This window comes from Macrotis lagotis, chromosome 3, assembly GCF_037893015.1.
Source record: "Macrotis lagotis isolate mMagLag1 chromosome 3, bilby.v1.9.chrom.fasta, whole genome shotgun sequence".
NCBI classification, from domain to species: Eukaryota; Metazoa; Chordata; class Mammalia; order Peramelemorphia; family Peramelidae; genus Macrotis; species Macrotis lagotis.
This window is the reverse complement of record NC_133660.1, coordinates 21334494-21603306: the sequence shown is the minus strand read 5'-3', so window position 1 is coordinate 21603306 and position 268813 is coordinate 21334494. Positions and strand designations below refer to the sequence as shown.

General features: G+C 40.4%; 6 protein-coding genes, 1 non-coding gene and 2 pseudogenes across 9 annotated transcripts; 2 read left to right on the top strand and 7 right to left on the bottom strand.

Moving 5' to 3' along the window:
- Positions 1–35083: 35083 nt before the first annotated feature.
- On the bottom strand, positions 35084–36014 carry LOC141516003 (poly(A) polymerase alpha pseudogene; annotated as a pseudogene).
- A 1789-nt stretch (positions 36015–37803) lies between these two features.
- Positions 37804–132067, top strand: PRSS12 (serine protease 12). The gene is given in 14 exon segments (XM_074228308.1): positions 37804–37910; positions 37912–38054; positions 64119–64257; positions 70579–70760; positions 75201–75351; positions 78892–79070; positions 86974–87115; positions 91040–91236; positions 96801–96942; positions 99319–99524; positions 108225–108303; positions 109562–109684; positions 125108–125388; positions 128167–132067. Coding segments are annotated over 14 exon segments (2379 nt in total). The 3' UTR covers positions 128475–132067.
- Positions 92049–92630, bottom strand: LOC141516002 (protein cornichon homolog 4-like). The gene is made up of 2 exons (XM_074227361.1): positions 92354–92630; positions 92049–92321 (listed from the first exon to the last, which is right to left on the bottom strand). The coding sequence occupies exons 1-2, from the start codon at positions 92619–92621 to the stop codon at positions 92230–92232; spliced, it is 360 nt and encodes a 119-aa protein (XP_074083462.1). The 5' UTR covers positions 92622–92630; the 3' UTR covers positions 92049–92229.
- On the bottom strand, positions 121221–140793 carry LOC141517361 (endogenous retroviral envelope protein HEMO-like). Of its 3 annotated transcripts, none has more exons than XM_074228309.1 (3): positions 140694–140789; positions 140134–140172; positions 121221–132534 (listed from the first exon to the last, which is right to left on the bottom strand). In XM_074228309.1, exon 3 carries the CDS (start codon positions 132157–132159, stop codon positions 130669–130671), a length of 1491 nt encoding a protein of 496 aa, XP_074084410.1. In that variant the 5' UTR covers positions 132160–132534; positions 140134–140172; positions 140694–140789; the 3' UTR covers positions 121221–130668. The 3 variants fall into 3 exon arrangements, 2 of the variants coding, with proteins under 2 accessions (XP_074084410.1, XP_074084411.1); XR_012476832.1 differs by lacking the exon at positions 121221–132534 and adding an exon at positions 132542–139906 and having other exon boundaries at positions 140694–140793; XM_074228310.1 differs by lacking the exon at positions 140134–140172 and having other exon boundaries at positions 140694–140775.
- On the bottom strand, positions 140250–140380 carry LOC141519774 (small nucleolar RNA SNORA24). Its single transcript, XR_012477416.1, has one exon. It is a non-coding gene; the product is annotated as a small nucleolar RNA SNORA24 (small nucleolar RNA).
- Positions 140794–141188: 395 nt separating the features above from the next.
- On the top strand, positions 141189–176988 carry LOC141517359 (GDP-fucose protein O-fucosyltransferase 3-like). The gene is made up of 5 exons (XM_074228307.1): positions 141189–141321; positions 150125–150432; positions 159313–159604; positions 162047–162882; positions 174426–176988. Exons 2-5 carry the CDS (start codon positions 150352–150354, stop codon positions 174648–174650), a joined length of 1434 nt encoding a protein of 477 aa, XP_074084408.1. The 5' UTR covers positions 141189–141321; positions 150125–150351; the 3' UTR covers positions 174651–176988.
- On the bottom strand, positions 171435–174394 carry LOC141517117 (mitogen-activated protein kinase 6 pseudogene; annotated as a pseudogene).
- Positions 176989–225270: 48282 nt separating the features above from the next.
- LOC141516001 (claudin-23-like) lies at positions 225271–229368 on the bottom strand. Its single transcript, XM_074227360.1, has one exon. The coding sequence runs from the start codon at positions 228878–228880 to the stop codon at positions 228050–228052; it is 831 nt and encodes a 276-aa protein (XP_074083461.1). The 5' UTR covers positions 228881–229368; the 3' UTR covers positions 225271–228049.
- Positions 229369–251018: 21650 nt separating this feature from the next.
- On the bottom strand, positions 251019–255672 carry LOC141517358 (claudin-23-like). Its single transcript, XM_074228306.1, has one exon. It carries the CDS (start codon positions 255124–255126, stop codon positions 254296–254298), a length of 831 nt encoding a protein of 276 aa, XP_074084407.1. The 5' UTR covers positions 255127–255672; the 3' UTR covers positions 251019–254295.
- Positions 255673–268813: the final 13141 nt, after the last annotated feature.

Below are 268813 nucleotides of genomic sequence, written 5' to 3'. Positions count from 1 at the left end.
ACATTAAAACTAGATAAGACACTAGAGTTGGATTGTATGGACCTCAAAAAAGGAGAGGCCCTAGAAGAATGAATTGGTCCACAAGTGGTGATGGGGAGTGATGAGTTTGCCCCCACTACTTCCTAACTTTTGTAAGTTAAATAAGACTGCCCAGGAGGAATGTTGCCTACAGGGAGGAAGGTTGTAAAGGACATGGTATCTTCAGGACTCAAGAGACTCTCACAATATCCCAGAGGACTCTGGGACTGAAGGAAGATTTGACTAGCCTTGTCTGGAGGGAACAGCTAGAATTTATATTATCTCATTATTTTTTAAACAGCCTTGAGAAGTTGATGTTGCTCAGTCCTTTCAGTCATGCCTAACATCCCAAATGGATTTTCTTGGCAAAGATTCTGAAGTGCTGTGTCTTCTCCAGCTCATCTTCCAGATGAGGAAACAGGGTGAAGTGACTTGCCCAAGGTCACAAAGGTAGTAAGTGGATGAAACCAGATTTGATGAGTCTTCCTGACTCTAAGTGTTGAATCACTGAACTGCCTCAATAAAGGTCTAAGCAGGATGCAGAAAGGATGCCATGGGAATGGCAGCAGATCACCTCAGTTATATATCATTCTCTTTCACCACCTTCTTGTTTTTTGTAATGTAGAGTGTTGGGGTTAAAAGAAAACTATAAAAGAAAATGATGGAGGGAGATTATATAAGTAACAGTCATAAGAGTGAATGTGAATGGGATAAACTCTTGTGTAAAATAGAGGAGAATGGCTAAATGACTTAGAAAATAATCCAGCAACATGTTTTTATTGGAATTAAAGATTCAGAAAGAGTGAAATAAGTGGTTGGACCAGAATTCATTATGCTTAAGACAAATTTAAAAAACAAAATTAATTAAAATTAATTTTAAATTTAAAAACAAAAAAACAAAAATTAATGATCATGATCTTTTATAGGACAACAGTAAAAATAACATGATTAAAGGAGAGAGGCAGCAATATTATATTATGGTTAAAAGTACCACAGATAATGAAATAAAATTACATTTAAAATGCATACAGCAAATAACAGAGAATTGAAGTATTTAAAGGATAAGCTAATTTAATTACATGGAGTGTTAAGGAAAACTGTAATAATGGGAGGTCTCATTCATTCCTTTCAGACTGAGGCCAATGTAATAAGAAAGAAATTGAGAATATGAATAGAAGTTTTAGAAAGTTAGCTATAATAGGTCACCAGAGATTAATGAAGAGGAATGGAAAATAATATATATGTTTTTCAGACAGTCACAGCACTTATATAAAACTGAACATCTGCAAGGACATGAAGCAAAAATAGTAAAGCTAAAGGATTAAAGACATTCTTTGTGACTAAAGTAGGAAAATTATAATCATTAAATGACCTTTTGAAGGAAGGATTCAAATAGAGACTAAATAATTAAATCCTAAAAAGGAGTTTGATATCAAAAAAATAAATCATAGAAACAATAGTTATAGTTTAGGAAATGACAAAAATGAGACAACATACCAAAACTCTTGGGACACATCCAAAACAGACCTTAGGGTAGAATTTATATGTCAAAATATTTTCATCAGCAGAAAGCAGAAATGTCAATTGAGCATACAATCAAGTAATTTAAAAATCAGTAATGAATATAAAACTCCTAAACATAAAAATTAAGCCTGAAAATCAAAGAAGAGATAAGCAAAATTGAAATTAAAGAACAATAGTAACATTAAATTGATAAATTAAACTAAGATCTGGTTTTTAAACCCTGGTTTTATCTAATAAAAAATCTGGTTTATCTAATAGATAAAAATAGATAAGTCAACCTCAGAAAAGAGGGAGGAAAATCAAATTGCCAATATCAAAAATGAAAGTGGAGAATTAGCAACAAATGAGGAATGAATTTAAAAATTAATAGAAATTTTGTCCACTTATATTCCAACAAATTGATAACTAAATGAATGAGTGCATATTTACAAAAATACAACTTAACCAGTTTAACAGAAAAAGAAATAGCTAATTTTAAGTAGCTCTATTTAAAAGAAAAAGTCCCAAGGAAAAACTGTAAGACCAGATAGATTTATAAATAAATTCTATCAAATATTCAGATAATCACATTTTTTGCAAAAATAATAGGAAATTTCTTATGAAATAGATATTGTTTTGATATCTAAACCAGGGAGACATAAGGTAAGGAAAGAAAATATGCCTCTTAAAAACTGACCCAAAAATATTGAATAAAATAGCAGCAGGAAAGATGTAGCAATATATTGAGGTACTTTTTATTTGTTTCAAAATACTTTTAATTCATGTCTCTCCCAAAAGCAAAGTATCAGAAAATTATGTAATAATAATAATAATAATTATTATTATTATTACTATTATTTTATTTCAGTCATGATCAACTCTTTGTTACCCCATGGACCATAGACTCTGACATTGGGGCTTTCTTTGCAAAGACACTGGAGTGGCTTGCCATTTCCTTCTCCAATGGATTAAGGCAAAGGTTAAATGATTTGCCCAGGGTAATATATCTAGTAAATATCTGGATTTGAACTCAGAATCTTATGCTCCATTCCCTGGGTCACCTGACTGCCTCACTACAAGGATAACATTCTGTAATAATTAGTATCCCTTCCTTCCCATCTAGTAGGTATGCTTTCATCTTATGAATATTTATGGTCAGATTTCCATGTCCAGCTAGTGTTGTTTGGCTTTCATTTTCAAAATCAAAAAATGGCATCATGGGGATCACCCTGTGAACTGAATTTAAATGAGAGTTGCTTTCAGTGGTCTGTTTCACTCTCTTTTTGAGAGTCAGCAAAAATCAGTGGCAAGGTAATTGGAGATGCAGTAGATGATCTTGGCTGCTTCAACCTGCTTCAGCCACCTCCATGGGTGATGGAACAAATTGTTCTCATCTGTCCATTCCACTCAGGAAAGTCTTCACATGCTTCCAGTAGATATCTCCCTTACTCACCATTGAGTTGGAAGTCTTTCAGTTACTCTCAACCTGATTTAAATCTTAACCCTTATGCCATGATTATTTTTTTTGTTTGTTTTTGCAAGGCAATGGGGTTAAGTGACTTGCCCAAGGTCACACAGCTAGGTAATTATTGAGTGCCTGAGGCTGGAGAGGAAACCGCATACACACTCAATATGGTATAGACATGTAGAAGAAAAAGGAGAGAAGGGGGATGGGGGAGGGTGATGCAGGTGATAGAGGAGAGGGTAGATCCTAGGAGAGAATACTCAGATATAACACATTTCATTTTTTTTACTTTTTGTAAGGTGCTAGGATTGGGTAGCCTATCTGGGACCACGGGGTTGGGTGGTTGCTGGGTCTCTGGGGTGATGTGTGGGCTTGGGGCTCTTGACCCCAGGGCCGGTGCTCTGTTGCCTGTGCCACTTGGCTGCCCCATAGCACATTTTTGAAGAGGGACAGAGTGAAAGGAGAGAGAAAATATAATATATGGTAGTGGGGAAGAATGGATGGAGGGAAGTACAATCAGCAACAGCAACTGTAGAAAAATATGGAAGTAACTTCTCTGATGGACTTATCATAAAGAATGTGATCCACCTGCTTTATTTCTCATGAGGTTTTATATTTTTATGGTGGAGGGGGTATTATATTTACTCCTAAGCAAGAATATTTTAGTAATGTGCAAATAAATTAAAGAAAAATTTTTTAAAAGTGTCTAAGACCAGTTTTGACCTCAGGTCCTCCTGACTCCAGGGCCAGTGTACTATCCACTTCACCACCTAGCTGCCCTGTGTCATGATGATTTACTGGGATATGACTACTGCACATACTACAGCTTTTTGGTGTCACAGGTGAGTGTAGGGTGGTAGATGGGCATCAAAGGGCTCAGCAAGCCCTCACACTGGAGGTGCTAGTCCTCTCTGAACATCCCATGTACCCCTATGTACAGATAAATGACATGTTTAAAGAAACATCCATAATTATTTCTCTCTACCATTCTATTTTTCCTGGGCAGTCCCTACAGAACTTACCCTGCATTCTCAGCTATGTACTATAACAATTTGCAAGACACTGAATGATTTGTATACCTTTTTAGTGGCTACTTAGATTCTTTTGTGGAGATGATTTAGAAAATTAATGTGACTTGTAATTGCAAAAAATTAAATTATAAAAACTCAGGCATTAGTAACTACTATTTGCTTGTAGATGTCACAGATTTTCACCTATTTTTGCAAAGTTCACTGTTGAACAGCTTAAAAATCTGGGTTCATATCTCTGTCTGCCACTTACTGTTTGTGTGACTTTGGGTAAGTCATTTAACTTTTTTATGGTTCTGTTTCTTCCTCTGTAAAATAATGAGATTGGAATGAAGTACTGGTCAACTCTGAACCCATGATCCTAGAATATGATGCTTCTTTGAACACTTGACCCATTAACTGCTAATCTTAGCTCCCTCTATATACGTAGCCTAGAAGTAGACAAAGTATAGCCTTGTTGTGGGCTAGCTCTATAGGGCAAAGTCACTTAGCCTCCTGCCCCCTCCTCTCTTAGGCATGTCTTTGCTGGAGACTCTCAGGCAGGAGTTTTCAGGGAGTTCTTGGGCCTGAAGGCCCTGTTAGCACTGGCTCAGTGAGACAGAAGAGAATCTTTGTAACTTCCCAAGACACTGGTCTCCTAAGTGAATCATTCACATCCCTGCAGATTTTGGAGTAAAATGAAAGGAAACAATTGGAAGTGTTTATGTCCGATGTCAGGGACAGCTTTTCCTTTCACATTGTTTTTGATATAAGTTAAAGTAATCATAGCCGAAGAAATAGGGATGTCCCATGGAGGAGGACGGTCCTCCTTTTCTTGTATGATTTCTGCATTTAGAACAAAACATCTTATTGAGTCACTGAAATTTCTTAGAAAACCACCCACGTTGTTAAAAAAATGCCTTGCTATCCATAAAGTTCATTATATAGAGACACAAAAAATACAGTTGTGTTGAAGAATGAGTGCTGAGCGGCATCAAAAGACCTTGAGAAATCAATCAGTCAACTAGTATTTACTAAGCTCCTGCCATATATCAAGTGTTGGATAGTAGACAGAAAAATAAGACCGTCTCTGCTCTTGGGGAGCTTTTTGTGGTTTATCTTTTGTTCTGTAAGTGGACTGAGGACATCAGAAGGGTGATGTCATGACATGCAAGTGAATTGGATCTAAGCGAGGCAGGGTAGTACAGAGTCATTAGCCTCACTTTCTCCTCCAGTCATTACAGTCCAGTGACAAGACATAGATCAAGATGATTGGAGATGATCCTGATACTATAGGAGACCTTGGCCCTTTTATCCTAAAGTGGTGAATTCAGTTTATCTGAGGCAACACCCATTCATAGTTAAAGTTTAGGTAAGAATTGAGACAAAATTTGCCTAGTTTGACCCCAAAAGAGTCCATCTGGGAAGATACAGAAGTGACTTGCCATTTACTTCATGTTCCGTCCACTGTGCCATCTAAGTGCCTGAGAGAAGAGGGGCTTTGCTTCAATGCTCTCCATTTCCTGGTTAAAGTATGAAGCAAGGTTATCAAGAAATATGGGGTGGAAGGGGCAGCTAGGTGGTGCCGTGGATAGAGCACCAGCCCTGGAGTCAAATCCGGCCTCAAACACTTAATAATCACCTAGCTGTGTGGCCTTGGGCAAGCCACTTAACCCCATTTGCCTTGCAAAAAAAAAAAGAAAGAAAGATGGGGTGGAAATATGGACTTTCTATAAGTTTTTTAAAATTCCTTTTGCTTTTATATTACAATCATTTCCAGATAAACACTGTGATTTCTATGAAGTGTTGTTCCTTGTAACAACAACAACAAAAAGCAAAAGTAACTGACAACATCAGAACTTGTGTATGTAATATTCACCCATCGTCTTCCACCTCTTCAAGGAAAAGAAGGAGGTGCATTTTCTCATCTCTTCTCTGGGAATAAATAGACTTGTGCCTCTCAGTACATTTCCATTTATGTGTGTTTGTTTGTTTTTTTAGTTTTTGCAAGGCAACAGGGTTAAATGACTTGCCCTAAATCACACAGCCAGGTCTGAGGTCAGATTTGAACTCAGGTTCTCCTGATGCTCCAGGGCCAGTACTCTATCCACTACACCACCTAGCTACCCCCTCAGTACATTTCTTAAAGAGTTTTGAACAATTTAAAAACAGAGATGTTACAGGCTATTACCTATGTTCATAAAAGAATAAAAAGAAGCCGAATAAGCACTAAAGTAGATGGATTTATTTACATAGCAACATTCGGTGTTTTCATGATCAAGGTAATTTTTTTGTTGAGTGCAGGGACTATTTAGTGGGCAGCATGCAAGAAATATTAATTCATTTGCTAAGGGAATATCTATCAGTTTTCTACCAGAATGTCTGAAGGTTTACACAGGAAATATTAGAAGTGCCTAAGAAATATTGTCACTGATAGATTGTAAGTGATTAGACTTCCAAAGGGAGGTAGGGTGGGACAAAGCTGTTCCTCCTCTGCCTATGGGCTAAGTTTTCTACTGTGTAACCATTGTATCATTAGATTGTCTTCATATTCAACATAATGAAAGATGATAATGTGGAACTGACATACACAATAGAAAATTATGTCAAAATTTACAAAATATTTTCCCTTAGAATGTCATTAAATATGTATTTAGGGAAAAATTGAAATGCCTTCAACAATTTCATGCAAATAGTCAATAAACACCTGCCAGGTAGCCAGGGTATAAGAAAAAATCAAGACAACCCTCATCCTCAAGGAGCTGGTATTCTAATGTAGGGAGGGTGCAAATATTTATTTAGAGAGGAACTCACTAGTCACAAGGTGACTTCATGGAAGAAGGGGTCTCTAAAAAGAGCTTTGACTTAAGGTTTCCAATAAGCAGAAATGAGGGGATTGCATCCAAGGAGAAGACAACATCTGGACTGCATCTTCTACTCTGCCTGATTTCAACTCCACAGAACAAGATACGCCAGCCCAAGTACTCTCTGATAGTACCCCCCTTTTGTGTGTTGGTCTCCCCCTTTAGAATGCAAACTCCTTGATGGTAAGGGTTGTCTTTCTTTTCATTAATTGTATCCTCCTAGCATTTTGTAGGCACTTAGATGTTTATTGGATAGGAATTAGGTGCATTATCACTGACATTTTATAAATGAAGAAACTGAGGCAGAGAGAAGTTGTCATTTGACCAAAATCACACAGATGGCAAGAATCTGAATTCAGTTTGTTTGTTTTTAAGTCCACTTCTAGAACTCTATCTTGCACCATCAAGTTGCTTCATCCTTTAAGATAAAGAGTCCTCTTATTGGCTACATAGCCAGAAGACCAGGTATAATAACCAAAAAACTTCTTAAGAGAGAGTCAGGAGAAGAGACAGCTTGCCCTATCACCCATCCCACCTCCATAGGAATGTGATCACATGACACATAGACCACATATCAGCATACCCCTGACCCGGAGCCCACCATTCCACTTCAGGGCTATCTCCAAGTCATGCCACAGTATACCACTCTTCCTATCCCCTCTCCACAAGGTTACCTCCTTCCCATAATAAGCATTGTATTCCCATTTAGAGTGTAAACTTCTTGAGAGCAGGCTATATCATTTATTTGGTTTGCTGTTGCCAGAAACTAGCATAGTGCTCAGCATATATTAAGGCCTTCATACTCATTCTTTCATCCATCTATCCATCCATCTATCTATCCTCTCATTCCTCCATCTCTTTATCCCCCCCTGTCCCTTTTTCCATCCATCCATCCTTCCATCCCTCCATCCATCCATCCATCCCAAGCCTGTTTCCATAACCATAAACTATAATTCTGGGACTTCAGACACCCTGGTTGTAATCTGGCAGCTTTCCCAAGGACATCTGCCAGGGGACAACTGAACTGGTGACAGAAACAAATGTGACTCACTATTTCTGTGCTGATTGAAGAATTTGCCATTTTAAATGGACTCCATGATGTATTTTGAAAAGAATGTGTATATCATGGTTAATGTCAGACCTCCCACTCCTGGGAGAGACAGACTATATTTTGTAAGGATTTTTTTTATCCAATGAACTCAGTTGTTCTCTATTCCTCACCCTTAATCTCCACCCTCACATTGTTCTCTTTTTTTTGGTTTACAAGTTTAATTCTATTTTATCAATAAGGAAGGCAACCAGACAGAACTAAAGAGACAAAAATCTTGTCTTTACACTCTGAAAGACTAACAGATATTTCTTGGCTTGTCTTGGTGCTGTAGAAGCCAAATCAAAAGAATAGGATTGATGCCCCACTTTTTGGTTTGGAATTTGGCTTCACTGTCCTTTTTCAATAACAATAATATTATTGATTATAATAAAATCCATAGCTAGTATTTTACCTAGTATTTTAACTTCTACACAGCACTTTACGAACATCTCATTTGATCCTCCCACTAATTATGGGAGATAGGTAGTATTATTATTATTACTATTTTACAAAGGAGGAAATTGAGGCCAACAACAATTAAATGACTTGTCCAAGCCCACATATCTGAGAAATGCCTGAGGCTAGAGTTAAAATCAGGTCTTCTTGACTCCAGGCCCTTTGCTCTATCAGCTGTGGGGTCACCTCTCTCCTCTTTCTCAGAGCTGCCTATCCCTACCATTTCCCCTTACTCCCAAACCAGGATGGAGAATGGGTGAGCCCAAACTCATTGGTGTATTTAAATTCCTGGACATACTTTCCCTGGTGCCTCCACTCTTCACCCCTGCCTGGGGGTTCAGTCCAATATATCAGATCACTCACTGGCTTGGAGAGAAGGGAGGGAAGGGAGGGAGGGAGAAAAAGGTGGAACTTAAAAGCTTGTAAAAGAAAGAATGTTGAAAACTATCTTTGCATGTAATTGGAAAAAATAAAAGAAATTGCATTCAAAATTAATGCAATACAATACAGAAACATTCATTTAGCACTAGAAGCCAGATACCATTCTAGGCATTGGGAACAGAAAGACATGCACCCATACTCAAGGTACTCCCAATCTATTCAATTTGAATGACATATACACAGATAAGAACCTGGGATCTAAAGTCAGAAGACCCAGATTTGAATCCTAAATCCACCACTTGCTATCTGTGTGATACAAGTGAATTACTTACCCTCTATTGATCTCAATTTCCTCAACCATAAAAGAAGAAACCTGGACTAGAAGACCTCTGAGGTCCCTTCTAGCTCAAGAACTATGATCCCAAGATCAATTCTCTGGTCCTGAATAAAGACAAAATACACGCAAAGTTATTGATGGGGAGGGGTAGTGTTTTTCCTTGTCCCAAAGGGTCCAAATTAGTTCAGGATCCCAGTATAGGGTGGAGATGAGCCTGAACTCTCAGAGACTCAGGACCACAAGCACATTCTAAACTCTGGCAGCTTTCCTCAGACTAGAAAGGCTTCAAGTAGAGGTCTGGAGATGATCAGACCATCATCTGAGGGCCAAGGACCACTCAAGCTCATAGTGGATGACTGATTAGATTCATTACCAGATTGAATTCAGACTGATGAATGGGTGGGCCCCAGCAACTCTCAAAGACCATTTGTTATGTGTTAGAGGCTTGATGTGGGAATATAGGCACAATGATGAAATTCCCAACCCTTCCCTGGAAGGGTGAAGAAGACTAGATTAATAGATATCTTTTAAATATAGCACATTTTGTATACATGATGTAGATATATATCATATGTGTGATATATGATCTATAATGATGTCTATATGTGTGTGTGCATGCTGTTATAAAGAAAGAGGCAGAGAGAGACAGAGACACAGAGACAAGGAAAGACAAAGAGAAAGAGAAATAGAGAAAAAAAAGAGACAGAAAGAGAAAGAGAGCTCTTTGAGGACAGGGACCACTTGGTTTGTATTTCTATTCTCAGAGCTCAGCCCAGCTCCTGTGCCAAGGAGGCAGTTAATATTTGACTATTAAATATGTTTAATAAATGTATAAGTAAAATAATATGTAACTACAATAAAAATATATTTGTATTACATAAACATGCTATATAAATAGTCTTATTTTTTATAAATCACTTTATCTCATTTGAAGTTCACAATAATCCAACAGAACAGGTGCTGCTTATTATTCTACAAAGGAGGAAGCTGAATCTGAGATAGCTTGTCTGAATGACTTGTGACCCTGGGTCACATTGCCAGCATTTGAAATGGAATTCAAACTCAGATCTTCCTGACTGATACATCTCCTAATTACCTACAGTGAGTTCCTCCTCTGTTTGCTTGCATCACTCTCTAGCAAAGGAGTCTTATCCCACTGAGGCAGCATTGTAAGGCCAGAGGATGAGTGATTGGTCCAAGTTCAAACAGGTGATCAGTACCAGAGTAGGATTTTGGGGCCTAATGCCAAAGCCGGCATTCTTCCTAATCTACCAAGATGTCTTCATCATCCCTACCAAATGTCCAATGTCTATTAAAAACTTTATTTTTATTTCCTTTGTGTCTTCATTTTCACCCTCAGCAGACTCAGGGATCCTCTGAATTCTATTACCTAGCCTATGTCTTTGATACTGATGCTGATAATGAAGGCAGTAATGACCACTTCATTCTGCTAGGAGATCTCCCAGGCCACTTCCAATGCACTACCCATGCTCTGAAGTGGGCTGCAGGCTACTTAACCATGCTCTTCCTTTCAGAAACAAAGGTAGCCTTCTTTTCCATTGTCACAGCCCACACCAAGAGTGGGAAAATCCAAGCTGTCCAGGCTTGTTTTTTAGAGAAGATGCCAGGATCAAATGATATTATTGCTAACCCATAGGTTTCTAGCCTCAAGATCTTGTAGACTGAATTATTGCATTGAGAAGACAGGAAATCCTGCTGACATTTCACTTGTATTTAATGTTAAATTGCAAATAAAATGTTTCTTAGACATACTAGTCACAACCTGATTCATATGCTTGAGGCAAATGATGTAGTCACTGGATTCCTAGTTTTAAAAAAATCATGTTCTACTATTTCTAGTTTTGTTCTCCAGATTGTTTTGCTTTAATGGAAACATTCTTTCCCTGACTCTACTCTATTTTCCCACAAATCCTGAGAGTTCCCCTCCTAGGCTACCTTGCATTTACTCTGTGTGAATCTTAAATAAACTGATATAGCAAGATCAGGGCTGTGTGATTATATGTCTGCATATAAGTATGTATGCATGTGTTTATATGTATGTATGTATATTTACATATAGAGCATGTGTGTTCATAAATGTTCAAAGAGGGGAAATTATATAGAGTATATATAATATATATATAGTATGTGTTATGTATTATAGATATAGATTTTCCCTATTTGATTATATGTGAATACATGAAATTATAATATATGAAATCTATCATGTCATATGTAGAGTTCATCTAAATATACAGTTTATTCCCCTATTTGAAATCTGAAAAATATGTATTTATATGTAAAATTATACAGTATATGTATTATCCACTCTATTTGAATATATATGAACATATGAAGAATGCCTCCTACTCTATGTAGAACAGAGAACATATAAGTTATTCCCTTATTCAGATATATATGAACCCACTTACAAATATATAAGATACTGTGTATATGACTATACTGGGTATGGACTCTGATAATATACTATGTCTATACATAAGTTACTTTTTGCTACCTGAATATCTCTGAACAAATGAAACTACATGTATATCATATATTATATATAATATATTTTTATAAAAATATGTTGCATTTATTTTACATCAGCTTCTAAATTATTTTTCCTAGTCCAATTTATATGTATGAATATAGAAAACATGTCCATATGCACTATATATTATATATAGCCTCATATTCTGAATGCACATGTCATTTTTGCCCATTTGAATATATGTGCAAATGGGTAACAATACATTGCACTGCATACAAGTCATTTGTCAATATTTGAATTTGAGATTTTGAAAGCATGGTTTTTTCACTTTTTTCTCATATTCCTAGCCCTCTGAGAGGCAGTATGGCACTGTGGAGAGAGAGCTGCCCTCCAAGCCAGCATAGCCCTGGGCTCAGGGCCTGTCTCCAACCCACGCTCACTGATTGTCAGGCCCTGGACAAGCCCCTACAACTCTCCATGTTCCAGGCAGTTCTCTAGGATGATAAATTGCAGAGGTGATGTCAACCTGCTTTAGAGGAGGGAGTTCCTTCTCCTGGGAGTTCTCCAGAACAATGAAATTACAGCCCCAGCCCCATCCTACTTAGTACTTAACACAGCTTCTGGCACATAATATATCTTAATAAATGTGATCGATTGATGATAAAATATGCTTGGAACCTTCTAGATCTTTAGTTAGACCTTGTTCTTTATACATGACTGTTCCCTTTTCTTTTTCTAATCACACATTTCCAGCTTGATGCCATTATATCCTATCTTTTGCAAAACCTCATTGATAGAATTAAATGACCCCAGGTTTTTGTCTGCTGACCTTTAGCTCACAGGAAACTTTCTCTCTTCTCAGATTGTGGACTTGTATAGTTTCCCACCATTCAGATTAAGGTTAATTCCTTGTTTTTTTCTCGTTATTTATTTTTTATTTGCATATAACTAAAATATTCTTGTTACACAAGTTAACATAATCCCCCCTCCCCCACAAAATTATAAAACTTTATAAGAAATAAAGTGAAAGAAAGAGAAAAAAATGTGCTTCAGTACGTGTTCCAATGCCATCAACTCTATCTCTGGGGTGGATCGCATTCTTTATCATAAGTCCATCAGAGAAGTTATTTCCATATTTTTCCACAGTTACTGTTGCTGATTGTAATTTCCTCCATCCATTCCTCTCCACTACCCTTTATTATATTTTCTCTCTCCTTTCACTCTGTCCCTCCTCAAAAATGTGCTGTGTGGCAGCCAAGTGGCTCAGTGGAGAGAGCACTGCCCTGGGGCCAAGAGGCTCCAAATCTATATCCCATTCCAGAGACACACAGCAACCATCCGGTCCCATGGTCCCATGGTCCCAGACATGCTACCCAATCCCACCACTTTCAAAAAGTAAAAAAAAAAATGTGTTATATCTGACTATCCTCTCCCATGATCTACCCTCTCCTCTATCACCTACATTCCCCCTCCCCTCCCTCTGTCCCCTCTCTCCTTTTTCTTCTAGAGTTCTATACCCTATTAAGTTTGTAGGTTGTTTCCTTTCTGAGCCATTTTCAATGAGAATGAAGGCTCCTTCATCCCCCCTCACCTTCCCCGATTCCATACCATTGCAAAAGCTATTTCTTGATTCCTTTACATGAAATACCTTGGTCTATTATAACTCTCCTTTCTCTTACTCCCAGTACATTCCCCTTTCACCTATTGACTCCATTTATATAACATATTATACCTTCATATTCAGCTCCCTCCCTTGCCTTGTCTACATATGCTCCTTCTAACTGCTCTGATAAATGAGAAGGTTCATATGAGTATTATCAGTATCTTCTTGCCATGTAGTTCATCATCATTAAATCCCTCCTAATTTACCCTTCTCATCCACCCTCTCTATGTTTCACCTGAGTTCTGTACTTGAAGATCAAACTTTCTGATCAGCTCTGGCCATTTCAACAGGAACATTTAAAAGTCCCCTGTTTCATTGAATGTTCATCTTTTCCCCTGGAAGAGGATGTTCAGTTTTGCTGGATAGTTGATTCTCAGGTGCATTCCAAGCTCTTTTGCTTTCCGGATTATTCCATGACCTACAAGCCTTTAATGTGGATGCTGCTAAGTCCTGTGTGATACTAACTGTAATTCCACAATATCTGAATTGTTTCCTTTTAGCTCCTTGTAATATTTTCTCTTTGACTTGGGAATTCTGGAACTTGGTTATAATATTCCTGGGGGTTATTTTTTTGGATCTCTTTCAGGAGGAGATTGGTGGATTCTCTCAATTTCTATTTTTGCCTTCTGCTTCTAGGTTATCAGGGCAACTTTCCTGTAGAAATTCTTTAAAAATGAAGTCATGGCTCTTATCCTGGTCATGAGTTTCAGGCAGTCCAATAATTTTTTAAATTGTCTCTTTTGGATCTGTTTTCCAGATCAGTTGTTTTTTCAAAGATATTTCACATTTTCTTCTACTTTTTCATTCCTTTGGTGTTGAATTATTGTGTGTTGATTCCTCACAAAGTCATCAGCTTCCTTTTAGTTTTATTCTACTTTTGAAGGATTCATTTTCCTCAGAGAGCTTTTTTATCTCCTTTTCCAGCTGGCCAATTCTGTGTTTTAAGACATTCTTCTCCTCATTAACTTTTTTGGATTGTTTTATCCATTTGACCTAAACTGGTTTTTAACCTGTCATTTTCCTCAGAATTTTTTTGGATTTCTTTGACTATGCTGCTGACTTCGCTTTCAGGTTTTTCCTGAATCTCTCTCATTTCTCTTCCCAATTTTTCCTCTACCCTCTTTACTTGATTTTCAAAATATTTTTTGAGTTCTGTCATAACATGAGCCCAACTTCTATATTTCTTGGAATCTTTAGATGAAGAGGCTTGGACTTTTTCCATCTTCTGAGTTTGTATTTTGATTCTCCATGGGACCAAAGTAATTGTCTATGATCAGGTTCTTTTTTTCTGTTTTCTCATTTTCCCAGTCTATGCCCTGGTTTTAGGGTACTTTCTGAGCTTTTGAGTATTATTGGGACACTCCTGCAAGGACCTCAGTTCCTTTAAGGTCTTATGGGAGGCTCTGACTGCTCTCCTGCCCTGGAGCTGTGAGGAGGGTCCCTCCTCTATGACAATATAGGGACCCAGACTGTGACCAGGGTCTGAATATGGACAAAGCCTCAGAGTCCTGTCCCAGGGACAGAGAAGAGACCTTGACAATTTCCCCCCACTCCCTTACCTTCTGTGGGATGAGCATTCTGGCAACAGCTGCCAGGAGGCTCCCTGCTGGGTGTCTCCAGTTCATTCCTTGTTAAGGCTGATTCCCAGGTAACAAGGTAAACATTGTTGAAATAAAAATGAACAGATCTAAAATTGCTCCCAATGGATGGGGGTAAGAGCCAATGAGTAATTGATGGATGTATGGATAAGAGATATCCATCAAGGCTGAACCCAGATTGCATAAACTTGGAGCTATGATCATGGGCCATAGGCTATATCAAGGTGTAAAGGGGCTTTTTTGTTTCATTAAGATGTACGAGAAAAAAACATTCCCCAATTGACAAATGGTAAAAGGATATGCAAAGGCAATTTACAGATGAGGAAAGCAAAGCAATCCATAGTCATATGAAAAATTGCTCTAAATCATTACTTATTAGAGAAATGCAAATTAAAGCATCTCTGAGCACCTTACACCTCTCAGACTGACCAATATGACCAGAAAGTATAATAATCAATGTTGGAAGGGATGTGGGAAATCTGGGCCCCTAATACATTGTTGGTGGAGCTGTGAACTCATCCATCCTTTCTGGAGAGCAGTTTGGAATTGCGTCCAAAGGGCAACAAAAATGTGCATATCCTTTGAGCCAGCAATATCATTGCTGGGTCTATACCCTGAACAGATTATGAAAAAGGGTAAAAACATCAATTGTACAAAAATATTCATAGCTCCCTTGTTTGTGGTGGCAAAGAATTGGAAATTAAGAAAATGTCCTTCAGTTGGGGAATGGCTTAACAAACTGTGGTATATGTATGTCATGAAACACTATTGTTCTATTAGAAACCAGGAGGGATTGGAATTCAGAGAAGCCTTGAAGGATTTGCATGAACTGATGCTGAGCGAGATGAGAAGAACCAGAGAAACATTTCACACCATACAGCAACATGGGGGGTCATAATCCACCTTGATGAACTTGCTCATTCCATCAGTGCAACAATCAGGGACAATTTTGTGCTCTTTGTGATTGAGAATACCATCTGTATCCAGAGAAAGAATTATGGAGTATAAACAAAAACAAAAGACTATTACCTTTAAGTTAGGAAAAAACTGTTTTCTTTTTTATGTAATTTTGCTATCTCTTATACTTTATTTTTCTTCCTCAAGGATATGATTTCTTTCTCATCACATTCAACTTAGATCAATTTTTACCATGAAAATAATGTAAAGACTGGCAAATTGCCTTCTGTTGGGGGAGGGAAGGAAGATTGGGGAAAAACTGTAAAACTTAAAATAAATAAAATCTTTCTTGAATGAAAAAAAGATGTACTAAGAATGGTATTACACAACTCTTAAACGTGTACTCTGTTCCCCTGCAGGACATCCCTCCAGTTTCAACAAGTTGAGTTGGATAGCAAAGTTGTGTTAATGTTATTATAACCAATAACAATTAACCAATCCACAAGCATTTATTAAAAACTTACTTTATTCTAGGGATAATGTGCTAAGTGCTAAGGAAACATATTGAAAAAAATTAGCAAAATACATTTCCTGCCATCATGGAGTTTATGTTTGAAAGGGAAGGATATGGGGTTGGAGACATCACATGTAAGTCACACCATTCAAGATCTATGGAGGAGATGCAAGGTAACCTCAGAGGAGATGGTACTAATAGCTGGGGGATCAGGAAAGGCCTCTTGGAGGGTGAGGCAGAATCTTAAAGGAAGATAAAATTCAAGGAATTAGAGGTTGGGAGGGAGAGGCTAATGGGCATAGGGAAGAGCTGATACAAAAGCAAAGAGATGAGAGATCTTGTATGAAAGAACCTCCACCCTTTACCAAGATAAGATCCAAATGGTTACAGGACACAGACATAAAAAACAATACTATAAGCAAATTAGAAGATCAAGGACTAGTCTACCTGTCAGATCTATGGAAAGGGGAACAGTTTGTGACTAAGGAAGAGTTGGAGAACATCACCAAAAACCAATTAGATGATTTCCATTACATTAAATTAAAAAGCTTTTGCATAGATAAAACCAATGTAACCAAGATCAAAAGAAATGCAATAAATTGGGAAACAATCTTTACAACTAATGATTCTGACAAAGGACTCATTTCTAAAATATACAGAGAACTGAGTCATATTTTTAAAACAAAAAGCCATTCCCCAATTGACAAATGGTGCAAGGATATGCAAAGGTAATTTACAGATGAGGAGATCAAAGTAATCCATAGCCATATGAAAAAATGCTCTAATCATTAATTATTAGAGAAATGCAAATTAAAGCTTCTCTGAGGTACCACCTCACACCTCTCAGATTGGCCAGTATGACCAGGAAGAATAATGATCATTGTTGGAAGGGATGTGGGAAATCTGGGACACTATTACACTGTTGGTGGAGCTGTGAACTCATCCAACCCTTCTGGAGAGCTATTTGGAACTATGCCCAAAGGGCAACAAAAATGTGCATACCCTTTGACCCAGCAATACCACTACTGGGCCTATACCCTGAAGAGATGAGGGAAAAGTGTAAAAACATTACTTGTACAAAAATATTTATAGCAGCCCTGTTTGTGGTGGCAAAGAATTGGAAATACAGTAAATGTCCTTCAATTGGGGAATGGCTAACAAACTGTGGTATATGTATGTCATGGAACACTATTGTTCTATTAGAAACCAGGGGGGATGGGATTTCAGGGAAACCTGGAGGGATTTGCATGAACTGATGCTGAGTGAGATGAGCAGAACCAGAAAAACACTGTACACCCTAACAGCAACATGGGAATGATGTTCAACCTTGAAAGACTTGTTCATTCCATCAGTGCAACAATCAGGAACAATTTTAAGCTGTCTGCAAAGGAGAGTGCCATCTGTTTGAACAAAGTGCAAGGACTATTCCCCTTAATTTAGGGGAAAAAAAACAGATATCTTATTGTCTGATCTTGTTATCTCTTAGATTTCTCTTTAAGGATATGATTTCTCTCTCATCACACCCAATTTGGATCAAAGTACAACATGGAAACAAAGTAAAGACTGACAGAGTGCTTTCCGTGGGGGGGGGGAAAGCAAGATTGGGGGAAAATTGTAAAACTCAAATAATATCTTTAATAAAAATAAATTAAGAAAAAAGAAAGAACCTCCAAAAAGACCTGTATGACTAAATCTCAAAATGGAAATAGGGGAGTAGAATGAAAGAAGATTGAAAGGTAGGAAGGGACAAATCATAAGAGGGCTAAATGTTCTTCCCCCATACACACACACACACACACACACACAAAGGACTTGATATTTGATTTTGGAGGTAATAGGGAGCCACTGTAATTTATTAAATAGGAGGGTGATATAGTTAGAGCTACACTTTATGAAAATACTTTGGTAGAGGATAGATTACAATGGAGAGAGACTTGAGGCAGAGAATTCAATGAGTAGACAATTATAATAGTCCAGGAGAGGTGATGCAAGCCTGATCTGGTATGATTATATGAGAAGGAAGAAAGAATCAGGTGGGAGAGGTGGTGTCAAGAAAGAAATGACAAGATATGATTGGATATGTGGGGTGTACGAAAGAAAGGAGTTAGAAATGACATTTGGTTTGGAACCTGGATAACTGGAAGCATGGCAATGAACTCAACAATAATCTGGGAAGTTGAGAGGAGGGGAGAAATCTATTTAGGGCATGTTGAGTTTAAGGTACCTCAGGGACATTCACTTTGAAATTTCCAAAAGATATTTGGAGATTTATGTCTGGAGCTCTGTAGAGAGATATCAGTTAGACGAACAGATTTGAAAATCATTAGTATAGAGATGATTCCAAGGAAACTGATGAGATCAAAAATTATCCTTCCATTTTGAACAAGATCACATCAACCAAATTAATGGTTGACATGATTTGCATATTACATTTATTATAGTGAGGGTCATTTTGGTTTTTTGTTTGTTTTGTTTTTCATTTTTTGTTTAGTTTTTTAAATATTTTATTTTTCCAAATACATGTAATCAAATACAGTGTGACTGCCTTGAGTCTTCTTGCTGCAACTGTGTCAAACAGCTTAGAGACCCTGGGTCCCTGTTCGGGTGCCAGTCTGCAGGGGTCCAGCCTTTGCGGGGATCTTGGAACCTGACAGGAGGGATAGAGTCAGCGAAATGAGTTGAATCAACAAGTGGGTATAGGCAGGAGCAGGTTGACTGACTGTCAGCTGCTTGGATTTATTTTTATAGTTTCAGAATCATGTATGTTTCAAGCAAGCAAGTAAGCAAGCTGAGATCATTTCCTTGGTTACAAGAGTGTACAATTTTCATCATCAATCATATAGTTCATATGGTTACAAGTTTTTATCATGTGATTACAAGTTTAAATAATAATCATATAGTTAATTGATTTCTTATCCCTACTCAGACCATGATGATCTTAACCTGTCTGTTACCATATTTATTACTACATTGTATAATTGTTAATTCATTTAAAGTTATTAATTAAGCAATTCTTTTAATGGAAAGTTTTTTATATTTTTTGTGTAGGTAATGTTTTTCGATACAATTCCTTAACAGTCTGTAGTGAGGGTCTTTATGCTTGTCAACCCATCTGTTAACTCTTACAATAACCAATTTTTCTTTCTGGCCTTGTTGGTAGAAACCACAGTTTCTGTGACTTTTTTATTCTTTCCCATGAAACTAAGGCTGCTGGAGTTCACATACTGGTCACCTGTACTATTTTCTCACCATCTTTTTCATATATTCCTGTATATGGTAAGGGGGGGCAAAACTATTAATTTCCCTGGAATTCTATCTGACCCATCTTGTATCTGTTTTCCCTGTAATATATTCTGACATCTCCTTGGAATTCCCAGTGTTGGGTTTTCCAGAGATTTCATAATGTTGAAGCCTTTTGTATGCCTCAGGGAGAGACAGTCCTGTTAAATTTGGAGAGAGTTTACAATCTGTTTTATTCAAGGAATTTTTCTGAAATCCTTCCTTTATAGTCATTCCAGTATTAGGGTGAGTAAATATTGTAATCAATAATAAACCTATAAATATTGGTATGCATGAAATCCCTATATATATTGAAGAAGGAAATGTTGTTCCATCAGGAAGTGTGACTGCCTTGAGTCTTCTTGCTGTGACTGTGTCAAACAGCTTAGAGACCCTGGCTCCCAACAAAGTACATGTTATGAAAGTTTTTCAACATTCTTTCTAATGCAAATGTACATTTTTAAGTTACAAAATTTTCTTCTACCCTCCCTTCCCACCCCTCTCCCCTCAGCAGCAAACAATCAGGTGAATATTGTCCATACACATTTGTGTTAAACATGTTTACAGATTAGTCATTTTTGGTATGAGGAATTAGAATTTTTTTAGGTTTATTTTTTGTAAGGCAAATGGGGTTAAGTGTCTTGCCCAAGGCCACACAGCTAGGTAATTATTAAGTGTCTAAAGGCCAGATTTGAACTCAGGTACTCCTGACTCCAGGGCTGGTGCTCTATCCACTGCGCCACCTAGCTGTCCCAGGAATTAGAATTAAGGGAAAGAAATACATAAGAGATATTTTTTAAAGGTGAATGTAGTGTTCATTCAGATTCTGTAGGATTCTTTTTTTTTTTTTTTGTTTGGTTTGATTTTTCTTCCTCTGGATGGGGATAGCATTGTCCATAGCAGGTCTTCTAAGGTTATCCTAGCTCTCTGAACTGCAGAGAAGAGCTGCCTCCATCAAGACTGAGCAACTCACAATGTTGTTAATGTGTAGAATGTTCTCTTGGTTCTGCTCCCTTAGCTCAGCATCAGATCCCGTAAGTCATTGCATGCTTCTCTAGAGTCTGACCATTGATGGTTTCTTATAGAAAAATAGTATTCCATAATATTCACATACCATAACTTGTTCAACCATTCCCCATTAATGGGCATTCTGTGAGGGTCATGTTGTGCAGATGACATACTTATCCCTTGCCTTTATCAAAACCATTTAACTCTAGGACCTGATTTGATAAGAAACAGAGAACAGAGAAAAAGCCACAAGAAAGAGTCTTTGGGGACACCTTCAGTTACAGATAACTCAGTAAAAAGAGACTGGGGAGTCAAGAGAAGAACTAAGAGGAAGCATAGTCAGGAAAACCCAGAGAGAAAGTGATCAATGGTGTCCAATGCTTCAGAGAAATCAAGAGGGTTAAGGATTGAGATGAGGCCATTAGAGTAGACAATTAATAAGCCATTGATAACTTTGGAGAGGGGAGGAGCTTCACTTAAATAAGTTTAGAAGCCTGATTGAAGAGAATTTTTAAAAGTTCTAGAGGAGAGGAAAAAAGTGAGGAGCAAAAGAAGACAATAGCTGTTGGCATGTTAGGATCTAGTAAAGTGGATTAGGGAAAACATCTTTACATCAGATTTCTTAGAAGTTTCATATGTAAGATTTTTAGAAACTTATAAATATGCACACTAGATATGTTTGTATGCAACTATATGCATACTGTGTATATGTGTGCATGTGAAACTAAGTTATTTCCCAGGAGATCAAAGATCAAAGATTATGAACAAATATCTCACTAAAGAAGACTTGTAAAAGTGTTAGAAATTCTATGAAAGAATGCTCCAAATCAATAACAATAAGAGAAATATAAGTGAAAATAACCCTGAAGTTTCTCTTCAAAGTCATCAAGCTGATGATAATAAAAGATAGGAATGGTCAATATTGGAGGGCTTGGGGAAGATAGGTGCATTGCTTTATCAAAACCATTTAACTCTGGGACCTGATTTGATAGGAAAAAGAGAACAGAGAAAAGGCCACAGGAGAGAGTCTTTAGGGACACCTTCAGTTACAGATAATGCAGTAAAAAGAGTGAAAACTGTGAATCAAGGCAAACATTTTGGAAAGTAATTTAAAATTATACAAATGAAGTCATTAAATATTCATACCCTTCAACCCAAGAAAGAGATATCATTACCTGAGGTGACTGATAGGAAGAAAGTGCCTGGGAGCAGATAGGTGATGCAGTGGTTAGAGCACTACCCTGAAGTCAAATCTGGCCTGACATTTAATAATTACCTAGCTATGTGACCTTGGGCAAGTCACTGAACCCTGTTGCCTTGTTAAAAAAACAAACAGTGAATGACTTAGCTAGTCTTCACAATACACTGATCCATGATGAAAATGCTATCTACCTCCTAAGAAAGAACTGTAGATCAAAGCATACTATTTTGGTGTGTGTGTAGGGGGAGATGTTTGATCTGCCCTTTTGTTTTTAAGTTTTTGCAAGGCAATGGCGTAAAGTGGCTTGCCCAAGGCCACACAGCTAGGTAATTATTAAGTGCCTGAGGTCACATTTGAACTCAGGTCCTCCTGACTCCAGGGCTGCTGGTGCTCTATCCACTGTGTCACCTAGTCACCCCTGATCTGTGCTTTCTTTTACAATATGACTAATGTGGAAATATGTTTTGCATGAGTACACATATATGATCCATATCAATCTGCTTGTCTCAGTGAGGGGGAGGAGAAGAGGAAGGGGGGAGAATTTGGAACTCTAAATGTTAAAAAATAAATGCTAAAATACTTTAAACTAGGATAAAATAAAATATAAGAAAAGAAAGTGCCCATATTCACCAAAATATTTCAAATAGCATTTAATAATAGTAAAGAACTGGAAGCAAGGTAGCTACCTATTGATTAGAGAGTGGTTAAACAGGGATCCATGAATAGAATGGAATAATACTGTGCTGACAGATATGATGAATATGGAGAAACATAGAAAGACTGATGTGTACTAATGCAGAATGCTGAAGAGTCAAGGAAACAATATACACAATGATTGCAACAATTGACATTGAAAGAACAATCACCACTAGACAATCAAAACTGAATATGGCAAAATTGCAAAGAACAAGCTCAGCCCCAAGCTGCCCCTCCTCCCTTGCCCCTTATTCCTTTGTAGAAGTGAGAAGTCCACAGATGTAGTATGTTGTATATATCTTTTGATTCATTGATTAGTTTTGCTAATTTTTTCTCTTTCTTTTTCTTTCTTTTTTCTCTTAAACATAATATTTATTATATAGGATAGCTCAGGGCTGGGGTAAGATTGGAAAGTATTGGGGAAATGTTTGGTAATGTAACAGCAAATGCATCAATACAAATTTATTTTTTAAAAGAATGGAGGCGACATGGGCAGGTTTATAGGCAAGAGAGAAGGAAGAGAGTGTAGTTTTATGGTGAGGGGCAATCTGCAGAAGACAGGAAGGGATGAGATAATCTACTGGAATAGAAGGGAAGGAATGAGATCAAGGGGGTTGGCCTTGGCAAGGAAAAGGACTACCTCATCATCAAAGACTAGAATGAAGGAGATGGGAGGGGGGAGGATGATGTCAGAGGGATGTGAAGAGGGATGGATAAAGAGGGAGCTCTTGGCAAATGGCTTCACTATGTCTCATGAAATACGAGGTAAAGTCTTTAGCAGGGAAGGTGGAGCTAAGGTGTAATGGGGAGGTTTGGACAGAGAAGACTTTGGAAACAACTGCTGTGGTGAATGAATGGGTTATGGAATCAAATGGGGGTAAGAGAGTATAAGGAGGGCATAATGGAGGTAAGCTTCAATAAATTTGTAGTAGACACAGCATGGTTTCAGCACTTCTTTTCAGTTCCAGTGTTATATGAATAGGAATAAAGGAGGTGGATGGTGGGAGTAATCTAATGTTGGGTTTTAACAAAATGGAACTGGTCATAGGACAAAGGATCAAAGAATTCAGGAGTGGGGGACAATGTAGAGTTGAACTGGTTCACCAAGAAGTAAAAATGGAAAAGGGAGAAAATTATAGTCAGAGCAGGGGGAATGACCTGGGATAGCACTAAGAGCAGAGGGAATGATGAGGACAAAAGATAGGTTTTAGAGTAGTAAGGTATGGGGGAGAGAGAAAGGTGAAAGATTATAATGAGATAAAGATAGCCCAAGTTCCTGAACATGGAAGTTGAATCCTTGTGGGTAATGGTAAGATCAGGTTTGGATGATTCCTAGGTGTAGGTGGAAGTTGTTGAAAACATTAAGAAAACATAAACTTATAATATTTGAGGGAACACTATATGCATGCTGAAGTAGTCTAAAATGGGGGAAGGGGTTGGGGTATAGTGAAAGATTGCCAGCAGGGCACTGAACTTATTGAGAAAGGAATGAGAATTGCCTGGACAGATAACAGCTACAACAATCTAAATTGAATGATAAATGTGGATTGAGTGAACTTCAAAGCAGAGAGAGAGAGAGAGAGAGAGAGAGTGAGACAGAGAGAGAGAGAGAGAGAGAGAGAGAGAGAGAGAGAGAGACAGACAGACAGACAGAGAGAGACAGACAGAGACAGAGACAGAGACACAGAGAGAAAGAGAGAAAGAGAGACCAAGAGCCTGGAGGAATGAAGATTCCTCCCCAAACATGACCATGGTTATTCCAGTCACTGTACTAAGCCCTGGGATACAATCACAATAAAACAATTCTGTCATTCCTTTGTACTCTCAAAGATTTTACATTCAAACAGGGATAGTCAAACAGAAAGGGGAGATGGAAAGGCATCTTTTGGAGGCAGTCATATAGTATGCTAGAGGGGTGCTGGGAAAGAAAAATAAGCATCGTGGCTGGACTTTCTCATGATATGGTGGTTCTAGAAAGAGATTCACTAAACTGAATTGGCCTCAGGGTGGCCAAACAGAATACATTTCTGCTGTATGCATGTAATAATTAAAGAATCACAGAGGGGCAGCTAGGTGGTGTGGTGGATAAAGCACCAACCCTGGAGTCAGGAGTACCTGGGTTCAAATCCAGTTTCAGACACTTAATAATTACCTAGCTGTGTAGCCTTGGGCAAGCCACTTAACCCTGTTTGCCTTGAAAAAAAAACTAATTAGAAAAAAGAATCACAAAAAACCTGATTTTATCCTCCATGGAATGTTTCCAGGAAGACATGAAGAAGGATCACACAGGATGAGAAGGTCCAGAGGGATCATAATCTGTGCTGGTGGAGAGGGCATACACACAAACACACTGAAGAATTCACCATTCCATAAAAGTTTTATTAGAGTATAAAAAGTTTTTGTGTTGCAAATATGAACAATTCAGTGGTACAGTAGACCAGATACAAGACAGAAAGGTCTTTCCTTTTCAGCTTAATTTAGACATACAATTAAGGAATAAAACCACCAGTGGAGATAAGCAAACATCAGAGGTTCAGACTTTCTTCTTACAGAGTCTGGTTTTTGTCTCACCATACCCAGAAGCAAAAGATGAGAAACAGTTACTGTGCCGCTTTCATCTTTTCTTTCCTTCCCTCTCTCCCTACGTTGCCTCGTGAAAGCAGACTCTTTAGAAATATAATATACTCTTTATACAAGTCTTAGACTTTAAAAGAATCTTTTTATTTTTAATGATAGGGTATTAATATAGAGAATAAAAATTCAAAATAAAGAACTTTAGACCATTAGCATTTCAAGGGAAATTAGGAATAATTTGTTGATGCCATGGATAGAGTACTGGATTTGGGATCAGACGACCTAGATTGGAATTCTGACTTCATTACTTACTTAAGTGACTATTGAGATTTTGGCAAATCTCTTCCTCTGTCCTGGTCCCAAGTTTGACCAGATGGAACACATTCACCTCTGTTAGCAAAGGAGAGTGGGCCAATTCAGTGTGGTTTGATCTAACCAACAAAGCACCCAAGCAGATAGTTTTCTAAAAGTATTTGCCTTTCTTTCTTATGTGAATATCTCATTTATTAGAGCCTTACAGTTCAACAATATATGTGCATATGGTCTCCAAAAGGCCACTGTTAGAGAATATTATAGCTTAATAAAAGTTTCTTGGTTGAATGAATGAACAGTGAGAAAAAATGGAAAGTTTTCTAGAAAAAAAGGAGTTGTAGCAAAACCTATTCTCCTAAAATGACTTTGGTCTGGGAAGGGTAGAAAGGAGGAAGAAAAGCAAGAAGAGGGAGAAGAAAAGGAAGAAGAAGAAGAAGAAGAAGAAGAAGAAGAAGAAGAAGAAGAAGAAGAAGAGGAGGAGGAGGAGGAGAAGGAGGAAAGGAAGGGAGGGAGGGAGAGAGACAGAGAGAGAGACAGAGAGAGAGAGAGACAGAGAGAGAGAGAAAATTCTCTTACTACTCACCTCGAAGAACATGCAAGAAAACCAAATCAGGATCCAATTTGAGTCTGCATTTGTATTTGTCTCAATCTGAATAAAATTACAAATGGTTCCTTGTACTGTTTGGTCACAGATAGTCTGAATTCTAAGTGCACTTGCAAATTAGGAAGCCCTTTATTAAAGTCAGAAAATGCTCAGGATTTAGAAACAATGAAACCCAGGTTCAAATTCCATCACCAACACTTATTAGCACTGTTACCATTGGCATGTCCCTTAGCTCATCTAAGTTTTAGCTTGGTCAGTTGTAAAATGATATAATAATACCCCCATATGCTGACCTCACCTTGTGGTTACAAGGTTCAAATAGATTAAAACATTTTTAAATTTTTTTTTTAATTTTTAAAAAATTTTTGTTTATTTAAGGCAATGGGGTGAAGTGACTTGCCCAAGGTCACATGCTAGGCAATTATTAAATGTCTGGGGTCATATTTGAACACAAGTCCTCCTGACTCCAGGGTCAGTGCTCTATCCACTCTTCCCCCTAGCTGCCCCTCTTGTAAAAACAGTTTTAAAATCTAAAAGCAGTATGTAGACATCAGCTATTATGGAGATGATGGGGAAACTTGGTTATGATGCTGTTGCTGGTGATAATGCTGGTGGTAATAGTGGTGATATTGGTAGTGTTGATGATCATAACAGGTTGATCATGATGATGAAAATGACAGTGACGGAGAAGGGAATAGGGATAATGACCATGGCATTAATGTTGATGATGGAAGTAATGATGAATGATGCAGATGGTGCTTAAAGTTACTGCTGAAATTCTCATAAAAAATAGAGCATTATTTGCATGAATGGATAAAACTTATTTACTTGGAATTCTCTTTTGAATTTTTCATTAAAATAAATTAAAAGAAACCACAACAATGGAGCATAGGTTGGTCCTTAAACTGTACCCTAAGTTTACTATATGAGTTTTGTGACTCGAAGTCTGGGATGGGGAAGCATTTTTCTGCCAAGGGCCATTTGGATATTTATAACATCATTCACTGGTTATATCTGGTAAAACATTTAATAATTCACCTTAAAAATTTCCTAGATTTATTGAATTTCTGTGTCCTACCTGCAGTTGCCATGGTAATACCAGACCAACTGACCCATGGGCTGGACATTCCCTGCTGCTTCTCTAAGTCATCTCAATATTTTAAAAAAATTCCCTTGTCCACTTAAAAGACAAATTAAGTGGACTTCTTTGCAAAAAGACCTAACTTTAATAGGTTCTCATTATTTTCTGGCTTTCTGCCTCTATATAAATACTGAATGAGCTTTCTAAAAGCTCAGTTCTACATCAGTATTTTTAAAGTGCCTACTATAGACCAAATATTGTACTAAGAGTACAAAGACAAAATGAAATAATCTCTGCTCTTGTGGGAGCAATATCTTAGCACTCTTCACCTATCCAAGTAAGGCTAATTTTTCCTTGAAAAATTTTGAAAAGTTCCTCCAGATTTAATTAGCTCAGGTCACTAAATGCTCTGACTGTTGACATAATTTCCTGGTTAGCCGAGTATAAAACAGCTGTTAGGAGCTTCAAGAACTGTCCTTGATGGCTGGCTGCTGGACCACCATGCTCCATTCAGAGACAGAGGAGCTTGGCTAAGCTGAATCAACTTACCCTTTTGAATATAGTTTTCTGACTATGACTGTCTTATCCAGTATAAACTATCAAGGAAGTGGCCTGGTTAGACTTGGCTTAGAACACCTGCTCTCAAGGAACTTAAAAAAGATTAAGACCCAAATGTACCAAACAGCATAGTATCCAAATTCTTGAAGGAAAACTTAAATGAGTTACAGAAATAAATAGTAAAACTATACTTGTGGTAGAACTTAATTTACTCCTCTCATACTTAGACAAATCTAAACATAAAATCATCAAGAAAGAACTTAAGGAGATGAATAGAATTTTAGAAAAGTTAGCTAAGGGCATTGACTGGGAATAGAAAAGTATATAACTATTGTCAGTTATGTATGGCACATTCACAAAATTTGACCTTATATTAGAGCACAAAGAAATCTCACAAACATAGAAAAGCAAAAATATTAATATAAGATTCACAATGTAGATGAGTAACAATGGATGCAAGCTCTGTGGAGGAATCAGGGAGTTGCTAAGCTGGGTTACCCAGTCAGGACTAGATAAGACTGAAACTAGTGGCTGCTGTTGATGAGGTCAAGTGGATTCTAAATCCACTTCCACAGACCACTCTGATGAAGAAGCTCTTGCTATTTAAAAACAAAACGAAATAAAATGTTCAATCTCCATTCTCTTCAGAGGGAGAAGGGAGACAGTGGAGTAAAAAAGAGAAAGAAGGCAAAATCAACCCATACTGCAATGGTGATGCACCCATTGTTTGAAATGCTTGTTTGAATTGTCGATGCTGTTTGAGTTGTTGGCAAAAATGACAAAAGATGGAAATATTGATTGTTGGAGGGGGTGTGGAAATAAAAGCACAATAATACACTATTGTTGAACTATGAATTGATCCAACTATTCTGGAGCACAAATGAAAAATATATTAAAAAATGAAAATGACTGAAAAAATTATAATCTTTGAACCAGAATTATCATTTCTAGGTATACATCTCAAGGAGGTCAAACATTGAAAATAGGAACCATCTATAGCAGAATATTTATAGCAACACATTTTGGAGTAGTAAAGAACTGAAAACAAAGTGGATGCCTCTCAAATGGAGTATAGTTAAATAAATGAGAGTATAAGAATTTAGTACAGAGTGAAGAATACATAGAAGCATGGACAGACTTTTATGAAAGGATGCCTTGTTGCTGATCTTTTTTCAGCTCCTTGTGAACTCATTTGGTATTTTCTTGGCAAAGATATTGGAGTGGTTTGTCATTTCCTTCTCAGTTCATTTTACTGATGAGGAAACTGAGGCAGAGTGATTTGACTCACCCAGCTGGTGAGTCTCTGAGCCTGGATTTGAACTCAGGAAGAGGAGTCTTCTTGATGCCAAACCTAGTGTGCTATCTCCTTTGCCACTTTAACTGCCATATGAAAGGATGCTAAATAGAGTAAAAAAAAATCAAAATCCAATCCAATCCAATCAGAGAAATAATGTTCACAAGACAATATAAATGGAAAGAAAAAAGTAAAAAGGGAGCACTTTACAATTATAATGATTAATCTTGATTCTGAATAAGATTTTAAAAAGGCATTTCTCTTTGTAGTGCTGAGGACTATGGGACATTGTATATTCTATTTGACTGATTGATGTATTGGCTGGTTTTGAAGATCTGATTTTCCTTTTTATTCTGTTCTATAAGAGATGAATCTAAGAGTAGAGAAAGAATATATCAAGAGATGAAGATAATGTAAAAGCAAAATATATGAATAAATTAAAATAATTAAATTTGGAGGAGAGGATTAACTGTGAAGTGAATTTTTAATAAAAGAATGTGATCCTAAAAGGAAACAATCTGTCTGGGTTACCTGAAGCACAAAAGTTGGAAAGATTGTTTAGGAAAGCAAGCTAAATTTGATTTGAGTTTGTATCATGACCTGACCTCTTCCCTCTGTGAGTTGTTCAACAAAACTTGAATAAAACTATATCAAATGTTCGCCATCAAAAATAAATATATCATAATGTCATTAAAGGTGAATTATTGAATTCTATAGGTATGGAGGCTCAGGGTTCAGAAGACTGAGATCAATTCGAGAAAATTTTGAGAAAAACTGGGACATTAGACAAAGGATAGTCAAAATGGTCACTAAATACATGTTTCAGAATTGTGGTTATCATCATACCCCCAACCACAGAATAATTTAGACAGGGCCACTTTCTGATTTGGGGTAGGAGGAGAATTTTTCCTTGTATTAGTTTATTTTCTTTTAAACAGGTCTGTGTCAGTAGCATAGAAATAATAACTGAGGATATCCACCTTGTAAAAATATTTGCCTTGATGATTTTGAATTTTAAGAAGAATTCTAGGGGCAGCTAGGTGGCACAGTGGCTAGAGTACCGGCCCTGGAGTCCGGAGTACTTGAGTTCAAACTCAGCTTCAGACACTTAATAATTACCTAGCTGTGTGGCCTTGGGCAAGCCACTTGACCCCATTTGCCTTGTAAAAATCCTTTAAAAAAAAAGAGAATTCTAGTTCTGTTCCTCTCTATTTTTCCTGGAATTTTTCTTCTCTTTTTCTTTCTATCAGATGTTCATTTTAGAAATTTCATTTAGAAAATGAAATTATCTTTCAGGTCTTATTTTTCAATTTTATTTTATCTAGATTTCTTAGTTTGTTATGTTGTCCCATGTATATTCCATAAATCCTAATCAACTCACTACACTTCATAGAATTACAAATGCAGACTAGTTGTTGGAATGATTAATTCAGTAAACTATACATTTGATAGGCTGCTGCTCGAGGCAAGCTAATCTGAGATGAAGGTCTATTCATATGCTAATTTTCTTTGTGTTTATGCAGTGATGTCATTTACATTTGCATGATTCTGTGCAAGTCCCTTTAGAGTATTACTAATTTGCATATTTTTCTTATATTTGCTACATCTTTATCATAAACCAACACAGCTTCATTCTTTCCTTACACATTTATCGTGTGGTTCGGAATTATTTGCTTTCCAAATGACATTTTTATGACTACTTGAGCAAAAGTGGGACTTGATATTTGAAAACTATTGTCATGTGTGATAGGACAACTATCTATCTGAATCCTCCCCAGCTCTGATAGGTCAAGCTGGTTTTTCCCAGATGTGACTGACCCTGAGGTTAAGGCACAGGTGATTTTTGTCCTTCATTTTCAAAGAAGACTATGACATCGGGGAGATGAAGCCATGACAAACCCATGAATTGGATTGAGTGAGGGGGTGTTCTGCTAAGTCACCAGAGTCATCTGGGTCCAGTGGCCAGATATGAATCAGGATGACTGGAGATGATTCTGGTTGGGAGGCAATTATTGTTAAGTGACTTGCCTAAGGTCACACAGCTAGTGAGTGGCAAGTGTCTGAGGCTGGATTTGAACTCCTGTCCTCTTGACTCCAAGACCGGTGCACCACCTGGGTTCAGAGAATGCCTCCCTTTACAAAAGATTTCTGATAGCTGCATTGATGCGACTTCCCAGTCAACTAGGGACACCTGTAATTAGCACCTCTAAGATTCAGGGATATCCCAAGGTCTCCAAGCCCTGAACTGTTGACCAAACACCCAAACTAGGTACAGTTTCTTTGTTGAATATCTTTTCAATGTTATGGCTAAGTAAATCTATTGACTATTGACAATCAGTTGACTATTGACTAGTGAATGACCCCAAAGTATCTCATTTCATTCTAACACTGGACCCAAATAAACAGGGGATCCACCTACAAAATCATACAAGGGGTCTACATGATTTAGGTTTTAACTTTTAGGAGAAGGTTCTGAGTGTGAAAACGACCTTCCTCCACCCCAGTCCTGTTCTTCATAGGTTTCTTCTAATTTTGAATCTTAAGATTCTATTTTCCTTTCTTTCAGTTTTAAGACTTTACTTATAATACACGGAAGGGCAGATCCTGAGCAAGAGGTTCAAGCTGAGGCAAGAGGGGAAGGACCTCAATAAGCAAACAAATGATGGCAGAAAGCAGGAGGGAGGGAGAGTCAAAGAGAAGACTTTTTAATTTCATTTACATTTTTTTGATTTTCTGAACTAGATAAACCATCAAACATTAATATTTCCACATTTCAGGAAATGGGAATCTTACATTAAATTGATTCTCCACTACATACATTTTTTTAAAAAAGCAAACAATAAATTTAGCACATTGCTTCCAAAGTTTTCTTTCTTACTCTAACATTTTCCTTTGATTCTCACATTGCTTAGCACAAGTGCCTGCCACATATAGTAGATGATTTTTGAATGCTGATAGACTGACTCAGTCTTCTTTCTGTGTATTTTTTAATGTCCCATTGACCCACAATGTGCCTTGCTCTTTTTCATATCACTTTCACTTGTCCCTCTTCTAATTCTACCTTCCCTTAAAAACCCTTCCTTATAAACAAGCAAAATAAATTCTTAAAATACTTATTTTCAAATACTTTAAAATACACTTGTTTCATTCTACAATTCTATTTTCTATACTGTCTTTTTTTTTTTTAGTACGTGTGTTCAACCCTTCCTTGTTTCAGATGAGCTTGTATTGGTCTGATCAGCCACAGTTGGATACACTGTCATTTGTCTCAAACATAGTAATGTCATTTTGGTCTTCTTCAGTAACAAAGGACAAGAATCAACCAAGCAATTTCAGATGAGAGTGAAATTCATTTGATGGCCATACCCATTTCATGTTCTTCCATGTTTCTATTTTCTTCTTTCCATGTATCCCACTTCTGGCCACTAGATCCAGTTGGCTCTGGAGGAGAAAGTGAGGCTGATGACTTAGCACAGCACCTACTCACTCAAATCCAATTCACATGCTTGTCATGACATCACCTACCTGATGTCATGGTCTTCCAGAATGAAGGGGAAACATCATCATCACACATATGAGAAATAACAAGTTCCCAACTCCTTTTTCCTTGTTAAATACACTCAAATACTCTTATTCAGTGTTCTGCTGGTAAATATATAACAAGGGTCTCTGCAGAAAAAAAATATACAAGAAACATTTTTAAGTTTGATGTGCATTATTAACACACATTCTTAAGTCTAGACAAGCAATGAAATCCTGATTAGTAATGTTGTAATTTTTGAGATGTAGATATTCACACTCCTTCCACGCCTCATAAGATAAGCCTTCCCAGCCTCATAATATTAATCTTCCCAGTCCTGGGAAGTGGGTCAAGGAGAAGGGGGGAAACTACAGTTAGGGGTCTCCATAAACCATATAAATACTTTCTGAAAATTTTTTGGGGTGACTTCTCCCCATACATAGCCAATAGTGGGGAACAAGTTTGCCTCTCAGAGAGTGGATCCAGAGTATAACTGCATCTCTACTTCTCCAGACTTGTATGTTGGTATTTCAAAATTCTTACTTAACTCTGATCTTTTCATTTGAAAAGCTGGAAAGTCTTCTAGTCCATTAAAGATCCATTCCTCTAATGGATTATTCTCAATCTTGTATCCTTGATTGTAAACTTTTATCTTTTATCTTTGGGAATACCTCATTCCAAGATTTTCTTAAAAGAGTAGCAGTCAGGTTGTTTGTCATTCTGACTCTTGTTCTGTTACACTTGAACTCTTTTGACCTCTTGTAATCTTTTTTTTCTTTGACTTAGAAGATGCATATTTTAGTAAGATGTTTCTGACAGTTTTCAGAATTCTGTTTTTACTTTGTCCTATGAGTCCAAAAACCTTATGATATTCTTTAGTTTTCACCTCAAAGATATGGCAAGAACAAAAGCATGATCATTTCTTCTCAATATCCCAAGGACCCATCTCCCTTACATCATGCCAATTTCTGTGGAGAACAGGCTTGGACTTTGGTTTCACAAAGTCCAAATGCATCGCTGCCATGGATAAGTACCCAGCCCCATTATTGCAACTCTGGTCCTTGAGGCTTCCTTAAGGTCCCTCTGTGCAACTTTGATCCTGGGCCTATGATAAAACCCAACTTTGCTACACAATATAGCAAGTCCTCCTGGACTTGCTAGCTTGCCAGGCCCTTAGATGTGTAGATGGAGGGCTCTCCATACCTTTTGGAACTCATAAAATAATCTCCTAAAAAAAACAAAACCTTTTCTTCCAGTTGGGTCTGAAACCCTTGCATCCTAGCCATTGTTTTTTTATTTGTTTGTTTTTGCAAGGCAATGGGGCTAAGTGACTTGCCCAAGGTCCACACAGCTAGGTAATTATTAAGTGTCTGAGGTGGGATTTGAACTCAGGTCCTCCTGACTCCAGGGCTGCTGGTGCTCTACTGTGTCACCTAGCTGCCCCCTAAGCCATTTTTTTTAAATGAATAAAGAAAAATGTGCTTATTAGAATGTTCACTATGTGTGAACTGTGCTAAGTTCTGTTGATACAAATAGAAAACAAGCCAGCTTTTGATCTCCAGAAATTCACTTTCCAAAGGAGAGAGACAACACATAGGCAAAGGGCAAGTCAAGTCCCATGGTGCTTAGGATCCAGCAACAAAACATGATACTCTTCTTTAAGGTCATTTTCTTTATAAAATCACAACAATTTCTGAGGTAGAATTTTTTTTTCTTTCTCTGAGATTCTGCTTGTAGTTGTTGTGGACATTGTCTTTTATCTTTCTGAGCATCTTTGGATACAAAATGCTTCTTAAAGACTATTTGGTGCCTTCATTCCTGTACTCACATCTCCAACCTCATTACCTGATATTGGTCTCTCTCCCTCTGGAATCCTTTGGTCCTGATCACCCTTTCCTAATTTTTTCAAAAAGATTTTATTTATTTTGAATTTAACAATTTCCCCCCAATCTCACTTCCCTACCCCCCCAGAAAGCAGTCTGTCAGTCTTTGCATTGTTTTCATGGTATACATTGATCTAAGTTGAATGTGATGAGAGAGAAATCATATCCTTAAGGAAGAAACATAAAGTATAAGAGATAGCAAGATCAGACAATAAGATAGCAATTTTTTTTTCTAAATTGAAGGTAATTGGTCCTTTGTCTTTGTTCAAACTCCACAATTCTTTCTCTCAATACAGATGGTATTCTCCATCGCAGATACCCATTGTGCCTGATTGTTTCCCTGTTGGTATCAGCAAGTCCATTAAGGTTGATCATCGCCCCCATGTTGCTGTTCACCCTTTCCTAATTTCCTGGAAGCTGTTTGACTTCCCCTTCCCTTGGTATGCCTGTATCCAGAATCTGGAAGATTATGACTCCTTAGGGAAAACAACGGAGCTGGTGGTCTCTTTTGGATGTTGTGGTATTCTGGCTTGCTAGGGTTTCTCTGGTTGGGGCAGTGCCAAAGCCTGCCCATGTCAGTTGCTGTCCTGTGCTGATGTTGGCTACACTGGCAGAAGTCCATTCAGCATTAGGAGCATTTCTATCCAGATGGACTGGATCCAGAAGTTTCCTGATGATTCTTTTTTGACTTTTTTGGATTACTTTTACTGACACCTCTGAGAGGAAAACTGGGAGAGTGGGACTCCCTGGTACCTTTCCCATCAGCATCTTTTTTTTTCAGTGTCTACAATCAATTTAATTTTAATATAATCTAAACACATACCATTTAGAAAATACCAAGAAAATTTTATGTACAAGAGTTGATGCTATTGCATTTGGATAAAGCTGGCAAGTTCTTGCTACTAGCATAGCCCAGGAAACACCACCAAGGAAACCTAATATATTGGAATAGATGTTGTGGCGTTTGGCCCAAAGTTTGATAGCTCTCAGAGTTAACCTGAAGTTGTCAATGTTTGGTACTAGATGTAAAATTTCGTCGGTTACCCTGCAACCATTAAGACTTCTTATGCATCTAATATCTAATTTTTTTAGTAGACTGTCATCACGTAGGTCCAAATCTTCAGGAATAGTCTGCAGTGCTAATCTTGCAAACAAAATATCAATCTCTATACCATCAAAACATAACTTGATAACTGGTACAAACGCCTCTTCAACAGCCCTTAAATCTTTTACTTCTTCTTGTAGCTTCAATTTTTCATAGAATGAGGTGAAAAAAGTCACTTCGGTCAACATGTCTTGGTGCAACACCCAATGCATCAATATCAGCATCTTTTGTATGAACTCCTAATCTGTAGGATCCAAATGTAAAAATTTTTCCTCCAACGTTTTCAGTTACAGACTGTGGAAGATTCTTGCTTTCACTGATTTCCCGTATCCATTCTTTTACCAGGTTATTTAATTTTCCCCAAATTAAAATCCTGTTCTGCAGTTCCTCTTCCTCTTCAAAAACCCCAAAGGGCTTTAGGGTTTTAATTAGTTTCTGTGTGAGTATGCAGTCTGTCTTTTTGGGGGCTGCTAAACTGATAGGAGAGTTAATGCCATAATGCTTCTGTGGCAGTTGTGTTTGTTGTGATCCCTGGGTTGTAACTGGAAACGGCATCGTCCCTCGCGCCGGCACCACCCAGTCACTTCCCCCCAGCAGCCGTTGCCACAGGCACCCTGGGCATGATCTGCTGAGGGGGGTCGCCTCAGCCCTGGCCCCAACCCCACTCCCGCGCCCGCCGCTTTAAGCGATTCACCTTCTTCCCCTTCGTCCTAACATCCAATCAGCATCTTAATGAGAAGATCTAGGAGTGTAATTTTTTTTGAAAGGCAATAGGGTTAAGTGACTTGCCCAAGGTCACACAGCTCTGCAATTATTAAGTGTTTGAGGCTGCATTTGAACTCAGTTCCTCCTGACCCCAGGGCTGGTGATCTGTCCATTACTCCACCTAATGGTCCCCTAATGAGAAGATCTAGGAAGAGACTTCGTGAAGAACAGTTTCTTGGGGATGGAGAAAAGACCACAATCTCTACTGAGGACAGAGAGGAAACTTGGAACTCATTGAATCCCTCCAATAACCAAACAGTTGTTGTTTACCTAGCACAGTGGGTGGAGAGTGGGAGGCCAGGAAGGAAGCAGCAGACTCTTCAACAGCTGCTCCTTCTCCAGGGGTGCCCATCCCCCAGGGCTAATTTGGGAGTGCCTTCAACCTCCCCCTTGCATGTGAGAACTGGGAGTCCTGGGCTTGGACTGGAGATGTTCTCCCCTCTGGCCCCACTCCATTTCTAGACTGCCACAAGGCAAGAAAGAAAAGGGAGCAACAGGGAACTCCTGTCCCCCTCAACCTTGGGATTCAAGGGAAGAAGTCCAATCTTAGGGACGTGGAAAAGGGACAAAGGTGATGGTGGGGGTTGAGCTGACTGGAGGAACCTGAAAAAGCATTCCTAAGAGACCCCAATACTGTGGGCTCCATTAGAAAAGCAAGGGGAGCCACCCCAGAGAAGAGAATGAGAGGTGGCCACAGAAGATGGAGAGGACTGGACAGTTTAGGGTTGGTCAGCGGGGCCATGTCTGTATGGAGGGTGAGGTTGCGGAGAGCCTGGGACAAATCCTTGGCAGAGTCCATTGTGCAGTTGACTCAATTATTCTAATTTTCCAATTCTTAGAGAGATCAATAGAGAGAGGCTGGGGCTCCTAAATCTGGAGGGATTTCCTCCCCTTCCTCCGCCTCCCATAGAAAGAAGGGTCAGTTATTCCTTTGCTATTTGCTCTTTAAGCCTCTGGACACAAACTTTTATTTTTTATTTTTTCCAACTCCATATATTTGCAACAATTATTATTATTATAACTTTGCGTTTTTCTCTCCCCCTTCTCGCCCCCCCCCCCCCCGAAAGCGAAGTATCTAGACTCTATCACTGACTACACTAACCACAGATCCAGCTCCATCCTGTTGTGGACATTCCTCACCGCAGAAAGCTCGTTAAACAGAAACAGCCCACTGAGGCACCGCCCCTGTCTGGGGGGTAGCCATCCCCTTCCCCCGGTAACCCCCATCTCTGGTCTCTGGGAGCAGTGAAAAGAGCATGCTTCGTTCATCCGGCTTCTGGGGACTCTATCCAATTTCCTTTCAGAGGGTTGTGATTGGCACTCTGCGCCCCCCATTTTACACAGGAGGAAACTGAGGCCCAGAGTGGTAAAGGTGATTGTAAAAAAAGGGGGCCCCAGGTCCTGTCTTCCCCTCCCCCGGGCTCTTAGCTCTACCCCCCACTCCCCGGCTGGCTCCCCACCAGGTGGCAGCCCCTCCCCGTACCTGGCGGGCCGCTCCCGGGGCGCCGGCCCCTCCCTCGCAGCTCCCCAAAGTCTCCGCCCCGGCCCGGGGGAGGCCCCGCCCCCCCAGGATCTCTGTTTCCGAGCGCCGGAGAATGGCCCAGAGGCCGAGGCTGCGGCGGGCCGGCCGGGCACCATGAGCGGCGGCCCCTGGTTGGCGGCCCTGCTGCTGGCCACGCTCCTCGGCGCCCCCGGGAGCCCCAAGCCCCCCGGCGCCCGCCGGCCGCCCGGCCCGCTGCTCCCCCCGCCGCCATTCCCCTGCCTCCGCGCCCCTGCCGCTGCTCGCCGCCCCCGAGCCCAGCCCGGGCCGGAGCCGCCACCTGGGGGCCGAGGGGGCATCCTGCTGCCCCCCCGGAGCCCCTGGGGTCCGCTGTCTCTGCACACACGGTGAGTGGCGGGACCGCGTCGCCGGGCTCTGGGGGTGTGGGGTGTGGGGGGTGTGTGGACCGACAGGTGAGCGCGGGGGGGGGGGCACAGGTGAGTGCGAACAGCCGGGGAGAGGGGAAAGGACTCCCCCAAGATCACCCAGCTGCCACCCAGCCGCGCCGCCAAGACAAGCCGGGCTGGCCAGCGAGCCGTGCCGCCGTTCCCCACCCCGGGACTCGGGGGCATCCCCGAAGGCAGCCCCCTACCTCAGGGATCCTGGGGGGCGTCCAGGGGGCAGCTGTCCCCACTGGCTCCAGCCTCGCTGCTTTGTGTCCCTGAGCCGGCGAGGGCGCGCTGTCAGCCTGCCTGCCTGGGAGGGACTGGAGCCGGCCCGGGGGACGGGAGGGCTCTCCGGGCTCCGGGACTCTGGGGTTGCCCCCCAAGATCCCCAAAGATCCCCCAAGCCCCCGGCCCTGAGCTGCCCCCGAGCTGCTTGGCCATTCATCTGACCCCAGTGATTGGTCCCAGTTGGGTCCCAGTTGGGTTCAAGAGGGGACCAGGAGCAATTCCCCCCTTCCTTGGGAGATCCTCGAAAGTCTCTTGTCTGAGCCAGCGTGGGATGGCCGAGCCAGCATCTGGTTCCTGCCCAGAATGCCAGAGGCAAGCCACCTACTCCTTAACTGGAACAAGAACAAGGGGAGCCCCAAGAAAATCCGGGACCAGCCTAAAAGGTGCCCCCAGGAATGGGAGAACCTAGTTGTACAGACACCTCCTATTCAGGGTTCACCCATCACTGGGCTACATTGATGGGAAGATCCGAGGAGGGTTCAAGAAAAGTAGTTTCCAGTTACTTTTCCTGGTTAAACAATCACAACAACAAAAGCTGACCCCGCTCCCCACCCCACCCCACTCCATCCCCTTGGTGTCTTAGATTGGGAATTTCATGGCAAATTCTTTTTTTCACCCCAGGATTCTCTCTTCATGATTTTAGTTTTTAGATTACTAACTTCGGGACCTTGCCCAGGTCATTTTATCTCTCTCCTCCCATGAGTTTCCTTTAAAATGGCTCAAACGGTCTCTTGGAGCCTTTGGAAGCTAATGGTCTCTTCGGAGGTAGAGATGATTGGATTGCAAGGGTAGACCTGGAGCCAAGAGGACCCAGAAACCTTGCCCCAGAAGCTCGGTAGCTGTGGGACCTAGGGCAAGTCATTTGACTTCTCTCATCGTTAGAATCTGGGAGACGTGGGCTCAAATCGGACCTCTGAGACTTATTAACCGTGCCCTCCGCCGGCTCCTCACTTAATTACCCTTGCGGTAGAAATGGAGACCTCAGTTTCTTTATTTCGGTTTGAATTTCAGTAGGGTGATGCCTGTGGCTATGATGTCAACCAGAAGGCTGACTGAACAAAGAAGCTTGTTAAGTGTGCGCTGATACCTGTAGTAAAACCAAAATAACATATGTGGAACATTCTTTCCAAATGTCTAAGAGCTGTGTAAATGGTCCTTGTTCCTGTGTTAAAGTGCTGTTACCGAGAGAAAGGACCCACTTCCCTCTTTGGGTTCTTTACTTTCCCTTTGTTACATCCCTTTGCCTACCCCAGGGGCAAGGCATGGGATGGTTTTTCATTTCCTTTCTTTTGGGACTGAGGCATCCCTCCTTGTGTCTTCCTGGGAGGCTAGCCAGTTGCATAGGTAATTAGCCCAAGTCTCTCTCAGCTCTCTGCCTTGGGTTTCTAGAGCCCCTTGGACTGTAAGAAAATCAGAGTAATTTTTTCTGTTAAGGAATGAAGTCATCCCTAACTACATCCGTATTCCATGGCAAGAATGTTGATAGGCTTGTAATGACCAGGAGCTGGCCCCAGCTGAGAGCTCTAGAATTTTCTTGCTGTTTACTATAAGGCATATCTAGGACTTCAGTATTGAAATTCCCACATAGAGTAGCACCAGGCACAGCAGCTGAATACCACCACCACCACCACCACCACCTCTATTACTACTACTACCCCCTTCAAAAACCATTCTCTATACTGCAAGAATGAGAGAAGGCAGTCCTATTCACTCTGTCTGACCAAGCTGGGTCTCTTGCCAAGCTTTTAAAAATCTCCTCTCCTCTCCTCTCCTCCCCTCCCCTCCCCTCCCCTCCCCTCCCCTCCCCTCCCCTCCCCTCCCCTCTCCTCCCCTCCCCTCCCCTCCCCTCCCCTCCCCTCCCCTCCCCTCCTCGCCTCACCTCCCCTCCTCTCCCCTCAACATATTTTGATAACTTAGGTACATTTTAGGCTGTTTTGCCCTTCTTTTACTTGGCAATTGACATGTATCATTTAAATTTCTCTAGATTATGTGTTGCTTCATTGTCTCTGATCTCTTTATATGTGAATAATTATTTCTTCTAAATTTCAGCTTTAATAAGTCAGGGATCTGAGTACACACAAACAACTGGTCCAAGAAACAGGATACAATGATGCCCTGAGAAACCTGGGAAGACCAGGGAATGCTTGCAGAGTGAAGTAAGCTGAATCAGAAGAACAATTTATACACTAGCAAGGAACTCTGACCAAAATCATGACCATTCATGATTCCAGAGGCTCATGATGAAACAGGTTACCCACCTCGAAATTAGATAGACTCAGAGTGCCAATTGAGACATATTTTTGGACGTGGCCAAGTGGGTAATGTTTTGTTTGGTTATATGTGTTTTGTCACAAGGGATTATGGTTTTCTTGTTCTCTCAGTTTGTTGGAGGGGGAGGTGGTAAGGGAAGAAAGTTGATCTTTATTTGAAAATAATCTATTCTACTGGTGGTGAGGAAAGACTACAACACATATACAGATAGGAAAACAGAAGGCAATTGGAGGCTGGAGAGACCACTAACCTAGAGGAGGATCATGAAAGACCTTAGGTAGGAGCTGGTATCTAAACTGAGCCTGGAAGGAAGCCAGATATGAAGAAGTCAAGGTGAGAAGAGAACATATTTCAAGCCTGGGGAACAATTTTTACAAAACCTCAGATGTGGGAAATAGGATTCCAAGGTCAACTAGTTTTAATGGAATGTAGAGACTTTGAAGGAGATTAATATTAAGTCAGAAAAAGTAGGTCAGAGCTCAAGTGTGACTGCCAAGCTGAGAAGTTTGATTTTTATCCTAGAGACAATAGGAAGCCCCTGAAGATTTGGGGGTTAGGGATGAATATGGGCTTTAGAGAGATTATTTGGTCTTTGAGGAGAATGGAGTGGAAAGGGAAGAACCTGGAGGCAGAGAAGTCAATAGTCTACTATTAACAGGGCAGATACCAAGTGATGGAGATCTTGACAAGAATGGAAGCCTCTGAGCAAAGAGAGAGAAATGGAGATGGTGTCAAATGAACAAAACTTGGGAACTCAATGGATACAGAGGGTGAAGGAAATAAAGATTCAAGGAAGGCTTCTAAGGTTTTGAATCTGAGTGACTCTTAGGATGGTGGTGCCATTCACAGAAAGAGGCTTATTTGGAGGAGTGATGGCTTTTGCAAGAATCAGGTCCTGACCTTTCTTGTATGTACTGAATTTGAAATGAGTTGCCCAGGAGGCTGTTGGTTATAATATATTATAGCTCATTGGAGGGAAAGAGGAGGAGGAAGAAGAGGAGGAGGAGGAGCAGGGGAAGGAGAGAGAGACAGAGAAACAAGCTGAGAAAAAGATAGAGAGACAGGGACAAAAAGAGAGAAAGAGAAGCAGAGATAGAGACAGACATATATACACACACACGGGGGGGGGGGGGGGGAGAGAGAGAGAGAGAGAGAGAGAGAGAAATGTTGGAGTCAGAAGATAATAGCTATGCATACTGCTGGAAGGAATCTCCGATCAGCCCAGGGAGTTTAAATAAACTCCCCAAGGTCACCCAGCTAGTACATGTCAGATGCAGGATATGAATAAAAGTTTTCCTGATTCCAAATTCACTGCTCTTTTTTTTTCCATTTCACCAGAAAGTTGACAGTGAAAGAAAGTTCTATGTTCTTAGTTGTGACAGGATTAATGCTATGTAACATTGAAGATTTTCCCCAAAAGAATCCTCCATATTTTTGACTTCCTGTGCTAATCTATGCTGAGCATAGTTTATTGAATGGAAGACTTAGGAACATATTGGACTTTGTGTTTGGAGACCCAGATTTAAATTATAGTGTGGCATTTATTCATCCATTTGAGCCTCAGTTTACTCATCTGTAAACTGGAATAATGATGTTGGAACTGCCAGTTGAGTCTCTGTGGAGATACTGCTTTGTTAGCCATATGGTGTTACTTAAAAAAGAAGCTTGCTGTGGAAGTAAACAGCACTTGCAGGAACTGTAAACATTTGTATTTTGATATAAAAAGACATCTGAAACAGGCCACCCTCGATAAGCTGTACTCTTGGAAGACCAACTCTTGTCTGAAAGGGAGTTTAATGACTCAGTTGACCTAGAAGATTGACTGGCCCTCTTCTATCTCTCTTTCTTTCTGTTCCATCTTGTTTCTGTAGTGTAGATGCTCATGAGATCACATAGATTTAAACTAGAAGGGCCTTTACAGTTCATGAGTCCAAACAGCTCATTTTTCAGGATGGGAAAACTGAGGTTAAAAACAGAGATCGGGGTGGCTAGGTGGCGTAGTGGATAAAGCACTGGCCTTGGAGTCAGGAGTACCTGGATTCAAATCCGGTCTCAGACACTTAATAATTACCTAGCGTGTGGCCTTGGGCAAGCCACTTAACCCCATTTGCCTTACAAAAACCTCAAAAAAAAACAACCACATAGATCCAAAGAAGTAAAATGCCCTGCCTAAGGTATCACACATATTGTGTTTAATGGGATTTGAACTGAAGGTCAAACCCATGGCTCTAGCTTCTATATCCCACTGCCTCTCAAATTAAGAACCGAACTTTCTGTTCCTTCTTGCCTGATTTGCCAAACTCTTAATTCTTGCCTACTGTTAAGGCCATTGGCAGATTAAAAAAAAAAAAAAAAAAAAAACAAACCCAAACCAAACAATTTGGATTTGGGGCATTGAACAACTGGAAGCAGAGGAAGCTTCCCTCAGCACTGTTGACTTGAGGAAGGTAAAAGTTGTTTAGTTATGTGATCTTGAATAAACTAGAGCCTATGGGATCATTGACTCATAGCACTGGGGCAGTTTTAGCTGTGCTACTCACCCTCTGTTCCTTCTGTTTCACTGGGTTCTAGGTGCCATCTTCTAGGTAATTTCACATTGCTTGAGTTCCAGTCCAGGGCTTCATTGATTCATGTTGCTCTTTGGATGTGATCAGCCTACTTCCTCTTTCAAACTCCCTTGCTCTTGTCAGTTTTATTCCTTTTAAAATATTTTTTAAATTATGAATTTAAAAAACCAACAAATATGAACAATATACAAAAAGATATTCATATATGAAACTGCAAACTTGTTTTATATACTTTGGCTTTTAAAGTGTGTATTGTTTAATTGTAGTAGTTATAAAAATTATCTTGAGTATAGCTTCTTACTACTTTCTTTCCTTCTATGTATTTGCTTTTGCTATTGTTCAGTCATTTATGTTGTTTCCAACTCTTCATGATTTCATTTGGGGTTTTCCTGGCAAAGATATTGAATTGGTTTTTCATTTCCTTCTCTAGTTAATTTTACAGATGAGAAAACTGAGATAAACAGGGTATAGTGACTTATCTGGAGTCACATCGTTAGTAAGTATCTGAGGCTGGATTTGAATTTAGAAAGATGAGTCTTCTTGACTTCAGGTCTGGTTTCTAGCCACTATGCCATCTAGCTGCCCCTTTATATGTTTTATTGATGCTTCTTTCTTTTTATTGTTGTCTCTATCACTACCCATTCAATATTACAACTAAGGGGAATATGATGCACCCTTCTTACCTTTACAAATTTGTTAAATACCTACATCGTGCCATGAATTTAGGGTGGGGTGTTTTGAGCCAGTATCAAAACTTATGTCTTTAGTATAGGTAGGCTGGTACAGTGGAAAAAGTCCTGAATTTGTAATCACAGGATCTTGGTGAGCACATGCCTGTGATAAATTCTAGTTACTGAGGATGAGACTGATATATTTCTTGAGCTCAGAAGTCCTGAGCTTCAGTGGCCTAAACCACTCAGTATCCATATTAAGTCTGGCACCAATATGGTGGGGGAGTAGGGGGAGGGACACCAAGATGCTTAAGAAGAAACAAATTGAAACAGGGGACTTTCAAACTTTCCTAACCAGGCTACCAGAGCTGAACAGAAAGTTTGATCTCCAAGTACAGGACTCTGGTGAACCATAGAGGGGGTGGAAGAAAGGGACTATGAGGAACTTGATGATGTTGAACTGTTTGTATTCCTGCTTAGGAAGAAGATATTGATAACTCATATGAACTTTCTCATTTATAAGAGCTATTAGAAGGAGCATATATGGCCAGGACATAGGAAGGAGTGGAATATAATGTTATGATGTGGTAAAGGGATGGAGGCAATGGGCAATGGGGGAAAGTACTGGAAGGAAGGAAAAGAAGATGAAGAAGAAGCTGAGAGATTTCACATAAGAGTAAAAAAAAAGCTTTTTCAATGTAGGGGAGGAGGGAAGGCAAGGGGGAATGAGCGAGCCTTCATTCTCATCAGAAATGGCTCAGGGAGGAAATGGCATACACATTTAATAGGGTGAGGAAATCTGTCTTGCCCTGGAGAAGGATGGGAGGAAAGGGATGGGATGAGGGGAAATGGGGGAGGGGAGGGAAGGGGGTAATAGGTGTCAGAAGAGAGGAAAGATCAAGGGAGAGGGCACTCAGATGCAACAGGATTTTGGACAGGGCCAGGATGAAAGGAGAGAAAGAATAGAATAAATGAGAGTGGGGAGGAATAGAGTGGAGGGACAGCTAGTAATAGCAACTGAGGGGGAAATATTGAAGCAACTTCTCTGGTGGACTTATGATAAAGACAGCAACTCAACCCAGAGACAGAGCCATTGGAATCTGAACACAGACTGAAGCAAGTTTTTTTTCTCTCTATTCTTGAGGTTTCCCATCTTTTTGGGGTGGGGAGGGGGTTTATGTTTATTCTTATGTTTACACTTATAACATTCAATTTACATCAATGTATGGCATGGAAACAATGTAGAAACTATCAGACAGCCTTGTGAGGGGAGGGAAGGGAGGAGGGGGGAAATTGTAGAATTCAGAGCCTTGAAAAAAATGATGGGTACAATCATTGTATATAATTGGAAAACAAATAAAATGTTTAAAAAATTAAAAACAAAAAAAGAAGAAACAAATTGGCCTAGGATGGAAACAGAGCAAGTCATAGTTTCCATGGTCTTGATTTTACCTAGACCTACATTGAGGAAATTTGAATCTCTGTCACTGAATTTTTTTTTCTGAAATATATAATGATGACACTGAATGTTGTTCTCATCCTGCCCTTTTTTTTGGGGGGGGGGTGATTCATTTCCTTTAAGTAGAATATAAATGAATGGAAAAGGTGGAGACTACATGGTATTACTTGGACCTCTTGCCTGGTAGGTACTCTCTGTTTATGGGTCATGGACACTTAACAAATGATCCTGGGAATCTGAATTTAGCTGCACCATCAGTCTCAGTATAGCTGAAATCCTTCAGCCTTTCAGGTTTCCCTTCCCAAATGGGTTGTTTTTTACAATAGGGAAGAAGAGACTAGAATGAGTTTAAGAATTGCTCTCTTTGGGGTGAGACAGCTTCTGAGTAGGTGTTTCCATCTGATCTGTGAAGAAGGGAGATAAGCAACATTGACTTCACTCTTGGCAATTGGGTTAGCTCTGCCACTGTTCTTTTTTCCCCTGTCATGAACTTGACAAATATCAACAAACATGACATTTTCTATATAGAAAGAAGACCAGAAAAAGATGATTGCAAATAAAACTGTGAATCTCAATTACATAGAGTTTATTTTTTTCAAAATATATCTTCCCGTGCTAATTATTACATTTTCACATATGCATATGTGTGTATTAAATTGACTATTATCGCCAATTTGTCTGTATCTCACTCTGTACTCTGCTGTCTTCTGTGTGTTTTTAAAATGTTTTATTGATATTACTTTATTTTCTCCCCTTTTTTTTACAGCACTATCACTTGCCCTCAGCTCTACCCCATGGCTCTTCTCTTGACCATGCCCAAAAATGTATGTCCCATATTGTATCTTTAGTCTATTTCCTCTCTGCTATGATACAGGGGAGCACGCTTCATGATCAAGTCTTTTGGAGTTATTTGAGTCACCATATTCATCAAAACTCTAAAGTCTTTTAAAATTCTTTTTCTTTGAAATCTTTTTGTCATTGCAGAAATATTTCTCCTGTTTTTTGCTTGCTTCACTTTGCATCTGTTCATAGAAGCCTTCACAGGTTTCCCTGTATCCATCCCTTACATCATTTCTTATGGAGCCACAATATTCCATTACATTCATTTTCCCTAAACTGTTTAGCCATTCCACAGTTGATGGACATCTACAAAAACCTGTTGTAAATATGTTTTACATATGAGTCACTTCCTTTTTCTTTGATTTCTTTGGAGTATAAATCCAGTAATGGTTTTAGTGGACCAGAGAGACACAGTGACTTTTGGGCTATAATTCCAAACTGCTTTTAAGACATTTCTACCAACAGTAAATCAGTTCTACTCTAACATAGGTTTTAAAAACAAGGTCATGTCAATGTGACTGATGTATTATGGAATATTTTGAATATAATGGGAATTTTCAATTTGCTTCAACATAGTTTCTTCTTTGAAAAACATCAAGAATACAGCAAACTATTCTACTTCACAATCACTGCTAAGCTGTAATCTTTCAAATGCCTACTTCCACTAGCAAATTTGATATCTTTTTCAAAGCAAATTGTCATATCTATTATATATCTTCTGGGACAGGAAGAGCTGTGAGAGGAGGAAGGCTGGTCTGGAACAACCTCATTTCCATTTCTACTCCTTCTGTCATGGTCTCTGGGGGTAGCAACCTGACCAATTTGCTCCTGCATTGGGGAGCAGGCTATTTGTAGTACTGTTTCTCTATTTCTTATCATTTAAGATGCATAACATTGTGCTACCATGTTTTTTGAGTTCCTATCTTTTTTTATTTAATATTTCACTGATGAAATTTCTGACCTCATTTTTTCACTGTGCAATTTTGCATTGCTTGGTCTGTTTGGGGAATGCATAATCAATCAATCAGTGAACATTAAGTATCTCTATACAAAAAGAGGCAACAGTTTCTGCCCTTGGGGAGCTTATAATGGAATGCGGGAGACAACAGACAAACAAATATATACAAAGTAAGTTGTATACAGACAGAGGGAAGACTTTAGAATTAAGAGAAGTTAGACAAGTCTTTCTTTAGTGGGTGGAATTTTAGTGGGAACTTAAAGCCAGAAGTAGTTGGAGCAGAGCAAGGAGAACCTGTCAGGATTGGGAGACAGCCAGGGAGAATGTCTGGAGCTGAGAGCACAGAGTGTCTTGTTTGTGAAATAGTTGAAAGGTAGTGTCTCTGTATCTGAGATATACATCAGGGGTTAAGGTATAAGAAGACTGGAAGAGGAGGAAGGGAGTTATAAAGGACTTTGAATGCCAAACAAGGCATTTTGCATTTCCTTCTGGAGGGAATAGGGAGCCACTGAAATTTATTACGTAGGTGAGAGGAGAGTGGTGATGATATTGGACCTGTATTTGAGGAAAATCATTTTATTGACTTAATGGAGGAAGGGAGTAGGAAGAGACTTGTGGCAGAGAGATTATTAAGGTAATCAAGGAGTGGTGATGAGGATCTACACCAGTGTGTACATCTCTCCTCCTATCAGAGGAGAGAAGGAGGCATATTTGAAAGGTGTTGCAAAGGTGAAATCCACCAGGCTTTGCAACTATTTAGATATGGGGATGAGAGATAGTGAGGGGTCCAAGATGACTCCTAGGTTGCAAGTCTAGTGGGGAAGGATGGTATTACCCTGTTTAGTAATAGGAAAGGTAAGAGGTGGGAAAGATGTAAGAGGAAAGATAATACGTTCTGTTTTGGATATGTTGAGATAAGCTACAGGACTTCCATTTTGAGATGTCTGAAAGGCAGTTGGAAATTAGAGATTGGAGATCAACAGAAATTGGAACAGGAAGGGCAGTTTTAAGAATTATCAGCATAATCTCTTATACTCTATTTTTCTTCCTTAAGGATGATTTCTCTTTCATCACATTCAATTTAGATCAATGTAAACCCTGGGAACAATGTAAAGACTAACAGACTGCCTTCTGTGGGGGGTGGGGGGAGGGAAGCAAGATTAGGGGAAAAATTCAAAATAAATCAAATCTGTCTTTTATAAAAAAGAAAGAATTATCAGCATAGAGATGGGACAAATGTTGAATGATAGCAGAACTGACTGTACATTAGTATACCTGTTCTCTCACAACTCCTCCGGTCTCTGTCATTTCTATTTTTTGCTATCCTTTCCAGTCTGTTAACTGTGGGGTAGAAAGAATCTTGGATTGATTTTCATTGGCATTTCTTTTATTATTGGTGATTTGAAGCATTTAAAAATATGATTGTTGTAGCTTACATTTCTTCTTTTAAGAATTGCCTACTCATATACTTTAACTTTATATACATATATATATATATATATATATATATATATATGTATGTATTGGAGAATGCTACTTATTCTAATATATTTGCATCAATTTGTATTAATTCCTCATGAAAAGCTAGGTGAAATAGTAAATAGAGCATTGGTCTTGGAGTCAGAAGAATGGGAGTTCCAATTTGGCCTCAGACACTTGACACTTACTAGCTGTGTGACCTTGGGCAAGTCTCTTAACCCTGATTACTTCACATTCAGGGTCATCTCCAGTCATCCTGATTTATATCTTGCTACTGGACCCAAATGACTCTGGAGGAGAAAATGAGGCTGGTGACTTAGCACAGCCCCCCTCACTCAAATTCTAACTCATGTGCTTGTCATGGCATCACCTGACGGATATCATGGTCTTCTTTGAGAATGAAGGACAATCATCATTAATTTCTTACATATCTTGGGTACAGAGCTTTAGCAGAAAAATATTTTGTGAAGTCCTAATCCCTTCTTTACATTTTTAACAAAAATATGCTGTAATTCTCTGCTAATTCTAATTACCTTAACTTTATTTATGCAGAAACTTTTCAATTTTATATGATCAAAATTATCCATTTTACCTACTGTGACCTTCTCAGTCCCTTGCTTGATTAGTAACTCTTTCCTTATCAAAAGTTGTGGATGGTATCTTTTTCTTTTATCTTCCAATTTGTTGCTGATATGGCTTTTTATATCTAGGTCATGTGTTCAATTGGAGATTACTGTATTATATGACATGGAGCATTGATCTAAACCTATTTCCTGTCAGACTATTTTCTATTTCACCTAGCAGTTTTTGTGCAACAGCGAGTCCTTAATCTAGTAGCTGGAATCCTTGAACAATGTGCTACCATGTATGATAGCTTCTTTTGTTTCTACTCAGTTCTAGTGATCTACTTTCCTAGTTTTTTAGCTGTATTGTCTTGTCCAAAAATCCCCCCACCCACAATAGGATAGTCAAAGGTCTGGGCCAATTCTAAAGAAAGAGACTGGGGAGATCCAGATTGATTATACAAGTAGTTTAATAATCGAAGGGGATCCTCACATGGGGGGAGTCTAGGGCAGCAGCTATACAACATATTGGAATCCCCACAAAGACAGCCCCCCCCACCTAAACCCTTATGGTAATTATAGAAATTAGACAAAGGGGAGGGGGGGGTTATAGAGTATATAGTACAGATTGACTGACATTTTAGGGTTTACTCTGTTCATCACTGGACTTGGGTCCCAGACACCTGGGTGCCATATCAGTTCTGTTTGTCTAGAGTCCTAGCATGCAAGCCCTTGTAATGGTCACTGTTGTAATGCCCCAGTCAGTATGTTTTCTGTTGACTTGCATTAATCTTCATTTACATTATACACAGTTTCCACTGATAGAGAGCCACATTTAATATTATTATTATTATTATTATTATTATTATTGTTTTGGCTTTCATTGATAGAAGCTTTTGTTAGGAAACCCATATTATTCATGACCTTTACTGCTAGAGACTTTTGCTAGGAAACCCACATCATGATTTTTCATTCTTTAAGGAGTCCAGGGGCAGCTAGGTTGCACAGTGGATAGAGCACTGGCCCTGGAGTCAGGAGTACCTGAGTTCAAATCTGGCCTCAGACACTTAATAACTACCTAGCTGTGTGACCTTGGGCAAGGCACTTAACCCCATTGCCTTGCAAAAGCTTAAAAAAAAAACCTTAAAAAAAGGAGTCTGCATTATTATGCTATTCACCTATAGTACTAAATATTTTTGATGATTTCTACTTTATGGTCTGGTTTGAGATTTGTACCACTTGGTCTTGTCACTTTGTTTTTGTTTTTTCCCTTTTTTCTTTAGATTTTTGATAATTTGTTATTATTTTGGTTATTATTTTTATAATTTTATAATGTAAACTTTGGTAATTTTACCAAATTTATAAATTAATCTAAATACTGTCATTTTTTATTATATTGCCAAAGCCCAATCCTGAGTTATTAATATCTTCCAAATTATTGAAACCTTTCTACTTTACATCATTTGATTATAAGGTTTTTTAAGATTTGGAATATATTCATATTTTTTGCAAAGGTGCCATAAAGAGTTGAGAAATATACATATATATGTACACACACACACACACATATATATATAATATATATATATATATAACTTTCTATTTATATTTAGTGATCACCAGAGATCTATTATATGTATTTTTTTTTAAATTACATTCTGGTTTTCCACTTCTTTCTTGTTTACCTTTTTTGTTGGATTTATCCAGGTCTGAAGTAGGCACATTCCAAATTATTATGATTTTGTTCTCTATTTCTCCCTGCAAATCAATCAATTTTTTCCTTTACATAGTTACTGTTCTTTAGTGACAATGGATAGACAGACAGATTGACAAAACAGACAATTCTTCTGTTCTGTTACTCCAGACCCCTAATTGTTGACTCTTATACCTCCTCTCCCTCCCCCCTTTAGCCTATCAGTTATGATCCACAGCTGATAATGGAATTTGTTTTGCTTATGGCTGTTTCCTCCCTTTTGACATTCACCACCAAACTGTTTGTGTGTATTCAACCTGCCTTTGCCTAGTTTAGATAAGGGAGATTAATGAGATGCTTGTTCTCCTCACTCATTCTTTCATGTTTGTGTGCTTTTCTTTTCATATTCCTCAATTACACCAAATGACAATTCCCTCCCTTCTTCCTCATTTCTTTCTCAATATATTACTTTCACTCCCTTTTCATTCCTCTTTAAAAGCAACAAAAAACAAAAACATCTTTTGATGCTTTGGTTTTCTTTCTTAGCTCAGTAGGATTCTAGAGGGATACTTGTTTCTTCTCTACCTCCCTTCAAAATATAAGAATTTCATAGTCATTTAAATCTGTCTAATTCCTCAAATCTGTTTACCTTTCTAGGTTTTTCTTGTTTCATGTATTTTAATTTCAAAACTCAACCTAGCTCTAATCTTTTCTTTGGGACTATTTGGAGGTCCTCTCTTTTATTGTAGGTCCATTTCCCTCTGTAGTATTATGCTGAAAGGGAAAGTGATTCTTAATATGAAGTCTTTCTCATTTGTCTTTCAGAACATCATTACATAAATGGTTTCTCCTTTCAGTTAGTCCTGGTTTTGCCTTTTGTAGCTCTTTAGTGCTTACACATTCTTCCTGGCTGCTCATACAACTTTTTCTCTGACCTGGAAGCTCTGGATTTTAGATGTGATGTTTCAAGATATAAAGGGATTCCCTTCAGGAGCTGACCAGTGGATTCATTTTCACTTTGTCTTCTAGTTCTAATAAATCTTTATTGTTGATTTCTTGAAGGATGGTGTTTCAGTTTGGCTATAGTTTTCCAATAGTTGAATAGTTCTTAAATGTCTCTCCTTGACCTCTTTCCCAGGTCACTTGTTTTTGATAGTAGATGTCTTAAATGAACGTTTCTTTTATCAGTGTTTTGACTGTTCTGGGGATCAGGAAAGGCGTCACCTTAGATCTTTCTTTGGGGTGAGGTAGTTATGTGGGAAAGCTGGGCTTTTTTGCATCTTCTCATATTCAGTCCAAACTTAAGTTGAAATGTTGGTTTACTTTTTTTCCTGGCAATTCATGAATTAATTCAACTAGTGTTTGGTACAGTATCAGATTCATTTGGGGCTTCCAAAGACCTCTGTTCCATATATACGTGTGTGACCTTAGACAAGTCACTTCCCCTATGATGATTTTTAGTTTTTTTTCTGTGTGTTAAATAAGGGAATTGAATGAAATAATCTCTAAGGTCCCTTCTAGATTGAAATCATATGTATAATAAGATGATATTGCATATAATTACAACAGGGTCATCCCAGTCTTCTCTCTCTCTCTCTCTCTCTCTCTCTCTCTCTCTCTCTCTCACTCTCTCTGCAATGGGGTTAAGTGACTTGCCCAAGATCAAACAACTAGGTAATTATTAAGTGTCTGAGGTCAGATTTGAACTCAGGTCCTCCTGACTCCAGGACCAGTGCTCTATCCACTGTGCCACCTAGCTGTTGGACTTTGGACAAGTTACTTACCCCTGATTGCCTTGCATCCAGGGTCATCTCCAGTTGTCCTGATTTATATCTGGCCACTGGACCCAGATGACTCTGGAGGAAGAAGTGAGGCTGGTAGCTTCCTGGCATCACCTCCCTGATGTCATGGTCTTCCTTGAGAATGAAGGATTAAAAAAAAGTATAATATGACAAAAGCATAGACCCTGAATACCTACTTTGTGTGACTTTGATTTAGCAAGAATTCATTCAGCAGCCCCTATGTGGATGAGTTCTGGGTTATATCTATTGAGTTTGAGATTTCTGTAGGACATGTAGTTTAAAATATTCAATGGACAATTTGGCAATATGGGATTGGAGTTCATGAGAGAATATTGAATATCTAGATTTGGGAATCACCTGAAAAAAAGATTATAATTGTAGCAGCTGATAAGATCACTGAGTGAGGGTGTGCAAAGTGAGAGAGAGAGAGAGACAGACAGAGAGACAGACAGAGGGACCCAAAGACACAGAGACAGAGAGACAGACAGGCAGAGAGAGACAGAGAAAGAGATAGAGAAAAAGACAGAGACACAGAGAAGAGAGGGAATGAAGGAAGAGAGAGAGAAGGGGGGAGAAAATGAGAGAAGAGGGGAGAGAGAGAGAGAGAGAGAGAGAGAGAGAGAGAGAGAGAGAGAGAGAGACTGAAACAGACAGACAGACAGAGAAGGGAGGGAGACAGAGAGGGAAGGGAGGGAGAGGGGGGACGAGAGAGTAAGAGACAGAGAACAAGGAAGAGAGGTCTTGAACAGAGCCTTTGGAAATCTTAAACCATTTTTTTCTTCTTTTTTTTTCTAAAGGAGCTGAAAAAGAAAGGTGGGGTTTTGTATTCATTTTTTCTATGTTTAGCCATTTCAATAAATATTGGGTCCAATTCACAAACATCCTAAATCGAACTTAAATGTCTAAGCTGACTCATGTGAGAGAGCCTTTACTAAGGGGAGGCAGCTACCAGTCCATTTTATCCTCTGAAGAAAAGACATTTCATGAATAATCAATGGTCAATTCACTATGAATTGAAGAGAGGACACGGGGCCTCTTCAGTGAAATGCTTATGAAATAGTGTGACCATCATCATGTATGATTAAATGAGAATTGGCTTTCATTTTTTACTTTATCTGAGTTGAATAAAAAGTCATTTTATGATAGCAAAATGGGAATACTTTACCTATTAAATATAGTTTGAAGTGACACACTCCATCATAGAAATTCTTTCTTCTCACTATTAGCATTAGCACAAACTGAGCATTTGCCCTCTCACATAGTGTTTGAATAAATTTCAGCATTAAAGTTCCAAAATGAAATTATTTTTAGATTCTTTCAATATGTGGCTTTGGAAATTTCATAATTCAGACAGAAATATAGCTTCCCATCCTTTGCAGCTGGTGTTGGGTATGACGGACTGTAGTTATTGCTTAACAGATGTGTGGCAACAGGAACTTTTCTATTTCTCTTTTAGAAATTTTATTTGACCAGCTACTGGACATCTCTCAAAACTTTCAGAAGTCTCTGTTTTCCTCAGAATCAGAACAATAAGATAATCTCTTGCATATGGCGCTCCCCCATGGCTCTAGACAAGACAAATGACTAGGCTGCATACATAGTATAACACACAATGGAATGGAAGAGATTGTGTATGGCTCCTTCAGCCTGACTTGCGAAGGTCACATGGGAAGCATGGAACAGAATAAAGATTTGAACAAGGTTCTTTGTAAGCCCCAGCTGAACTAGATGCTTTACAAATGCTGGTTGAATTAGTGAATGGATATGTTGGTGGAAAAAATAAAGAGACATTTCGACTTAAGATTAGATAACATAAGAGGCTGTGAATGCTTTCCTGCATAGCCCCTCCCCCCACTAACCAAGATCTACACTTTGGTCCCCTATCCTTCTTTTTTGCTTCTCAGACTACACATTGGAAAGGTATTTTTAAGATTGAAGAATAAGTGGGCAATGGCAGCCTGATGCCATGGAATAAGGAAACATGGGGAAAAAGACCAATTTCCCAAGCACCCAGATGAGAATTTATACCAGGTCGTAGGTTTAGGTGATCCCTGATTCCAGGTCATGAGTGACTTGAAAAGATGAAACCCTGAAGGGATTTAAGGGATCTTTTTGGAAACTGAGATAAAACATGATTTAGAAGGAAGAGCAGTTAATGGCCTAGAAATAAGGGGATTGTTCCCTCACTATATGACCACGTGCATATCACGTCTCTCCTTTATGCCTTAGATATTGCCATGGTTATAAAATGATAGGGTTGAGCTACATAATTCCCTTTTTGTTGCTGTTTTTAAATAAATTTCTTTTTTCCATCTAAAAAAAGAGAGAGACAAAGTGTGGTTGTGGAAAAGGATACCAAAACAGGAATTAAAAAAAAAAAGACCTGGTTCTGATTACCAAATATTTTGCAGACAAATTGTGTGACAATGGGCAAGCCTTCTCCAGGTCACAAAGTTCATAGAATCATAGATTTTAAAGTTGGAAGGAGTCTTAAAAGGTCAGTAAATCCAATCTCTTCACTTTAGGTGAGGAAATTAAGTTTCCAGATGCTTAAGTGACCGAGGTCAAATAACTACTAATTACCCACGATAAGATTTAAACCTATTGTTCCGATTCCAGGTCCATTCTTTAATCACTATATGATGCTTTTTTCCATGAGATTTTCCAAATTGAAAAATATCATATAAATGTAAGGTGGAAATTATTCAGTCTAGCAAGAGAGATAATCAAGCACTCCCAGTGCATGTTTAATAAATTCTTGTTAGTGAACAAGATGAAAAGTAAATATTGAAGCATAGCTTAAGATCTAGCACATAGTAGGCAATTAACAGATGTTTCTTGCAGGATTTCTTTCCAGAGAATGTTATGTACCTTCAGCATACTCTATTTGTTGTATATACCATTTCAGCATGACTATCAGGTTTTATTTCTATGATTAAATTATCCATTGCCTAAAAGAAGAGCCATGCAATACAATCCAGTCCACTTTATTTCACTAGAATTATTCTTATTGATATCTGCATCAGGGGAGGTATTTCCATACCAAGACTTCTTCATACTGTTGAAATCTCAGGTCTATATGTGCCATGCCAAGTTCTATCACTATCTTGGTGTGAGTGGGACATACATATAAGTAACCCAGTCAACACAAGGGAGACTGCTACTTGGTCTCACCCTAGGACCTGTGGATTTGTTTTCTCTTTTTTTTTCTCAGTCCAAACTCTGGTTGTAGTTCTGCAGCATCCTCTGGGTGCCAGGTACTGCTCCTACCACCTTCTGGGGATCTCTCAGGGCAGCCCTTCATTCTTGCTGCTTCTAGGTGTGAATCCTTCTAGATCCTCCTGTTCTATCTCTGACCAGACTCACTTGGCTAGCAGGTCTCCCATTTCTATTGCCAATTGGTTTCTGGCTGACTTGCACAGTTCTGGGAAGGAAAAAGTCACCTCCTATGTCTTCCTACTAGATTTTTAAAAATCAATATTCAGTCTTATGTGAACTTTAAGGTTTTGTCAGAGTAGGAATGTGGAAACTGGGCAAGCTGCCTCCCATTGAGGCATTCAGATTGGCAGGAAAGCCAGCTTTTTTAAAAAGCATATTTTGTTGGTTCTTTAGCAGTTTCTGCTATTGTTGTTATCCAAAAGAACATTTTCTCAGTGAATCATTGTTATGAAAAAATATTTTCCACAGATATTTCCAGGTTGTTGAGATCAGTCTTTAGTTTGTCTTTTTCTACTTAACTAATTTCATTTCTCCCTTCATTTCCTTCAGTGTATTTACTCCTTTTATTGGCATGTCTTCCATTAGAGTTTTGTTTCTGGGACCATCACTGGTGTTAATTTACTGTATTTCCTCATACATCCTATTGACTTATTTTGTTGGTGTTTTTGTTTTGTCTGCTCATTTTTTTTGTCCCTTTTCTTCTTAGAATTTTCATTTGAGGTTTGTTTTTTTTTTTTTTTTGGTCAAAGAAACCATTGCTTCCTTTAGTTGACCTTTCTGTTGGTGTTCTTGCTGGGATAAGAAGCTGAGCTGCTCTATGTCCTCTTCCTCTGTCCTTATACTTCATACTAAGAATCCTGGGGCCATGTTTTAGGATCAAGATGAATGTGTTCTTTCCAGTCATTTGAACCATAGTGAATTACTTAACTTTATTTAGAATGAATGAGTGCATAATCTTTGAGCCTACGTTGTCCTCAGAATCATCTGGCAATTCTATGAATATTTACCATGAAGAGCAGTCATGGTATGGTGACTAGATGGCCTATACCTGAACCAGAAAGACTTGGGTTCTAGTTCTTCCTGTTACACCTGCACACCATGGGCAAGTTACTTTACCTTAGTGCTCTTGGGATAATCTCAAAGATTAAAAGTTGCAGAGAAATGGTGATCTGCATTGATGGAAGGTTACCTTGGGGTGGCTAATTGGCGCAGTGGATAAAGCACTGATCCTGGAGTCAGGAGTACCTGGGTTCAAATCCGGTCTCAGACACTTAATAATTACCTAGCTATGTGGCCTTGGGCAAGCCACTTAACCCTATTTGCCTTGCCAAAATCTAAAAAGAAAAAGTTACCTCATTTGTGAATTCCCTGCATCACTGAAATGACAGATCCAGTTCCTATCCCTTTTGACTGTAGAAAACCAAATAAAAACTTGAAATTATTATTTCATTTCTTTAATTTAGATATTTTGTAGGAAAAAATCTTCTATGATTCCCCTTGGTCTTCTCTCCTTCCTTCCTTTACCTTGTATTATATTTAATTGGGTATGTATTTTATCTCTCCCCAGTAGATTATAAATTCCATGAGAAACTTTGTTGTTTTTTCCTGCCTTTGTTTATTCAGTATCTGGAGGATGCATTTATACCTAAAGATTCCTTTTTTTTTCCATTTTGTCCAGACCTTTGATTTCATTTAGGATTTTTCTGGTCTGCAAATTCTCCTAATCCATGCAAGTCTGGCTGGGTCCTGAGAGGTTTAAAGTAGTAGCCTAGGGTTTTAGACACTGAGATCTTCTCTCAAGCTGAACTTCCAAGCATTCCAAGTGCAGCTTCAATGGACTGGGCACATTGTTCTAATGCAAACTCTGTGTTTGCCTAAGAGATTATTTTATGGAGAACTCACCCAGGACAAGAATTCAGGTGGAGGGCAAAGAAGTGTTATTATGTTATGACACTTTCAAATTCTCTCTGAAGACTCTTGGAATTGACTGTACAGCATGGGAGACACTGGCACAGAACCACCCAGCATGGTGTGCACTCATCAGAGAGGGTGCTGAGTCCCAAGAGCAAGCCAGAATTGCAGTAGTTCCAAAGAAACATGAGATGCACAAATTTAGAGCCATTTCCTTTCCAAATGTTCAAATGGACTATTTGTACCTGACTGGTGGTAGAGCCTTCTGAGCTCTCATTGGTCTAATCAACCACACTCGGACACACTGAACTTGGACCCTACCATGGTGATGTCATTTTGGTTCTCTTTGAGCACCAACCACCAACTCTTTGTTTCAAAAGAGGGTTTCATCCTCCTTACACGAAGATCAGAGACTTAGCTTCTCTGTAATAATCCACTACATTATCCAGAGAAGCTAAGTCTCTAAAGTATTTTACAAACTTTAAAGAATTATAAAAATGTTGATGATGGTGATGCCTTGACTGTTCTTTCTTCCCTAGTTTCATGCATTGATACAGATAATCAAAGGATACTTGATACATATACTCAAAGGATCACTGGATAAAGTTATCTGCCTTGTTGTAGGTCTCATAGGATCCTCCATGATATTAACATGTGAGAAGACAATAAATGGGGAAGTATTCCAGTGCTCTTTATTTTTATTTTGATGACTGAGATCTAGAGTAGAGAGTCCTTTTGAGGTTCATGACCATTCAAAAGAGCTCAGCCTAATAATTCACTTAGAGGTGCGGCTAGGTGGCACAGTGGCTAAAGCATCGGCCCTGGAGTCAGGAGTACCTGGGTTCAAATCCGGTCTCAGACACTTAATAATTACATAGTTGTGTGGCCTTGGGCAAGCCACTTAACCCCATTTGCCTTGCAAAAACCTAAAAAAAAAATAATTCACTTAGAAATACTTAATGAATGAAGAGGACTCTTGCTCAGGTCATGTAGTTGATGGAAAGCCAATCAAGCTACTTCATCCATGGCATGGCTAGGAGCTGCAGATGACCAGTGAACTGGGGCCAGGATTGAGCAGAAGGATGAAGATGGGTTGAATTATTTTGGGTCAATGGGCTCTGACACCAAACCATCATTTTTCTGGGGATGTTCTGTGACCACAAGTCAGAAAACAGAACCATAGCAAGTCTTACAGTTGCAAGTGACCCAAAGGAGAAATGTGCCACAGTATCTTAACAATGTTGACTTGAAATTGAGATGTAGTCGAAAAGACAAGACTGGGGATAGGGAACACTGGGAAAGGAGGAAGGGATGCTGGACAGCTCTGCTGCATAGAATTTGGACATACATAAATGCTAGTAAAAAGACTAGAGAAAGGGCTTTAGGGAGGGAATTGGATTTTGGCTTTTTCACCACTTCTTGGGGACAAAACTTTGTCACTGTAATTTTACAACTTTCCATTTTGATTGTTATTACTGCTGCTGATCTTCCCATTGAGTGTAGAGAATTATAGGGGCAGCTAGGTGGCCTAGTGGATAGAGCACCAAGACTGTAGTCAGGAAAACCTGAGTTCAAATCCAACCATAAACATAAGCTCTGTGACTGTGGGAAAGGCCTATGAAGGTTTTATAAAAAGTCTATATAAAGTTGACAAAAGGGGGAAAGACATAATTGACACAAGTGGATGGGATGTGCCCAGAGGTGAGATCACAAGTCCAGCCAGTTGAAGTCAGGATCTGGGTTCTAGATCTGCCCCTGCAACTTGCTATTTTTTTGAACTTAGGAAAGTTAATTCACTTCCCTATATCTCAGTTTCCTCATCCATTAAATGAGGAGATTGACCTAGATGATCTTCATCATCTGGAGAAAGAAATGGCAAACCACCCCAGTGTCTTTGCCAAGAAAACCTCAAATAGGGTCACAAAAAGTCAGACATGAATGAAAATGCCTGAACAACATGAAAAATTTCAATATTGTTGTCAGAGAATAGAGAGGCCCAAGGGTGGGGGGGACAGCTGGTCCTTGGAGCAGTCAGAACACACATAACATTTATCAGTTATATATATAGATGAAGTATGATTACAATAATAGCATAAAAGATCACTGATCACAGATCACCATAACAGACAGAATCATAGTGAAAAGTGTGAACTATTGCTAGATACCAAAATGTGAAACAGAGATTTACTATGTGCACATGCTCTTGAAAAATGGCTCTGATACTCATGCAAGATTGTCACAAACTTTGAATTGGTAAAAAAGTGTAAAATCTGCAAAGCCCAATAAAGCAAAGTGCAACAAAATGAGGTGTGCCTGAATTTTTATTTAGTTTGTTGTATATTTTTCCATTACATTTTAACCTGGTTGTGGCACTCAGAGGGTGGCTGCCTGGCCTTTGATTCCTTGTAGGGCTCAGGCCTTAGAGTCAGGGAGGTATGGGTGACATTGGATAAGTCATTTTTCCTCTTTCTGTCACAGATTCTTTATCCTCAGGCTTGGGGAGGGGTAGGATTTGTTAACCTCCTCTAGATCTAAATCTATGATCCTGTGATATAATACTTGTCCTCAGAGATGTAACATTCCACCATTCACAGGGCTTTCCTTGAGGTTACCAGTCAACATGGGCATTCTTTTTTTTTTTTAAGAAAGATTTTATTTATTTTGAGTTTTACATTTTTTCCACCATTCTTGCTTCATTCTCCCCACCCCCCACCCCACAAAAGGCATTCTGTTAGTGTTTACATTGTTTCTATGTTATATACAATTGATCTCAGTTGAATGTGATGACAGAGAAATCATATCCATAAGGAAGAAAAATAAGGTATGAGATAGTAAAATTACATAATAATATAACACCTTTTTTTTCTAATTTGATGGTAATAGTCTTTGATCTTTGTTCAAAAACATGGACATTCTTTACTGAAAACAAAGTCAATGTCCATTGATTGGGAAGTAGCTAAACAAATTGGGGTATATGAATAGAATAGAAATAGAATAAGAAATAATTAGCAGGTTGGATCCAGTGAAGTAGGAGAAGTTTAATGAATAAGACTTTAGGTTTGGAGCCAGGAAGAACTGCATTCACATCTTACCTAATACATTTTCTGGTTGTGTCATCCTGGGCAAATCAGGTTATTTAAACCTCTCAGACCCAATTCATCAATAAATCCATAATCTAATGAGTCTGAGACCGGAGACAGAGTAAAATAAGCAGAATGAGAAAATAAAAATTGTTCTTGTTGGTTAGCCTTTTTTTTTGCAGGAAATGATATCTTATGATTTATTTTTCCAACTACATGCAACAGTAGTTTTCAACAGTCATCTTTTGCTGGGTTTTGAATTGTGCATTTTCTCCCTCCCTTCCCTCTGATAAAATGCAGTCTCTAATATAGGCTATACATGTATAACCATATGTTTAGTCATTTTTAAGTTGTGTCTGACTGTATTCTCATTTGGGGTTTTCTTAGCAAAAATACTGCCATTTCCTTCTCATTTTACAGATGAGGAAACTGAATCAAATAGGATCAAATGACTTGCCTGTGGTCACATAGTTAATGTTTAAGGCTGGAGTTGAACTCATGTCTTCCTGACTGCAGGTCTGGTGCCCCTATAATTCTCTACACTCAGTGGGAAGATTAGCAGCAGTAAAAACAATCAAAATGGAACACTGTAAAATTAGAAGTTTTGTCCCCAAGAAGAGGTGGAAGAGAGAAGCCTCAACTCCCTCCCTGGAGCACTTCTGCATTCTTCATGGATGTGGAACCCTTTATATGATGTTAGACTTTGGGATGTGTTGGTTAGTTTTACTGACCTCTTCTTTTTTCTCTTTATTATAATATGTAAGTCAAGAGAAAGTAGTGAACTACAGATGGAAAGGGAAACTATGTAAGAACAGAAGATGTCAACAAAATTTTATTTGAAAACCATTTTTTGACTTGATGCAAAAGTTCTGGCATCTGACATGCATTAGAATCTTTATTTCACTGAAGAAGTTAGCTGGAGGGAAGTTGCAAAATCCCTTTCAAATACTACTGTTGTTTATACTAAATCTCCAATTTTTAACCAATTTAGTTCAAAGTGTAGTGGCCTCTCTGGATTCCTAGACAAGGTTCTAGGGGTACCCTTGAGGACCTGGTTTCTTAATAATGTCACCCACAAGTCCTCATTCTGTCTGCTCTGTTTTCAGTCAAGGAATCATGGCTAATCTTAAAAAAGAAAAGTATTGAGAACAAGAGTTACCATAGCCAGCCTTCCCCCCTTCTGAGGCAGACTTTCCCCTTGTCCCCACAAGGTCCCTGGGAAGAAGGGGTCCAAAGCAGTTAGGCACAGGTCTGGGGAACATGCATGGCCAAGAGGAAACTCCATAGACTCCAAAGGTCTTTTCTCTCTTCATGGAGTCCCTATGAATGTTCCCATCCATCCTCCCACTTTGCTGGGCTCTAACCTAGTCAAAAAATGATTGTTGAAAACTACTGTTGCATGTAGTTGGAAAAATAAATCAGTAAAATCATATTTCCTGCAAAATAAATGGTCCAGTGTCTTTCTGTGGTCCATGGACAGTAGCACCTCGCCCCAGCATGAAGGATCCAGTTCCTGAAGCTGTTGCTGCCTCTTTCTATACTTTGCTACTGACTCTGGGAACTTTGCCACTGAGATCTTTGATGGATCTGTTGGTCACCTGAGCATTTCTCTCTCACATCCCCATCCATCTAAAATTGCGAAAGAACGATGTAAAAGAAACAGAGGCAACATGTGTTTACTGACACATGGTGACCAGTTGAGAGCCATGGTAGCTCAGAAATGGTGCCATCTGGAAGCAGGCCTCCCCTCTGTTAGCAGCTCCCTGAATCTGGTCTCATTCTTCACTAAGGACAAAGGGAAAAACATTTCCTCTAACACTTAACCTTTGTCCCCAGGGACAATGGTTGACTCAAATTTAAGTCAGTTCCTACATTACACTACAGAACACCCCACCAAGTTCATCTGTAGAAGGGGTATGACTGCTGGGAGAATCGTTTCATTGGGCTTCAAAAGTCACTCCTAGGGGTGACTAGGTGGTGCAGTGGATAGAACAGCGGCCCTGGAGTCAGGAATACCTGAGTTCAAATCCTGCCTCAGACACTTAATAATTATCTAGCTGTGTGGCCTTGGGCAAGCCACTTAACCCTATTGCCTTGCAAAAAAAAAAACAACCTAAAAAAAGTCATTCCTAAAAATTGCTTCTTGCTCCTTGCTCCTTGGGACTGATGCTTCCTTGGCTGTAAAACCTAACCTGGAACTTCCCGAGGTCAAGGTACCCTGAGGTCTCCATTAACTCTTAAGGTTGTAGAGATGCCTTTCCATCTATCAGGAATAGACAGAATATAAGGTCAAGGATTGAGGATTCCCCATTTCTAGGGGAACGGAACCATGGCATCAGATGGGAAGAAGGCATGAATGCCATCACCTTTGACTGCTGGCCATTCCCTGAATGCCATAAGCAAGAGTCACTGTGCTCCCCAGATATGAATAAACCAAAGATTAAGAAGATGGAGCTAACTGGCCTTTTGAAGGTGTCAACAGTTCTTTCTACAGAGACAGTTTACAAAGGTCCTTCCCAATTAGCCAACTAACTGGAGACCATTAGAGAAGACCCACTCCTGCTATATTTTCCTTGTACATCATCATGATTCTATTAAAAGAATGCTCCCTAGTGCCTTTCCTGGATAGAGATGGCATCAGATCAGTCAGGCAAGCAAATGGGATCTTGAGTGTACTAGATTCCCATCAGACTCCCATTAAATTAAAGAAAAATGCATACCCCTCACTTCTGATGAGAGAAAACTGAGGGCCAAGGGGTGGACAGCGGCCAACTTCAAAGTCCCACAACTAGTTAACTCCCTAGAAGATGAGCCCTGATTTCCCCCTCCAGACCACCATCCACCTCACCTGATGATGGCCAATGTCCCTTCTAGGATTGACTGTTCATAGGAATCTTTCCCCTCTCACCCCCCCCCCATTTGAATTCAACTATTTGCTTGTCTAAATTTGCTGGCAATGTCATGAGCTCCACCATCCGCATACTAAGTAGCAGCTGCTTTTTAAATTCATATTTAGTCATTGCCTCATGTTGTGAAGGATGGGGAGGACTGGGGATGTCTCGGAATCTGTGAGAGATGGAGCTGCCACAATCACTAGAAATCACGAGACTGCAGGCAATCAGATAGTCCAACCAGCATTTATTAAATGCCTCCCAGCGCCTGGCTCAGTCTGTTCAAATGGCTTCTTGTCTTAAGGAATGTGGGCCTTTTTCCCCCTTCTTTAGGGTCAGTGCGTCTCCGAGGTGGGAAAACTGGATTGGAAGGGACTGTGGAAGTCTATTCCAGAGGAGTCTGGGGAACAATCTGTAGCAGTGACTGGGATGATGGGGCCGCGGCTGTCATCTGTCGCCAGCTGCAGCTCGGGTGAGTTTCCAGGTCAATTGAATTCAACAAACATTTGATGCCTCCTTTTTGCTAGGCATCCGGGAAGGCAAAGGTAGGAATGAAAGAGATCTGGCCCACAAAGGGTTAACATTTGATTGGGGGGGGGGGGGGAGACAGAGACAGAGACAAAGACAGAGACAGAGACAGATTGGGTTCCAATTGAGCTTCAGACTCTCCCCTGTCTGATCATCTCTGAACAGAGACCCTCTCCTTCCAACCACCTTGTATGGAACTGCTTAGTATCTGTCTACATTCATCTTCTTTGGGATCTGTTTATCATTACATGCATCTGAGTTATGTCCTTGTGAGGAGGGATTTATAATGTTGTCATCCCCAGTGTCAAATACAGTGCCTTCTGCTTGATAAATGTTTGAGGACTGATGAATTGAACTGATAAATATAAAATATATATTAAGTAAATACAAAGTCATTGGAGGTCTTTAGCAACTTTGAGGAAGGAAGGAAAGATTAGAATAGACCTTTTATAGGAGGTGACCATGGAGCTGAGCCTTGAGGAACTAGGGAGTCTTGGAGGTGGAGCTGAGATACAGGGGACAGTTTGTGCAAAAGCTCAGAGGTGGTAGATGGGCTCTCCTGTATGGGGAGTGTTCCCATTTGACAGGAATGCAAGATACAAGAAGAATATCATGAAACAAGTCTGAAAAGGCAGGCGGGAATCAGATCATGATGGACATTTAATGACAAAATCAAGGAGTTTGCATTTTATCATAGAGGCAATAGGGAACCATTGATGTTTCTTGAGCAAATCTGTCCTTTAGTAATATTGCTTGGGGGGCTGAAGGGAGAATGGATTATATTGGAGAGTGACTACAGGCAGGAAGGACAATTATTAGACCATGGAAATAGACCCATCCAGCAAGAGGTGATGAGGACCTTCACATGTAGAATGGATGTGACCCCATTTTGCTCTAGAGTGGGGAGGTTCTCATCTCCTTTCCAAGATAGATATGGACTTGAGCAAATGATTTCAAAGGAAGAGTGTGTAATGGGGCAGAAACCTTGGTTTTACTGGAGGTGAGTAGGTCTAGACACCATTTTTTTAAGATTAATTTCTAGATGATGAATGTAAACAAATACCAAGCAGTTCCATACAAGGTAGTTAGAGGGAGAGGGTCTCTGTTCAGGGATGGATCAGACAGGGAAGAGACTGAAGCCCAATCGGAAGCCAGTGGTGGTTGTTCCAGAGAAGGGCCGAGGGTCTGACTGGAGTCCATCAATGCTGACCAAATTCAGCTAAAATAATTAAGACTTAAGTTTTAAGAGCAATTGTTTTGGATTCCCACCTACTTGGGTAACCTTGGACAACTTACATAAAGGAACCTCATATTACTCATCTGAAAAATGTGATGGGGGGAGTTGGAACAGATCTGAGCTCACTTCAGTTTTAGAGCTATAACTCATGTTAAAATTGCCAGGACTTAGATGGAAAGTGGTCTGGAGTCAGAAGAGCAGGTTCAAATCCCACTTGTGCCACTTACTACTTGTGCGAACATGGACAAAACCCTTAAATTCCTTGCTTTTCATTGTTCTCAACTATAAACTAAGAAGGCTTCACTAAATGATTTCTGAGGTCCTTTCCTCTCCTTGGGCCTCAGTTTCTTCATCTGTACAATAAGGTGAATGGGACAATATGGTGCCCCCACCTGTTAATGCCTTGTCTTCTCAGATTATTTTTCATGGATTCTATATATAGTTAAAATATACCTAGTTATCAACATGTTGTTTCCCCTATTGGAGGTATGTTCCTTAAGGGCACAGGCTATTTTGCATTTTTTTATCTATAAGTTCATAATAAATGACTTGACCTGACTAGACCTGAGATCCTTTGCATCTCTAGAAGTAAAATCCAATAAAATGTTCTGATTTCTGTTGATAGCTACATTAAAACCTGAACATATGAGAAAATGATATCTTTTTAGTGACATTTCCCTCCGGATGATTAACCTTTGACTTCAAGAATAGATTTCTAATTATACTTTGTGACCAATGGACTCATGGGGAAACTGGGACAGGGTTAATTGATTACATGCCAAATTAGCATAGACTTTTCTCCTTAGAATGACTTGCCCAGGAAAGAGGAGGCAGTGAGGGCAGATCCTTTTAGTCAGTCATGACTGAGATACTTCCCACATGCTTCTTGCCAATGACCAGTTGTGTGTGGACAAGGGACAATTGATGCCAACCTAGGAAAGCAGACTTATTGCTTTACTTCCTGAGAACAGAGCAGGGAGAGATTTACAAAATTCCCCTGGCCATAAACACAAAAAGAACTCTGGATCTGGAGAATGGCAGCGGGCCGGTTCCTATCCTGAATTTACTGAACCAATTACACATCTTCCAGATATTTGGCATCCACTCTCACAACCACAGAATTTGAAAGTTAGAAGGGACCTAAGGAGCTTTTTTTGTCAACTCATGTACTATAACGTACCCAGTGAATAGTCACCCAGCCTCGGTTTAAAGACCTACATGGAGGAGGCCACATCTCCACTCTCTAGTGACTATTGGAGCTTGTTCATGCCTGAAAATTGGTGCAGTTCTAGTTTATAAATAATGGCCCATACCCCTCATTCCTGGAATCTTTGCTTCTCAGAATCCTGATCTTCCTTCAAGGCTCAGGTCCTGCTGCCTCTTGCAAAGTGTTTGCTGATTCACCAGTTGCAGGAATTCTCAATTTAACTTATAATCAAAAGAAAAGAATGCCTGGTCACATGGCAAAAGGGAGTGATGATTGGTGGACTGCCCATGTACTCCAAACATGGATGGCACCAGAAAGTGAGGAAGGCCTCTACACACTGGGTCATTTTATTCCAGCTGCCTCTCCAAACCAACAAATGAATATACTATAGGGATATGTGGGCAGGCTTGGATAGATTGCAGTCATAGGCTTCCATGAGCATAGATCTAGATCTACAAATAACTAGCTGGCCAAACTTTCTCATTTTACAGATAGACAAACTGAGGTCCTAGAAGGTTTGTCATATCAATGAGACCACAGTGCTTAACCGTGTGCCTTTGTATTCCCCAGGGAGCAGGATGGCAGAGATTGTTGCATTACTCTATTAGGCCTTGGTGTTTACTATTTATTCACTGTATGACTGTGGATCAGTCTCTGGACTTTTCTGAACTCCAATTTCCTTAAATGTAAAATAAGGGGATTGAACTAAATGACCTCTGAAGTCCCTTCAAACTATGAACCTATGCATAAATGTGATAATATATAAATTATTTCTGATTAAGAATCATCTTATGAATTGAGACATGAAGGAAAGAAGAGAAGAATCCTGAGATTGAATTGGAGAGTTTAAGAGAATAGAGGAAGCATGGCATACTGGATAGGGCACAGTCTTTGGGATCAAAGAAGTCCAGGTTCAAATCCTGCCTCAAATACATAGTAGTTGTGTGACTGAGGGCAAGTCACTAAACCTAGGTAATGACTGGGGATGGTTGGAAAAATGGTTGGGAAAAGCCATGAAGTTCCCAGAAGTCAGTCTGATTGCTCCAGTCAATCCCTCAGCATGCCACCCCTTTCCTCGCTTTACCACCTTGGGCTAGCCCACCTTCTTTGCTGCCATATTGGATAGTCACAGGATTTTCTGTCACAGGATCTTAAATATGTCACTAGAATTGCTGCCAGGATCCAGAGTGGCATCATTCTGGGTGCATTTCTAGAGACACCATGCCTGTTAGAAGAAGTATTTACAATGTTTAATATCATTCTGAATCTATGCAAAGTTACTTCTCACATCTGTGGATTAGATGAGATGAGTTGGGATCCATCTGTACCTGATTCTTGGGTAATTGGCTTCACATTCTTCCTGACCAAAACCCATTATTTTTATCAGGAACTGATCATCTCTCAGATCATTTATTTAACTTTTAGCTTTGATAGTAACTAAATACAAATTCTCTCAAAAATGTAGCCTTGAAAAGGACTTTGGAAATGTGGAGTTCCAATGCCCTATATTCATAGTCAAAGAGTGTTGGAGGATGCAAGAGTGGAAAGGGGGAGATTCAGGAAATCTATGTTCAAATTCACACTTAAGACCAGGTGTGTGTCCATGGGAGACTGATTAATAGGCTTGAGCCTCAGTTTCCTCATCTGTTCATTGGAGGTGCTAATACAGAGTTGATAGGAAAGCTCTTTCAGTTCTAGCTCAATGTGAGGAATTAGTAGAGCTTTTTCACAACCCTGTAATGGCCAAGGAACATAGGATTATAAATTTAGAGAAGGGGGGGCCCTCAGTTTCTAGAGGTGAAAAACTGAAGACTGAAGGAATTGTCATTTATCCAATGTCACACATCTGGAAAAGAATTTAGAGATTACCTGATATAAGCCCACTTATTTTACTGATGAGGAATTTGAGGGTAAAATAGATTTATTGTCCTTTGTCAAGGTTAACTTAGAGCTAGTTAGTGACAGAACTGAAAATGGAGGTCTCAATGAGCGGTAATGTGGAATAAAGGTCGCTGGTTGTGGAGTTAAGAAAATCTCAATACAAATCTTCCCTCAAACATTTGTCAGCTGTGTGACCCTGGGCAAGTCAGCTCATGCTCAGAGCTTCTGCTGCTCAGCTATAAAATTAGGTCCTTGGACCAGATGCTCTCTAGTGTCCCTTCTGCATGATCATTTTTGCCACGCCCATCTGTATTTGAGCTTCTTCTCTCATCCCAATCATTTTGGGATGCTCTTGATGAGAAGCAGTTGGCACAGTGTGTGAGACCACTCATTTCTATCATCTCCTTCTGAGGCTCTGTCAGTGCTTCTTACCATGCTAGTGCTTCTTCCCAATCCCACCATTTCTTTTGTTAGGTCAAAGATACTCATGTTTGGTGGGAGAGCCATGTGAAACCAATGCCCTACAGTCTATAGATATAGGAGAAGGCTGTTGGGAACCAACTGGAAACCTCCTATGTGAGAAGTCATTTAGTCAATACACACTTATGACATGCCTACTATAAGCCAGGCACTGTACTGGGGATACCAAGAAAGACCAAAGATGGTCCTTGCCTTCAGGTAGCTCAACCCTGACCCAGAATGGGGCTTGAGCAAGGAGTGACATAGGGGAGGTGGAGGCACCATGGTGTCATAGCAGGAGGGCCAGCTGGAAGTCAGAAGGACCAGGGCTAAGCTGACCTCTGCTGAATGGTAGTCTGGGGACCCCTGGTCTTCAGTGTCCTTGACTGCTCAGGGAGCCTTCCATAAAGCAGCTAGTGGTCCACATGGCTAGAAGAATTTCCCTTTGCCAGGGAAATCACAGAAGAATGAGACTTGTTGATAAACCAAGCACTAAAACACCTTCTATGTGCCAGACTCTTGGGAAATAAAGACAAAAGTGAAGCAATTCCTACCCTCAGGGAGCTTATATTCCAATAGAGGAAACCTGAGAATGTGTGTGTGTGTGTGTGTGTGTGTGTGTGTGTACCAAACACACACAAAGCAGAGAACTGGTAATGGTGGGGAGGGGTCTGGGGCAAGGACAATGGCCATCTGCTGGAAGTTGGTGCCAAAGCTGAATTGCAAAAGAAGCCACCTAAAAAAACAAACAAAAAAAAATAGGGTGGCTAGGTGGCGTAGTGGATAAAGCACCGGCCCTGGAGTCAGGAGTACCTGGGTTCAAATCCGGTCTCAGACACTTAATAATTACCTAGCTGTGTGGCCTTGGGCAAGCCACTTAACCCTGTTTGCCTTGCAAAAACCTAAAAAAACAAACCAACAAAAAAGAAGCCTGTGACTTCAAGCCACGGATGCAAGGAAGGAAGGCATTCCAGGCCTAGGGGTCCGTCCATGGGAAGGCATGGAGATAGAAGATGGCATGTTGTGTGGCACGATCACCAAGAAGGTCAGTTTGACTGGATCATGGAAGGGAAGAGTGGGCAGAACTTTCTCTACCAGATAGAACGGTGTCTATTGGACTGCAGTGGTCATCAATAGGGAGCCTTTGGGTTTAAGAATTGGAGGGTGATTGTTGTCAGAATTGTGCTTTGAGAACCATGGATGATTTCTCTCCTTTAATTAGGGGTTGTTGGCAAGGGTCTCTTTCTGCCCCCAAATTAAAGAGCTAGTGTTATTTTAAAAGGTCTGTAAAAATTAAAAGTCTTGCAGAACTAGTGAAAAGAATGAAGTTATTGTGGCTGATTTGCCTAAGCTTTGATCTGACATCCTAATTTCCTTGAAAGCCCTTTCCCCTTTCCTTCTCCTCCCATCCTTCTCATGTTCCCAAACCCACATGCTCAGAGGCTTATTTCATAACTTAACTGTGGTTTCCTCCCTCCCAGGGGCAAAGGGACAGCTAAGCAGACCCCCATGTCTGATCTGGGCCTCATCCCCATTCATTGGAGCAATATCCACTGCCGAGGGGATGAAGACAACATCCTGCTTTGTGAACGGGACACTGCCTGGCCCCGGGGGACATGTCCACAGAAGATGGCAGCTGCCGTCTCCTGCAGTTTCTACCAGGGTACCATGATAATAACCAAGGACTTTCTTCTTTCAATTTCAGTGTGTTTTCGATACAGAAAAGCAACCAGGTTTGGCAAAAAGAGCAGGTGATATGAATTCAGGTGGGATTCAGTTTCTAATCCTGCCCCTGAGGCTTCCTAGCAATAATATCACCTCTCTGAGATTCAGTTTGCTCAGTGTGAAATAGGGATGAGGATTCCTTTAGTCAGCATCTCTATTAGTTGTGAAGCTCATGAGGTAATGTGTGGAGATGGCTTCACGAATCTTAAGGTGAGGTGTGTATATAGGATATAATATTTTAAACATTGTATATTCCTTGTATATAATTGCTAATATAATATAATGAGTATATAATTGATAATAATAGATGTAATTATATAGAAATATTTACATTTATAACAACTGCTGAAATTATATTTTATGGATATATAAACATATAACAATCCTTGAAATGTATGTTATAGGATCATATGGACATGTGATAATAGCTTGAAAGGAATGTATGCATGTAGACATTGCTAACCATAGCTGACATGTATAGCCCACATGCACAGATGCATACTACATAACATGCATTTCAACTCTAGTTATAATTACAAATGACTTAATTTGCCTTGGTTCGTTTCTTAGAAGAGTTACTTCAAATGTAGTATAATTTTGAAATGTCAAAAAGGAGTATGATCCTTTCAGTCTTCTGAAATCTTCCCCAAAATGAGTGTAGCTAAGAGATGAATCACAATTTCCTTGGTTTTTAATAAACTTATTTTTAGATTATTTCATTTTCAACAGATTCAAAAAATTAAGGATAGTCTTTCCTTTGACAGCCTGATGCCATGGGAAAGGTATTAGATTTGGAAACCCAAGGCCTTGATTTAAATCTTAACTCTGTCCCTGATTTCCTGTGGGACTTTAGGCAGATCACTTTTCCTCCTCTCATCTTTAATTTCCCCTAGTATAAAATGAGGGGGTTGGACTCACTGGTCTCCAAGATGCCTACCAGTTCTAAATCCTATAAACCTTGACCCTTCATCCCCCATATCCCATCAGCTGCATTACCAATCTGTATTTAGAGTATCTCTGACAATAATTTCCTTCCCTCCCTTCTTCTATGACTAGAATTTGAGTCCTCATCTCTTCCTGCCAAGTCAACAGAACATTCCTAATTGGTCTTCTTGCCTCTATTCTCTTTGTTCTCCAAACCACCTTCACATAGCTGCCAAAATGTTCTTGTTAAAGCATAGTTTGAATAAGTTTACTCTGCCAAACTATACTCTTTTAAGTAGGATTGGTTAAAAAGAAAATGCAGACTCTACATCGAGCCCATCTACATCAAGACTGAGACCAAAATTTTCATATTTATTTCACAATATTCCAATTCACATGCTCTCTATTCCAGACAAAAACTATAAGTAACCAGTCCCAATTTAGCTTCTGTTGATTCTTTGAGATTATACAGGCTGTCCCTTCTACCTGGATCATACTCCTTCCCGTTTCACCTTGCTGAACTTTTTCTCTCCCTTCAAAACCCAGGCCAAGTCCCACCTTTCCATGCAGCAGTTCCTGTTCCATAACCATACCCCAGAATACTCATCAATTCCTCATGCCTTAGCATGTCTTCGGCCCCACATTCCACTTCTGCAATAATAACTAATATTTATATGGCAGGTTAAGAATTACTGAACCACGTAATCTCATTTGATGCCTACAACCCTTTGTTGTAGATACTGGAGGTGTTGTTCCCATTTTAAGATGAAGAGCCTGAGACTCAGAGAGGCAAAATGGGCAGGCAGAGGATGGGCAGACAGCCCCTCACTGAGCCTGGACTTGATGCCCTTTCAGCAATCAGTATCACTTGTCAGACCTAAATTGGTCAAGGAATAAATAGCCTTTTAGAGCTCAACATCATCTCCATCCTGGGATGAGGCACTGGAAGAAAATCTTATTTTGTTGTTTGTTTATTTTTTTTTAAGGCAATGGGGTTAAATGACTTGCCTAAAATCACAGCACTAGGTAAGTATTATGTGTCTGAGGTCACATTTGAACTCAGATCCTCCAAACTCTAGGGTCAGTGCTCTATCTACTGCACCATTTAGCTGTCCCTTTGGAAGAGAATCTTAGGGGAGGAAAGCAAATATAGTCCAGGAGTTCAAGACTTTAATTATTATTATTATTTTTTTTTAGGTTTTTGAAAGGCAATGGGATCAAGTGGCTTGCCCAAGGCCATACAACTAGGTAATGATTAAGTGTCTGAGGCCAGATTTGAACTCAGGTACTCCTGACTCCAGGGCTGGTGCTCTATCCGCTGTGCCGCCTAGCCACCCCAAGACTTTAATTATTAAAATAATTGGTAGGAAGACCCACTTGTGATTTCAATTGACTTGGATTTGGGAAACCCAGATGACAATCCAAAAATCTTAATGCAATTTAACCTATTACGCACAGTATTGAAACCTTGGGGACATACTGTATTTCTAAACTTTTTCATTGTCTTTTAAAATAATTACATTTTTAATAAAAATTTTCTAATATTGCTTCAGGCAATAAATAAAACACTATCAGCATTGAAGTCTAAACTACATTTAATTATTGTTAGATTTATTATTCTCTTCTGTGCTTTTTTAAAAAAAAGTACATGATTTCTACCACTGTTACAATTTATTGGAATAACTAATTATATTATTACTGGCAATGTAGCCAGGCTATCAAAATCATCAACCAACAAAAATTTATTACTTGTCTCTTAAGTGTGAGGCACTGGATGAGGTGTCAGGGATCCAAGGACAAAGAATTAATCATCCCTGCTCTCAAGGAACAGTATTGCCTAGACAGCAAGGACATTTATAACTACAAACAGAATAAATGTGAAGAGAATAGATATTCATGAATATAGGGTAGTGGGGGCACTGGCTTTGGGTGAATGAGGGAGGGCCTCATATCAGAGGTCAGAGTTGAATTACATAGAAGAGAAAGAGGGGCTTTGTGGCAGAGGCAAAGGAGTGGGATCCCTTGTCTGGGGCACAGCTTATGAGCAGACATAAGAATGAAAGACAGAGGGGCAGCTAGGTGGTACAGTGAATCGAGCACCAGCCCTGAAGTCAGGAGGATGTAAGTTCAAATGTGGCCTCAGATACTTAATAATTACCTAGCTGTGTGACCTTGGACAAGTCACTTAACCCCGTTGCCTTGAAAAAAAAAATAAAAAAACAAAACAAAAAAAAGAATGAAGGGTAGAATGTGGTGGGAACACCAAGAACTCTAGGGGGCAATTGCAATTGGCGGTCCAGGAAAGGTAGATTTGGGAGTCATCTACATAAAGATAATGATTAAATCTCTCGAACTTGTTAAGGCTACCAATCAATCAATCAATAACCATTTCTAAAGTATCTAGGAGGTGAGAGTGGGAAATAAGGTCAAGGGGTTTTGAACAAAGAGAAGTAGGAAAGAGGGAGCTTATGGGAAGTGGCTTCGATTTTCTCAGTAAAATTACAAGGTATGAGAGACTTGAAGCAGAAAGAAAACGTTTAGACTAATTTTTGTGGGAACTGAGATGGAGACTTAATTAGGGAGCTAGAAAATAATTGCAATGCTGAAGGGAAGGTGGAATTAAAGATGAGTATCATGAGTTATAATGGACTTCCTTAACACTCTTCAGTGATTTCTTCCAACTTCATTCATCTGCCCTTGAGGAGGCAGAGAAGAGACTAGGGTGGGAGTAAATCGCGGGCCAAAATTTGGCAAAGGATGAGGGTAGTAGGACAAAAGATTGAGTCAATCCTGGGTTCAGGTTTCGCTGGCATCTGAAGAAGGCATTTTCTCCTTTGAGATTTCTCTTTATCAATGAAATCATGGGTCCAATCCTTCTCCTTTGATGCTGAGCTCCGACTGGCTTCATTAATAAAAACCCTCTCTGGAAACATGGCTGTTTTGAGAGCATCATGGCTAATAAAACAAATGGTATAATTAATGATAGTCTATTGGGAAATGGATTCTTGTGGAGAGAAATCTTCTCACCACCATAATAACAGTGGAGTTGGAAAGGTCTAAGAATCTGGTTTCTCTTGTTCAATTAAAGAAAAGAGAGTTTGGCTAATAGTGAAAGAGCACTGGATTTGGAATTAAAAGAGAGGCTCCAATCTGACTTTGCCCCTTACTACCTTACTCACCTCCCTGGGCCTGAGCCATCTTTAAAAGGAGGGACTGGCCTAAAATAAGCCAACCCCTCTGATTATGGGTCCCCTTACTGCACCCATGTTTGCAACAAGGACCTGAGACTTATCTGTGCCTCAACATGCCAGAAATGAGGTGTGTTTTCCTTACACGTCTAGCCTCTACTCATGCCTGGTGCGTGTTACTGTCCCTCTGTGAGAGCGATGCTCCAGCTCACTGAGGTCTGGCATTCAGTGACACAGCCTTCCTTTCTCTGTCTTTGGACCTACAGCTCCTGCCTGGGCACCGGTGCGGCTTGTTGGTGGGCGCAGCGTCCACGAGGGCCGAGTGGAACTCTACCATGCAGGGCAATGGGGCACGGTATGTGATGACCAGTGGGATGATGCGGATGCCGAAGTGGTCTGCCGCCAACTTGGCCTGAGGTTTGACTCGTTGCTTTCCTTCTTTGTTTGTTTGCTTGTGGTATTGGGGATCCAGCTCCAAGGGTTGTCTTTCTTCAATCATGCTGATGAAAGACTGGACAGACTCAAAGATCTGTGAAATCATCTGGTCTAGGCTAATTTTACAGAGAAGGAAATTGAGGCCAGGGGAAAGATAATGATTTGCCCAAGGTCACACAATGAGCACATGAGAGACCTAAACCTTCTGACTCCATTGCCCCTTTATTCCTTGTCTGTTATCACAGACCCTTGGATGGCACAAAGGATACTTTTACGTGTCCGTGTCTCTTCTGAAACCCAACCCATTAGGATTTCTCTGGACCCTGACCTATGTCATCCGCCTTCCCATCGGGGCTTTGCCCTTGTTTGTCCCTGGTGTTTGCCCTTCGTTTATCTCCATCTCATGTAGAGTCCCTCTCTTCCTTCACACTTCAACCTAAGCTCTGTTCTCCATTCTGGAAACCTTTCCTGGTGCCCCATGGCTAGTGCTTCCCCTGCTAACAAGTTGATGTTGAAATCATTTACATGTCTTTGTATTTTTTTCTCTTTAAATATATTATGTATATACTCTAAACTCATTGACTACACTGTTAGAATGTTGACTTTTTTTTTGGTCGGGAATCCTTGATACTTTGGACTTGGAGGCCCCAGGTCCGAGAGTCATAGTAATGAATGCTAGATCGGCTGTTCCCAGCAGCTCACCTTCATCCCGCATTCCTTGTCACCACTCACCCAGCTGCCTCTTCAGCGTTCTGCTTTCTCAGGTCCTTTGACTGCCTTGTTTCTCTAAACTGGCTTCCATAATTCTTTTTCTTCATTTCACTACTCTGTGAAGCATGAACAGATTTAACATACAATGCCTTTTGATGATTCCCAACTCTCAACTGATAGAATGATTCTGAAATAACAGGTGACTTGGGGGCATAGGGGAATGCTTATTTATCTCTTCTCCCAGTCATTGAAACATCCATCTTTACCTTTTTATCTGAAATGTTATTTGAAAATCTTGTCTCCAGGATGCCTCTTGTCCATAGGAAGGAAGCAGTGGGAAAAAACTTTAAAACATTCAGTCATCTTAACAGTCCAATGATTGCCTAGAAGAGCAAATAGCAAGAATCTTTTTGGGTGTGAAAATATTTGTCAAAGGAATGAGACTGACGTGACCAATGGGGGAGGGATTCCCTCTCTCCCAATTCAGGGTAGCGTCTACGCTGCAGCTGGCAAACTTCAAGAGCTCCCTAGACCACTGAGGGGGTTGGGGACTTGCCCAAGATCTCAGCATAAGGGTGCCAGAGGTAGGGCTGGTGAGGCTAACTCCAGACTCTCTCTCCCTCTATTTGCTAAGGAGTTGATTGTTTTCTCATCAATCAATCATTCCCCAGCATTTATTAATATCTTAGGGACACCTAGACTGTGCTAGGGTAAACAGAGACAAAAGTCAAATAGTCCTTGTCCTCTATGACCCACCAGTCTAAATAGTAAATGTGTGTGTATGAGCCTACAAAGGGATACCAGGTCATCTGGGAGGAGGAGGGGAGGCATGGGCAATTGGGGGGATGAAGGAGGAATAGCCTCTTAGAGAAGGGTGGGTTGGAGGTATCCCCAAAAGAAAAGTCTTCACAAAACATCTTGAGTGATTTCAAGCTGAATCCTTCTCTTTTTTTTGCAAACCAATGAGGTTAAGTGACTTACCCAAGGTCACACAGCTCAGTAATTATTCTCTGAGGTCAGGTCCTCCAGACTCCAGGACTGGTGCTCTATCCACTGTACCATCCTAGCTGCCCCCAAGTTGAATCTTTCTGCACATGGACACTAGTTTCTTAGTGTAACATGAGGCAAGACTGGAGACCAGAATGCAGGCTGTAATCTGGTGCTTTTGGGTACCTTTGCTTGCAGTTTTTTGTCATCATCCTATATCGGCCATATTAACTCCAATCATTCTTTGGGAACTGTGAATGAGACTTCTCCTCAGATGGAGGACTCTCTTTGGTTCTTAGGGAATGAGAAGATTCTTGAGGAACTGTTTTATTGTCCTGCCAAAGCATGGTTGCTCTGATAATGGAGAGGAGAACATTTGGGATTTTTTAAAAAATGCTAAAAATAAATCATAATTTGAAAAAATATACCATAAAAAACACCAATATTCTCATTTAAAAAGCAGTGTCAGTTTTCCTTCCTCCAAGGACTCAGATTGGTCCCTGGCCATAATTCCCTTCCCTTCTGGGTCTGCATCTGCTATCTGAACTTCAAAATTCTGCCTCTGCCACTGTCTCATCCTGGAACTTCCCTCAGTTTCCTCCTAGGACTCTATGACCTGGAGTATCCTTGTATTAGGCCTGCCCCCTTTTCTCCTGGTGATATCCTCCTGGGTTCTCTTTTGTGTGGAGGGGCTCAAGATGGTCCTCTTTCACATCCTGTCCCTGCTCTGGGCTTTCAGATTTTAAACCCCACCTTCACCCTACCTTCTGCCTCCTCCCTCAGTTTTCAACTCCTCTTTGTGTGTTGTTTTTCTCATCCATAAAATGGAAGAATTTGACTTTATTTCTTGACTAACATCCCTGCCATCCCTAATCTCTGGACCATTGATGCTCTGATCTCCTCATCCCTCCTAATTCTACACTTTTTTTGCTCTTTAGATAACTGTAGGACAAATAGAAGCTTAGCATGCACCATTTCCTCAGAGCGTACTGCTAAGATTACAGTATCAGCATTTATCCCTGGGAAATCAGCAAAGGCTAGAAATCAGGTCTTGATTTCTTCTTTTTGTTGTCTGTCTAAACGTAATAAAGTAATGGACAATATGTAAATAATACAGGTTAAACTAAATATATGTCATGTATCCATATTTTGGGGACAAGCCAGTTGTTAAACATTTATCATCACACCCTGAATATAATGAAGAATTACTGACTATGAGACAGCTAGGTGGTGCAATGGATAGAGCACCAGCCCTGGAGTCAGGAGTACCTGAGTTCAAATCCGGTCTCAGACACTTAATAATTACCTAGCCGTGTGGCCTTGGGCAAGCCACTTAACCCCACTTGCTTTGAAAAAACCTAAAAAAAAATGACTGACTATTATGAAGATGGAATATCTCAAGAAATGGTCTTATCTTAGACTATAAATATCACTGCTAATGTTCATGTAGCACATTAAAGTTTACAGAGCACTTTCCCTGTGTTATCTATCTCATTTAATTCACACAAGCTCCTTATAAACAAGGTGTTCTTTTTGGCTCCATATTATGGGGACATCACACCTGAGGAAGGTAAAATGATTTTCCAGGTGACTCCAAGGTTTTTCTTCTACCCATAGTACCAACTCCTTGCCTAATAGATAACTACGATGGAATGTCATCCTGTTAGAATAAAGCTATGTGTGAACAAACACCATAGACCTTTACAAAGAAAAGCCATGGCCCTTCCTTTGCATGACCATCGACATATCTGTCTAAAACACTTGCCTGTTCAGGCACCTGGTCACTCTTGTAATCCTTGATTGTTTGTGTGTTTGTTGGTTTAGTGGGGTTGCCAAAGCATGGTCCCGGGCCTACTTTGGGCAAGGAACTGGCTCTGTCATATTGGACGAAGTGCAGTGTACTGGAAACGAACTTTCCCTTGAGCAGTGTCCCAAGAGCTCCTGGCGAGAACACAACTGTGACCATCGGGAGGATGCTGGGGTCTCGTGCACCCCTCTTACAGGTATGCAGGCCCACAATGGCAAGCCATGCTGTACTCTTCCCACCTCTCTCATCAGCCCTTCACCACATGGCCCTTCCTCCCTTTCCAGTCTTCTCGCACCCTTCTCCCCCACCCCATACTCTCCATGGCTCAGCCAGACATCATGACTTCCTTGGGTTCCTCACATATAACATTTCATGCATTGCCTCCATACTTTTGCACTGATTCTTGCCAAGCCTGGAACACATTTCTTCTTTTATCTTGATCTTGAACCTCTGATTTCCTTCAATTTGTTGCTCAAAAGCCATCTTCTGCAAGGGGGCTTCTCTGATCCCCTACATCCTCCCAGCTTTTAGTGCCTCCCCCCACCCCAAGGTAACATGTGTTATGTTTGCATAGCCCTGTGTCCCTCATGCCACCCTGAAGAACAGGGATGGGTTTGCTTTTATCTTTTAATTGTCCATTTCTGATGCTGTTTGCCACCTAGTATATTTTTAATAATTCTGGTTGTTGAAAGCTTATTTTTGACTTAGGATCACAGAACCTAGAGCATGAAGGAACCTCAGAGTCTAAAACCCCCACTTAAAAATGAGAACACAGAGGACTGGGCAGATACTCAGCTTGGAAGGTATCAAACGACTGGAACAAACTAGAGGACAATAATAGAGACTGCCCTCTATTAGACAGTAGCCTGCCTTCAGGAGACTTGAACCAAGGAGAAAGAGGGAGAAAAGCACACACTTATTAAGTGATTTACAATTATTATCTCACTTGATCCTCATAACCCTGGGAGGGAGAGGCTATTATTATTTCCATTTTACAGATGAGGAAACCAAGGCAGATGGAAATCAAATGACTTGCTCTAGGTCTGAGGTTACTTTGAACTCAGGTCTTCCTGCCTCTAGGCCCAGACTCTATTCATTGGCCTATCTAGTTGCCTGTTTGAAGTCTGACTCTGACCCTTATCAGCTGTGGAAGCCCAGGGTTGTCAGCTCAGTTCTGTGCCTCTTGCCTTCCCCTTGTAAAACAGAGATAATAATCCCTGCCCTCCCCATCTCACAATCTTCAGGTGTAAGTCCTATATAAGCCTCAGAGATGAGGACAAGTGGGAACTCTCATTATTCCCAGGAGCCAGAGTCTGAGAAGTGTGCCCTCATAAGGGAATGAGGAAGTGGCTAGACTGAAGGGCAGACAGAGATTGGACCAAATCATCAGTGTTGCAAAGACTGATGAATATATAGGTTAAAACATTGGATGTTCTTAAAATTTACTGACTTTTAGGTCCTGAAGGAGACAGATTCTGATTTGCTTTGAAACAGTCTAATGGTGTCTGTTGCTTTAATGAGTTGAAGATGTATCCATTTCCTAACCTTCATTTAATATTAAGAATTCTTTATTGCCATCCTAGAAAAAGAATCTTTCATACTATTTCTTCCTTTATTCCTGTCTCTAAAGAAAAGATGGCCCATCTCCTTGACAACCCTTCTACTTGAGTCTTTGATCCCACTTCTTCCCTTCTCCTCTATGAACTTCCTTCAGGGCATTTCCCTTGCTGTCTTTCATCTTCAGTCACTTTCTATCATCTGTACTAACTCCCTTTCTACAAGCATATTTATGTCTTCCTCATCCCTAAAAAACAAAAAATCTTAATTTGACTCAGCTACTCCCTCATTCTATTTCTTTCCTTTGTATTATCAGATTCTTGGAAAGAACAGTATACACTTGCCGTCCCTCCTCCAAGACCCAATCCATCTTAGTTCTCTGACATCTAGCTTTCAAACACTTGACTAAAACCATGTTCTACAAAGTGATCATTGATCCCTAAATCAAAATTTCAAAGTTGGAGTGGATCTCAGTGACTAGCTAGATCAGAGACATCAAACAGATGGCCAAGAACACTTCCAAGTTTGTCCAGAAGGAGGCTAAAATGTAATTAGGGTAGGGCAGCTAGGTGGCACAGTGGATAGAGCACTGACCCTGGAATCAGAAGTACCTGAGTTCAAATCCAGCCTCAGTTGTATGACCTTGGGCAAGTCAACACCACTGCCTTAAAAAAATAAAAAAAATTTAAAAAATATATAATTAGGAAACAAAATAAAATGCTGTAGAACATAGATAATATTAACATGTGATTTTCTAACTCAATATGTGACCTACAAGGTGGGTCCTATTTTTATTTGAGTTTGATACAACTTGTCTAATCTAATTCATGTCCTCCAAAGAATCCTCAAAGCAGACCCAACAAATGGTTTTCAATCTGTCTATGGAAAATGCTGTTTCCAAGGTTGCCTACAATCTCTTAATTGCTCTTGATCCTCATCCTCCTTGATCTCTTCTCTTCACCTTTTGGTTCTATCAACCATCTTTCTCCTCTGTTGGCTTCTGTAAATTGTTCATACTTGGTTATCTTCCTACTTGTCTAACCATTCCTCCTTTATTGAATCATCCCAAGATCCTGGCTCTTTAGCATGAATTCTTCTGGGCATTCTTCTGGGCTCTCCTATCTTTTCTTTAGAAATTCTATCTTTTGGAAATCTCCTGACTCTCAGGGGCTCAATCTCTGCAGATGACTCCAAAACCCTATAGCCATCCCTATTTTCTTCCCAGAAGTCAGTCATACACTATCAAGCTCTTGGAAATTTGCTTCCTTGATCTCCCTCCCAGGATGTCCCATAAATATTGTTAATTTAATATGGCTCAGGTGGAATTATTTTCCCCCTCAATGTGCCCCCCCTCCAAACTTCCCTATTTCTACCATGGGAATCATTATCCTTCCAGAATCCAGATTCATAACTTTATAATATTTGGGGCAGTTAGGTGGCTCAGTGGATAGAGCACTGGCCCTGGAGTCAGGAGTACTGAGTTCAAATGTGGCCTCAGACACTTAATAATTACCTAGCTGTGTGGTCTTGGGCAAGCCACTTAACCCCATTTGCCTTGCAAAATCCTAAAAAAATATAACTTTATAATATTCTTTGGGTCTTACCCCTTTTTCAAGTTTTTGTTGCTATTACTCTCCCAGCCATCTCTGACCTCCATTTCTTGCTCTTTATCCTCACAGTCCCTATCCTAGTTCAGTTTCCTAACTGACCTCTCTAGGTAGCTCAGTGGATAAATTTTGGACCTGGAATCAGAAAATCTTAAATTCAGCCTCAGACACCAGCTGTGTGACTCTGTTTACTGGCTGTTTAACCCTATTTGCTTTAATTTCCTTATCTGTAAAATATGCTGGAGAAGGAAATGGCAAACTACTCCAATATCTCTGCCAAGAAAACTCCAATGGGGTCACAAAGAGTTGAACATGATAGAAAAACAATTGAATAACAACAAATTGATCTCCCTGCTTCTAAACTGACTTTTCTCTCAAATATTCTCCCTAAACACAACTACCAAAATAATCTTTCTAAGGTTTGATTCTTTAAAATGCTCCTTTCTCTCTGAAGTCTTAAGTGGCTCTCTTTTTTTCCTATGATAAACTATAAGTATCCAAGCCATAATCTATTTCAAAACTAACTTTCCAGCCTTATTTCCCCTTCATTCAACCTATATTTCAGCCAAACTACACTGTTCCCCAACAGTCTATTTCTAGGTTCTTGGAATGCACTCTTTCCTCACGTTTGCTTCTCAGAACATGAGCCTAGGCCCATGTGTATAGGTCCGGTTTAGGGAGAATAATAGAATTCTTTCCGCCAAATCCTCAAGGAAGAGATAACACATCAACTCTAGACCATAGAAGACTCTGTATGGCCCTTGGATTGAACTTAGATATGGGGTTCAGGCATGGACAGTTGTTTCCATTCTACCATCAGAGGGTCTCAAAGCACTGAGGACATTTTGGATATAGAGAAGGGATAATCCAGAGATTTCTTGTACCAGTCAGGCAAGAAACAACGAGTGTCTCTTGGTGAGACCAGGACAGGGTGGTGCCTCCTTCTGACTTGAACACTTTTATTAATAGAAAAGGGCAGAAGATGAACCATTGGAAACAGATAAAAGAAAATGACTCAGAGTAAAGATGGCCAAAGTATACAGTTTCCCAGAATTTAATTTACATACAAACGAGAAGAAAACTATAAAGATGGTAGATGGTTAATCTGATACCTAGAACCGTTTGGGAACTATTGGGAAATATATGGCCTTAGCTGTTTGTGGACTGACAGAAAGGTGGATGTTGGTTTCTCATCATGAGATTGAAGTGGGTCCTTTCACACAAGAAACTTTGCTTTAGAGTAGTAGACATGATGGAGGCAAGTCCTTTGAGGGTCAAAAATGTATATAATGGAATGTATATAAGCAGAGTCCTCAGCACTGGGCCACAGACCTAAGATCTTACCACTACTTGGAAAACCTGATTGGAGAAGAATCTTGGCTTTTCCCTACAACCCTGAGAAGAGAAAACCCTTCAGAATCTAACCAAGGGAGCTAACTGGAAGAGTGTTAGAGTCTTCTGCCTGGGAGTTTTGTTTTACTGGCTCAGCAGGGCCAAAAGGATGGCCAACAGAGCAGGATAGAGAAGTTCAACAAAGAAATGACCCTGCCCATCTGTATCCCTGCTCCTGAGGGGACTAGCACCCCACCAGGCTCAAGCAGTCCCATGTTGTCTTTCCAGGAACATCTGGTCCTTACTCATGCCCCTTCGTGTTGTGGTTTTCCAAGTTTGTATGTCCTTTTCACCATGGATACCATGTACCTTGGTGGAATGGGATACTTTGATTATTCTTGTTTTGTAAATTTAGTTTAATAAATATTTGGGATAAATGTTGGCATCTTGGATGATTTGCTAAATGGAAAGCATTCTGGTGGGGACTCAAAAGCTACAATTCATAGTAAAAAAAATGTAAAGTTTTTCAACACTAGAGTTTCTTCCTAAAGTCCCAAAGTGAGTTATAGCTGTGTGACCAACACCACCCCCCAGTCCCATGCAACCCCCCAAGTTATTAGTATGAATGCAAGATAGGTGAGCAAACCAATCTAGAGAGGAGTAATGGGATGGGGATGTCAGGTCTAGGTCTCACACCCATGCCATGCTCTTATAACACCAGCTTGGATCCCCCTTACACTTTTCTACAAAGAGATTCACTCTTCTTATCTTCCTTTATCTATTTCCTATTTTCCCATATCCCAAAAGAAGAAGGGGTAGAGAGAGGGAAGAAAAAGTCTAAAAGCCACTAAGCAATACATAATTTCCCCTTAGTCCCCAAACAGCTTCTGGGTATTAGAATTATCCAGCTAGCATCTCTAAAATTCTCATATCCCTTGTTTCTCATTCTAGCTATAGATTGAACAAGTTTTCATTTCTTTTAGTGGTATTTTAGGATTCTTCTTATGCATTTGAAATTGAATGAAAAACAGTCTACCACTCATGGAGATAGATGGGAGGTATAGGTTTCCTAGTGCATATTTTGGACTTTTTCAAAGTATTGATAAGATGTTTTGAGTTTTCCCCTCTTTTTAAAAATACTATATATTAAATGGAACGGTTCTGGGAGGTTGAGAGAATAATACTGGGAAATATTATGATGATGTTAAAAACCTCCACAAAAGACATCAATAAAAACCATTTCCCCCCCTAAGGAAATAGCAAGTTTGGGCTTGGGGGAGATCAAACCTGGAAGAGAAGGAAAGCTAAATTATTGGGATTTTGGAAAACAGATTTGGATTTTGCCAATGAAAACTAATTGCAGGTTTGGAACTATAGTTTTAATTAATTAGAAATGAGAACTGATTAGTTAGTTTTTAATGATTGTTGAGAAAGAGAAGACAATACCACTGAACTGGTACAGGCATGGGGATGGGAGAGTGAGCTGACCCAGGTAGCCTTTTTTCTTTTTTCCTTTGAAAAAGGTCATGTGTTTAAATAAAAGAGTTTAAATAAAAGCCACACACCAGGGACAAGATGAGTCCCTCGGCCTTTAGACCTAAGTCCAGACTTGGATTATTTGACAGCCTGGCCTTGCTTGCTTGCCAGTGCCACCTAATGGTTATCTTTGTATCATATTTATGCACATACCTGTTGTTTCCCACCAGAAGTACCCACCCCTTGAAGGCCCAAAATGTTCTCATCATGTCTTCATATATCCAGTGAATACAAGTTGTAGAATACCAATGGCCTAAAGATTTAAAACTCAGGCTTACCCAAAGGATGATAGGTAAACACATGGTGGGCTTGGGCAAGCAATGATACATTGCCAGCCAAGAATTGATCTGGACAAGAGATTTAAAGGACATCTTCAGAGAGATGTAAGATTGGAAGAAGAAATGGGTTTAAGATGTCGAGAAATCCAAGAATACCCATTGGACTGTCAGTAGGTTCAACTATTATCCATACCATAGTAGGAGAACTGGAGAACTAGAGGAAGGACATCATCATTAGCAAAATACACACACACACACACACACACACACACACACACACACAAACACATAGTCCAAACCATCCCCCCCACACACACACCATGACATGGAAAGGCCCAGGATGAGAAAGCATAGATCTGCTACAATCTGCATCCCTGCCAAGATTACAAGCACTGATGAAATCATAGATAGACCAAAGTTGGTGAAGCAGCCCAAGTCACTTATGTACACTTAATTAATATTTGTTGAATTGAATGAAGTTTAGAAAGTTGCTAGAGTTTTAGTTATTCCACACAAAGTGTTTTTTCTGCCAAAGATAATTTCAAATTTCACTGAGGGTTCTTTCTGTTTGCAATATTTGTGCAGCATGCTCTTCTGTAAGATTATAGACATCTTCGTTTTTGTCCTTGTATCGCCAGTGCCTGGCTTGTAGCTTGTTCATTTAGATCAGGAGTAGGGAACCTTTTTTTTTTCTGCCAAGGGTCATTTGGATATTTATAAGACCACTCTTGTCCAAACAAAATTATCAACTTAAAAATTAGCCTGCCATACTCAAACGTTTAATTAATTCACCCCTAAAAAAAACTTCTAGATTTATTGAATTTTGAGCAGCACCAGATCAAATGGTTTTGCAGGCCTTATATGGTCTGTGGATCAGACATTCTGCCCCTAATTTAAATTGTCAGGCTCATTAGGTTTATTCTTGTGCTCTGCTCAGATCATATGGATTTTCCCATATTTTTCTGACTTGCTCATTGATCATTTTTGCTGCACAATTAAATCCAATTACATTCATAAATTACTGTCCATAGCCATTTCCCAGCTGATGAACAGGAACAAGTTTTTTTTTTCAGTTCTCTGCCACTACAGACTGTTGCTAGGAATATTTAGTTTTATATTGGAGTTCATTTTATCTCTGACCAATGAGATTACGGAATCAAAGAGGATGGACAACTTAGTGTGGTTACTCTTGGATCAGGATTTATTTACTGAAGACCAAAGACACTTCACTTGTACTTGGTACAAACATACACCTGAGACTCCTGAGGAATTTATTGTGACTGCTCTGAAATCCTACAACTTTGCTGTGTCCGCCCTACTCCTTAGAATAACTATTTTCTTATCTTTTCTTTTTAGAAATTTTGAGTTGTTACTAAGGTCCTCTAGTTTTCTTCTTTGGAGTAGAAATAGCCCATGTCTATGAGCTGGATGGATGAGGTCAGAACAAAGAAGGTACCTTAGAGTCATCTGTAATCTTGGAGATTCAGAAGAAGATAAATAAATTAGAAAGAATGTTTTATCTGTTAAAATGGTATAAACAGGAAAGTTGGGCCAGTCTTCAGAGGGAACAAAAAACAAGACAAAAGCCTTCCTCCCTTCCTAATATAGAATGGATGGGAACAGGCCACTGAGACAGGTCTGTACTTCCATTTGTGAGTGAGAGGATAAAGCAATCTGTTATCCAGGCTAGGGTAGCATGAGACTAAGTAAAGTTCCTTCAAACCCTTTTGGTGAAATAGAAAGGCTTTGGTTTCTCTGGACGAGGACTGATTCTTATTTCTTTTCACAGATGGAGCCCTGAGACTAGCAGGCGGGAAGGGCAGTCATGAGGGACGGTTGGAAGTGCATTACCGTGGTCAGTGGGGTACCATCTGTGATGATGGGTGGACAGAGAGGAACACCCAGGTGGCTTGTCGGCAGCTGGGATTTAAGTAAGAGTCCTTCTTACTGAACAGTGAAACCCCTGATGATTCTCAGGTCCTACCCACTGAAAGGCACTACCCTTCAATATGTGATAGCCACTCTGGGTCATGTCTGGGGTGGTAACAAAACATGTGTTCCCCCAACCAGAGCATTGTATTGAAATCCTGAGTCCCCCTGCTCCTTCCTACCTGAATAATCCTGGGCAAGTCTCTTCTGTCCCCAGGCCTCAATTTCCTCCTCTATATAAATAAGGCTGTTAGACCAAATGATCTGTTATGAGGGGTCTCCTTTCTCCAGATCCCAGGATCCTAGTAAAAAATGTAAAGTCCGAAAGGACATTTTTCTCCTTTCTATTGTCCTCTCTTTCCCCCATTGATCATAAGAAGATGACTTATGTAACCCCTGGGATCTGTGAGTCACACGTGGGCCTTTTCTTGCTTTTTAAGTAACTTTGGGAGTTGTTGATGTGACTGTCTGAGTTTATTCTTAATTAAAGATTTTATTTATTTTGAGTTTTACAATTTTTCCTCCAATTTTACTTCCCTCCCCCCCCACAGAAAGCAATTTGTCAATCTCTGTGCTGTACATTGATCCAAACTGAGTATGATAGAGAAATCATATCCTTAAGTAAGACACATAAAGTATAAGAGACAGCAAGATCAGACAATAAGATACCAGTTCTTTTTTTTTTTTTTTCCTAATGGCTAAGTTTATTCTAAGAGAACATCTCCTTTGTTGGGTCCTTGGCTGCATGGACCAGTCCTGACATCACATGGCTGGAGCTAGAGAAGAGGGCAGAGTTCACCATTGGCTATTATGTTATCCTTGGTGTTAGAATTGGATGATGTTGATCACTTGTAGTTCAGGAAAACAGTACCCCTTGTCATGGATGTGACCTTCAGAATTCCTCCTTAGCTTCCCAGTCTGGATGTCTGAAAGCCAACAGTCATGCTTCCATGAGAAATACTTCATGGCTCCCACATACTAAATTCCTGAATGGTGGCTGTGGGTTAAGAGTTGAATGTAAAATCTTGAATGGTTTTTGTCTGTTGCTTTTCTATATCTCCCTGCCTTGTGCTTGAAAGATAAGATCAAGATAATATTTTTTCCAAAGATGATCATTTAAAATATTACTTCAATAATTTAAATTCAGTCATTTAAAGCAGTAGTTTGTTGAGTTGTTTTTCAGTCAATTCTTCATGAAACCTTTTGGGGCTTTCTTGGCATTTGCCATTTCCTTTTCCAACTCATTTTACAGTTAAGGAAACTAAGGCAAATAGGAGAAAGTGATTTGCCCAGGGTCAAAAATACTAATAAGTGTCTGGGGCCAGGTTTGAACTCATGAAGATGAGTCTTTCTGGTTCTTTTAAAATAAAAGAATGAAAATTCACACAAACACACACTGTCTTTCTGGCAAAGAATAAACATCATCACTACATAGTATTTCAGTTTTTGAAAGCATCCTTCTAGGTAACCTCTGAGGAAAGAACAGGTTCCCTGAACTTAGACAGCAGATCCATGATGATCAGACCCACATCTGAATTACCTTCTCCACAAAATCTTTCCCGAGAGGGGGTGGCTAGGTGGTGCAGTAAATAGAGCACCGACCTTGGAGTCAGCGGTACCTGGGTTCAAATCCGACCTCAGACACTTGATAATTACCTAGCTGTGTGGCCTTGGGCAAGCCACTTAACCCCATTGCCTTGAAAAATCTAAAAAAAAAATCTTTCCTGAGTCCCCAACTGCTAGTCCTCTCCCCTCCAATGACTTGTCATCACCAGCTATCTTGACTCTTTTCCTGACACTGGGCTCTGATAACTTGGGAGGAGAAATTGAGGCTGATGACTGCCTCATTTAAATCCAATTAACTCACAAGTTGGCATCACCTTTATAATGTCATTGGTCCTCTTTGAGAATGTATTTAAGGGGTGGCTAGGTGGTGTAGTGGATGGAGCACTGGGCTTGGAGTCAGCAGTGCCTGGGTTCAAATCTGGTCTCAGACACTTAATGATTGCCTAGCTGTGTGGCCTTGGGCAAGCCACTTAACCCCATTTGCCTTGCAAAAAACCTAAAAAAGAAAAAAAGAAAAGAGAATATATTTAAATACTTTGAATTTTTGTTTCATTTATTCTCCTTATATTTCATATTTATTTACTTGTAGGCTGTGGTCTCCCCCCTTTAAAATGTAAGCTAGCCAGAGAAGGAATTGTTTCATCCTTTATAGCTGTATCTCCAGTTGCTAGAGCAGTGTCTGGAATATTAACAAATAGTTCTTGTGGCAAGTCCTATTTGCCTTATCTCTTAGTGGAAAAATAAAGGGAGTTTTTTTAAAACCACTGTGGCTCCTTACAAACCTGATCCTCTTAGAGAAACAGTAGGATACAAGAATTAAGTGTCTTGAGAATCAAGAAGGTTGAGATTTGAATCCCATCTCAAACACTTCCTAGTTGTGTGACCATAGTAAAGTCATTTAACTCTCATATTCTGTTTCCGAGTTTATATAATGGGGATAATAATGCCTTTGGCAATCATTTCACGTGATCATTGTGGGAATTAGATAAAATAATATCTGTAAGTGCCTTGAAAACCATAAAGCACTATGGGAACGGCACTAGTTATTTACTTGATTAAAAATGTCAGAAAAGGAGTGGCTAGGTGGTACAGTGGATAGAGCACTGGCCCTGGAGTCAGGAGTACCTGAGTTCAAATGTGACCTCAGACACTTAATAATGACCTAGCTGTGTGGTCTTGGGCAAGCCACTTAACCCCATTTGCCTTGCAAAAAAAAAAAACCTAAAAGAAAAAAAATGTCAGAGAATAATAAATAGGATTTCTTCACTTCCTATTTATCCCACTGTCTGAAATGGGATCATTTTGGAAGGCAAGTCAGCAACAGCTGTGCTTACTCCTTTGAGCCACATACATTTTTCCTTATCTGAGCTTTCATGAGAGGCAGATGACTCTCTCTAGTTCAAACCAAGAGGCCCAATCTTTGATTTTTCTTTTTAGTATTGAGGGAAAAAGTATGGACAGATGAAGATCAACATCATGTATTGTATGGGGGGGATGGTACATGGTGTGATCATGAAGAGGCAGAGAGGTCAATCATCTCCAGTTGGAATTATCTAGCTTACTTCTGATAACTCAAAGACCAGAGGGAAGTGTGGGATTACTCCAAAACATCAATTTCTCCCATTAGAAGATGGAGAACAATGTTTAGCCTTGATTGAAATGCCTGCTTGTTATTCCCATGAGAAATGATAATTGTCTTAATATAAGATTATTCACTTTTCAGCCACAGTGATCATCTGAGATGTGTGTGGGGGAAATGGTAGCTCTGGATCATATGGAACAGTTCAAACACATATGCAGAATTATCTAAACAATGCAATTATAATGATTTAATAGCATGATGATGTTTATCCTCCATTCTCTAAGAAGACCATGACACCAACAACTCCAAAAGATTTGCAATGCACTTTGCAGGTTCTCTTATTTATTATTTATCTAGTTTCATAATTCTAATGGAAACATCTCTTTTGATAACTATAATTGCTGCAGGGGAGAAATCTGCCAGCATGATGAATTAATATTTACAAATTCATTTGAGATTTATCTCTCATTCCTTTGTGTTTCTCTGGCAGATAAAGCAACTAAGGAAGCAGATTGGAATCTAGACATTGCCCAAACTGAGAAAGGAAAAAGGGAATTGTGTATAATGCACAAAGTATGTTATTGATCCCCCTACACATATTAGACTGGATGATACTCTGGGGAGTTCTTCCTCTTAGGTTTCTATTTCCTGATTGGAAGAGGAAGAGGATGAATATTTAATCCATCGGAATAACATGAAATTTAATTAATACTTATTAATGTTTGGGACTCACAAGAGACAACAGTTATAAAAAAACAGTCTTCTGTCTTCATTCCAGGTATGGCAAACAGGCTTCTAGTCGCCATTTTGAAAAAAGTCTGGGGCCTATCTGGTTGGATGAAGTCAGCTGTTCAGGAAAGGAGACAGCTTTCCTTCAGTGTTCCAGAGCAAAGTGGGGAGAGCATGACTGCAGTCACCAAGAGGACATTCACATCACTTGCCACCCAGACAATGATGTGCACAGATTCTCTACCGGTATGTTAGCTCTCTTGCCCATTGACTACCAGTCTTCCCTTTGTGGTAGACCTCAATGAGTTCCTTACTTTCGGTATCATCTCATTTCTAACTACCGGGACTCATTTTAAGAATTAAATAATTGTGTTTGTCTAGCAGAGTAGGGATTGTAAGTCCTGCTACCAGGACTAAGCACCACTAAAGAGAATCATGGCAATACATTTATTTAAAACTTAATTTTATTATTTGCTAAATAATGAGCATGTATTTTCCCCTCCCCCAACTAAGCAAAAAAAAAAGAACAAAAGCCATTTTAAAAAATTTTTGCAAGGCAAGGATTAAGTGACTTGCCCAATGTCACATAGCTAAGTAAGTATTAAAGGTCTGAGGTCATATTTGAACTCAGGTCCTGACTCCAGAACACTTAGCTGTGCAAGAAAAAACCCTTGTGACAAGTGTCCGAAGTCAATCAAAATATAATTCTATACTATTCATATCCAAGAATGTGTCTCATCTTGCATAGTAATTCATTCACTTCTGTTAGGTGACGGGTAACATTATGGAATCACAGAAGATCTTTGCATTGGCCAGAGTCCTTAACTTTTTTCAAAACTACTCATTTTTGGTGTATTCTCCTGGTTCTGTCGACTTCCCTCTGAATTATTTCATACAAGTTTTCCCTAAAACTGTCCCTTTCATCTCTTCTTATAGCACAATCATGTTTTATCACATTCATATATCTTAATTTGCCCAGTCAACAACTCATTTTTTATTTTTATTTTATTTTTTTTCATGTTTTTTAAATACTTTATGTGGTAAAAATACAGCAAAAATAGTTTTTTTGGGTTTGTTTGTTTTTTTGTCCAAAGAGTAAAAAAAATATACTGCTTAATGGACACAGTTATAGGTATGGACTAAACTCATTTCTGGCTCCTCAACTGTTCACTGTAGTGTAGGACTCCCAACTTCAGCATCTCCTTCCAGGTTCAGTCATTTATCAAAGCCAGAATCATACTATAAAGGTACATGAAGAAACAAAGCAAATGAAAACCAAGCTTGATCATGGCTTCCTTCATGTGTGTCTTCAACTGCCCTCAGTTGTGTATCTCAGTAGGATCAAACGCTCCTATGTTCCCACTTGGCACCATAATAAATTGATATGCATTCCAGGTAGCAACAGGCAAGTTGAGGAGAAAGATGAACCAGTACAATGAAATAAGCATTAATACGGTAACAATAGTGTGGCCAATCAATTCTGGGACCACCCACTTGTTTAATTTTGAGCAACAAGACCTAGCATTGATGTAGTTACATTCTAAATCAGATAATGTAATTATAAAATAGACGGAAAGGAAGATGAGGGTGCAGCAATCGATGAGCGAGAAGACGAACACCACTGCCTCCATCCTTGGGCGCCTTCCACAGCTGCCAGTTCTGCCAAACCGGCTCAACTACTCATTTTTAAAATTTTTATTTTTATTTTTTTATTTTTGCAAGGCAGTGGGATTAAGTGGCTTGCCCAAGGCCACGCAGTTAGGTCATTGTTAAGTGTCTGAGCTGGATTTGAACTCAGGTCCTCATGACTCCGGGGCTGGTGCTCTATCCACTGCGCCCCCTAGCTGCCCCAACAACTCATTTTTTAAAGACATATTCTGCTGCAGCAAGATGGAGTTCTTGGACATCAGGCTAGAAGGTACCACAGGAGCCAAGGCATAGCCCTAAGATAAAACTCTCAATCCATCACTTAATCGATAGCATTTAATAAGGCCTAGATATAAGGGGTCAGGCTAAGAGTTGAGGGTACAAAGACAAAAGGGAGATGGTCCCCGAACTCAAAGGAGTTATTAAAGGAGAAAACAAGTACATTTACCAAGTACTGACAACATTCTCACAAAATAAATAATCATTTTAGGGGAAAGGGAAAGTATGGCATTTTGATAAAATCTAGAAATTGATTTTTTCCTCTAGAAATAAGGAAGTTTTAAAGCTATTCGAAATGCTTTGGAGATAGAAATAGCAAGACCTGGCAACTATATCCTACCAATATGGAGTGAAGAGTTGAGATTGGCCTTGCCCTTGTGATTCTGATACTGTGAACCTGAGTGACTGGAAGTATGATCAAACACTTAAAAAAATAGGGAAATTTGGAATAGAAGTGGGTTGGATGTCAGGGTCTCTTTGGGGCATGTGGTATCTCAAAATACTATGCAACATCCAATTTTCATAATGTATGATTTAGAACATTCAGGCAGTTGGTGCTGCTATATTGTGGCTCAGCAGTAACTGGAGATGGATATTGAGATCTGTGAGTCATCTGCATCGAGACAATAATCAATCCCATGGAAGTCAAGGGGGTGTCCCTGAGAGAGAGAAGATGTAGAAAAGAAGAAAAGAAGACCTGGTACTCCAAACTGTCATGCTCCTCAAGGATTTGCCTAGATCCCTAAGGGGAGAAGCAGGCAGTCTACCTTGTAGAGGACCCAAACTGGTCATATGTGGCAGGCTTGACAAGCAGTCCATGAAAAATGGTGCTACACAGTATCTTGAGGAATAGTAGGTTTCACTGATTTTTTTTTTTAAGATGTTTGTAGGCAGCAGGGAAGGATGCATAGATAAGGAGAGATTGGAGAGAAATATAGATTATGGGGGATGGGGAAATTGGAGAAACAAAAACTAAAGAGAAATAGATATTAGAGAAAAATAAAGAAATTAGAGAGAAAGATTAGAGAGACACAGAGAAAGATAAAGAGAGATGGAGACAGAAAGACTTCTTTTGAAGTCCAGAGTAAGCTGTTCTTCAACAGTCAGCTTCTTTGATATGGCTTTGGTGCAGCAGTCTTTGTCAACACCACGTGTTATCTGTCATTTTCTGGGGTGAAAGAAACCAAGGGACCCTCCAGAGTTTATTATGTCGTCCCAAAGCATTAACCCTTAAATGTTGAACCATATATCTCCCCAGCAGCGGCAAAGGAGAGCTCAATGCTCCATGGGATGTTTTCTAATCTATCTCCAAACAAAATTGATAGATTGATAGAAAAGTATATTGGAATCAGATTATGGAGAAGCCCAAAGATCACAAAGAGGAGCTTCTATTTTGTTCTAACAGTAAAGTTTTTGAGTAAGAGAGTGGCATGGTGACAGTTGTGTGGAAGATGGAGCTGAGGGAAGGGACAAAGTAGAGACTCATGGGAAAATGGCATTTAAAAATAGAACAGGTGAGAAGCAAGGAGGTCCTGAGATTTAGATGTACCAGATTTTCAAATAATGAAACCCAAAATGTCTTTACTTTGGCTTCCAAAAAACATAAGATCCTGATATATTAAAGCTAAAAAGGTATGAAAACATCCTAAGACATACAGTTTAGCCTTTCAGATTTACCAGAATTTAGTTTTTTTTTTAATTTAGAAGGCAGTTAAATGTCACAGTGGATAGAACACTGGCCTTGGAGTCAGAAAGACTTGAATTCAAATCCAGTCTCAGATACTTACTAGCTGGGTGACCCTGGGTGAATCATTTAATCCTGTTGGCTTCCATTTCCTCATCTGAACTGAATTGGGAGGCTCTAGGTGGCACAGTAGATAGAGCACTAGCCCTGGAGTCAGGAGGACCTGAGTTCAAATCCAGCCTCAGACACTAATTATTTAGCTGTGTGACCTTGGGCAAGTCACCTTTGCCAAAAAAACCCAAAAAAGATTTTTAAAAAAATGAACTGGAGAAGGAAATGACAAACCATTCCAGTTTCTCTGCCCCCCCCAAAACACCAAGGGATTCCAAAGAATTATCATGACTTTAGAAAAAAATGACTAAACAGTTTTTCCTACTCTAAGCTATGAAGCTCTAATCAGTCAAAGAATGTGGGAGTAGGAAGGAATCTCAGTTGGCACAATTTGAATGGAAATCCCCTTTTACAACTGCCTGGATAAACGACCATATAGACTTTGCTTATCGATGTTCAAACCTACTGCTTTAGAGGTGGATCATTCTGCTTTTGTTGACCTCCAATTCTGAAGCATTTTCCTTTCATCACATTCAAATATACCTCTTTATCAACATTTCTGTAGTTTCTATTTCTTAACTCTTGGACCAAGAAAAACAAGATGAATTCTTTTTCCACATGGTAGTCCTTCACTTCCTTGAACACAGCTCTCATGTCCTTCCATCCTGCCCCATATCCCACGTCCTCTCCTCCAGGCTCAAAATCCCCAGTTGCTTCAAATAATTCTCTGAGGAAATATGTTCACCTACCAGACATCCTTCCACATATGCTCTTCATCTTGTTTTTGTTCTGCCCCAAATGTGACCCCCAGAACAGAAGGTCATCCTGACCAAGGTAGAATAATTAAATTCTTACTTTCCTCATCCCATAGAACTTCCTAACTTTTTTTGTATCATGAATCCCTTTGGCCTTTCAGTGATGTCTATGGACCTCCTCTCAGAATGATATTTTTTAATGCATAAAATAAAACACATAGGATTACAAAGGAAACCAATTACACTGAAACATAGTTCCCAGATATTAAAAAAAACCCACCAAGATTCTGGACTGAGCACTCCATGTTAAGGATTCCAGTTTCTGTGATACTTATTACTCAAATTAGCTTCTTCAATTAGGATGCATCAGAGTGTAAGGCTCCTAAGTGGATGCTTGTTCAGCTTTAGAATGGACTGGTCGCCACTGGAGTCTGGGCATTCTCACATTAGTCGAGGGTAGGTTGGAGTCAGATTATAGATGTTTGTCAAAAAGCAATGCCAAATGAATAAAAAAACTGGCATTCAACTTACATTGGATTATATCACAAAAATGTTTTAGCATTTCTTGTGCATAGGTTTTTCTAATTAAAGAGGGATCAGTAATAGATTAAAAACTCTAAGCTGCAAAATATGATGATCTAATAATGAATTTCATCTGTAAATGTTTTGTCTCTGAGGATGAATTTCTCATCTCACTCCTGCAGATAGGAAATTACAGGAAGTGTTTGTTTGAAATATTTATTTTCCCGATACATTTGTGACAGTGCTCATGCATAGGCGGAAACAATCAAAAAGATTAGCTAAATTTCCCAGGAGGGCATGAAAATGGAAATAATAATTATAATCCCTAATTAAATGCTATTCAGCAAGCATTTACCAATCACCTCCTTTGTACAAGGCCTGGTACAAGATGCCAGGGATATGGAGACAAAAGTGGAATTGTCTCTGTATACAAGGAACTTGCCATTCCACTGTGGGAGACTCCATACACACACATAGATTAGAGAACACAAGGACATTTGAAGAGAGGAGTAAATGGCAGTGAAAGAGGTTTGGGGGTTGCTTCAGGGAGGAACTGAGCCTTGGAGAAAGGGAAGGACTCTGAGCTGGGAGGTTGATGAGGAATGGCACGTCACCCTTGAGAAATTCAAAGAGGGGCGAGGATATTTCAGATTTGGGGAATTGCTAATATACAGTCTCATACATACAATGCTCTGCATCCTGTAGGGGCTTAATAGACATTTCTTGACTTGAATGTGTAGAATGATGATAAAAAAAATGATGCCTAGTATTTTGACTTCAGTTTTAGTCCTCATACTTTGGACTTATTTCAGGTCTACCTATCAGGCTGATGGATGGAGAGAACAAGAAGGAAGGACGAGTGGAGATCTTTGTAAATGGACAATGGGGAACAATTTGTGATGATGGATGGACTGATAAAGATGCGACTGTGGTGTGTCGGCAGCTGGGCTACAAGTAAGGATCCTCTGGTTAACATTTAGATGTCCTCGTTTTTCTGTCTATAATCAAGGTCCATTTTCTCACTTAAAATTCTGTTGCCCCAGGGAGGGGGGACTCTGCCCATAGTGCTGAAAGCATGTCAGGATTCTAGAATCAGAGGCTGAAGCTTTCCAACTCTGAATAAGAAGGAAACTCAGTGTCCATCCGGTTAGAGCCATTCCTGACCAACACCCCTCAAATGATTTCTCTGATAAGTGGTCCTCCTATCTTTGCTCAGTGGTCTCTTGGGATGGGAAGCTTACTACTTCCCCAGGGAAGCTCATTACACTCACAGGCAGTTCTATCAAGCTGAAATCAGCCTCATTCTAGCCTCTAAAGCCAAGCAAAATAGACTAATCTCTTTTCCCCATAGCTGACATGTCCAGTCTAAAGCTCCCTGGTTATTTCAAATGAGCCTCATTTGGCATGGTCTCCACCATTCTCCCCATCCTGGTCATCCTCCTCTAGACATGTTTTTAGCTTCTTTCTATGCTTCCTACAATACAGCACCCTTCTTCATGATCTGTCTTGTTTAAGCAAAACCAAGCAGATTTATAATCAACCATTCAATGAAGGATTAATTTCTTTTTTTTTTTTTTAGGATTTTGCCAGGCAAATGGGGTTAAGTGGCTTGCCCAAGGCCACACAGCTAGGTAATTAGTAAGTGTCTGAGACCGGATTTGAACCCAGGTACTCCTGACTCCAGGGCTGGTGCTTTATCCACTGCGCCACCTAGCCACCCCAATTAATTTCAATAGGACATAAATTGTTTGCAAAAAAACAGAAAAAGTTGAGATCCCACCAAATTCCTTCTATTAAACAAATATTGTCTTGATACCTAAATCAGGAAGGGTCAAAACAGAGAGAAAAAAATATATAGCCCAATCTCCCTAATGATCATCAATATAAACATTTTAAATTAAATGAAGACAGAAGACAAAGAGAAAACAGGCACTTATAGAACCCTTCTGACAGTTACACTAACATATTTGCTCAACCCAGGAAAAAGGCATCATCAAAACATAGCACATGAGAATTTCATATCTGATCTCAAAACCTGATGGGAGATAAACTTTTGCCTTGCTGATAGGTGAAGTGGGGATTTAGGTTTTCGTGTTATATGAACGTTGGATTATTTTCTCCAAATCAAGGGTCTTCTATCTGTAGCTTTACCATCTGATTTCTTCTTCCAGATGTTTTACTTGGAATCTTCTGTGTTTTATGATCTGATCTGCCTAATGATCAGAAGCCAAATTGTACATCATAAAAAAGATATTTTCTTAGACTCATTAACTGAAAAATGTTGGATAGATCAGCAAGGAAAAAAAAATGGGTCAGTGGGGAGTGAGAGGGGATCTGAAGAGGTTTATTTTGGACATATATTTCATGAATGTTTATCAACTAAAATTTTATTTCTAAATGTCTCAGCTTCAGGGAAGGGAGTTTTTCAGATTTATATTAATTTTTGAATAGTTATAATGAATACTTCAGTTTTTAAGGATTTGTGCTTTCATTGTGTGGGTACTGCCACCATGTCTCAGAGTATAGTCCTTTCCTTTTCTGCCTTTATAGATAATGTTTAAGAGCTGAAGTGTCCCAAAAAAACTGGAACTCTCTGTTTATTCCCTCTTCAGGGAATTCCCTCCATCTTGTCATCTTGCCTGCAGGGAAGCCCAGGTGAGCCCTGGCAGGTTAGCAAGAACTGCCAGAGTTTTGGCTCTACTACCATTGGCTTTGAGAACCTAGGACTACCTCCACCTGTTGATGCAGTATTGGAGGAGAGGGTTAGGGTTAAACTAATTGAAAAATAAGCTTCTTTCATCATATTAAGGAAAAGAAGCATTGTAGTGAATGTTCCATTATATATTAAGGGAACAAGGGAAAGGTCCTTGGAATTGAAGTCAGAGACTTGTTTTTAAATCATTTCACCTCTTTTCATAGCTTCCTTCTGTAAAATGTGATGATTGGCTGAGATGACCCAAATGTACTTTTTTAATTCTAAATCTATGGTGGTATAAACAGTTAGATGTGCCTGGACTGGAGTCAGGAGGAGGAGTCTTCCTGAATACAAATATGACCATAGCCACTTATTAGCTCTATGATCTAGGACAAGTCATTTAATCCTATCTGCCTCAGTTTTTTTGTTGTAAAAATGAGTTGGAGAAAGAAATGGCATATCACTCCAGTATTTTTCCCAAGAAAAGCCCAAATGGGATCAGAGAGTCAGACAGAAATGACTCAACAACAGTGATGCTGTGAAAGCTTAGTTTTACATTATGATGGTGATATAGAGCTCTCCCCATATATAAATGGGGCAGTAGGATCACTGTAGTAATGCTGTTGTGTTTCCAGGGGTCCTGCCAGAGCAAGAACCATGGCTTATTTTGGGGAAGGAAAAGGGCCTATTCACGCAGACAATGTGAAGTGTACCGGGAAAGAGCGAAACCTGGCTGACTGCATCAAACAGGACATTGGGCAACACAACTGTCGTCACAGCGAGGATGCTGGCGTGATCTGTGACTATTTTGGCAAAAAAGCATCAGGAAACAGTAATAAAGGTAAGTGTCCTTCCTGAAATCATGTGAGAAGTCTAGGGGCTGGACTGGTGATTTTATGGCTACAGAGACCTTCTGAGTGAGGAGTCCCCTCTACTAAGGCAGGGCAGCTCCGACCACTTCTAGGCTTCTTGAGTGGCACTAAGACAGCCCATATGTGTTAGGACAAATTCTTGAGTAAAGAGCAGCAAAAAAGAGAAATGGTGGCCATTTGAGGCAAAATGTCAATCGCCTCAGTAGGGTAAGGCAGAAGCAAGTGGAGCCAAATCAGATTTAAATGTCATTAGGAAAGGTTTGGCAAAAATAAATTAAAATGTAATACAACATAAATAATGCCAGTTTGTGGTTTTCTAAGTCAAATGGGTGACTTACAGGAATCTATTTAAGTTTGACATCACTGTTATGAAGGACAACCTAAATGAAATTTATAATTGGTGTTCTCTCTATTTATAATAGAGAAAATGATGGGTCTGGAGTCAGGAAGACTTGAGTTCAGATCTTGATGTATGGCCCTGGAAAAGTCATTTAACTGCTCACTGCCTCAGTTTCTTCATCTGTAAAAAAAAAGAGGATAAAAATAGCACCCCCTTCCCAAATGTGTTGTGACAATGAAATTAAATAATTTATCTTTAAAGTGATAATGGAAAAAAGAATTCAGCTGGTCATGTAGGTTTGATTTTTCTCATTATTGTTGCTCTTCTTGTTTTTATTGATGCAGGCACTATACATATTGTCTTTCTGATTCTGTTTTTGTTGTTCAGTTGTTTCATTCTTGTCCCGCTCTTTTGACCCCATTTAGGCTTTTCTTGGCAGAGATATTGGAGCAGTTTAACATTTCCTTCTCAATTTCATGTTTCAGATGAGGAAACTGAGGCAACCAATGTCAAGTGACTTGCCCAGGGTCACAGATAATAAGTGTCTGAGGTCAGATTTGAACTCAGGTCTTCCTAATTCCAGGCCCAGCACTCTACCCTCTCTGCCATCTAGCTACCCTTTGCATCAGTTCATATGAATCTTTTCTTGTTCCTTTATCTTCATCTTCATCTTCATCATTTCTTGGAGCACAATAACAATCCATTATATAGTTGGCCACATTTTGATTTGCCATTTCCCAACAAGTGGGCGTTTACTTTGTTTCTAGTTCTATGTGGTCACAAAAGGTGCCCCTCCCATATTTGGGTGCATTTAGGACCTTCTTTTATCATTGGTTCCATAAGCCTAGCAACAAGATCTCTGGGTCAAAGGCCATGGACATTTTGGTCCCTCTCTTAGTATCTGGTTCTGTTCATCTGCAGGCTAATCTTGTTCTGCTGACCTCATTTTGCATTACCTCATGCAAGTCTTTTTACATTTCTTGCCATCCTTCATATTTGTCATTTTGATGGCACAAATTCTAACAGAGTGAAGAATAACTTCATCTAAGAATGAATTATTTTTGACTTGACTCTTAGTATCTCCTTTCCTGACTCCCCTTTATCCCTGAGATAAATTTCTCAGCCCGATGATGTTAGATTCCTCCAAAGATTCCTCCAGCCCACCATTTCCTGCCTTATTTCACATGCCTTTGTTTCATGGTCTCTCTCTCTCTATCAACTAAACTGCACTGTTAACTATTCTGAGACCTTGATATATCATCTGTCAACTCTGGGGGTTCACACAGGGTACACCCCATGCCTGGCATGCTTCCCCTTCTCATTTCCACCTCCCAGAAGTCTTTCCTTCCTTTAGAGCCAAGATCAGGTCCTCTTTCCTTTCTGAGAATGTCTTGTGTTAACTCACCTGTAGCCATGACATCCTGCAGGCTTGTTCTGATACTGTCCTAGGTGTCTCTGTAGGGGCAGGGGGCTGATGAGGTAGAGAGAAGAATGTGTCCTAAAGATCTCCTATGAACTCTGCTCCTTCATTGCCCTTGGAGAGATAAGATAAATTTAATCTGATTTGGCTCCACTTGCTTCTGCCTTACCCCACTGAGGCAATTGACATTTTGCCTCAACTAGCCACCATTTCTCTTTTTGCTGCTCTTTACTCAAGAATTTGTCCTAACACATATGGGCTGCCTTATCTACCAGGGACCTTTTTTATATTTAGATTTAGCCTGTTCTGCATAAATTTCATTATATGGAAAAATAGATTGCATTTTGAAGAAATATAAAAAATTTGAAAGACATAGTTTCTGGGTAATTAGTGATTTTATTAATTATTCTAGTATATAATTAATAAAAGGGTAACTGATACTCTCAATGCCAATGACCCTCATGGAGCCCATTTAATGGTTATATGCCTGTGGAAGACAGTTCCTAAGGATGGTAATTCACCTAGATTGGTTAATAAGTAATGAAAGAATGAATATTACAATGAGGGGGGAACCCATTCTAAGGGAGGAGGGATGTGACTTGATCTGACCATTTACTTCCAAATCATCCTCCAGCCTTGGGCAATCTAGATTAAGGAGCTACCTCCCTTGTCCAAACCTTTCTGAGTGGGATACATTGGGCCAAAATTCACCTTAGAATACATTCTTTATAAGATTTTCTAGTTAGGTGAGACAACTCCACCTAGATAAGATAGGCTAGGTGGGGTGAATATTTGAAAAAAGTCAAGGATCTCCCCAATAATTTTTTATTTAATTATCATTTTTTTCAGAAGGATACCAACATTGTCATCATTAATAGCTAAAAATATCATTAGCATTTCCTTTTTCTATTTTGCACTCAGAATTAAAAAGTTTGAAGCTATTTTTAAATTTATTTTATTTACTTATTTTTCCACCTATACTCAAAGATAGTTTTCAACAGGAAGTTTTTGCTTGCATTTGAGTTTCACATTCCCCCCCCCACTGGCAGAAAGCAATCTAATCTAGGTTATACATGTATAACTATGTTAAACATATTTCCATATTAATCATGTTATCAAAGAAGAATCAAAATGAAATGAGGAAAACAACATTAGAGAGAAAACCATAATACAAAAGACAACTTTTAGTCAGCTTTGGTCTGCTTTTAAGCTCCACAGTTCCTTCTCTGGGTGTGGATGGTATTTTCCATCACAAGGCTTTTAGAATTGTCTCAGATTATCATACTGCTGAAATGAGCAAGTCCATCATAACTGATCATCTGCCAATGTGGCTGCTAGTGAGTACAATGTTCTTCAGGTTCTCTGCTCACTCCTCACTAGCACTTCATGCATGTCTTTCAGACTATTCTGAAATCTTGTCCTTCATGATTTCTTTTAGAACAATAATATTTCATTAGAAGCATATACCATGACTTATTCAGCCATCCCCCACTTGATGGGCATCCCCTCGATTTCCAATTCTTTGCCACTACAAGAAAGGTTTACTATGAATACTTTTGTACATGTGAGTTTTTTTTTAAGATTTTTGCAAGGCAAATGGGATTAAGTGACTTGCCCAAGACCACACAGCTAGGTAATTTTTGTTTTTTTTAGTTTTTGCAAGGCAATAGGGTTAAGTGGCTTGCCCAAGGCCACACGGCTAGGTAATTATTAAGGTCTGAGGCTGGATTTGAACTCAGGTACTCCTGACTCCAAGGCCAGTGCTCTATCCACTTGCTGCCACTACATGTGAGTTTTTATCCTTTTTTATTGATCTCTTCGGGATACAGACCTAGTAGTAGTATTGTTGGATCAAAGGGTATGCACAGTGTTATTGCCCTTTGGGCATAGTTCCAAATTGTTCTTCAGAAAGGTTGAATCAGTTCACAACTCCACTGATAATGCATTATTATCCCTGTTTTCCCACATCCCCCCAACATTGATCACCTTTCTTTTTAGTCATATTGATTGATCTGATCGGTATGAGGTGTTACCTCAGAGTTAAAACTTGGAGGTTATACCACGAAAATTTCTCTTCTATTTCCATTGCTCTGGATTCAAAGACCTGGGTTCAAGTCCCTCTTCTGATGCTTACTGCCTATGTGAACAAGTGACTTAGTCCTCTTTGGCCTAAGCTATGGCCAGCTCTAGGTCTGGGGTCCCACGATTTGAGTGCTCCCTCTACTGGTAAAAGATCACCTTTTGTCCCTTTGAACTTTCTCATCCTGTGTGATACTTGTCCTTTTCTTCCTTCCAGTCTCTGTTTCACCTTTCCATCTTTCTTTTTCAGCAATAATCTTATATCTTATTTGACTGAAAAATCCGAGGTCCTCCAAGGGCTTCCATTATGTGTGTGGGGGGGAGTCAGGCTGACCACCTTTTATTTCTTTTCTATTTCTGCTTCTGACTCTCCAGACGTTGGTGGCCATTCCTCCCTATCCTCTACTTTTCAGCTCCATTTTCTGTGTGGTGTCCCTGTTTGTAATGCAAGCTCCTTGAGAGTAGGAATATTTTCTTTCTTCCCTCCCTTTTCTTCCTTGCTTTCCTTCCTTTCTTCCTTCTTGTTTTAGGAAAAATTTGTATGGTTCATTTTCCCCAATTACATATAAGAATAAATTTTATTTATTTGTTTATTTAAGGCAATGGGATTAAGTGACTTGCCTAAGGTCATACAGCTAGGTAATTATTAAGTGTCTGAGGCCAAATTTGAATTTAGGTCTTCCTGACTCCAGGACTGGTGCTCTAATCCACTGTGGCACCTAGCTGCCCAAGAATAATTTTTCACATTTCACTTTTATTTTTTAAAATTTCAAGTTCTAAATTCTCTCTTTCCCTCTAACCCCCTCATCCTTTCTTGAGAAGGTAAGCAATTTGATATAGGTAATACATATGTAGTCATACAAACCATATTTCCATATTAGCCATATTGTGAAAGAAAGCACAGACCAAAAAAAAAAAAGAAAGAAGACTAAAGAGGTTTTGTAAAGTATGCTTCAATCTGCCTTCAAACTCCATCAGTTTTTTCTCTAGAAGTAGACAGCATTTTCATAATATGTATTTCAGAATTACCTGGGATCATTGTATTCCTAATAACAACTAAGTCATTCAAAGGAGTTGGTCATATAATATTGTTACTGTGTACAATTTTCTCCTGGTGATGCTCACTTCACCTTGTTTCTCAATAAAACTATCTTAGTAGATGGTCTAAACCAGATTGAGGATAACCAACAGATTTCAAGTCCATCAGTGAGGGTAGAAGATATCTACCCTAAGTATGTGAAAACTTCCTCTGGTGAAGTAGATGAGAACAATTTATTCCAGTGGACATGAAGGCATCTGAAGCAGGCATTGTAGAGTGCTTCAAACTTGATCTGACATTAAAACCACCTTGGTCATCCACTGCATTTTGGGCCATTGCCAGTTGTCTTGAGTAACACTGGACTTTGATGACTCTGGAAGCGAAAATGAGGCTGAGGACATTGGTCAACTTTGCCTCATTTAAATCTAATTCACTCTCAAGTCAAGACATCACTTTGTAATGGCATGGTCCTCTTTGAAATGGATGAATAAAAACAATTTCACTTTACATCAGTTCAGATAAGTCTTCCCAGGTTTTTCTGAAGTCATTGCTAACAGTGCACTAGTACTCTGTTACAATCATGTAACAACTTGTTTAATCATTCCCCAGTTGATGGGTTTCCCCTCAATTTCCAATTCTTTTCCACCACAAAAAGAACTGCTATAAATATTGTACATTCAGGTCCTTTTCCCTTTTTTTAACCCCTTGTGATATAATCTCTTTTGTTTGCATTTGTAGCCACCACCCTTCTTTCCCTATCTGCCCCACCCCTCACTCTGAACCTAGAAATGCTTTTTTTCCCCCCTTGCCATCATATTGGGCTCCTCAGCTCCCTGTTTTACCTCATCTAGAGAAGAGGTGGAGATCCTTGTCAAGTTTAAGCCTCTATTTGTACTCAGGATCTCAGCTACACCTGGTTCTTCCAAGGGCCAGACCCAAAGATCATTCTTGCCTCTTATCTTCTGAATCTCTGTGTCTCCTGAATCTTTTCCTGCTCAGATATCTCTATTCTTAAAAAACTTTACTCAACTCTCTTTCCTCAATTTATGCTCCCATCTTCCTTTCCTTTTACTGCTAAACTATTAGAAAATAGTCTATAAGTCTCACCCCTTGCTCATCTCTCCCCTACTTGAGATTTAGCTTTGGACAGCATGTTTTGGTTGAAGCTGCTGTCTCTGAGGTTGCCAACAATTCTTTTACTCATCTTCATCCTTCTCAACCTCTGTAGCTTTGGAGCCTCTCTGCCATCCCCACCCCCCATTCCTAGACATTTTCCCTTGACTTTTGCAACACAGTTCTTTCTTATTTCTTCTCCATCCAGTCATCTTTCATTGCCTTTGCTAGAAATTCCTTCCCCTAAGCGTGGCTTTGCCCCAAGATTCTGGCCATGCATCATAGGATCACAGATGGAGAGTGGGAAAGCATCTCCAAGGCTGATCATCCTACTCTTGAGGTTTATAGGCTGTATTCCCTCTTTCTTTGTTTTGTTTCCTTGGAGATTTTATCTTTCCCTGAAGTTGATAGTAATCAACACTTATTAGGTATTTTCTATCTTCTGGGCTCCTTTGTTAAATGCTGGCTAGGCAGAAATAGAAGGATAACAACAACAACCACAAACAATAGTATCTACTATATTCCAGGTCCTGTTTTGAATACCAATACTACAGAGTTAGCAAAATCACAATTGCTAATCTTCCAGGATTCCCTTTCCAACTAGAAAGCTAGCTTGCAAACAACCTTATACATATAAGCTCTACAGTCACAGCACACTGGAGGTAATCTCTAAAGGAAGGGGAGCCTGGGAAAAACACTTACAAAAAAAGGCAGGATTTGTGTGGAATCATAAAGTTCTATCATAGATTTAGAGCCGGATGGAACTTTGGAGGTCACATAATCTTTTCATTTTGAAGTTTGAGGAAACAGAGGCTTAGCGAGGTCATACAGGTAGGAAGGAGCAGAGCCAAAATGTAAAGTCCAAATCTGAGATCACAGAATTATAGATTCAGGGTCATAAAAATCCTTGGATGTCATGTCCCCTACCTCTTTCACTTTACAAATGGGGAAACTGAGGCCCAGTGAGACAAAGAGACCTGCCCAACATTGCCTGGGTAATAACTATCATTTATATGTCCATGTTACCCATTGGATAACAAGTTAGGAAATGACAGAGTCAGGTCTCAAACCTGACTTCCCTGACTTCCAATTCAGGGCTCTTTTTTTCCCAAACTGTGACCTCCCTCCTAGGTAGAAAGCTGCCAGATTTATCTCTCTGTCTAGTCCTAGTTTCTCTCTTCCCACATCCCCTCTGCTTGTTGGAGGTTTGCAGCTGGCCTTGGAACCCATCATGTCCAGAACTGAACTCATCATCTGGCCTAACTTAAAACTGCCCTTCTCCCAAACCTCTCTCCTCATGAGGGCCTCCCAGTCCTCCTTGCCATCAAGTGACTCCCACCTGTCCCTTCCTCCCCCAGCCATCTTGTTGCCAAATTTAGTTGATGCTTTCTGAAGTAGTTGTTGATTCTTTTCTTGAATTCTTGTAATTAGTACATTTCAGGCCCTAATCCTCCCTCCCTAAATTGTTTTTCCTGCCTTCATTATCTCTCCTTTCATCCTTCCAGCTGCTGCCAGATCATTCCCATAAGGCCTAGGCCTGACCTTGCCAATCCCCTGCTTTCAAATCTTCAGTAGTCCCCGCTCTTGCCTGAAGTATAAAATACAAACTTCTCACCTGATATTTAAGGCCTACTCCAGTGTGACTCTTAACTTATCTTTCTAGACTTAGTCCAAGTTATTTCCCTTTGCAAATTCTATATGTCAATCAAATTGGACAACTTAACTTCTTCCCAAATCCATCATTTCATCTACCTCAAGGATCTGAGAGATAGGCAAGTGCCCAAGGTGTAGAAGCCTAAGAATCCATCTTCAGTACTTACTCCCTGTGTGACCTTGGGCAGCTCACTTAACCTCCAATGGGCTTCTTCTTCTTCTTCCTCCTCAGTAGACTGAGAAGATTAGCTTCAATGATCTTTAAAGACCCTTCCAGTTCAAGAGTGCTAATGTTGCAACACAAGTGAAAGTCCTCCTTCCCCTCTGCTTAGACTCTCAGAATCCTGAAGAAGGCTCAGGTTGAAGGTGAATCTCTGGAAGCTTTTTCTGGTCCTCCCCACTCTTGGAGCTCCTTTTCTCCCTCCTCAAATGACCTTGTGCTCTTTATATCATTTCCATCCTCTTCTTCCTCCCTACCACCTGTAGGTCTACCATGAGACCTTATACATAGTTGGTGCATAATAACAGATTGAAATTGAATTGAATGATCACTTACTCATTTCCACTGAATCACTAATAAAACTTCTCTCCTGGCTTCTCCAACTTCAGGCTGTACCCACTTCAATCAGTCCATGTTCTGATACTCCCCAATAAAAGCCTTTCTTTGCTCAGGATCTCTGACCTCAAAGTCAGTATTTTTTCTCTTGAAAGAACCCAAGAAGGGGAAGGTATTACTAAAAGGAACACATTGGGCAGAGCAGGTGTTTTACTTAGTCTCCCCAGGGTTGGGCAAGACATGAAAAAGAGGAGAGGAGGAGAAAGCAGAGTAGGAGGCTAGGAGACACAAAAAGCACCTTGACTGATTTAGAAAAATGAACTTTAGATAAGTGGTGGAATTATTTTTTTTCAAGGAAAGACACACTCCAATTTGTAGTTTTAAATGAGTGGGAGCATGCATGTCCCTAGCTTTTGGGACTTCTGAGTAGTAATATGAGAGTTTAATGAATGGCTTACTTCTACTCTAGATTCCCTTTCATCTGTTTGTGGTCTGAGGTTACTCCACCGAAGGCAGAAGAGGATCATTGGTGGGAAAAACTCTTTACGGTAAAATGATACTCAACAGAGGAATTGTCCCTAGGTGCCAATTTAAAAAAAATACTCTCCTAGGTTTTCACATAGCCATCATCTCTACACTTAGAGTCTATTCTACATTAGCCATTGATGATTAATAAACTATGTGATTCTTGGCTTCCTCCATCAGAAAGTGCTGGGACCTTGGGCTCACTGGGGTTCACCCTTGTCAGTGCTGGTTTCTTTTCCTCTTGGAAAGTTGACATGGCTAGACAATATATTTTATCTGACATCCCAGAATCAAGTCCACTAAGTTTGACAAAACCAGTATTTATATTGATCTCAGGGCAATACTGTGTTTAACCAAAGTATTCTTGACAACAGTTTGTGAAGTCATATTTTGTCAGATCAAGGATTGGAAGGGACTTCAAAGACTGTCTTGGTCCATTCCTCATTTTACAGATTTGAAAACTGAGACCTAGGGAGGTGAATGACTTGCTTGAAGTTACACAGGGAGCAAGCATCAGAGGTAAACCCCTGATCCTTTGGCTCTAGAGTCAATGTTCTTTTTCCTTAACTATGCTCTCTGCCTAGGATAGAAAGAGGGATTGTGATCTGAATCAGTGAAGGGACTATTCACCCCATTGGGTGGACTTCATATTTAGGTGTGGTATGTGCTTCAATAATGAATAATGCAAAGGTATCCTGGCCCTATGATCATGGACTAGCTCCTTCCTTTCTGGAATCCTCAGTCCACTCTCTGTGATATGAGGATGACAATCTTTTCCTCCAGACCTCATGGGGCTGCTCTGAGGAAAAGACTTGGTAAAGAGGAATGTTCACAGAAATAGATGCCCTTTGAATAAGAAATGTGAGTAGTTCATTTTCCTTGCAATGAGAGAGCCCTGTCTTCTATCGGATTGCTTATTCAGGTTTAGGCAAGGGGTACAAAGTAGAGAAAGATCAACTTTGTAAAATATGATGAAACTTGAGAGAGGATTAAATGTGTTTTCAAGTCGGCTCGAGGAAGCTGAGAGTTCAGGAGACTGTAAACAGATCTCGGGGGTTGCTAATGGGTGGCATTCTCAGGTTGGCAATGACGAGGGGATTAAGTAATGTTCCAACCTCCATGCTCCAACCACAGGGCCAGACACCTCCAAAACATTCCAGTCACTTGACTCTTGGACTTGGTCCTGAGAGAACTCGTCCCTCCACTCCAGCCCCTTTTCCCCTTCTGTATGATTTGGTAAATGACAGAGATACAGCAATGTGTGGCATCTCTGCTCCTCAGGGGCGGCTGGCCCTGGCAGGTGGCCCTGCGGCTGAAGCTATCTCATGGGGACCGCAGACTTCTTTGTGGGGCCACGCTCATTAGCAGCTGCTGGGTGCTTACTGCAGCCCATTGCTTCAAGAGGTAAGTGTCCCATGATATAACTAACAAAACAACAACAATACTAACAATAGAGTAGAATGAGCAGAGGACCATGGACAATGACTTCAAAAGTAGAAGTGGATATAATACCCCAAAGAAACAAAACTTTGATTAATTATAATAATTTTGGAGGCCTTCCTCCTCTTGGCTTCGTGATGGAGGCTAATAGTCCAAAGTTGTCACACAATTAGTTGTTTTTGCTTATTTTGTTTTCTAGGAAATGAGTATATAAGGTTATTAACAAAAGCTTCAATAAACATTTAACATAGAAATGATGAGTAGTAATGAATATCATCTTACTGTTTACAAGGCACCTTTCAAACATCTTACTTGAGCTACAAGTAAGCTACAACTTGAGTTGCAAGTTCAACAGGCATTAAATCTCCGTTCTACAGAAAAGGAAGCTGAAGCACTCAGAGGATCAGTGACCTACCCATGGAGTTCTGGAGGCAAAGTCTGAACCTCCAGATACCCCTTGGCCATGCTGCCTCCAGTGATTTACCACTCTCCAGGGTATGAGAAAGTGAGGTGGTATCTAGTTAGAGGCCCCTGGATCCATGGTCATGGTGCTGTGGTGAGAGGGAGAGTTCAGCCTCAGGAAGAGGCAAGAAGAGGGAAGAGGAGGCTGCTAAGGATACACCTGGCCAGGACTGGGGTCTGTTGGGAAATAAAAATGAACAGGAATGGGTGACTTATTGGTTGCGTAGGCAACGAGCAAGAGGGAACATTCAGAGATACCTTCTCTTCAAAAAGGGATGGAAGGTGGGCAGCTAGGTGGCTCAGTGGATACAGCACCTGCCCTGGAGTCAGGAGGACCTGAGTTCAAATCCAGTCTCAGACATTTAATAATTGCCTAGCTGGGTGACCTTGGGCAAGTCACTTAACCCCATTGCCCTGCAAAAAACAACAAAAACAAAAGGGATGGAAGGCACCATGATAACCATAGAGAGAAGTAGGTATTTTAACAGAGAAGCAAAAATTCAGAAGACAAGATCTAAGAAGAGATCCCACAGGATAGGTCACTTTAGAAATCTGTATGAAAATAAACCAACTCTGGGTCACAGAGTTCATGAGAGATCCAAATGCAAAAACATCTCCATGTCAAGTCCCCACTCCCTATTCAGTAAACTCTAGAGGCTCCCTATCACTTCCAGGGTCCCATATAAAATTCTCTGACTAGTTATTAAATCCCTTCCCAATTTTTTGGCCTTCCCTCCCTCCCTCCCTCTGCAGTCTTCTTACACCTTACTCTTCTTGCTCTCATTCATCTCTTGACTCCATAGGTGTCTTCCAGATCTCCTCATGCTTGCCCCCAGCTTCCTTGTCTTCCTTCCAGTCTTTTGCTTTTCCCAGTCCCCCTCCATTCTAGTGCATTCCCTTTGAAATGACTTCCAGTTGATCTTCTCCATTTCAGTGTGGTACATGACTGTTTGCATGTTGTCTCCCCCATTAGACTGTGAGCTCAGAGAGATCATGGAGCTTTTGACTTTCTTATATCCACAGATATAAGATATATATCTACATTTATATAGATATATAGTTTATATCCCTGCAGAGTCATACAGAAGATATTTAATGTGCTTATTTATTTGACTTGAAGAGGTAAATTAAAATTTATAGTTCTCTCATTGAGACTTGATTTGAGTCTCAAGACTAGAATTTCTAGAGAATGAATATTATATTTAAAAAGGAACAGGGTTGATTTATAAAAGAGTAGGTGGAAAGAGAGTCAAAAGACTATGAGGAATTTCAGGAATCTAGGAGAGAAACATGATGGAATACATTTGGGGGAGGATCAGTGGAGGGAGACAAAAATGAGTTTGCTCTGGGAGATTGCACTAAACTACTTGGAAAGGATGAGCAAATAAACAAGAGATTCTGGAGACAGATCATAAACCTGACATAGAGGGATGATATGTGGCTCATGGAAGCCTTGGTTTTTTCAACAGCTGTGAGAGCTCTCTTTGCCCAAAGTTCAATAGCAAATCAACTTTTAATTTTCCTTAATAATAGAATTCTTCAAAAGATGGAGAAGGGAACAAAGGGAACTTCTTGTTTGAACCTGATGATACAAAATGACCCAGTGACTGAAGCAGAAAAAATGGGCATTTCCCCTATAGAGAAATGATGCCCAAGCCCCATCACCATTCCTTTGAGATACAGAAGGCGGGGAAAACCAATTAAGAGTGTGAGCTATACCTGAGGACTATGGAGAGCATATTTTTAAGGACTCAAGGGAAGAAGAGAGGATCCAATGGCTGAAAAGTTGACAGGAGAATTCAGTTTGGGAGGGATAGGTAACTCAAGAACAAAATGAGACATTTACAGACAATGAAACCAAAGGCATGAAATTGAGAATGAATATATAATTCTTGAGAGAATAGTATCAGAGATGATGAAACTCAGGAAAGCTAGGTACAACAAAATTTTTTAATAAAAGCTATGCTGGGGGGCAGATAAGTGGCTCAGTGGATAGAGCACTGGCCTGGAGTCAGGAGGACCTGAGTTCAAATCCAGCCTCAGACACTTATTAATTGCTTAGTTGTGTAACCCTGGGCAAGTCACTTAACTCCATTACCTTAAATTTAAAAAAAGATTTTAAAAAGTAAGATAAAAGCTATGCTGGAGAAAGATCTGAGATACTGGGTCAACAGCTTGGGGTGTATAACATAATAATAGATGAACAAGAGTATGCAAAATCAATTCAATTTTGCAAGAGTTCCTTCAGTTTCCTCTGCCAAAGAAAAAGACTTTTAGATTGGGAAAAATCAAAGATAATGTGTTTAATAAGGAATTGAAACCTAGCTACCTATGGTGAGTTTGTTTCAAAGACCAGACCAACTATATCCAGGGTTACTGAAGGAATTGATGGAAGGGATATCTGAGCAATCACAATCAAGGATCTTGAGATTCTATAGAATGAGAGAGGTGTAATGGGACTTAGGAAGGAGAAATTTTCCAATGTCTAAAAAAGGGAAGAATCTATAAACCAGAGAACAGTAAACTTTACTTTTATTTCCAGCAAAATGTTAGATTATTAAATTATTAATAACCTATTTAAAAGAGTTAATTATAGATTATTAATTTAATGTCAAATTAATATAGGGGATAATTGATGTACATTTAGAAAAGGAAACAGCAGCAATAGCATTATAACTTTATTCAAAGTAATTTCACTTTAATTTTTTGTCAGAGTTGTTAGACTAGTAAGTTCTGGAGAATTTTGTGAATTGAGTCTCCCTAGATTTCAACAAAGCATCTGAACAAATTTCTGTTATGTTTGTTGGAGACGAGGGCAAGATGACAATAGAGTTAAATGGATTTGGAAACAGCTGAATGACCAGACTCAGAGAGCAGTGGGGTTGATGTTATCTTGGAAGTAAGGCTCTAATGCTTCAAGGATCTTTCTTTGATGTTGTGTTATTTAAGATTTTTATTGGATGAAGATATATAGGAAGTATTTGTGAAATCTACAGGTGAATAAGCCTGGGGAGAGATTAATATAATGCATGAGAGAACCAAGATACAAATGATCTGGCTGGGTCAGAATAATAAGTCAATTTTAAAATTAGAAGTTTAATCACTGATTCATATTTGCTCATTGCTATTACACTCCTAATACACCAATAGAGCATTTGCCATTTCACTGAGATGGGTAATTTCTCCACAAAAGCACATCATTGAGTTCAGAATTGGAATGGACTTCCAGCCTGCTCATTCTACAAAATGAGGAAAAAATGAGGCCCAGAAAGGGGATGTGGCTCCAAGCCTAGCTCTCTTGGCCCTTGTAGCAAGGCCACCCCTGGAGTGTGCACATTCTTAAGTGGCGACATGAATTCCATGGCACATGTCCTGGTCGTCTTCAGTGTTAGTGAGATTGAACGCCATAGCCGGGGTACACAGATGGGAAGCCTTTCCAGGGCTGGCCAAGCCTTGCCACCAAGCTTCCTGTCACCTTCATGTTGGAGGCCAACTCTATTGGATACATCAGGTATGCATAGGTCTTCCTAATGTCAATTAGGATAAATGTCAGAATGACTCTTTTAAATTCTGGAGATGATTAAAGGACCAATTGGAAAGAAGACAAGCAAGATTATAATCGGTAAAAAGTTTATGGGTCTTTAAATAGACTACAAGACTCTTTTAATAAACTCTGAGGAAAGGAAGATTGTTCCTGAGATATGTCCCACTGGCTTGAAGCTGGTCTCAGATTTCATGTGACTTCCCGTTTTGTAATTTCTAAGGAGTTAGGTTAACACCTATTAGGAATAGGAAATTTGTAATAGTCATAAGATAAGCTACCCATGAAAAGTGAGCCCAGGATTGAGTTTTCTTGGGTAGTACAGGCTCAGGGCTCACTCAGGGCTCACTCTCCCAACTTCTACTCCCATTGAATGGTCCAGGGTCCTAGAGTCTACTTCTCTCCTCAAGGTTCTAGGGGAAACCTGGAAGAATTGAGGGTAGTTTGCTCAAGAATTCCCCCAATGGTATGCTCCCCATTGCTTATCAGCCAAATTGAATTTTTTTTCTACAGACAGCTAGTTTTTAAGGTGCTATAGTAAGAACAATTATTATAAACCATCCCCCCACCCAGATGAGTTTTGATCCTCCATGGGACTAAAGTAATTCTCTATGGTCAAATTCTTCTTTATCTGTTGTTTACTCATTTCCTCAGCCCAAGATAGCACTTTCAAGGCTTTGGGGTTTTTTTCGTGGTGGACACCCCACTGGGACCTTTATTCCTCCAAGGTCTTATGCTCTCTTGCCTGTGCTTTGATATGTAGATGCCCCTGGAGCTATAAGGAGGTATCCTGCTTGGCTACTTAGTATGGAAACCCAAATTGCAACCTGGATCTGAGTGTAGGCAAACAGCAGACTCCTACTCTGAGGGAGAGCAGAGAAATCTCTGCAGTCTTCCCTGACCCCTTACCATCTCTGGGGGTGCAGGCTGCTTTATCCAGATTCTCGCTGCAGATTCTGCAGCTGGTGCTCCTCACTCCACACTCATTCTGGTATAGCAGAGTTCTCTCCCCACCCCTTTGAGCTGTTGCCAGTGATCACTGGGCTGGGTTGTGCTGGACTGTGCTGCAGACATGGCTTTTTTCCCAACCCCCGGTCCTGGTGAAACACATCTTTCCCACAGAACTTCTAAGTTATCTTGGACTGGAAAAATATATCACTCAGTCTTTCTGTGGGTTCTGCCACTCTAAATTTTGACTAGAGTCATAATTTGTTGGTTTTTGGAGTTTGGGGTGGGACAAGGAGTTCCTGGGAAATGATGCCTTCATGCCACCATCTTGAATTGCCCCCCCCCAATGGGGACCCATTTTCCCACAAGGATATTTGGAATTCAAGTGAGCTCAAGCTTAGAGAATACATGTGACAGAAGGGAAATTCATAGTTCTTAGTTGCTGGAAGACCTTTTTCCCTTTTGTGAAGTCTTCACAAAGTTTCCATTAGTTATATAGTGGTGTCTTTTCTTTTTCAGAGGTTTTTTTTTAATTTTTGCCAATGTAGGCAAGATTAGCATACTAAATTGCCATCTCACTTAACCAAAACAGTTAATTCAACAGATATTCATTTGTGTGGCAGGTAGTTATTTAAAATACGCAGGGATTACAACCAAAATAATTTGGTTTTCTTAAACTCATTAAGTCAATTGCACTGAAGTCACAGTAACATTAGCCAAATATAAAATTGGTTTTTCACTCATCACTCTACTTGAAAGCAAAAGGCAAGTTAGTTATAGATTCTCTCCTTTGACCCTCTCCTTCCCAGTAGATTTCCCTTGCACAAGCTGGGATGGACCAACCACATCTCTAGACCACTAGTCATTGCTGGACTCTGAATTGACTCAGTCCCACAGGGCAGGACTGATTCTTCTCCATCAACCATAAGATATTTTTCCATGTCGTGTCATACACATTTGACCAGGACTTCTAAAGCATTTTATTTCTCCTTCAGTGGATTGTTCCCAACTAATTTATATTTTCGAACCATTGACTCAATAGCTATATCCAGGCTTGATCTGCATCTCACTCATTCCTCTGATTGACTGATCCAGTTGAAAAGTCTTTGTCCCATATGTTCTTGGGGATTGGATTATGAAAGTCTTCTGAACCCCGAGGCATGGAAATGCCCTACTCTTTCTCTTTCTCTCTCTATTTTTTTTTTTGCAAGGTAATGGGGTTAAGTGACTTGCCCAAGGCTACACAGCTAAGTAAGTTTTAAGTGTCTGAGGCCAGATTTGAATTCAAGTCCTCCTGACTCCAGGGCCAGTGCTCTATCCACTGTGCCATCTAACTGTTCCAAGCCCTTTTCTTGTCATGGCAATAAGCACCTACTAGGGGCCTCCCTAAATGGTCTTCCTGATTCAGCAGTAATCACCAGTGGATAGAGCACTGAGCTTGGAATCAGGAAGATTCTTCCTGAGTTCAAATCTGGTCTCAGATATTTACAGGCTGGGCAAGTTATTTCACCCTGTTGGCCTCAGTTTCCTCATCTATAAACTAAACTGGAGAAGAAAGAATAGTGAACCATTCCAATATGCTTACCAAGAAAATCCCAAGTGGGGATCACAGAGGCAGACATGACTGAAAAATAAACAACAACAAAAAATATTTGCAAAGTGATTGAAATAGGTGCTATTTTTATCCTGCTATTAAAGATGAAAAAACTGAGAAAGGTTAAGTAATTTTCTTAGGGACACACAGCTACCAAGTGTCTGAAGTATGATTTGAACTCAGGTCTACCCAGTCCAGTGTTCTTTCCACTGTGTATCATCTGCCTCATCAGTCTAAGATCTCAGCATGGGAGAGGCAGCCGTCAACGACAGCCAATTTTAGGAGGAGTCTTGGATTGAGGGATCAGATGATCTGGTTTGATCCTAGGTTCAAACACCTCCTCTCTGGATGGATGGATGGACTCACCTCCCTGTTCTGGCCCTCAGTTATCTCCTTTGTACAGTGATGATGCATATAGTTCCAACTCTTCTAATTCTGTAAAAGAGGCATTTTACAACTTGCCATTTGGGGCTGTCACTGCATTTTGTAAATGAGGAAATTTTATCTTTTCTCTTTTGATTTGCTTAACTGAGGCTGCCAGCCAGGATGGCCCTCTGTAAAGAAAGTACCCAGTGCCACCAACAGTGCTACAGAGATCCTTCTAGGCTCTGGGACCCACAGCTAGAAGGAACCCATTTTACAGAGGAAGAAACTAAGTGCTGGAGAAGTCACAAGACCCAACTTGAATCCAGTCCTTCCTAACTCTACAGTCAACAGGGCTGGTAGCTGATGGCTTTGCCATCAGTTAAATTAGAGAAACCAATTTCACCTTGATTTAAATAGGAAAGACAACCCATACTTTCCCCAGTTGGGAGGAGGAGCCCTCTGCTGGGGTTGTGGCCAGTTACCCAATAGCCTACATTTTCTCTACTCTCTCAGGCCACTGGGCTTGATGTCTCATCTCTTCCCCTTCTCCAAACTTCTATCCTTGTGAAAATGGAATGATTACCATGGTGATGGAGGCATCTTATTTTGTTCCCTTCTTCTGGTCCCCCATCTGCTGGCCAGAGAGAACCAAATGCTGCCATAGCTACGGACTTCAAGCCTCCAAACCTTCCTCTCCTTTGCTCGCCCAGTCAAGCCCCTAAGAAATGTTGATCCTGATCACATGCAGGTTCTGTCCCCCTCCTCATTTAAGTCAGTATAACTTCATATTTAGCAGAATTTTGAAACGCCTTTGCAACTCTGGAGCCTGGCGGATTCCCGTGGCCTGGGTGCTGTCAGTGGGGTACCAGAGAAAATGAACACACAGAGACCAGTAAAAATGCTTGCATTGGAAATCCTCAAGATTTATATCTATTTTAGTCCCAGACCCAAGGAATAAGTAACAGGGATACTGACTTTTCCAAGGTTGCTGGGTCAGCTGTTCCCTTGCCAAAGTCTGTATGGAAATGTCAGACAACTTTTGGTATCTCCAGGGCTTAACCTCCAATAGAGAAGCTTTTTTTTCAATCATTCATTCATTTGCTCATTCCTTTAAACAAAGGAATCAGAGTCAAAGAATGAGCAACTCAAACTTGCCATATTTGTTTTAGGGACATTTTTGACTTTGACAAACAAAGGCTATTAAAATAGCGGCAGGACAACGAGAGAGTCTCATAAATAACACAGCAGGAAGGAATCTTTTGCAAGCCTCCTTCAGAACTCCCAGACACAGTAATAAAGACTTTAAACACTAACTTGACTAACAGTTTAGTAATCTCAATCAGAATGTGGTCCTTTTAGTATGTAGCACATCCCTCGGGGTCGCTGACACCAGACAAATTTTTGGCCAGCAGCCCCATCTAATCTAGTATCATGCCCTTTGAATTCCAAGTAGGACGTTTGTTCCATTTATAATCTCATTACACAGAGGAATGGGTTTGGCAAGTTGGCTGTGATGAACTGAGATCCACAGAACATGCAAGGGAAAAGAAACTTCATTTTGATAAAATGTGGACAACAAAATATTTTGTATTTAAGACATTGTTCCTTCCCTTCAGATTGTAAATCTAGATTTATGTGTAGAATGAGAGGGGGAAAGAAGAGAGTTGTATTCATATAGTAGGTGGTTCAGTAGATAGAGCTCTGGGTCTTGAGTCAGAAAGACTTGTGTTCAAATCCACCCTTAGATACTTACTAGTTGCTTGACCTTGAGTAAGCCACTTAACTTTTGTTTGTCAGGGCATCTTCATCTATTAGGGAAAAAAGAAATTGGAAGAATACCACCTATCTCCCAGGTTTTTGTGAGGATAAAATGAGATTATAAAGCACTTTGCAAACTTTAAAGAATGTGATCAGTGTTAACTATTATACTCTTCAACACCTTAGGAAATAGCCTGCCATTGGTAGAATAGCCACTCCTGGACACAGCTGCCACTCATTTGCAAACTTTGGGAGTGACTCAGAAGGAGGTAGATGCATTGTGGGGTCAGAGATGACCCCGTACCAGACGATGAGTGCCATTGGGCCTTTATGATTGGGTTTCTGTAGAAAAGCCTTCATGGAGGTTCTTATGTTTTCATAGGCATGATCCAGGAGATTTTCTTGGGGTGAGAAAGCTCCCTCTACCACATTGGTCTGCTATTCTGCCCAGGGCTGGGCCAGAGGGTCAGTGGTAGGCCTGGAACTCAGGTCTTCTGGCCTCCAGGACCATTTCTCTATCAAAGGCCTGCAGGAAACCTTTACTTTTTTTTCTTTTATTAAATATTTTATTTGAGTTTTACAATTTTTTCCCCAATCTTACTTCCCTCCCTCCACCCCCCACAGAAAGCAATTTGTCAGTCTTTACTTTGTTTCCATGTTGTACATTGATCCAAATTGAGTGTGATGACAGAGAAATCATATCCTTAAGGAAGGAACAAAAAAGTATAAGAGATACAAGATCAGACAATAAGATATCTGGGGTTTTTCCTAAATTAAAGGGAACAGTCCTTGAACTTTGTTCAAACTCCACGGTTCTTTATCTGGATAAATATGGTATTCTCCATCACAGACAGCCCAAAATTGTCCCTGGTTTTTGCACTGATGGAACGAGAAAGTCCATCAAGGTTGAACATCACTCCCATGTTGCTGTTAGGATGTACAGTGGTTTTTCTGGTTCTGCTCATCTCACTCAGCATCAGTTCATGCAAATCCCTCCAGGCTTCCCTGAATTCCCATCCCTCCTGGATTCTAATAGAACAATAGTGTTCCATGACATACATAGACCACAGTTTGTTAAGCCATTGCCCAATTGAAGGACATTTACTTGATTTCCAGTTCTTTGCCACCACAAACAAGGCTGCTAGGAATATTTTTGTATAAGTTATATTTTTACCCTTTTTCATCTCTCTTCAGGGTATAGACCCAGTAGTGGTATTGCTGGATCAAAGGGCATACACATTTTTGTTGTCCTTTGGGTGTAGTTCCAAATTTCTCTCCAGAAAGGTTTGATGAGTTCACAGCTCCACCAACAATGTAATAGTGTCCCAGATTTCCCACAACCCTTCCAACAATGATCATTGTCCTTTCTGGTCATATCGGCCAGTCTGAGAGGTGTGAGGTGGTACCTCAGAGAAGCTTTAATCTGCATTTCTCTAATAATTAATGATTTAGAGCAACTTTTCATATGACTGTGGATTGCTTTGATCTCCTCATCTGTAAATTGCCTTTGTATATCCTTTGACCATTTGTCAAATGGGGAATAGCTTGTTTTTTTTAAAAAATATAACTCAGTTCTCTGTATATTTTAGAAATGAGTCCTTTGTCAGAATCATTAGTTGTAAAGATTGTTTCCCAATTTACTACATTTCTTTTGGTCTTGATTACCGTAAACTTTTACTTTTATGGAGCAACTTAAGCATAGAAATAACCACACTTGTATGTTAGGCATCCAAATTAGCAAAGGTCTGGCTATGTTCAGAAGAGAATAAGTCTAGTGTGATAGCAATCCATTCTTTCTTCTGTCCACAGCCAGAGCTCTGATCTATTCCCCACAGGTGCTTCCTGTAGCATTGCTTTGTGATCCACAGGGAAAGTAGTGACTCCCAAGTTAGGAGACCTGGGTTCAAATCCCAATCGTGATATTTTTTTCCTGTGTGACCTAGGACAGCTCACTTAACCTCTTTGGGTCTTACTGTTCTCTGAATCTGTGAAATCCCTTTCAACTCTCTATGCTACTATGATCTTAGGAGTATGTGTGTTTTTAAAATTGCTTTCAGGTAAGCAACTATCTGATCGATTTTCTCATATGATATAACAGATTCACATTTTCATTTGGATTCTGGCCCATCGATTTTTAAAGACTTCCCTGAGGTTAGACTGAGGTGGTAATTAGTGTAAAGGGTCAAGCGTCAAGGCAAAAGTAGAGCTCTGCCAATTGACTGGTTATAGGTGCCATCATGGTTGATCCTGTGTCAGCCATGGAAGATGGAACCTCAGAGCGTCCCTCTCAGAGAATCTTATTGAGTAGAAAGAAAGAAAATCTCAGAGTAGAAAGGAACCTGGGGGGTCTGCTTATCTAACTTGAGTAAAAAGTCCTACAGTACCATGAAAAGTGGTCATCCATCTCTACTTAGAGACCTTCAGTGATAGGGATCTTACAACCTCTCCAAGTAGCACAGGTTACCCTTAGACCGTTTGAATTGTTAATAAAAGATACAGTGGTAGGGGGCAGCTAGGTGGCACAGTGGATAGAGTACCGGCCCTGGAGTCAGGCGGACCTGAGTTCAAATCCAGCCTCAGATACTTAATAATTACCTAGCTGTGTGACCTTGGGCAAGTCACTTAACCTCATTGCCTTGTAAAAAAACAAACAAAAAAAGATACTGTGGTTTAGAAGACCTGATCCATCGGTGTTAAGTAAGTGCTAGTTGACTTGACTTTGATGATGGAAGAGAGTTCTGAATTGCTAGCTAGAGGACCTGGGTCAAAATTCTGGCTCTCCTGCTTATCACTTCTATGACTATCAGCAAATCATTTAACAATATACTATTTAATAAATAAATGCTTCTTTTATTTATTTATTTTTCCAACTACATGTAATGCTAATTTTCAACAATCATTTTTTTGGCAAGGTTTTGAGTTGTACATTTTTATCCCTCTCTTCTCCCTCTGCCCTAATAGCAAGTAATCTAATCTAAGCTATACATGCAGAACCCTGCTAAACAGAAATCTATATTAATCATGTTGTGAAAGAAGAATCAAATCAAAACAGAAAAAAATTAACAAGAAAAAAAAAGACATGATACATAGAACAACTTTTAAAAACTGAAGCTTTGGTCTTCATTTAAACTCCAGAGCTCCTTCTCTGGCAATGAATGGTATTTTCCATCACAAGGCTTTTAGAATTGTCTTTGATTATTGCGTCGCTGAAATGAACTAGTCCATCATGGTTAAACATCACCAATATTGCTGTTAGTGTGAATAGTGATCTAGTTCTGTTCACTTCACTCAGCATTAGTTCATACTAGTCTTTCCAGGCTATTCTAAAGTCCTGTCCCTCATAATTTTATAAAACAATAGTGTTTCATCATATTCATCTATCACAATTGGTTCAGTCATTCTCCAATTCATGGGCATACCCTCAATTTCCAATTCTTTGCCACTACAAAAATAACTGCTATAAATATTTTTGTACATGTGGGGTTTTTTTACTCTTTTTCATGATCTCTTTGAGATCTTTGAGTGGTATTGCTGGATCAAAGACTACTCAGAGTTTTACTGTCCTTTGGGCATAATTCCAAATTGTTCTTCAGAAAGGTTGGATCAGTTCACAACTCCACCAACAATGCATCAGTGTCCCAGTTTACCCATAACCCTTCTAACACTGATCATTTTCCTTTTAAGTCATATTGGCCAATCTGATAGGTGTGAGGTGGCACCTCTGAGTTATTTTTAATTTGCTAAATAATAATACTTATTGATATAAATGCTCTGGGCTCAGTTTCATAAGAAGATCAAGTTTAATGCCTCTTGACATAAGAGCTCTCTATCAAATCACTTAAATTTCCTCAGTTAGTTCTCATGATCTATATAACCCACTAGAGAAAAACCACATATAATCCAAACATCATGGAAACTTGGTATCATTGAGTTATAGCTAGAAGGCAACTCAGAGGTCTCAAGTTCATTACAGATGAACAAACTGAGGCACAAAGACTTGCCCTAGGATCCTACAGTGTTTGAGCCAGGATTTGACCCCAAGTCTTCCTGACTCCAAGGCCAATGCTCTCTCTTCTTCCCTATACCTCCTCCAAATTATCTAGTCTTCTCTTACTATCTCCTCCACAGGGAGTATTGTCAGATAAAGCACAGGCTTCTGAGTGAAGTCTAATCCACCAGATCAGAGGGTACAGATTTCCCCTCGGTGAATGCTTGTTATACAGTCATGGGAACACCAGGAACACTGTCACCAATGCAGCCTTCTGATATCCAAGAAACGAGCAGCCCTTCCTATTCTCCAGCAGGGGCTCTTGAACAGCAGGTGTTCACAAGTGTCCTCCACTGCAGTCCAGTGGCTTTCTACCTTAAAATTCAATGGATTCCCTCCCTTGCATGTGTACAACCCTGATGGTGACCTTCCACACCTGGGCAAGGTTAAAAGATGAAGATGGTCTCCTTGTTGGTCTCTATACCTTGCCTAGGGAGTGGTGTCCAGTTACTCCCGGTCACCCCTCTGCAGCCCTGGGGCCCAGAATGGAACACCAAATGACAGAACTAGGCTGAAAGGGCAGAAGGGCTTTCAAGGACCTGCCATCTCTAGGCTGGGACTCTGTTTCTCTTAATGCAGCTGAAAAATCACGTGTACTTTGAAGCTGTTCATGGTGTTGTTGATTTATGCTGGGCTGTGTTTTAGCCATGTTTCTTTCTCCCAAGGGACCTTGCACATATGCTATATAAATTATTTTCAAATTTAGATGTTTCCCTCAATAGAGGATGCATTCCTTAAGGCTGAGCTGTTTTGTTTTTGACCTTATATCTCCAAGGCCTGGCACAAATGGATGATTAATAAATACATATCGGCTGATGGATTGGAAGGGTAACCAGTTTGGGGAATTCAAATGAATAACTTTGCATTTCTCAGATCATCCTAGAGAAATGCCGAACTCCAACCAAATCACCTTCTTCCCACTTTGTCCAGTGCAGGGGCATAAGGTCTCTGAAAAAAAAAAAAAGGCTTTGGATTCCAATACTTAATGTTATTTACTCCTTGATCCAGAAACACCATACTTTATATTTGGGGCATAAGTGGGCCAGAGAAAAGTTTTATTAATTCACTTATTCTAATTCTAATTATCTCTGCTTATCTAGAGAGAAATCTAGAAATCCATCTGGCATTTGTAAATCTCTCTCTGCCAGACATTCTGGAGTATTCCCAAAGAAAGATGAACTTCTACAATAAGACCAGCTCTGGTGAAAATTCATTGCCCAAAAAACAAAAATACAGTGACTTAACTAGAGAATCTTTCCTAAAATTATTCAAGTCCTTTTTGTCCAGATGCTTACAGATAACTCTCTCTCAGAGTTATTTATAGTATTGAATCTAGTCAGGAAGAGCTAAGTTCAAATCAAGCTTCAGACACTTACTAGATGTTACGACCTTGGCAAAGTCACTTCACCTCTGTTTGCTGCCATTTTGTTAACTGTAAACTAGGAATGATAATAGAATCTTTCTCTCAGGCTATTGTGAGGACCAAATGAGATAATATTTGTAAAGAAATTAGTACATAGTAGGCTCTTAATAAATCCCTATACCCTTCAATAGTCATTGAAATACAAAGAAAGGCATATTAGAAAGAGAGAGAAAGACAGAGAGAGAGTTCACAAAAGTGATATGAAAGGAGACAACATTAATGGGGGTGGGAGGGTAGATTGAGAAAGGTCTCCCAAAAAAGGTGGGATCTGAGCTAAATCTTGAAGGAAGCTAGGGAGAGGTAAAGGGGCAGAGCATTCCAGGAAGAGGAGACAGTCATACAAAGTCATACATGAAGGGAGATAGGTTGTCAAATGTGAGGAAGAGGAAGAGAAAGAAGGCCAAGAATTGCATCCTAGAGTGCATGATATGGTTTCTGAGTAATCATTTTATTAATCATGCTAGCAAATAGTTAATAAAAGGAGTCAGTGGCACTCTCAAATACCAAAGATCTTTCATGGAACCCATTCAACAATTATGCCCTTGGAAGAGTTGATGTTCCTGAGAATGGCAATCAACTCTGATTGGCAATGAATGGGAGATGGACTTAGTCAAAGAGATTCATCTAGCGACATCTAGACAAAAGGGGGAATTTATTTTTATACAAACCTGAGAAAATGCAATGGGCTGAAATCCATTAATTCACTTAAATGACTATTTCTTTACCTTTTGTACAGATCTCCATTTTCTCTCTCATTATCAGCCCTGCACTTCAAAGGCTGTCTAAATAACTTTTTTTTTTAGGTTTTTTGCAAAGCAAATGGTGTTAAATGGCTTGCCCAAGGTCACACAACTAGGCAATTACTAAATGTCTGAGGCCAAATTTGAACTCAGGTACTCCTGACTACAGGGCTGGTGCTCTATTCATTGTGCCACCTAGCTGCCCCTAAATAACTTACAGGAGTTGTCCTGCCTGAAAATCTCCCCCAAAGAGGGGATTCCATTCGAGGCTCCCCCAAATAAGGGGTCCAATCCAATTCTTTTTTTTTTAGGTTTTTTTTTTTTTGCTAGGCAATGGGGTTAAGTGGTTTGCCCAAGGCCACACAGCTAGTTAATTATTAAGTGTCTGAGGCTGGATTTGAACTCAGGCCCTCCTGACTCTAGGGCCCGTGCTCTATCCACTGTGCGACCTAGCCGCCCCACTTTTGAGCCTTTGAAACAAGATGTGCTCCTTCCCCTGCCTTTCAGGTATGGTAATAATACTCGGAACTACATCGTTAGAGTTGGGGATTATCACACTCTGGTGCCAGAAGAGTTTGAAGAAGAGCTTGGGGTCCAGCAGATTGTGATACACCGGCAGTACAGGCCAGACAGTAGTGACTATGACATTGCCTTGGTGAGACTGCAGGGACCAGAGGAGCAGTGTGCTACATTCAACAGTCATGTCTTGCCAGCCTGCCTGCCTCTGCGACGGGAGAGACCACAGAAGACTGCATCCAATTGCTATATCACTGGATGGGGAGATACAGGTAAGTGTGAGTTATTCCAAAGAAGGGTGTGGGGTCTTCCCAGAGAACTCCTAGCCACTTCCTAGGGCTCAGGACATGTTAATGTGACCTTGGGTCAGAGGTTCCTCAGTGATGATCAAGGACTCTTTGGGACCCAGACTTCTCACTGATTCAGGTTGTTTTCTCTGAATGCATATTCTGGTGCAGATAATTTCTGTATGGCCTCTCTTACAGAACAAGCTGACTGGCTGCACCTGGTGGTTTGTAAGAACCTCTTGGGTTATATTAATTAAAATTCCCATTTTACAACTTCTGTTTCTAGGAGCCTTACTTAGTCCCCTGTGAGCATCTGAGTTTTAGTGCCTTGTTGTTTTGGGGTCTGGTAGATCTCTGAGAATATATCATGGTATGGTAGATAGTCTCATGGGTGTGCACCTTGGAGACCCTCGGGGTTTGCCTGACCCTCAGGTCATGATCTCATGTTTCCTGAGACACCAAGATTCCAAGGAGGCTCTCCCCTCCTTGCAGCATTCAAGGTTATTGTTCCTCCACAAGTTGGCCTGGGCTGAGGCTGTGGTGAGACAGCCCAGTGACTACAAGCTGTGGGTCTCTATATCTTCTCAGCCAAAGGACAGTCTAATGGGAGGCTGAGGTGCCCGTCCAAACATCAATATTCACAGAGAAAAGCTGGCATGAGGTCAGAGGTTGGTACTAGAAGAGACTACAGACACTCTTTGAATCAAACCCCATCACCATTTTCCAGAGAAGGAAACTGAAGCTTAGGGGAAAAAAGGAGGTTGCTGAAGTTCATTGGAGGGCTTCTAGTCCCACAGAGCACCTAGGATTGACGACAGATCCCACCTAATACTCTGGCCAGGGTGCCTGTATATTTCTAGACTCCTTAATCCCTGCCAGGTGGAACATGACTTGAGTCATTTGCTTCCAAAAGCTTGGCCCTGCTCTGAGTGAATCCTGGCAAGGAAGTCATTGTAATCATGGTTGACCTTCACAGAACTCGATTTTGTCTAAGCCTCAACCACCCTGTTCACGGGATATTGTGGCCATTATGTTCCTTGTTTTACATGAAACTGAGGCCCAGATTGCTGTGTGACTTGTTCAGTTATACAGCTGGCAAGGGTCAGGAGCCAAGGTCTTCTGGATTCCAGGGCAGTGTTCTCTCCATTCCATACATTGTAGTCCCACTGTAGAAGCAGAAGGGGACATACATCCATTCTATATCTCGTGCTCATTCCTCAAATAAAGACACTGAATCCAACTAAGCTGGATTAATAGTGAAAAAGTAGGGAAAATGGTGAGTCTCCAGGGGGGCAGGATCGCCATAAAACCTCCATGACACAACTGGTGGCAATGTGGTAGTGTTGACTCCTGGACATGGAAGTAGGAAGAGTTAAGAGAAATTCCCACCTCAGACACATGCTAGCTGTGTGACCTGGGTGAGTTGTTTCTCTGTAATCTTAAATCTCCACTTGTAGAAAATGAAAGGAATGGGCAACTGCTCATCAGCTGATGCTTATTAAATTTATTCAGAATGAAAGGGCAGCTGCTATCCATCTAACAAATGCCCACCAGCTAATCTCATTAAGCGTCTTGTATTCTCTTTTTGTTTGTTTTTGTTTTTCAAGGCAATGGGGTTAAGTGACTTGCCCAAAGTCACACAGCTAGGTAATTATCAAGTGTTTGAGGCTGGATTTGGACTCAGGTCCTCCTGACTCCAGGGCCAGTGCTCTATCTGTCCACTGTGCCATCTTCTAAAATGAAGGGAATGGCCTCTAAGTAAGAAGAGGGTGTCCCCTGTGCAAGCTGGTTTATTTATGACTGGTAAAAAGATGATGGCTCAGGACTTGCCATACTCCCTGGACTCTGCAGTCTGATAGGAAGAGCTGTGTTCTGGGCATTATGACATCTCTGGGTGGAGGGAGCTCTCCAAGTATTAACATGGGAGAATTATATGAGAATGAACAAAAGGACTTAGCAAATAAATTCTTACAGTCGAGGACACAGGGTCATAGCCAGAGATTTCCAGAGAAAAGTGACCTTAGGGTCCAACACCCTTATTTTGTAGATCAGGAAACTGAAACACATTAGCTGTGTGGTGACTTGTCCAGGGTCCCAGTAGCTAAGCAGTAGTTGAACTTGGGTCTTCTTCACTCTAAGACCAGTTCTCAAAACTTAAATGCCTCTCAGAATCCTCAGGATTTCTTTCCATCTAGAATCATACGAGGCCATGTCCCATTAATATGAGGTTTTCAGTGGTGTGAAATCCTTTCAGGGATAATTACCCTGATGGGGAAATCTTAGGGGAATTTGAAACCTTCAGGAAACCTCAACTTTGAAATACTAGAATCCAAAGGGCTCTGAAGCATTTCAATTGAACATTTGTTGTGGGGGTTTTATGGTGCATGGCTGGTTCTTGGATCAGGCTTCAAATCCTCCATCTCATGCTTGCTACTATGCTCTTCCTCCCCCCCATGGAGCCTCAGTTCCTTGTCTGTCAAATGAAGAGATTGAATGAGCTAGTCACCCTACCAGATCTAGATCTGTGATTAAAATCCAGCTGACAGTATAGGTCTTCTGGTGGGGGTCCCACTACCCTGCTAAACTCATCAATTCTTGGGATCAACTTACTTCATTGTCCCAAGGTTGGGCAGGAATCTGCTGTTATCCTAATGTCCAAAGAGTGAGGAAGTTTCTTGCGGCCTTGTAGGACTTCCCACATTGTAGAAGCATTGTTCTGTGTAGCTCAGGTGTTGACTCAACCTGTCTGGTCTGTCTGGGCAGGCCAAGCCTATTCAAGGACCCTGCAGCAAGCAGCCATTCCTTTACTTCCCAAGAGGTTTTGTGAAGAGCGTTACCAGAGCCGGTTCACAGGGAGGATGCTATGTGCTGGAAGTCTACAGGAGCAGAACCATGTGGACAGCTGCCAAGGAGACAGTGGTGGGCCCCTGATGTGCCAACGCCCTGGAGAGAGCTGGGCTGTATATGGAGTCACTTCCTGGGGTTATGGCTGTGGTGTTAAAGATTCTCCAGGTGTTTATACCAAAGTGTCAGCCTTTGTACCCTGGATAAAAAGTGTCACCAACCTGTAAAGAGTTTGGGACAGGAGCTTCAAAAGAAAAGGACATTGGCAATCAGAGGTGCTAGCACTGAACTGCTAGTTTAAACCTGTGGCCAACCCCTCCACACTTTCCTGTTTGGTGTTGTGATTTTCATTTTTAAGAAACTGAATATAGGCTCTATATGTGTTACTTTTGCTTTAGCATTACTGTGCACAAAGAAATTACATAGCATCACATTGAGGTAAGTTTTGCAAAAGTCACAGAAGGGGTTGGAGGTGTTGGCAGTTCAAGAATGCCTCCACTTTGGCATTGTCTATAGAAACTGGCATGAGTTTTCTAATTTGTCTCACCTTGGTAGGGTGAATTCCAATTTTGCTATTTGCCTATCTGGACCTTATTTATGATCTCTTTTTATTCCAAAGCTTTTTCCCCAAGATTAAAAAAAAATCAGGGTTCAAGCCTTATTTCTGTATAACCTCAAAAATTATTCAGATTTTGGAATGACTTTTTATATTTGTCTATCACCCAATTTTAGTGTTGATGTGACTGTGACTCAAATTACATAAAGTATTCTGATTCAATGGGGAAAAAAAATCTACCTTTCACTTATTATCCTCAAAATGTAGCCTGGCAGAAAAGACATCTATCCTTGAAGACAGGAATAAGCATTTCAAGCCCACCCTGTGCCATATCCTGGCTGTCAGACCCTGGTGCAAACCCCTTCCTTGGGATTTCCTATCCTTGGGAATTCTTTAAACCAGTGAAATCAAAGATCAACATTCCCTAACATCCTTCAAATTAGTATGGGGTTAAGCAAGGCTAAAAATCTTAGATCTTTCAGTAATACAGGGAGAAAGTAAAAGAGATGCAAAACAGATCTGTTCACTACCAGCAGAAATGTGAGGAAAGAGATCTGGGTTTTGAAACCTGTTCAACCCTATTCCACATTCCTGCCTGAAGATCCTTGTAAACATGTGTCCACTCAACCAGTTGTCAACTTCTCAGAGTAAATAATTTGAGCTGCTTGCCAGCCCAACCCCCTATCCCCCAAAATGGCTGAAGGGAGCTGTTCAAATTACAATGGGAGCCAAGGTGTAATTCCTTATCCTTCTATCTGAAGTATTTAAATGTTGACTTGATTTTGGTTCTCACAGCATTTCACTGGGGAACAGAATTTTTCCTTAGAGCAACATTCAGACTATCTGGTGAAACCTGATGGCCAAGGGGTTGTGACTAAGGGACTCCAAAAATAGATAATGATGTTGGTGGTATCATTCATTCTAAAAGATGACATTAAATTCTGTACCAGAAATACTTGGGGGCAGCACTTTTCTGCATGTGCAAAAGGAATTTACTCTTCTTTGATTAAAAAGTTCTGACCTTCCCTGCTCTGAGGCACACAAGGAGAAGCTCCCCATCCATCCAGGTTTAAGTAGGATGCAAAGTAGCTGGGAGAATAATTGAATCTAGAGTCAGGGGACCTGTGATCTAATTTAGGTTCTGTCAAGTTCACTCCTTATGGCAAACAATTTCAATTGTTTTCCTCTGAAAAACTGGGGATATGGGAGAGAGAGAGAAGGCATTTTGTACCTCAAAGGTCCCTTCTAATTCTAAATCTTAATTTTAAGAGTGAAAATATTTCATTTTGAAAGTAACTTTTTACTTATAAAATCATTACAAGTTTCAAGAGTATTTAAGTCAAAGTGTATGTCCCTTTACATTATTCAAAAAATGATCATGAGAGAAAAAATCAACAATTGGACAATACAGTACAGTACTTGGGAAGCAGACACTGACAGAGCACCCAGCTGGGTGCTGGGGAAGCTACAAAATGTACATGGCAGCCCTCCTGTGGAGTTTCAGTCTAATGAAGGAATTGACTGAGAATCTCTCCACCTGGAGACCAGAGGAGCCCAGGAAAATCTCTCCCACCAGTTGGGTCCACCGACTGGGTCAGTAACTTCAGGGACCAGCTGAAAAAGCAAAGTTTATTCAAAGCTAGGTAGAAAAGTGACTCTTCAAACAAGGTTTGGTTTTAGTGGCTCCTGTGCCACAAGGTTCAGCACCACAATAGAGATAACATTCTGCATAGACAGAAACCAGCCTGAGTTTCTAAGGCTATCCACATTAAGGCACTCCCGAGGGTTCTCCCTGGAAGCTATGGCACTTGGTTTTATCCTGCACCATTTCCCCCAAGCTCCTTTGGAGTCTTACCAAGTGAGGCCTACTCGGGGTCTGTGTTCATTAAGTTTCTCAACTTGGTAACATTCTGACTTATCTGGTTCTTTTTATCGACATAAAAACAACACATGGTGTTGATAAAAGCACAAGCTCCTCCTTGTTGTGCTCGTTTCATGTCTAATGCCATCCGACTCTGAACCACGACCTGAGACAGGGGGTCCACCTCTAGTCGCAGGTTGGAAATGGCATCGAGGGTGGTGCTGAAACCTTCTTCCACAGCCGCTGACATATTCACTATTGCTTTCTCAATTTCCAAAATTCCAAGCCATGGAAACAAGGCTCGGGCAAAAGCATGGAATCCTGAGGGCTTCTCAGCCAAAGGATTAATGGTACGTTTATGAAACCGATTAATAAAACTCCCAGGGCTGGGGAAAGATGTGGAAGTCAAGGTCTTATGGATCTGTAGATCAGGGACCAGGTAGGCTATGGTACATGTTCCTCCCCAGCCTGGAGGTAAAGCCTTATAAGCATAATCACCACAAATGAAATAAAGCCCTGGAGTGTGCGTGAGGGACAGAGTGAGTCGGTTACCAGAATACTGGGCCCAGGTGGAATTGGGTGACCACCGTTCTGTCCCTTGTATCATTACAGTGCCTGTTTCAAAGTACCAAGGGCATCGCTTGTCAAAGTTTTTCCACGAATGGGTCCCATGGTGCCAGGAGGTATCATTATAGGCACAAAATATGGACTCAAACATCTGGTATAACAGTGTGAAGTTGACAAAAGATCCTTCCCCAGGGCAACTTGACATGTTAAATCGTGTGTGGACGATCTCCCCCCCTTCAGCGAGGACATATAGAGTGTCATTGTGGTAGTTCTTAGTTTCACTCTCCCAGCCTGTAGTGGTATAATTGAGGGGGAGGATGGTGAAGTTGGAATAGCTTTCTTTTCCCCAGAATGTCATGGGGGAGGTCTTCCCACATTTCAGGTTTCCTCCACTATTTGATCCAGGGTCCACTTCCCAAGTGCCATCATCCGTGTCAAACCACAGGGTCTGGGCACATCTCTCCTCTGGAACATCCCCCAAGTAGACAGTCCCATTGTCATTCTGGATACACAATGGATACTGACTTCGGTGTTGTATTCGATACTGTGGATGTCCTGCAACTTGGTAAGTATAAAAGGAGCGGCTTACATGTACTTTGTACTTCAGGCCTTTCCCATATTCAGGGGAGAGGGGCCGGCCCGTATATTTCCACAGGTACTGGTATTTGGAATAGGAAGATGAGTAATAGACTCCATATATGGACTCATTGATCCAGTGGGACAGCGGAGCTGGGATGGGGATCAAGGAAACCTCACTTTCCATATTACCCACTTTATAACACACCCAACAATCTGTTAAGTTTGCTGCAGTCACGGCTCTTTGTATAGATGTGATAAATGGATGCTGTGGAAGGGCATTCCCTGCCAGGCCAAGGGGCAGGAACACTGTGAAGACAATGGGGAGTATGTTCCTCATCTTTCCCTTCATTATGGACAAAGATGAGCTTTAGTTTAGAGTTTAGCCACAGGACCAGGAAATAAATACTAATAACATTAATGGTTAAGAAAAGAAAGCAGCCAACACCCCAGTTTGGAGAGGAGGAAGCCCATGCCTTCAGGGGGTGAATCAGAGTGGCCCTATTTCTAAAAGCAAGCATCCAAAAAGGAGAGCCTAGGGCTTGACTTCACACAGACTTTCCTTGGCTATTACTGCAGTGAGCTACATCAGAACAACTCCATAGGGGTCTTTTCCACCAAAGAGCTACAGAAGACTTCCAGTGGTGAATTCTGACATGGACTTGGACTCTGGGTCAGATACTGGGCCAGGGTTGTGTTAGGAGTCATCTAGGCATCCTGGGCTTTTCTGCACAAAGAAGAAAGAATTTCAGTTAGCATACAGGATATAGTTAGTGGCTTCAACTCATTCCCAACTGCAAGCTAGTTAGTAAGGATATTGTAAAGACAATCTTATGAGGTAACAAAGCATGCTTTCTATCTTGGGGGTTCCACAACCTCAAGAAAGCCAAAGTAGGACTTAGACTTCAAGCCATTTCAGGATCATTTACAGACTTCACAATACTCATTTAACATCCAAGTTCTTTCAGCCTACATGTCCAGGGGTTTGGGGGATGCTATGGGCTGTGAATTGAGAGAATAGAAGGACTTCAGCTATTTTGCAATTAAGATTGGAAGTGAAGTGGGTCCTTTGGTTGGATTCCAAATTGGGAAATAAATTGGAGATCTATTTCTTTGCTATTAAGACATCAGCTCTAGTGAGAACACTCTACCATCCATTAAACATGAAAACGAGCACTAGACAATGTCCAACACTAATAATGGTGGAAGTTTTATTGAAAACGATCTGGAGTGCCCCTTGGTCAGGGATGTTTTCATCACCTTTCTCTTGGTCCACAGTGATAACTCATTGCCCATTATATTGAATGGGAATAGAAAATTGATGACTACTAAGACCAAACATTCCTTTTATATTGTTGTCTTCATCTTCCCTTTGTACATGTTGGTTAAATGGAACATAAATGCCAGTCAGCAGAGAAGGGGATACTGATTGGCAGGAAATTCGAACTATGAAGTTAGATGGGAGGACCCAACCCATAGGTTTCCACTCCTCATGTTTCAAATAAGGGGTGGGTTGTTGGGCAGAGATGTCCCTCAGAAATAAAGGGATATGGCAGTGAGGATAAAAGACAGGGATTTTAATGTCAATGGCAAGCCTTGACAGCCATGCTGTCCCCAAATTTCCTAGTCCACTGTGGTGCGGGGGAGAGTGGTCACATGTCATGATGGCTGGTCTTATTAAATGACTACTACTAGGTAGACACTGGATATCTAGGTGAAAGCAAAAATAAGGAATCCAGTTCTTCTAGATTAGGGTTGTCCAAAATGCAGCTCAGTGTGATTTTATGCGGACCCCTGTGGATTTACCCAAAGTTTAGTAAAGGAAGCTGAGCTACTGCAGTTCTCACTAAAATGACAGATCAATATATAGTCTGTTTTAAAAAATTTTAAGTGAGGTTGGACAGCCTTGTTCTAGATCTTGTCTACTGCAGAAGCCACATGTCACAAATGTCAGTGATTTGCATAAATTTTAACAGAAACATCACACCCAAGGAGGCAGACATGGGTTAGGGTTCTATCTTCTTGGCTGAGACATGATCAGAAGCTAATCAAGAAACCACAATTTGGATGGAGCTAGACCAGCAAGGGGGCTCACTTGTAGGGTACCTCACATGTCTTTGATCCCAATCGGCAAAGGGAAGGATTACAAGCTCATTATATGGCTTTTTAAAGAACTCTATTATCGGTACCCAGTGAGCTAGCTGGGTTGTATTAAAGCAGGAGAGGATTATGGAATTTGTTTCCAGGTAGGATTGTTGAGTGTGCAGGATCAGAGAGTAATTAGCATAGGGAAAGGAGATTAAAAGGGTCTTTTTCATTAAGAGGGTAGCTGCTATCAAAGTAGTCAAGGATGGGAATCCTTGGACTATGTTTGTGAAGTTGCATATAAACAAGGGATGTGGCATGGACACAGCCCAATCTAGCTTCTTTGTGGCATTGCATTGAGGGGTTTGTTGAAATCTGGTAGGAAGCTTTCTCATATATCCTGTCCTCTATATGGGACAGTGATAAAAACAAGAGTTGCTTTTTAATCCCTGTGTTGGGAAATCTGTAGTACCCAGATATACTGGATGACAGAGAAAAGGGGAGGACCCAGACCAACCTCCTAAGAGCATTAGGCAGTCTGAATCCAACTGCAAAGGTTAAGGGAAATGTCCTAACCAAGTAGGTCAGGGCTGTCCAACCTTAAAGTTTTTATTGAAACAATATATATTTTGATTTTCTATTTTAGTGAGTCTGGGGCCCATTTACTGAAGCATTTAGCAAACCCACAGGATTGCATTTTTGGATAGTTCTGAGGTGGATGAGTCTCTTGCATAAACTAGGGCTTGGAAGTGAGGCCTTAGTTCTGAGCGAATGAGATCAGTAGCTGCAGCAAAGAATCCTTTGGTTGTTGCAGGTTGGCCTATCAGGGGTAAAAAGGGGTAGTTTTGAGGGAAAGAAGCATTTGTTCATGTTTGAAAGAATCTTTAATCATCTCATGGAAATGCCATTCCTTGATGACTGGGAATGGAGAATAAGTAGGGGCACAGGGGATGTTCAAATCCTACCTCACTGCTTTGTGAAACTTGCCTCCATTTTCTTAAAATGTTTAAAAATAAGGCTAAGTGCTTCCTATTTGGACATCTCAGGGAAATGATAAGTGTTTTTTAAAAAATGGGTGCAGGGGCAGCTAGGTGGTATAGAGCACAGGCTCTGGAGTCAGGAAGACCCAAATTCAAATTTGACCTCATACTTGATTCCTGATCTCGGGCAAGTCACTCTTGACCCCATTCTCTTAAAAATTAAAAAAGGATGCAAAGGGAAATTGCTATGATTGAGTTTCGGTGGACAGGATTTTTAATCAATAATCCTGGACAAACTTCAACTAAACTTCACAGCCTTGGTTTGCAAATGTCTTATGTGGAAAGAGCAGTGTTTATGGGGGAGGGACCCAATAGGGAAAAGGAATTAAGACAAAGAGCACTAATCTCAGTTCATTTAAATGGGTTAGGTGGGATCCCTGTGAACTGTGTGAAATGTGCTGTCAAGGAAGTTTCTAACTGGCTCCACTCTTAATAGGTAAGGGCACTTTTTAATCTCTAGGGTCCTACCAGTATTTCCTTTCATTCTCCCATTTATAATGTTAAGGGAACTATTATTTCTATTTTACAAATGAGCTAAGGTTAGGTCTGGGCTTATGGCCACATGTCTGAGACTGAATTTCTAGTTTCCTGTTCTTAGAACAAATGCTCACTCTATCCTCTGCACCACCTTTTCAAAACATTGTAGTTAACTCTATTTGGCTTTGTGTGTAATCCCAATTTCATGGTAGTTTTGATCTTTGGGCACAGATGTTTAATTAGGGTATGCATAAACTATTATCCTGACTTGTCTTACCACCAGACTTTGATGACAACTTTGCAGTTCTGCCTCACTGAAATCTAATTCAAGTCATCACCCTGATGTTATTTGCCATCTTCAAAATCCAGCAAGGATACTTTTCTATGTACATGATTTTTGGTCTCTGGGTTTAGTCAAGTTCATCAGCAGGCCATTTATCTTGCTTCTTAGATGATGGGAGAAATCCTCTGGGGATTTTTCTATTCAAGACCAGCTAGTTGCCTAGTCTAAACCCCTAAGTTAGGGATTGCTACTAACTGGGAGAACATGTTCCTGAAACCAAGTAGATTGAATAGCCTTGGTTTATCAAGTACCCCAATGTTCTTAGAAACAAAGAGGGACTTAACTTCCTCCATTTTTAAAGGCACCAATCTTTTGAATAATTCATCTTCATGCAGTTTACTTTGAATTCCTTTTATCTTTTAGATCAGGTCTTTAGATCAGCGTAGGCTTTGAGGAAGGTATGAGAATTATTGGAATGGGGAAGGCAGAGTAAATCTAAACTGTAATGTTCCTAGGACTCAATAATTTTCTGTTATTTTCTAATTTGTTAGGAAATCCTTATGTTCATCAGCAATACATTCTTGTCTTTAAACTGTAACCTCTCCCCACCCCTGCAAGTCTTAGTATTCAAATAGGTCCTTTAGTCAAACATTCTCTTGGAGCTGTAGTCCTCTGCAATCATCTTAGGTATGCACACACACATTACATGAGTCTGGCTAACTAAATGTTAGGTCATGTAGTCCCTAAGATAGGCTCAGACCTCTCCTACTTCCCCAGGCTAGTCTTCTCAGATTAAGGACTTCAGATACTGAGAGGTTGCAAAGTGCATCTCAAAGCCAAACAGGGTTTTAGAGTTTGAGCAGGGAAGATGGATGACATGATGCAGGAAGTCCACAAAGGACTGTGTAAAGGAAAGGTTAAGGTGTGATGGGGAACCATTATCACAGCAGTGACCTAATAAAAGGCACATGAAAACAGATAATCTCCATGGGTCAGGGATGACATCTGAGGTCATGAGCTTATGTGATCAGATTGAGAAATAAAGAAATTCAGTAGATGGGAACATGATTGTTTTTGGCATTTTAAATTTGAGATCAAAAGTTAGGACTGAATAAACATGTTGAGAATCACCTGAGTCAAGATAATTGAATTGATAGGTGACAAAAATCTCCAATACCATAAAGCAAAGATAGTTGGGGCACTGGATAGAACCATCCCCCCCACACCTCAGGACTAGGACCTGCCATTAAAAAAAAAAAAACCCAATGAAGAATTAAGAATCTAAAAACAGCTCCAGGGATAGAGAAGAATTTCATACTTAGAAGAGTGAAGAGGTTCCATTAAACTTGACAACTCCTTGGAAACCAGAAATGGTAAAGGGGAAAACTATGATATTAAGAGAGCAAGAAATAAACTAAAATCAAGACAATGGAAACAGGAGAATGAGCCATCTTACTAGAAAAATCAGAAAATTTTGACTACCTGAAAGTTATGATCAAAAAGGGTCTAGAAACAAATAAATTAAGGAAAATTGCCCTTAAGAAACACCAAGTTGAAAATTCACCTTATTCTCAACAGAACTATGTTAGAGAGGAAATATGCACAAAGCTATCTATAGTCTTCTTAATTTATAAAGAAATGTGCAAGGGGACAAGACAATAAGGGAGACCTAAAGAATGGGCAGACCAAGGAAAGATATGAGGGATTCTTTAAAAGGGTAAGATTAGGGAAGATGAGATGAAGAAAAATAAGATCAAGGAAATACACAAGTACTAATTATAATTTTGAATGTGAATAGGAATAAAAATGAAACACCACTTAAAAATGAGATACACACAGTTAAATAAAAGGCTAGACAGAATTTATTATGTTTCAGTGGATGTAAAAAAGGGTAGCAATCATGATCTCAAAGGTAAAGCTAAAATAGATTTAAATTCATCTTTTCCAGTTCACAATGAAATAAAATTATTCCTCTAAATGCTTTTTTCAATAAAGAGCATAGCCTTGAATTGTATATACAATTAAAAACCCAGAAAAATTTAACTAAACACCAAATTGGAAATCTTAAAAGTGAGATTAAAATTTTAAAACCACTGAATTTATAAAAATAGGCCAATTATGGGCTAATGATTTTAAAAAATCACTAGCATTGAAAGTGAAAAGGGTATATACTGTTAAAGTAATGAAATTAAACCAATAAGGAATTACCCAAGGAAAATCAGACCAATTTCATTAATGAATTTGGAAACAAAAAAGCCTAAATAAATACCTGCAATATATTACAATTATACAATGTGATGGGGTAGGATTGATATCAGAAGGCAGAGATAGTTAAACTATCAACACAACTGATCACATCAATAACAAAGAACAAAAATCATTTCAATGGATGTAGAAAAAAACCTTGGTTTAAAATATAACTCATTTCTATTAAAAAATTCTGTTTCTTAATATCTTCCTAAGATAACCAGCAAGCATTATTTTATAATGGCATAACCTAGAAGCATTCCCAAATAAGACCAGGCATGAAATAAAGACACCCATTTCCACCAAGTATTTTTCTTCCCCTGGAAATTTTTGTAGAAGAAATAAACCCTACAATAAGATCCATTTAAAATTAACTATATACAGCATAAAATACTCAGTAGTATACCTACCACAACAGAGCTAGTTTTAAGTTTTAAATAATTAAACTGACATTCAATGCCATCCCAATTATCAAAAGGTAGCTTTACTTTATAAAAATATCAAAATTAAGAACAAAAAACTATTAGTATAAGATCAATAAATAACAAAGGAAGGAGGCTTAGCAGTACTAAATCTTATTACTAAGGCAACACACAGCAATTATAGTAATCTTTTAATTGGGAACACAAAAATCTCTCACCATTTACCAAGGTCTAAATGGATACATAATAGATGCATAACCTAGATACAAAAGGGAATTATTACAAGAAAATTGCAATATATTGCCTATCACACAAATGGACAGAATAATTTGTGAATAAGATCAAAGAAAAATCTTGTGTAATGGAAAATTGGAAGTCAAACTATAGAAATATAAAAAACGCTCTAAATCAAAAATGCAAATCAAAACCCTGAGGTCATTTTACAACTATCTCAGATTAATGGGAGCATTCTACAGGGTGGGATGCAGAGGGAAAATAGAAGGATGCAAAGAACAAAATAAAACAGAAGGAAGCACAGAAAAGCAGGGAAATTTTGAAAATGTTGTACTGTGTATTTGGAAATGCTCTTTGGTCTTTTAAGTCCAAATTAACAAGTAGCAGAAACTAAGGTCCAAGGACAGTCTTGAGAAAACCTGAGACTGAGGAGTGGTCAGGACAAGTGACAAGACCAAGAGAGCAACCAGAAAAATCCCAGTATTCAAGAGAGGATGATCAAATTGTCCTGAACAAAGAGCATGATGCTGGAGAAAATCCCATTAGATCTGGCAACTAAAAGATTATCGATAATTTTACAGCATTTGCTTGAATGTGATCAGAAGCAGACTTCAGAAATGAAGGGAATAAGAGGTTAAATGAGGAAGAGACAGATTTCTCAAATAGTTTAAGCCAAGTGAAAAAAGCCAGGTGCCAACATTTGCTAGAAAATGGAAGTTTTGTCTGAATCACTTTAGGTTGACATGGAAGCTTTTGGTAGGATGTCACTTTTACTTCCCTTTGGAGGTCAAGGGAGGGTGCCAGGAAAAAAAAACTATCTGAAAGGCAATTTTTCCTTTACAGTGGCTGTTTTTGAGCCTACTGGCCCATGTGGTATCAGAGGAGTTAAAAATCAATCCAATGCTGACAAATTATTGGGGCCATTTCTCAAAATGGGATCCAAAAAACCCCTAACACCCTATCAGTTGAGTAAAGTTATCAGTAATTTCAGAAGTGAAAAGGAATGCTACACATTCAAATTTAGGACAGAACACTGGCAGACACCACAACCAAATAAGCAGCATATGGCAGCAGAGAGAAAACAATGAAGGGGGAAGGATAGACACAGGACTTCAAAGGGCTGTCTGTTTCCAGATCTAGGGCACCTTGTTTTTTTATGCACATACATAGAATATAATAAGGTAGCTAAGATCCACAACGTTATTAAAAGTTCTTGACAAACACAAAACAAGGGTACGGTCTTCTAGTCAGCGGTGCCATAGTAATCAAAGACAGGACCCTTCATTCTTACCACTTCCAATACCTCGAAGCCTGCAGGAAAAGATTAACACGAAACTTAATATGAATAAACTTACGTACTTGTCAATTTAAGCTTTTTCAAAACTTTATTAATAAAGGCGTCTGGGAACGTTCTTAGTGCCATCTTGACATAGGGACCACATCGAGTTTATTTAAAAGCGGCTGAGCCACCAGGAACTTCACACGGCTAGTCCCGTCCCCTCCCGCCCCTACAGCAAAAGCCAGAAAGAACCACTTACTTGGCGTCTTTCCTTCCATCTCCCTCTCTGTCCGGGCACCTGGGGATTTAGCATAAGGTTAGTTCACTGGGCGCCCCGGCCTGGCCGCACAACAGCCAGCGCGGGCTTCGGTCGAGGCCTGTCACTTGCACAAGTCAGAATCTGAGACCAATTAAATGGTGCCAGCTTTGCCAATAAGCAAGATCCTGCTCTTCCATGGCTAGGAAGGGAGACTGCCACAGGCGGCAGGGCCCAAGGATTCATGGAGATGGGCGCCGCTGGGGCGCCGCGCCGCGCCCCTCGTGGGGCCCGGGGTCACGGGCAGGCCTCTCCCCAGGCAGGGAGGGCCCACGCAGGACGCCGTCGGCCTTCCCGCCCCCCACACTCAGGAAACGCGTGCCCCTCGCCTCAGTTCTTCTGGAGATCCCGCATTCGGGGGTCCCGCGGCGGGGCCGGTCCCCGGCGCATGCGCCCTCCCCACACGAACGGGGAGCTAAGAGTGCACGGCTCCCGCCTTCTCGCGCGCTACGGGGGTCACCCACCCATTCCCGACGGCCCCCCACGAACGACTGCTCCCTCACCCAGGTCGGCCACACGCGGCCAGCGCCGCAGTCTCCGCGGCCGCAAAGGAACCCGCCGCGAGTCACGCCATGGAAAGACCGAGCGCGCCTTCGCGCCCGCTTTTATAGAGACGGTGGCGCACTTCCGGCCGCGGAGGGCGGGGCTTTGGAGGGCGGAGGTCGCCGGGGGTGGGGGAAGGAGAGGCCTGAGACTTCTAGAGGCTGCGCGGGACGCGGGCGGGGCCTCGGCGCTGGAGGGTCTTCGGGAGCAGTGTCGCTGCGGCTGCGCAGGGAAGGGGCGTGAGCGTCGGCCGGAGTTCAGTCACGAGGGGAACAAGGAGGCGTGGCCGGGGAAGCTGACTCGTGGAGGGCGTGGTTGGGCGGGTACCCGGGGAAGCAGGGCCTGCGGGGGTGGGGGAGGGACGTGGCAGCGCCGAGCGAAGGGGGAGGCGGGGCCTAGCCTAGGGGCGTGGCTTGAGGAGCGGCGTCTCTGCGGCTGCGCGGGAGGCGGGGCTGGCTTCCCCCTAGCCGCGGGGGGCGGGGCTGGGAGTGCCAGCTCTGCGGCTGCACGGGTCCGCGCTCCCCGGCTTGCCGCTGCCGCCGAGCCCGGGGGGCAGCGGGGCCCCCGGACGTCTCTCCGAGCCCCGAGGTGGGTAGCGGCCGGGGGGGGCGGGGGCAGCGGGCGGGACGGAAGGGGCACTTGTTCGGCGCCACCTGGGTGGGTGTGTGGCGGTGCCGGGCCGCGCGGGCCCCCCCCCCCCCCCCCCGCCGGGAGAGCATCCGGGCTCAGAGGGGGCACCAGAGCCCGAGGCAGGGAAGAAGCTGGGTGCCCCAGGCACAAAGGGCGAAGGAGAGGGAGGCGGGGGCGCTGCCCTCTGACCTCGCGAGCTCCCCAGGCGCCTCCAGCTGGCCGGACCCCGGAGTGCCGCCTTCACCAAGGCGGGGGGGCACCCCGAGGTGTGCCAGCCGCGGCGAGGAGAACTTGGTAGCACCCCCTTTGGTGCCATGCATCTGGAGGAGGCCCCCAAAGCAGAGGCCACTTGGGCTGGTGGAGGCAGGACGAGCCTGGACAGGGCAGCAGGCCACCCCGGCCAGGCCACAAGCCACACTCCGCAGTGGCCCAGCACCTCACTCTCCTGGTGTGGCCAGGACTGGACCCTCCCAGTGTGAGCCAGGGCCGGGGCAGGCCGAGGAGCAGGCGGGGAGGTTGGCAGCGACCTTTTCACTGCAAACCTCAGAGGTGCTCGTGAGACAGGAGCAGTCCCAGAGTCAGCCCGACTTAGGTTTGGTTAGGTTTTTCAGCAAGCTTGGAATCCTTGTTCAGGTGGATGCAATTTGGGGCTCATGTGGTGAGGTAAGATTCCAATAGTGAAAGAATTTCATGAAGGCTCACAACTCAGTGACAAGGGAAAGAAAAGTTTTAATATGCGGGTGAAAGATGATGGCATGCAGGCTTTATCTGGAGAGAATAAGCAAGTAGCAGCAGGAAAAACCAGGGCTTCCATAGGGATACAGCCCATGTGCTGGGAAAGGGGCAGGGGTAGTTACAGGCCCATAGTGGAAAGGATGTTCCAAGATTCATTTCTGGGGAACAAGAGGCAACATATTGTTATGGGGATATATTCTATTGGGCTCCAGCCTCTCCCTCCCTGTACTCCTAGAGCTTTCTCAGCTACCAGATCTGCTGCAGAGAGGCAGTGAGGGAGGAGATGCAACAGTATTTCTCTAAAACACTTTCACAGAAATGGTATAACAGAGTTTGTTCTCTAGTCTACTTTTCACAAAGCATCTCTTAAAGCAGAAAATTGAACAGTTTGTTGTACAAAGGCACAGAATTTAAATATCTGTTCTCTGCCTAGCATCATGGCAATAAGGTGGGTCTGATTAGTTTCCTATGGGGACACCCAGTCATTCAGGGAACCCAGTGTGGAAGCACCAAGCTCAGAGACTTGGAGGGACAAATGTGGGGAGGTTGCAGAAGAGGAGCAGGCTAGGAGTAAAGGGATCCCAAGCAGGAGAAGGGGACCTGCTTAGAGACTACAGTCTCACAGAGCCTGGGAGATAGAGAAAAACCAGGTCCGGACAAAAAAGAAAGGTGACCTTTAAGATAAAAAAATGAGAAATTCTCTTTGGAACCTGTTGCTTGGGAGATAATTGATACTTAGATAGCTCATTAAAGTTTCCAAAGCATTTTAACCTATGTTACCTCATTTGTATCTGACAGGCACAAACCTGGGATGTGGGAGCATGATCACCATCCCACTTCCCCAACCCCCCAAGTTAGATTCAGAAGCCTCTAGGCCCCCAGCTTCCCATTTCTGTTCTCCAACTTCTCAGAACATCTTCATGTAGTCGATAAATTCTTATTTACTGGTTGATGTCCTCAAACTGGCTTTGGTTCAGCAGGAGTGGCTTCTGTGTTGAGTGGGCCTCTGGCTGGTATCATCCTTGTGATAGCATTGGGCCTCTTTAAGAATGAAGAAATATCAACAGGGTTTGCCACTGAAACAAAATGAGACATCATTCAATTAAAAGTTAACAAATGGGATTTACTTTGTCATACCTGTCATAGAAAAGACACTTCATTGGAATGCTATCACACTGATGTTAGGCATGATTACTCATCTGGCCTAGGGACATCCTTATCAGCCAGGTTGCCAAGGGGGAGGGGCTCTGGCTCCAGGGTACCTCTTTTTATGCCCTTAGGGAAGCCACCTTAGTGTAGTCAGAGGACTGGCAGAAAGCTCAACCCTTGACTCTTTGGACATATGTCATCACTTCTCAGATGAAAACTATCCTAATCTATGATGGGTAGAAATTTGGTCCTGTTATAGTCAGAGGTCCCTTCTAACTCTAAGATAATTGAACTATGAATGATGCTATGAAGATTAACTCCTATACCACAGAGCAAAGATTGAGACATATAAATGAATAAAAATAGATATAGGTCTATCTGTGTTTCCACATATATATATATATATATATATATATATATATATATATATATATATATATATTTCCAAAAATGTAGCCATTTATCTGTCTAGTCGTGACCAAGATGGGAATTTGTTTTGTATGGGTATACACATTTATGATGATGTTAACTCTTATACTGCCATAAATGCAGAGTTCCAGTTTTATCTATTGATTTGAAATGACCAGATCCAAATATTCTCACCTGTTCTGTGAATTCTCCGCAGATTACTTTCAGAGCACAACTGAATGTGTGCTTTTTTGTGTCCTTTTACCACTGAACTGCTAGACTGTTACCTCTTAGCCACGGATCTTCTTCTGTGACTAGCTTCTGCTTTCTTTTTTGACCATTTGTGGCCTTACTATGTCTCCCTACAGCCTTTTGGGTTATTTGCAGTTTGGGATCTGTTTGTGATTCACAGCTCTGAAGCATCATTGGCAGAGGGGCTGAGGCATTAGGGAGCAAGTTCATACTTCTCAAAAACACCATGCAGTTTCCCCAGGTGACCTAACCCATTCTCTTTCCCTTGTTCAATTCTGGGTCTAACTCACTGTACATTAAAACTCCCAGAATTTAATAGGGATTAATGTAAAGTCCTGCAGTTAGGTTGTTTTTTTTTAAATTAATGACACAAGACCAAAATGAGAGAGCATGTCATTAGAAAAGACTGCAAACTACGTATGAGTCTCCAGCCAAAAAATATAATGTGATTAGAAATATTGAATATCACTCAAGGAGTAGTAGTCCCCTGTGTGCCAGTGCTGCCTCTTCAACTGCTTCAAGGACTTTTCTACTCATCTTCTCTAATCTACTCATTTTCCAAATTTATCTTTCTGGGGAGGGCACTATCATCCTTCTAGTCAAACTGGTTGTCCCTTTCCCCTTCCTCTTCCCCATGCCCAATCAGTGACTCTCATCTCATTGATTCTGTCTCTCCAATGTCTCTCCTGTTCTTCCCCTTCTCTCACAATCACCAGATTTGTCTGGGCATCTGAGTTCACTTTTTACCTAGACTGGCAATAGCCACCAAGATCTTAGCACAGTTCCCACCATTTCACTTTCTTACCCAGGATTCTCCATTGGCTACTAGGTGCAAGTTTCTCATTTAGTTGGTTAAAGTCCTTCCACTATGGCACCTTCCCAGATTAATTTATGTTTTTTCCCTTAGTGGACTTGACTCTCAGTGACCTGTTCCCAGGAGGTGGGTCAGTCGTGTCTTCAGAAGACTGGTGTACTGGAGCCTCTCAGTTGAGTGGAAAAACAGGAGCTGCTGAATAAAACCTCTTTTGGGAATCCTGTTGATATTTATTTTGCTTGACTATCTTACCAATAGCACATTTTAAAAAAAACCCAAATTCCCTGGGTCATCCCATTTTTCACTCTTGTTCCTAAAAAGTCCTCCTTTTGCACCTTCTTTCTTAGCTTCCTTCAGAATTCAGGGGCATCTTTCTGGGGTGATAAAGACAACCTGCCCAATTGTCTGTGCTCTCCTAACCTACCTGTGAAGCTATTTTCTGCCCCTGTAATTACAGTGCATTTTCCTTCAGGACAGGTGGAAACCATTTGCCATTTTGTTCATGATTGTATCCTTGGTGACCAGCACCCATAATAGACACTCTGAATTTGATGGGACTGACAGCCCTGGGTCCAATGTTAACATGCTGAACTTCATGCAGGATGCCAAGAGGACTCCAAACCATGCCACATAAAGATTAGTTCAAGGAACTGTGGGGGTTCAGCCTGGAAAAGAAAAGGTTCTGAAGGATTTTTGAAAAGATGTCCCATGAAAGAGGGGTTAAATTTGTCCCACTTTTTCTAGGAGGGCAGAATCAATACCAATTGAGGGATCTTACAAGGAGAGAGATTTCAACCGAGTCTAAGGAAATAGGAAAACTGGCTAAAATGGCAGCCTCTGAGGGTAGAAAATAAGGAGGACCACTCATTGAGTGATGTAGGCCTGTTTTTGTGTATTTATTCCATCCTTTCCCATTTGCAGTCCCTTCTCTAGTAGCATGTCAGATCCCTGAGGGACAAGGAGACTTTCATTTTTGTATCCCCCTTTGATTAAGAGAATCAGAAGTCAGATGACCTGGGGTCAGATATTTCTAATGGTTATTCCCAATGGGACATTAACCCTCCCTTAGCCTTAGTTTCTTCATTTATAAAAGTAATGGACTAGAACAGGTGGCCTCCAGCTCTCTATTTGAGTTTCTGTGGTTTGGTACTAGAAGGCCCCCTGGCCTCATTCCAGCATAAAGAGAGCTGGCCTGGAAGTGAAGCATTTATTTGTAAGTGCTTAATATATGTGTGTGTATGTACCAAGCCTTCCCTCCCTTGGAATCGGGAAGAGCCTGCCTTTCAACCTGCCTCTGACACTTGGGTCTGCTGCAGAAAAGGTGCTGACCTGCACTAATCTGATATTAGTGATATCTCAGGCCCAATCATTAGCTTGAACTCTGAGGTTCATTTATTCAGTAAGTTATGGGAAATTCTGTGATGCTCATGGGCCCCCTTCTGGCCCACTCTGGCCTGATGTCGCATTAAAGCAGCTTCTTGCACCATTTGACTTTGAGCTCCCAAAGCCCTTCTAACTTGTTGGAAGCTGCTGCCTTTTAAGTTCAGAAATCCTCACTGGAGGGAGCGAACTTTGCCAAAAGGTTACCCCATAAGCACCAGGGAAAGCTCTAAGGATTGCTGGCTGAGGCCTTGCAAAACTGGCTTGGGAAGACTTGAAAGCCATTTCCTGTACTATTCGAAGGATTGTGTGGGGCGGGGGGAGATTCATAAACTGGAAGTAAAGCTAGGGCCAGGGCAGGACCAGCCTCAGCATCAGTGGGAAGTCCACTCACTGCCTGAGAGCATTCTTTTCGTATTGTGTATAATGGGGGTGGGGGGGTGGGGCCCTCCAGGCAAGACAGTTCTGATGAAGGATTTTCCCAGGCAAGCCTTACTGGTAGGGGAGAAGAGAAGTGGGGACTTAGGCAGTATTTAGCATCTTTTTCCTTGCCCCAGGAGTATAAATTGAAGAGGATTATGGGCTGAGAAAATGAATTGCCATACTGAAACGGACTTGAGTTTCTAGTTGTAAATGGATGAGATTGGCACTTAATGGTCTCTAAAGCCCCTTCCCTTCATTTGGTAGTTTTCCAAAACCAATGAATGAGATTTAAGGAAGATATGTGAGTGAGTTTGCTTGGGGAATGTGAATGACCCAAAGACTGAATTGGCTGGAAGGCTGGATGCCGAGAAGGGGAAGGAAAGGGTCATCACATACTCTTCAGGCTTGGGTTTGAGGGGAACCAGCATGAGGAACTATTTGGTGTGACAAAGGAAGTCTAACCACCAGAAGGGTCCTCTGTTTCTAGATATTGTGCCTCACTCAGTTATGTCCCTGTCCCCTCCCCATATCACCAGAATTTCCTTTTTTTTTTTTCTGAGATGACTGCATTCAAAAGCAGTGATGAATACTGACTGGTTGGATTGACATTGCATAAGCAATGGTCTACCTTCAGCTTTTGAGGAGAAAGTGCTTCCTCCTTTCCCTTATATGTAGGCATCCTATTTCTCTTGGGATGGTAGGATTTAGAACTGGAAAGGACCTTTAAGGTCATCTTGTCCTTGAGACTTAAGATCAGAGAGGAAAGTCTAGGAGGTTTGCATTTCCTTCTCTAGCTCATTTTGCTGATGAAAGAACAGGCAAACAAGTCAGGGTCACACAGCTAGTGTCTGAGGCCAGACCTGAATCTTTGAAGAGGAGTCTCAACTTCCAGGCCTGCTGCTTCTTCCACTGTGCCACCTTGCTGTTCTGTTCATCAAGCTACTGGAATCCAGATTAGCTGCTTCAGACCTCCCAGAGAGCATTGCAACAGTTCCACTCAAATCTACTTTATCCCAGAGGGCTGTATGAAGTGCCTGTCTGGTGTTGATGGAGGTCACTTGTTTTGGCAGTGTCCATAGACACTATATGTTAGTGCTTCTTGGGCAGTACCTTTGTGCCACCTTGAGGAGCCTCAGCCTCTCACACTGTCTTCGGACTGGCCACAAGACCAGCCTTAGGTGAAATTGAAAAGTTGATAAATGTTTTTCTTTTGTGACTTGGGCTTCTTTTCACTTGACTTACATTGAGGTTCCCCAAGATTTCAGGCTGTTTCCTAGAGGAGGTATAATGGATTTAGGGAGATTAGGGTTCAAGTCTGCTCTTGATTTATTGCCACATTCCATTTCTCCCTCAGTTGAGTCAGGGATACAATGAAAAGTTACTCCAGATATTGTACGTAAGGGTGGTGTTTTCCTCCCATCTCTTTGGGGTAGTTCTATTAATGATATCACTGGGTCAGAGGGAATGCTCAGTAGAAAAATGTGGTTCCAGATTGCTTTTTGAAATGGCTGAACTAATTCAGAGCTCCACAAACAGTACAATAGTAGGATGATATGATGTTTGTCTTTGGTTCTCCAAGAAGACTATGACATCAGGAAGATGATGCCATAACAAGCAAGTAAATTGAATTTGAGTGAGAGGGTATGGGACCATCTGGGTCCAATGGTCAGATATGAGTGAGGACAATTGGAAATGCCCCAAGTGTGAGGCAGTTGGGGTTAAGTGACTTAACCTAAGGTCATATAGCTAATAAATGACAAGTATCTGAAACCATATTTAAACCCAGGTCTTACTGACTCCAGGGCTGGTGCTCTATCCACAGCAACAATTCTTAGTTATAAAAAAAAAAATCATCTTTGCCACCCTGAATTATGTAATTTTTCATTTCTCTATAATTTGGAGTATTTTTTCATCTTGCCATTGATTGCTTAGATATCTCCCTTTGAAAACTACCTGCTCCTATTTTTGGTGTTGTGATCCCCTGCCTTTTTTAGGTGAAAGGTGATGAAGACCTTTGTCCTTTGTTCTCTAAGAAGGCCATGACATCAAGGAGGTGATTCCATGACAAGCATATGAATTGGATTTGAGTGAGGGAGTGTTGTGCAATGTCATCAGTCTTTCTCCTCCAGAGCTGTCAGTGACCTAATATGAATCAGGACCACTGGATATAGCCCTGGATGCGAGGCATTCAGGGTTAGGTGACTTGCCCAAGGTCACACAGCTGGTTAAGTGTCTAGTATCAGATGCAAAATCCTATCCTCCTGACTCCAAGGTCACATGCTCTATCCTCTGTGCCACCTAGCAGTCCTTACTAGCTTAGGTACCTAATTGCCGATCCTAACATTGAATGGAAAGACTTAATTTTTACCTTCAAGGACATTGTGTTGGAGGGCATTATGTTCTACTCTTGAACAGATCAATAAGAACTATAGATTAACCTCCCAGCAGTTATATTTGTGAAATTTTGTTGGTTAGACCTTTGAGGACACCAGTTTTTGCTTCCAGTTCAGTTCCATTGTTGCCCAGTAGTCCTTTCCTCCTTTGATTATTCCACCCCCTTTTCTTAGAAGAGCAGTAGTATTTACATTTACTATTATTTTGGAAAGGTAACATGTTGCATGGTGTCTTGGAGTCAGGAAGACCTATGTTCATTAACTGGATGCTGGAAGTTCAGGACTCAGATCTTATCTTTTGACACATATCCATTTTGTGCTCAATTATTTGTATATATTTCCTCTCTGGGCCCAAGGCTGCCTTCTAAGACTGAATCTATGTTGACCTGACTCAGTAGGTTCCTATGTTGCCATACTGCCTTTGATTTTTTTTTAATTTTCCAAACCAGAAGGTCGGCCCCCAGATAGTAAAATCTTTTTGGTCACAGTAGCATCAAAGGCTACTAACTAAACCATAGAGTGGTTTGAATTTTTTAAAAATTTTATTTATGGCAGTGGGTTAAGTGACTTGCCCAGGGTCACACAGCTAGGTAAATATTAAGTGTCTGAAGCTGGATTTGAACTCAAGTCCTCCTGTCTCCAGGGCTGGTGCTCTATCCATTTTGCACCAATTCAAAAACAAATTTAAATGTGTACCAGAAAGGGGCTGGGTTTGTGGGAAGGGGAATTTAATATTCTTGCACCTGTAATTGGAGACCTATCTGGGGAACTTTGGAGTGTGTTCAGCCCTGATGGACTGTGAGCTGCATTGGGACCAGATTCACCTGGAACAGTTTTGGGCCCTCTGGAGAGCACTCAGTCCATCCTGACTCATTTAAGCCTGTGGACACTCATACAATCTTGAGCAGATGAAAGTCTACAAACAAGTCCAGTGTTGAACAATTCTCACCAAAGACATTTTTCTTGAAGCCAACTTGGATTCTTGTCTAGCTGGAGTGTGGGGGGGAGGGGGGAGATGAGATGTGGTGGTGGTGCTGTCTATTTAGCCTTTCCAAGCCTTGGAGAGCTTTCACCTAAGAGTCATCTTCATGGAGAGGGGAGGGGACCATGAGCCTTTGTCTCTTCCCTGTGAACCCCATATGCTTGGCTTTGTCAAGCATCCTCTTCTCCCTATTAATTGTTTGCTTCTGGTCCCTTTTCTTTCCAGGTGCAATCTGCTGGGGTATTGCTGAATAAAAGACCAGATGTGGATCCAGCCCCATTTAGCATACCAAAGTTTAGTCCTTCATGGAGACCAGCTCCCAGCCAGAATGGCAGTGGAGGGAATTGGCTTCCAGATGGTCCCCTCTGAGGAGGCTGGATCAGGACATGGACTGCAGAGAGAGCACCTGGTAAGACGTCTCGGCCTACATTTCCCTTCGCAGGCCGTGCAGCATGGCAAGAGTCCGAAGGAAGAAGCTCTGGGCATCCTGCCTGTGCATCACAGTAGCCTCCTTTCTCCTCATTTCATTCCAGGTATGTAGATCAGATGGATTCTGGCATCTTTGCTAAAAACTTTCCCTAAATTTTAAAATGAGCCCTCTCACAGCTCTTCCTTCATATTTCTTTGTTTATGACCTTGAGTTGATATTTATCTCCAGAGGTGTGATTTGTATCTTCTCTGGGTGGCCTGGGGCACTGAGTGGTTAAGTGATTTGCCCAGGGTCATAGCAAATAGTACATGATACAGGTGAAACTTTAACCCAACTCTTCTTTACTCTGAGGCCAGCTTTTTATCCACTGTACCAAGCTTCTTACCACTTGTAGGTGTTGTGTGTATGTTTCTTCTGTTAGATGGGGTAGGGGTGGAGAATGGAGGGACAAGGAACTGTGTCTTATCTCAGTCTCTGGTGCACATCTTGGTACTTAAATGAATTTAATTTGTGCTTTAGGAATCTGATGCAAGGAAAGGGCAGACAATGAATCTTGTCATCTTCAGTTTATAGTAATTATATCAAGGTTCTTTAAGTACATCTGGGAAAAAATGAAGCAAAACCTGAATTTAGGACCACCCTGAGGATAGACAGGTACATAAGCCCATTCCCCTTTCCCTTTGGAGTCCTCCCCACCCAAGTGTGGCTGGCCTTCTGGCAGCCCTTTACTCCAGAAGATGGCAGAGGCAGGCACCGTATTTGGAAAAACAGTAAGAGAGCTAATTAATGTTAATTGTATGCATTGTTAGACTAGCTCCTCAGAGAACCTTGATGTCTTAGAACTTTAGAGCCAATCCAGCCATATGAACTATTTTTAGAATTATTTCATATAAATTACTAGAACTTAGCCATGGAACCAAAGACTTTACCAGAATGGATAAACTATGTGTTTCATGTTGGAAAAAGCCTTGGATTTGAGGGCAGAGAACTTTTATGTCTCATTTGCTGTTGATGAGACTGTGGGCAAGACATGTCACTGCCTCCAGCCTCAGTTTCCTCATTTCTGAAATGAGGGCTGTGTGACCCAAGGTCCCTGCCAGCCCTAAAGCTGTGCTCCTGTCATCTTTTTTTTTTGCAAGGTAATGGGGTTAAGTGATTTTTCCAAGGTCACACAGCTAGGTTATTAGTAAGTGTTTGAGGCAGGATCTGAACTCAGGACCTCCTGACTCTAGGACCGATGCTGTATTCACTGTGCTGCCTAGCTGCCCCTGCTCCTGTCATCTTGCAGATATCCCTCATACTCTGATTCCAACCCCAAACTGAGTACTCCAAGCTTCTCTTAGTAAGCATTAAAAAAGTGATGATGAGGCAACCCCACCTACACCCTCTTCCTCTTCATCCATATGTTCAGAATCCTCTCTTGCTCAAAAGTCCTCCAAAACCCCCATTGCCTGCTGAGTCAGCTTCAAGTTCCTTTGCCATATATGATGGCACCAATCCAGCCATAGTTCTTGTTGCTCCCCTCCGTGCACCCTAATCTGTGCAAGCCCTTCTGTTAGATGCTGAGGGATAGGAAGAGTTAAAAATAAAGCACCTATTTTGACCCTTCAGTAGTTTATCATCAAATACCAGTAATACAATGCATGTATATGGTATAATTCAGTATTTGATTTAGAGATCTTTCCTTCTATGTCCTCCAAGATACTACCGATAGAATGCATATAAAAAGGTTGCCTGTTGCTATTATATTGTTATTTAGCTCTTAAAATCTGTGCTGTGTAGAACAGTTGTAGTGGGAGCAATATCCTAATCTCTGATCCCTATCCAAGTCCAACTAGTTTTCATAAAGAGTATTGAAACCATCCTGGAGACCTACCTGCTTCAGGGACTAGAGGTCAGGGCTGTTGAAGACTGGCTGATGTACAGAGTAGAAAACAGCAGCAACCTGAAGCTCAAGCACATACTGATGTTTGGCTGGAGGACTGTGAGGGGCAACTCCTGAGGAAGGGGAGCCCTCTCCATTTCAGGGTGTCTTCATTGCCCACAGTTATGAACAGTCTTTTCCAGTGACTAAGTAATGAATAACCAATGAGGGTCTCATTTTACTCCATCTTCCAGCTAGTTTGCATCAGACCCAGGTCAGAACTATGTGTGATGTCCTGAGACCCTGAAAGATCAGGTTGAACCTGGCTTTGGATGTGGTACTTCATTACATTCAACTCTAGGACTCTGGCCCTTCTCTTCTATTACATTGACACATTTGAAATTCATGGGCCACTGATTGAAGGTTAGCAGTCTGAGATAGCCATTCTGCATGAAACTCTTCCTCCAGTGCTTCAGGATGGTGTGGGGGTGACCCTGAGCTCTATGAATCTGTCCCAGTGTTGGATCTCTTGTCAGTGGCCTGAGCACCAGTCTTCTCCCTCCTCTGCTTTGGCCCCAGGTGATGAATTGTTCAGATGAAGCAACCTTAAAGACTAATAGGAAAAGTGTGGGTATGTGGGATATCCTTAAAAGAGGAGGGATTATCCACACAAGAACACATTTTTGAAATATTTGTCATGATGGTATTTTCATTTTACTCCTCTATGAGCTCGTGGAGAGTGCTGTTTAATCAGTTGGGAAATGGCCCAGCCAGTTGTGGAATATGATTGTGATGCAATACTATTATGCTATAAGAAAGGACAAGCATCATGGTTTCAGGAAACCTATGAAGACTTATATGAACTGATGCAATGTGAAGTGAGCTAGGAGAATATTGCACACAATAACAGCAATACGGTATAGTGATTAACTGTGGATGACTTAGCTATTTTCAGCAAAACAGTGATCCAAGACAATTCCAGACGCCTCCATGAAAATTGTTATCTACTTCCAGAGAGACAACTGATGGAGTCTGCATGCAGAGGAAACATAATTTTTTACTTTCTTTATTTTTTGGCCTTTTTTTTCAACATAGCAAGTATGGGAATTTATTTTGCATGATTGCACATGAATAATTGTTAACACATTTCTTGCTTTCTCAATGGGTAGGAGAGGGGTTTGGGAGAGAGAATTCAGAAGTCAAATTTTAAAAAAAAAATTGAATGCTTAGGGGCAGTTAGGTGGTGCAGTGAATAGAACACCAGCCCTCAAGTCAGGAGGTCCTGAATTCACATCTGGCCTCAGACACTTAATAATTACCTAGCTGTGTGACCTTGGGCAAGTCACTTAATCCCATTGTCTTGCAAAACCAAAGCAAAAAAATGATTGGTCGAAAAATAATGAATTTATTTATTTCTTTTCTTTTAAAGATTTTATTTATTTTGAGTTTTATAATTTTTCCCCTAATCTTGCTTCCCTCCCCCCATCTCCCACAGAAGGCATTCTGTTAGTCTTTACTTTGTTTCCATGGTATACATTGATCCAAATTGAATGTGATGAGAAAGAAATCTTATCCTTAAGGAAGAAAAATAAAGTATAAGAGATAGCACGATCAGACAATATCAGTTTTTTTTTCTCTAAATTAAAGGCAATAGTCCTGGGTCTTTGTTCAAACTCCACAGTTGTTTCTCTGGATACAGATGGTATTCTCCATATCAGAGAGCCCCAAATTGTTCCTGATTGTTGCACTGATGGAATGAGCGAGTCTATTAAGGTTGATCATCTCCCCCATGCTGCTGTTAAGGGGGTACAGTGTTTTTTTTCTGGTTCTGCTCATTTTGTTCAGCATCAGTTCATGCAGATCCCTCCAGGCTTCCCTGAATTCCCATCGCTCTTGGTTTCTAATAGAACAATAGTGATGAATTTATTTTCAAGAGAGAAGCAGGGAAGGAGTGAGGGAGGTAGAGAGAGAGACACAGAGAGACACAGAGACAGAAACAGATAGACAGACAGAGAGAACAGAGACACACACACACACACACACAGAGAACTGTATATAAGTGAAACAATTTTTACTCTCATTGAACTTATCATGGAAGAATCAAGCATATTCAGAATAAATATCAGATTAAGCATATTCAGACTAAATATCAAAAGAAAAAATTTAAAGGGGTGAAATATAAAGGAGTGAGAAAAAGCATAAGATAGGTTGGGATGCTTCAGGCTTCTTTTTTGTATTATACATTTTTAAAGTATTATTTTTCAGTTCTAAATTTTCCATTGAAAATTCAAGAAATATGATAGCCATTATCTCTGTAAAGTCATGTAAAACAGATTTCTATATGAGCTATGTTCTGGGGGGGAAAAAGAAAACCAATCCATTTCTGTCTGCCCTGTGAATTTGTCTGTTTTGTATCTGGAGGTGGGCAGCATCTTTCATCAGGAGTTCTTTGGAGCTGTGATGCTTCATTGTATTGATCACAGTTGTGGAGTCTTTCACTGTGACAGTATTGATAGTTCTTAAGTCTTCAAAAAAGGCAGCAGCTCTAAGAGGTAGATGTGAAGAGGAGAGTGCCCTCTAGGCAAGAGGAGAAAGAAGCCTGTGCAGAGGTCTAAAAGTAGGAGATGGCTGGCTGTTTTGACTGGATAACAGTGGAGAAGGGAAGATTTGGGCCATGAGTTTGGAAAAGTAGGTCAGCCAGTTGGTCAGTATTTATGAAGCACCTACACCAGTCCCTGAGCTAAACCCTGGGGATATAAAGAAAGCCAAAGCTGCCCCACTGGTAGTTCCTTTTTATTCCTGTTCTGGGCCTTTCAACATCAGTGATTTAATTGGATTTTAATTGGATTTTAAGTCTGATTTCAGGGCTCACAAATGCCCATTACAGTTTTTAAAAGGAAATAAACCAAGAACATGATGTCCACTCTCACTGGTGAGGCTGCTTCCTTCCCTCTCTTGGTTTCAGAGTCATCCCACGAGATGTTCTTAGAAGTGATCTTTCCAGGAAGGGGGCCAGGCCCTGGGCCTGAAGTCCAGTGACCTCAGCTTTTTGAGAATACTCCATCTAGCTGGCTCCATTGGGTCAATGTGTTGTAGCTCAGGAATTCTTTTGGGCTTGCATTATGTCAAAAGAATCTAAAAAGGCTAGAGCAAAGAATACTGAGACATGAGTGACTTCTTTGATAAAGGAATAATTATGAAATTTTGGGCAAAACTTTAAAAAAGAGCTAGCATTTATCTAAGCCCATTGTCTGACACATGGCAAGAACTTAAGTCAATTGACTGGCTCACTATAGGCTAAGCCCTGGAGATACATTCTCATAGAACTCTTTGAGGGCAAGAACTCTCTTTCTCTTTCTTTGTATCCCCAGGACTTGACCCATAGTAAGTCCATAATCAATGTTCGCAGACATGTAATGAGGATAATAGAACATAGACAACATGAAGACAATAGATTCTAGGGAGGGAGAACACTAACAGCAGCAATGGGCTTATCAGGAAAGGGTTTGTGTAGAAGGCAATGCTTGGGCTGAGTCCTGAGGAAGCCAAGGATTCCAGCAGACTGAGGTGAGGAAAGGCTGCATTCCAGAAGTGGGGAAATGGAGCCTCCTGTATACTAGGTTCAGGGTGGCAGCAGAGACACATGGAGAGCACTATCATTCCACCCAATGGCTCAAAACTTGTCATTTTATAGTTATTATGGAAGGGGAAAATGGCTAGCTTCATCATTTTCTCTTAAAGACATTCTTCACGTAACATAGTTAAAAAAGGTTTGTGAAGAACAGAGTTTGGGAAATTTTGATAGAGTGGCAAAAAAGGAAGGCTAGAAGGAAGGATGGATTTATTAGGTGCCTACTAGGTGTGCTTATAAATATTTATGATTGAGAGGTGGGTGATATTATTATTCCTATTTCACACATGAGGAAACTGAAGTAGACAGAGATGAAGTGCTGTGTCCAGGGTCACACTGCTTACTAGGGAGGATTTGAGACTGGATGGGAACGCTGGTCTTTCTGATTTCAGAATCAGCAAATTTCCTTGTAGGTTCTGCCTGTCTGTGGTTTTGAGCAAGTCCTTAGTTTCTCTGGACTCTGTCTTTTTTAGTTGAAATATTTCTGATCCTAGTCCTTGCCCTGACTGTTTCAGAAGGTTGGCAGGAAACATATTTAGAAGAGACTGTTGGGAGGTCTTCTAGGCCAGTTCCTTCATTTTAGAGATGAGAACACTGATTCCCATATAGGGGGGTGTGATCTGATCAATCACCCTTGCTCTCCTCAAACACCCTCACTGTTCTCTAGTCCCCCAGCAGGGGGCATCCCCAACTAAAGCCAAAGCCATCCCAGCCAGATGCCCAGTCTTTCCCAGTTTTTTCTGAAACCATCTTGCTCATCCCTAAAGGACAATAGTTTAGCACCACAATTACATACTATAGCTTGTTCAGTCTATCCCCCACCTGATGGGCATCCCCTTGATTTTCAGTTTTTTGCCACCACAAGAAGAATTGCTATAAATATTTTCATATATTTAGTGGTATTACTGGGTTGAAGGATATACACAATTTTATAGCATTTTGTGCCTCATTCCAAATTGCTCTCCAGATTGGTTGAATAAGATCATAACTCCACCAACTGACTGACCATGGCCCCCTCCCTTATTTCTGGTAGGAACAGGATTAGCAGCATGTTTGTACTTTTTTTTTCCTTAGGTTTTTGCAAGGCAAATAGGGTTAAGTGGCTTGCCCAAGGCCACACAGCTAGGTAATTATTAAGTGTTTGAGACTGGATTTGAACCCAGGTACTCCTGACTCCAGAGCCAGTGCTTTATCCACTGCACCACCTAGCCGCACTGTCCTTCATTTTCAAAGAAGGCCACCACATTGGGGAGGTGATGCCGTGACATATGAATTGGATTTTAGTAGAGGGAGGCTGTGCTAAGTTACCAGTCTCACGTTCTCCTTCAGAGTCATCTGGGTCCAGTGGCCTGACATGAATCAGGCTGACTGGACATGGTCCTGGATGTGAGACAGTTTGGGGTAAATGACTTGTCCAAGATCACACAGCCAGTAAAAGTCAAGTGTCTGAGGCTGGATTTGAACTCTGGGCCTCCTGACTACAAAGCTAGTGAGAAAGGTGTGGAAGGAGCAAATGGCCTTGGAGCATCTGCATTCACCCCAAATGGGAGGTGACATGGAGGACAGGAGCAGTTCTAACTAAGGGGAAGGAGAAGCTCCTTCATCTCTTACCAGAGGTTCAGCATACCAGAAAGTAGATCTAAGATGAGCAGCATATGCCTATATCCTTTTTCTCCTCACTCTGCTGCTTAATCAAGGAGTCATCCTCAAGTGTTTGTAAGCTACATACTACTTATCAAGGCCCTGGGGTCAAAAAAACTGAGTTACTTTGGGCCAGTAACAGAACTTTCCTGAATCTTGGTTTCCCCTTCTCTAAAGGAGAAGATTGGACTAGAAACTGACCTCTAAAGTTTAGTTCAATTCAATTGATATTTATTATGCTTCTATGTTCTAAAAGACACTCTTGCCCTTAAGGAGCATACCATCTGATGGGGGAAGACAAGATAACCTACAAAAGGAACTTGCAGAGTGTGGGTGGGTATGCACCAAAAGTGCAGGGCCATCATGGGGTTTAAACCAACCAGAGAAGCAGAGGGAAAATAGAGCATCATCTCTTCTCTCTGTCTGACATCCTCATCCTGAAATGAAAGAACCTAGAGTGCTTTCCTCCAGGTCACTGGGGAGGGCAGGCTTCCAGGGCCTCCAAGACCATTTCCAAGTTAGGTTTTGTAATTCTCTATGCTCCCCTATCTATGATGGAGAAAAAGGAGGAAGGTGTATACTATGAGAACGAAATAAAGGGAGAAAAAAAATGGGCCCTCATTCTTTTTGACCAGTGTTCAAATGGAAAGGTTGCCAAGACTGTTGGGTGTTAACTCAGTGATCCTTTTTTTTTTTAATTTATTTTTATTAAAGATATTATTTGAGTTTTACAATTTTCCCTCCAATCTTACTTCCCTCCCCCCATCCCCCACAGAAAGCAATCTGTCAGTCTTTACTTTGTTTCCATGTTGTACCTTGATCCAAATTGAGTGATGAGAGAGAAATCATATCCTTAAAGAAGAGACAAGACAATAAGATATCTGTTTTTTTTCCTAAATTAAAGGGAATAGTCCTTGAACTTTGTTCAAACTCCACAGCTCCTTTTCTAGATACAGATGGTACTCTCCTTTGCAGACAGCTCAAAATTGTTCCCGATTATTGCACTGATGGAATGAGCAAGTCCTTCAAGGTTGATCATCACCCCCATGTTGCTGTTAGGGTGTACTATGTTTTTCTGGTTCTGCTCACGTGCAAATCCCTCCAGGCTTCCCTGAAATCCCATCCCTCCTAGTTTCTTATAGACCAACAGCGTTCTATGACATACATATACCACAGTTTGCTAAGCCATTCCCCAATTGAAGGACATTTACTTGATTTCCATTCTTTGCCACCACAAACAGGGCTGCTATACATATTTTTGTTCAAATGATTTTTTACCCTTTTTCATCATCTCTTCAGGATATAGACCCAGTAGTGGTATTGCTGGGTCGAAGGGTATGCACATTTTTGTTGCCCTTTGGGTGTTAACTCAGTGATCCTGCAGACAACAATGCACTTTTTTTGTCCTTGGGAGGCAGCTTAATGTTGAGCAAAGAGGATTGGACTTGGAGACATGAAGACCCGGGTCAACTCTTTTTTTTTTTTTTTTGGTTTTTGCAAGGCAGTGGGGTTAAGTGACTTGCCCAAGTTCACACAGCTGAGTAAGTATCTAAGGCTGGATTTGAACTCAGGTACTCCTGACTCCAGGGCAGGTACTCTATCCACTGCAACACCTAACTGCCCCTCAGAGTCAACTTTTACCTTTTGCCCCTCACCCTAATTGTTGAATGACTTTGGACAAATTGACCTTTGAAGACTGCTACCTTAATTTAATGGGGAAAGTGTTTTTTTTGTAATGCCTGCCTCACAGACTTATGGTTAAGACTGTAATAATTATTAATATATTCACAGTACTTTGTAAACCGTGAATCACCATGCAAATTCCAGCTTCTACTTTTATTTTCCAGGTGGTCAGTGAGCTTGGTAAATTTGAAAGACTGAAGATAGAAAACTCCAACCTGAAAAATGGGAAACAAAAGCCTGAAGAAGCCACCAAACATCTTCATCCATTTCTTAAGAAAGGATTGTACCATAGTAAAAGGAAGCAATCCAAAGCAGACAACTATCCCATCATGCTCTGGTGGTCCCCACTAACAGGGGAGACGGGGAGGTTGGGTCACTGTGGAGCAGACACTTGTTTTTTTACTATCAACCGGAGCTACCAGCATCACCATCTGACCAAAGCATTCCTGTTCTATGGTAAGTATTAGGTTGACCTTTTTTTTTAACTTCTTCATCACTCTCATTTTTTATGGATCAGCCACATGCCAACCCCATACCTCCAGAGTAGGAGTTACTAGAACTCCCTTGGCCTGAGGTGTGGCTGATCAAGCCCTAATTTAGGCCTGACGATCAAGGCATTTGGGTCTATCTAGGGTTGACTGAACCCCTTACTGGACAGGGGAGTAGAGTCCGAAAATATCTCTACCCTCTCACTTGATCATCAGTGGAGAAGAGGCCATTTTTATGTGAATTAAATAGCTCATGGAACCAGGTAATCACTGCAGACTATACTTTAGTAGTCGGAATGGTTGCTATCAATTCAGATAGTGGTACTTAATATGTGAATGCCTCTGAGACGGTCAGGAGATTTTTGTCTCAGCCATAGTTATTTGCCATGGACATAAGCCAAACATACTTGCTATTTCATTATTGCTGACTTAGAGATCTAAAATAAAAGATCATCAGTATTTCTGTGTGAAAACTCTCTTCATTAGTGCTGAACTTAACTCATTTGTGATTTCTAAGCTGAAATTTAGGGATTGCCCCAGGCTCACAGTGGTTAACTGCCAGGGTCACAAAGCTACAAGTATCAGAGGCTAGTTTTGAACTCAAGTGTCAGGGTCCCTAGTCCGGAACTATCTCTGTTACCATGCAGACTCTATAATGATGATATAAGGGTCAATGTAACTTTAGTTCATTGTCTTCTTGAAAGACCTTTGGGGCCAAATTGTGTTTGAAGAGTCCTTGGGTCTAAGATTATTTTGGATACTCTAGAGCAAGTTAGCCTGATCCAGAAGCTTCTTTTAAAAATGTTTTGATAATTTTATTTCAAAATGATTCAGTTTCTTTTTGTCATCTTATTCCTATTATCAGTATTTCTGGCACTATATCAAATAGTCATAATGGATGCCCTTGCTTTTTCCTGATATTAGTGGAAAGAGTTCTTTCCTACAAATAATACCGACTCTTGGTTTTAGAGGAAATACTCTTTACCATGTTAAGGAAAGGTCTGTTTTTCCTGTTTTTACTAATGTTTATAACAAAAATCATCTGGTTATTTTTTGAAAAATTAAATTCAGACCTGCATTGGCAGAAGGAGTTTATTTTATCTTGGAATTTCCTATGTCAAAGAGATCAAAGGTCAAAAAAAAAAAAGATCATGTTCATTCCAGTAAAATTGTTACTGTACCCTAATGGAATAGTAGTTGCTGATGTCTTCTTTCCCAATCATAAAAACAAATTCTCCTTAATATATGTCATGCACACAAATAGGAAGCAGTTACCTCCTCCAGAATTCCTGTCTGCATAAAACTGTGCTTCTCTGAGGAATCTAAAAAAAGGACAATAATTTTGTTATTATTGAGTTGTTTCAGTTGTGTTTGGCCCTCCATGATCCCATTTGGCATTTTCTTGGAAATGATACTGGAATGCTTAGTGTACTTTTTCCTCCTGAGGATAATAGCTGACATTTTATTTTGTTTTTAAGTGTTTCTTTTTTTGCTTTTGAATTTATTTGTCCTCAGTTACATGTATTTTTTTTTATTTTTTTGCAAGGCAATGGGGTTAAGTGGCTTGCCCAAGGCCACACAGCTAGTCAATTATTAAGTATCTGAGACCGGATTTGAACCCAGGTACTCCTGACTCCAGGGCTGATGCTTTATCCACTTTAGCCACCTAGCCTCCCCTCTCAGTTACATGTAAAAAACAATTTTTAACATTCATTTTTAAACTTTGGATTCCAAATTCTTCCCCACTGAGAAGGCAAGCTAATTGAAATAGGTTATACATGTGTAGTTATAAAAACCATTTCCTTCATAGTCGTGTTGTGAAAGAAAACATAGATTCCCCCCACCCCAAAATGAAACCTCAAGAAAAATAAGATTGTAAAAAAAATATGCTTTACACTATATTCAGAAAACTTCAGTTCTTTCTTTGGGGATGGTTAGTATTTTTCATAAGTTCTTCAGTGTTGTCTTGGGTTCTTGTATTGCAGAAACTCAAATAGCTGACAATCTTAAACAGTTTTTAGGCTTTGCTGAGCATTTTACATAATTATCTTATTTAATTTAATAGTCATTCAGTAAACATATACTAAGTCCCTGCATTACTAGTACTATGATTTGTCTTAACTGAGATCTCACCATTATCCTTTCTTCCTCATACTAGGATCAAGATTTATACATTAAAATTTTTCATTGCTTAATTTTTTTTTCCTATTTAAAGATTTGGAACAGTTTTACTATTTAACTCATTCTCATAGTCTAGAAAAGAACATCATAAAGAGTAGGTTGGAACAACTAGAGTATGAAACGCCAACATTTTTTGTGTAGTTTAACCATGAGTATAGTGGTTTGGGAGGAGCTCTCCAAAATCCCCTCCATAGCTAAGATTGTAATATTCGCTGCTTGTCTATTCCAGGGACTGATTTTAGTATAGACAGCTTGCCTCTGCCCCGGAAGGTTCACCATGACTGGGCGCTCTTTCATGAAGAGTCTCCTAAAAACAACTACAAGCTCTTCCACGAGCCTGTCATCACTTTGTTTAACCACACGGCTACCTTCAGCCGCCATTCCCACTTGCCATTAACCACTCAGTACCTGGAAGGCGTGGATGCTCTGAAGTCACTTAGATACATGCTTCCTTTGCATACCAAAAACAGCCTGAGACAGCGCCTGGCTCCTCTAGTATATGTACAGTCGGACTGTGACCCGCCCTCAGACCGAGACAGCTATGTGCGGGAGCTGATGAGCCACATCCGTGTGGACTCTTACGGCGAGTGTCTGCGGAACCGGGAGCTCCCTCCACAGCTGAGCAACCCAGCTTCCATGGAGGACGATGGCTTCTATCGGATCCTTGCCCAGTACAAGTTCATCCTTGCATTTGAGAATGCAGTCTGTGATGACTATATCACCGAGAAGTTCTGGCGACCTCTGAAACTAGGTGTAGTTCCCGTGTACTATGGCTCTCCCAGCATCACTGATTGGCTTCCCAGCAACAAAAGTGCGGTTCTGGTAGCTAGGTTTTCTCACCCTCGGGAGCTGGCAGGCTTTATTAAGCAACTGGATAATGATGACAAAGAATACGAGGCTTACATAGAATGGAAGCTGAAGGGGGAGATCTCCAACCACCGGCTTCTCATGGCCCTGAAGGAGCGCAGGTGGGGCGTGCAGGACGTCACCCAGGACAACTACATTGATGCCTTTGAATGCATGGTGTGTAACAAAGTGTGGGAAAACATCAGGCTGCAGGAGAAGGTAAGCTTGTGGAGAACTGGGGAGATGGGCCCTTCTGTTTGTGCAAAAAAGCGGAGGGGGTTCGGGGATGCTTATCTTGCTAAGAATGAGTCCTGGCATTATGTCACCAGGCAAGTTACCTCAGCACTTAGGGCTCTGGAAGGCGTGCAGAAGAACATACTGATCTGTGTTTGTGGAGGGAGTTCCCGTTATCAATGAAATTACTGTCCCTAAGCTCAGTGCATCACCAATGGCTCACATTTATGGAGTACCTTAAAAGTTGTTTGCTTTCTTCCTAACAACTTTTGGGCTATGTATGGCAAGTGTCACTGTTTCTACAATATAGCTGAAAATGAGAGAGCCCCACTCATTTCTCCAGGATGACATGACTGCTGTGACATAGTTGACAACAAAACTTAATGTAGCCCTGAACTGCCTTGGATCCAGGACACCAGGAGAGGCAGTGAGATCTGATGAGAAGGTGACTCCATTTGGACTTAGGGGATGCTTGGCTCTGGCTCTTCCTGACTGGGGGAGCTGAGACAAATCCTTTGTCCTCACTGGACTGCAGCTGATGTAGCTGTCAGTCTGTGACCTATGACCTTGTGGAGTATGGTGTTGAGATCCGGATGCCATATTTCTAGATGGACATGGCATGAGAAGGAAGAAATGAGAAGGAAGCCAGGGTGGGGAGGATCCTAGAGGATTGCTTTAGGAAGTAGTGTACTTATTCTGGAAAAGGTATGATTTAGGGGGAGGGAACAGTGTGACGTGGAACAGTAGTTTTAATCAGACGTTCAAAAGGCAGCTTTCGTATAGGACAAAAAATCTCTTCTCCTTGGCACCAATGGCAGAACTAGAAGCAGGCAATGTCCAAAGCATTCACCTTGATAGGACTAAAGCAGGAAAACCTTCCCAAGAATGAAATGACCAAAAAGGGAGCAGGCTGCCTTGGTGGGGGGCGGGGGGAGCTGTTGGGGCTGCTGGCAGGGATCAGATAGCTCCTCAGAGGGCCTTTCCAGTTCTGACATTCTGTCACCTGGGAGGTTGCTGGTCATACCAGCAGACCAGAAAGCAGATTTTTGGGAGCCTCAGCAGCTACTGGAGAGACATCTGCAAGGAAGAAGAGGCATCCAAAAAGATGGAGATCTCCTTCAATGAAAAACCCTATCCTTCCTTCTCCTTCAGTGCTCTTTCATTTCCTGTTGGCTGTGCTATAGTTCTTCCATGCATACACACAGAGCAGTGCCCATGTACACATATGCATATATATATATATATATATATATATATATATATATATATATATATATATTTATGTAGAATTGTATCTAGACAGTATATGCATTTATAGCCTCCCAGGGGGTGCAGTAAAGAGAGCACTAATCCTGAAGTCGGGGAGATGGGGTCAGATGTTCACTAGTTAGGGCTCTAGGCAAGTCACTTTGCCACTGTCTGTCTCAGTGTCTTTATCTGTCCAATGGGATGGTGACATCTTTCACAAAATGGTCTTGTGCAAGTGGTTGGCATGCCTTAACGGGCTGTAGTGATTATCATTACTGTGTGTCCCCATTGGAGAGTAAACTCTTTGTCTCCTGCTTTGTCCTTGCCCTTGTATCCTCACCTCCTAGCCAGCATTGGGGTTCTGTGCCAAAGAAGCCCTTCATAAATGCTTATGGATGGGGAGGACCTAGCATCCTCTGTCACTCTGCAATCATCCAGAATATGGCAGCATTCATAGGGAAAGAAACTAGAATAAGGTAGATGGCAGCAGGAATTCTGTCTTCTTACTTCACATCTCTAAGATCATATCATTGAAACTACTGAATGGATTTCACCTCTTTGGATCACTCAGTTCTGTCTTCAGAATTTTGTGGCATATCTTGATGCCCTCACTCACTCTTACTTAAAACTTACAGCTGAAAAGACCTTAGTACATAGAATGTAAGAACTAGAAGAGACCTTAGTGACCATTCATTTTGCATAGAATGAACCAAAGAGGGAAGTGCCTTCTCTCTGCAGACACCAGGGTTGCCTACTTAGGCATGCCTTCTGAAGCACTTGTAAGTTTAGAGAGAGGGTGCAGCTCACAGGAGGTCCTCCTCAAGCATTTTACTCAAAAGAAAATTGAGGACCAGGTTTTCTTTGCAAATTACACAACTCTTCTGAAGCAATTTACAGCTCACTGTTGATAATAGTGCTGAAGACAATAGAGGATTGCTGCAATGCTAAAACAAAGTACATACTTTTCTTTAAGGTACATTGGGTTATTTATCAAGAGGAACAATAGATGTACCAGACCTTTCCTTTGTTTTTTTTTTTTTTGCAAGGCAGTGGGGTTAAGTGTCTTGCCCAAGGCCACACAGCTAGGTAATTATGAAGCCTCTGAGGCTAGATTTGAACTCAAGTACTCCTGACTCCAGGGTCAGTGCTCTTCTATCCACTGTGCCACCTAGCCGCCTCATGTACCAGACCTTTCTTGTGGCTTTAGGAAAAATCCAGTTATTCCTATTCTTAATTTGGGTAGTAATAAAGATGCTACCTTTATTGTCTTAGTGGTTGTCAATCTGGCAGGTGTGAGACTCAGAGTTTAGTTTTTGCAAGGCAAATGGGGTTAAGTCACTTGCCCAAGGCCAAATAGCTAGGTCATTAAGTGTCTGAGGTTGGATTTGAACTCAAGTACTCCTGACTTCAGGGCCGTTGCTCTATCTACTGTGCCACCTAGCTGCTCCCAGAGGAAATGAATTTTCAAGAGTCTGAGATGCCACATGCTAGATTTAACCTAATTTTATTCATGCTTGCTTTGTGATGGGGAATAGATCATTCAGTAAAAACATACAGTAAGGGGCAGCTAGGTGGCGCAGTGGATAGAGCAACGGCCCTAGAGTCAGGAGGATCTAAGTTCAAATCTCTTTAGACACTTAATTGCCTTCAATAAATAAAATAAAAAAAAGAAAAACTATTTAAAAAAACACAGTACTGTGTGACTTTGGGCAAGCCACTTAACCCCATTGCCTTGCAAAAAATAAAGCCTAAAAAATACAGTAAATACAAAAAATACCTTACCATATACGACTTCTAACCTACAATAATGATATATCTTAATTATGTCCATGCCCACAAATCTAACATTGACAATTTAAAAAAAAATAAACTCAAGACTTCTAGGAGCATTTTGTAATAAAGTAATTGCTCATTTTTCTTTACAGATAGATCAAGCACCTCCAAAATCAAATTTCTGTACAGGGAGCACTTTACTTAAAATGAACACTTAAGTAAATTGAGTACGTAGAGAGCCTCAGAACAAGCTGACATTATACTGTTCAGCTAGATAGGCAACAAACTGCGGTGCCAAATGAAAAATACTCTATTTGCAAATAAACTTGAAAAAACTATATTAACTTTCTATAATTAAATATAGAACATATACTAAAATAAATATTACTTCACTGTAAAGAATGCATGCCAGAACATTTATAAACAGGGAATGATTACAAAATTACTATAATAACATTGGCTAACTAGAAGTGCATATTGTGAAATACTATGGATGTTTTGCCACATACTTCTTTTACCTTGAGGTAGATAAAACATGTGTACCATATTCAGCATTCATTTTTACTTGCTGTTGGTATCATGTCTTTTAAGAAGTATGTACACTATGAAAAACTTGAAAATATTCATACATGAAAAATGTTTTAGGAAAAAAATAGATATTTTCATGCAATTTCACTGTGTAAATTTCAAGGCAAGATTTTTTTTTCCTGTAAAACAGATCACTGTCTTACTGAGAGAATGCTATTACTTGACTCAGTGCATTTCTTTTGCCTCCTCCTGCATTGCCTTATTTTGCTTATTCTTTACTTTATGTGCAAGTGAAATGCCAATTCAAAATGGAAACTATTTCATGTATAGAAAGCAATTCTGGGTGGGGCCAAGATGGTGACAAGAGAGGATCCTCTCTTAGGCGCTCTCCCATAAAACTTATAAACTTAGGACTCTAACTAAATTTTCGAGAGACAGAACCCACGAGGGACCCAGTGAGGCAGTTCTCCTACTCAAGGTAACCTGGAAAAGAGCAGAAAGGCTCTGCTCCCCAGGGTTGGAGTGGTCCGCCAGAGCGAAAGAACTTCAGCCTCCCAGAGGCAGCCCCAGGGAGCCTCCTGATCTATGCCTAGGGGAGCACTGGGCACAACTTGGGGGGAGGGAGGGATACCTCCACAGAACAAGCACATGAATTCCAGCCCTCAGGGCACACAGCAAGCAGCTTGGCCAAGGCAGTCCAGATCCAGGAAACAGAAGCAAGAGGAGCCAGTAAGCAGGAGCCCCCAGGGCATGAGCCTATTGAACCTAGGGAGGGAAGTGAAGAGAGACTGCTGAGCTCTGAAACAGGACACTGGGGTTCTGACCACATTCAGATCTGATCGCAGCAGCCCCATTCCCCCCCCCATCACAGCCCCATGGGGGGGCGCTTATGGTCATTCACAGACCAGGAGGGAGGACAGAGCCTCACACACACTGTGATTCTTATGGGAGTGTCCCAAAAGCTCAGGAAGCACCCCCAAAACAGGCTTAGGCTGGGAAAATTAGCAAGCAGAGAAAAAAGAGGAATACCATTGAGAAATATTTTTCCTGTGAGCCCAATAAGGATCAAAACACTCAATCTGAAGATGAGGAAGCACAAGCTCCTGCATCTAAAGACTCCAAGAAAAACAGAAATTGGGTTCAGGCTATGACAGAGCTCAAAAAAGATTTTGAAAATCAAATGAGGGAGTTAGAAGAAAAACTGGGAAAAGAAATAAGAGAGATGCAGGAAAAACATGAAAATGAAGTCTGCAGCTTAGTCAAGGAAATCAAAAAATGCTGAAGAAAATAGCATGCTAAAAACCAGCTTAGGTCAAATGGATAAAACAATTCAAAAAGTTATTGAGGATAAGAATGCTTTAAAAAACAGAATTGACCAGATGTAAAAAGAGATAAGAAAGCTCTCTGAGGAAAACAAATCCTTTAAACAGAATAGAACTCAGGGAGATTGATGAATTTACGAGAAATCAGGACTCAATACTTCAAAACCAAAAGAATGAAAAATTAGAAGAAAATGTGAAACATCTCATTGAAAAAACAACTGATATGGAAAACAGACTTAGGAAAGATAATTTTAAAATTATTGGAATACCTGAAAGTCATGGTCAGGAAAAGAGTCTTGACATCATTTTCAAAGAATTACTACGGGAAAATTGCCCTGATATTCTAGAAGCAGAGGGCAAAATAGGAATGGAGAGAATCCACAGATCCCCCCAAGAAAGAGATCCCAAAAAACCAACCCCCAGGAATGTTATAGCCAAGTTACAGAACTCCCAAGTCAAAGAGAAAATATTACAAGCAGCCAGAAGGACACAATTCAAATACCGTGGAGCTGCAATCAGCATCTCACAGGACTTAGCAGCAACTACATTAAAAGCTCGTAGGGCTTGGAATATACCGGAAGGCAAAAGAGTTTAGAATGTAACTAAGAATCAAATACCCAGCCAAAATGAATGTCCTATTCCAGGGAAAAGGATGGACTTTCAATGAACCAGGGGAATTTCAAATGTTCCTGTTGGAATGGCCAGAGCTGAACAGAAGGTTTGATCTTCAAATATAGGACTCAGGTGAAGCATAGAGATTGGAGGAGAAGGGGAAAATATGAGGGACTTAATGATGATGAACTGCATGTATTCCTGTATAGAAAAATGACACTGATGATACTCATATGAACCTTCTCAATTAACAGAGCAGGTAGAAGGAGCTTTTATAGATGAAGCACAGGAGAAAGCTGAATTTGAAGATAAAATATGGTGTAAAAATGGAGTCAATAGAAAAAAAGGAGATGTAATGGGAGAAAGAAAAAGGAGAGGGGGAATAGGCCAAGGTATTTCATATAATAAGATTTTTCTTTATTACAATGAGCTATTGCAATGATGTGGAAGGGGGGAAGGCAAAGGGGAATGAAGAAATCTTTGCTCTCATCAGAGGTGGCTAGGAGAGATAACAGCATATATATACTCAATGGGGTATAGGCATCTGAAATAAAAAGGAGAGGGGGTGGACAGGGGGAAGGGGTGGGGATGTGAATGAAAGAGGAGAGGATGGACCATGGGGGGAGAGTGGTCAGATATAACACATTTTCTTTTTTTACTTCTTGCAAGGGGCTGGGATTGGATGGCCTGTCTGGGACCATAGGGCCAGGTGGATGCTGGGACTAAGAGGTGGTATGTGGGCTCAGGGAGAGGTGGTATGTGGGCTCAGGGCTTCTGGGCCAGGGATCTGTCTGCTGTGCTACTCAGCTACCCTACAGCAGAGTCAGAGTGAAAGGAGAGAGAAAATATAGTACATGGTAGTGGAGAAATACGAAAGGAGGGAGTTGCGATCAGCAATGGCAATGGTGGAAAAATATGGAAGTAACTTTTGTGATGGACTTATTATAAAGAATGTGATCCACCCATGACATAGTTGTTGGTGTTGGAACAAAGACTGAAGCACATTTTTTATTATTATTATTTTGGGGGGTTGCAGGGCAAATGGGGCTGGGTGGCCTGCCTGGGACTGCATATCAGGGTGATCATTGGGTGTCTGAGGCTGGATTTGGACCCAGCTGTGGGTGCTCCTGGCTCAAGCGCCAGTGCTCTGTCTGCCACCCAGATGCCCCTACTATTATTACTATTTCATTTTGGGTCTTTTTTTTTTCTTTATTTGGTTTTTGCAGGGTAGTGGGTTTGGGGTGGCTTGCATGTCACACAGTTGGGTGATTGTTGGGTGTATGGGGCCAGATATGGGCTTGGATGCTCCTGGCTCCAGGGCTAGTGCTCCATCCACTGTGCCACCTGGCCATACCTACAATTATTACTATTATTTTTTTAATTTTAATTTTTTTCTCTCCCCTTTATAGCTCAAGCGAGTCTATATTTTTGGGGGGAGGGCACAGTTTGTTTACTCTTAAATAAGAATATTTTATTAATGTATAAAAACATTATGTATACAAAATGAGAATAAATAAATATTAAACAAAAGTAATTCTGGATTTTCAAAACCGAGAACTAATGAAATCCATACTAATATGACATCATCTGATTCAAGTAAAACATGACTCATACTAGTAATAAAAAAGACAAAACACATACCATTATTACAGAAAGAACTGTCTGCTGAGTGTTTTAGTTCAGCTATTTCTGAATGCTGTCGTATATTTTATGGGGAATCTGGGGTGGGGTATTTCAAAGCAGAAGATATTAATGTGGCCTCTTGATTTAAGTGGTGAACCAACTGGACTTTGAAACTGTGGGATGTCTATAGACTCAAGCTGTTTATAAGAGCAATTTCCTACTATGATTAAGAAAACCCTCCTCATTTTCTCTTTTCCCTCCAAATTGCCATCCTCTGCTGGCTCAGTTTCTAGTATTTCAGTGTCTTCTTTCCTACTCAAGAACTTGTTCAAGTAACTGGTATAAGTGTTTTTACTCCTTTTTATTCATCCTTTATTACTTCACAACAAAACTGATCTATGAGATAACATTCTTACTCACCACTCACAAATTGGCAATCTCAAGAAGATTGGTACAGAACTTTTCTTTTTTTTTAGGTTTTTGCAAGGCAAATGGGGTTAAGTGGCTTGCCCAAGGCCACACAGCTAGTTAATTATTAAGTGTCTGGGACTGGATTTGAACCCAGGTACTCCTGACTCCAGGGCCGGTGCTTTATCCACTGCACCACCTAGCCGCCCCTGATACAGAACTAATAATGGAACCAAAATTTGCCATTCCTTTTTCCTGTTTTTCCTGGCTTTCTGATTGACATCAAACTTTTCAATTCTGGTGGGGACACTGAGCTATTCTAGTTATTTAATTCATCAACAGCATCAGTAGACTCATGTTGTAAACTAAGTTGAATTGTTTTTGAATAAAGGAATCAAAGTCAAATCCTCATTCTTCTCCCCCTTTTTTTCCCAACCAGTTGCTGTGATGCTTCCTTAAGAGATATTTGAGCTATAACCAATCCATTCCATTCACATTTTGACTTACCTTTCTCATCAGATTTTTTTTTTTTGCTTTGTTCTTTCCAATTAGAAAATTCTATATTAAGTTTGGGTCCATAGTAATGGTTAATTTCACTCCCTTTCCAAACTAAGTTATCTAGATATGATGATGACTTCCGTTTTGCATGGCTACATTTCAGATCACAGTACTTATTTTCATGATGATCTGGATACTGCCAACAAAACTCAGTAGGCAAAATGAGTTTCAAAGGAAGGATTCTTCAAATATGTTTCATAATCTCCATCCAAATGTTTTTGAGGTTCTACTTGTACTTCCTCTTCATCAATGACATCAGAAAGAGTTCTTGGATCATACTGGACTTTTTTCAGTATCAAAATTATTGCAAATAGGCCAATCATGGACAGAAAATTGACATTCATGGTACTTCTCCCGATTATAAATGTGACTTTGAGTTTCATCCATGAGCAAAATATCAGTTTCATCTTTAATGTAAAAAGAATGGTTTGACATTGGGTCATCCATTGAAAAGGAAAAAAATGCTCATATAAAAATGGGACAGAGCTTCTTCCATCCATGGGGACTAACTGTCAAAATTTGCTCCAAGAAGTCCAGTGCTTCATGACTAATTCCTGGAAGCAGCTGAATTAAGGGTTTGTGTGACTCCTTCATATAATTTTTTTTATGTAAATCAGGATGACACTGAGAAACTCCTGTCATCTTCCTCATGTACAGCAGGAATAGATTCTAGAATCAACTGTTTCTGTTCAAGTTCATATGCACCTGCAAAGAAAGTTTTCCTAGTCAGCAAAACAATAAAGATGCATCCTCCAGCCCACATGTCAATGACTTTATTATAGTTTTAGGAGAAAGTAAAAGTCATGGAAATCTGTACCATTTAGTAACCAGTCCTTCAGAAAGATGGCCCTTATGGGAACAGTGGGGATCCATGATGCAGGCAAGAACAAAATCACCTATTTTTAGTACCAGATCTTCAGTATTAATAAAAAAAGATTAGCTGGTTTGAGAGCTCTGTGCAGTACATTTGCAGAATTAACATACTTGAGCCCATGTAGCAGCTACATGCTTCTCCAATAAAGGGCCTTGCTCTAGCAGATTAGCCAAATCTGTCTCCATGTACTCCTGAATAATGTAAACACTACTCAGTTCTGTCAGAGAACATCATCTTCCCCTGGGACCAAGAATTTCAAATACTTTCACAGTGACACCATGATTGAGTCTTCTAGTAATTTTGATTTCATGTAAAGCATGTTTAACACGGGATCTGTAAGAACAATTTTCTCAACAGCCACTCCTCAAGCTATTATCAACAGCAGGAAAAACTAAACCATTGACACAACCCAGCAGTTTTAAGTCCAGACCAACACCATGAATGTTCTTGAGACTTAAACTTTTCTGTCATTTTGAAACACTTAATATTTTTCCTTTCAAACTGAATTTCTGTAAACATGGAAGGAAGCTAGCATTAAAAAGAAAGATCTTTCAAAAAGGGAAAAAAAATAATTCTGTTCCACTGCAAGATGGTTTCTTGATACTCATCACATGTTCCAACAAGGCCTGGTGAGTTCTCTTTAAATTTACAACTTGTAAACTCTAACTCAGCCTGAGAATTAGAATGATTACAGTCTCTATAGCTCAAGACAGAGAGAGAGAAAACACTCAAGAAACTCATGCTAAACAAGTTAACATTTAACGAAAAAGTGAATAAATATGCACACAATAGACTTCTGAACATTCTCCTCACAGTGCAGATATTTTCATGTTGGACTGGTTCTGAGTAGCATCATTTCTAGGATGCCAGTAAGCACTCTGTTAGTTTTGTTACTTTTCCTCTTTTGTTTATTTGCTGTTTATTTGACTTGGAAGCTCTAGCAACTAGTGCTTTACAAAAGATGTCTTTTGTTAGTGATCAGATGGCTCCAGCTCACTGTAATCACAATCAATGATACTGTCCATCTTATTCTATACAACGGGACTTCTCTGCTGACTCATTGTGACAGTGCAGGACCTGTGGCAGCTCCTAAGGTCAGCTCCTTTGTGGCAGCAGCATCTCCAAGGCTCTGGTTTTGATGCAATTATCACCATGTAACCCTGACTGGAGAGAGAAGGAGAGGCTTCTGGCAACTTTTGACTGAGAGCCTTCTCCCTCTTTCTCTCATATAGCTTTTGGCTTTCTAATTTTAATAGACTATGTAATAAATAAATTATATCTCTCTGTGAGCTTAGTGAGAGCAGGAACTCATGACTCGGTGAATGCTGTCCCCCAACATTCAGTAGGTGCTTAATAAAGAGGACTGGGTTCTGTGACCTGGATTCAAGCTCAGACTTTGCCATGTATCATTATGGATAAGTCATTTCTTTCTACTCCTGAGTCTGAATTTCTCCATTTGTAAAATGTGGCTAAAAGATGGAGACTTCTAGTCTTGGTCCTATTGAGAAAATCAGAGGAGATAAAAAATGTACTCTGTGAAAAGTCCCATGCATGGAAAGCTTTTTTGCAAACCTGGCATATATTTACGGTAAGTCTATCTCCCTCAAGGCAATGTGTAGAAGAGAACATGTCAAGCTTGGTCTTCACCTGGGTTCAGATTTGACATTTACTAGCTGTGTGATCTTAGACAAGTCCTTTTACCTTCCTTGATTACAGTTAGCTCCTTGGAAATTATCTGTCCTTGTGGATGGACCATCACTAGTGGAGTCACCCAAATGTGTAGACATCAAATGTTGGGGCTAATTGATTTTTTAAAAAGCAATGCATTAGAAGACACGTGTGCTCTCTGGCTTCAGATCCCAAGTCTCTTAGTTCCATTTCTTTTCTGCAAAATGATGGGCTAGTCTTCAAGTTTGAGATCTGTGACCTTTTTATAATTTGTCTAAGCTTTATTTTTAACTTAATTATTCCAGTCACCGAAAACAATCAAGAAAAAATCAAAATATGTATGTATAAACCCTCAAATGCTACTTGTAATTTGATAAAATGTATGAGTATATGTGCAGATTTCTATGTAAATACATATAAAATATATATCACTATATACCATAGTATATAAAAGTCATGAATAATAATTTATAAGTATATATAAACAAAATATACTGTTTGTTTCTGTGTTCCCTTTTGAATATATTTCTTATTTATATCTAAAAAAGATTATGATTTTCTTCTTTTGTGTCTTTTTTTTCTGAATTTTGTTGGTATTTATACTGGATTTTTGTTGGTGGTTGCACCATAACATATTGTTAAATGACCACCTCAGAATTCATGAAACCTGGTTTTGATGTGGAAATGAAGATATCTACATTAAAGTCTAACCCTAAGATTTCCTGTTCCAGAAAGCTTTCTTTCATATCTTACAGACTCATATAGCTCTTGGTTTAGCTCTTTTTGGCTCTTCACAAAGTCTGAACCCTAAGATTGAGGGGGGTGGGGGAGAGAAGGCTTCCTTCTGTAGGTAGCTGACCCTTCCATTGGGCTTCTTTATCATGTGTCTCTCTCTTCCTTCTCCTCCACTCTAGGGCTTCCTCCCTAAGACATGGACTGCAGATGTGAGACACTTGAGCTGCCCTAAACCCCAGGCATTTGCCTTCCCCATCCCAGCTCTGCAGTGGACCTCTCTGCGGGAGATGTGGATCCCAAGTTTTGAGCAATCCAAGAAGGAAGCTCGAGCCTTGCGGCAGCTGGTGGAAAGAAATCAGAATTTCACCACACAGGAGTTCTGGAACCTGGTGTTCAAAGACTGACCTCAGAAAGCCCTCAGGACCCTTGATTTAGAACTACTGTGCATCATCGCCATAGACCCTGCCCAGACGGGAGCCAAGAGTGGATGTTGTTGGCCTCGTGGTGTGGGGATGCTGCTTTCTAGATTGCCTTAATAACATGTAAAGTCCATAATGAGAAGAAAGTGGTTTTGTTGACTTCTCCTCCAGGATAGGAATTAATTGGTGCAGTATTTACAATGACCCCTTATCAAATAATTCCCATGAATTACTCTTAGAGGTCATCCTTATATTTTTATATTTTAAAAAAGTATTTCTTGTAGGCATTCATTTGATCCACTTTAAGTGGATAGATTAAATTGCTGCTGCCTTTATCTGGAGATCCACATCAGTGGGCAGTGCCCATTTCAGTGCCTGGGGCAGATGGCATGAGGAAATGTTTTACATTTGGTGTCAGTTGTTCCTACCCTCAAAAAGACCATTTCATGGACTCTAGGAACAGCCTTTCCGTAATTCAAGCACGAAAGAAAGGCATGAGGTCCTAGTCCTGCGAAGTCCCATCACTATTATTTAGGTAGCCAGGCTAAGTCTGCTCCCAGTCTGTCTTAACCAACCTTCAAGCTCTATGTAAGGGGAGTGATTTATATTATTAGCCAAATTGAGGACCTGAGATTCTCTTCAAACTGTCAGGACAAAGAACACCGGATCCAGAATCAGGAAATTCTGGGACCAAATAATGCTTCTGAAGACCCTCACCAACCTCTCTAGCCCTCTGGTTCTTCATCTATTGATTGGGAATAATAATAATTCATAATGTTGTGTCAGATAAGCTCATGTATGTTAACTTTAAAATGTTACAGGAATGTCTGTTATTGTTAATCCCTACATTATACACCCTTGGTGAAGCTAGAAGATTGTGCCTTTGAGTTTTCTGGCCCCAGAGTATCCCAGGATTTAGAGCTGAAAGAGATGTGAGGCCTCCTACACAGTACAGGAAAGCAGGTAGGCTGTGCCACTCATGGCTTCTGTGGTATTGGACAAGTTGCCTTGCCTCTCAGAGCAAACTCTGGTCTTGATTTCCTTCTCTAATAAATGAAGGGATTGGATGAGCTCATCTCCGAGGTCCTTCCACCTCTGAACCCATGACCCTTCAAGACCCAGTGATGAGTAGGGAGAGTGAGCCACAGGAGTCCTCTGCTCCTGGCTCCCCCCTGCACCCCCCCAACCAGAGCAGCACAGCCAAGATTTGTCCCCATATCCTCTAGCTCCAGGCCCACTGGTGTTTGCTACAACTTGACTTTCCCATAGCTAGATAATTGAATTAGTTGGTAGAGCTTAATCTAGAATATCAGATTCACTTCTGAATGCAGCATGGACAAAGAACTGGGTTCATCTCTTACTTATCAGATCTGCCATCTTCACTCTGGGCTTAACTTATGGAGGATCTGGGTCCTGGAGGCTCATCCAACCTATGCTGGCCCTCTGCCAACCTTGGCATGGATTGCAGTACCAAGATCTTTGCTGGAGTTCATAAGGTCTTCTAACCTCACCCATCCTGTCTTCAGTATTCCCTTTACCCAAGGCAGGAAAGAAGTAACAGCAAAACCATTGCACAGGGCTTTATGTGGATCTGTGTTGGGGGAGGAAGACACTGGTGTTGCCAGGACCACGATCTTTCAACAGTAGCAGAGTCAGACACTCCTCACTTTATGTCTGCACAAGGTGAGAGAGAACTTGAGGTGCTAGAGGCCCCCAGAAGCTCATCCCATAGCTGGATGCCAGTGAAGAAAAGAGGGGGTGTTGGCCTTTTGTGCACAGCTCAGAAAGTAGTCTTTCATAGAGAGCAGCAGAAAGTTGCCAGTAACTAGTACAAATAAAATGTATGCCACATTCTTGAGAATCTTCCTAGCACCATGGTTGTGGCTACACCAGTCCAGGCCATTCTACTCTGTGCCTCTAGTTACATGTTATTGAAGGAAAGAAAGGAAGGGCTTTGCCCCATCTCCCCAAACCCCAAGGGGGTCTAAGGGCTACAGCTGGTGCCAAACAGGACTTCCCTCCTCCTTGCCCCAATCTATTTGATTCTTCCCTCCCCAGTAAGGGTTCATCTCTCCCTACCTCTAATGGAGGGAGTTCGAGAATCCTGTTCATTCTAACTCAGTCCCAGGCTTCCTTCACCATGTTGGTGGTACAGATATCTTGATGCCCTCTGCCTAGCAGCCACACTCTATGTATGTTGTCTTCTCCAAAAAGACTGTGAACTCCTTGAGGGCAACCATTTGTCTTTTTTCTGTGTGTGTTCTCAACTCTTAGCACAGTTCACATTACCTAAGTGCTTAATAAAGATTTTTTCATCCATTCATCTATAAACTGACTTTTGAGTTGTTATTTAAAAACTTCATGTACCAACTTTGTCCATCCCCTTTTGAAAAAAAGGTTTCAGAAATCTATTTCCCACCTTGAAGAAATTAACAATATTCTGTTCTCCTCACCCTGAACTTCACTAAGTTCACCATAAGAAATTAAGATCAAACTCTCTTGAAAGGGCTGACTCACATACCATTGAGGAATGGGAAGAGTCTAGCAGAAATGAGATGACAAAAGACCCCCTTCCTTTGGTAAAACTTCTGGGAATGAGGTTACTTTGAATCAATGGTGGAATATGGATTGACCACCAGGATGGGACTGTGGTAAGAACTTTAAGAATCACAAGACATTTGAATACTGGCATTATTACCGGCTATGGTGATCTTGGATCTTTGAATTTAGTTTCAGAGCTCTCTGGGCTTCAGTTTCCTGAGAAGTAAAATAATAAGTTTGAAATAAACCATCTCTTAAGTCCTTCCAAGCTATAAATCTCTGATTCCATTGATTCCTCTCATTGCAGGGAAGGGAATCTTTGAGAAGTGGTTAGGAGCTCTCTGATGTTCTTGGCTTGTAATTCCTACTTGTTTGTGATTCCTTCTTCCCCCTCCTTGGTTGAAGATAAGTATGGTGGACAAAACTTTAGAAGACTTTCTTTTCTTGGAATTCTGCTTTTACTTTTTTTCAATTTATTTTTATTAAAGGTATTATTTGCGTGTCACAATTTTCCCCCCAATCTTGCTCCCCCCCCCCCCCCCACGGAAAGCACTCTGTCAGTCTTTACTTTGTTTCCATGTTGTACCTTGATCCAAATTGGGTGTGATGAGAGAGAAATATCCTTAAAGAAGAGAAGTCTAAGAGGTAACAAGATCAGACAATAAGATATGTTTTTTTCTAAATTAAAGGGAATAGTCCTTGCACGTTGTTCAAACTCCACAGCTCCTTCTCTGGGTACAGATGGTATTCTCCATTGCAGACAGCCCAATATTGTTCCCAATTGTTGCACTGATGGAATGAGCAAGTCCTTCAAGCTTGAACATCATTCCCATGTTGCTGTTAGGGTGTACAGTGTTTTTCTGGTTCTGCTCATCTCACTCAGCATCAGTTCATGCAAATCCCTCCAGGCTTCCCTGAAATCCCATCCCTCCTGGTTTCTAATAGAACAATAGTGTTCCATGACATACATATACCACAGTTTGCTAAGCCATTCCCCAATTGAAGGACATTTACTTGATTTCCAATTCTTTGCTACCACAAACAGGGCTGCTATAAATATTTTTGTACAAGTAATGTTTTTACCCTTTTTCATCATCTCTTCAGGGTATAGACCCAGTAGTAGTATTGCTGGGTCAAAGGGTATGCACATTTTTGTTGCCCTTTGGGCATAGTTCCAAATAGCTCTCCAGAAGGGTTGGATGAGTTCACAGCTCCACCAACAGTGTAGTAGTGTCCCAGATTTCCCACAACCCTTCCAACAATGATCATTATCCTTCTTCATATTGGCCAATCTGAGAGGTGTGAGGTGGTACCTCAGAGAAGCTTTAATTTGCATTTCTCTAATAATTAGTGATTTAGAGCATTTTTTCATATGGCTATGGATTGCTTTGATTTCCTCATCTGTAAATTGCCTTTGCATATCCTTTGACCATTTGTCAATTGGGGAATGGCTTTTTGTTTTAAAAATATGACTCAGTTCTCTGTATATTTTAGAAATGAGTCCTTTGTCAGAATCATTAGTTGTAAAGATTGTTTCCCAATTTACTACATTTCTTTTGATCTTGGTTACATTGGTTTTTATCTGTGCAAAAGCATTTTAATTTAATGTAATCAAAATCATCTAACTGGTTTTTGGTGATGTTCTCCAACTCTTCCTTAGTCATAAACTGCTCCCCTTTCCATAGATCTGACAGGTAGACTAGTCCTTGATCTTCTAATTTGCTTGTAGTATTGTTTTTTATGTCTATGTCCTGTAACCATTTGTATCTTATCTTGGTAAAGGGTGTGAGGTGTTGGTCTAATCTAAGTTTCTTCCATACTAACTACCAATTATCCCAGCAATTTTTATCAAAGAGGGAGTTTTTATCCCAATGGCCGGACTCTTTGGGTTTATTGCTTTTACTCTTTAAGTGGCTGTGGCCAACTCATTAAAGCTTCATTGGTCTGTAAAATGACATTAGATAATTTTGAAGGCCTTTTCAACTCTAAACCTCATGAGCTTATCATCCAGCGATCATTTCTGAATGAAATTTTTAGTCTTCATCATTCTTAAGAATAAAAATATTGATTTTACCCTAGCAGGAGCCAATGATAATGCCAAGGGAGAGGAAAGATGTGCCCAGACAAACTGCTCCTTGGTGCAGTACACAAGGAGAAAGATACCTATGAGAAGTATATATCACATGGAGTCAGGATGACTCCTCTTCCTGAATTCAAATCTGAACCCAGACACTTAAAAACTGTGTGACCCTAGGTATATTACTTCACCCTCATCCATAAAATGAGCTGGAAGAGAAAGTTGAAAACCTCTCCATTCTCTTTGCCAAGAAAATCCCAAGTGAAGTCACAAAGTCAGACATGACTGAAATGACTGAACAACACAATTTTATATATCTCTTATATATATATATTCTTCACCTGGTCACCTGATTGAGTTCCTAAGATTTGTATGCCTCTGACTGGTTTTCAGGCCAGACAGGACAGTCTTTGGCTGAGTCCCAATCTCTCGAAGCCTCCCAGGGCTCCACTATCACTAGATTACTAGATACTCTCACCCTTCCTGCATCACATGCTGGCACACTATTTGGTATTGTTTTTTTTTTCCAATCTGGATGACTGAAAAGCAGAGTATCTATAAAGCCTAAACATCAATGACAGCTATATGGCTCCTGAGATCAAGGATTCCCAAAGTGCCTTTTTTAACCCTTGAACAATATCCAAAATTTGGTGGTTTCTGACTTCATGACTTTCATTACTCCATTGAGAACAGCATTTATGTGGTTTGTGGGACTGCAGTGGTAGAGGACAAGGGGGCACTAAGTGTCTAAGTCCCATTCTGTGGAATACAATCTAACCAGACTCTAGGATCAAACTAGATAAAAGATTCCTCAATCATAAAGCAAACAAAAAACCCAGCTGAGGCCAGAATCATAGAAGAGGAATAGCTCCTTTCCATGACCTGATTTGTTATACTAGTTATTGCTTATAAAATTGTCTTAAGTACCTGCTTTACAATTTTCTCCACCCTTCCTGGTGCTACAGGGCTATCTTTCATCCAACTAGACAGAATGTACCATTGACTACCCTCCACTTGTGGAATTCTTGTAGACAACCAAGAGACTAAGCATAGGGGGACCAATCTTGCTTTTTTATACAAGCCATTCTGATAATTGGAAAGGTCTTCTGACCTGAGATTTTGAGCTGAATTCTGTTCCTCACCACATCACTAAGGAAAGAATGAGGAAACTGATTCAAATCCATTGTAACTGATACTCTCCCCCCAGGAACCCCTGTCTAAGACACCACCACCGCAACTGGCTTCAGTAAATTCATCCTCTCAATTCTCCCCACTCCCCAAAGTGGTTCATCTAAAGTTTTCATCTCCTCTGTTGCCTTTTGGACACTACAGCCTTTTGAAAAAAACTGTGCATGATCTCTGAAAACTCCTGGAAAAAAATCACTTGATGTATATGACCTGAGGTAGGGCCACCTGGAGACCTACATTTCCTAACTGGTTAATTAAAGCATATAGAAATAAAGTGACAGCCTACTTTTTAGTAGGTCATGTAGATGGTGAGTTCTTTTGCCACCTTACCAAGTACATAGCCCTTCATCACACTTCCAATGTAGAAATTTCTGAGTCTTATGGCAATAAGAATCATGAAAATATTTTTTAAAAATCAAACTTGAGAAATACCAACAAATATAATTGTTTGAAGAACAGAAAAAAGGATGGCCTATGCTATCTATCTATCTATCTATCTCTATATATATATAATGTATATGTATATGTATATATATACATAAAATGCAAAACTATAAAAATATGAAAAGCTATTACATTTAGCTTGGTTTCAAAAAATATATTGCATATATATGTGTGTGTATTTTCAAAATGAACCTCTCCTTGCAGGGATTCTGACCCTCATGAACCCAAGAACCTACTTTACCACTTTATTCCCTTCTACCTTTGTACCATTTACCTCCAGGTAAAAGTTTTCCTATCCTCCACATAGAGGTCCCAATGGACAACCCAAGGGAATACATTACTCTGCACTAGACCAATGCTTCTGTTATGATACAATTTATTATTAATTTAATGGACTCCAAAGTCCTGTTCCAGTCACACTGTTTACTTGTCAATACCAAACACCCTGTCCTAGAGGTTTTAACCTTTGTATCTCTAGAACCTTTCCTGTGACCCCTAGTGTCCTGGTTGGTGACTTCCTCTGATTAACCCTCATGTACTTTACTATCTATTCCCTAGCCATCATGTTCTTGCTGTCTAGACCGGAGACCATAACCTGGAGGTTTTAACTTGGGAGGCAGTATAGCATAGTGGAAAGAGGACCAACTCTATAGAATTAGAGCACCTGAGTCCAAATCCTGCCTCTACCATATCACTTGGATGGTCTGGGATGAATCACTTAACTCACCTGGGACAAAATATCCTCCATTTTCAAATGAATAGGTTGGATTCTATGGCCTTTGACATCCTTTCTTTTTATTTTGTCTCCCAGTTAATCAGCTGGATTTTCATAAATGTAGAAGAGAATGAGACTGATTTTGCACAACTCTGCCTCTCTTAAATCCAATTCACAAGCGAATCAAGACCACCCTATAATGTCATTGGTCTTCTGAATATGGAGGACAAACAACATAAAGTCATCTCTGCTATGGCAGAGGGAATAGTGTATCAATCTACCTCCCTGAGGTGCTGCTCACAATTCCTAAAACTCCCCAACCAAATATCACTCCCCGTGTATTGTCTCTCCTCACTAGAATATAGGCCCCCTGAGGACAGGGGCAATTTTTTGCCCTATATTTGTATCCCAGTTACTGGACAAAAGAAAAGAGGCAAGGAAAGAGCATAGTTTCTGCAGGCAGGAGGAGCTGGGTTCCAGTCCTGCCTCTACCTGTGTAACTTTGGTGGATCTGCTCTGGACTTACAATTGAATGATATGACCTCTTGAGACCTTGGCTACCTTTACATCTAGGAGCTTAGAAAGAGGAGAGATGGTAACAAATAAACAGCTGGAATGATGAATGAGTCCATATAAACATTCAGGAACCTGATACCAAAGAAATTCTAGCAATCTCTGCCAGCATCCTTATCTTCCATAATTTAAGCACCAACAGATTCCTGAGATCTGCCTACTCAAACCCTTTATCTTCCTGAAACTGAGCCCAGGATCAACCCACAGGTCTAGTCCCAAGTGCTGAACTAGATGGCAGACACTGGGTGGAAGAGGAGGAGCAGGTACCTTCTTGCATCTTTGATGTTTCTGTGCATTCAGAAACCTTTTGTTGGGACTAGAGAGCATGGAACAGGGTTTTTGTACTTCGACATCTTGAAATGGAGTAATTGTAGGAAGAACTTTAGATGTGGAGATAGAAGAAATGAACTATCTCTTATCAGCTATGGGATCTTGGACAAATCACTTCTCCCCTAGGGATCTCATTTCCATTATTTGCAAAATATGAGGTTAGGCCTAGATGATTGATGAACTTTCTCCCCACTCAAAATCCTAAGATTCTCTGCTTTCTCATAAAATAGAGGGATTTTGTTGTCATTTCAGTTGTATCCAATTCTCCATGACCCCATGTGGGATTGTCTTGGCAGAGATACTGAAGTGGTTTGCCATTTTCTTCTCCAGTTCCTTTTCAGATAAGGAAACTGAAGCCAAGAAGGTGAAGTGACTTGCCCATGGATTCACAGCGGGTAAGTATTTGAGGCTGGATTTGAACTCAGAAAGAAGGGTCTTGGTGATTCCAAGCCTAATGCTCTTTCCATTATATCACCCAGCTAGTCTAAATAGGATGCTGTGAGGTTGGTGAGGCCAGAAAGTCAAGGTTTCCCTCTATAGAAGAAAAAGCTTGAAACATGTCCAGGCAGAGGCACCTAGGATAATGACTATTCCTCCTCCTACCATTGATTCTGCTTGCTGATGCTACTAGTACCAAAACAGCCAAAAGTGTCTTGTACTTGGCATATGTCAGACACTATGCTAAGCATCTTGCAATTATTAACTCATTGATCCTCTTGAAAACCCTGTGACTTGCTCACATAGAGCTTGTAAATGTCTGAGGCCAAATTTGAACTCAGAACTCTCTGACTTCAGGCCCATACTCTATCCACTTTGCCACTGACCTAGATATGTAGAATGGGGACTCCTACTATAGTACCTCAAACCTGGACAGGTAAACACCTATTCACTCTCTGGATTGGCTTACTCATTCCGACCTTTCCTTACATTGACAAATGAGATTCCAAAAGAAAAACCATCAGGTGGTAATGCAATCCCCTTACTCATCACCATTAATCATCCTTTGACACAAACCACTTAGGATAATATTTTTAGATCTGAAGCAATGATTTACTTAGCAATCAGGCAAAATAAATAGTATCACAAATATTCCTATCTCAATTTATGAAAATGCATAAATAACAAATATACCAGTAGCCACACAAAACCAGGCTCACCCACTCTCACCAACAGCATTCAGTATCTAGTCAGGAGTAGGGAGTACACACTTAGAGAAACCTGCCAAAAAGAACATGAATGAAGAAAACTCATGTTCTTGCTTCTCTAGAACAATAAACTTTGATATCCCCCTTCTGTCTTAGAAACTGTCCATAAAAGTTCCTGGATGTATGAATCTTCTGCCTTATATACAGATACTTTCAGGGCTGGGCTTGACACAGTGGTTGGCTAACAACAAACTGGGTACAACATCTCAGCCAAGCCAGATGATTCCTGATTGACTTTTCTGATTACCTGTTTCTTGAGGAGCTAAGAAGTATCGTTCCCATTTTCAGTTGAGGAAGTTGAGGCTCAGGGAAGCTGGTATGCCCAAGGTACCCATGCATTACTGGGCAGCAGAGCTGAGCCACTAGCCTGGGCCTCTGAATGACTATTCCTTCCAGTGCCACACACTGCCTTGATTTTACAACATAAACTATAGTCTAACTCACTACAGGGGAGAAATAAATGGGGCTAATCTTAGATGATACTTTAATTCCTTTAGGTGAATAACAATGATAGCTGAGTTTACAAAATAAAAATATGGCTTATGAATGTGATAGAACATCATTATGCTATAAGAAATGATGAAGGGGACAGTTTTAGAAAAAAAAAACTTGAGAAGATTTGTATGGACCTATTTGGAAAGAAATAGCAGAACCAGGACAATTTGCACAACAATAATATTGTAAAGGAATTCACATCAGTACAATGACCAACCATGATTCCATAATAATGAACCTTACTACCTATCCCATTACAGAGAGGTGATGGGCTAAGTGTGAGATCTTTTTTTAAAAAAGTGTTAATACTGAATGAGTTATTTGTCCAAATAGGCCAGAATACTAGCTTAGTCTCTATTTTCCTTCCCAGTCACTGGATGATTGATTTAGCCCTAGAAAGGGACACCATCATAGCAAACAAATGGAAAGACTAGGGTCATGTAGCTTTTAAGTTTCTTTAGTGGAATTCAAATCCGGGTCTTTCTGACTCAAGCTCAGCCCTCTCTCCACTACACCTTGTTGCTTCTCAACTACTTTAGAATCTAAGTACTAAGAATCCTAAATACATATGACTCCAAACTCTACTTTCTATACAGGTCATGCTTAACAACATATGCTAATTTGTCTTCCTTGTACTCAGTCATCATAGGTAATTGTAATTGAGGGAGGTGCCTCCTGAGAACTTTAATATGCAATGAGGTCACAGATTATCTATAGGGAACTGGTATGCCAAGAACAGGTGATGAGAAATCTATCTCCTTTTTATGACTTGGGAAAAGGAATAGGGTGGAAGAACACAAGTAGGAGGAGGAGGGCAAAGGCAGAGGGGAAGGAGGGCTATGTTTCTCCCTAACTTGGTCTGACATTTGTATCGCATTTATATATTTTCTTAACTGAGATGGAGACATCATTCCCACATTTAAACAGGAAAAATCTATGTGGTAAAGAAAATGTGTTTCTACTGGGTTTTTCCTTCTATAATCTCTGAGGAACAACAGTTCAGTGAATCACTGTGAGGGTACAGACTGGGGAGTAAGTGTTGATGGGAATTACAACCAGATGAGCAGTGCTGTGTGGGTATATCCAATTCTGATTTGGTTTGTCCTTCCCTTTTTCCTTGGAAGGGGGCCTAAGTGGGTTAAGAATAGCATCCTGTGACAGAAGGGAAATCTAGATCAACAGTTGGTATGTAAGGCAAACTAATGTAGTGGATAGGCTGCTGTCCTTAAAATCAGGGAGACCTAGTCTCTAATTTGACCTTAGACATTTACTATAAGTGTGAACAGGTCCCATAACCTCTCTGTACTTCCCTCAATTTTCTCTCTTGGGGAAGAAGGTGTTGACCTAGATTACCTCTAAGGGCCTTTCTACTATCTGACTCTTTTTTGCAGGATCAGGGTGAGATAAGTCTAGTTGTCCTTCATTTTCAAAGATGGCATCAAGGGTTATGTCTTGAGTAGTACATAGATTTAAGTGATGCAGAGCAGCACAAAGTCTTCAGCCTCACACTCTCTTCTTGAGTCCTTGAAGTGCAATAGCAGGACAAAAGTTCAGAGGTCTGGGAATGGCCAGGGATGTGGTGGATGACCCTGAGGTCTTTTTTATCTTACCAAGCTCTAAGTTCTCCATAGCATTTGCTTCAGCCATCTACATGTCCATTGGAGCAAATTATTCTCATCTACCCATTCTTCTGGGAGAAGTCCTCATATACTTGGGGTAGATAGCCCCTCTAACTCACTGATAGGTTTGAGGCCTGTCAGTTACCCTCAGCCTGTATGCTGAGATGACTGGGATGTGGTGGCTGTGCACATGTACTTCAGGTGAGATTTGGTGGCAGGTGGACACTAAAGGTGGATCCTACCAGGAGTACTAGTCCACCTGTATACTTATATATCCTCCTGAGTCTAGTAATTCCCAACTGGGAGTTCTGTTGAGTTACTGCAAGAGACTTTTAACAGACAGATTCCTAATGGGTACTAAATATCTTGGAGGTCCATGAAACTTTGATGTTTAAAAAAAGACCTACATACGTTGGAGTGGAAACCTAGGGAGGCCTGGTCAGGAAGCATGGGTAAAAATCCCAGCTGTAATGGGAATTCACATTTGACTGTAGAAAATTTACCATCTCGGAACCAGTTTCATATCTGTAAAATGGCAATGATGCTACTGTTAGTCTTGTTCCACATGTGGAAGGCATAAAGCATGAAAGAAATATGAGCCCCAACCCCTCCCTCATAGAAAGCTGGCAAGAAGGCTGAATACCCAAGGAAAAAAACTATCAGGGTTTCCCTGAAAATAAACCCTAGCATGATTTTTTTTTCTGGAAGCTTATAATGTAAGCCCTACCCCTAAAATAAGTCCCAGGTAAGATTGTCAGCCAGATGGACACATTAATACTTTTCATCACTCAATGAACTGAATTATAAATTATAATATATAATAATATTAATATAAAATTATTAATATAAAATTAAATATAAATACTGTTATTGACTTTAATACTTAAAATAATTGATAATATAAAGTATAATTATGTATTTGTAAATACCTTAAGTGGCTGCCTTTGGACTAGGGGTAAGTGCCTATGTAATAAATGATCTTGAAACTTATTTTGGAATGACCAATTGGAGTACAGACACAATGCACCAAAGCATTGTGGATGGAAAGAAAGCCCCACCTCGAATCATCACTAAGGGCAAGAAAGATAAGACTGAACATGTTTTAGGCCTTTATGTTCTTGAAACCAAACTTGCACACAAGTAGTCATAAGGAAGTGGGTCAATTTAATGCCACTATTTGTTTTGTGAGGTGGTCAGAGAGGTCTGTTCCTTTGGGATTCATCAGCTCACCACACTAAGGATGTGAAGAATGTGCTTGCAGAAAGAAGAATAAATCAAATAGATTCCCACAGGAAGGCCTGCCAATCTCCAGACATCCCCTGAAAAATAAGCCCTAACGTGTCTTTTGGATCAAACATTAATATAAGACCTGGTCTTATTTTCAGGGAAATACAGTAGAAGAAATATTTTGGCAAGAATGATTTGGATCTGAAGTGCAATGTCACCTAAATACTAAGTGCAAGAGTTTTCTCTTACCTTCAAGGGGAATTATGTTTATTGGGCAACAAGTGGTGTAGTGCATAGAACACTGGCTCTAGAAGTAAGAACACCTGAGTTCAAATCTAACCTCAGACTCTTCCTATCTATGTGAGCCTAGGGAAGTCATTTAAGTGTTGTTTCCCTCAGTTTCCTCAACTGTAAAATGATGATCCTATCTCCCTAATAGGGCTATTGTGAGGGTCAAATGAAATATATGTAAATGCTTCATATAGTATCTGGCACATAGTATGTACTTAATACATTTTTGTTTTCTTCCCAGTCCCTCCTTTCTATCTTAATGGGCAACTGGGTCTGGGATACTAGATTAGATTCACTTAGAATAATGGATAACTAGATGGGTCAGCATATAGAGAGTTGGGTCTAGAGTCAGAAAGATTCATTTTTCTGAGTTCCTATCAGTCTCAGGACACTGACCCTTGACAAATCACTTCATCCTGTTTTCCTCAGTTTCCTTATCTATAAAATAAGATGGAGAAGGAAATGGTAAACCACTCTGGCAAGGAAACCCCAAATGGGGGTCATGGAGAGTTAGACATAACTGAAATGATTAAGTAGAGAATATAAGTTTGGTACCTGATTTCTCAAATAAATAGTTCCCCATCTGATGGGAATTCAGTATGGACTTGAGGTAAACAACATGAAGGAATAAGGCCCAGTACCCATATCTTATGTGTACTTGGAGATGAACATGCGCTGGGCCAATTGGGTCACAGCTCTGTGGGTTCTTAGAGATACGATTGCATTCAAGGATACTGGCCTGTGAGGTGTAAGGGAAGCTTGAACATTTGCTAAATCCTCAGACTTTAGAAGGATTCATCCTGGTTCCAGGGGACAGATGGTACCTCCCTCCCTCCCTCCTCTTGGTAGCAAGGTATCTGACTGAAGGCTTAGAAAGGAATATGCTGCTAGATGAGGTTACTGCCTATCTTTCCTTATTTTTTTTAAACAAAAGAAGGATCTGAACTACATCAAGAAATGACACGAAGACAATAAAGGTGAGGGGCTATGGGGATCTCCAACAGTGGTGCATTGGAGCCCAGCTCGAGTCAGTTGTTTAATTTTCATTGTTGGGGCAGCTAGGTGTTGCAGTGGATAGAGCACCAGCCCTGGAGTCAGGAGTACCCGAGTTCAAATTTGTCCTCAGACACTTAATAATTACCTAGCTGTGTGACCTTCGGCAAACCAGTTAACCCCATTGTCTTGCAAAAACTAAAAAAAAAAAATTTTCCATTGTCAACCTTTATACCTTGATAATCATCAAATGCTACCAATCAGTGTTAGAATTTATTGCTTTGTTGACTATCTAAATTTAAGAGAGTTGTGGAGAAAATACTCCTAATGAAGATGAAATTTAAAGTGTCTGTCCCTCCCCTGAGCAAGTTATTAAACTTCTACCAGTATACCACTGGGTCCACACTACCTGTTTTTTTAAAAAAAATATTTATTGCTTATAAAAGTTGTTTAATTCTATACTTTAACCAAAAAAACCCCATAAGAACATCTCATTGTTCTCTAAATAATTTCTTTAAAAATACCAACAGTTCTTCAGATCTTCTCTTGATCATGTTACTATTAGAGTATACATTTCTGTCTTGGTTTTGCTTACCTTGCTATAATTGTTTCCTGGGTCAGTTCCTCTTCTTTTTTTACTTTGACCCTAGCTGATTACATCAAGGAAAAGTTTGGGATATGGGAGGTATAGATCTCTGGGCACCATTGATGTCCAGTATGGTTAAGCATATGCAAAGATCACATGGGAATGTGGGTGGCTCAGTTGAAAATGTTACAATTAGAAACAAAATGGTTCATAAAAATACCTAACAGACCTTGAATGGCAAGGGATTCCCTCTCTGTACATGGTAAGACCTTCTTCTATCATTCCAGTATCCTCAAATAAGAATATCAGATCCCTGGCAGCCACTCACAAGATTAGCTAATTATCCAAAATCAGGAAGAATAATTTGGACCAAAAATTCTGGTCCAGATGGTGACCTCTTGTTGGACAGATAACCAGAATGGGCCACCTGTCCATCTAGCTTAGACAGGTGCTGTGGATGGACATGGAACAAGACCTAGGAATTATATACATATGAGGGATCTGGCTCATGCTCCTTGACATGGGCCTATGTCTTTAATACCAGTAGTCATCTAGTAGTTCTGCTCATTGCTAGTCTTAGGACTCAATGGGCATTTCCTGGCCTCAAAGCTTTAGAGCTAGGAGGAACCTTAGACAACATATAATTCATCTGCTTTTGTATTACAGATGAGGAAACTGAGGCAAACAAGGTTAAGGGACTTACTCTGGGTCACAGCTGCTGTCTGGGAACTGATTGGAATTCAGGAAGATGAGTCTTCTGGACCCTAGATCTGGTATTCTATTCACTGCACCATCTAGCCCCACTACTTATTACCTATATGACTTTTTGCAAATCATTGAATTTCTTTAGGTGAAGTCATGACATGGAAGTGAATTGGATTTGTGAGTCATCTTTGAGAAAGAAGGACAAAAGGCAACAATTTTGGGGGACTTCCACTCTAAAACAAAATGGGAGTTGGCAACTGTGGAGGGACCTCACAATTCTATACCAAAGTCCCTCTGGTAGCTGCATGTTCTAGAAGTCCATTGGTATAACTATCATACCAATCTTTTATGTCAAAGAAAAAAAAGAAGAGGAACTGACCCAGGAAATAATTATAGCAAGGTAAGCAAAACCAAGACAGAAATGTACACTCTTAACAGTAACGTGATCAAGAGAAGATCTGAAGAAGTGTTGGCATTTTTAAAGAAATTGTTTAGACAACAATGAGAAAAGTCATATAGGTAATAAATAATGGGGCTAGATGGTGCAGTGAATAGAATACCAGATCTAGGGTCCAGAAGACTCATCTTCCTGAATTCCAATCAGTCCCCAGACAGCAGCTGTGACCCAGAGTAAATCCCTTAACTTTGTTTGTCTCAGTTTCCTCATCTGTAATATAAAAGCAGATGAACTATATATTGTCTAAGGATCCTCCTAACTCTAAAGCTTTGATGCCAGGAAATACTCACTAAAATGTGAGACCATGACCTAGCTCCTTTAAAGCAAACATAGAATATAACCTACAGAGTCCTGGACTTGGAGAAAGTAAAACTTTGATTTTAAATCTACCCTCTCACATTTATTAGCTGTGTGACCCTGGGTAAGTCATGCAAGCTCTAACTGACTCAGTTTGTCAGGTCTAAAATGGAGATAATAAAAGCAGCTACCATGGTGGTTGTGTACATCAAATGAAACTATTTATAAAGCAGTTAGAAGCACACCAGCCAAAAAATACCTGAGTCAATAATGCTTCTTTCCTTCTTTCCTTGTTGAAATCTCAAAATTGGGAGTCCAGTAGGTGTAAGTGATGTAGGATGTTGAACACTGATCCAAATTAATGACTCTTAACTGGGTCATCTCTGCCATGCTTCTAGATCAGTAATTCCAAATACAGTTTCTAAAGTTATATTAATCAATGGAGATTCTATTTAAATGCTTAGTATGTGGCAGACCTTGGGATAAAAACAATTTTTTATAGGTTTTTTTGCAAGGCAATGGGATTAAGTGCTTGCCCAAGGCCACACAGCTAGGTAATTATTAAGTGTCTGAAGCTGGATTTGAACTCAGGTACTCCTGACTCCAGGGCCAGTGCTCTATCCACTGCATCATCTAGCCACCCCCTCAACATTCATTTTTATAAAATTTTCTCCATCCTTCTCTTCCCTCCCCCTCCCTAAGACAGCAAACAATCTGATATAGGTTATAGATGCACAATCATGTTACACATATTTCCATAACTGTCATGCTGTGAAAGAAGAATCAGAACAAAAGGGAAAAACTGTGAGGAAAGAAAAGACAAAAAGCAAAATAAAAAATGAATATAGTATATCTCGATACTCATTCAGACTCTGTAGTTCTTTCTCTGGATGTTGGTAGTATTTTTCCATTATGAGTCTTTGAGAATTGTCTGCATTGTTCTTCTGAGAAGAGTTAAGTCTATCATAGTTGATCATCACATAATTTTGCTGTTAATGTGTACAATATTCTGCTCACTTCACTCAGCATCAGTTCATAGAAATCTTTCCAGGTTTTTATGATAAATGAATGTAACATTTGAAATTAAGAGCAAATACAAAGTGTACATTTGGTATTTTGTGAGGAGGAGGCACTGGTATCTCAACAATTTGGAAAGGTGCTTTATAGAAATGCTTGAATCAAATCTTGAAGAAAAGGGGAATAATAGGAAAAGTTGTGATGAATGTTAAATGCCAAATAGAAATTGTTTTTGATTCTCCGGATAATAGGATTTTGCTGGTAATATAGATCTATGCTTTTGAGAACTTACTTTGGCAACTGAATAGATGATGAATTTGAGTCAAGAAAGTTGAGTCAGCAAGACTAATTAGGAAGCTATTGCAATGATCTAAGCCAAAGGATGAGGGCCTTAACTAAGCAGAGAGAAGGGGAAAGACAATGAGAGAGGTGAAAGAGAGGGTAGAATATTTGGCAGCTGAATAGATATGTTGGGTGAAGAAGAGAAAGCTTAACTAGCTAGAAGCATAGTGTTAAGGTTATAAACCATTGCTAAAAAGGAAGATGATGGGGCCCTAGAGAGAAACAGGGAAGTGAAGAAGGATGGGTTTGGCAGATGTAGCTTTCTGTTCTAAACATATTGAGTTTGAACTATCAGGAATACTGGATGAGTAGGATAGGCTATAGAGACCAGACAATTTCCAGTGGACAATTAAATCTGGGGGATCTGGGGAAATCACACAGAAAGACCCAGATCTAACCATGCTCTTGACTTCCTCTTATTCTGAAAAGGTGATTTGAAACAGAAATAATTTTATTTTCTGTCCCAAATAGAGGTGGTCTTGCGACAATTGGAACAAGATGAATCAGGAGGCCATTAGAACATTTCAGATAGCTGAATGCATTATGGCATCTGAATTTAATAAAGTACTAATATATTATAAAGAAATGATCAAAAGATCTGAGAAATCTGAGACTTGTGTGAAGTAAGCAGAAACAAAAAGAATAATTTAAACCATAACATCATAAAGATAATCAATTTTGTATTTTTTTTAGGTGTTTGCAAAGCAAATGGGGTTAAGTGGCTTGCCCAAGGCCACACAGCTAGGTAATTATTAAGTGTCTGAGGCCAGATTTGAACCCAGGTACTCCTGACTCCAGGGCCGGTGCTTTATCCACTATGCCACCTAGCCACCCCCAAGATAATCAATTTTGAAAGAACTAACTCTAATTGATGCAGTGACCAGTCACAGTTGCAGAGGTTTCAATGATAAAATATGGTACCTACATCCTGATAGAAAGGTGATGGGATTCTGGTACAAAATGAGACTTTTTTTTTAACAAAAAATAACAATTTTTTTAACAGAAATTAATTTTGTTTGACAATAAAAAATTGTTATACAAGTTTTCTTCTTTTCTTTCTTTTACATGCAGTTGGTAGAGGAAAGAAAACGGATTTTTGTTAATTGGAAAACATTAAGAAAATAGAACTCATTCCTCTGGCCCTACATTGTGACTGAAATCTTTCCCTCGATACAGGAACTCAGTTTGGCCAAATGGTTTTTGGATTGTTTAGAAATTCAGATACTTGCTGAAATAAAAAACACCTGATATTTTCAGATGGAAGAAGAGGGGGCTCTTGTGACACCTTTGATAGTGGCATTAAATGATCATTTGATCTATGTCACTTGCAGACACCTATAAAAAGGAAGAGGGAAGTACCAAACCCACCTATGTCCCTCTGAAATAACAGGCAGCACTCTAATATGTCTTCCGCATTCCTGGAGCCACTTCTGTCTGTATATGCAGGTGAGTGTTGGATGAAACAGGTGTGTGGTTTGAATTCTTCTAGCTAAGTGGCCTCATAAATGTTGGCTGATATTTCTGAGGACCTGACATCTTCCTTTCCACTTCTTTCCCTTTCTATTTTATTTTATTTTATTTTATCTTTGGTGAGGTAACTGTGGGCATCTGCAAAACAACTTTCCCCTCCTTTTCATTTTTTTAAATCTCAACCTTCTATCACATTATACTAGTTTATCAAGCTGGGAAATCTTTTGCCCGATATTAAGTAGCTTATACAGTCTCTCACTTGGACACCAGTTTCAAATCTGGCTGTGATCCCAGAAGGGCAGAGCAGGATTCTGAAGATTTCAATTTTATTGAGTGTTTAAAAAGCAGGTCCAGACTGAAGCATAAAACTTTAGCTCTGGATTTAAATCTCATATGCTGTGGAAACTCAGCTTTATAAGCTTATTTTATCTTAAGCGTTTTTTTTAGCATAATGAGAAGCATTTTTAAACATTAGCTGGAAAGGCAGCCTTTGAGTTTGGGATACCAGCCTCCTTATACATATCCTTATACATATCCTTGCTAAGGTTGTAAATCTTTGCTTATAAAGGAGCTGATGGGGCTCCTAAAGGCTGTTTGACCCTGGCAAGCTCAATTAACCTTACGGTATTGGGAGTGGACTAGTAGCTTCTCTTGGATTCTGCAAACATATTGCTGAAAGTTGTCTTCATGGGGACTCTCTAGTCCAGAAACATTCACATAATGGATACTCACTGGACTTTGACTGTAAAGGAGAATCAATCCCCTGTACTGATGACCTTTAATGGCTCATGTCTTATCTGGCTATTCTGGAGAAATGCAGGAGATCCCAATAAGTCATCAAGGTTTGTAGTTGGGGCCTATACTGACTTTGGGGAATCAGGTCAATGTTAAAATGACCTAAATCAGAAAGAATAAGAAAAGGCAAACAATCTAGGGACATCTCTCTGTTCACTTGGTGGAATTAGTAAAAAAACAAAACAAAACAAAACAAAACAACTTGAACATAAAATTGTAATAACACAGTTTTCATTCTCCAAGGATCCTTTATCCTTTTGAGGTGGGGAAGGCTAGACTACATTTAAAGGGCAAGGCTTCTTTCTCTTCTGAGTGACTGGCAGTAGAGGTATACATGTAAGCAAGTAAGGACTCCTCCTGGAGCCTATGCCACTAAAACAACCCAGGGAGCTAGGATCTATTACTCTCATTTGACAGATGAAGAAATTGAGGTAAACAGAGGTGAAGTGACTTGCTGAGCAAATCAGGATCACACAACTGCCTGAGTTGGATTTGAACTCAGGTTTTCCTGACTCTAGGCCCTGAACACTAACCACGGCACCACCTAACTGCCTTCCAGAACACCTGGATTCACCTTCAAACTCTGCCACTTAACTAGCTCTGCTCAGAAAACATAGCCATTCTACTCATGGATATATCTGTAACACTAGATTTGGACTGTGGAGGAATTGGGTCCATATCTCAATTCTGCTATACTTACTATGTGAGTGATTAGGAAGTATGAGGAAACCTGTCAGAACAAAGCTTAGGATTCTGTGACCTTATGTGCATCTGTATGGAATGCAGCATGAGACATTCGTGCTTTCCCAGGTCACTATTCCTTCTTACCTGGGGCTTTCAATCCCCAAACTTCCCTAAAAATTGCTCACTCTGCATTTGGGTTTTGGTGGTGAAGGAAGTTGAAGGAGAATGTGAAAGGCAGCCAGCCTTTCTCACCTCACACCTATCTTATCTGTACCTGCCTATGTAACTCTTTATTGAAGCCTGACACTACTTACATAAAAATAGTCAAATGTTAAGGTTGTCACAGTGATTTAACTACTTTAAGAGTATAGATTTAGGGGCAGCTAGGTGGCATGGTGGATAAAGCACCAGCCCTGGAGTCAGGAGTACCTGGGTTCAAATCTGGTCTCAGACACTTAATAATTACCTAGCTGTGTGGCTTGGGCAAGCCACTTAACCCCATTTGCCTTGCAAAAAACCCTAGAAAAAAAAGATTATAGATTTAGGGGCAGCTACATGGCACAGTGAATAGAGAGAGGACTGACCCCAGAGTCAGGAGGACCTGAATTCAAATCTGACCTCAGATATTTGATATTAACAGTGTGACCTTGGACAGGTCACTTAACCCATTGCCTTGCAAAAACTAAAAAAGGAAAAAAAATAGATTTGGAGCAGTTTGGGGGTTCAAAATAATCCAATAGGCAAAAAAAGCCACTGAGGCAAAGTTTGAAGCCAATGGCTCTTGATTAAAATGTCCATGGCCCCCTCTAAGGATGTATATTATAGAGTTTCCTGATATGCTCCCCTCCAAGGTCTTAATTTTATTATGCTTGATATCCAGATAATACATGAAGCAAACTAAAAATAAAACATCTCTTTGGTTGAAAGATCTTGCTGTTGACCCTCCATGAAGGTCTCCACAAAATACAGAATCTCATTGGTTGAGCAGACTTTGAAAGACCTATCTTGAAATTTCAGGAAGTCCTACCCAGATAATGACCAGACCTATGGGCTGGGCTGAAAAACAGATGTCAAAACATTTCCATGGACTGAAGAGCCAGTAGACAGGCCTTAGGCTGGCAAACAAGGCCACTTGTTGGTCAAAGGCTCGTGGCTATCTCCCCATATTGGGCAACAGAGGGATGACAACAGATGGAGGAACAACAAAAAAGGATGGGAGACTTTCCATGTCATTGAGTCACCTTTGCTTTTCTGGGCTTGATCATCATAACAAGACAAAACAAGGGTGGAGGTCCTCTAGTTAGTTTCCTATAATTAAGCAAGTGAAACTGCAGTTCACAGTTGTGTGGCCTGATATACAGAATTTATCCTTATAGATATATCAAACTGATTCGATATTGATTGCAGTAAAATAGGAGCCAATTAATCATTAATCACAGCTGGAAGAGCATAAAGATGAGATCTTCATGTCCAACCCTGTCACTTTACAAATGAGGAGTTAAGTGACAGCTGCGGTTTGACTTAAGAATCAGACTGCAAATGTAGAATGTTTTCTACTGTCATGATGCCATTCATGCCTTTATTTATTACACTCATCTGTGGGGTAGACACCATTTGTCTAAAGAGAAAAATATCACTAGGAAGTCAGGTGATGTTAAATAAGTAGGTATAGAAATGCACCAATAATCTAGAAAGAATAAATCTCAAAAGAATAATCCAGAAGAGAGTAAATGCAATAAAGAATTTGGGGCCTATAGACAGAGTTCTTGAGCTAATTGAGAACAACTCAGGTTTGAATCCCACCTGTTATCCTTAAGAGCTGAGATGAATGGATGAACCCTATGAGATTCATTCTCTTCATGAGTTAGCAGATAACATATAAGGCTCCTTTTAAAATCTATGATGCTAAGCTGTTGTTCAGTCATTTCTAATTCAATGAGTATTCCATCCTATCCTTCCCAGTATCAGGCCCCCTACAACACTTTCCAGTTATCTCTATGCTATGCTGTAGATGGTAATCACCACCTCCCTCTCTGTTGTTCACTTATTTCAATCCTATTTGATTCTTCATGACTCTGTTTGGGGTTTTCTTGGTAAAGATCCTGGAGTGGTTTGCCATTTCCTTTTCTAGCTCATTTTATAGATGAGGAAACTGGAGCAAACAGAGAGAAGCAACTTGCCCAAGGTCACACAGTTAATAAGTTTCCAAGGCCAGATTTTAACTCAGAAGGATGGGTCTTCCTCTGTCCAGATCTGGTACTTTATCAACTGGACTACCTAGGTACCCCAGTCCTAAGGTAGAGTAGGGGAATTGAGAATTCAGGATCTGGAGAATAAGGACCTGGAGAAGAGAGGACTTTTAGGATAAAGAACCTGATAGTTTTGAAATGGAATGAGATTTCTGTTATTTGTCTCCAGAATTTAGAACAAGAAGCCAGGGGAAGAAGCTCCAAATATGCAGATTTGAGCTAAGATAAAGACATTTCCTAACAATGAGAACCAATGAAAATCAGGGTAGAATACTTGGGAAATAGCATTCCCTTTCTTTGTAGAACTTCAAGCAAAGGCTGAGCAATGATCTGCTTGGCACATTAGGGATGATTATGAATATCTATTTATGGTTTGAATAAGATGGTTGCTGAGGGCCCTTCAACTTGATGACACTGTGATTTTGAATACTGTCCATGTTTTCATGTTTAAGCAGTAGAAATTGGATATAAGTTTGCAAAGGGGTCTAAGGTTTACAATTGATCTCAAAATAACTTCCATTCTACCTCCATCTGACAATCTCTCTCAGTTGACTTGAGAAATGTGTAAAGCAAAGTGCCTGAATTGTCCCTTATGGAGAAAAGACATTGGAATGCAATTATAACAAGTGAGGTTAATGAGCTTAGCCTGTTAGGTGCCCATTGGGTTAAGATCTTTATATATTCTAAAGCCTGCTCAAAAACACTAGTTAACTTGTGTGAATTATTAATGGACCATTTTATTTACTTTTCCTTTCTTGGGAATGGATTCCAGTCTGCTAAGCACATTTTAATTATTACAAGTTAGATTTTTTTCTTTATTTCTTACCCTACCCCCAAACCACCCAAAGATTAATTAGCATCACTCATAGAGTTGAAATGGAATTGAACAAGCTGGTCAAGTTACCTCACTTCCCTTGAAAGAGAGTCTTAAAGAGCCTGTCATTAAAACCCCTTTAATTTTACAAATGAGTCAATTTAAGGCCCAAGGAAATGGAGTGACTTGCTCAAAATCGAATGATTATTCTGGGGCAGAGATGGAATTGAATCCAGGTCTTTGGATTTTGAAGCCACTGCTCACCCCACTGTGCCATAATATGTCTTGGAAATCAAATACTGAGGTAAGCTCAGAATGATGAGCCAGTGTCCTAGAATGAGCTAGTAGGAAGTAGTCTATAATTTAATTTTTTTTAACTTTCAGACCTATGATTTCATTAGTGTAGGATATTCTTACACTGATGAGGTATATCAGAGAAGAGGTAAAAAGTATATCTATTCATGCTGATCAATAAACTCATCTCTAATTTTATCTTAGCATTGTATGGGATTCCAACTCATTAAGAAATAAGGTCCTTAAGATTAAAAAAGGGAATAATCCCTGTAAATTCATTTTTAAGAAGCCTTGGTTTGATCTAGTTGCTCAACAATTTAAAGTTAATTGTACAATTTGACATCAGTTCCCTTAGGACTTCTAGAAAATGGAAATCTGATTGAAATGCCTACTATGCCTGAGGAGGAAGCCATTGTTAGCCAGGCACCTGACCAGCTCTGACTGCAAAGAAAGGAAAAATCTTTAAGGCCATTAGTTATTTCCCATTGATGTAGCTGACTTCCATTGTTTCAGAGGCAATGCCTCACAGCTCTACATGTGAAGCCATCCTACTGCACAAGTAGTCACCTCTTTGTTAAATGTTTTCAGCCAGAAATGACCCACAGGATGTGAGACCTTAGAGTTGCAAGCACAGGAAACTTGAGAGTAAGAGTTTTGTTATGTCTTGGTAAGAAACTCCAAGCCTCTTAGCCTTTGAATGGTCTGATGAAAGTAGCTTTAACAGGAGAACTTAGTCATGTCTGCATTCCCCCCCTGCCCATTCTGCCTCCAACTCCCAGGAAAACTGACTGTGGAGATTTAACTTGAGTCAAGAACATCCATTGGTCTAAGTGCCTCATTAAGCACAATCACTGTTCTGGCCTCACTCTGGGAAACAGGTGTATTTTGCCTGGTTCTTCCCTTTTTGAATTTCCTTAGTTTAACAGCAAACATTCTTAGAGAGTGGCAACTGACTAAGCTTAGCTTTGGCCCAGGCTCCAGTAAGAAATAATCTGGGTCACTTAAAGTATTTAAAAGTGCTTACGGAAGAAAGAATAAATCTGCTCAAGAGTAGAGATACAGGGTGGCTAGGTGGCGCAGTGGATAGAGCACTGGCCCTGGAGTCAGGAGTACCTAAGTTCAAATACAGCCTCAGACACTTAATAATTACCTAGCTGTGTGGCCTTGGGCAAGCCACTTAACCCCATTGCCTTGCAAAAAATAAAAAAGAGTAGAGATACCTAAAAGATCCTGGTGTTAATATATCACCCTTTATATTATAAAGGAAGGTATAGCAGACTCTTCCTTGAGAGATATAGTACTTAGGTAACAATTCCATCATTTGAGTGATGTAATTCATAGCTAACTTGATAGGCAATGTTAAACAGCTAATGGGGGGCCTCTGCACAAAGTGGTAGACCTAGTGTCAGGAAACCCAAGTACAAATCCTGCCTGAGATACTGTGTAGTTGTGTGACTCTGCTCAAGTCACTTCCTCTCTTTTTCTGTGCCTCAGTTTCTTCTTTTCCTTATCTGTAAAATGGGGATAATAATAATAGCTCCTATCTTCTGGGGTTGGTATGAATTTTAAATGAGTTTATGTTTGTAAAGTCCTTAGCAAATCTTAAAGCACTCTAAGTTACCAGCTTTGGATCCTTAAAGGAATGTTGCATATTTCATGAGTATGGTATGTGTATATGTGTCTAACAGGGGTATTTCCTGACTCTTCCCTTTTTTATTTCCTCAGTTCAACAGCAAACATTCTTAGAGAGTGGTAACTGACCAATCTTTGTCTTGACTTAAGACTTAAAGAGATGGAGTATTACCTTTTGATTTTTTTTTAACCCTACACAGCTTTGGTCTAATACCCAAATATTTCCGAGATGAAGGCCTGCCCTCCAGAAGAAAATGCTTAAGTAAATACACCTGGCATTCCTCAACATGAATCATTCTTGCCTGCCACCTTATTGGGTGTGTTCACCGCAGGCTGGGAAATGGTCTAGAAATTGTTTTTCTTCTTTGAATAGCTGTTGTAGTAGTTCAACTTTGTTGTCCTCAGGGTGGGTAGGCTTAAGTTGTTTCCTTCTTTGTCTTGGTAGCATTGGACCTGAAAAAGAGTAGGCACTTCATCCATGTCTGTTGTTTTGTTGAATTTTGTCACTATGGCTTAGAATAGGGTCTGGCACTTAGCTTAGATCAATGCTTTCATCGTTTGTTGCAAATCCACAAATCAGGACTTACTGATACAATTTTATATTTTCTTCAAATCCAGAGTGGACAGAACATGACAGTGCCCCCATCCCCAAAGCCTTTATTCTGCTTGCTGTCTTTTATCTCTTATGGGGGTGAGAAGGAATGCTTCTAGTGGAATTACTTGAATGATGGGGAAAAGGAATGTGGGGATGATTCCAAGTGAAGAAAAATGCTATCAGGTCTATAATCATCTTGCTTCATATCACTTTTAAATTGTGAAAGACCTTTGGATTATGTTTAACAAATTTCCAGCATGCCTAATGAAAATAAGAGTTTGGATTTAATAATCAACTCTTCATTCAACTAACATGAGAAATCTAATTTCTCTGAGCAGATTCTGAAACTTGATGTCTAAAATTTTAATGTATTTATTTTTTATTTTATTTTATTTTATTATTTTATTTATTTTGTATCTAATTTATGGAATGTAATAAGCATTTCCATCACATAGTATAATAGAAAGACGATTGCACATGAAACTGTAAATCTGTTATGTACAACTTGCTTTCCTTTTAAATTCACAATAAAGTTACTGTGTAAATTATTTTTTTCCTTTTTTCTTCTTTCTCCAAGATCACTGCCATTGAACACAACTAGGTGTGTGTTTGTGTGTGTGTGTGTGTATGTAATACAATTCTATACATACTTCTATTTATCAGTTCTTTCTCTGGATGTGGATAGCATTTTCCATTATAGGTCTTTTGTAGTTGGCTTGAGTATTTTAATACCCAGATTAACTTCATATTTTATAATTGTTCTTCAAATAATATTGCTATTACTATAAACAACATTCTCTTGTTCATTTTACTCTTTATTATTTCATGGAAGTCTTTTCATGTATTTCTAAGATAGAGCTCATCATTTCTTATAGCACAGTAGTATTCCATCACAATCATATGTCCTATTCTGAATTTGTGCATTAACTTGGATGTGTAAGAATACAACCATAGATACACTTGCTTTTAAGTCAGTGGCTTAAAGGTAGCATGAGGTTATCATGAGCATGCCTCATTTAGAAAGACACACCTTTGAATTATATGTATGAGGAGAGTTGGGGGAAGTCCAACTACCCAAATTTCTAAGGCCTCTTCAATCTCTAAGCCAGGGATGAAGTATAATAAGTCGCATGACAAGACCATCTGGTAGCCATATCAAATTATGCCAGACAGTGATGGTGAAAACTAAATGTTTCTCCCAAGTCTCTTAGTTTATCATCACAGAAGAATGCATTAGGGCTTCTTTGTTTATTATGATGTGGAGATACTCCTGTGAGTAAATGCCTCATAGCCTGAACCTCTGCTAATTGATTGGGTTTTTACTTCCTGTATAAACCAAGCCTGATTACATAGTTGTGGTCTGACCATGGAAGTTTCGACAGACAGATGGCACAATTAGTCCTGACCCTTTGGTTGCATGTTTGATGAAGGGGAAATGCAGAAAGTCAATGGCATAAATAAGGATATGAACCAGACCTAGTCCCTGGTTTTGGACCTCCTTAATGGGTGAAATCAAACTATGATTTTTCTCTACTGGATTCTAAATCAGAATATTGAAGCAATTATTGGATTTCATCCTTCTTTAATCCAAATCTTGTTTTGATAGTTGGCTTTCTGCAATCTGGAAGGAGTGCTGGTTGATGATTTAATTTTACTCTCTCCTCCCCTCACCCCCACCCATCACAATTGATTTGGGTCAAACATTCTAGTACTTTTGGAAGGTTCTAAAAAACTTCACTCTCTTGCTGAGAGGGAAGCAAGCCACCACTCTGGGGCTTCTGGGACAGGCAGGGAAGGACTATGTATCTGTTTACACTGGCAATGAACAGCAGTGTGACTTGGCTTCAATGCATAAAGAACAAACTTTGAATGTATTGACATAAATGCCCCATGATCCTTTAATGTAACACACTAGGATTCCCTGAATCTTGAATAATCTTTGTAGAGTCTAGGAGGGGGAGGTAAAGGTGGGGGGAGGGGAAGGTTAAATCAGATATAATACAGATTCAGTGTTGATGACATCACAACCCTCCTTCTCTTACATTCCCTCGGTGTGTGAGAAAGGAGAGGGGCCAGTAGGGAAGAAAGGAAGATGGAGTAGTCCTTGCAACTAGCTGATGAAGATGACTAAATAAGAAATCACTGCCCTCATTTAGTCAGTGTTAATGCTTTTCCTCAGGGCTTTTACTAGGGATAAAGAATAGCAAGACTAAAGTTGTGTTTACTTACAGATTGAGAGCTGGGAAGGATCGTAGAATATGCAAAGTCTAACCTCTTTAATTAATAATGAAACTGAGACTCCATGTAACCTGTCTAGGGTCACTCAGGGACATTTAAACCCATAACTAGCTGAATCTGAGTCCAAAGTTTTCCCTTTTTTTCTCTATCCTGTGTCTCAGATACAACAATTCCTTCTTTTAACCTTACCATTCCTGTCTTGACATAGGAGTTCCTTACTGAGATGGACTTGTTATAGATAAAACTGCAGGTTAAAGACAGGGTCATACTTGTATACTTGTATATTTTGGCCACTTGTGTAAGGGATGAGAGAGAAGTGAAACTAGAAGCAGGAAAACCAGTTAGGAAGTTATTTTAATAATCAAGGCCAGAAGTAATGAAGACCAAACCTTTTGAAAAGTATGCCTTAAATCTTTCCTGAATCTACTTAGCGTCAGTTGGAGGTCCACTCAGTGGCAGGAAGCAATGAAGAAAGATGAAATGTAATTACTCTATGACTTAATTTCTCCCTTTGTTCTTGTGATTCCCAATTGTCTTCTGATTTGAGTTAGACAATAGAATTCACAATTATGTGACGTTCTAACTGGGTTGAACTACGGCCCCAAAGAACAGTAAGTCTCTCTCTGATATCATTACAGATAGAGATTTTCAGTATCCAGTAGAGTGCACCCAAACTCTCTTTGGTTCTGTACCCTTTAATATCTTGGTCAGAGCCTTGGATAAAGATATGATGGCATACTGCTCAAAACTGTGGGTGGCACAGAACTGAGTAGAAGAGCTAAGAGAACACTTGGAATGGGCTAGGTCACTGGGGGAGAGCTAGTAAAATTAATAATAAAAGTAGAATTTTAATATTTTGTTCAAAATCACTTTCATAAAAATATATAAAGTGCATTTAGATTATTTTTCTTTGGAAAAAAGATGGGTTGAGATACTTCAAAGGAGTGCAAGTGCAAGAGGAATCTATAGCATAATTAAGCAAAGAAAGTTGCTAATTCAGTTTTAGGTGGCTATATTCTTTTTTTAAAAAGCACAGTTTCTCCTTATAAGTTGATAACCTTATGCAGAGATTATGATCTCTATATGACACATTTTGGGAAAGTTATTTACAAGCTGAGGAAACCCTATGAGATGACAAACAGGATCATAAAATACCTCATGAGGATGAAGGAACTTGGGATATTTAGCATGAAAGAGGAAGAAATTTGCATGGGTGGATAGCTGGAGGATCTGTGGATGGGAGGAAAGAATCTTGCTCTGTTTGGTTCTAGAAGGCAGAATTAGGGTGAATGAGTAGAAATTGTTATGAAGACAGATTTAGGATTATTGTAAAGAAAAACATGTTAGCAATTTGAACAAGCCAAAAGTATAATGGGCTATGAAGGTAGCAGGGACCCCTTCATTGGAGGTCCCCAAAACAAGGCTGAATGACTCATTCAGATATTATCCAAGGGATCTGTTACAGGCAGCTAGCTGTATAGTGAATAGAGTATTGATATTGAGTCAGGAAGCTTGGAGTTTCCATCCTACTTGAATACTTTGTTAAAAGTTTCATAAGGGGGCAGCTAGGTAGTGCAGTGGATAGAGCACAGGACCTGAGTTCAAATCCAGCCTCAGACAATAATTGCTTAACTGTGTGACTTTGGACAAGTCACTTAACTCCATTACCATAAATAAATAAATGTTTTTAAAGTTCTATATAAATGCACATGCTACAATTATTTGAGGAATGAATAGGATCAGATGGTTGTGGGGTTCCCTTCTAAATCTGAATTTCTGGGAGCTGCTGCATTGAGGTTATTGAAGATGCTGATGTTACTCTAGGTTTAATGTACTGGTCTCATTTTGGAAGATAGCCCCAAATGGAATGAGCAGGCAAGGATGACAGTGACTGGAAAGCGCTCTCAACAAAAATCATGCATGACCAGTGAGTATAGATCTGGACTGTCTTAGTTGGAAATTATTATGGTCTAATGATAAATTTCACTGTATTGGTTCTTCCAGTCCCGATGGAGTAGGGATTAAGATAAATCTCTCTTTTGTGGCTTCTACCTTCTGAGATCACCCACTGCATTAAATACTTTCTAACAGACTAAGTTCATCTTGGTTAGATCTTTTCAGCTGTAACAAGTTGAGTCCCTTCTCAATTGCTATATTTGAAAATGAAATCTCTTGGTTTGAGATGAAAACCAGAACAGGACAGAGAGTGAAGAAGTCAGCTGGCAAGAACAAGTCTGTCCTCATCAATTATTGCATGCAACCCTTTGGACTCAAGGTTCCTATTATAATTGCTAATGATGTCTAACTTAGAATCCCCTAAATATAGTGTCACTAATATGTGATGGATTTATAAAGTCACTGGGAAGCAGAGGAGAGGGAGAAGTTTAAGTGATAAATTGAATTCTGGATTGAAATTGCTCCCTTTATCTTGCTTTCTTTTTTGGTGTGTTGTTCTTTTCATGCTTTCCTTCTAGGTTCCAAAATTAAAAAAAAAGAACCCTCCCTGGAGAATCTCTCCCTTGACTAGAGGCTGTCCTCTTTTTGTTTTTTTGGAGTACTCTAAGGTGCCATTGTACCATCAGATTGCCCATTGAATAGTTCTCATAGCTTTGCTGGATGATCAGTCCATTTTTCTCCCCACCTCCTTCTATCCTCCACAAGGTCTTGCCTTTCTTACTTGCATGATACCTTTAATTCTTTAACACTCATAGGGTGCTTTAGATATTTTATCTCTTTGGTTAGCCTTTGGATTTCTTTGGAACATGCACACTTCTTGTCTTCTCAGAACCCTGACTTTGACCAGCTGAACATTATATTTCTGGCTAATATTAGATGTTCTCCAGTATTAGATGCTCCTTCGCACATTCCCCCATAGTAGGGCCCAGCTGCCAGAGGCCACTCCTTACTCATACTTCCAGACTGTTCCTTTGCCACTATACTCATTAATATTTTTCTTTTGAGGTTCACTTATTCATAATTAGACACAGCAGCTGGAGTGCTGCACCTGGAGTCTGGAAGACCTGAGTTCAAATTTGCCCTCTGATATTAGCTGAATGATCCTGGGCAAGTCACTGAATCTATACCTTAGTCTCTTCATTTGAAAAAAGGTAATCATAATGGCACCTACTTCTCAGGGTTGTTGTGCAAAAACTAGATGATATTTATGAAAAGCTTAGTACTATGTTTGGCACATGGTAGGTTATTAATTAATTTAAATTTCCTTCATAAAATAACATTTATATAAGTATTTTGATCATTTGCACAGCAATTAATATTATATCATTTAATTTGCACATCAATGCTGTAAAGTTGATTTTATTATAATATCCATTTTATAGATGAGAAAGGTAAGACCAAAAAAATTGCAAATTGCTTAGGATCTTAGAGTAACATCAGCTATTAGTAAGTATCTGAGGCAGAATCTGGGTCTTTCTGACTCCAGGACTAGAATATTATCCACTAAGCCATCACCTTGATCATCCATTCCACCCCTTTGTGTTAGTAATCTACTGTTTACCAGACTGTTTTAAATTTGTGTAAGTTTAGCTATAAAAGGAAGGAAAGAAGTATAAAATGATAGATGTCAGAGAGAGTAGGATCAAAGGAGATTTAAAGGCAACAGGAAAATATCAGGGAATAAATGGAAAAAATATGAAAGAAGACATCCTAGAAATACCAGATATCAATTTGTATTACAGAGCAATAATCATCACAACAATCTGATGCTTTCTAAGAGAAAGAGTGGTGGATTAGTGGAATAGATTAGGTATACAAGTCACAGTAGTCCATGACATGGTCATTTAGTCTTTGATAAATCCAAACAACCAAGTTTGGGGAGTAAGAATTCACTATTTAGCAAAATTCACTGGAAAAACTAGAAACCAGTTTCCCAGAAACTAGGTATAGAATGGCATCTCACATAATATAATAAGATAAAGTCAAAATGAGTACATGATTTAGAGAAAAAGAGTATCATAAGCAACTTAAAAGAACATGGAAAATTTTACTTGTCAGATCTTTGAATAAAAGAAGAATTTATGACCAAACAAGAGATAGAAATTATTTTGGTTTTTTTGGGTTTTTTGCAAGGGTTAAGTGACTTGCTCATGGTCACACAGCTAGGCAATTATTAAGTGTCTGAGGTTGGATTTGAACTCAGGCCCTCCTGAAGCAAGGGTTGGTGCTCTATCCACTGCACCACCTAGCCATCCCCTATAGAAACTATTTTGGGAAGTAAAACATGCAATCATTTTTAGTACATGGCATTAAAAAGCTTTTATACAAATAAAATGAATGTAGCCAAAATTAGAAGGAAAACAGGGAACTGAAAAAGGTGAGTTATTTTAATCAAATTTCTCTTGTAAAGGACTCATTTCTCTAATAAATAGGGAATTCAGCCAAATTTATTAAAATAATAACCATTCTTGATAAATGCTCAAAGGCTATAAACAGGCTACTTTCAGAAGTCAAAACTATCAGTAGTCACATGAAAAATTGCTCCAAATCACTATAGATTAGTGACATGCAAAATAAACAACACTGAGATACCACCTCATACTTTTCAGATCCTAACGTTGTCCAAAAAGGGTAATTAAAAATACTGGAGGAGACATGGAAAAATTGGGTCACTAATGAATTGTTGGTAGAGCTTTGAATTGATCCAAGTGTTCTGGAGAATGATTTGGAAATACACCCAAAGGATTATCAAACTGTGCATACCCTTTAACCCAATAATAACTCTATTATGTCTATATCCCAAGGAGATCAAAGAAAAGGGGAAAAGATCTAATTCTATAAAAATATTCATAGTAGTTTTTTGTGATGGCAAATAATTGGAAATAAAGGAGATGCACATCGATTGAGAAATGAATAAACATGTTGTGATATATGATTGTAAAGCTATAGTATTGTGCTATAAGAAGTGATAAACAGGGTAATATCAGAAAAACCTGGAAAGAGTTATCCTAATTCATGCAAAGTGACCTGAACAGAGTTAGGTGAATAATGTACACAGTAACAGCAACATTGTAATGATGATCAGCTGTGGAAAACTTAGCTATTCAGATCAAGACAATGATTTCAGACAACTACAAAGGACCTATGATGAAAAATGTTATCTACCTCCAAAGAGAGAACTGATGAACTAAATTTAAATTGAAAATTAAATTTTAAAAATTTCTTAAAAAAAATTAAGGATGTAGGTAAGACAGGCTTGTGTGTAAGCAGCCCAGTATATGGAGATGAAAGAGAAGGGAGTATGGAAATTAGAGCAGAGGTAATCTGCTGGAAAAACCAGGAGGTGAGGCTATGTGATCATCTCATCTTCTTCCTATCATTTACAATTCCTTGACATTATCTTACATCTTACCTGATGTTTATCATCAGAAAATTATTGAATAGGGTTACTTCTGTTACATACTCAAAGAAATCTTGATATTCTTCATATATGAAAGGGTAGCACCTTGTTGAAAAAGCCTATGAAACTGTATTTTGCTCAATCGAATAAGGAATAAGCAAAAAGATTTTCATATGTGGCAAGCAATAAGTATGACGACTTTCCATAATTTGTGAGATAGTAATAATGTCTGTTGTTGAATATACTTGGTAAAAATCTTGCTTTGTTTTCAATTAAGGATGATTCAATTTCCATAAAGATAATCATCAGAAAAATTTATATTGGGGGTGAACAAGAATGTGAACTTACAAATGGAGTCAAACCTGGTAGTCACTGCCCCTAAGCAGAGGTTGCAGTGTTAGAGGTCCGATGGGGATGGGGGGAAGCAGGCAGGCAGGCAGGCAGGCAAACATCTCCGTCACCTTTTGGGGAATCTATAAGATCCAGTTTTTTCCTTGCTTTGCTATCTTCTTCTTTAAAGACATAAATTAGTCTCTCCATAGCCCCATGATTATGTGACAAATTCACTCATGGGTTAATATGATAAATTTCATAAATACAATGGAGGAGGTATGGTTAGATAGTTTGTAATTCCATACAAGTTCAGTATGTGGCATCTAGAGAAGTTAATGGAATCCTAGATTGCATTAAGATAAGTATTTTGACTATTATAAATAACCAAATTAACTCTAAAGACATATAAAGGAAGACATAACAATCTAATCCAGAGGAAGAACTGATAAATAGAAATATATATATATATATATATATGAAATGATTTTACACACACACACGCACACACATGCACACACACACTTATTTGTATCTTATGGTAACCATCTCTAGGGCAAAGTTGGGGGGAGGAAGAAAGAAAGAAGAAAAATTACATGATAATTTTATTATATATTTGAAAAGAATAGCAAGTTTTGCATAAGAGATTTCATGTAGTTTCATGTGCAAGTAATTTTTATAACACTCTTATATAAATACTTGTTTTATTCCATAAATTAAAAATAAAATAATTTAAAAAAAGAGGTATAGATTCTAGGGATTCTGCTACAGTCAATCCAAATTGAGACCTCACTGTTTACAAAGATCAGAGAAATTGGAGAATGTCTAGAAGAGAGTGACCACTGTGATGTGGGCCCTTAAAATCATGTACTCTAAGAATCAATTAAAGGAACTCAGTTTTTTTAGCATCCAGAAACAAAAATTCAGGGGTATCTTTTATCTTCCCTTAAATATTTGAAGGAATAAGAGGTGCAAGAGAAATTGGGTTTGTTCTGTTTGTCTCAGAGAGGGTTGAGCATGAATCAAGAGGTAGATGTTGTAAAGAAGTAAATTTAAATTGTGCTGAAGGACTGCATGATTCTCCATCTGTTGGATACCCTAGCTTAAACATCTACAGGCATAAAGAAATTGGGTTATTTGTCAGGTTGATTATAGTGGGGGAATTCTTTCAAGTGTAGGCTGAACTAGATGAACTTCATATGCTAGTCAAGGTATCATCTCCCTGATGTCATGATCTTTAAGAATGAAGGACAAACATCAGGGTGCGAAAGCTCCTTTCTATTCGTGTTTAAAACAGACCCACATGATTAAATCCATGTGAGTTTAAAAGGTTGATTTGTAATGTAGGTATATAACCTCAGGGTGTAATGGTGACCTGACTCTTTAAGCAGTGAACATTTCTAAATTTTCTATAGCTTTTTTATGTACAGGAGTTGGCAATGCAAGTCTCTGAAGGCCGAATGTTGATTTAAAATTTTCAGTAAAACCAGTAACAAAATTTTTGAGACTTGAAATTCACCTAGTTTTGGAGTAATTAAGTCTGTTTTAAAGCCCTGACTACTTGCAGTTTCCTACCCATAAATTTCACCAATGTTCCCCATCCTTACCTTCTCAAACAGTAGTAGCTAAGGACAAAAACCCATTCAGAACACAATTACAAAGGAAAATTGAAGTCTGGGGTGTTTGAGAGTTCCCCAGGAAAGGAGCAAGGTTTCTTACCTTTTTTCCCTTTTTGGCTAAGTAGGGGTGTGTGTGTGCATGTGTGTGTGTGTGTGTGTGTGTGTGTGAGAGAGAGAGAGAGAGAGAGAGAGAGAGAGACAGACAGACAGACAGACAGACAGACAGACAGACAGACAGACAGACAGAGACTGACTTGGCAGCTAATAGGCAAATGAGCCTGTTTGAGGGGGCTACTTCTTAAGCAAGGTGATAAATCAGACACTTAATGAAAGCTTGGGGTGACCTTCTGATGTCTAAGAGTGGCAATAGTGTCCACTTGGGGCAGCCAGGTCTCGGTGCAGTGGACTGGAGTCAGGAAGACATCTTCCTGAGTTCAAATCTAATCTCAGACACTTACTAGCTGAGTAAACCTAGGCAAATCACTTCACTCTGTTTGTCTTAGTTTCCTCATCTGTCTAATGAGCTGGAGAAGAAAATTGCCAATCATGCCAGTAGTGTTGCCAAGAAAACCCCAGCTGGGATCAGGAAAGTGGGACCATGACTGACAACTTCAAAATAAAAAGTGCCCCCTGTAGTGGTGGGTTTGGCAAAAGCAGTTGACCTCAGAACAACTAAGCATAAAGACCAGAGGAGGTTTGAATTTTAAGTTGCCATTATCATGTTTATAGGAGACCTATGAGTTCTGGTTTTGCCTTCCTGTTGTGTGTAGGAATGAATTCTGATGCATAATGTACATTTGGTGTCTTATTCCCCCTCTATAAGGGAGTCCTAAGTAAAATAATTTAAGCAACACTAGGTTGGGGAGTGAAAACAAGCATCCTAACACTTCTCGGTAGAGCAGCTCTTCTAAATATGTGGTCTGCATACTACATGGGGGTAAAATGTACAACTATTTCTCCAGATAAGTGGGGATTTGGGGGGGTATCCTATGCATTTGAAAACATTATTTTGAGAAGTGATCACAGGCTTCTGTAGAATTTTCATTTTAAAAGAATTGAATTCAAAAGGTTAAGGATTCCTGCATTAGTGTTGGGTTCTCTTGGGACTGAATCCAGTCCAAATCACACATCTGGGTTTAAACCAGGAACTGTTGGTTGTTCCTTTTTTCCAAAGAGGATCAATGACATGTCCTTGATATCTTGATTTGTACATGAATTGGATTTAAGTGAGGTAAAGTTGCACAAAGTCATCAGCCTCACTCTCTCTTCTAGAACCATCAAAGTTCAGTGGTAGGACAAAAGTCAAGAGAACTGGAGATGGCCTAGGATGCAGAAGAAGACCTTGGCTTCTTTGATGCTAAGAGCTCCAAAGCCCCTGCTTGGGCCATCATCATGGCTTTTGGAACAGATTGTTCTCATCCACCCATTATACCAGGGAAACTTTTACAATGCTACAAAAGTCTACCCCAATGGAATCCATAGCAGTTCCTTAATTAATTTGCTTTTATAGGTTGTAATCCAATTTTTATCTTTCAAGGATTTGTGGAGAGAATTCTTGCTATCTTTAATTGAGAGAAATGAACTGTGATCATTTCACAACCGAAAAATTCACTATCACAGTAATTAGAATCTGCTTTCTTTCTCATGACAGATACCATGTGAAATGATTATTAGCATTGTTACAAAATTATATTACTTGGGATCTTGTTAATCAAATATTTAGCCAGTACCTTTGCTTTTTAAATATCAGAGACTAAGGTTGTGTGTGCAAGTGTGTATACAAGCATTTAAAGTAAAGTTTAAACTATTAAAGCTTAAAACTCCACCAAGACATTTTGGGACACCTTGTTTGTAACATATATACATACATGCACATAGAAAACTAGCTAGATATTTAAAATAAGACAAGGATTTTAGGTTTCCTCTTCTATGTGGAATGGGTGGAGTAGAATAGTCTCTCCTCTCTCAAATTTCTATTGATCCAATTTCCAAATTCATTTTCAATCCCAATTCTAATCCAATCAGAAGACACATTGATATTTCATCATAAATAATCAAATTTGCAATGTTTCTAGGAGGAGCTAATTAATAAGACAATATACTTCTCCCTCCCACATTAGGATCTGTTTGACTCTTTTGATGTCTGGAAAAGTAAATTCCTTTCTTGGTCACCTTGCCTTGTGGGGCTATCCCTCTCATGAAGACTTCTAGTCTCCTCACATCTTTACTGTGCTCCCATTCATGGATTCATAGTAGTAGCTCTATCTACTGTACCAACTGACCACTCCACAGTAGACATTCTGCCACTCTTAGATCTTTTGACATCACAAGGTCAATTATGCTTGATTCTTCCTGACCCCATTTGGGGTTTTCTTGGCAAAGATACTGGCATGGTTGACCATTTCCTTTTCCAGCTCATTTGACAGTCTTCCTGACTCCAGTCCCAATGCTTTATCTACTGCACCACCTGGCTGCCCTCAGAGGACACTACTGCCCCTCTTAGACTTAAGACATCACAAGGTCACCTCTGAGCTTTCAGCAGGTATATGATTTGTCACCTATTTAAGTTAACACTAGAAGCAGCACCCCTGCCCCAACAGGCTAAGGCACTGATGCTCAAATCAGAGACTTGAAAGACCAATCTAATCCCTCATTTTTGTAGTTGAGGAAACAAAGATCAGAGAAGGAAAGATTGTCAATATAGTAAGCAGACTGATCCATTAAGCATTTACTAATCTCCTAAAAATGGGACAGAACCTGAATAAGGAGTGGGACAAGATGTGAAGAGGAAAATGAAAGGAGTCTTTGACCTAGAGGAGTTTCACCTATGTCAGGGGAAGGACAAAATAGTCACAGATGGAGAGGTACAAACATATATTCTTGTTATCACTGTTGTTGGTTAAGAGTCTTGGTGTTAAAGATGGGTTGAACCAGCTGGGTATCAACACTAATTTCTCTTTAAAAGATTGAAGCCTCTAGGAGTTGGGAAAGAGGGAGCCAGGAAGCCTTGGGAGGGACAAACTCACCCAGGTCAGTAACAGAGCAGGTCAAAGAACCATACCCAACGATAGTGTAATTGTGCCATGAGCAGCAGCTACACTTCCAACCTGACCATGATTTGGAGACCTAGGCTATAAAGGTAAAAGAAAAAGTAAATATTGGATGCTCAATAAATACTAATTAAATTGAACTGGGGGATCCATAATGACAGATCACTCCAAAGAGGTGGTACTTGTAGTGAAACTTAATACAGGAAAGGGATTCATAGAGATTGGCAGGGAAGAGACTGCTACACATCCACACCTGGGGTGATGGGGCTGTCTTCTCACAAGATTTCTCTCTTAATTTCTCACAACAGAGGCAACTTATTGATCAATTTTGTTTGACTATCTTTCTATGGTTCAAGAAAAGTCTTTTGGGGGTAAGTTGGTGAATGGTACTAATATTGCAAAAGAAAAAAATCAGTGAAACAGTATCAATTGACAGAAGCTCAGAAAGAGCAAAAAAACCCATCCTGCTTACCTGTTTACTATTGTATTATATTTAACATATCCTTAAAAGCATTTGGCATATGCCATCCTCACAGACAGGACAATGCTATTTGAAATGGTCAAGTTAAATTTAGGGTTCCTTTTAAAAATATAATAAGGTTGAATATGGAAATCTTGATGTTTATAAAGTACATTTTTTAAGAAAAAAAGGAAAATACCTGCTCTCAAAAAGCTTGTATTAATAGGAAAGAAATAACAAGTGCTTATGCCTCATCCAGTGATGACCCCTCAACTTTTAAAAGATTTTGTTTATTTTGAGTTTTACAATTTTTCCCCTGATCTTACTTCCCTCCCCCCACCCCACCCCCACAGGAGGCAATTTGTCAGTCTATACATTGCTTCCATGTTGTACATTGATCCAAATTGAGTGTGATGAGAGAGAGATCATATCCTTAAGGAAGAAACATAAATTATAAGAGATAGCAAGATCAGACAATAAGATAACAGGGTTTTTCCCCCTAAATTAGAGGTAATAGTCCTTGGTCTTTGTTCAAATTCCACAATTCTTTCTCTGGATACAGATGGCATTCTCCATTGTAGACAGCCCCAAATTGTACCTGATTATTGCACTGATGGAATGAGCAAGTCCATCAAGGTTGATCATCCTCCCCCCCCACCATGTTGCTGTTAGGATGTACAATGTTTTTCTGGTTCTGCTCATCTCACCCAGCATCAGTTTATGCAAATTCCTCCAGGCTTCCCTGAATTCCCACCCCTCCTGGTTTCTAATAGAACAATAGTGTTCCATGACATATATATACCACAGTTTGCTAAGCCATTGTCCAATTGAAGGACATTTACTTGATTTCCAGTTCTTTGCCACCACAAATAGGGCTGCTATGAATATTTTTGTACAAGTGATGTTTTTACCCTTTTCCATCATCTCTTCAGGGTATAGACCCAGTAGTGGTATTGCTGGGTCAAAGGGTATGAACATTTTTGTTTCCCTTTTGGGTTTAGTTCCAAATTTCTCTCCAGAAAGGTTGGATGAGTTCACAGTTCCACCAACAATGTAATAGTGAATGACCCCTCAACTTAATGCAACCCAAAAATCTTGATATGGTTATAAGCAAAGTTCTAAGTCTCACCCATGAATTTTGCTAGAAAGGAACACCTTCCATAGAGCCCTAGGCTAAAATGAAATATAATCACTCTGGTCCCTTGAGACTTCATTGAACTGTTTTGGGAAAATTTGCATCCCATCCAATGCTCTTTGGTCTACAAAAGTGAGCTTTCCTTTCAGACCCAATGGCTTTTCACAGGTTCTCTCACCATTAGACTTCGTACAAAGGGCAGGAGTGGGAAACCATTTCTCCTTGCCCTTGCAACAGGGGTAATAGGAGAAATACATGCCTTAGATAGTCTTGAGAGGGGCATTCCTAGATCTCTCAGTTTGCCTTTCCATTTCCTTTTCTGGGCATGGATGAGAGATTTGTAAAGACTGATGATAAAAAAAAAATTCTTTGGAGTGACTGCCAATTATCCTAAGTTTGAAAGCTCCTCAATTCCATGTTTTTTAGAGCAGAAAAGGTCTACCCTCAGGATCATCTTGTGGTGGGAGAACTTTAGCTTTCCAAAAAGGGACCAGACCAGGATGTCTGGATTCTAATAATCCTCCATAATTATTGTTTTGAGTTTATTGACTAATAAATGTACACCTTCTAAATGTTCACCTAATTACTATAATCAGCTATTTGAGAGTTATTAGGGTTCTCCAAATAAATGCCATTGGGTATTTCTTGTTATATAATTTACTGGAGTAGAAGAAATAAGCTGTCTTATACCTGATACTATACACTGAATAACTTTATGGGTGGAGATCTTACTATATAGGAAAACTCCCTCTACATGAACCACATCTAAACTTTGTTTTACACACTTTTGGGTGGGGAACAAGGACAGAGAGAGAATCTGACTCCTCTGTGGGTCAGGACACTCGAGATCAAATCCTGGTGAAAATCTTGGGGCAAGGAGGTAGGCACAGGTGGTGCTATCTCAGTCTTAGGATATATAACAATGTACAAAATTCATACAAAGTAGACAATGGGTAATTCCAAAGGAGTTCTAGATACTTGGAGATTAACAAAAGACTTCATGTAGAAACTGGCTCTGGAGATAAGCTTTGAAGAAAACTAGATTGTTTATGAGGCAGAGGTGAGGCCACAGGAAGTACTGGGTATGAGGGACAGCCTGGTCAAAGGTAGGGAGATAAGAGATGGAATGTTCTTTGTGCAGAATAGCAAGTAAACTGGTTTTGCTGTTCTGTACAGTATGTAAAGATGGATAATAAACCTGAGTTGGTAGTCTGGATCAGATTGTGGAGGACTATGAATGTCCCACAATGGAGTGTGGGACTGGAGACTTCTGAAGAGGGGATTCACAAGTTCAGATTCGTACTTTAGGAACATTATTTTAATAACTGAATGGAGGATAGATTGGTGAAGGAGATACTTGAGGCAGAGTCCACTTAAAAAGCTAGTGCAGTGAAGTTAGAATACTTTGCCTAACAAAATCAATGCACCTTGGATTAGGGAAGATGTTAATTGGGGGAGGGAGGGAATCTCTGCCTCAAATAATTCTGATACAGATCAGATTTCAAGAAATCTAGGGAATTAATAGAATTGTGTGTGTGTGTGTGTGTGTGTGTGTGTGTGTGTGTGTGTGTGTGTGTACATTTGAGCATGATCGAGTCCGAGTATGATCGAGTTATTCCCCAAAGGATAAGTAATCATAGAAGATGCACAGATGGCAAAAGAATTACAATCTATTGACAAGCTTTCTCCAAGTCACTCGTAATAAGAGAAAAGCAAGTCAAAACAATTCTGAGATTTCACTTCAGGTATGGAAATATGACAAAGATGAGTCAATGTGAGGGAGAGACTTCAGGAGGACAGTTAAATTAGTACACTTGGTAAAGATCTGAATTAGTCTAAAGATTCTTTTATAAGAAATTGGAATTATACTTTTAAAAATGTGATTAAAATGCCCCTATACCTGAACTCAGAGAACTGAATACTAGGTATATAACTGAAGTGAATAAAAAACAAAAGTAATGCTACCATAAATAACAAAATATTTATAGTAGAATTTAGGAGGGTGGTATGTAGTAACAAGGAATTGGGAGGCAAAATAGTTGTCTATGGATTGGAAAATGGCTAAACAAAGTATACTATTTAAATTTTTAAAAAATATATTTTATTTTCCCCCAAAACATGTTAAAACAAATCTTTAACAGTTTTTTAAATTGAGTTCCAAATTCTCTCCTTCCCTCACTCCCTCCCCTCTTGCCTCTTTGAGATAGTAAACAATCAGATATAGGTTATACATGTGCAATCATATACAACATTTCCATATTTGTCATTTTGTACAAGATTTGAAGAAAAGAAAAAAGAATAAAAGGAAGAGGAAAAATAGCATGCTTCAGTCTATAGTCACATAAGTTCTTTCTTAGGCATCAGATAGTATACCTTATCATTAGTCCTTGGGAATTTTCTTGGATAATTGTATGGTTGCGATTAACTGAGTCAGTTTTTTTAAATCCTATAATATTGCTGTATTTGACTGAGAATTTTGAGAACTTGCATGACATTCTCCTGGTTCTGTTCAGTTCACTTTGTATCAGTTCATGTCAGTTTTTCCAGGCTTAAAGGGTAGCTAGGTGGTGCAGTGAATAGAGTATGGCCCTGAAGTCAGGAGGACCTAAGTTCAAATCTATCCTCAGACACTTAAAAATGACCTAGCTGTGTGACCTTGGACAAGTCACTTAACACCCCTCCCCCCATGGCCTTGCAAAGAGCTTAACAAAAGTTTTTCAGGCTTTTCTGAAATTATACTGCTTGCTGTTTTCTTATAGCATAATGATATTCCATTTAATCTTATACTATGATTTGTTTAACCATTCCCCAATTAATGGACATCTCTTTCATTTCTTAGCCACTACAAAAAGCTACTATAAATATTTTGGTACATATAGGTCCTTTTAGTGCCCCCCTTCCCCCTCTCAATTTTTTGGATATCTTCTGGATATAGACATCATAGTGATATTGCTGGATTAAAGGGTATGCATAGTTTTATAATCCTTTGGACATAGCTTCAAATTGCTCTCCAGAATGGTTGGAACAATTCACAGCACCACCAACAATGCATTGGTGTACCAATTTTCCAACATACCCTACAACATCCATCATTTTCCTTTTTTGTCATATTAGCCAATCTGATAGGTGTGAGGTGGTACCTCAGTGTTGTTTTAATTTGTATTTCTATAATCAATAGTGATTTAGAGTATTTTTTTCATTGGACTAAAGTCAGTTTTGATATGTATGAAAACTGACTTCATATCCTTTGACCATTTATCAATTGGCGAATAACTTGTACTTTATAAATTATAGATTCTCTAAATTTTGGGAAATGAGGCTTCATCAGAGACATGTTGTAAAATTTCTTCCAGTTTTCTACTTTTCTTATAATTTTGCTTTGGTTTTGCTCATACAAAACCTTTTTTTAATATATTTTTAAAATTATACATTTTATAAGGCTCTTGATCTCGTTTGGTCATAAATTCTTTCCTTATTCACAGATCTAACATAAATTCTTCCATGCTCTCATAATTTGCTCATAAGTATAACCTTTTATTTGTAAAACATGGACTCATTTTTGACCTTATATATAGGAATACTTTGAGGGGGGAGGCAAGATGGTGACAAGAGAGGAAAGTCTCTTAGAAGCTCTCTCATAAAACTTTGAAACTAAGGACTCTAACTAAACTTTTGAGAGACAGAACCCACAGAGGGACCCAATGAGGCAGTTCTCCTATTCAAGGTAACCTGGAAAAGAGCAGAAAGGCTCTGCTCCCTGGGTCGGAGGGGCAGCCTGCCAGAGGGGTGGCCCACCAGAGTGAGAGAACTTCAGCCTCCCAGAGGCAGCCCCAGGGCACTGGGAGCTGTGGCTCACAGCAGCGGGGGAGTCTCCTGAGCTACACCCCCAGGGAGCACCAGGCACAAAGTGGGGGAACAGCAGGGGGACCTCTGCCAGAGCAAGCACATGGAGCCCAACCCTCAGGGCACACAGTGAGGAACATGGTCTTTCTGCAGCCCAGATCCAGGAACAGAAGCAGGCAGAGTCAGTAAGTAGGAGCCTCCAGGGCATGAGCCTCTTGAACCTAGGGAGGGGAGTAAAGAGAGACTGCCGAGCTCTGCCCCTGGAACAGGACTCTGGGGCTCTAACCACATTCAGATCCTGATCGAAGTCTAAGCCCCCCCCAATAGAACAGCAGGGCCCCTTCCACCTCAGCCCTGTGGCAGAGGGAGTGCATATGGTCATTCACAGACCAGGGGGAAGGACAGAGCCTCATACACTGAGACCCTTGTGGAAATGTCCCAAAAGCTCAGGAAGCACCCCCAAATCAGGCTCAGGCTGGGAAAATGAGCAAGCAGAGAAACAAGAGGAACACCATTGAGAAATATTTTGCATATGAGCCCAAGAAGGATCAAAATACTCAGTCTGAAGATGAGGAAGCACAAGCTCCTGCATCTAAAGACTCCAAGAAAAACAGAAATTGGGCTCAGGCTATGACAGAGCTCAAAAAAGACTTTGAAAATCAAATCAAATGAGGGAGTTAGAAGAAAAACTGGGAAAAGAAATGAGAGAGATGCAAGAAAAACATGAAAATGAAGTCAGCAGCCTAGTCAAGGAAATCCAAAAAATGCTGAAGAAAATAGCGTGCTAAAAACCAGCTTAGGTCAAATGGATAAAACAGTTCAAAAAGTTATTGAGAAGAAAGCTTTAAAAAGCAGAATTGGCCAGATGGAAAAAAGAGATAAGAAATCTCTCTGAGGAAAATAAATCCTTCAGACAAAGAATAGAACTCAGGGAGATTGATGAATTTACGAGAAACCAGGATTCATTACTTCAAAACCAAAAAAAATGAAAAATTAGAAGAAAATGTGAAACATCTCATTGAAAAAACAAATGATATGGAAAACAGACTTAGAAAAGATAATTTAAAAATTATTGGAATTCCTGAAAGTCATGATCAGGAAAAGAGCCTTGACATCATTTTCAAAGAATTACTACAAGAAAATTGCCCTGATATTCTAGAAGCAGAGGGCAAAATAGGAATGGAGAGAATCCACAGATCCCCCCGAGAAAGAGATCCCAAAAAACCCATCCCCAGGAATATTATAGCCAAGTTCCAGAACTCCCAAGTCAAAGAGAAAATATTACAAGTAGCCAGAAGGACACAGTTCAAATATCGTGGAGCTGCAGTCAGGATCACACAGGACTTAGCAGCAACTACATTGGAAATTCATAGGGCTTGGAATATAATATACTGGAAGGCAAAAGAGCTTGGAATGCAACCGAGAATCAAGTACCCAGCAAAACTGAATGTCCTCTTCCAGGGAAAAAGATGGACTTTCAATGAACCAGGGAAATTTCAAATGTTCCTGTTGGAATGGCCAGAGCTGAACAGAAGGTTTAATCTTCAAATACAGGATTCAGGTGAAGCATGGAGATTGAAGGAGAAGGGGAATATATGAGGGACTTGATGATGATGATGAACTGCATGTATTGCTGTATAGAAAAATGACACTGATAATACTCATACGAACCTTCTCAGTTAATAGAGCAGGTAGAGGGAGCTTTTATAGTTGAAGAACAGGAGAAAGCTGAATTTGAAGATAAAATATGGTGTAAAAATGGAGTCAATAGAAAAAAGGGAAATGTAATGGGAGAAAGAAAAAGGAGAGGGGGAATAGGCCAAGATATCTCATATAATAAGGTTTTTTCTTTATTACAATGAGCTATTGCAATGATATGGAAGGGGGAATGAGGGAATCTTCGCTCTCATCAGAGGTGGCTAGGAGAGGAAACAGCATATATACTCAATGGGGTATAGACATCTGGAGTAAGAAGAAAAGGAGGGGGGCAGGGGAAGGGGTGAGGATGTGAATGAAGGAGAGGATGGACCATGGTGGGAGAGTGGTCAGATATAGCACATTGAGTGGTCAGATATAGCATATTTTCTTTTTTACATCTTGCAAAGGGCTGGGATTGAAGGCCTGTCCAGGACCATAGGGCCAGGTAGATGCTGGGCCTAAGGGGTGGTATGTGGGCTCAGGGCCTCTTGGCCCCAGGGCCAGGGATCTCTCTGCTGCGCCACTCAGCTACCATACAGCAGAGTCAGAGTGAAAGGAGAGAGAAAATATAGTACATGGTAGTGGAGAAATACGAAAGGAGGGAGTTGCCATCAGCAATGGCAATGGTGGAAAAATATGGAAGTAACTTTTGCGATGGACTTATCATAAAGAATGTGATCCCCCCACGACAGAGTTGTTGGTGTTGGAAGAAAGACTGAAGCACATTTTTTATTATTATTATTTGGGGGAGGTGCAGGGCACATGGGGCTGGGTGGCCTGCCTGGAGCCGCATAGCAGGGTGATTGCTGGGTGTCTGAGGCCGGATTTGGACCCGGGTGCTCCTGGCTCAAGGGCCAATGCTCTGTCTGCCACCCAGCCACCCCTACTATTATTACTATTTTATTTTATTTTGGGTCTTTTTTTTCTTTTTTTTTGGTTTTTGCAGGGCAGTGGGGTTAGGGTGGCTTGTATGTTACATGGCTGGGTGATTGTTGGGTGTAAGGAGCCAGATATGGGCTCAGCTTCTCCTGGCTCCAGGGCTGGGGCTCTGTCCATTGTGCCACCTGGCCATACCTACAATTATTACTATTATTTTTTTATATTAATTTTTTTCTCTCCCCTTTATCACTCAAGCGAGTCTATATTTTGTGGGGGGAGGGGGTATTCTGTTTACTCTTAAACAAGAATATTTTATTAATGTATAAAAAACATTTTTTGTACAAAAAGAGAATAAATAAATATTAAAAAAATATAGGAATACTTTGGTCTACACTTAGTTTCTGTCATACTGTTTTCCAGTTGTCCCCAAAGTTTTTGTGAAGCAATTAGTTTTTGCTATAAAGGCTTGGATCTTTGAATTTATTATATACCAGATTACTATGATCATTTACTATTTACCTGATTCACCACTTTATTTCTTAGCCTGTACGGGATACTTTTGATTATTGCTGCTTTAAAATACAGTGTGAAATCTGGTATGGCTAGCATACCTTCTTTCATCTTTTTTTCATTGATTCCCTTGATCTTTTGTTCTTCAAATGAATTTTGTTATTTTTTTCTATCTCTATAAGATAATTTTCTCATAGGTTTTTTTTTTAGCATGGCACTGAATAGATGAATTTGGGTAGAACTGCCATTTTTTTAATATTGACTCAGTCTATCCATGAGCAATTAATATTTAGATCTGACTTTATTTGTGTGAAAAGTGTTTTGTAGTTGTGTTCACATAGTTCCTGGGTTTGTCTTGACAAGTGAACTCCTAAATATTTTATATTGTCTATAGTATTTTAAATGGAATTTCAATGTGGGTACATAGGCTATTCTAACAGCCATGACACAAATCATCTCCAAGTAAAACTGCCACCTGGACAATCTCAGGAGCTGGCAAGCCACCCTGAGAGATAAGGTGAGCCGGAGTCCTTGGAAGCCAGAGTCCTTGGGAGCTGGACATTCCACCCCGCTGACCAAGGGCCCTAGACACAGCTGTGCCTTATTATCTCCTCCCTAACGTACCCCCATCCTGTAATGCAAAATGCTGCATTTATACAATGCTTGCACCCCAATTCCCTCATTATTCTTTGTTCTATCCCGGAAGACCTAACAATATATATGTAATAGCTAAGCAGTAATAAAATGGAGCTGGAGGCATAAGGTAGTAGTGGCTTGACTCCTTATTCTCAGCTCCCCTCCTGGAGGGAGGTTGCCACTGTGGGCCCCAAGGAAGCAAGCCACAACATGTCAATATCTCTTACTGTTAGATTTTTTTGTCAGTATTATATATAGAAATGCTGAAGATTTATGTGGGTTTATTTTGTATCCTGCAACTTTGCAAGTAGTTTTTAAGTTGATTCTCTAAGGTTCTCTCATATCATCTACAACGAGTGATAGTTTTGTTCCTTCTTTGCCTATCTAATTCCTTAAATATCTTTTTTCTCTTATTGCTTTAGTTAACATTTTGAGTATAATATTTAATAATAGAAGTGATTATGGGAATCCTTGCTTTGCCCATGATTTATTGGGAAGGTTTCTAGTTTATCCCATTACAGATAATGCTTTCTGATGATTTTAGATAAATATATTTTTTTAGGTTTTTGTAAGGCAAATGGGGTTAAGTGGCTTGCCCAAGTCCACACAGCTAGGTAATTATTAAGTATCTGAGACCGGATTTGAACCCAGGTACTCCTGACTCCAGAGCCAGTGCTTTATCCACTGTGCCACCTAGCCGACCCCTAGATAAATATTTCTTAATAAGGAAGCTCTACTTATTCCTATGCTCTCCAGTGTTTTTCATAGGAATGGCTATTGTATTTTTTCAAAAGGTTTTCTACATCTATTAAGATATGGTTTCTGTTTGTTTTGTTATTAATATAGTCTGTTATGTAGAGAATTTTCCAAACATTGAATTACTGGTATAAATCCTACCTATTATATGATCTGTGTAATATATTGCTGTAATCTCTTTGCTAGTATATTATTCAAAATTTTTTGCACTAACTTCACTGGGGAATTCGGTCTTAATTTAGTCCTCTGTTTTACCTCTTTCTGGTTTGGTCTCAGCACCTGTTACTGTCATGAAAAGAGTTTGGTAGGACTCCTCTGCCTATTTTTCCAAATAGTTCACAAAGTACTAGAATGACTTGTCCTTTAAATGTTTGGTAAAATTTGCTTGTGAATCCATTGGCTCAACAAAGTATGTTATACATTTTTAATGGGGTTATTACTGTGCCATAAGAAAAATTAAATATGAAGAATTAAGAAAAAACTTGACAAGAATTACAAGTATTGATACAGAATATAGAAAGAATTAGAGACAAAAAATATACAAGAACTACAGCATTATGCAGAGAAAAAAAACAGAAAAAGCATTTTAAAGCCTTCTAATTATTATAAACAAGCTTGAGGTAAAAAAAGTATATTTTCTTTTCTTTATGGTGGTATGCAACTAAGGCAATGGAATAGTCTATATACCTTGATTTCTGATACATGTTCTGATTATTTTTGCTGAATGACTTTTCATCTCCTATTTTTAGTCTTTGTTATAAGGATGTTTCACTGGGGTGGGGAAGGAGGAGGGATTTCTTTTTTTTTTAATTATATAAATATTTTATTTGTTTACTAATTACATACAATAGTAGTTTCTATCAATCATTTTTGGGCAAGGTTTAGAACTTTGCAATTTTTTTTGCTCCTTCTCTTCCCTCCCCCCTCCCCCCCAATAGAAGGCACTCTGATATAGTCTTTACATTTGCTTCCATGATACGCAAAGATCCAAACTGAATGTGTTAAGAGAGGAAACAAATCCAAAAGGAAGAAAACAGAGATAGTAAAATTATGTAATATATATGACAAATTTTAAAAATTGAAGAAAATAATCTTTGGCCTTTGTTTATCTTCCACTGTTCCTTTTCTGGATACAGATGGCATCCTTCAGATCCCCTAAAATTGCTAATTATTGTACTGATGGAGTGAGCTTGTCCATCATGGTTGATCAGCACCCCATGTTGTTGTTAAGATTTATGCTTTTCTGGTTCTGCTCATCTCACTCAACATCAATTCATATAAATCTTTCCAGGCTTTTCTGAAATACCATCTCTCATGATTTCTTCTAGAACAATAGTGTTATATCTCATACATATACCACAATTTCTTCAGCCATTCCTCGATTGATGGACATCCCCTCAATTTCCATTTCTTTGCCACTACAAACAGAGTTGCTAGGAATATTTTTGTGCATGTGGGACTTTTACTCATTTTTATGATCTCTTCAGGATAGTGGCATTTTTGGATCAAAGTATATGTACATTTTTATTACCCTTTGGGCATAATTTCAGATAACTCTTCAGAAAGGTTGGATCAGTTCACAGCTCTACCAACAATGTATTAGTATCCCAGATCTCCCACATCACCTCCAACATTGATCATTATCCTTTCTGGTCATATTGGCCAATTTAAGAGGTGTGAGGTGGTACTAAGAAGGGATTTCTTCAGATGTAAACATGAAAAAGTTATCAGTAATTTTAAAAGACTGTTGCAATAGTGCAGGTGACAGGGGATGTTGTGAACTAGGGTGGTAGATGAATAGGTAAAAAGAAGGGGCCATGAGATTGAATGAAGTTGTGGAAATAAAAGAGAGGCTTGGTAAATTCTTGCCTGGGATAGGGTAAAGTACAGGGATTAGGGGTAAAATTGAAAATGGCATCAGGGTTGCCATCTTGGATAACCGGAAGGATGGTAGTGTACTCCCCAGGAATAGAGTAGCCAGAAGGAGGTTAAATTTAACAAGAAAGATGGTGAGTTGTGTTGAGTTTAATGCTCAATAGGCAATTGATGATGCAGTCCTGGAGCTTGAGAAAGACTGGATTAAACAGTTATAGCCTGTTCCAAACACCAATCTATCTTGGGGGATGGTAGAACAGGAAAACTAGATCTCCTACATAATAGTAGAGTCCCTAAGGCTAGAGGGATGTTCTCCAATAAGGAGAAGTACTTCTCCACTGGGAAGTAGATTTATTAAGAAGCCACTGTCATGGTTACAAATGTAAAGCCTATACCAGATTATTTTCAGTCAGGGGAGGGGGAGGAGAAAGAGGGAGAGAGAAACATTGTAAAATGCAAAACTGTGCAAAAAATGATTGGTTAAAACCACCATTGTATATAATTGGAAACACACATAAAATGTTTATATATATATATATATATATTTTAAAAAGCCATAATCACTTTATGTTTCTTCCTTAAGAATATGATTTCTCTCTCTTCACACTCAATTTGGATCAATGTACAACATGGAAACAATGGAAAGATTGACAAACTGCTTTCTGTGGGGGGTGGGGGAGGGAAGTAAGATTGGGGGGAAATTGTAAAACTCCAAATAAATAAAATCTTTAATTAAAAAAATAAAAAGTTACAATCAGAGAGAAAAAGCTTGTGGAGGGGGGAGGAGTAGGGAGAGAGAGAATAATTTGATCCTTCTTTTCATCCCAGTGAAAGCTGGATGACCATTTTCCCCTTGTGATAAAGAGGACCTTTTGAGTTGGTCTGTATGGCCTCTGAGAGTCTTATAATTCTCCAGATTCTGTATGATTCTGTGCTACTGTTTCCATTGGGTGTAGTTTCTTGAATTGTAGGTATGAAAAAATGCCTTTGCCTTTGCTATTAGAATACCTTTTGAGAGACTACCCAGCATCTTTTAGAGAACTTGCTATGCCCTAAACCCCAGATAGACTGTTTTTTGGACTATGAATATGGCTCTGGAGGAGAAAGTGAGACTGGTGACTTTGCACAGCACACCCTCACTTAAATCTGATTCACTTCCTTGTTATGGCATCACCTCCCTGATGGCATGGTCTTCTTCAAGAAGGAAAGACAAACATCTCCTTCCCAGTTCCCTCATACTTGGACTAGCTCCACTAAAAGATGTGTTTCAGAAGTGAGGAGAAAGCTATAAGAAATTTTGTTCTTTTTCTACAGTTCAGTATATTATCTGACCAAGGCTCAAGGCAGATTGCACAGGACTGGAAAAGAACTCAGAGAAACCTTCTTGGGACAAAGTCTGACTTGGGACTCAGGGGCTTTATCTTCAACTCAGCTTGACTCCTCCAAACTATGCTCTAGCAGCCCATCTTCTAGGGCTCTGTTTTCTTATTTTCAGAGGGACCACTAGAGGCTGGATATGTAAGACCAACTACCTTTATTTCTAAGTAGCATTTATCTGTTACAGTAATGAAGCTTCTATTATTAGACTATCAAGGGGAGTGACTTCTTGGTGGTCAGACTTGCTTAGGAGACTATTATCTGTGTTAGGGGTTCATATTTCTTATGGGCTGGAGCAGTTGTGCCTGTACTTGCTATTTCCTCCCACCAGTGTGGAGAAGGTAACCTAGGAGAAGGTACCATAAGGGAGTTAAAGGAAAACTTCTAGAAGCATTTTTAGAAACATGCTTGTATAATTCTTTTCAGGTGACTGCTTTTGTTTTGAATAGAAATTCATGTGAAATCTAGTAGCAAAGTAACAAGCTCAGAATGCCTCTTCCTGGTCCCCTACTATGCAAAAGGAGAAAAGGACTTGAATGAAAAGTGCAGAATATAGTTGAGGTGCGAAGGGAGGAAGTACAAATGTTGGCAATAAGGGCTGACACAGCAGATGAGAACAAAGTTCATGCTGGCACAGTTTAGGTGGAACAGATTTGGTTTATATAATATTAAGAAATGAATGATACATTTATCTGCATTTTGGAGTTTTCAGTGCCTTGTACCCTTAGTTCTACAAGGAAAACATGTATTAAAAAATCTGTTACTCACTCTCTTCAGCAGCTGTCCTGATATGACTTCCATAAAATAATTAGCTATAATCCCCTGGCTAGGCTGCCAGTGGACAATGGGAAGAGAAGTTTCAGTTAAACAGGGCTCCAGAGAAGTGTGGATAAGAGTTAAGATAATCTGTGTCATTATCCACAAATTGGCTACTCTTGGCTAACTTCCATCTTTGGAACATAAATTTAGAGCTTACCAGAGCTCATAGATGCTACTGAGTTCAGTTCACTTATTGTGGAGGAAACTGAGGCATAGAATTGTTATTCACTATAAACAGCCACCAGTTGTCTAAGGTCAGATTTGAATTAGGTATTCCTGACTCCAGGCCCAATGCCATATTGCTTTTTAAAGTCTAACCATAACCACCAGTCTGGATGTCAGGAAACCTGGGTTCAAATCTGGTTTCTATGACTCAGTCTCACCAACTAGTATGACTTTTTGAACATCATTGTTCCCTTCTTATCCTCCTTTTCTTCATCTGGCCCCCAAGGTATAAATGCCATAGTCACTCCTTGAGTCTAACACAATATCAGCATTAAATGTAGGACAAAAGGATAGGTGGATGATGCCATGATGAATCAAATTAGCACAATTAAGCCTCCAAGTCGGATCTAAAGGTGTTCAAAAGTCCCTGGGCTGTTGATGTTGCTAGAAAAGTTTCAAGCAATCCTTGAGCATCAAAGTATCAGAGTTCCCGGAAGCAGATCACTCAGAGCCCCAGATTCTAGTTTCCCCATCTGCCACTTAGGAGCTATCCCATGCTGGCCTCCTGTTGAGAAAGCAAGCTAGCATGTAGAGAGTACTTGAAGATTTAGAAGGTGCCCTAGAAAATCTTATTGGATCCCCACAACAAGCCTGGGAGGTTCTTACTATCCTCTCTTGACAGATGAGCTACGGTAAGTGACTTGACCAGGCTGGCAGAGCTGGTCCCATGTCCTGACTCCAGGCCCTCCACTCTAGCCAATGTTCCACCCAGATGCGTCTAGGAAATGACTTGACTTGCTTCTAAGGTCTCTCCTAGCCTTAACATTCCGTGAAAACCCTCGGCCCCCCCAAACGGGACTCCTCTCCAGAGCAGTAGGAGCCAGTGCGGGAAGCTGACTGAAAGGAAAGTCCCGGTGTTCCAGTGTTCCCAGGGAAGGCTTCCCCAGGGTTCATCTGAGCAGGGCCAGGAGCAGGAATCCAGGCAAAGGGTGGGGGGAAGCAGTTACAAGTCTGAGTCGCAGGGCAGGGTGCTACTGGAGTAAGGGTGCCGGTCGCTGCTTTGCTCATCCTTCAGGACATTCTCGGGGTTCGCGTAGGCTGCTGGTCGAGGCATTCTGAAGCCCACCCGAGATTTCTGGCCAGCCTGGGGCTGCAGCCGGGCCTGGGGGCGCGGGGACAAGGGCGGGATGGTGGGAGCTTCGGGCCATTGGACATACACCGTGTTCAGGCTGCTGCTGCGTGGCCTGGGGTCCGCCTTGGGGCGCCAGGCACAGTCCTGGCAGACCTGGGCGAAGCTGAGGGCCAGGGAGAAGCCCCCCACTAGCAGCAGGCAGCTGCCCAGGAAGCCGAGCACCAGGCTGTAGCCGACGCGCAGCTGGACGGGCAAGGGCTTCGCGGGCAGGACCGTGCGGTTCTGCAGAAAGTGGCTGTACCAGGCCACGGGGATGAGGCCCAGGAGGCCGGCTGCGAAGAGCACCAGCCCCGAGGCGCCGGCCAGCCAGGCGCGGGGCTTGGAGCGCCAGCAGCGCACCCCCAGCGAGGCCAGCAGCAGCCCGACGGCCGTGGTGGCCAGCCCGCTGATGGTCAGCCCGCGCGCCGCCCGCACCGGCTCGGCCGCGTAGTAGCCCAGCTCGTCGGGCAGCCCGCACTCCCTCTCCAGGCTGCTCTGCTCCTTACACGTGTCCCACAGTCCCTGGGTCACCACCACATTAATGGGCAGATCCAGGAAACCTGTGGCCTGCCGCCACCCCGGCGTCAGGGTGCACACCAGATAGAGGAGTAAGCCGCAGGGCGCCAGCACCATGCCCAGGGTCATGGCCACCGGCGTCCTCATCTCGGTGGCTGCTGGCGGCCCCCTTGGGGGGCAGGACGCTTGTCCGAGCCTGCGGAACCCAGAGGGGGAGGATGTGCCCCTGGTGTCCTAGGGCCCGGGTTCTGGCTGCTGGCCCGAGGAGGAAGCTTCCCCAGGGGGTCGGTGCGCCCCTGGCCCCGCGCTGCCTTCAGGGAGCCGAGCGCCCGGATCAGCACGATCGGGCTCAGTCCGCACGGGCTCCGCGCCTCTCGCCGCCTCCTCCTCTTCCTCCTCCTCAGTGTCTCCCCTGGGGTTTGCCTTTCGCCCATCCCTCTTTCTCCACTTCCTACAGCGCCAAGCTCCGCCCGGCCGAAGCGAAACCAGAGCCCAGGGAGTCTCACCGAAACTCCCCGCTCCGAAGTCCTCCTGGCTCGGGAGGGGCTGACCCTGGAAAGGCCAAACAGGAAGCAGCCACCCGGCCCAGGCTGGGTCCAGCCCCGCCCTTGCTTGCTCCTCCCCCATACCTTGGACAGAGCTTGGGGCCAGAGGTGGGAGGAGGGAGGGGTCTCGGAGAGCCCCTGGGTGGGTGGGGGTCCGGGGCAGCCCCCTAGGCTCTCCTAGCCATTCCTGCTTTTCCCCCGGCTCCGTCCTCTCTCCCCCACCCATGTACGCACTTCCCACTGGCCCCGGAATAGCGCATTCGGGGCTCCTTCATGGAGCGAGGGGCGGTCCTGGGTTTCCATGGTCCTGAAGCGCACCGCCCCTCTTGGCATCTCTGGGGAACTTATTTACACTCGAGGAATTGTCTGGGAATCTTGGTTTCATAGACAGAGTTACTGTTTCTCTCCTCTTCTCCCCTGCTAAATTGGGGTGGAGAAGACCAGAAGTAGGTGAAGAATTCAAAAAGTCTCCACGCCTTCCAATATTTCTTTAAAAAATAAACAAAACAAAACAAAACAAAAGGCAACACAACTACAATTTTGTCACTGAATGGAGATTTCAACCAACCTCTGGCTATCTCGGACTGGTTCAAGTATAAGGACTCCTAGAATAATGATGGCATTTTCATAGCGGTTAAAAACAAACAACAAACCCCAAACCTCCAGTGTCTCCTTTGAAAATCAAAGTTACTTGGGGATTCCATGGGGAGCCCAAATGGACACACAATTCAAGTTTTTCTTTGCCCACAAAGTTGTATCACCATGGGGAACATTGGGGCACAGGTAGTATTTGGGTTATGAAATCATTTAATCTGGTGCTGTCTTGGCAACCACTGGCGGGACTCAAAATTCAATAAATCTAGGAGCTTTTCAGGGGTGATTTAATCAAATGTTTGACTGAATATAGCAGGCTAATTTTTAAGCTGATAATTTTGAGTGGCCCTTGAATGATATTATAATATTCAAATGACCCTTGGCAGAACAAAGGTTCCCTACTCCTGGGAGAATCATAGATACCTTAGTAGACTTCTAATTAGTGTCTTTGTGATGATGACTTAGAGGTTGTGCTTGTCAAGGTTGGGAAAGATAGTCAACCTTGAATCATAGAGTTGAGAGGGGTGTAAGGGTATGTTCAAGGAAGACTGGTATCTCTGGTGTGACAGTTGCTGAGCCCTTTTAAGGGCTATTTTCCATTTTTGATGTCTACTTGAACCACCTAATTCTTACCTGTGGCTCCAAGAAACATGTACAGTAGTCACACCTTAGTAAATTCTTTCGGCAGGTAGCCTAAGCCAAGTTGAGAGTAGCTGAGGGTGCCAACCCCAAGCATGTGAAGTCTTCCACTGATGGAATGGGCAGACCCATTCCAACTGCCATGAATTCAGATGAAGCAGATGCTATGGAGTACTTAGAACTTGGTTAGACATTAAAGATACCAAGGTCATCCACTGCATTTAGAGCCATCATCAGTTATCTTGACTGTCTTGCTATGCTGGATCATGATCACATTGGAAGAGAGAATGAGGCAGATGAATTCGGACAGCTCTACCTTGATTAAATCCAATTTACCCATGCAACAAAAGGCATCACCCATACTTTACCATTCCTCGGACTCCTGTGACAATAGGAAAATGATGAAGCAGTAGGTGTGAATACATTGGGAGTTGTAGTCACAATCCTGCACATAGATGACCCAGGCCATAGGATAGTTTCCTCACTGAAAGCAGCAGTGAGATTCAGCAGCCCCCTGGGTGACTGAGCAGTCCTTTTAAGGACTAAGGAAGGAGCTAGAAAAGGTGCCCTAAAAATTGTCTGTTACAAAAACTTCTTCAAAGGAGATTCCATTCACTATTGGTACATGGAACTATACATATTCATAGACAACACAAGATCTAGTTGATCTGAAAGATGAACAGCATTTATTGCAAAAGAACTCAGCAAGTATAATATCCAAATAGCAGCCCTGAGTGAAACAAGGCTGGCAAATGAAGGCCAGCAAATGAGCCGGATACTCATTTTCCTGGAGTGGCTTCAGTGAAGGGGAGTGCCATGAAATTGGGGTAATCTAGTCAACATTCTTGAATGCCTACCAAAAGGAGTGAATGCAGGGTCATGGAAATGAGATTGCCTCTTTTTTATCTATCATCTATCTATCTATCTATCTATCTATCTATCTATCTATTCATTCATCCATTAATTAATTAATTAGTTAGTTTGTTTGTCTAATTTTTGTAAGGCAAATGGGGTTAAGTGGCTTTCCCAAGGCCACACAGCTAGGTAATTATTAAGTGTCTGAGACCGGATTTGAACCCAGGTACTCCTGACTCCCGGGCTGGTGCTTTATCCATTAAGCCACCTAGCTGCCCCGAGATTGCTTCTTCCAGGAAAATGCCAGGCCACCACCATCAGTGACTATGCTCCTACTATGAAGAAATCAGATGAAGTCAAAGAAAAAATTTTCAAGACCTGGAGACTCTTATTCACGTACTAAAAAAGGACAAGCTTATAATTCTAGGTGACTTTAATGCTAGAGTAGGCCCAGATTACCAGGCATGGCAGGGAGTCCTTGGGAGTAATGGAGTTGGAAACAGCAACAGCAATGGTCATCTACTTCTGAAGACTTGTTTATCTCATGACATTCTCATCCCAAACCCTGTCCTCTGTTTACCTAAATAGAGTAAAACTACCTGGATGCACCCTTGTAGCAAACATTGGCATCTAACAGACTATGTGATTATAAGGAGAAGAGACAGAGAGGATATGAGAGTGACAAAGGCAATGTGTGATACAGAGTGATCACAGACTCATCCTCTCCAAGCTAAATATTCATATTCAGCCAAAGCAGTGACCCCAAGACAAAATGACTACTAAAAGAATTAATGTCAAGAGATTAGAGTTCCTCTCTGAGCAGGGTACAATTTGTGGATACCTTGGAGGGAATACTGAGCCAACACACAGTTGGCAACACTGGAGCAGGAAAAAAGTGGCAGTTTTCAGAGATCTGGAATATGGCATTGTATTTGTTTATCTGGGCCAGAACATTCATAAATATCAAGACTGGTTTGATGAAAATCTTGGGGAAATACAGAAGCTACTAAATGAAAAACAAGAACTCCACAGCAGGATAGTTCATCCATTTCTAAAGTGGCAGCATTTAATTATTTCCAAAGTAAAGTCCAAATGAAACCTAGAGAGATGCAGGACTCTTGGCTCAGTAAGAAGGCAGATGAAATTCAGTATTTTGCAGATAATATCAAACCAAAATGCTCTTATGATGTCCTGAAGGCTATTTATGGACCAAAGACCTATGTGCATCTCAATTATTCAGTGCTGATCACTTTGATCAATGATAGGGACATGATCCTAGAGAAATGAACTGAACATTTCAATAGTGTTCTTAACAGATCATCATCAATCAATGCAGAAGTCATTGACTGTTTACCTCAAGTTGAAGTCAATCCCTAGCTGAAGTTCCAATTGAAGAAGAGGTTTTGAATGCCATTAGGCTCCTTTCCAGTGGCAAAGCACCTGGTGCTGATTCTATTCCAGCTGAAACCTACAAGGTGGGGAATCCATTGCTCATGCAAAAACTGACTGAAATTTTCCAGGTTATATGGCATGAAGAGGTTTTCCCCGGGAATTCAGGGATGCCTCCATCATCCATCTCTATAAAGGTAAAGGGAATAGATTGTCCTGTGACAGTCACAAGGGCATTTCTCTTTTAGTCATGGTTGGTAAGATTCTTGCCAGAGTCCTTCTCAATAGACTGATCTTTCACCTGGAAGATGGTACCTCCCAGAGAGCCAGAGGAACAATTGATATGGTGTTTGCTGCCCAACAACTTCAGAAAAAAAGGCCAGGAGCAGAACAGAGGTCTGAATACAACTTTTGTAGATCTGACCAAGGCCTTTGATAACATCAATCATAAGGGTTTATGAAAATTATGTCAAAATTTGATTACCTGGAGAAGTATTGTATGTCAATTTAATGTCAGTTGTATGTAATATTGCATGTCAGTTTTATGATAGCATGCTTGCCCAGGTTCTGGATAGTGGAAGATGCTCTTGAGATTTCCTGGTCACCAATGGAGTGAAACAAAGATGTGTTCTTGCTCCCATGCTTTTTAGAATGATGTTTTCAGTCATGTTATCAAATGACTTCACTGAGGATGAACATGACCTCAAGGTCAGCTACTGCACTGATGGCAATTTCTTCAACTTGAAAAGTCTACAAGCCAAGACCAAAATGGAGGGAGTGTTGTACATGTTGTTCTATTTGCAGACCATTGTGTACCCAATACAACTTCTGAAGTGGAGATGCAACAAAATATAGAACAATTCTCTGCTGCTTGTGCTAATTTTAGTCTAACAATTAACACCCAAGAAAACAGGTGCTCTATCAGCCAGCACCACACCACCGTTTGTTGAACCACTGATTACAGCAAATGGAGAAGTTTTAAGTACTGTGGACAATTTCATTTACTTTGATGGTATTCTTTTCAGGGAGGTACATGTTGACAATGAGGTTGACACACATTGTCAGAGCTAGTTTAGTATTTGAGAAACTCCAGAAGAAAGGGTGGTAGAGAAGAGGTATTAGGCTAACTACCAAACTGTTGTGCTGACCTCATTGTCTGTGAATCCTGGACAGTTTACCATTCCAGGAACCTGAATCATTTCCTAAATTGTCTTAGGAAGATTCTGAAGATCACCTGGTGGAAGAAGATACCAGATACTGAGGTCCCTGCTTGAGCTAAACTGCTTAGCATTCCAACATTACTATAGATACCATACAATCAACTGGGCATATTGTTAGAATACCGGACATACACTTGAGAAAATGATTATTTTATGGAGAACTCACATGGGGCAAGTGCTTACAAGGGGGTCAGAAGAAGCTATACCAAGACACCCTGAGGTTTTCTCTTAAGAACTTTAAAATTCATTGTACAGCATGGGAGACACTTGCTATTGGCGCAGATATGGCATGCCCTCATCAGTGAGGGTGCTGCACTCCATGAGGAAGGCAGAATTGAAGCAAATCAAAGGAAACATGACATGTATAAGTTTTTTACAGTAAGCACTTCAGGTGCTCACATGGACTAACTGGGCCTGACCTGTGGTAGAGCTACAGTTGGACACACTGTAATTTGTCTCAAATATAGTGATATCATTTTTGTATTCTTCAATAATGAAAGACAAGAACCAACCAAGAGGGTTAAGATCCAAAAATATCTTTCCCTACCAGAACCAAATGTAATAACACAACATTTAAGAGTGACCAATATAAACTCATACTTTAACTTAAAAAATTTTAAGTTAAGCTTAAGACAGAGGCAGCTTGGGGGCATAATGAAAAGAGCTGGGTCTGGAGTGAGAAAAACTCATTTCAACAAATTCAACTATGATCTCAGACACTTCCTAGTTGTGTGACCCTGAACAAAATGCTTAACTCTGCTTGCCTCAGTTTCCCCAGCTGTAAAATGAACTGGAGAAGAAAATGGTCAAATATTCCAGGATCTTTGTTGAGAAAACCCCAAATGTGATCACCAAGAACCCAACAGGACTGAACAGCATTAGGTAGCAGTGGACAGAATATAGACCTTTAAAGGAGGAAGATGTGAGTTGAAATCCAACTCAAAGACTTTAGGCACTTAACCTGTCTGCAGCTCAGCTTCTTCCTCTGTAAAAAAGAGGATTAACAGAGCACCTATCCACTGGGGTTGTAGTGATGATAAAATGAATTAACATGCTCATGCAATGTGCTTTATAACTGTTAGCTGCAATATTTACCAGTTCAGGAATGGAATGTTTTTGAATGTTACAAAATACTGTTGTGCTCTAATTGACTTTAAATGGAATGGTGTCGGAAAAACTGGAACTGATGAAATAATGTGATAAGAGCTGCCTAAACTGATGCGAAGCAAAGTGAGCAGAACCATGAAAATGATTTTCACAGTAACAGGAATGTTGAAAAGATAATCAGCCATGAAAGACTTTGTAGCTCTGATCAATATGATAATCCACCATAATTCCAAAACCCTCATAAGGGAAAAAAGCACCCCCTGTGGGCATTATCTCTGCTGGGCAGGGTGCTCAGCTGAGCTCCCTGATGGTGTTGCTCTCAACTGCTAGGTCAGGTTCTCTCTTGAATCTAATTTGTTAGCCCTCTTTGCTCCTCCTCAAGGAGACATGCTGTCTAAAACCTCAACTGTGACCATATGTTTATGTGTCTGGAATGTGAACTGCTTTTACCTGATGCATGGGGTGCCACCCACTGGCCATTCCAAGCCACATAATTGATGGATTGCTGTTTAGTCATTTTCAATCCTGTTGGAATTTTGGAACTTTCTTGAGTACTTTATGGAGTGCTTTTCTATTTTCTTCTCCAGGTCATTTTACAGATGAGGAAACTGAGGCAAATGGGGTATAGCAAGTTGTCCAGGATCACACAATTAATAAGTGTTTGAGGTCACATTTGAACTCAGGAAGAGGCATCTTCCTGGCACTAGGCCAAGCACGCTCTCTATTGTGTCACCTAGCTGTCCTAGCTGATGCGTATTAAATGGAGAAAATTCCTTGTTGTCTTCTTGGGGTAGGGGTCATATTCTACATAGCTGCTCTTTTGAGCAACTCAGCTCACAAATGTATTGTTCAGGACAAGCAGCTTTTACTTTTAAAGGCCATCCAGGGTAGGAGCAATTGTTTTTTCCTAGTCAAAGGTCAGTTCCCTTTTGTGATTCAAAGAATTCTTTCATACTATTAATAAACAAGTGATAGGTTACAGACATATTCTTGCTTCATTCTATACTGGGCTGTCCATCTAACTTTCTGGAATTCAGTTATCTCAGCTACTCAGAAAGATCACACACTGTGACCAGATGAAATTTGCATCAGAAATGTAAGACTGGTTCAATATTGAGAAAATCATCAGCATAATTGATCTTATTAATAACATAATAACACAATTATATGATTATTTTAATAGATGCAGAAAGCAGAGGAAAAAATGGAGCTTTTCTTAAAATGATAAATGGTACCTAATACCAAGAGGTTAATTTTTTTTTTCATATTTTCTTCCATCACTCACAGGAATTGTGAAGAGCCATTCTGAAAAAGCTGTTCAAAAATTAGTAAAATTATTACTATTTTTAAAAGACCTTATTTCTGTCTATAACTAACCATGATTCTAGAGTACTGATCTGTTAATCACCTCCTACGGGAGTGGCAATGGATTTAAGATGCAGAATGAGACATACAGTTTCAGATCTGTATAATGAGTGAATTTGTTTTAATTGATTATGAATATTTATTATAATGTTTTTTTATCTTATTTTTCTTTTAAATGCTGAAGGTTGAAAAAGGGAGAGGGTAGGTTGGAGGGATGGAAAATAAATACTTGTGAATTGAAAATAAAATATAATAAAAATAGTAAAATCAGTTTCATTATAAAAATATAGGTATAGTTGTGTTTACTGAAAAAGTAAATGAACATTTCATTTAAAATTAGAAAGATATAGGTCCCTTGGTTCCAAAGGGGAAAAAAAAGATTAGTCCAGCATCCTTTGGCACCTGAGAGATAAGAATCTCTAGCTCCAAACTTGGGGGACACAAAAGTGATTCCAGGTACCTTCCCATGGATCTAAAGCATACTTCCCTCCTTATCTTTTTGGACACTAGTAATATGAGATTTGGTGAAGTTAAGCCTATAGGACCAGTGATCAAAAGCTAACTCTACACATTTCTTGGTGCTACAGAATTCATATTTCATGGGATTCATGAGTGGGAACTTAGTCAAATTATATGTTTGGATTGAATTTTGTAGTAATTATTTTTAGAATTATTTGGATTTTCTTCAAAGTATTGCAAAAACTGTGAAGCACCATTTTAAAAAAATTGTCCCCAAAATAGAAAAATTAGTGTCTTAATCAAAATGATTATAGTTGTATATGCTAAAAAACAAACACATTTACTTATTTGTTAAGAATGAAGTAATAGGGGGAGGCTAGGTGGTGCAGTGGATAGAGCACCAGCCCTGGAGTCAGGAGTACCTGAGTTCAAATGTGACCTCAGATACTTAATAATTACCTAGCCCTGTGGCCTTGGGCAAGCCACTTAACCCCATTGCCTTGCAAAAACTAAAAAAAAAAAAGAATGAAGTAATAAATTTATTCATCAATATCAGGAAGAATGGCAGTCAATTTTTTTCTCCCTGACAATGGAATTAGACCACCATCTGCTGGTGCCTGGGAAGTGAGCATCTTGAGTCCCAGACACAGGGACACAAGCATGATTTGAGTACCTTTACAGATAACCTAAAGTGTTCTTGCCTTTTTAGTTTTTTTTTTTTTTGTGGTGCTGGCAAGATTAGGTTTTGAAAAGTTAAACCCAGTAATTGAAAAACCAAGCCTCACTCTTTGTGCAATGGAATTCAAATTTCATATATTCTGCAAAGAGGGGACTTGACCAAATTGTCTAAATATTTTTCCTTCCTAAGGTGCTTTAAGCAATAGTATGAGCTTGGATTTCCATTTTCAGAACTTATTTTTCGAATTTTCTCCAATTGTCTTTCAAATAGAACAGGGGCTTTTTAAAGCATCATTTTGAAAATTTGCTAAAAGTAGAAAAATCAATTTATTTATAAAAATATCAGTAGTATTTGCTAGGGAAAATGAATTGATAAATTTGTTCAGTTAAGATAAGAAAGACATAGGTCCATTGATTCCAAAGAAAGATGGAATTGGACTGGAATCCCCTATAGCCTGGAGGCTGAACTTTTTGAGTTCCAGAAACTGGAGGCACAAAAATTATTCCAAGCACCTTCTCCTTTTTTTTAATTTTTAAAAAAATTAAATTTTTTTATTTTCACATTTTTATTTATTTATACATTACTAAAATAGTTTTGTTGTAAGAGTAACCATAATCTATCCCCCTCAAAAATAGAAAAACCTAAAGAAAAAGAAAGTGAAAGAAAGAGAAAAAAATTGTACATCAGTCTGTATTCAGAAACCATCAGCTCTGTCTCTAGGGGGGATTGCATTGTTTTTAAAATTTTTTTAATTTATATTTTTATTTATTTACACATTACTAAAATAGTCTTATAAGAGTAAACATAATCCCCCTACCCACCACAAAAATTAAAAAAAAACTCAGGAGAAATAAAGTGAAGGAAAGAGAAAAAAATGTGTTTCAGTATGTATTCTGATACCATCAGCTCTGTCTCTGGGATGGATTACATTCTTTATCATAACTCCATCAGAGAAATTACTTCCATATTTTTCCACTGTTTCTATTGCTGACTGTAATTCCCTCCATCCATTCCTCCCCACTACTATTTAATATATTTTTTATCTCATTTTATTCTGGACTTCTTCAAAAGTGTGTCATGGAACAGCTAAGTGGCAGAGTGCTGGCCCTGGGGCCAGGAGGCTCCAAGCCTACATCCCATTCCAGAGACCCAGCAACCACCCTGCTGCATGGTCCCGGACAGGCCAATCAATTCCACCACCTTGCAAAAAGTGAAAAAATAAATGTGTTGTATCTGACTATCCTCTCTCATGATCTACCTTCTCTATCACCTGTAGGTGTACCCCTCTCCTCCCCTTGTCCCCCTTTCTCTCCTTTTCCCTCAAGATTTCTATACCCTTTGAGTGTGTTTTGTTTCTCCTTTGAGCCATTTCTGATGAGAATGATGGCTCACTCATTTACCTTCACCTTCCCCCCTTCCACACCATTGCAACCTTTTTTTTAAAGATTTTTCAAGGCAATGGGGTTAAGTGGCTTGCCCAAGGCCACATGGCTAGGTAATTACTAAGTGTCTGAAGCCAGATTTGAACTCAGGTACTCCTGACTCCAAGGCCAGGGCTCTATCCACTGCACTACCTAGCCACCCCTTCCACACCATTGCAAAACCTTTTTCTTGACTCTTTTACATGGAATATCTCCCTTCCCATCCACCCTCTCTATGCTTCACCTGAGTCCTGTACTTGAAGATCAAACTTTCTGTTCAGTTCTCACTGTTTCAACAGGAACATTTGAAATCCTCCTATTTTTATACAGGTGATATTTTTACCCTTTTTCATAATCTCTTCAGGGTATATACCCAGTAGTGGTATTGTTGGATCAAAGGGTATGCACATTTTTCTTGTTTTTCTGTTTGTTGGTGGCAAAGAAATGGAAACTGAGGGAATGTCCACCAATTGGGGGAATGGCTTAACAAACTGTGGTATATGTAGGTGATGGAACACTATTGTTCTATTAGAAACCAGGAGGGATGGGAATTCAGGAAAGCCTGGAAGGATTTGCATGAACTGATGCTGAGTGAGATGAGCAGAACCAGAAGAACATTGTACACTCTAACAGCAACATGGGAGTGATGTTCAACCTTAATGGATTTGCTCATACCAACAGGGCAAGAATCTGCACAATTTTGGATATCTGTGATGGAGAATGCCATCTGTATCCTGAGAAAGCATTGTGGAGTTTGAACAAAGACCAAAGACTTTCTATGCCCTTTAATTTAAAAAAATTATCTTATTATGTAATTCTGCTATATCTCATGTTTCTTCCTTAAGGATATGATTTCTCTCTCATCACATTCAACTTAGATCAATTCATACTATGGGAATGATGTAAAGACTAACAAACTGCCTTCTGTGGGGGTGGGGGGGAGGGAAGCAAGATTGGGGGAAAATTGTAAAACTCAAAATAAATAAAGTCTTTCTAAAACTAAAAAAAAAATAAAGGAAAAAAAATAAATTTCCCTCTTTTGCTGAAAGTTCATCTTTTCCCCCAGAAGAAGATGTTCAGTTTTGCTGGGTAGCTGATTCTTGGTTGCATTCCAATCTTTTGCCTTCCAGAATATTATATTCCAAGCCTGATGAGCCCTTAATGTGGATGCTGCTAGGTCCTGTGTAATCCTGATTGTAGCACCACAATATTTGAATTGCTTCATTCTGGCTGCTTGTAATATTTTCTCTTTGACTTGGGAGTTCTGGAATTTGGCTATAATATTCTGGGGATTATTTTTTGGAGATCAGTGGATTCTCTCAATTTCTATTTTTCCCTCTGCTTCTAGTATATCAGGGCAATTTTCCTTTAGGAATTCTTTAAAAATGAAGTCAAGGTTCTTTTCCTGATCCTGACTTTCACGTAGCCAAATAATATTTAATTTGTCTCTTCTGGATCTGTTTTCCAGATCTGTTGCTTTTCAATGAGATATTTCACATTTTTTTTATAGTTTTTCACTGCTTTGTTTTATTGTTTCTTGATTTCTCCACTCTACATTTGAAGGAACTGTTTTCTTCAGAGAACTTTCTTATTTCCTTTTCCATCTGGCTAGTTCTGCTTTTTAAGATTTTTTTTTCTCCTCATTAACTTTTTGGACTGCTTTTTTCCATTTGACCTAAACTGGTTTTTTAACATGTTATTTTCTTCAGCATGTTTTTGGATCTCCTGACTAAGCTGCTGACTTCATTTTCATTTCATTTCTCTCTCATTTCTCTTCCCAATTTTTCCTCTATCTCCCTTACTTGATTTTAAAATCTTGTTTGAGCTCTGCCATAGCCTTGAGACCAACTCCTATCTTTCTTGGAGGCTTTGGATACAGAAGCTTGGCTTTTGCCATCTTCTGAGTGTGTATTTTGATCCTCCATGGGACAAAATTAATTTTCTATGGTCACGTTCCTTTTTTTCTGTTTATTCATTTCCCCAGCCTGTGCCCTTGTTTGGGGGGTGCTTCCTGATCTTTAAAGTATTATTGGGACATCCCTGCAAGGACCTCAGTTCCTTCAAAGTGTTATGTGAGGCTCTGACTGCTCTCATGACCTGTGCTTTGGTCTGTGGATGACCACAAGCACACCTCTCTTCCCTGGAGCTGTGAGGATGGTCTCTGCTCCTCTATGGTAGTATGGGGGGCCAACTGTGACCTAGATCTGAATATGGACAAAGCCTCAGAGTCCTGTCCCAGGGACAGAGGAGAGACCTCAACAGTCTTCCCCCACCCTCTTACCTTCTTTGGGATGAGTGCTCTGGGAGCAGCTTCCCAGCAGCATCCTACTGTGCAGCTGGGTGGGCCTGCTTCCATTTCCTGGGATCTGGGCTGTGCTGAGATCTATGCTGGGGGCTCCATGCTCACTCTGGCAGAGGTTTCCTGGCTGATCTTCCAAGATGTGCTTGGCGTTTCCTGGGTTTACAGGTCAGGAAACTACTTCTGCTGCCATGAGCTGGTGCTCCCAGTGATCTAGGAGCCATGCAGGCTGTTCCTGGAAATCTGGAGCTCTTTCACTTCCACCCAGTGATCCTGGCTATGCTACCACCCCCTCCAACCCCATGGAACAGAGCCTTCCCATGATCTTCCAGGTTTCCTTAGGCTGGAGAATTGTCTCACTGGATCTTTCAATAGTTTCTGTCTCTCAAAAATTTAGTTAGAGTTATAACTTTAAAGTTTTTCAAATATTTTGGATGTGAGATCCTGAGAAATGCTTTTCTCATGCTGCCATTTTGGCTCCAGTGGGTTACATTCTATACCATAAGTCCATCAGAGGAGTTGCTTCCATATTTTCCCCCACAATTGCTATTTCTGATTGGATTTCCCTCCATCCATTCCTCCGTACTCCCATTTTTTTCTATTTTCTCTCTCCTTTCACTTTACCCCTCCTCAAAAGTGTTCTATGGGGCAGTTGAGTGGCACAGTAGACAGAGCACAAAAAGAATGTGTTGTATTTGACTACTCCCTTCCATGATCTACCGTTTCCTTAATCATCTATACTCCCCCTCCTCTCCCCTCTCCCTGTCCCTCTTCTCCCATTCCCTTTCCTCTAGATTTCTTTTTTTTTTAGTTTGTTGCAAGGCAGTGGGGTTAAGTGGCTTGCCCAAGGCCACACAGCTAGGTCATTATTAAGTGTCTGAGGCCAGATTTGAACTCAGGTACTACAGGGCTGGTGCTCTATCCACTGTGCCACCTAGTCGCCCCTTCCTCTAGATTTCTATACTTTATTAAATATATATATATATATATATATATATATATATATATATATATATATATATATATATATGTATTGTTTCCTCTCAGGCATTTTCAATGAGAATGAAGGCTCACTCATTCCCCCACACCTTCCCCTCTTCCACACCATTGCAAAAGCTTTTTCTTGACTCTTTTACATGGAATATCTTAGCCCATTATATGTCTCCTTTCCCTTTCTCCCAGTACATCATTTTTTCACCCAGTGACTTCATCCTTATAATAGATTATACCTTCATTCCCAGCTCTCTCCTTTGCCTTATCTACATATGCTCCTCCTAATTGCTCAATTAATTGAGATGGTTCATATGCATTATCAGTACCATCTTCCCTTGCAGGGATATAAGCAGTTTAACATCATTAAATTCCTCATAATTTACCCTTCCCATCCATCTTCTCTATGCTTCACCTGAGTCATGTACTTGGAGAGCAAATTTTCTGTTCAGCTCTGGTTGTTTCAACAGGAAAGTTTGAAATTCCCCTACTTCATTGAATATCCATCTTTTCCCCTGGAAGAGGATGTTCAGTTTTTCTGAGTAGTTGATTCTAGATCATTCCAGGCTCTTTTACCTTCCAGAATATTATATTCCAAGCCCTATGAACCCTTAATGTATACATTTCTGAGCCCTGTGTAAAATCCTGACTATAGCTCCACAATATTTGAATTGTTTCTTTCTAACTGCTTGTAATATTTTCTCTTTGACTTGGGAGTCCTTTAATTTGGCTATAATTTTCCTGGGAGGTTTTTTGGGATCTCTTTCAGGATAAGATTGGTGGATTCCCTCAATTTCTATTTTACTCTCTGCTTCTAGGATATCAGGGAAAATTTCCTGTAGAAATTCTTTAAAATTGTAGTCAAGGTTCTTTTCCTGATCATGACTTTCAGATAACTTAATAATTTTAAAATTGTCTTTTCTGCATCTGTTTTCTAGGTGTTTTTCTCAATGAGATATTTCTTCTCTCCCAATGAGATGTTTTCTTCTATTTTTTCATCCTTTTGGTATTGTTTTATTGTTTCTTGATTTTTCATAACTTCATCAGCTTGCTTTAGCTCCATTCTACATTTGAAGGAGTTGTTTTCTTCAAAGAGTTTTCTTATCTCCTTTTCCATCTGGTCAATTTTGCTTTTTAAGATATTCTTCTCATGAAATTTTTGGACTGCTTTTTCCATTTGACCTAAACTGGTTTATAACATGCTCCTTTCTTTTTATATCTCCTTAACCAAGTTACTGACTTGGTTTTCATGTTTTTCCTGCAATTTTTCCTCTACCTACCTTACTTGATTTTCAAAATCTTTTATGAAATCTTCCATAACCTGAGTCCAACTACTATTTTTCTTGGAGGCTTGGATACAGAAGTTTGGACTTTGTTCTGTGTTTTGATCCTCCATGGGACCAAAATAATTATCTATTGTTAGATTATTTTTTTCCTATGTGCTCATTTCCCCAGCCTATGCTCTGGTTTTGAGGTGCTTCCTAAGGTTTTGAGTGTTACTGGGGCATCCCCACGAGGACCTCAGTTCCCTCAATGTCTTGTGAGAGGCTCTGCCTGCTCTCCTGGCCCATGCTCTGGTCTGTGGATGACCACAAGGTTTCCCTTCTTCCCTGGAACTTTGAAGAGGGTCCCTGCTCTGTTATGGCAATGGGAGATCCCAGACTGAGACCAGGGTCTGAATATGTTATGAAGCAACAGAATTCTACCCCAGGGACAGCAAAGAGACCTCGACAGTCTCCTGTGAGCCCTTTACCTTCAGTGGGCTTAGCACTCTGGGAGCAGCTGTCAGGTGGTTCCCTGCTGGGTAGCTCTGCAGGTCTGCTTCTGTTTCCCAGACAGGGGCTGCATTGAGGGCCATAGCTGTGCTGAGGGCCCCTGACCTGGGCTCTAGGTTCACTCTGTCAGAGTTTTCCTCACAGTTTTTCCAAATTGTGCTAGGTGATCCCTGGGTTGGGGGTTCTGGATATCGCTTTTGCTGACATGAATCGGCACCCCCAGGGACCCAAGTCCTAAGTACCTTCTCATGAATTCTAATTTTTTATTTTTTATTTTTTATTTTAGTTTTTTGCAAGGCAAATGGGATTAAGTGTCTTGCCCAAGGCCACACAGCTAGGTAATTATTAAATGTCTGAGACCGGATTTGAACCCAGGTACTCCTGACTCCAGGGTGGGTACTTTATCCACTACACCACCTAGCTGCTCCCTCATGAATTCTAGAGTATATTTCTTTCTTCCTCATCTTTTTAGGCATCAGTAATAAAAGATTTGACAAAGTTAAACCCATAGAACCAGTGAAAGCTAATCCTGCACATTTCTTTATGCAATGGAATTCATATTTCACATATTCTATAAACACAGAAATGGGCATTTAAACAAATTGATCAGGGATTAGAAGATTCAATTTCAGGTCTGGCAAAATAGACCAATTTTTTTCCTTGCCCAAGATACTTTTTTATTTGGGGTTGGATTTACTTTTGCAGAGAATATTTTTAGAATTTTTCCCCAATTTGGGGCTACAGGTATTTGAAGACATGGTTTTGAAAAAGTTGCACACAAAGATATACATTTCTTTGTAAAAATAAATTAGTGTTTTTTTATCTTTGAAAAGAAAATTAATGGACAAATTGAGTTTAGATTCAGATGCAAAATTTTACTTTGCTTGGTTTTGACTTCATGGAACAAGATTCTTCTCTTAGGATAAACTCATCACTTTTAATTTCATCACCATATTCAGCCTCCTCTCCCCTCTGAATGAAGGACCACAGAGCAGAGTACCAAGCTCCTTTCAATACCTCCTTTTATAAAGGTCAGAAACTGGACTTTTACTTCACTCTGCTTTGCATCTACTGCTCTGCCTAGTTTCAACTCATAGAACAAGTGCTCTGACTCAAAGTAATCCATATTGTCCACCACCTCCACCTGCTTTCCTGTCTCCTTCAGTGTATTGTCTACTCCTCCATCTCCAATAGGATGTAAGTTCCTAAAGGACAAGATATACTTTCATTTTTATGGATATTATCCCCAATGTTTAGGCACATAATAGAAACTTAATAATTGATTATTGGATTGGAATGTAATAGGTTTGAAGCATTTATTGTTATTAGATTAATAAAGAGTGCTAGGGCTCTGGTTAGGGTTAGAATTAGAGTCTCAGAATTAGGGTTGGGAGTCATAATAGGAATTTATTTAAAATTATAAAAGCATTGGTCCACTGCTTCCCAGGAAAGGTTGAGCAAAGCCCATAAAAGTTGGCCCCTGAAAGTTGGGCATATTGATCCTGGTACTGAGTGCACAAGGATGATCCCAGACATCCTCAAGGGAAGCTTGGTTCAAAGTATTCTACTGCTGGGACCCCCAAGTTTTGTTAGAGGTCCCGCTTTTCCTAAATCCTTCACTGCTGAGATGCTCAGGTTTGAAACATAAATTTCTATCTATGTTTAGCTTCCCTATGCTTGGGGATGGTAACTGCTGTTTCACAAGTTGATTGAACTTTAGATGCTCAATGGCACCAATGGGAATCACAACACAGAAAGGCATATGAAGTGAATGAAGATAATGGGAAAAGAATTTGAGAAGGATTGAAATGTATAATCTGGAGTACAGTGCTGGTAAACACAATTTCCAGATGGCAATGAACAAGTTTGGTGATATGATTAATAATGATGAATTCAGACAAATGTTGAATGGCTATAGAAAAAAAAAACAAATTTCAGAGGAAGGCCAAAGAGAGAAAAGCTATGCAACTCCTGTTAAGAATCAAGGTTAAGGGGCAGGGCAGCTAGATGGTACAGTGGATAGAGCACCCACCCTGGAGTCAGGAGTACCTGGGTTCAAATCCTGCCTCAAACACTTAATAATTACCTAGCTGTGTGGCCTTGGGCAAGCCACTTAACCCCATTACCTTGCAAAAAAAAACCCTAAAAAAATCAGGGTTAATATTGTTCTAGTTGGGCATTTAGCTCAACTGGTTCCCTTGAAGTCCAGTGCTTCTGTAAAACAGGCAAACTTGTTTTCACTTAGTGAACAGAATTTGGTTGACTGCTCAGGTGATAAAGGCAACAGGATCCAAGTTGCAATTTGAGTTTCTTGTAACATTTTTTACATTTGTGAAATGTAAGCACTGCTTTATAAACAGCTTGTAATACAACTTAATTAGAAGACATAAATAAATATTCATTTTTACATTGCATGCATAAAACTTTACCTTTTTATTTGGGGAAAAAAGGGAAGCTAGCTTCTCCATAGCATTTCCACCTATACTGTGAAGTTTTTCAAAGTCAAACCCAACCAACTGAAGATTAAATAGTAATCTTGCTAATTCTTGGTGCCCAGGATGCAATTTATTGAAAATAAAGTAAGGTACATATTATTTGAGGTATGGCCAAATTGCCCAATTAATTTTTCTTGTCTAAGATGCAGTCTAATATGGATTTAGACTTAATTTTGTAGATTTTTACAATCTTTTTAAAATTTACTTCCTGGACTAGGGACTATTGGGAATCACCATTTAAAAAAATAGTTGTGTCCCAAAGTAGCGAAATCCATTTTTTTGTAACAATATGGAAATGGTGTCGATCTCTGAAATAATAAATTAATAAATTGAGATTAGATTTGGAATCAGAGTAGAATTATAGTCGGGGCACCGAATTAGCTTTAGGGTTAGAGTTGGAAGAATTAGGTTTAGGGTAGAGTTAAGGTTAAAAATAGTTTTATTCAAAATTAATAAATTCAAAATTTCTTCATCTTCAAGTTTCAAGAAAAAGGGCAAGGACTCTTGCCCTGCTTGTATCTAATAATACTTGTCCTTCATTGTCAAAGAAGACCATATAAGAGAGGTGATGTCATGAAAAGCACATAAATTGGATTTGAGTGAGGCAGTGCTGTGCTAAGTCAACAGCCTCACTTTCTCCTCCAGAACTGAGTCCAGTGACCAGGTACGAATTAGGACAACAGGAGATGGTCCTAGATGCAAGGTACTCAGCCTTAATGCCCAAGGTCACACAGCTAGTTCAAGTCAAGTGTCTGAGGCAGGATTCAAACTTTCATCCTTCCTGACTCCAGGCCATTGCTCTGTCCATTGGACCACCCAGCTACCCCAAACAAGAGTTGGTCTCCAGACCCTGACTCCTCCTTCTCCCATTCACTCCACCCCAACTCTTTTTTCTTGAATTGTATAGGTAGTCCTAGCTCCCAAAAGAGCAGGCATGAAGAAAACTCCAATAGATCTAGCCCAGAAATACAAGACAGAGAGACACATAACCATCTCAGTGAAAGCTTGAAGTAGGTGGACAGGTAGGTTCCCCAGAACTCGATGAGAGTCAATGAAAAGAGACCTTTTCTTTCCAAAGAATAGATTTGGTTTGGGGGAAGAAAGTTCCACAACCCTCCTGGGGTGGGGGTGGAGAGTCTAGACTGTGGTTTGTAGGGGTCTGCTGCAGTGCATCCTGAAAAACCTAGGACTTCAGATCTTGATAGTTTAGCAAATATTCAATGGGGAACATTGAAGGATAGAGTGGAGCATGGTTCCATGAACAACAATTGAACAAGAGTCACTTGGCCCTGAGAGATAGATGATCATAATTCTAAAGGGGCAGGTGATGGCCGACAGCTGCCCTCACTTTAATGAGAAAGGAAGTTGGGTTCTGATCTCTCATCCAGTGGTGTAGATGATGCGGTGAAACAACTGGACAGATCCTAGAAAAGCCACTGCTTTATAGGGAAAGCTTTATAGTTTGAGAAGGACCAGATCATTTTGGAGTGAGTACATTCTGTTCTAGAACATCTACCTGGAAGTTCCAAAATCAGCATCAGGTCTCTAAGGTAAATAACCTCTGGAATATTGGATTGAAGTAGGTAGCCCCACCCCCCATGTGAACAGAGTGCTGAGGGACACACCTGAGAAAGAAAAAAGGGAAAAGATCCATCAGGTTTGGGGGTATGCCTTGGTGCTGGCTCATTGGATCTGCTGGTGGCTGTCTCTTGTTGCAGTGATGGTGAGCCTCTGACTCCCCAAAGGGTGGGCTTTGCAGCCTCTCATTCTTGTCTTCTCCTCAGATAGCTTCTATTGTTGATCCCCTTTCCGGGTACTGTCACACTCATGGGGGATGCTGAGGTGGGGTAAGAGGGGAGATGGGAACAGCAATTGCAGTGGCTGGATCCCCCTCACTCTTCCCTACCTCACCTCCCTCTGCTCCTTGGTCTGGGTTATGGCTCTGATGGAGTCCTTGACAGGCTGTGATTTTTTTTCCCTCCTCTGCCCTAGTTCCCCCTCCCCACCCCCTGCAAAAAAAAGTGGCCCTGGGGTTTGCTTTCTCTGCACAGAACCATGGGGTTGGGAGAGTGTCTTGGAATGTGTGTGTTTGTGTTTTTACACACATACATGCATGTATCCATAGATTCATGTACATATAAATGTATATACTATATAAGTATATATGTGTATATGAGTGAATAGCTAATTAAACAGACATATGCATGTATGTTGGTGTGGGTATATGCATGCATGCATGTATATGTCACTGAGACAACTTTGCTATTCTCCTCTCCATTCCACTTCGTTGGAGAATCTTGTCCCCATCTGCTGGGCACTGTGGGGCTATGGAGATGAGGTTTAGGTTTGATTCAACATTGACAAGGGCCAAGGGATCATCAGGAACATTCACACCCAAGCCCTTGCTGGGTTTGACTGGTATTGAGGAAGTCACTAGTAGCAGCCCTTTCAGGAAGGGTTGGGGGCTTTGGCCAAGAGTCTAGTGTCTGCTTTGCCCTCCTGTCTGCTTGTCTATTGCCCAGGCCACATACCCCCTCTGCCCTCACTAACCTGGCAGATCAGCAGTCTTCCAGGTGGGGAATTTTGTTGGACTCCCTCTGAGTGGGATAATATCTGGTGAAGTCCTCTCAGGGTTATGAAAATCTTTGCATTCCATGGGGCCCAGGACATCCTGAGGCACTGACCATGAGAATCCAACTTTTTCTAGTCAAAACATTATGAAAGTCATCAGGATCTCTAAACTAAGAGAGTATAGTAACAGGTCAACCCAACATCTGTGAGATATATATTTTGAAAATATTACATTCCTTTGTGTCTGTTTCTGGGGTAGATTTCTGTGAATGGATTGTATCCCTGAAACCCAGCCAATGGGCTAAAGGGGAAGGGGGAGTTATGGTGAGGGGATTGTGGTTAGGATTTATAAAAAACTTACTTTGCTGTGCTTTAGGTGAGGCTCTCTGACTTGAATGCACCCTCTCTCTCCAGTAAATAAAACGTTTCTCTTGCTCAGACCCAGTCTCTGAAAATTTTATTTAGTGCATTTTTGATGCGCAGACCTCCCATTGACATCTACAGGGAAGCCCTCTGGCCTCCATGGTGGCATTCTTTCCAGAGTGGTCTTTTGTAATGGCTTCCCTTCTCCACTCTGTCCCCCATTTAAAACACTTTTTTTTTCTGATTTTTTTTTTAGTTGAATTCTTTCTTTCAGTAGACTCCCCTACCAATGTGTTTTGGGATCTGCACTGGTCTTGGTGCCATTCTCCCTAGAGTATTCATTGGTCTCAGTGGCAGGAACTCAGACGATTGCATAAAAAAAAACGGGAGATTGAGAAAGAGGGGATAGGAAGTAATGGGGAAGAGCTGGGGAGAAAAATGAAAAAACTATCTCACAATAGAGGCTGACAAAGAAGAGGTTCTTACAGTGGAGAGGAGCTGAAAATGGTACTGCAAAAATAAAGAATATACATGTATATAGAGATAATATATGCACACATTATATATCTACTCTATATGCATGCTTCATATATACTTAGTATATAAAAAAGCATAAATAGAAGACAATAGGATGGAGGGAAGTTAGCAATCACAACCATGGATGGAATAAACTTCCCTCTCTCACTCAAAGGAAAAGACATAGAGTTTACAGAAGGGGCTGGAGCAGAGTCTCTGATGTTTCAGCTACACTAAAAACATCAGATTAGTAATTATGATCTCAAGAACAGAACTTATTAAATAAGTTATCTGGAAAATGATATGTTGTTCAAATATACCATAGACAATGGAGTAATATCAATGCTAAATATATAGGTACCAAAAGACAGATCATCTAAATTCTTAAAGGAAAAGTGCTGAGTTAGGGGAGGGATAGACAACAAAATTACACTAGTGGGGAACTCATTTTGCCATATAAATATAACAGCATAAAATCATAAAATAAACAACAAAGAAATTAAAGAGATGACTAAAATTAGTAATTAAAATAAATTAAAAAATAAATATAAGACCTCTGAAGGGAAAAATTGCACCTATTTTGGATTTTTTTCAGCTGTTAATGGTACCCTCATAAAAACTGAGCATGTCTTAGGGCAAAAAACCACCACAAACAAATGCAGAAAAGCAGAAATATTAAATGCATTCTTTTCAGACCTTAAGGCAATAAAAATTGTATTCAGTCAAGGGCCTTGGCAGCATAGGAGAAAAATGAATGGGGAAACTAAATAATCTAATCCTAATGAGTGGGTCAAGAAACAAATCTGAGACACCATCAATTCATTAAAGAGAATGACAAGGTAGGACAACATATGCAGCCAAATTCTCACTTAGGGAAAAATTTATACCTCTCTCTCTAGACACTTACATAAATACAAGAGAGAAAAAGATCAACAATTGCTTTACATAACTGCATATGTATAAATGGATTTTTTTATTTCTTACTTTCTGTGAATGGGGAGAAAGAATTGGAATGTTCTCCAATAAGGACATAGTGGAGAAGTGCTTCCCCACTGGGACAGTACCTACTGATTAAAAGTGAGTGAGTGTGTGTGTGTGTGTGTGTGTGTGTGTGAGAGAGAGAGAGAGAGAGAGAGAGAGAGAGAGAGAGAGAGAGAGAGAGAGAGAGAGAGAGAGAGAATAATTTGGTTCTTCTTTTTCAGTGGAAGCTGGATGACCATTTTCCCTTTGTGATGTAAAGGCAATCTTTTCTCATCTTGGATTGGTCTAATTGTCCTCTGAGAATTTTCTAATTCTATAGATTCTATCTGATTCTGTGATACTGTTTCCACTGGCTGTAGCTTCCTGAATTATGGGTATGAAAAAGACCTTTGCTATTGAAATACCTTTTGAGAGTCTGTCTCAATATCCAATATCTCATCCAATTGCTTTTGGAGAACATGCTGTGTCCTAAACACCAGACTGACTTCTTTTATTGGGGGGGTGTATATGCAAAAGAAGCACTTTTTCTTTTTTTCTTTCTTGCCTGCCTTAATCACTGAGAAACCATCAAGGTCTTACATTCCCAGCTTATTTTTTTTGGAAGTAGTCATTCTTGGCTTCTTTTCCTCTCTTAACTAACCCTCATCACCAGATGGGTGTTTTCTCAGTAAAATTGTGACCTGGAAAAAAACAGCTTTAAAAGGAAGGGTTTCCTACTACATCCAGGACCATTTCCAGTTGTCCTGATCTATTATCTGGTCACTGAACTCAGATGGCTTTGGAGGAAAAAGTGAGGCTGGTGACTTTGCACAGCATACCCTCACGTAAATACAATTCACTTCTTAGTCATGGCATCATCTCTCTGATGGCATGGTCTTCTTCAAGAAGGAAGGACATAGATCATCATGTCCTTCCCAGCACATCCATATATAGACGAAGTCCACTAATAGATGTCTGGATGTGTTTCACATAAGAGGAATATAAGGAATTATACTCTTTTTTAAAAGTTCATTATGTAGGAGTGGCTGGGTGGTGCAGTGGATAGAGTACCAGCCCTAGAGTCAGGAGGACCTGAGTTCAAATCCGGCCTCAGACACTTAATAATGACCTAGCTGTGTGGCCTTGGGCAAGCTACTTAACACTATTTGCCTTGCTAAAACTAAAAACAAATAAATAAATAAATAAGTTTTTACAAAAGTTTATTATGTAATCTGACCAAAGCTGAGGGCAGGCAGTACAAGGACTGGAAAAGAACTCAGAGAAACCTTCTTGGGACAAAGTCTCACTTTGATCCGGGGCTTTGCCCCCAACTCATGATCCTTTCAAACTCTGTTCTAGCAGTGTATCTACTATACAAGGATGGGACAACACACCAAAATAGGTGGAGATGCAGCCAAATTGGTACTTAAGGGGAAATTGATACCTCTCTGTACAACAATACAAGAGAGAAAAAGAAGACCAGCAAATTGTTTTGCATAACTACATATGCTTTACTTTCTCATTTTCAGGGGAACTAGAGAGCCTGATAAGTAAGACCAATTACCTCCATTTCTAAGTAGCATTTGTCTATAAGAGACTGTGATAAAGCTTCTTGTCATACTGTCAAGGGGAGGGACTTCTTGGAAGTCAGACTGACTTGGGAGACTATTATCTGTGTTAAGGGGCTCCTATCTCTTATGTTCTGGGTCAGTTGTGCCAGAACTTCCTGTTCTGTCCTCCCACTGTGGAGATGGTGACCAAGGATTAAAGGTACAATGAGAGACTCCCTACAAAGGTTCTACAAACATTTTAGAAACATGCCTGTGCAATTATTTTTTTCAGATGCTTGCCTTTGTTTTGAATAGAAATTCATCTGAAACCTAGTCCCAAAACAACAACTTTGGAATAAGGGGACTTGTACCTCCTCCTGAACCCCCTTTTATGCAGACCAGAAAAATTCCTGAATGAAAAGTACAGGATACAGTTGAGGTGGTAAGGGAAGAAGTACTGATATTGGCAATAAGGGCTGACATAGCAGATAAGAACAAAATTCATGCTGGCACAGTTTAGGTAGAACAGATTTGGTTTATAAAATATTAAGATATGAATGATAGGCTTATCTGCATTTTGTAGTTTTTAGTGGTTTGCATCTTTAGTTCTACAAGAAAAAAAATTATTTAAAAAAACCTGTCACTCACTCTCCTCAACAACTGTCTTGATATGAAGTCATATCAAGACTTCCATAAAACAAAATGCTATAATCCCCATGGCCAGGCTGCCAGTGGATGATGGGAAGAGAGGTCTGAGTTAAACAGGGTTATAGAGAGGTGTGGATATGAGTTAAGCCAGTCTGTGTCATTATCCACAAATTGCAAGTTTGTCGGTACTCTTGGCTAACTTTCATCTTTGGACCACAGATTTAGAGCTTGACAGAGATCATAGATGCTACTGAGTCCAATTCACTTATTCCACAGTGAAGGAAACTGAAGCATAGAGTCATTATTCACTTTAGACAGTTACTAGCTATCGAAGGTCAGATTTGAACTTAGATATTCCTGACTTCAGACCCAGTGCCAAATTGCTTCTTTTGTGTGACTCTGAGCATCATTGTTGCCTTCTTATTCTCATTTTTCCCCCCATCTGGTCCCCCAGGTATAAACTCTAAGTTATTCTTTGATTCGGTACAGTATCAGTATTGAATGTAAAGCAACAGGACAGGTGGGTGACAACATGATGAATCAAATTACCACAATTAAGCCTCCAAGTCAGATCTAAAGGTGTCCAAGAGTCTCTGGGTTTTTAAAAGTTTCAAACACTCTTTGAGCACCAAAGAGTCAGGATCCCAGGAAGCAGATCACTCAGAGTCCCAGATTCTAGTCTCCCCATCTGTCACTTAGGAGCTGTTCTACTCTCTGGCCTCCTGTTGAGATGAGCAAGTGATATGAATCTTAGCTGGCATGGAGAGAGTGCTGGAAACTTTGGAAAGTGCCTTAGAAACACTATTTGATCCTCAGTGACTTGACCAGGCTGGCAGAGCTGGTCCGATGTCCTGACTCCAGGCCCTCCACTCTAGCCAATGTTCCACCCAGATGCGTCTAGGAAATGACTTGACTTGCTTCTAAGGTCTCCCCTAGCCTGAACATTCCGTGAAAACCCTCGGCCCCCCCAAACGGGACTCCTCTCCAGAGCAGTAGGAGCCAGTGCGGGAAGCTGACTGAAAGGAAAGTCCCGGTGTTCCAGTGTTCCCAGGGAAGGCTTCCCCAGGGTTCATCTGAGCAGGGCCAGGAGCAGGAATCCAGGCAAAGGGTGGGGGGAAGCAGTTACAAGTCTGAGTCGCAGGGCAGGGTGCTACTGGAGTCACCGTACCCGCCACTGCTTAGCTCCCCCTTCAGGACATTCTCGGGGTTCGCGTAGGCTCCTGGTCGAGGCATTCTGAAGCCCACTCCGGGCTTTGGGTCAACCTGGGGCTGCAGCCGGGCCTGGGGGCGCGGGGACAAGGGCGGGATGGTGGGAGCTTCGGGCCATTGGACATACACCGTGTTCAGGCTGCTGCTGCGCGGCCTGGGGTCCGCCTTGGGGCGCCAGGCACAGTCCTGGCAGACCTGGGCGAAGCTGAGGGCCAGGGAGAAGCCCCCCACTAGCAGCAGGCAGCTGCCCAGGAAGCCGAGCACCAGGCTGTAGCCGACGCGCAGCTGGACGGGCAAGGGCTTCGCGGGCAGGACCGTGCGGTTCTGCAGAAAGTGGCTGTACCAGGCCACGGGGATGAGGCCCAGGAGGCCGGCTGCGAAGAGCACCAGCCCCGAGGCGCCGGCCAGCCAGGCGCGGGGCTTGGAGCGCCAGCAGCGCACCCCCAGCGAGGCCAGCAGCAGCCCGACGGCCGTGGTGGCCAGCCCGCTGATGGTCAGCCCGCGCGCCGCCCGCACCGGCTCGGCCGCGTAGTAGCCCAGCTCGTCGGGCAGCCCGCACTCCCTCTCCAGGCTGCTCTGCTCCTTACACGTGTCCCACAGTCCCTGGGTCACCACCACATTAATGGGCAGATCCAGGAAACCTGTGGCCTGCCGCCACCCCGGCGTCAGGGTGCACACCAGATAGAGGAGTAAGCCGCAGGGCGCCAGCACCATGCCCAGGGTCATGGCCACCGGCGTCCTCATCTCGGTGGCTGCTGGCGGCCCCCTTGGGGGGCAGGACGCTTGTCCGAGCCTGCGGAACCCAGAGGGGGAGGATGTGCCCCTGGTGTCCTAGGGCCCGGGTTCTGGCTGCTGGCCCGAGGAGGAAGCTTCCCCAGGGGGTCGGTGCGCCCCTGGCCCCGCGCTGCCTTCAGGGAGCCGAACACCCGGATCTGGGCGATCAGGTCAGTCCTGTCTACGCCTTGCTCCTCCCCTGCCCTCCCCCCTCTTTCTCCTCCCTCTTCTCCTTCCTCCAGCGCCAAGCTCCGCCCGCCCAAAGTGAAACCAGAACCCAGGTGGTCTCACCGAAACTCCACAACCGCCGGGCCCAGGAGGGACTGCCCTGGAAGGGCCAAACAGGAAGCAGCCACCGGGCCCGCCCTTGCACCTTGGACAGGGGTCTCGGAGAGTCCGCTCCTTCTGGCCGCTCCGGGTCCCTGCCTGCCCTTCCAGCTTCTTCCCACCCCTCCGCCACTGTCCTTGGGCAGAGGCGCATTCTAGGCTCCTTCACCAAGACAGGGCGCTCCAGGGTTTCCATGGTCCTGAAGCGCGCCGCCCCCTTGGCAGCTCTGCGGTTAGAAGTCCTATAGCGTCAGAGAGCCTTTTGTTTCCTTTTCTCCCCTTCTAAGTGGATGTGGAGAGGGGCCAGGGGTGGGGGAAAGAACTGGAAAATTCTCTAAGCCTTCCAATAGTTTGTTTTTAGAAAGGACAAGCAAAACGAACAAATAGCAATGTTGTCGCTGAATGTATCTCAAGCGCTCTCTTTGGCCATCTCAGAGCAGTTCACATACAAGGAGTCCCAGATTGTCGGAACTAGGAATAAGAATTCCTGGCATTTCGACGGCACTTTAAAAGCCGTCAGTGTCTCTTTTTGAACCTCAAAGCTACCCTGGGAAATCTATGGGGAAGGTCCAGTGATCCACAATGCAAACCTTTGACCACATTGCTCTAAAGGAATCACAGATGCCTTGATCCACTTCTAAGGAGTGTCTCAGAGATGAAGACCCAATGGTCCTACCTGTTAAAGTTGGGAAGGATAGTTAACCTTGAACCACAGAATTAGAGTCCAAAGATACCTTTCCAAGCAAGAAAAATGGGCCAAATAGAAGATAAAATTTAAAAGGGACAAATATAAACTCATACCTTTTTTAACTTTAAAAAATTAAGTTAATGTCTACCATGGAGAATTCCATCTGTATCCAGAGAAAGAATTGTGAAGCTTGAATAAAGACTATTACCTTTAATTTGGAAAAAAAACCCCTACATCTTATTATGTAATTCTGCTATCTCTTATACTTTATTTTTCTTCCTTAAGGATCTGATTTCTCTCTCATCACATTCAACTTAGATCAAGGTACAACATGGAAACAATGTAAAGACTAACAGACTGCCTTCCGTGGGGAGTAGGGGGAGGGAAGCAAGATGGGTAAAACTCAAAATAAATAAAACCTTTCTTAAAAAAAATTAAGTTAAAGTAAAGGCAGGGGCGGCTAGGTGGCGTAGTGGATAAAGCACCGGCCTTGGAGTCAGGAGTACCTGGGTTCAAATCTGGTCTCAGACACTTAATAATCACCTAGCTGTGTGGCCTTGGGCAAGCCACTTAACCCCATTTGCCTTGCAAAAAAAAAAGGCAGAGGTAGTTTGTTGACAGTAGATAGAGATAGTCCTGGAGTGAGGAAGACTCATTTCCATGAGTTCAAATAAGGCTTCAAACAATTCCTCACTGTGTGACCTTGGGCAAATCTCTTAACCCTGTTTGCCTCAGTTTCTTCATCTGCAAAATGAACTGGAGAAGGAAGTAGTCAATCACTCCAGTATCATTGTCAAGAAATCCCAAATGGGGTCAGTAAAAATTGAACAGGTAGCTGCAGAGAGAGTGCCGGTCATCAAGTGAAGAAGAAGTGAGTTGAAATCCTACCTCCAAGTCCTAAGTCACTAACCTGTCTGCATCTCAGCTTCCTCCTCTGTAAAGGGAGGATTATCAGAACACCTATCCACTGGGGCTATTGTGAGGATAAAATGAATTAACATGTTAATGTAAAGTGTTATAGAAATATTAGCTACTGTAATTATCAAATGGGTCATGGCTGAACAAGTTAGGGTCTATGAATGTGATACAATACTGCTGCTTAAGGGAATGGTGTCAAAAAGTGGAGAACTAATGCATGAACTAATGTAGAAAAACCTGATAAGACCTATATGAGTTGATGCAAAACAAAGGGAGCAGAACCAGGAGAACAATTTTCAAAGTAAAAGAAATATTGAAGAGATAATCAATCATAAAAATCTTAGTTACTGTTTAATAATAATAATGATCCACTACAATTCCAAAGCACTCATAAGGAAAAATGCTATCCTCTTCCAGATAGAGAACTGTCAGAGTCCAGGTCAAATAAATTTTTTCTTTCTTTTCCCTTGAATGATTGATGCAAAACATGTCTTTTGTGTGACTTCATAATGATACGGGTTATTATAATTCTTGACTTTTCAATGGATCAAGGGAGGGTGGAAAAATTGGAGCTGAAAATGAAAATAAAAGTGATTTTTAAAATTAATTCAGTTTAAAATTTATCCACAATGAGGGATATCTAGGGACCTGAGTTCAAATCCAACCTTGAACACTTAGTAATTACCTAGCTGTGTGACCTTGGGTAAGTCATTAATGCCATTGTCTTGCAAAAAAAGACCCCTCCCATGAAAACTTATCAATAATGTCTGTAGAGTATATACTATGTTCCACACCTGTAGTTCCCCACATCTTCGAAGCATGGAGTAAGGTTCATTTTTTCTTCTCTTTTTCATCATTTGGTGGCACCCCATGTGTGCTCCCTTCCTACCTCAACACTCACAGATTTGCAGACTGAGCCCTCAGGAGACAGCTCCCTACCCTGTCTGGTTCTCTAAAGCTATAAAGGTCCCTCCTGAGTGAGATCATTTTTAAGAGTCACCCTAGTAAATACAATTAGCTCAAACCAAAGGCACTTACCAAAATGCCCTAGTAAAACCAGAAACTTCAAATCTTTCGTGGGGAGCATTTGACAATGCACAACACATTGGAAAAAGACAGTGGGCACCGATGTAAAGTTCACATTTAAGGAACACAGGGACAGGGCAGTTAAACCCCTGGTGTGCTCTGAATGCACCCTCTGTAGGCATCATCTCTGCTGGACACCTTGCTCAACTGGGCTCCCTGGCATTGTTCCTCTCAACTACCAGGCTAGGTTCTCTCTTGAATCTCTAGTTGCTACCTCTCTTTCCTCTTTCTCAAGGAAGCTGGCTGCTTAAAACCTTAACTGTGGCCACATGTTTATGTATCTCCAGAGTGTGAGCTCATTTTGCCTTCTCAATGGGGAGCCCGTGTCCATTCAGTGGACAGTGAAAGCCACATAGCTGACAGATTGCTGTTTTGTCTGCAAACCTGTGAGTACTGAAGTAGAGAGTTCACATGGGATTCCACCAAGTGATGAAGAAGAGAGGAGAAAATGAACCTTACTCCCTTCTTTGCAGAGGTGGGGAATTACAACTGTGGAGCATAATATGCTCTGCAGATAATTGTTAACTTTTACTGAATTAATTTTTCTTTCTGTTGAAGGAGGATTTTAAAAATCAATTTTATTTTCCTTTTCAGTTTCAATGTTCTTCTACCTTCCCCTGATCCATTGAAAAGTCAAGAATTATAAAAACCCTTATCATGTGAAGTCACACAAAACACATTTTTTTTTTGCATCAGTCATTCAAAGTTAAACACATGGGCCTAGTGATTGAAGGCTAACCCTGAACATTTTTTGTGCACCAGAATTCATATTTCATTTATTCTGTAAAATACACAAAAGTGGGAACTTATCCAAATAATATGTTTGGATTGAATTTTGTGGTACTTACTTTTAGAATTTTTCAGATTCTCTTTGAAATGTGGCAAGACAGAGGGTGGCTAGGTGGCGCAGTGGATAGAGCACCGACCCTGGAGTGAGGAAGAACTGGATTCAAATCTGACCTCAGACACTTAATGATGACCTAGCTGTGTGGCCTTGGGCAAACCACTTAACCCCATTACCTTGCAAAAAAAATATGGCAAGAGCTATGAAGTATCATTTTGGAAAAAGTTGTTTCCCAAAATATAAAATTACTATTTTAATCAAAATATATATAATTGTGTTGTCTAAACAAAACTGAGAAAATTTATTGATATTTTAAGAATGAAGCAATAGATTCATTCATTTAACATTAGAAAGAATGGAATTAGACAAGCATCTGCTGGTCCTTGGGAGATGAGCATCTTGAGCTCCTAACACAGGAGCACAAGGAAAGACTTGGGCACAGTCACAGGTAATCTAAAGTATACTTCTTGCCTCCTTAGCTATTTTTTTTTTGGCATCAATAAGATCAGGGTTTGTAAAGTTAAACCCATGGAATTGGTGATTGGAAGTTAACCCTAGTCTTGGTGCAACGGAATTTGATTTTTTTTCTTGAATTTTATAGGCAATCCTAGCCCCCCAAAAGCAGGAATGATGAAAACCCAAAGAGATCTATCCCATAGATACTAGACAGAGAGAGATGGGAACCACCTGAGTGAAAGCCTGAGATAGATGGCCGGGTAGGTTCCCCAAAACTCGATGCGAGTCGAGGAAAAGAGATCCTTTCTTTCCTAAGAATGGATTTAGTTTGAGGGAAGAAAGTTCCAAGTTCACTGGACTTTCCTTGTGGGGGGCCACTTCAGTGCACCTGAGAACCATGGAGCCCCTGCGGCTTCAGGTTTTGGTGGTTTTAGTAAATATTCAAAGGAGAACATTGAAGGATGGAGTGGAGAAGGGTTCCATGTGAACAGCACTTAACAAGGGTCATTTGGTACTGAGAGTTGATCGAATTCCAAAGGGACAGGCGATGGTCTCCGCTGCTCTTAGCCTATTGAAAGAGAGTTGGGTTCAGAACCTGTATCCAGTGGTGGAGACAATACAGTGAAGCATCCAAGGTGGCAACTGGACAGATCATGGAGAAGCCTGCGCAATCCTGGGAAAGCTTTTGTTTGAGAAGGGCAGAGAGGCCCTGGAGTGGTTCGCTTCATTCTAGAAAATGCTCCTGGAAGTCCCTAAATCAACATCAGTTCTCTGAAATAAATAGCCTCTGGCCTATTGGATCGAAGTAGGTAAGCGCCCTTTCTGGTCGATCCCTTCCTCCCCACAATGGCTTAATGTGAACGGAGTTTTGAAGGATACACCTGAGGAGAGAATAAAAAGAAAAAGGTTCTCCATTGGGTTCGGGGGTATGCTTTGGTTCCAGTTCATTGGACTATCACCATGGTGCCTGTCGCTTGCAGCAGTGTTGGGGAACCTCTGATACCCCAAAAGGTAGACTCTCTCATTCTTGAATTCTCAGGTAGCCTCACTAATTGTTCCCCCTCCCCAGACTGTTACATTCATGGAGAGAGGGGTCTTTGTGAAGGTGGAAAGGTGGGGATGGGAGCAGCAAGGGATCTTCCCTTGCTATATCCTTACCACCCTTCCCTACCTCCCCATCCTCTGCTCGGTGGTCTGGCGTATGGCTCTGTTGTAGACGATGTCAAGCTATGACTTCCCTATCACAGTACCCCGCAATGCAAAATGGTTTCCCTGTGGTTTGCTTTCCATAACATGCTTTATATCAGACCTTTCTCCCCACAAAACCATGGGACTCTGTATGTGTGTGTGTGTGTGTGTGTGTGTGTGTGTGTGTGTGTCTATGTCTGTGTGTCTGTGTGTCTGTGTGTCTGTGTGTACGTATAAGTGGTATGGGTATATGTAGATTGATAAGTAGATAGACAAGACAGACATATTTATGTATATGTCACTGACACAACTTTGCTGTTTTAATCTCCATCTGATTCTTTTGGAAAATCTTTCTTCCATCTGCTGGGTGCTATGGAGCTTGGGAGGGGGGCTCAGATTTGACTCAGCCCTAAAAAGGGTCAAGGGGTCATCAGGAACATTCACACCCAAGCCTTTCCTGGATGTGACTGACTTTGAGGCAGTCACCAGTAGCAGCCTTTTGGGAAGGGTTGGGGGCTTTGACTAAGATTCTAGTGGTTCATCTGCCTTCCTGCTTCCTTGCTTGCCTAATACCCAAGCCACACACACACACATCCTCTGTCCTCACTAACCTGGTGGATCAGCAGTTTTCCAGATGGGGAATTCTGTTGGGCTCCTTCCCACAGACTTCTACTGGGATGCCCTCTGGGTTCCCTGGTGGCATTCTTTCCAGGGGGTTCCTCTGTAACAGCTTTCCTTCTCCATTCCCACTCCCTCTTTAAAAAACTCGATTGGGGGTGGGGCTTTCTTTTGGTAGACACCCACCAATGTGTTATGGGATATCCACTGGTCTTGGTGCCGTTCTCCCTAGAGTGTTCACTGGCCTCAGTGGCAGGTTCAGATGATTGCCTAAGAAAAATGGGAGATTGAGAAAGGAGATGCAATGGGTGGAGTTGGGGAGAAGAATGAGAAAAAATATTTCATAATATAGACTAAAAAAAGAGATTCTTGAAGTGGAGGGAAACTGAAAATTCTGCTTCTAAGATTGAAGAACAAAAATAATATATATACACATTCTGTTATATGTATATATAAATTCTGTATATACATAGATAGTATGCATGTGTCTATATGTATAAAAGAAAAGCATAAATAGAAAAAGATAGAAAGGAAGGAAGTTAGCAATCACAACCAGGAATGGAATAAACTTCCCTCTCTCACCCCAAAGGAAAAGACACAGAGTTCACAAAAGGTCCTAGAGCAGAGTCTCTGACACTTCAGCTAAAGTCAAAAGATCAGAATAATAATCATGATCTCATTCAAATGAAAGGCAAAAACAGAACTAATTTTAAAAAGTTATCTGGAAAACAATATTTTGTTCAAATATGTCATAGGGGATAGGTTAACACCAATGCTGAATATATAGGCACCTCAAGATTAAAGCATCCAAATTCTTTCCTTAAAATTCTATTTATTTAAGGCAATGGGTTAAGTGACTTGCCCAAGGTCATAAGCTAGGTAAGTATTAAGTATCTGAGGTCAGATTTGAATTAAGGTCCTCCTTACTCCAGGGCTGATGCTCCATCAACTGCACCACCTGGCTGTCCCCTAAGCACCCAAATTCTTGAAGAAAAAGTGCTGAGTCAGAGGAGGAATAGTCTGTAAAATCATATTAGTGGGGAGTTCATTTTGCCATTTAAACACAGCATCATAAAACCATAAAATAAACAACAAAGAAATTAAAGAGATGCCCAGAATTTTAGTAAAGTTAGATATGATAGACCTCTGAAGAGATTGAAAAGAGAGCACACATTTTTGTTTTTTTAGTTGTTCATGGCACCTTCATAAAAATTGAGCATGTCTTAGGGCAAAAAACTATTATAAACCAAAACAGAAAAGCAGAACTATTAAATGAATCTGTTTCAGACCTTAAGGCAATAAAAATTATATTCAATCAAGGGCCTTTAGAGATGAAAAATGAATGGGAAACTAAATAATGTAATCCTAAAGAATGAGTGGGTCAAGCAATAAAACTGAGATACCATCGATTCATTAAAGAGAATGACAAGGATAAGACAACATACCAAAATTGGTGGGGCCACAGCCAAATTGGTACTTAGGGGAAAACTTATACCTCTCTCTAAACACTTACATCAATGCAAGGGAGAAAGAACAGTTCAATGAATTGTTTTGCATGACTTCATATGTATAAATGGGTTTTGTATTTCTTGCTTTCTGTGAGTGGGGGAGGTATTAGTGGTAGGGAAAGAATTTGGAACTGAAAATAAAAGTCAAATGAAACTCTCTCTCTCTCTCTCTCTCTCTCTCTCTCCCCCTCCTTCCCTCCCTACCTTCTCTCTCAGAATATTACTCTTAACATATACCTACACCTTTCCTTTTGTCCTATACCACAATCTATATCTCATATACATATACAGATAGATGTATTTACATATATGATATATATATATATATTAATTTCTGATATCTTTTTAACTGAAGTTCAATTTTAATCTCTCTTTTTGAGTTGTGCTTTCAAGGAAAGGAACAAAGTTTCCCTAATGGAACATCTTCTTTCCCATCTCAATATACTTTATATCAGTATCCATCTCAATTCATTCCATCCCTGTCTCAAACCCCATCTTCACCATTTTAAAAAGTAAGATATATCTTATGTTAGGGAACCAGAAGCATTGCTTTCCTTTCATTCTTCATTCCTGGGAAGGCCTTAGAGAGGCCTTAAAAAAGGATCCCTTTCCTAAAATTTCCCATTAGAATTTGATCCAGGCTTCATCCTCAAGGATTTTAGAGCTTTATCTCTTGATTCAAAAGACTCCAATTGTAACATGGGCTATCTGGGTGACTATTTCTTTTTTAATTTAACTTTTTTTTAAAAACCTGGCTTTGTGGAACCAGAAGCAGCTCTTTATATCATTTTCTCCTAGCCAAAAATGCTGGTGAGGGGTATGTGTGGAGGTAAGGTGAGTGGTGGGGCTGAGGGATGGGGAAAAGAACCGGAGCTTGTCAGCCAGCCAGACTCTTGCCTCCCTGTGCCCATGCTTCCTGGGCACTGGGATCTGACCGAATCTCTGACTCTGACTCTCACACAAAGTTGGACTCTCCCTCAAGACTTGAACCCAGGCAATTCCTGCTAGGAACTGATATGCAGGAGTCCCACAGTAACATGGGCTCCAATTTTTCTTTTTTTTTTAATTTAAATACCTTCTTCCCTTCCCTTCATGCCTCCTCCACTGCTACTAAGGCCCAGGTGATGCAACCTGCTCTTAGGGTTGAGAACCCCAAAGTACCTCAGAGTATTTCACTCCCTCCTCTGCAGGTCACCCACAAAACCACTGACCCAGTACCTTTTTGTTCTTTCTTTCCTTCTTTTCTAAAGATTAATATTCTAGAGTTTTTTCCATCCTTACACTGCAAAAAACACACTGCAAATGGAAAACCTGGTAATGTGACTTAAAACCACACAGTTGAAAAGTTTCCTGATTCATATAGTATAATATATTCTGGGAAGGATACATTTCATCTAAAATGAGACCAGAATAAATTATCCTTTCCAAATGAGATCATACAGAATCTAAATTTATAATTTCAATTATTTAGTATTATATTTTACACACAAGGGCTATTTATTCCAAGCATTTCATACTATGAAATTCCCTGTTTCTAGCTAATCCACTGCCACAGATTTTTGGTGACAGTTATCTACCTCATTTATCACACTTAGGAGCATCTTATTTATCAAATTTTCTCCTCACCCTATATAAGTTCAACTTTTAAATGAAGTTACAAAATTTTCATTCTCAATCTTTTTACTTAAAATAAGATCAAACCTTCACACCATCTCAATATGTTTAAACTATCTGAAGCTGGCACAAGGGCACCCAGAGCCACTGTTCAGGGACAGGAGCGGCTTGGAGCTCATGGGCTTGCTGCTGCCCACCTGATGTCCCCCTTTTGTCCCGATACCTTATCTACCTTCCATATTTTCTCTCAAACCTGTACTTCTCTTTCCAGATCTTCCAAAACCATTACGCAGACTACTCAACTTTGTTTTACATTTCAATCATATCCCAGACTGCATTCATTCACTTTATTAATTCTTCCTAACTTTAGCACATCCTGCTGCTAATTTGCCCAAGTTTTAATTTCAACTCAGGTGATTTTCTTCATCATTTATCTATCATTATTGCTTGATTAGCTATAATTCATATGATTAGCTATAATTCATGTGATCTGGGCAGATCAGAGGGCTCATAATCTCTCATTCTCCCCCAAATGAATGAGAAACCTGCACTGCCTGTTCCTAAATTCCTTTTTATTTTTTTTTAGCACTTAAAATACTTTAGAGAGGCTTGTTGAAGCCCAGAAATGGGGCTTTGTTAACAGCTGATCTGTTATTTTGTCTATAGAGTTCAACAAAAGAGTTCTCCAAATTAAATCATACTTCCTCTCTTCTCTTTTCTGTTTATTTACTCTTCACTTTTCAGAACCTGGTGCTAGTAATTCGTAAGTTAAAAGAGTTGTGTGTTTCAATTCTCAAACAAAATTTATATACAAACATCTTTCACATAAATTGGTGAAATTCTAAAGTGATTGCATTTAAGGCAATTATAGAAAAACCTTAATTGAAACTGTCTTATAGGACAAAAAGTTGTTTTTGTAGTTTTAAACACATTGCCCTGATGTTAGATATTGGATGGGCAAAAAAAGTTTCCAATATTTAAATTGAACAGTCTCCATTATTTTGGGGATCCAATTAAACTTGAAGCAATTATTCACTTCTAAAATTTGTGAAGGGAGCACCTGGACAGAAAAACTGAGGTTGGGATCTTGGGGCTCTGATCTTTCTACATTTCCTGTTTCTCCTTTTCTTTGTCCACATATTATAGCAACTAGGCAGGGTCATGTGGAGAGGAGGCAGCAGGTGAGACCAAGCTAAGATTCACCTCTGATTATAAAGGTATAAACCTGACTACTGCTTAGTTCTCAGTCACTTCTCTTGCCCTCCCCCCCCCACTGCCTCTCCTTGCAACCATAATATCCATTATTGATTTTTTTCTAACAAATGGGTAAACTAAAGGGTCTGCCTAACACATAAATTAGTGCTTAGCATAATCTTTTGTAAAAAATGGTTATGATTCTCCTCCTCCTTCTCTACTGGGTTTTTTTTTTTTTTTTTTTTTTTAGTTTTTGCAAAGCAAATGGGGTTAAGTGGCTTGCCCAAGGCCACACAGCTAGGTAATTGTTAAATGTCTAAGGCCATATTTGAACTGAGGTCCTCCTGACTCCAGGGCCAGTGCTCTATCCACTGCGACACCTAGCGGCCCCTCTACTGTTTCTTGAACATTATTCCACAGGTGGAGGCAAGAAAGATTTTTCTCTTTTCATAGAAATCATACTTGACTGATTAGACAAAGGGGAAAAAATTATTAGTATATCTTTCAATTTAATTTAAATTTAACTGAAATTCCCTCCTAGGGGCCATGTGATTTAAAATTAAGACTAAAATTTAAAGGTACAGGACTCAAGAAGGGGGAGGAAAAGAGGTGGAATCTATATTTTAGAGGATTACTTTCTTCTTGACTACAAACAAAATTCAATTCTGTTATAAAACTAAGCAGAGAAGGGAAGGAAAAAGAACTTAATATTTAAAAATGTTAAAATTGTTTTAATGGAAATGGGGGAAATGAAAATATTAAAAAATAAATAGGAGTTTAATATAATTGACAGTAAAATTTCCAGGTTCAAAATACACATCAATTCAAGTTATTTCTATTTATTTTTTGTTTTTGCAAGGCAATGGGATTAAGTGACTTGTCCAAGGTCACACAGCCAGGTAATTATTAAATATTTGAGGTTGGATTTGAACTCAGGTCCTCCATGATTCCAGGACTGGTGTTCTATCCACTGTACCATCTCACTGCCCCCTAGAACTTGTTTTTAACAAATGGGTAGACTTCATGGGGTCTAGCCTTATGTCTAATCTAGCACTTTGAGATAGCCCATTGTAAAAATGATTAAGCTTCTCATCCTCCTCATGTAGCAGTTTCTTGAAACTTTCTTAATTCTCCAGGGAGAGAGATCAGAAGGTGAGAAAGGTCTGTCTCCTTTCATCAAAATCACATTAGTCTGGTTAGACAAAGGGAAGACATTTTTAGTAAATCTTTCAGTTTAATTTAAATTATTTAAAACTCCTGAGGGGCCTCCTGGTTTAGGACAGGTGGGAGACTATCAATCTCAATTAAGACTACCTACCCCCCCCCCTCCCACAGAACTGGGATAAATTGAGGCAGGACCGAGTTGGGATTCTGGCTCTGCTCTTGGGTCCGGCTGCTGGGGTCTTTTTGCTTTTGGATCCCTGTTGCCTGCAGCTGAGGTGGCAGCACCCCGGGGGAGCCTGTCCTCAGGGTGCAGACTGTCCCTAGGGTGCAACTACCAGGGGGCCCCAGGACTCCTCCATACCGGCCCTCCTGGTTCATCCTAGCTGACAGCGGAGGAGAAGGGGTATCTCCAAGAGGACCTTGACACAATAACTCTGCTTTTGCTACTTTCCCCAGAGGAAAAAAGCTTTACCAAGACTCCAACAGCAGCAAGGTTTAGGTCCTACTGCAGTTGTGGACTTTGCAAAGGCCCAAGACCAAGCTTCCTCTGCCAGACTTGGTGTCCAGAGAAGAAGAGAAGGCCTGATGAACCTGGGGAAGAAGAGAAAGGGGAAAGAGGGGCCAAGATGACCAGAAGAGATAGAACTGCACTAAACTGAAAACTTGACTTTTAATTTGTGCCTTGACTACCTGTATCCATCACCATCATGGGTTAGACCAGTCCACATGGCAAACACCTTGGTAAGTGGGTCCTAGATCTTTGAACTTGCCTACACTGGGACCACATGCCCCTGGCACCCTGGATCCCCCCACCCCCCGGGACTGCTTCTCACTAACTGGGGGCTGGTTCCATTTCCCTGTGTTGAGGGGTAAGAGGACATCGAATAAAGGGATCCACTTGTGACTGCTTGGAGATGAATGATGGGAGCCCCTGAGGCTGCTGCGTCTATAACAGTTTATATTTTTGTTCGAATCTGGCCTCAGACTCTCAACACCAACTAGCTGTGTGACCCTGGGCAAGTCCCTTGACCCTGATTGCCTTGGTTCCAGACCCATCTCCAGTCATCTTGATTCAGATCTAACCACTGGACCCAGTTGGCTCCAGAGGAGCAACTGAGGCTGGTGACTTGGCACAGCCCACCTCAGTCCAATCTAATTCATGAGCTTGTCGTGGCCTCACTTCCCTAGATGTCAGGATCCCCAGAATGAAGGTTGAAATCATCATCCTATTTCAGCCTCATTTCTGCAGCCATCTCCAAGCCAGAAGGAGAGGATGACCCACCCCAGGGCTCCTTGACTGAACCCCTCCTGATCCAGGGTGACTTCACCACCGTAGCCAAGGCTGCCATCTGGAAGACCCTAGGTCCTGATCAGGGCTCCAGCTGTGCCCCTAGTTACATGAGACCAGATGGTGGAGGTTGTCTCCAGGAGCACAAGAAAGAGCCTTCCGGACTTGGGGACCAGGAAGCCCCCAGAGGGTCCCTGCCTGTGGCCACTGGTTCCGGGTCATTTAAGAGCATGATTTCAGGTGAGCTGGAAACTGAGGCACCCAACAGGTATGGGTCCCTCTTGGGGAGCTTTAGAGTACAATGAGGGTATGGTGACTGTCCTATCTCTGCCCTCAAGGAAATTTTGTTTTAATTTCTAGAGCTAATACTCAAAGGGTAGGAGCACCAGGGACCCCAAACCAGCAACTCCAGGCTTGGTGGGTCCTTGGGCTTAAAGGAGAAGCTTTATCATAGTCCCTTTCAGTGACTTTTTGAGGTGTAAGCTAATTTGTAATTTGATGTGGATCACAATTATGACCAAGCTATACTACTAATGAGATTTGGGAATCTTGAATGTTTGTGAAATTTTCATTATTAGTTTTTGCAGTTTTGATATAGACATTTTATTTCAGAGAAATAGTCAAGCAGCTCAGTATTTCAGATCTAAAATCTGGAATCTGGCTGTTTTGATGGAAGATTTGTTATTCCAGGACCTGAAATAAGATTAAATTCCTGAAGAATTCTGTGTGTGGGTGTCTCTGGGGGAGGGAGCTGTTTGTCTCTG

Coding starts and splice junctions, on each gene's coding strand:
- LOC141517361 (XM_074228309.1), bottom strand. CDS start 132,159: ATGAAGGGAAAGATGAGGAACATACTCCCCATTGTCTTCACAGTGTTC.
- LOC141517359 (XM_074228307.1), top strand. CDS start 150,352: ATGGCAAGAGTCCGAAGGAAGAAGCTCTGGGCATCCTGCCTGTGCATC. Junction 159,605..162,046: donor CAAAGCATTCCTGTTCTATG/GTAAGTATTAGG, acceptor TGTCTATTCCAG/GGACTGATTTTAGTATAGAC. Junction 162,883..174,425: donor ACATCAGGCTGCAGGAGAAG/GTAAGCTTGTGG, acceptor CCTCCACTCTAG/GGCTTCCTCCCTAAGACATG.
- LOC141517358 (XM_074228306.1), bottom strand. CDS start 255,126: ATGAGGACGCCGGTGGCCATGACCCTGGGCATGGTGCTGGCGCCCTGC.
- LOC141516002 (XM_074227361.1), bottom strand. CDS start 92,621: ATGGAGGCAGTGGTGTTCGTCTTCTCGCTCATCGATTGCTGCACCCTC. Junction 92,322..92,353: donor TCAATTTATTATGGTGCCAA/GTGGGAACATAG, acceptor GATCCTACTGAG/ATACACAACTGAGGGCAGTT.
- LOC141516001 (XM_074227360.1), bottom strand. CDS start 228,880: ATGAGGACGCCGGTGGCCATGACCCTGGGCATGGTGCTGGCGCCCTGC.